General features: G+C 47.7%; 1 protein-coding gene, 1 non-coding gene and 1 pseudogene across 2 annotated transcripts; 2 read left to right on the forward strand and 1 right to left on the reverse strand.

Moving 5' to 3' along the window:
- Positions 1-6,046: 6,046 nt before the first annotated feature.
- LOC101049229 (testis development-related protein 1-like) lies at positions 6,047-7,372 on the forward strand (annotated as a pseudogene).
- LRFN2 (leucine rich repeat and fibronectin type III domain containing 2) lies at positions 6,959-215,497 on the reverse strand. Its single transcript, XM_003923252.4, has 3 exons — positions 215,414-215,497; positions 59,464-60,888; positions 6,959-20,550 (listed from the first exon to the last, which is right to left on the reverse strand). The coding sequence occupies exons 2-3, from the start codon at positions 60,861-60,863 to the stop codon at positions 19,581-19,583; spliced, it is 2,370 nt and encodes a 789-aa protein (XP_003923301.1). The 5' UTR covers positions 60,864-60,888; positions 215,414-215,497; the 3' UTR covers positions 6,959-19,580.
- Positions 35,452-35,554, forward strand: LOC120363456 (U6 spliceosomal RNA). Its single transcript, XR_005579002.1, has one exon. It is a non-coding gene; the product is annotated as a U6 spliceosomal RNA (small nuclear RNA).
- Positions 215,498-288,358: the final 72,861 nt, after the last annotated feature.

The following is a 288,358-nucleotide window of genomic DNA, read 5'->3' on the forward strand; positions in this document are numbered from 1 at the left end:
AGAGAGCTCCTTATGCTGCTGTTGGGTGAAATATTCAGTACATGTCTGTTAGCTCTATTTGGTCTATAGTTATTCAAATTCTCTGTTTCCTTACTAATCTTCTTTCTGGATGTTGTGTCCACTATTCAAAGTGGGGTATTGGAGTTTCCTACTATTATTGTATTTCTATCTATTTCTCCCTTCAATTTTGTTAATGTTTGCTTAATATATCTAGGTGTTCTAATGTTGGGTGCTCATATATTTATAATTGTTATAATCTCCCTTGTGGATTGACTCTTTTATCATTATATAATAATCCTCTTTTTCTCTTAAGAGAATGAGACTGCAAGCTAAAGGCTAGGAGAAAATATTTGCAAAATACATACCTAACAAAGGACTTGTGTCTAACACATCTATAAAAACCTTCAAAACTCAATAAGTAAAAAACAATACAAACCAATAAGAAAATAGGCTAAAGATCTGAATATATAATTCACCAGAGAAATTCTACAGGTAGCAACCAACAGATGAAAAAATACTCAACATTCAGTCATTAGAAAAATGCAAACTAAAATCACAATGAGATACTACTACACACATTTTAGAATGACTAAAATTTAAGAAACTAACTTTGTCAAATATTGGCAAGGATTTGGAGGAACTAAAAACTCTCACATATTGCTCTTGAGAATTAAAGTGTATAGTCACTTTGGACAACAGTTTGGTAATTTCTTCCCTGCCCCTGCTTTTTTTTTTTCCTTAAGAAATCGGGATCCTGCTATGTTAATCAAGCTGGCCTCAAACTCTCAGGCTCAAGGGGGATCCTCTTTAGCCCCTTGAGTAGCTGAGATTACAATAGTGCACCACTGCTCCGGCTGGTAGTTTCTAAAAAGTTTTTTTTTTTTTTTTTTTTTTTTTGAGACGAAGTTTCACTCTTGTTACCCAGGCTGGAGTGCAATGGCGTGATCTCGGCTCACCGCAACCTCCGCCTCCTGGGTTCAGGCAATTCTCCTGCCTCAGCCTCCTGAGTAGCTGGGATTACAGGCACGCGCCACCACGCCCAGCTAATTTTTCTTATTTTTAGTAGAGACGGGGTTTCACCATGCTGACCAGGATGGTCTCGATCTCTTTGACCTCGTGATCCACCCGCCTCGGCCTCCCAAAGTGCTGGGATTACAGGCTTGAGCCACCGCGCCCGGCCTCTAAAAAGTTAAACATGCACTTATCATATGTTAGAGTCACTCAACTCCTAAATGTTTATCCAAGAGAATAAAAGCATATGTTCACACAATGTCCTCCAAGGTTTTTAGCAGCTTTATTTGTATTAGCTAAAAACTGGAAACAGCACAAATGTCATCATCAGGTAACTAGATAAACAAATTATTGTACAGCCATATGATAGAATTCTATTCAAAAATAAATGGAAATTAACAGTAAAACTAATGTTTTAATCTCAAAGCAATTACGCTGAGTGAAAAAGTCATACCAAAAATAGAGAACATACTATATGGTTCCATATATATCAAATTCTATGGAGGGCAAACTAACCCATAGTGACAAAGCAGGTGAGTGGTTGCTTGTGAGGAATGAGGTTGACAGCTAGATTACAAAGAGACAAAAAGAGATTTTTTTTTGGTATGTTCATTATCTTGATTGTGATGATGATTTCATTGGTTTTTAAATAAATGTCAGAGCTCATCAAATTGTACATCTCGAATATATGAAGTTTATTATATTCCAATTATATCTCATTAAAACTGTTAAGAAAAGATTTTTACATCAAAAAATATTTTTAAAGATGCCCTTCTAATTGGAACTTTAAAATAAGATATTGTTAAACAATTGAGTGATAATTAAAATACAAACAAGAATTAAAGGATTCTGAAAAAAAGGATAATTAAACCACTATAAATATCCCATCTATAAGATATATTTAAAACAGTAATCAGAGGATAATGTATGGCTATAAACACTGTATCTCGAAACATAGAAAAATGAAACTGACTTAATTCAAAAATATATAATGTCCCCTAAAAATCACAAGAAAGAAGTATAACAACTGTACATTATATGTACCTAACAACAGAGGCCCCAAATACATGAAGTAACAACTGTTAAGTTGAAGGGAGAAATAGACAATTCAACAATAATACTTGGATATCTCAGTATATCACTTTTAATAATAGCTAGAATAACTAGAGAGGAGATGATAAAGAAAATAGAAGACTTGAGCAATACCATAAAATAACTGGATCTAATAGACATCTATAAAACACTCAATTGAACAGCATATGTTCTTCTCAAATTCACGTGGAACATTGTCCAGTATAGATCATAAGTTTGGCAACAAAAGAAGTCTTAGTAAGTATAAAAAATAAAATTATAAAAAGTATCTTCTTCAATCACAATGGAACAAAATTAGAAATCAATAGTAGGAGGAAATTTGGAAAATTCACAAATACGTAGAAATCAAATTCTTAACCAATCTAATGGCTCAAATAGTAAACCATAAGAGATACTTGAAAATTCTCTGATATAAATGAAAACAAAACCAAAGCATACCAAAATGCATGAGATACAACAAAAGCAGTATTTAGACGGAAATTTTTTCATTGCAGACATCCACATTAAAAAGAATAAATATCTCAAAGGAATAACCTAATTATATAATGAACTAGAAAAAAGAACAAGCTAAATTCAAAGCAAACATAAGAAAGGAAATAAAAGAGTACAGTGTAAATAAATGACATTGAGAAAAGAAAAACAACAGAGAAAATGAACAAGCACAAAAGTTGTTTTTTTAAAAAAATAATCAACAAAATAAATGAAATAAAAACTTCACACTTGCCAAGAGAAAAAAGAGGACTCAAATTACTAAAATCAGTAAGGAAAGAACATTACAATTGACCTTACAGAAATAAATGGGGTTATAAAGAAATAATATGAACAATTATATACCAATAACTTACATAACCTAAATGAAATAGACAAATTCCTAGGAAGACACAAACTACCGACTTGACTTATGAGTACATACAAGCATAGACACATAGCTCAATGGAATCAAATTTAGGGTCCAGAAATAAACTCATATACTTACGGTTAATTGATTTTCACCAAAGGTCTGAGACCATTCAGTAGAGAAAGAATACTATTTTCAACAAATAGTGCTGGAAGACAGCTGGATAAGCACGTGTAAAAGAACCAATTTGGATCTCTACTCACAACATGTACAAAAATTAGTTAAAAATCATAAAGATGAACTATAAGTGCTAAAACTATAACTCTTATTAAAAAAAGAAACAAATCTTCATAATCTTGGATTTGGCAATAGATCCTTAGATAGGATACCAAAAACAAGCAACAAAAGGAAAAGAAATACATTGAACTTTGTCAAAATTGAAAACTTTTGTGCATCAAACATCATCAAGAAAGTGGAAAAAACAACCAACAAACTGAGAGAAATTATTTTCTAATCATATACCCTGTGAGAAACTTCCTATGAACTAAATACTTCCCCCAAATTCACAAGGCAGAGTCCTTATGAATGGGATTAACACTCTTACAAAAGATGCCTGAGAGAACTCCCTTGCCCCTTCCACCACATAACCTAAGTATATACTTAAATAAAGTATATAGGAAACACTGCAAGATGGCCACATATGAACCAGGAAGTAGGCCTTCACTGGACACTGAATCTGCTGGCACCTTGATCTTTAACTTCCCAGTCTCCAAAACAGTGAGAAATATATTTCTGCTGTTTCTAAGCCATCCAGTCTATGGCACTTTGTTACAGCATCACAAACAGACAAAGCCAGGTCTAGGACTGTGAATATATAAAGAACTCTTGAAATTCAACAACAAAAAGATACACAAACTAAATTTTTTTAAAATTGTCAAAGGACTAGAACAGATATTTCTCTTAAAAGACATACCAAGAAGATATAATCAATAAATACATAAAAGGATATCCAAAATCTTTAGTAATTAGAGAAATGCAAATTAAAACCATAATGAGATAACACTTCACACCTACTAGGATAGCTATAATTTAACAATCACAACAAAAAGAAAACAAGTGTTGACAAGTATGTGGAGAGATCAGAACCCTTATATGTTGCTGGTAGGAACATAAAATGGTTCAGCCACTGTGGGAAGCATTTTGGCAGTTCCTCAAAAACCTAAATATAGGATTATCACATGATCTATCAATGCCACTCCTAGATACATATCCAACACAACTGGAAACATGTCCAAACAAAAACATGTGTACACAATATCCATAGCAGAATCATTCCTAACAGTCAAAAAGTAGAAACAATCCAAATGTTCATCAACTAGATACACAATATATGGTATATCCACACAATGGAATATAAGCCTTAAAAATAATGAAGTATTGACACAGGCTATGATACGCATGAACCTTGAAAACATTATGCAAAGTGAAAAAAGCTAAACACAAAAGGTTAAGTACTGTATGATTCCATTGATATGAAATGTCCAGAATAGGCAACTCCATTGAAACAGAAATCCAATTAGAGGCTGAAGGGAGGGCAGAACAAGGAGTGGCTGCTTAATGAATGTGTCTGTCTGTTCTAGCACTGCTATAAAGAAATACTTGCGACTGGGTGATTTATAAAGAGAAGTTTCTGCTGCACACCAGCCTGGGCAACAGGATGAAATGTTGACTCAAAAAAAAAAAAAAAAAAAAAAAAAAAAGGTTTAATTGGCTCACGGTTCCACAGCCTATACAGGAAGCATACATAGAAGCTTCTGCTTCTGAGATGCCTCAGGACACTTAACAGTTATGGTAGAAGGCAAAGGGGGAGAAAACACTTCACATGGCCAGAGCAGGAGGAAAGGGAGGAGGGATGTGCCACACACTTTTAAACAACCAGATCTCAGGAGAATTCATTATGGCCGTGACAGCATCAAGGAGGATGGTATTAAACCATGAGAAACCGCCCCTATGATCCAGTCACCTCCCACTAGGCCCCACTTCCAACTCTGGAGATTATTATTTGACATGAGATTTGGGCAGGGACACAGATCCAAACCATATCAATGTGTATGGAGCTTGTTTGGCAGGAGGTGACAAAAATATTCTGGAATAGGGTTAGTGATAAGGCTTGCACAATTTTATGAATGCACTGAAAGCCACTAAATTGTACACTTAATACTGTGAATTCTATGGTATATTAATGTTATATCAATTTTTAAAAAAGGGATACGGGAGGCACATTGGAACTTTTCAGGACAAGATCTTTCAAAACACTTGCCCAATAAATATGAATATATGAGCATCCCCCAAATGGCCTTTAAGACATTCTTCTCATTGGCTAAGAGCATTCTCATCTGCTCAGCAGCAGTCTCCTATTGGCTGGACCCTTGATGCTGAGGCTTGGAGGCAGAGCCTGGGTCTTCTAGGCACTGCAGGTAAGTCAGGGGAAGGAAAGCAGGGGGTTTTAGCAAACCCTCCAGTTAGGGGTCTGAGTCCCCAAGAGCTGACTGAGTCTGTTCAAGCATTTCTCTCTAGTGCCAGGCCTTTGGTTGGTGTAAAAAGGTCAGAGGTTGGCATTGGGGAGTCTTAATTTGCAGTCTTCCTCTTAACTCTCGTGAGGCCTCAAAACAAGTACCTTCTAGGTGGTGCTTTCCACTGGGGTAAAGTCAAAAGACTCCAGGATCACAGGCACCCAGGGTTCAATGGCCTGGTAGATAGAGAGCAGGAGGCAGTACCAGCACAGCTGGAACTCCTTTGGGCCTGTTCCCTCAGAAACCAGGGGATGGCTGACCTAAATTCTGGAAGGCCCCACCTCCCATAGCCCCAACAGGCAGTGCTCATGATCAGTAACTTTCCTCCAAGCCCCCCCACCCACTGTCCCTATCTGCGTGGACTCCAGGAGTCCCCTGCCCAGGAAGGCCGGTCTGGGACCAATCAGAAGCTGTAGGACTTTCTGGAAGGCCCAGGGCGCCTCCCTGAGTGTGGCAGAGCTTCTGATTGGAGGAGGCCTGCCGGGAGGGTGGGGCGATGGGCGTGGCTAACAGAATAACCGCCGGAGCCAGACCCGTTGGCCGGTTAGTTAACGACCTCCACCTGTTCCTGCAGGACGCCTCCACCCTGATGACTCCTGGACAGACTGATTTAGGGGTGCTCCCCAGGAAGGTTAGAACTGCTGAATGAATGAGGAAGAACCTCTGACGCCCAGGAGGGCACGCTTTCACTTACCTGGCAGGGTGGTTTCTGACGTTTTCCTGCGGAAGGCTGCCCAGGGCCGCTGCCGCCCATCCTCCCCTAGGTGTGGAGCTTCTGGACCGGCGGGGGCGGGACCGGCCTGCGGCAGCCGCCCGGAACCCTCGTGGGCCTCTTCCCCCGCTTGGCTGCAGCTGCAGTCTGGTACTTGTCCATTCTGCTCTTCTTCACCTCGGTATTTTCTCCCTCGTGGAAGAAGAACTCCATTCCCCCATCCATGGAGGAGTGTGTCCTGCATGCCACGAAAGAGCCCAGGACCCAAAGGACAAAGACGTGTCCGGCAGACCTGCCCTCGCCAGCGCTAACCCAGGTCTGAAATCTCCGGAGTGCGCGGCCCAGACCCGCTCCTCCCAGGCATGGCTCTGTTTCCGAGTGGGTATTTTCCACCTGGGCTCTCACCACCCGCTTGCTCCTATTTCTCCCCTCCCTCCCTATGGTGACGAGTGAAGGCTTGGGGAGGTTGGAACCCACACCGTGGATCAGAAGGGCCCCTTGTCCAGTCCCCGGTCTTCCATCTAAGCCGTGCGATCGTGGGAAGGACACCTCACCCTTGGTGGGCACGCCCACTCACCTGGAGAGAGACGCAGTGATAATGCCCTAATCCAGAATTCTTAGGAGAATGGGAGTAATTATGCAGACATCTTTTGAAAACCGATGTGCTGCCAATTACATTTTGTGATTTTAACTTTGTCTTGTTTCTGTGCTGCGTGTTGTCTTCGTATCAAGTTTCTTCTGTTTTTTTTTTTTTTTTTTTTCTTTTATAGAATGATCATTATCCATAATGAAGCTACAAGGAAGTGGAGGAAGGCAGTCTGCGTGCACCACCATTTTCTAGGAACTGGGAAGGCAGCCCTTAGAAAGATCCATCCCTGTGGAACCCTTTCCAGGCTTACCTGCCTTTGCTGAGCTGGAGCTATTTGGACTAGTATCTAACAGCAGGACTTCGACATTGGGTCTCCACACTTGCACCTTGTTCCCATCAAAATATCCAGTACTCTGCCTTCAGGGAGGAGACATAACCCTCACACAACAAGAAAAAGTCTAACCTTCCCAGGTCTACGTTCCCTGGGGGGTCAAGGTTCCTATGCGTCCTTAGTAGAGAGGACTAGCTGTGAGTTGGAATCCCACTATGAGCTTTAGAATCAGTCAAGAGGAAGTGGGCCCCTTCCCTTCATCCCTCTACTTTTCCCTTGTTGTCCCAGAGCTCAGCTCTGACTCAAAAGTTTTTCCAATTACCATCAACATAGAAACTTGGCTCCCCACACGGGTCTAATTTCCCCTATTGCACATGGCCGTGTTTATCAAAACTCCCTTTCTGTGAAACAGGCCTCTGGGGCTCAAGAAACCTGGTCAGCCAGCCAGGCTAGTCCCACATACCTCAGGATAGAGTGGACCAGTCTAATAAAGGCTCTATGCCATTCTTTTCTGCTTAAGCTGACTGGTGTGCTGATTCAGAAGACCCTGATCTTTTATTCTTTCCCCCAAACCAGTTCAATTGGTGTTTGTGCTAGAGGGAGATGAACAATGGGGAGGGCTGTTAGAAGGGATGTCCTTGGCCCTCCCACCTCCTCCTTTGAATGATACCCTCATTATCTTAGGCAGGGACCTGATACCGGTTGGTTTAGTAGATAACCTGGCAGTTTACTATGAGCATTTACCTTGTATTACGGCAAGGACTAAAGGAACAAATGTATCCACCTCAATGTCAGGTCAAATGGGAGGATGTGGATGGGAGTAAATAGTGATTAGTATTGAGGTCCTAGAATTTTATTGGTTACTATTTTTATACCTTTTATACTCTTTCAGTTCTTGAATGAAGGTAAATGGAGACTTATTAAGGAAGAAATTACTAGTGGCAGGGTGGTGGTGTCCTGGTGTCCTGCTTAGAGTGTGAAGAGGGTGTGCCCCATCACTGGCCTATGCTGTGCACCTGGGAGGTGGTAAGCAACTGTCCTGGACTGCACAACTGGGAATGAAATTCATAGCAGAATGCAACATTCATTTACTGGGGCCTCACACTTGGCCAGGGTCCCTGTGCCTTTTCCTCTTTTTCCTTCCAGTCGATGTGTCATAGAGACCAGACTTGATTTGGCAAGAGAACAATGGACATTTAAGATTTCCTAAAGATTTCTCAGCAAGGACCCTGGCTGGCTGTTTTTCTACCCTAGTGGTGATCACAGCAGATACTGGCCGTTTTCTGTTATGACTCTGGGGTCTTTTAAGGAGCAGGAATGGTGGAGTATGTGCAGACCTGGAGCCACGATCAAGTGCTACGCTCCTTGAAGCACAAGGCATGAGAATGCTTTATCATGTTTTCTCTTCCTTGGAGGATTTATGAATTAAAACTAAGGAATAATTTGTAATCAGAATAACACTACCTGACAGGGATATTGATGAGCCAAGGAGGGCTTATTTGGAGATTTCTGGTGTTTTCCAGCTCTGAGATTCCAGACCTAATATCCATGTAATGGTCATTAATATATTGTAATTTATAACAGTTTTATCAGTGATCTATTACATTAATCACCATGAGTTGGTGACTTTTCAAATCCTACAGGTTATTTAACTACATAGAGCTATTTAATTTACAAACACAGTACTCTTTGAGGTAGATACCAGAACCATTTTACACTTGAGGATATTGAAACCAGGAAGGAAAAAGACTCAACTCTTGAAGGAATGGACATGGGGTGCCCTTGCCTTCCTTGCGGGGAGAGCCACCTATTCTGTGCAGCTGGAGTTAGGGCCTGCCACCCTACTCCTCCTCTCTATCCAACCGCCACACTTTAGAAACAAAAAAGCAGCAGTGATGTGGGAATTATTTAGTGCTTAGTTTGAAAGGAAAATTTTTAAGAACCTTAAGAGCAACCTTTTATTTCTTACCATATAAGGCACTGGGACAGGCACCGAGAAGTCACTAAATATCATTTGCCCAATGCATTTTTTCATGGCTTCTACTTTTTAACGTTAGGCTCACTTTTTTAACCTCATTGCTCACATGTTATGATTCCTTCCAGAAAATTCACTGAAATTCTAATATCCCTTGGTGTTCCTTAGGCAACTTAGGAGTAACTCTAGTTATTGATTACCCAGTGCTTCCCCTAACTAGTTGTATGACTTTGAGCAGGCTGCTTAACTTCTGTGTGTCTCAGTTTTCTCAGCTGTGAAATGAATGATCCAATCCCTATGTCAGAAGGATGGGTGCGGCTCATGAGGAATCACACACATGAGAAATCTGGGATGCTTACCACAGTGTTTGGTAAATAACATGAGTTTCCTCTTCCCTGTTTGAACAGTCCTTTATATTCTGCTGAGAGCTTTCCCATTCATGCTGCATCACGACCCAAAGGGGAAAGAATCCTGAGTCCTGTGCTCATGACTTCTCTCTCCTCTAACTGGTTCAGGGTCAATCCAGATTCCATGATACTTTATGAAAGACCCACACCCTTCTGTGCAACAGCCTTCTTCCCAAGCATACTTGATATGTCTGATTAACAATCTGATTAACACTCTGGGACAGTCTGGAAGGGTTAGGTCTCATTACCCTCATCCATTCTCCACCATTTAGTCTCCAAGCCATTCCCTGGAAGAGACAAGTGGACCTTGTTCAAATGGATCCTGGAAAAGATGAACGGGGCTGTGCCCTGAGACCTCCAATATTCATGGAGAAGCAAGTCCTTTCTTCCTTCTCCAGGCCTTGAAAGGTCGAGATTTCCCAATGTGCCTCTATTCTTATGTGGGGGATGGGAGTCTTTGCCTTCATACAGGAAGTAACTGGAGACTCAAAGCAGATAGGACAAACACAAATCTTGAAAATGACCATGACTCCTAGTTGGTCCCTACTTGCCCCCTGGTTTCACTAGGTAGAGAATCACTCCAGGTAGAACACACTACTCCCACCCCAGTGGGTGGGCTGGGCCAATAGCCGGGACCTGGACAGCTGTGTCCTCTCAACCAGACTCTGCCATGCCCCGCTCTTTCCTACTTATCCTTATCTAGATCCCTCTTACTCCTCCTTTCCTGCTTAGGTTACAATGGACAATAATCTCTCACCCCTGTCCCAGCTAGATTGGCACTGGAGAGCTGAGAGAGCCTCGTGTTCATGGAGAATTCTGGAAGAGCTCCTCTTTTCAGCCCCCTCTCAACCCTCCAGGGTCCTGTGCCCTTGGCTACCTCTCCAGGCTTGACTCTCCTCCCATGTGCATGGACATTATCTTTCCGAGCTCTGGGCTGCCTTCTTAAGCTCACATTTTTCCCTCTTTGCTGCTGTGGCAGCCAGATATCACTGTAATGCCTGAGTGCGGGGGTGTGGTATGTAGGGAACTCCAGTTCTGGGGTCAGAAGATTAAAAGTTTGAGACCTACTTCTATCCCATAAGCACTATAAAAACTAAGCCAAAAAAACCAACTTTGATCCTCAGTTTGGAAACATTTGTAACATGGGAAGATCAGACTTTTGATAAAGAATACGATTATTCATGCTTAAGAAATGTTTGGAATGCTGAGATGGTATAGAATCTTTTTGACTGTGCTGCTGACATTGTATACCTCTACATATAAATGTCTCCAGTTTTGTTTCTGTTCCACCATTCTGCAGACAAAGCTCAATGCAGGCAGGGAAGGAACCCTCACTGACCACTCCTGGAATCAGGTGCTCTTGTCTGAGCCCCTTCATCTTTAGTTTAGGGTAGAAAGCACAGATAGAACCCTTCTATAGTTTTCTCATGTCTGGCACAAACCCTCATTTTCTGTAACCTCAGAAAGGAAGGAAGACCTTAAAAAGCCACAAGAAAATTCTATGCCTCTGCTTCCCTTACAAGTCAAAGCTGAGCTAGCCCAAAGCAGTTTGCATGATTTCTCAGAAAGTGGAATCTCACCAGGACTCTTAAAAGCACAAAGACCAAGGAAGAATTGGGCTTCTGCACCATATCACTGTTGAGGTCCTCCGTGCCTGCTTCCAGACCTCTGGAATGACCCACAGTCTTCTCTGTTTAAACACAGAATCCAACCTCTTCAGTCACCCCAGCCCCAATATGTCCTGGCACACTCCGGCTCTCCCCAAACAAACTGTGAAGCATTAGCCCTACCCAAGGAGGGCTAATGTCCAGCCATGCACACTTTAACAAACCCTCTCTGACCTTAGGATGAAACCATTTCTCTAATATCTTTTCTTCACCCTAATTGGGACTAGTGTGTTGATTCAGAAGATCAAATTGGGAATTAATTTCCATCTCCCTACCTAAAGCAAATGGATGGTCTTCGGGCTAGAGGGTGCCCAGGTATTAAAGGGAGGCAGGGAGGGCTGGTCAATGGGCTGCCATCCCATCACCCCTTGGGAAGAGCTTGCCTTCCATCTCAAGTGGAGAGACTCTGGCCCACTCTCAGCCTTCTCATCAGAGCCAGACTCTGATTTTCCTGGCACCTGGCAGACTTCCCATCCCAGAAGGGAAACAGTGGGAGGTGTTTAGTGGCAGCATTTGTGTCATTCCAGAGTCTTGGTGTTAGATTTTGACTGTTGGGCCAATCCTGGGAGAAAGATGAAGGGTGGACAGGATTAGGGAACCAATGAGGGGCAGGCTGGCCATCCTCAGCTCAGCAGTGAGGTCTAGAATTCTCCAGGTGCTTCCAGCTACTATTGGGACTGTCGTGTATGTCAGAACATACAGGGCATCAGGGGCTGCAGAGGTTACCATGTGCTCTCTGCCCCTTCCCTGCCTCCTTTCTTTACTGCAAATCACGGAGACAAGTGCTGATTTGGCAAAGGAATAATTAACTGCCCAAGATTTTTCCAGCTGGGTCCCAGGCTCTGTACCTAGTTTTTTAAAACACTATTTTGACTATAGCAGTCTTTGGGAGCTGCTTGATGTCTGGGCTCTGGATTTCCCACGAAGTCAAGAATGATGGATTCACAAGGGCCCACCAGGAATATGGAGCCATAAGCCTCAGGCCTTGGTCAGATTAGAGCACAGAGAGCCACTCCCTGCCTTGGGTAAAATCTGAAATTCATTATGCATAATTTTGCTTGTAATAAGATTAATAAGAGCTTGTATGGATATTGAACAGGGGATCCTAATACCCATTGAGGGAGGCTGGAGTAGACGACCTCTGATAGCTTTTGCTAGCTTTGAGAGTCTTTGAGCTTAACATATTGAATATTATCATTAATATGCTATAATTTATATTAGTTTAAGTGATGCATATCATTAATAATAATGACTGTTATTTCGCTGCCTTTTCCAATCTAGTATGTGATCTGTATAACTACCTGGCACTATACAGGCATACTTACTGAAGTAGATACTTACCATTGACATTTTCCCAATAAGGAAACTGTGGCCAAGGAACAGACTCTTAACCCAGATCTCCCAAACTAAACAGCCCCTGTCCCTCAGGAGCAACGGCACCTGCCTTGGATTAGTGAGGACCCTCTAGTTCTCTGCAACTGCTTTCCTTCCAGGCCTGCTTTGCTCCCTCCACCATACCCCCTCTCAAGCTCCTGGGACAGCTAGAGATGCCTCCTTCAACCCTTGCTTTCCCAGGCACAGGATCCCAATCCTCAATGCACCCCTGTTAGACCCAAAGCCAGTCACTTCTCCATACCAGCTCTTCATTTCCTCTTCTGTAAAGTGACTCAAGATTTTAGAACTTAAAATCTGGTGAATTCTTCCAGGCACAGGTGTCGTCTTACATTGTATGGCCTTTGGCCAATCCATGTTTTCATCTTTTCTTTGACTTGAAGTGAGTGAAAACAGACCATTCTTTGTATAATCAGAGATCTAAAACATCAGCTTATGTCGCCATCCTTCCAGGTAATGTGTAAGGCCCTCAAAGGCATGCACAATGTCTTTCACTTTGACTTTTCTCTCTCTCAGTACCACGCATAGTGCTAGGCACACAGCAGGTCAGTAAGACCATGCTGTATGAGCACAGATGGATTTCTCCACCTCTCCCCCTTTCACTGCTGGGCTCAGTCTTCTGATGGTCAAGGTCCATATGCCAGGATTCAGGCCTTTCACAGGAAACCCAGACCGCTCTGCAGGAAAATTCCGAGCAAATCCATCAGCAGAGTGTTTACCCATCTTTGCTCCTCAATAGCTGTGGTTACCTTGGACAAATTACTTAACTCTTCTCTATCTGAGATTCCCCAATGGAGATATTAATAATACTTATTCCATTGTGTTGTTTTGATGATAAATTGAGATAATCTATATATAGCTCTTAGAAATACATGGAACATAGGAAACTCTCAATAAATGTCAGCTATGATTACTAACTTAATTATGCAGTTCAATATTCACCTGAAAAATGCCAACCTAATGTTCCTCTAATGAAGGTGTAAGAAATTTCCCATAACTAGTCTGGGTAGGTAAGACAACTAGCCCATCTTTGGTGGACAGGAAGGACCATATCTTCCAAGGGAACCCCACAGGAATGGGTAGGAAGAGCAAAATAGGAAACCCAAGATGAGAGCCTTGAGGATTAATAGCTGCAACTGAGGACTTAAATCCCTTCTTCTTGGCAGTAGTACTCCTCAAACGGTGAGCAAGTTACCTGCTAGTTGCCAGGACACGCCAAGTCCATGACAGAGGGGACAAGTATAGGGCCCTGAGGTTTTACTTCATGACAAAGTGGAAATGGTGTCAGTTCAACAGAGGTCTCCATGGTTTGGAAAAGGGGATATCTTGAATGTCACCTAGGAGATTCAAGGGAAAGAAAACTCATCCTTGCAAAGTATATGAATGTTAGTGCTGCTGTGGGGTGTGCCAGGGAGCACCACTGAACACATGTTACAGAGGAGGTGCAGGAGAAGAGGGGGTGTCCTCATCACCAACTAACCAGATGGACAGCCTGGACGGATGGGCTGGGGTTGTGGGAGGCTGGACAGTGGGCTGACTGGCTGTGGACCAGATGGGTTTGGGGATCCCATGGAGATGGGTGAAATACCAGCTCCACTCTCTCATCAGTAGGGAACCAAGCGTGTGACTGTTGACGTCTTGGAAAGGACTAGATCATGAGATCCTCCTTGCTATCATCCCAGACAGACTCCAGCATGAGATGGTGGAGCAGAATTCTGGCTCCAATCACTAGGAGCACATTCAGCTGTTGGCTAAAGGGACCAGAATGTCGATTATTCCAACAATATCAGGAAAAGAACCAGGGAAGAGCCTGTAATCTGGGCCTACTTCCTCAGAATAGATGAGCAAAAGAAAGATGCCACATGTTATGAGAACATGAGGAAAGATCATTGAACCTGCCAGAAGATCCTAAGTAGCTATGATAGGGATCAGAATAGGCTTAGAGGGTAAAGGCTAGCTCATCTCTTTGATGAGGGAAGCATGGGGGAAGCATGCCAATTTCCCTCTGATAGAAGCTTCAGGGAAGGGAAACCTATGAGCCTTGTAAACACTGACTGACTGAGGTACAGAACCTTAACTAAGATGATGGAAACTACAACCTTTAGTTTAAGGACTGAAAGCACAAATAGATATTTTTAAACTGTGAAAGTGACAGTGTTCCTTTTAGATACTGGGGGAGTAACCTGGATGGGTCTGATTCTATTATGCAAAGGTAGAAACCTCAGGTATTTACCTGTGAGAAGCCTTCTTGTCACAACAAATTCTTCTTGCTGCCAACTGCGTCACATGGAAAGGCTGGCTTGAGAATCTAGGTGGGATCTTTAAAACTGTGCATCCAGGTTTTGAGTGCTGCCTGCCAATACTCTTTTCTTTTGAATAAGTATTTCTATCTTTCTGGCAGCCATTTGCAGAAATCCCAATGGTTGCAAGAACAGAGGAAGCCCCAACCCAGCTTGCTGAAGCCCTGAGACCTTCACTGCAGACACATGAAGAACAGAAGACATGGAAGTACTCAGGCTCTACTTACAAAAAATCAACACTCAGACTTTTAAATAAAAGTTACTTTGTATTTGGGAAGGGGGAAACCTGAGACAGTGACTGTCGCCTAACTTGCCTGAAAATTATATCCCTTAACAAAAAAATATTCCTAAGGTCTTTTGGAATTTCACCACTGTAATGATGAAAACATTAAAAAAAAATTCTCTTGAGGGAAACCTGAGGGATGTGTCACTCTCAAGAATGTGGGGAAAGGGGTTGAACTGTTTTTTCAGAAAGCTTAATAATCAACTAGACAAATATTGTATCAGCTATCTCACCTCTGCAAAAGATTGAAGAGCTGGAGGCTTCCCTATATCAGGGACGAGGATCTGGGTAGGTATCTTCCCTACTGGGACGGGAGTATTAGAATAGAAAGAGGCGAGAAGATGAACCCAGCTTGTCTCTGGAGCAAGCTGATGTCAGGCTTTTTATCTTAGGGGGAAGAAGTTATAGGCTTCTGGGGCAGAGGACCCCAGACAAGACTGGAGATGGCAGTTTCATTAAACAAGGTGCCTCCTAGAGTAACCGAGAGGGGAGAGGGGAGAGGGGGTGACTGCAGGGTGGGCTGGACAGTACAGTCTGAATCCTGGGGAATTTTCCCGACCAGGGGAGGGAATGTGTTTCAAGGCAAGGAGGACCTTACCTTGAAAGGGCTGGTGTATGGTCAGAAGGAACCCCTTCATCAAGGTGCTCTTGCCTGGAGTTAACACTCAGGATTCTAGCAGATCTTAGGCTAGTCAAGGGTTCCCCAATTAGGCTACAAATGTGAATCATTTAGTCTAATCATTTAGTTTAAAATACAACCTATAACATGTTGACAGGAGGAATAAAGGATAAGGGAGGCAGTGTATTGTCATCGAAAGAACTAAGGCTTTGCAGCCAGACTTCCTGTGTGACCTCGGGCCAGTTACTTAACGCCTCTGAGCTTCGGTCCCTTAATTTATAAGATGAGCATAATACTATCTACCTAAAAGGCCTTGGTGATGATTCAGTGAGAAACACATGTGAAACAACAAGCACAGTATCTGGAAGCTGTAGGTACTCAACAAGTGTCAGTTACCTTCCTCTTCCAAAAGCTGGGCTTTCAAGTCAATTGTGTGTCTGGAGTTGCACTGTCCAGTACAGTGGCCAGTACTAAACACATATGGCTCTCGGGTACTTTAAAGAGGGCTAATCTGAATTGATATGTGCCATACATGTGAAACACATACCAGATTTCTAAAACTTTGTTCCAAAAGACTATAAAATACCTTATTAATAATTTGAGCGATTACATGTTACAACAATATTTTTGATATATTGAGTTAAAAGGTAAGATTAAAATTAATTCCACTTGTTTCTTTATACTTGATTCAACATGGCTACTAGAAAATTTAAAATTACAGCGTGGCTCATATTTCATTCTATTGGACAGCACTGGTCTAGATATTAGAAAAGACAGAGTTGGGAAGCTGTGTTCCAGAAGCAGGTTTCTTTCTGTACCTTGGGCTTGGGTTTTGGCTTGTTCTCCCATAATTTCCCAGTAAAAGACCCTTTTGAAAAAAATACCATTCAGGGCTCAACCAAAATGAGTAGAAGATCCCCATGTGCCCCTATTAATCAGGCGCTGTGATGGTGACCACCGTCCAGAAACAAGTAGGTAGGGCTGATATCTCAGAGAATGGAGATGTCAGGTGGGACAGGACAGCTGTGGATGGACTGTCTTAGCCTGAAGCTTGACTTTAGATTTCTCTGCATATCTTTACTCAGGAGGATGGTCCCATTCTCTATTATTTCAGAAGATTCCCACACCTTATGGAACTCAGCAAGAAGCAGGCTCCCACCAGGCAGTAACAAACACAGGTGCAAGAGAAAATGCCACTTCACAGCCATCTTCAGAAAACCCCAGAGTTACCAGAGAAATGAACAGCAGACATTCACAGACGTAAGAATGTTTTTTTTTTTTCTCCCACCCAAGAAGTGTGGTTAGTGTTTGTTTTTGAAACTGTACATTTTACTGTACATTTTTTTTTAGCAAAGGAGAAGGTTGGCATTTATATTCTGACCACAGGGATGTTGCTTTCCAAAACTCCAAGTCAGAAACATGACAAACACAAGAGCAAGCACACATCATGTCATGACAGAGCTCGGAGTCGCTGATGAGAATAGTGAGTTGGTTCCTTCCACTGTCCACCACCTTCCCTCTGTGTGTCTGAATCCAAAGGCAAAAAAGAAAGCTGGTATTTGAGACCACTTCCACAATGGCTATAGTTTGAAAGGATAAATGAGAAAGATAAGGAGGGAGAAAAGAGAAGAGGAAAAAAACAGGAAGGGTGAAACAGATTTCAAGTTACCCAATTCTGTAGGTGCTTCTGTGACCATAGAAGGGATGTGCTCCAGGTCTGGGACTGGCCTGGAAAATTATTATAACTTGAGGTCTCAGGAGGGACTGGCCTGGTCTGTTAATGACCTTGTCAGAACCAGAAAGGGACTGGGAAAGGCAGAGAGTAACAGCAGGAAAAAAAAGAATGAAGAGAGGGGAGGGGAAGAGTGAGAAAGGAGGAAAGTCTGGGATATGGAGGCTCTGGGGTTAAAGCCAAGATAATCCTGCATAGACAGTTGCAAATCCCTCCTTGTGTGTTCCAGAGTAGGGTTGGGGGCCAGCAGCTCAGCCCCAGCTCTAAGGCCATCGGAACTTTTTGGCCCAGAATAGTCTCGCCTGTATGCTTTGTGGGCTTTGTGGTTGGCAAGCAGAAGTACAAAGAACAAGAGAGAGAAAATAGAGGTCTATGGAGGGAGTTGGAAGAGGAAAACATGAGTTGGGGAGACTGAGGGAGAGGTAGTGAGTTGCTGATGAGTAGACATGGGACAAGGATGTAGGGGAAAGTCACTCCCATCTGTCTACAGCAGGTTCTTCCTGGGCACATGTCCTCTTTCCCTTCTCTTGCCACTGTCTGGAGAGTGGGGGTTCATTCCTAGATGGAAAGGACCCTATGTACCCCTCCCATTCCACCCTGCAACTTCCAAGGATGGACCCTCCTCAGGAAACCAAGACAAGGCATTCCTCCAACCCACCTTGAGCCACTTTCTTAAGGAACAAACATGTGACATCCTTTGGACACAGAACTTCCCTAGTCAAGGTGAAGACAGGGTCATGGATCCCAAGCACCACCGCCAGGAGGCAGGTGGCCTTGGCTCCTGCCCTGACCTGGTCACAAACTCACTGTGTGACCTTGGGCAATTCCCTTATGCTTTGAGGAAGGGAGAGAGGGAGTTAAAGATGGGATGATTGCAAACACCTCTCCAAGCTTCAAAAACCTGTCATTCTAAAAAGATTCAACTTTCCCCCTCCAAGGCTTCTAGAATTCTCTCTGTCCAGTAAAAAGGATGGGGACTGCTGGAACCAGCTTGTGCTTCTGGAATCACTGAGCAAAAAAGCATAACATCTAGAGTCATGAAGAACTAATAGTTCCATTGAACTGGAAAGGGAGTACAATCCCAGTGTTTTTGCAAATTAGGAAATTAAAGTCCCAAGAGATAAAAGGTTCTTGCCCCAGTTATTCAGCTGGCTATTCATGACTATGGAGCCCAGACACAGGGCTTCAGACTCCAAGTACGCTGCTCTTCCTGCCACCCACACTGCTTTCCTTAAGAGAAGCCCTACTGTCCTACCACCTACCACATGCTCAAGGGGGACTTTCCACGCCAGCTTCCCAGAAAGAGTGGCAACAAGCCCAAAGCAATTCCAGAAGTTAAGATCCCTTATGCCCTACAGCATGAAGCTCTCCTCCCTCCCCACACGTAAGAACCCAGTAAATTACCCTTCTGGTTTAAACTTCTGTGATGGGTGTGGCATGTCATGTTGGAGAAGAAGCAAAGGAAACGAGGTCCGGGGTCAGCCACTCAACCCTTCCAGTGTTGGGTGTAGGGGTGGCTGGGAGTAATGAGAGCTTTGGGCAGGGAACTCCACAGTCTTCCCCCAAACAAGTGTGGAAACAGAATAATTCCCTCCTCTTGTCAATTGGTAACAATTACCCACTACCAGGGCTGCTGGGAACACGCATTCATATGTACGATTAACTCTCTCGATTATCCGTGTGAATGAAGAGGAGGAGTCTGGGAAATGGAAAAAAAAAATAAATTAAATAAAAATCACACTAGACCCATAAGCAATCCAAAGCCGCTTGCTTGTAGGCTACATTTGTGATTAGAAAGGCGGAGTCTCGCCTTTCCAAACACTCAGGGCTCAGTCCGGCATTTGAGCGAGTCCGCATTCCCTGAGCACACCCCGGCCGGGTGGTGGGGAGGTGATGTGGGTGTTGGGGGTAAGGGGAGGACACGAGGCCATTGACAGGGAGACAAAACTGTCCCTGGATGTAAACATCACCATGGAAACTCCACAAACACTTGCCAGTAAGATTCTTTCCCCTTCTTCTCCCACCCTGCGCACAGGAAAGGGAGCATGCCCACCCCCACCTAGACCGTGCTCTCCATCACCCACTCGGAGCTGCCAAAAGTCCCCCGGGCCCCCGCCAGGTCACTCTCCTCAAAGGGCAAGAGCATGCCATTGACAGAGAGGCTGCGCTTCGTCCAGATGTTCGAGACCCTCTGAGGGGGACTATAGCTGCCGGGCACAACCCCTCCCGCCGCAGCAGCCGCAAAGTCCCCCATGTCAAAGGAGTGGCTGCGTTTGGCCTTGCCCTCCAAGGGCAAGGGGAGCAGGCTCCTGGCCCGGGCCGCGGGGGGCCCCAGCAGTGGCTCTCGGTCCGAGTGGTGGCCCCTGGCCGACGTCCCGGCCCCTCTCCCGGCTGGAGTCCTGGAGTCCAGCAGCTCCTCCTTTCTCTGACTCTTGAGGTCCAGGGAGGCGAAGGCCCCCATCAGGCGGTCAAGGCTGGGCTTGGGGCGTGGGGCGGAGGGTGGGAGCCTCCAGGGGGCCCGTCCCAGCCCTGCAGCCTCCCCACTGCCCAGGGAGCTGGAGGAAGAGGAGTCACTGGCTCGGGCCAGGCTGGCGGTGAAGTCCAGGAGCTCGTTGCGCACCACCACCTTGGGCGGGCCCTGCAGCGGGGCCCCGGCGGGTGCGCTGCTTGGAGGCGGCGGCTGGGCGCCGTTGGTCTGAGAGTACACATTGCTCACGGCCGCGGCCATCTTGCTGGGGGCCTCGTGGTTGCAGACCTTGTAGCGCACCATGAGGATGACGATGAAGACCAGCAGCGTGGCCACGATGATGCCCCCGATGACTAGGATCATGGTGCCGCCTAGGATCTGGCTGTGCATGGACTGGCACTGCGGGTAGTCGGCCTTGGTGAAGAACTGGGCGCAGCCCACGATGTTGGTGGCCGTGAGTGTCGTGGCTGTGTCATCCCACATGGCCAGCACGCACAAGTCGTAGCCAGTCCCTGACACCAGGTTGTTGACCACGAAGGCCTTGTTGGAGGCTGGGATCATCCTGGGGAGGGGGGTGTTCACAAAGGGTGAGGGGTGGTGAGGTGGAGGGACAGGGTGATGGGGAGGGGACAGAGGCAGAAACAGAGTGATGGGGGTGGGGAGACCAAGACAGACACAGGGATACAGAGAGAATGGGGCAGAGGGAAAGAAAGGGACAGAGGGGTAAAGAAACAGGGAAGGAGAGAGATGGAGAGACAGAGGAGGGGAAGGAGGGAGGGGAAGGGGCAGGCAGGTGACAGGAATAGAGCATAGAAAATGGAGAAGATAGAGATGTGAGGAGGGAGACCCAGACAAGGGAACCGAGACAGGTTGGAGTGGAAAGGAAGGTGAGAGAGGGAGATTCAGGATGGAGTGTCAGGGAGAGGTGTAGATGGAGGATGATGTGTCAGAGACCGGGTGAGAGAAAATCCAGATATGGAAACAAAACCACAAAAAGACAATGAGTGTGAAGATGAAGGGATTGAGGAGGGTAGATGAAAGCAGAGACAAGGAGAGGCATTTAGAGGTGAAAGGAAAGAGGAGGAGGGGGAGAGACTCAAGCAGAGTTGAGAGAGAATAAACAGGGACAGGCAGAGGGAGAGACAGAGAGGCAGAGAGGTTAAAGTGTGAAGCAGCAGAAATTATACAAAGGGACACCCGCTACCCATACCCGCATACCTGCTATAGGTATTCCCTCTGTTTCTGGGAAGGGCAGAGTGAGAGTCAGGTCATGCCAGCCAACCCCAAAGCTTGCTCCAGCCCTCCTGTGACCTCTGAGACTCATGGGGATCCCCATCAACATTTTCTGAGCCTTCTTTCTGGACCAGGTGCTGTGCTGTGTCAGAGACAAGGTCCTGCCGGAGAGGCCAGCACCACCCTTGCCTCCAAAGGGGCTTTCTCATGACTTGGAAGGGAGAGCATTTGCTGCAGTGGACTGAGGGAAAGGGGTCTAAGCTGAAGAGGGTTGGAGGCAGGAAAAGGGGGCCTGCTGCTTAGGAGTGGAGAGACGGCACAGCGTTAAAGACTGGGGGGCTCTTCGGAATCCTTTGTCCTAGTTGTAGTAGGCCAGGCTCAGCCCAAGTTTCTTTAGCAGAAGACTGACTGCTCCTTCCACCTTAGGGTGGGGTCTGATGGGGAAGCACTCTCCCCACATTGCTGCTGGTCCTCTGCTGCCTGGACCTCTTGACTCTGAACACTAGGCCCTTGTGGCCTTGTTAAGCCTGAATACACACCCTGAACTCTAAGATGCTTGTTGAGGTGTCATGCCTTCTGCTGATTCCAAAGATGATGCCTGTGTCACTTCTATCAACACTCCTGTGGAAATCCCCAGGCCTGAACAGACCACTTCGGAGCTTTCTTGGTGGTTCCTCCACGCCCATTCTCCTATTTCCTACTACTTGAGAATGAGAGGGCTCTATCAGCTCCCGTCAAGCTCTCAAACCCGGAGCTGGGCAACTTAATTAAGATCTCAACTATGAAATACTGAAGCCTGGAAACTTCCACCTGGGATCCATGCACAGAGGACTGGAACTGACAAGCAGATATTGACATCTTGTCAGTGGGAACCCTGGTGGGTAGCTGCTGCCTCCCTCCTCACCTACCCACCTGCTCTTTTGCTGGGGAAGCCACACTGGAGAAAATTGAGCCCCCAGGGCCTGCCTGATATGGTTTGGCTGTGTCCCCACCCAAACCTCATCTTGAATTGTAGTGCCTACAATTCACACGTGTTGTGGGAAGGACTTGGTGGGAGGTAATTAAATCATGGCGGCGGGGCTTTCCTGTGCTAGTCTCGTGATAGTGAACAAGTCTCATGAGAACAAATGGTTTTATAAAGGGGAGTTTCCCTGCACAAGTTCTCTTCTCTTGTCTGCTGCCAGGTGAGATGCACCTTTCACCTTTTGCCATGATTGTAAGGCTCCACAGCCACGTAGAACTGTGAGTCCATTTAACCTTTTTTTTTTTTTTTTTTTGAAAATTGCACAGGCTCACATATGTCTTTATCAGCAGTGTGAAAACTAACTAATACACAGCCCCACCCTAGCACAGTGTTTGGGGCAGAAGAGGCTGGAGGGGTTGTTAGGAGGTATGGATCCTGCAAGGACTCTGCAGCCAGCCCCACAGGTCTATCTGAAGACTTTACAGCCAGTTTCACCTGGACATCATGACAGTCCTGTAAAGGCAGTGATCAGTACTCCCATTTACAGAGAAGAAATGGCTGCCACTCAGAGAGGATAAGTGATTTGCCTGAAGTCACATATGTGGGACTGCTAGTATGCAGCAGCTGGGACTCTTCACACTAGCTTCTGGATCAATGGTCTGGGCTTGTTCCTCACTGTGTGACAGATATGGGAGCATCTTTCCTCATTTCAGTGAAAAGTTCACCTTGGCCTGTGGCTGCATCAAACACCTTCACCCCTGGAGCAGCTCAGAGCCCACTGTGGCTCATGCTCCTCTGCTGTCAGGATGCTCAGCCTGCTGGGCCATCTGCTGGGCAGGGCCTAAGGAGCCCTGTGTGGCCAGTGCTGCAGGGGACAGTTGAGTCCTCCAGGGCCTCGTTCCTTTCCCCTCAGGGCTAATGATGTAAGTTGAGAAGGCAGGAGATAAGCACACTCAGAACAGTGACAGCAGCAAGAGCAAACACCAGCTGGTAACTGTGTGCCATGCTCTGTTTTAAGTGCCCTATGCCAACTCACTTAGGCCTATAGCAACTCCCTGAGACATCTGCCATCCTAATCCAGATTTTTCAGATGGGGAAACAGAGGTGTAAAGGTGTTATGCAAAGATAACATGGCAGAGCTGGGATTAAACCCCAGAGAGGCCACCTTCAGTCTGCTCTGAATAATGGTATTCTACCATTTTGCTGGGTCACAGAAATATAAGAGCATATCCACTTGAGAAGCGTATGGGCACACTTGTTTACTGAACATCTGTTGTGTAACACAGGTTCCCACATTAATTACTGTATTTAACACAACCAACCCAGGACACCAAAGATGTACCATCAGCCCAGAAATCATCTCAATATTTAGCCACCTTGTCCTGGGAAGCAGACCATGCTAGTACTATTACTACTACTTCTACTAATAGCAACAAAATAAGAACATCTAACACGAGGGCTTACTCTATGCCAGGCACTATTGTGAGACATTTAAGGAGTTTAAGACTCATTTAATACTCCCTAACACTGTTGGGAGGCAGTTATTGTTATTCTCATTTCCACTTAACAGATAAGAAACTGAGGCACAGAAGAGTTAAGCTACATGCCCAAGGATGCCCAGCTAATAAGTGGCAGAGCTGGGATTCAAATCAGGCAGTTTGGCTCCAGGGCCTCCGTGCCTGACCACTGGATCATGCTGCCTCTCAGACACTGCCCCATCTTCCTGCCCTTCCTGGGCAACTTTGTGTGGGACCCTGCCTGGCCTCTCCCAATCCCCTTTGCTTCCCAATTCAGAGAGAATCATAATGTGATGAAACCATATCATGTGATAAAGCTGCAATTGGGCTGTGCTGCTGATGGAGGTGTAATAAGGCAAAGTTCACTCCTGGTGTGGGCCACTGGCACCTGGATGAAGGGTCAGGCCTAGAACCACTTTCCACTGTAACTGGCCCATCAGAAACAAGGCCAGTAGGAAAAGCATGCATTATCCCATTTAATGTCCTAACAACCCTCTGGGAAAGTTATCCCCATTTAGAGAAGGAGGAAGGTAAACAGTTGGAACTTTCCCTTTGGGGAATGATGGAGTTAAGACCAGATCAGGTCCACTAGGACCCAGAGCCCATACTTCTTAAAAGCAAGACCACTCCTGCCTCCAGTCAGTCAACAGACAAATTGCATGAGTAAAGCCACGTGAAATGGGCACTCTAGTGAAAGATATAGAATTCATCTCTGTCCTGTGTCCCCCTGTCTACCTCTCATCCAACCCTACAAAACCATCCACTGATCCTCCAAGCTATATCTGGCGAACCGGGATTTCACCCTTCACTCTTGCTTGCAGGACATCATTCTGGCTGGTAGATTCTATCTTCCGAACACCCTCTGCCTTCCAACTCTACCTGCAGTGTTAGCGTAGGTCTCCCCACTTCTGGTCGGAATGAACGCAGCAGCCTCCAGTCAGGCTCTCTGCCTCAGACCGTGCTTCCTGAAAGTGCATTCTCAGCACCACACTATTGCGAGTGCTCCATCTCAAACACAACTCTGGCTGTGTCCCTTGCCCGCTGAGATGCTTCAAGTGCTACCATGATCTACAAGAGACAGTGCAAGCTCCTTAGCTGGGCTCCCAAACCAGGTTGCCATCATGCTGCTCTTCCCACATGGCATCTGCTGCCCACATTCTTAAAAACTTGCCCAGGTAGGAAAACACCACAGAACCAGCAGGGTCCTGCACGGGCAGACAGCACTTCCCAGGAGGATAATGAAAGACCTTATTTATAAAGGGACTAATTGTAAAGAGGCAGGAGGACATGGGGGATCACAAGGGAATGTACAAGAACCCAGAGCTAGTAGAAGCCAAGAGCCGAGCTGTTGCCTCTGCCCCGCCCCCAGGAGGGAGAAGCATGGAGGTCAGTGCTACTTGCAGTGTGGCTCAGATGGATGCCAGCCCATGGACTGTTTGTTCCTGCTCCACAATCAGACACTACGGAAGTTGAGAGTAAGCATTAAGGTTTTATGGCAATCTGGCATTGGTTGTCACATTCAAGTGTGCGATGATTTTTTCTGATAACTTACTTCTGGTCTTACAAAAGCACTGGCCTGCAACAGAGTGGGGGAAAATTGAAGCTGTTCCTTCACAATGAATAGCTTGAGGAGCTCTGGGCTAGTGCAGGCTTTCTCAGCCTCACCATTGTTGACACTTGGGCTGACTAGGTCTTGGCTCTGTAGGGCCATCCTCTGCATCCCAGGACATCCCTGGGCTCCACCCACCAGATGCCAGAACATACCCCCAGTGTGACAAGCTAAAATGTCTCCAAGCATTGCTCAATGCCCCTGGGGGTGAAGTCACCCTCCACTGAGGCACATTGTTTTAGAGAATTTGGTTGAGAAACAGAAGCTGCCAGGGACAACCTCAGAGGATAGGCACCAGGCAAAGTAGCCAGACCTCACTCTTCTCTGCTGCCAGCCTTCTGCTGCTGCTCTGCATGGTTGAACCAAACCGAAAACCAGCATACACGGGCACAAGCAGGTCGGGCTTCCAGAATGCAGAGCAAGGAGGAGAAGGGGAGAGTGGATCCCGAGGGACAATAGACAGTAAGTGGCTCAACCATGAGGTCAGTCGCAGGCCTCTTGGTGAAAAACGCATCCCTGAAATCCTGAGGGATTTCTTTCCATTGTGTGAACTAGCAACATCTCTGTTAGCAGAAAACATGAATTACTATTTTAAGTTAAGCTGCTCCAATGCGTTAAATTTAATTAAGCTCACACACTCTAAAAGACAATTTGAAACTGCAACCCCAAGCACTTACCCAGGAAATAGAAAACAACTCTAAGTGGCTGCCTCTGGATTGTTTTTCTTTCTTTTTCTGTTAATATTATTTTGTCATTGTTCATTCATCTTAGCACTAACACACAAATCTACAGCCGATACCAGAGGTCTACAAAATCACGGGAGCATTCTACTGTTGACTCTCAAAGCTGTTCTCCACCTCTCACCTGGGTGCCTCTGCCTGTGGGAAACTACATTTCCCAGGCTCCCTTGCGTGTTCCCAGGTTTCCGTGCCCTCAGGCTGCCAGGTGGAGTTGGCCAATAGAGGCACTGGAGAGAGACTGGGGGGCAGGAAGAGGGGAGAAGCCAGTGGTATCTCTTCCACTTGTTTTGTCTGAAAGTGGTTTCTCCCTGTTAGGCTGAGTCTCCTCTGTGATTCCAATCTCAGGGTTCCATCTCCTGCTAGATACATGAGGATCTCAGTCTCTGGTCATGCCATCTCCTCCTGTGTCCTTGCAGCCTTGGATGGGGATGGGTGGGTGGCAGTGGCTCTCGGCTGTTGCTAATCTCTATGGTGTCTCACTGTCTTGCCCCCCACCCACCGCTCCTGCACTCCCCCCACCCACTGTTGACCTCTGAGCACCTCTATCATCCCTAAAATCTAAAACCTGTACTGAATTTTCTTCCCAAGCTGAAGTGCAGTGGTGTGATCTCTCGGGTCACTGCAACCTCTGCCTCCAGGGCTCAAGTGATTCTTGTGCCTCAGCCTCCCAAGTAACTGGAACTACAGGCAGGCGCCACCATGCCAGGCTAATTTTTATTCTTTGAGTAGAGATGGGGTTTCACCATGTTGCCCAGGGTGGTCTTGAACTCATGAGTTCAGGTGGTCCACCTGCCTCAACCTCCCAAAGTGCTGGCATTACAGGTGTGAGCCACCGCGCCGGGCCTGAATTCCCTTGCAAAAGACCTAAAATGTTTTATTTTTTTCTGACCGAATTCTCAAAGACACAAGGAGATAAACTTTACATTGTTGAGAATATTCTGTTTATTAACTTATTTTCTTGCACTTTAGGAAAAGGTGATGATCACTTCATGTTGGCAACAGCACATCTGGGCTGTGTATCTAGCGAAACTCCAGCTTTAGGAAACAATTTACCGCCCTCTCGGAATCCCTCATCACTCCGCCAGTGAGCCAACTTGATCCCATTGCACACAGTGGTCCCTCTTCCTTAGCATCATCTCTTTCTCCAGCTGGTGGTCTCATGTTTTAAGGCCTGACTCATGAATTACCTCTGACCTCACCAGAGCTATCTCTTCTCTCCCTTCTCCCACAACCCCAGCTAGAGTCCCCTGTTAAAGCCCTTCTCAAGTGGGGGCTGTTTATGTACACCTTTCTCTTGAGGACTGGAACTGTGTCTTATGCATCCTTGTATTTCTACTGCCGATCATGACGTCTGGCCTAGAGTCAGTGCTGAGTAAGTATTTACCGTATGGTTAGGCAGTGAGTGCAAGAGTTCCATCTGCAAAATGTTAGGAACTAAACATATGTGAGGAATTCTTATCTAATATTCCAGGGCTAGCTAATGATGAACTCCCAGACACTGGATGGTTCTGAGGACATCTTTCTGGAGAGGTTATTTTTCCTTTTTTTCATGAGGGACGGAGTCTTACTCTGTCTCCCAGGCTGGAGTGCAATGGTGTGACCTTGGCTCACTGTAACTTCTGCCTCCCAGGCTCAAGCAATTGTCCTTCCTCACCCTCCTAAGTAGCTGAGATTACAGGCATGAACCACCATACCTGGCTAGGTTTTGTATTTTTGGTAGAAATGGGGTTTCACCATGTCCGCCAGCCTGGTCTCAAATTCCTGACCTCAGGTGATTCTCTCTCCTCAGCCTCCTAAAGTGCTAGAATTACAGGTGTGAGCCACCGCATCTAGCCTAGAGAGGTATTTTTCTATATCCTTGAAACTTACTGCAAGGATTCCTGAAAACCTTTTATGGATGTGCATATTCATATGTGCTTGGGGCATATGAGTGTGTGTGTATGCTTGTGTGTGAAAAGACGTGTGTCTAAGAGGTATCATTCATCAGCTGAATGTGTGGGTATTTGTGAGTGTGTGTCAGAGTGTAGGTGTTTACATGTATGTGGCAATAAGGGGTCCTGGTCCTATGCAATGTTAGTCATTATTCTGCCCCTCATTCAACCAACCTCCTAATCCCACCTTCCCTAGAGGCTCCCACATCTTCTGAAACTTCTGACGTAACTCCCTGTGTGACCCCTCCCTGCAGGCTGAGCCTCCTCTTTCCTAATGGAACAGAGTTTCCCACCCAGAAAAGGTGTTTAGGCGTCAGGAATAGGAATGGGAAAGGAATGGGAGGGATTCTAAGAGTTTCCATCAGGGCCTTGGGCCTCCAGGAAGAGCTTACGGGCTGACTACCGATCCCCACTCCCCGCTTCTTGTGGCTTCCTGTCTAGGCTACACTCTCCAGCCTCTCTTGCAGCTAAAGGGATGTGAAGGAAGTCATCTGCACCATCTCTGGGTCAGGCCTTCAGTAGGTCAGGATGCCTTCCCCACACTCCCCTTTCTGCCAGCTGGACCCTTGGGCAGGATGACAAGGCCTCGTGGAGGTACACACTGGGTGTCTGAGTCTCCCAGGAGGAAGGTCTCCTGATAACCTGGCACACTGCTCTGGACTGGTAGGATGGTGAATTTGACTCTGCTTGAGCCTTTACATTTGGGCAATTATTTGCAGCAGCAGTTGCTTTCCTGAAGTAACAGACACCTACAGGTGAAATGAGCCTGAGGAGTTTGCTATGCATAGGTATGTATGTGAGAGGATGAATGTGTGTGTGTTCATGTAAGAGGAAGACATTGGTTCTGATGTCTATACAAGAAATCCTTGCCTTCCTGGAGTTGTCAACAAATACCACCTCTTGTATCTGCATAATTCCTCCAGCCTCCCCTCTGCTCCCCCAGCACCACGCCTTTCTGGGTGCTCTGTCCTCTCCCCACTCCATCAGTGACACACCACGGCTGCCTGCTGAGCCTCAGCACTAATTTGGAAAGGCCACATCAAGCTTCCCTGACTCCAGCCCACTGGCTCTCCATTCTCATTACTGGCCCTTCACAGAACTACTGGCTTGCCACCCTCTCTAGCGAGCCTTGAGATCTCAGACTACATGACACGGCCTCATTAAACCAAGCCAAGCAGCCCTTACTCCCAGCCTCTCACTCTTCCTGCAAGCCCCAAAGGGGCCTGTTTGCTTTCATGCATGAGCTGCAAGGGAGTAGAGGAGATGAATATGGTTCCATCCTGCTTACAATTTATTGAGTACTTACTATGTGCCAGGAACTTGACAGGCAGAGTCCAATTCTGCACACTGACTCTGTGAAGTGGGAATAGTTATCCCCATGTCACAGATGAAGAAACTAAGGCTCAGGCAGATAGAACCCCTGCTCAAGTTTACACAGCTGGAACGTTGCTAAGCCAGTGTTGTAAGCCAGGTCTGCCAGGCCACAGAGCATGATCTTCCCTATGCTGTATTACACCGAATTGAACTGAGCAGAATCAGGATTTAGAAGGAGGCAAGTCTTGGAGCTGGGCCAACTGTTTGCCAGCAATTTAAAAAGAAAAAATAACATGCGTTACTTTACAATGATAGCTAACATTTATTGAGCACTTAAGCGCTTACTATATGTCCAACATTGTTCTGAGTATTTTCCATGTATTAGTTAATTTCATCTTGGTAATAATCCTATGAAGGCGGTACTAGCATTAACATCATTGTGGATGAGAAAATCGAGGCTCTGAGACATTAAGTGACTTGACTAAGGTCTCGCAGAGGAGGCTGGTGCTCAGCCAGACTGAACCCAGCACTTTCACATTTCCGCAATTCACGTTCATGACCACCTTGGGAAGCGCATCTAATAATTGTGCTGACCATTTTAGAGCCAGTGGTTGTCTGAACTGCCCTGAGCTCACATAGCTCATTAGGGCCGGAGATGGGACTCCAGTGAATGAGGAGGGCGGTCTGGCTACTTCAGGACACAGACTACCGGGAGGTCTGAGGGAAGTGAGGGAACCACGTGGATATCCATGGGCAGAGTTTCCAGGCAGGAAGGAGCAGCCAGTGCAGGGGCCTTGAGGTAGAAACAGTGAGGAGGATGGTGAGGCTGGAACAGAGACACGGAAAGGGAGAGCAGTAGGAGACGAAGTCACCAAGGTAGTAGCCAGGAGCCAGGCTCTTGCAAATACGTTCACTGTTGTGTTCCAACTCTGAGCATTGGCTACTGGATGCTCGTGTTAAGGATTCTGAGGCTGTGTTTAAACTCAGTGGGACAGAGTCCTCTGAAGCCTGTGTCTTATATTTGCCGTTTCTGGCCTAGCAATCAGAGTAGTTAGAATTACCAGAATTAACAGTACAAGTTGTAGACCCTACTGGTGACTAGTACCAAATGCTGGCCTTCCCTAAGCACCAGGCCCTGAGTGGTAATGGGGGAAGGCACATGTCTGCTCTTTAGAGTGGGACAATCACGGCGTTGGTGTGACTCATTGAGGGCTCTAAGGATCAGAAACCTCTGATCTTCCAGCTGGGGCGAGGGACCAGAGGCCTGGGGTTGAGGACCAGGCTCTGTCCCTGCTCTTCTGCCCTTGTGGCTCCTGAGAATATGGAGCTTCCACAAATGTCCCGAGGTACCCCTGCCTTACTGGCGGTTACTTTAGCCTCTCAGCAGGTGAAGAAGCCACATTCCTTTCAATATGCTTGAGGCTCTGAGGCAGAGCACCCCAACCATTGCTGCAGTCCTCAGGTGTACCCAGACATCCACTTCCACAGCCCCTGGGACAGTAGGCAGGGTTGGCGTCAGCCCCTGTTGAGTTGGCCTCTAAGTGTCCCCTGCTGCCATCCCCCAGTCTCTTCTCTGCAAGCGGTCAGCGAAGAGGGTTAAAACCCAGGTCAGATCCTGTCTTACTCTGCTTAATCCTGCTGCTGCCCCCAGTGAAGCCCACCTCATGTAGTCAAAGTCCTCATGTGGCTCACAGGCCCCATGCAATCTGCCCCTCGCCTCTTGGTTTTTCTCTCCTTCTATTCCCCACTCTTACTCTACAACCTGGGCTCCTTGCTGCCTCTCAAATCTACCAAATGGGCGCCTGCCTCAGGACTGTTGCCATGGCTGTTCGCTCTGCCTGGATGTTCTTCCTCTGGATATTTAAATGCCAGCAGCTTTGCCTCCTTCAGGTCCCTGTTCCAATATCTCATTCTCAGCAAGGCCATCCCTCATCACCCTTTTCAACACTGGCTTCCCCAAGCCTGTTACTCCACTCCAGTTTTCCCCATTGCACCTTTATTGCCCAACAGACAATATTTTGATCTATTATGATTACTGTTAATTGTCTTTCTTTCTCTCTGTCTAGTAGAACATCAGCTCCCTGAGATCAGAGTTTGTTTGTTTTTGCCTGTTTTGTTCACTAATATTTTCCCAGCACCTAGAATGATACTTGGCATAGAGTAGGCCCTTGAAAACATTGGTTGAACTTATAAATGAAATGAGTGTTCCATACTGCACTGCCCAGTATAGTAGTTGCATGTGATCATTTAAATTTAACTTCAAATTAATAATAACTGACTAGAATTAAAAATTGAGTTTCTGAGTCATACCAGCCAGATTTCAAGTGCTCAGCTACATGTGGATAGTGGCTGCTGGATTGAGCAGTGCCACTGTGCAACATTTCCATCATCACAGACAGCACTATTGGATGGTACTGTTCTTTTTTTTTTTTTTTTTTGAGACGGAGTTTCACTCGTTACCCAGGCTGGAGTGCAATGGCGCGATCTCGGCTCATCGCAACCTCCGCCTCCTTGGTTCAGGCAATTCTCCTGCCTCAGCCTCCTGAGTAGCTGGGATTACAGTCACGCACCACCATGCTCAGCGAATTTTTTGTATTTTTAGTAGAGACAGGGTTTCACCATGTTGATCAGGATGGTCTCGATCTCTTGTCCTCGTGATCCACCTGCCTCGGCCTCCCAAAGTGCTGGGATTACAGGCATGAGCCACCGCGCCCAGCCATACTGTTCTAAGAACATGCTATGGAGACTCATCCATGCACCCAGCAAGTGGTGTGAACACGATCATCTTCTATGTGAGCCCTGATGCACCCAACGGGTGGGCCAGTCCAGCGGATGCTGTCCAGCTCTGGGAAAGCTCATACTAAGCGATGAATTGGTCTTAGAGGCTTTGATCTAGATCTCTGCACAGCTCTCCACTCTCTCTGAGGCTCGGGACAGCTTCATCCCTCTTCCTTGACTCTTCCAGTTCTCCATGGTTCCTAGGATCTCTGGGTTCAGCATGCTCTCCCTGGTATTCTCTCAGGCCTGGCTCAAGCTCATCTGCCCTCTGGGGTGTTCTCTCTGCCTCCCATACTCAGCCTGTGCCCCATCCCCTTCCCAAGGCTTGGCCCCACTGGCAGAGCTGCCTCCCCTTCCCCGGAGTCCTCAAATAGAGCCAGCCTGTGTCTTTGGGCCCCCTCTGGTCCTCTGTTTCAGTATGCTGGTTCCTGCTTTTCTGCTTCCCATGTTCAAGCTACTCATTACACTTGTGATGCATTTCTATTAAGAAAAATCCCTCATAGATCCAATAACAATGATAGATGTCATCGGAATACCTACCATTTGCAAGAGATGCTGAAGAGGCAGCAGGGTACAATGGTTACGCACACATGCTCTGGAGCCAGACTGGGGGTTCCCATCCTGGTTTTGCACACACCAGCTGTAATGCCTTATCCTGGGCAAGTTTCTGAAACTCTTTGTGTTTTTTTCCTAGAAATATCCCCTTTCTGTAAAATGGGGCATTCATAATCTCTGCTTTGCAGGGTTGTTATGAAGATTCAAGGAGTCAGGATTCATAAAGTTCCTAGGTCAGTGCCTGGCAGAGTAAGCCCCACATGAGGGTCTGTTACATAAAGGAGTGGGCCATGCTTAACCCACTTAGCCCCAGGGAAATGCCTCTCTGATGGTGGAAATCCGGGCCTCAGGGATTTTTGGCTGGCAAACCTCATACAAGCTAGAAAGTGGGAGTCTCGGGCAGTGCCTGAAGCTGGTTGGGCTGGTAGGGAGGCATCTTGGCTTCAACATTTGCAGCAGGATGGGTCCCCTCCCCAGTCCCTCATAAGACTCTTGTTCAGAAGACATGTGGAAGAAGCATTAGTAAAGGCCTGGCTGAGCAATGGCAGAGAGAACAGGGAGCTGAGCCCAAGGGAGCTGAGCCCAAGGGAGCTGAGCCCCAGCAGGCTGCCTCTCTGCTCATCTCCCAGGGTTAGGCCTTAGCTGGTAAGAGGTGAAGATCACCCATTGAGAGGCCCTGTGTTTGCTCCCTGACTTGGGAGGCATGGCGGACGCAGCTGCCTGGCAAAGACATGGGAAAGTCACAGTCCAAGTGTTTGGTGGGGGCAACAGTGTCAGGTAGGGAGCGTCACCCTGCTCCATGGGGCTCCTTCAACCAGGGGATAAAGCCAGGAGGTGGAAGTCCAGGCACTGGCACCGCACCATTGGGGTTCAAGCTCCAGTGCTGTCACTGACCAGCAGCGTGACCGTGGGCAAGCTACGTAACCACCCTGTGAGAGGGGGCCGATGATAGAGCCCCTTTGCAGTGTTGCTATGAGGATTAAATGAGCCAATCCCTGTGATTTGAACAGTGCCTTGTCCCTAGTGAGTGTTTAATCTGTGCTAGTGTTTGTGACTGAGGATAGAGAAGTGAATCCAGGCCTGAGGTTGGAGATCGACTCGTGGGTCGGGTGCACAGCCAGCTCCACAGGCCAGCTGTGTGAGGTCTGGCAGTCTGTCTTGGTGCAGACGGCTGGGGCCAGCCTTCCCCCGATCCAGGCACTTAACTTGCTGACTCACCAGGCAAGGTGTCTGCAGCTTTTCCCAGTACTCCTCTGCCCTCGCCATGTACAGATCCTAGGAACTCCAGGTTGAGAAGGGTCCTGAGAGCCACCTTGCTTATCAGCACTTCCCTAACAGGCCTACCTGGCTGTCAGCGCCCTCTGCTCACACACTTCCAGGGACACGCCAGGCATTCATCCCAGCTCTGGACAACTTTGAGTGACTCACTGGGGCCATGGTCTGCCAGCCTGCGACTTCCTCCCACCAGTCCAATGCGACCCCACAGCTGCCCAGAACAAGCCTGTTTCTTTCTTTTCTACATGTTGATGCTTCCCATATTGTGAGGCCACTGTCTCATCCCACCTTGACTTTTCACTTCCCCAGAATTAACATTTCCATGGCTTCCAACCATTTCCTCATAGCACAGTTTCTGGTTTGCTTGCATGCTGGCCCGTCTGATCATATCTGATCACATGCCAGTCTGTCTTTGGTCCTTCTCTTGGGGGTTCTGAGCAGTCAGACCCTACATTGCTCCAATCAGACATCATACTTCTTGTGAACCCCATCCCCCTCCTGAAAGTACACTGGATTCTCTAGAAGCCACATCCCATTGGCGGGCACACTGAGCAGACTGTCAATGGAGAGACCCGGTGCTCTCCAAGGGCTGCTGTTCAGCCACATTGCTTAAACAATGTCCCCACCACTGCAGGCTGAACTAACCCAGGCCAGCTCTTGAGCCCATGTAGGGCCTGCCTCTCTCTTTCTCCCTCATTCTGTGTGTGTCCTCATTCAGGTCTCTATTGAGGTAGAAGTTTTCTCTGTGTTTAATTGTCCTTAGCTTCCGGCCCCCAGGGATTAGGTTGGCATAACTTAGAGCAGGCGTCCCCAAACTACGGCCCACAGGCCGCATGCGGCCCCCTGAGGCCATTTATCCGGCCCCCCGCCGCACTTCAGGAAGGGGCACCTCTTTCATTGGTGGTCAGTGAGAGGAGCACAGTATGTGGCGGCCCTCCAACGGTCTGAGGGACAGTGAACTGGCCCCCTGTGTAAAAAGTTAGGGGATGCCTGTCTTAGAGGAAAGAGTATAGGCTTTGGACTCAGACAGAAATTTCTCCTTGAAGGCTAGTTCTGCCCCCGACCAGATGTGTGACTCTAGAGCATGACTTTCCTCTCTCTGAACCTGTTTCCTCATGTGTGAAATGGGAGAGTAATACTAGCCTTCTGTGGTGAGTGTGAGAAATCACGCAAGATAGATAGGAATAAACATGTCTGCTCCTTTCCTGGGCCATTTGGTACCACAATGATGGTGACTACAATGATGCTAGTTGTCATTTATCTCCTGGAGAAGCTGAGAGGAGTCAGCCCAACAACAACTTATCACTTACAGAAAAAATGCAGAAGGTGTCAGATCAATTATACCTTGTTGTAAACATAGACGTGTGCGAAATGAAGATTCCCCGCCAGCTGTGCCCAAGACATGCTAGAACAACCAGCAGACACCAAGTAAATGCCAACTGATGATGAACCTGATCGGACCATTCGCCCCAGTTGGCAGATCCATAATTTCCTAGGGGCATCACCCAGAGCAAAGCCAGCACCAGCCTCCTTGAAAACGCTATCGCATGCTCTCTTTGGCAGCACCTCTACTAAAACTGGAACCATGCAGAGGTTAGCATGGTCCCTGCGGACGGACGATAGCACATTTGTGAAGCGTTTTATGTCTGTGTGCCATTCTGATACATGCTACAACTTGCGTGAACCTTGTGTGATTCCACTGACATAAAAAACCTAGAGTAGTCAAATTCATAGAGACAGAACATGGCAGAGTGGCTGCTGGGCACTAGTGGGAGGGAGGAATGGGGAATTCTTATTTAATGAGTCCAGAGTTTTAGTTTGGGATGATAGAAACATTCTAAGATGGATGGTGATGGTGGCTGCAAAACAGTCTGATGTATTTACTGCCAGCAAATTGTACACTTGAATGTGGTTAAAATGGTAAATGTTATGTATCTTTTACAATAAACAATGGCAATGAAACATTGCAAAGCCAATTCTACCAGGTGAGCAGGAAGAGGAGAGGTTGTTGGAAATAGCTGAGTCACTTCAGGGAGGCTGGTGAGCCTCCGAGTGGCAGTCACCATCGGCAGGGGCTGCTTGGTTCTGTTGTCAGTGGGCTTGGGTGACCCTGTCAGATCTGGGGAAGGAGACCACCTTTGGGGAGGGGTAGAAAGACCCCCCTGCCCATCTGTCTGCTATTCTACATGTGCCCCAGTGGGTGAAGAATAGGGCAACTCCAGAGCAGAAGTTGGCAGGTATCAAATGCCTGGGAAGAGGGTGCTGAAGATAGAGCATGGTGGTTGACAGCCCCTGGGCTTGGGTTCTAACCACGCTCTGGCGCTGACTAGCTGTGTGACCCTAGGCAGCTTCCATACCCTGTGCCTCAGTTCAACAGGAACACTAGTACCTACTGTGTAGGAATGCTGGCAGGACTAAACAAGGTAAAGTGTGTTAAATGCTTGGGGTGTCTGGCAATAAATGAAGGAATGGCAAACACTGGGTTTTGTTTCAGCGACAATGGTGAAGTCAACAGTAACCCTTTGTCTTGGTTTACTTGTAGTGCTTAACAGAATACTACAGACTAATGTATGTTTTTAAAAAAACAACAGAATTAATTTTCTCGCAGTTCTAGAGGCTGGAAGCCCAAGATTAAGGCGCCAGCATCTAGTCTGACGAGGGCCTTCTTTCTGTATCTTCACATGGCAGCAGGTGGGAGGGCAAGAGACAGAGAGCTCCCTCTGCAGCCACAGCCCTCATGGCTCATCACCCCTTACAGGCCCACTTCATCCTATCATTGGGGATTAGGTGCTAACCTCAGAATCTTGAAGAGGATGCAAACATTCAAACCATTGCGCCCTTAATAAAGCAAATCTGGTAAAATGAAGCACTCAGTCATTTCATGGAGGAGTATTTGCGCCCCGCCTTTTCCCTCAATTATTACCCTCTCCCTCTGTTAGGTCAGAAGCTGTATCAGAAGAAGGAACCTGTATCAACCCCCAGGGTGAATCTGTGCTCTAGTGAAGAAGGTTTACTGACTGCACCATGCTAGGTGAGTCACTTCCCATCTTTGAGCCTCACCCTCACGGTTTTCTCACCTGCAAAATGGGTTAATAACAGCAATCATATGGTGTCTTTGTGAAAATTAAGTACAATGCTATTTTTTCAGTACAGAGTATGCGGCTTAGAGAATGTTTATGCAATAGAAAGTCGCCATGATGATGTTTGCATTTGGTATTTGAAGATCATTTTGAAAAGTTGGCCCCACCATCTGCTAGCTGAGCAATCTTAAACAAGGAGATTTCACTCCCCTGAATCTCAGCCTCCTCATCTGTCAAATGAGAATGATAATGCTACCACTTCCCCCCATAGGACCGCTGGGAAAACCTGCTAAGACACGCATCTGCTTGGACGCAGATGTAAGTAGTGGAGCATTCACAAATGCGAGGTGCCCATTTTTTATAATGGGACAGCCAGCACTTTGGCATGAATGAGTGATGGAGAAACTTACCGACATTGCCTTGGGGGCTGCTCCAAGCTGCATGCCTGGAGGCAGGCCCCTCCCCCCCACCCTGGTGAGAGACTCGCTGGGCGCCCATTTGCTGAGTTGCCACATCATCCTGCCTGCCGCCTCACCCCAAGGAGAGGTGCCCTTTCCACCCAGCGGTCAGGAGGAGCCCACTCAGCACTTCTCTGGGCTGTGTTTCTGCTGATCCTCCCCAGATACCTCTGTCTCTAACAAGCAGGCTGGCCAGCAAGGAACTAATTAAGGGTGGGGAGAGTGCTGGCCTTTAGAGGGAGGTCTCAGGTGGGCAGCGGGGCAGTCACGCTGTCCAGCCAACGGGAAGGCCCTGACGCACTCCCGACCCTGGAGTCAGCAGGAGGGAGGATGGGGGAGCAGAGCCGTCCTCACCCACCAGCCATCCTCATGTCCAGGGTGGAGGACGAGGCTCTAATGCCCACTCCGTCACGACTTTGTTCAGCCTTGAGCAAGTACCTTTCCTTCTCTGTGCTTCCACGTTCACTTTTAACATTTTAGAATTTTGCAAGACCATCATTGGAAGAGGGGTGATGGGAGCAAGAGGGAGGCAGAAGGAGGGGGATGGGACACTGGGGCTGTGGGAGTAGGGGTAGCAGCATGTTCCCGACCCTGAAAGCACACAGGAGTCAGCATCAAAGTGACCTGGGCTCTGGCTCAAATCCCATCTCCACAATTTACTGACTATATCTTTACTCCATTACTTAACTTTCCATAGCTTTTGTCTTCTTTTTGGTAAAAGCAGTTTGCAAACCCAATTTGCAGAATTAAATAAAGATTAGAAGTAATGTACACCAAGCACTGACATTCAGCATATACTCAATAAATCACGTATGTATCTAGTGAATGCTGACATACTTTATTATTGTCTATCCTCTGTCTATTTATCTTTCCATCATCTCTTTTATAGGCAACACGAACACTGTCTATTTCACCCACCTCGCAGCAGGACCTCTCCTGATGGCAGATGATGAGCCATCTGAGGGCACAGGTAGTTTTAGGGGTTGGAGTCTCTGCCAGATGGGCAGAGGAGCCTTCCTACAGGACTTATTCATTAGCTGGGAGCTTGAAGGTGGAGCTGGCCTGGCTAGAGGTACACCACCCTGGTTTTGCCTGGGAATTACTAAAAGCAGCAGTGTAATTATCCTCCTTCCTCTGTCCTGCCCCAAGTCTGGGAGCAGCCAGCTCCTGTGGGGACAATGAACACAGAACAGAGCCACTAATTGCACACCAGGGTCCCTGGAGGATGGCCATATGGGCCTTCATCTTCTTAATGTGGAAGTAATCATGTAAGTAAATCACGTGTGAGTAAATCACAGACCTACTCTCATCTGTAATTTTCTGGGAGTCTCTCCAGCACTGTTTATTGGGGTGCATGGGTCTGAAGCCCCAGGAATTGGCTCTCTCTCCTCCCTCTCCAGGTCCAGCTGGCAAGAGGCCACACTGGATGGCAGTTGGAAGTGAGGCTGATGAGTCATCCCTGCTCTGCTGGGGCACATGAAGGTGTGGTGGAGGGCGAAGTCCAACCGAGCACAGCAGGAGTAGGGGGGCTGTATGAGAGGGTAGCCACTGGCCAGCGTGTGTGTGTAGATACATATGTGAGAGTGACCATGCATCTGCTGGCCAGCATGTGTGTGTAGATACATACGTGATTGTGACTGTGCATCCTCTGGCCAGCATGTGTGTAGATACATATGTGAGTATGACTTGCATCCGCTGGCCAGTGTGTGTGTGTAGATACATATGTGAGTGTGACTGCGCATCTGCTGGCCAGCGTGTGTGTATAGATACATATGTGAGTGTGACTGCGCATCCTCTGGCCAGCGTATGTGTGTAGATACATATGTGAGTATGACTTGCATCCGCTGGCCAGTGTGTTTGTATAGATACATATGTGAGTGTGATTGCGCATCCTCTGGCCAGCGTGTGTGTGTAGATACATATATGAGTGTGACTGTGCATCTGCTGGCCAGCGTGGAAGCAGCCCTGGGTTTGTGAGCGAGGAAGAGGACTGGCCTGAGGCCGTGAGTACCTGTGAACATACATGGGCGGGTGAACGTGTGAATCAGCATCCTTACAGAGGCTACATGACCCTGTGGGGTCTGGACCCACTGCCTCTCTGCTCCAGCTTGCCCGCCCTGCCCTGCACTCACTCTGCTCCTCAGAAGCACTCCAGCCGTGGAGGCTTTGCCCTGGCCCTTCCCTCTGCCTGGAAGGCCCTTTCCACAGACCTCAGTTCGTCTCCCCTTCAAGTCTGCTCCAATCCCACCTTCTCAGTGAGGCCTGCCCTGGATGCCCTAGCCGGCAGTACAACTTACACACCACCCCCAGCGCCCTGCCACATCTTGCCTGTGGTTTCTGTTGTGTGTGGCCGTCACTACCTCCCAGCACCCATACCATTTACTCATTTGCCATGCCTGTTGCCCGTTTTCCTCTCATAAGGACCAGGATGGTGGGTGTTTTGTTGATTGATGTGTCCTACACACCCGGAACGGGAGGATTTCTTTGCTGGCATAGCTGCCTCGGGCCTCGCATCTGCATGTAACATGGGGAGGAGACAGAAGCCATCCAGGTCATGGGGCTGCTGGGCAGGCTCAATGGTCAGATACCTGGAAGCGCTGACAGCAGCGCCTGGCACACTGCTCAGTAGCTGTGAGCCCTCGTTATCATGCCGCACTGCAGCCTGGAAATGAAGCCTGCATGAGTGATCCATGGAAGGCTCTGGTACAGCAGCGGACATCCCAGTGAGGGCTCCTGACAAACGCTCCCTGCCCCACTCCCACCCCATCCCTGACAAATTCGCAGGAAGAAAAATTCTCTGACCTTCCCCAGTCAAGGAACTCATATTTTGGGGATACCTTTGGGGTAGGAAATTATTTATCAGCAAATTTATATGGTTTTGTTTTTTAAATCAAGGGAAGAGGCAAGCAAGGCCCCATCCCTGCCTAGCCTGAGGCTGCACAGCGCCCGAGTCCCATAGGTAGTTAAGAGAGTGTGACTGGCAAGTACATCCTCTGAGGGGTGTGAGAGCTGCTCAGACCATGCGGGACCTGGAGCTCTGGCCTGAGTCTCCAGCCCAGAGTCTTCTCCCAGCACTGCAGACCCCAACAGGCTATGAGATGGGGGGCAAGTCCCTTCTCTAGGTCTCTGCTTTTCCCTGACACAGTGAGGCACTGGAATTAAACCATTTCTTAGGTAATTTCCACACTCATTCACTCATCCAGGAAATGTGTGTGGCGCTTATGTGACAGGCACTGCTCTAGGTACCTGTGGGGACAGCAGTGACCACCGCTGATACGACTCCCTGCCTTGTGGAGTTGACATTCTCTGTAGGGACAGAGCAAATGTAAACATAATTAGTAACTGATTTAGTATGTTAGAAAGTGAACTATGCTACGGAAAAAAGAACAAGCAGGTAAAAGAGAAAAAGAAAGAATTGAGGTGAAGGTGGAATGGCTCATCTTTAAGAGGGTGGTCAAGCATCACCTCATTGAGCAGGTGACCTTTGAGGTGAGGGACATCTTACATCCCAGGAACCTAAGAAGGGCAATGATTCCCAGAACTGCCGTATTCCAGAGAGCACCGTTTGGGTCTCTGGAACCCCATCTCTTTTTGTTCTCCGTCTCTGTGCACACCAACCCCGTGCCACCCAGTGGGTGATAGGACTGGAAGACAGATCAGCCATATTTGCAACAGTGGTGAGTGATTTACCACTGCTTTTATTCATACTCAGGTATTTCATGGCTCCTGCGGCTTTGATGGGATAAATACGACCTCTTATTCTCCACTTTGCTTAAGACGCGAGGTCAACAGCCCAGCTGTTATCTATCTGCTGTTTCCTCTGCTGTATGTCCCCAAGCCAGGGAATCCCGTGACTGTCCGAGATTCACGGCACCGTCCTCCAGCTACACACACCTGCCTGCCACTCAGCACTGGGCCTCGGTCTGGCTGGGCAAGGGAGGCGGTGGCTGCTGTAGCTCTGGGGGGACGATGGTTCATGAAGGGCAGACGCCGAGCCATAAATCTCCCTCTTCCCCAAGCCTGTGCTGTCTCTAGGGCTGGACTGCGACCCAGTTTCCTTTCAGTCTGGGAGGAGGCAGCGGTGGGAGGCAGAGCAGCCATGGTTCAAATGGCAAGTTATAAATTAGAACACTCCAGGACATGGCCATCATCTTTCCAGCATGGAGAAGGGGTAGAAGGCATACATCAGCCTGCCTGCCTCCGATGGAATCCCCCAGGCCCTTGAAGCCCCCGAGGCTCCCTTCTGCCTTCAAAGCAGCTGTGGCTTTGTCAGACATCACCAGCACTGCCGGAAGTTCTTCCACTTGTCTAGCTGAGAGCCCTCCCCTCCTGAAGCACCCGTCTGCTTCCTCTTGCTCCTCATTATGTGCAGGTGGGTGGGATGGGTGGGTCTGGGTCAGTCTCCCCCACTTCCTCATGCTAGTTCTGAGTGCCAGAGGGCTGATGGTTCTGGAGTTGTCAGTAGCTTGGGCGACCGAGGAGGGGACAGGGTTGAAGGAAATGGGCTTGCTGGCTTCTATTTTGAAGACATTACCTGTAACTTCAAGACACTCATCTCACCCCCTCAATCCTAACTCATGTCTTGGGAGGAAGAGGAACAGTCAGGAGCTCTTTGAAACAAAACAAACCTGGGTTTGAATCTGGCTCTGCCACTTCCTAGCTGGGAGGCCTCAGGCAGCTTACCTACCCTCTCTTCTCTCTGCGATTCCTAACCTGGGAAAGAATCATAACCCCTGCCTCCCGGGAAGCTGTGAAGGTGCCCAGTGCAGTGGGGTGCAGGCAGGAGCCACTCAGAAGCTAGCTGTGCACTATGGAGACCTCAAGCTCCTGCAGACCCTGCAGCCAGCCTGCCTGGCTTCAAATCACAGCTGGAACACCTCAGGCAGGCTTCTTTACCCAGGCTGGGGCTGAGTTTTCTCCTCTATAAAATCAAGATAATAACTGCACTTTTTTTTGTCAGGATGTTGAAATAATTAAATGAGCTAATAAATAGAAACCATGTAGAACAGTACCTGGCATGGAATAATTTCTCAGAAAGGTTGGCTCTTATTATCTTTATTGGAAGAGAAACCATTTGCATGTACTTAGCATTTTTGACCTAATTCTATCCATTGGTTTTGTGATTTATAACCCATTTATTTCCAATCAAAGAAATGAAATGGCTTGAAACATAAAAACATATAAAATGGGACAAGCAAAATTTGTTACTGTTTTATTGAAGATTGAAAATCAGTAACAAGACTTGAATGAGAAGCGTGGCCCCCCAGGAGGGGTCACTGTGACACCCAAAGCGTAACTTCAGTTATAAATCCCACATGACCACAAAGCTGAACACAGCCCTGGGCTATGCTCTTTTGGAAACAGCCTAGTGAGGAGGCAGCAAGATGGTTCCAGACAATATGGGGGGAGTGGCTCTGCTGGGGTACTCTGTGTGGGAGTTGGCACCATTGGAGGCTACGGAGGGCTGAGGCTGCCTTCAAATGGGGGGCACCCTCAGCTACAGAGGAGCTTCTTCTGTCCACTTTGGCCTGCGCAGGCCACATTCAGTGTACTGCCATTGCTGGACCTCACACCCACAGAAAGCCATCACAAACCCCGCACACATCTGAGGCAAGGTACCAGAGACCCACCCAAGGCAACTTCCTGCTCCAGAGACAGACAAACATGCCAGCCTTTCCCTGCAATGCCTCCTGTGCCTCTTCACTGATTAAGGGTTTTTTTTGTTTTGTTTTTTTTTTTTTTTTTTTTTTTTGGGATGGAGTCTTTCTCTGTCGCCTAGGCTGGAGTGCAATGGCATGATCTTGGCTCACTGCAACGTCCACCTCCCAGGTTCAAGTGATTATCCTGCCTCAGCTTCCTGAGTAGCTGGGATTACAAGCATGCACCATCATGTCCAGCTAATTTTTGTATTTTTAGTAGAGACGGGATGTCATCATGTTGGCCAGGCTGGTCTCAAACTCCTGACCTCAGGTAATCCACCTACCTCAGCCTCCCAAAGTGCTAGGATTACAGGTGTGAGCCACCATGCCTGGCCTGAATTTCTACTTGACCTTCTGGGTCACCTCTTCCTCGAAGCCTTCCCGGCTTCCCCAGACTCGGTCAGTTCCCCAGGACCTGCTCTAGTATATGCTTGCCCAGCATTTATCACAGCTGTAGCTATGGAATCAGTGAACAGCCCCCAGCATAGTTGTTTAGCGTTTGTCTCCCTGGGAGATGTGAGTTGCAGGAGGGCAGAAATGCCTTGTTCATAGCTGCCCTTCCCATGTGTAGCCCAGACTTGAGTCGTAAACTTAAACACCTCTTAAATGACTAAAGGTAAAGGCAAGATAGAGGAAGGCAGGGAGGGAGGATGTTGAATCTGAACAAATAGCATTGGGTGAACTATGAGAATTACGTTTAAAAAATAAAATTAGTTTCATGCCTAATAAAGATAAAGGCAGATTCTGAAGATCAGAGGTAAAGGGACATAGATTTGAGGGCCTGCAATGAGGTATAACTTTTGTTTGTTTTGAGACAGAGTCTTGCTTCTTTGCCCAGGTTGGAGTACAGTGGTGCAATATCAGCTCACTGCAACCTCCGCCTCCTGGGTTCAAGAAATTCTCCTGCCTCAGCCTCCTCAGTAGCTGGGATTACAGGTATGTGCCAGCATGCTTGGCTAATTTTTGTATTTTGAGTAGAGACAGGGTTTCACCATGTTGGCCAGGCTGGTCTTAAACTCCTGACTTCAAGTGATCCGCCTGCCTCAGCCTCCCAAAGTGCTGGTATTACAGGCATGAACCACCACACCCGGTAAACGAGGCATAACTTTTTAGCCAGTGGCACCCAACAGTGGTGGGGGCTTTCTTGTCTCTGGAAGTTATTCCTGCATGAGGAGGCCAGCCAACATCCCAAGGGGGTGGCAGCAATGAGGGGTGATGGATGAGGGGAGTGGTGGGTACCACAAAGATTCACAGAAAGGAGAGGTTTGACCTGGATGAACTTGAACTTACCTTCTCTTCCTCTGGACTTTCTTTGGTCTAAGAGTAGTAAGAACTAGGCCCATTTTAAAGACAGAAGAACCAAGTCCAAGAGAGTTGCAATAAATAAGCAGCTGGACTGGTCCTAAGGACTTTGGCTCTGCCTTTCCTCTCCCTGACTCACCCAAGTGTTTGGCAACGGGTCCACACAGAGGAACTGGGCTTTGAGGTCACCTCATGACCCTTCCTGGCCCCTTCCTCCTTCTCTTGCCAGGGTGTCCACTGTGCCCTCCTTCAGGTCAGCATCCACTGGTTGCCGGCCCCAGGAAAAAACCCACTTTGCCATCTCCCAGGTTTCTGCCCATTAAACATGCAAATAAATCCATCTTTAATGGTGGAATTCCCAGTCCTCTGAACTGTAAATGAAGCATTTTTAAACAGCATTCTGTTCTTAGGTCTATTCTAGGTAGGGTGGGGAAGAATAGGGCTTGGATCTAAACCCAGGCAGTCCTGCTCTCCCAGTGTGGGAGAAGTAGCCCCCAACCCACTCCCTTTTGCTGCAGGATAGAAGCTTCCTTCCAGCCCCCTGCCCCTGAGGGAAGAGACTGCTGAGCACCAGCCAAGCCAACCCAGGAATCTTCAAAGCCTCCCTCTTCCACTCAGACCTTTTTCCTAGCAACAATCAAAGCTTGAGGGAGGAGAGCGAAGCAGCCTTGGGAAGCAGCCCTTGGCACTGGCTCACACGCGGTGGCATTTTGACGGGTGGTAAAAATATCTTTCTGGTGTTCGGTGCCGGCTGCCGCTGCTGCCACCATCTCAGCTTCCAAGATCCTGTCTCCATGCTCAGTGCCTCAGCAGCCTCCCCACCTGTCCACGCACACCCCAGGAGTCAGAGCACAGGTCACCGAGCCCCTGACCAAGGGCCACATTCACACCCTACAACTGCCACCTTCATTGCCAGGGCCAGACACCAGCAAAAAATGCACTTCTGAGCCCCTAGAGTAGGTGATTTATTGTCAGAAATGCTGCGGCACACACCTAATGAGCTAATTAAACAAGCACATAAATAATTACTCTCTATCAGAGTACACGGCTGTGGGGTAGAGGGGTGGGGGATGCTGACAGAGGAGCTGGGTCAGTGACAAGGTAGGATGTCTGCTCTGCAGAGGGAGATCCAAAACTCCTCTCCACCCAAAAGGCTGTGAGTTGGGCCTCAGTGAGGTTCCCGGGCCAGGCAGACATAGACCCCGGGATTCTGCCAGAAAAAATTATTATAACATGCTGCTTTGTTCCTTACCTAAGTACTTCCTGCTCCGACTCACAGGCCCACACCCTAATCTCCTTCTGCCCCAAGTGGGAGAGAAAAAAGGGGTTCTTCTCCCATTTTATGGATGTGAACATTCAGATACAGCTAAAACCCTGGAGCCATCCCGTAACTGGTCTCCCTGATGGCTTCTCGGCCTACTGTGGTATATTCTCCAGGCAGCCCCAGAATATTCTGAATCACATCATGCCAGTCTCCTGCTTTCAAATCTCCCCAGTGCCAGCCCCAGTGATTTCCATCTCATTCGGGATAAAATCAAGGCCTCATGATGGCGAGCAAGGGCGTATGTAATCCAGCCCGGTCCAGCCCTCTCACACATCGGCCGCCACTCTTCCTCCAGAGGCCCTGGAGTCCTTTCCACTTCTCCAACAGGATAAATGCATCCCTACCCCAGGCCCTTTGTATGTACTGTTCCCCCTGCCTGACTCTTTCATTCCATTCAGGTCTCCACTCCAGTGGCACTCCTTACAGAGGCGATTCCTGACCACCAGTATAAAACCATAGCCCTCTGGTCTCGGTCTCCTTATACTGCTTATTTTTCTTCCTCGTGTACATATATGAATTTTTCATCTCTCCCCCGATGAGAACGTAAGCTCATTGATGTTCACGGCCACCCGTTCTCTTCCCTCTTCCAACGTCTACATTCCTATCACTTTCCTAGGCAAGAGCTGTGCCTGTCTTTTCTCAATCCTGAGCTCTTGACCAGACCATAAATATTTATTGACTGAATAAGTGAGTATCTGGTTCCAAACACAGAGTTTTCCTCACTCCAGGTCATGCCTCCCCTCGGAACTTCTCGCCAGCAGCAGGAGGAAGCCTAAGGTCAGGACGGCACGGATTCCAAGCTCAGGCTCCACCGCCTCCAGGCTGTGAGGCCTTGCGAGTCACGCCACCTCCCTATGGCTCAGAGTCCTCATCTGTCAAGCGGCAGTAATGGATCACACCTCATAGGGTTAGCGTGAGTCCAAATAAGAGAACATGCAGAATGTCTTTAGAACAGTACCTGGAGTGCAGTAAGGGCTCAGAGACATAGCTACTGTGTGTGACATTCAAGGCCATCTACACTCTGCCCTCTTCCAACCTCTGCATTCCTATCATTGTCCTAGACCGGTGATTCTCAAAGTAAGTTCCCCAGACCAGCAGCATCAGCATCTTGGAGAGACTGTATTAGAAATGCAGATTCTCAGGCTCCACTCGGTACCTACTGAATTACAAACTCATGGGGCAGGACCCTGCACTTGTGTGTTCACAAGCTCGCCAGGTGATTCTTATGCATCCTCTGGTTTGAGAACCGCTGTCTTATAGGGGGGCTTTCTGCTAGGAAAGTCAAGTGTTGCAAATAACTACTGGTCCTGTTTCTTTATTGACCTGTGATACAGCAGCACCTCCACAGCCTTTCGTGGCTTGATGCGGAGCGCAGTACATTCCCTGCCCCTGGGCTTTGGGCTTGGCCACGTAACTTGCTGTGGCCAGCGGGATTCAGCAGATGTGATACCAACAGAAGCTTCACCTTCTTTTCTGTGGCTGGGCCTGCCTTCCTGCATTTCTGCTGTCACCGTGAGAAGATCATACCTGGAAAACCACTACCACTCTCCTGGGGATCCGGAATGAGATACATAGAGAAGACTGAAATCAGAACGGGAGCCTGAAGCTGAGTGCAGTCCCACCCAGCCCAGACGTCAGACCAGTTCAACTCCAGCCAACCTGCAGAGCCACGACTAAGGAAATTCAACATTCCTGGTTGTAAGCCACCTAGAGTTTGAGGTTCTTTATTATGCAACGTGCTTGTGGTGGCAGCTGACAAACACCAGGGAGCCTCACAGGCCTTTGACGGGGCCTAGTCATTCCTGCCTCTGTCTCTCTCTTCATTGGTTTCACCTAAAACAGCTACCGCCGCTGCCCACCGCCCCCACCCCACACTGCCTCCTTCCTTCCACATCCCACCTTAACCGCAGGACACAGCTTACATTGCACTGTACCTGCTCTCATTGCCCCCCAGAATATGCTCCTCTTAAGCCAGGTAGTTGGCTCATGGAAAAGCTCACGTGGATTAACATCACCAAGCAATTCATTTATGTTTTAACCTTTTACGGGGCTAATTGCTAAACTGAGAAGCTTTTTTACTTAGCGCCATCACTGACTAATGACCTAGTGCAAAGGTCTGGCGTTTAACAGATCTCTTCCACGCTTCATTTCCTGCTGCTCACCTCCTTTACGATGCAGTCAGAGTTTGTCCACACATCTGGATCAGCACTCCCACGCACAGCATCAGCCCCACAGCCACAGAACACAGTGGAACCCACCCCTGCTGGAAACAGCTCTCCTTTGTAAAGAGTTAACAAGCTTGTTCATCCACAGTGCACGGCTGCATGGTGCCGCCTTCACCCTGGGGTGGCCCATCACATCCTGTGATATTGTGCCATTCTTCCCGCACCGCCCCAACTTCTGAGACCCTGAAGATGATGGACATTAATTTGACTTCTTGTCATGATCCCTTCTGTCATGCACAGGTGCCCACTCCCAACACACATGCTCATGCCGGACCATAGGCCTAATTGGTAAGAGGTAAGCTTTTCTCTTTGCTTTGCTCTGCTCTGTGTCTCCAGAGATGAGAAAAGAACACTCACAGAGAGGCAGGAAAGCAGCCTCATCGGCTTCCTCTCCAGGGTGGCCTCAGCCACAAACGGGCTACTGGTTGCTGGGACTGTGTGGGCAGGTGCCAAGAAATGCACACAGCAGCGATGCTCTCGCCCGTGCAGCTCTGTGGCGGTCTATGCCTCCCCAACATCCATTCCCCACTCCTAACTTCACGGTAGAACGTTGATTTTATCTACTGGGGAGCAATGTGCCCAAACAGGCAATTGCCTTCCTCAGCCTCCGACGTGCATTGGGGGAAATACAATGAGCTAGTAGCAAGTCAGTGAGTGGGATTCTTTAGAGGGGTCGGTGCCTGTCTTAGTTTGCGTTTCCCAGAAGCAGGCCCTGAGACAAGGATTTGAGCACAAGTAGTTTATTTGGGAGGTGGGCTCAGGAAGCTGTGGTAAGGAAGCGTGGAAGGAAGTCAACGTAGGGCATTTTGCTAAGCAAGTTACCACTGTGGGCAATTGGGGCTCACCCCTACTGGGAGCCAGCGTAGACCATGTCTCTGCCTTTCTCCGTGGGGGAGGAAACTGGGGTATTAATCCTCCTACTCTGTTAAAGGCTAACAGCCGAACCCAGGGTTGGCAACTCCCTTGTGGGTGGGCCACACCAGAGAAAGTCCCCATGTTGAGAATGTGAGTAAGAGAAGGAGCAGTGAGCCACACATCAAGAATAATGCAGTCGACCTGCCTCAGTCCCTGACTGTGTGGAGCTCCCACACCAGCTCTGAACTACCTCCTTTGACGGAATTGTAAACTCACAAAGTATCTGGCAGGTCTCAATCTACTTAGAAGCTTATTTTGCCAAGGTTAAGGATATGCCCATGACGCAGCCTCAGGAAGTCCTTGATGACACATGCCCGAGGTGGTCCAGGTACAGCTTGCTTTTATACATCTTAGGGAGGCATAATACATCAATCAAAACATGTAACATGTACGTTGGTTCCAACAGGAAAGACAGGAGGTGAGTTGCTTCGAGGTAATAGGTAGATTTAAAGATGTTCTGATTGGCAATTGGTTGAGTTATTATCAATAGAAAGACGTGTCTAGGTAGCAATGAGGGGTTGCTGAGACCAAGGTTTTATCATGCAGATGAAGCCTCAAGGTAGCAGGATTCAGAGAAAATAGATTGCAAATGTTTCTTATCAGACCTAAAGAGTCTGTTCTATTAGTAATTCCAAAAGGGAGGAGGGTCGAATGAGGCATATGTGGCTCCTCATTCCCATCATGGCCAAGTTTTTTCAGGCTAACTCTGCAATGCCCTTGACTGAGTGGAGGGGTTCATTCAATTGGTTGGGGGAACTTAGAATTTTATTTTTGGTTTTCAGAATGACAGAAATAACCCCCAAACTTGGAAATGTCAGATCTCTGCCTCTAGAAGCACTTAACACTTTATGAAGATGTTCTTTCAAGCTGTGTCATCTCTTTCCAATTTTATGACAACCTGGTGAGGTAGCGAGCATAGTTATCATTATCCCCATTTAGCAGGTGAGAAGCCTGAGATTCAGACAAGTGAAGAGAAGGAAGAGCACCAGAGCCCATGTCTGGAGCCCCTAATTCCATCTTTCTAATAGTAATCACTCAGACTCGGCTGAGGGGTAAAAAAATGGCTTCAGCAACTGAAATGCACATGGTGTTTTTGTTTCCAAAGTGTTTCTACATATGTTATCTCTTTGGAGATAACCCCACAGAGAAGATTTTTTATTCCAATGTTAGATGAAGCAAATCTCAAAAAGATGAGTAGTACATGGGAGAGCTGGGATTGAACCCAGGCCTTCTGGCTTCTTCCCTCACTAGCAGTTTAGAGACCAATCCCCTAGCTGTGGATTTACAGAAACTCTGTCTACCAGTGCCGTCCAAACCCCTAATTTCACTGGGCATGATGCTAAATGCATGTCAGAATCACTGGGAGAGCTTTAAAAACATAAATAACCAGGCACCAACCCAAGCTGACTCAGAATCCCTTTTTTTGGTGGGGGGATGCAACTCCTCAAGAGGTTCCAAAACACAGTCAGGGTTGGGAAACATGGGTGGCTGGAAGCCCTGGGCTCAGGGTCAGAATGCCTGAGTTCCATACCTTCCCCACCCCTGGTCTGACCTGGGCTGTTAATGAGGCTGAATGGAGCTGGGTTCTGTGAAAATGCCTGGGGAAGTTCAGCTGTGAGATAAGCGTTCAGTGTTGTTCTGATGGCCACCACCACAGCACCGTCCCCAAATCCCAGACGCTTCTCTAGGCTTAACCCCGTTCCTCTGTAAGTCTTTTTTGTTGTTTTCCTGGTATAGAATAAACAATGTCCCCACTCCCGTCTCCAAACTAACCAAATGTATGTAAAGTTAACTGGGCTGGTTCTCACTAGAGAGGGAAAAAGCCTCATTTCAGAAGAGAGGAAGACTGGATACATGCTGTCATCTCTTTATTCCTGCTAATTAATTTTTATCTTTGGAGCTCTCTCCAGCCACAGCTTTTGGAGATTGAGAAGGGAATAATGTGGAGAAATTAGTCACCTCTGAACAGATGCTCTGAAGTATTTTGAATCCCAGTGGTGTTACCTTCTTGAGGACAGTGAGAGGGGCAGGATGTGGAGATAGTAATGTGATTTGAGATGCTCTAAGAAGGTGCCCTGAAAAACATCTCCCCTGTGCACAAAGCCTGCTGTGGTTTTAAAACTCCACCATTAGAGATTCACTCCTTTGGGTCTTTCAGAGCTCCCAACTGATGTGTAAATATTTCTGAAAGGGGTTGTACCGTATACCTTGATCCCTTAAAGCTTCATCAGATCATTTTCCAAGTTTACAGCTCCGTTGATTTTGAAAAACAGAGACACAAAAGGCAAGCCGGGGAACAGGGACTAGAAGAGGGGTCCAAGAACTAAAAATGGGCAGGCTCCTTGTGATCACAAGCACTCTCATGTAACCAGTATGCCACTGTTGACTATGAAGGACACGCTTTCAAATACATGAGCTCATTCAATCCTCGCAACAACAATCCCATGAAATATGCAGAAAGGAATCTCTGTTCTCATTTTACAGATGAGAAAACAAAGATGGAGAGCAGTAAGCTGATGTTCCCATGGACCCAGGACTGGTAAGTGATGGAGTTGTGTGGATGTGCTACCTGCCTTCCTGCCTTCTCTATATTACTGACGGTGCATTGTGCCTAACGTGGAAAAGAAACACAGACAAACAAAAACAAGCCCTATATTTCCTAGCCTCCTTTGCAGAAATGTGTGCCCAAATGACATTCAAGCAGAAGTTACGGGGTGGAGATTCTGAGAAACTCCCCTTCTTGCCCTTCTTTTCATCTTTCCTATTGCATAAAAGTGAGATGAGATCACTGGCGCTCCAGCAACCATTTTGTATTATTAAGTGACCTTAAGGACAGAAACTGTGTGCTGAGCATGGCAGGACAGAAAGACAGAAGGAATTGGGCCCCTGATGACCATGCTACTCATAAAACCAGACCTAAATTCTCTTCCACTGGACTTCTTTTACGTGACAGATTATAAACCCTTACGAGTTTAAGCCATACTGATTGAGTTTTCTGTTCCTGCTAATCACCACACTTCTGACTCCAGAGTCACTTTTTTCTGTGGTGCCTCCAGCAACTTTGTCACTTCGCAGTGGCTTGCCTGGTGAGATGTAACCCAGAAATCCTCATCTTACCCACTGATCACCTGGAGGCTCCCAGGTGGTAGAGCAGAACCAAGCTTCTCACTGGCATCCCTGTCTCCCCAAAATTGCCGGAACTTAGAAGTATGAGACTGAGTCTCAGCTAAAGCTGACAGAGAAAATTCCTGTGGACTCCCAGAAGGCTACTCCATACTTCCCAGAAAGAGAAATTACAGCTGGTGTCCCCTCCCCAAGTCTCCAGCCTTAATAAAAACTCTGGGGCCTTAGCGAGAAGTGCCCCCAACAGGTACACAGCACGGTGGAAATGGCTGGATATAGAAGACTACATTTCTTAGTCTTTGCTTGAATAACTTTGTAAAATCTACTCAATCTGTTTGAGACTTGTTTTACTATCTATAAAATGGGTTTAATATTGTTGTCTTCTGCATCCCCTTTTGTAGATGTCACGTTTCAACAGCGTGGAAAAAAATTATAAAATATAAAATCCAAGGCAGGTTGATTTTGATGTGGGCTCTGACCAAGGAATTGCCTTTCCTCCCTGTCCACCCCTATTTCCTCCTCTATACTGTTCTCTTCCTCTGCCTGCGGGGACTCAACCTACCCTTCCAGGAGAATCCAGACTCTCTGGGGAAACAGCAGAGTCAAAGAATCTTCTCCCACAGGTCCTGTCCCTGGCATGCCCCCTCTCTTTAGAGAACAGCTGTTCCCACCAGTTTCTCCCCATGGCCCCAGATCCTGAGATGTTGATTTCATGAGTAAATTTTTTCCCAGCCCACAGTAGAGATGGCTGTCTTTTTATGGGGAGGAGCACAGCTACACTGAGGTGTGGAGTGTTTAAGATCCTGATGGAGTGAAACTTGCTGAATCTGCCCTCTTGTCCTTTCCCCAGATGGGAGGCGGAGCAGCAGTAAAAGATGCAGCCCCCTGCCCCAGCCCTGCAAAACTCGGTAGGATGATGTAGTCTCCCAGGACAGGGCGCGTGTCTAACAATCACGGAAGAACATGGCATGGAAAAGGGAGCCTGCAGATAGGGTGGTACAGAGGCTGGGGTGGCTGTTATCTCCCCACCTTCAGGGTCTCTCTCCTCACAGCCCCTCGCTTCTCTACACAAGGATGGGGGCCACTGCATCTCGGCTGCCTGCCTTAGGAGCACGCCTGCTGTTCCCCTGGCCCTCCTGGGGACCGTTCCAACATCATGCCTGGTGACAGATGTTCTTGACATCTCTTAGAGACAAGTGTTTGTGAATGTCACTTGGGCTGATAATGACATGCAGGGCATTTAACTTTCCATGTCACACCAGGGATGAAGCCAAGATGGGATGGGCTGATACTCCCTCCAGGGTGGCAGGGGAGGCTGCCTTTCTGATTCCCCTCTCCCAAACTTCTCCTACCCCTCATTGACTCCTCTCCCCTTTGTTACTGCCACCATTAGTGCCAGTCCCTTCCTGACAGGGCGGGTCCTGGCATTAAGAAATAGGATGGTCAGCCCTCCCCAGTTACACAGGAAACAGGTCAGGCCCTACTTGTGGACTGTCTCTCGTGTGCCACAGTGCCTGCCTCTAGGGCTCAGCCGTGTGTATTCAGGAAGGGCAAGCAGCTTGGGAGTGCAGCCGGAACCGTTAAATAACGAGGGAGCTTATTAGCTGAAAAAAGAGCAAGGCACTATTTTAGATAGCCTAATTCAAATCTGGTCTGAGTTACCCATGATTTGGGGCTATCAGTGCCTCTGCTCCTGTTCTGTGGTATGTAGACTAGTGATGTTTTTAGACACTGCTCACAGCTCTTTGAGGTTTCTATGGGACCTTGAGGTGGGCCACTGGTGACCTGTCAATGGCATATGTTCAGGTCTGGTTGAGTTCTCTGGGCCTCTGCCAAGGTTTTTGTCTCTGACCTCAGGTCCTGGAGCTCAAATGCCTGTGAGACACGGCACCCTAACCCTGGGTGGCAAGGTGACACAGTGGCCCCAACCGGTAAAAGCAGGTGAAACTAGCAATGGTGGAAGCCACAGTATCTTGATCATGGGATTATGAAAGTCTCAGGTAGATACACACACAATGAGAGCTGGAATCATTTAAGTCAAATGTTTTCACTCCTGCCTGAAAGTCAGGCTGCCTGCTTAGTATCCCTGGAATGGAGTCAGCCAGGTCCTACTGAACCCTTCCGGCACGGGCAGCTCACTACTTTGTGGCAATTTTACTTTAATCTGCTGTTGGGCAGCTTTGATCTTTATTTCAAGTCTGTCCAGTTCACCAAATATTGACTCAATAGCTATTTTGGGCTAGGACTCCCTAAAGGCTAGGGACATGGAGATGAACATGCATGAATATCACATGCTAGCGAGGAAGACAGATACAGAGCTGCTGTAAGGCTGCTGCTGTGGGAAGTTTGTTTTTGTGATGGGCCAATGCCTACTTCCGTGTGCATCTTTCCCTCTTTTTTACCCACAAATTCTTTGAGTTAGTCAAAGGAATGATGACTTCTTTTCTAAGTCCTCTCATCTCCGAGGTAAACTTCTTCCATTTCATATGTGCTTCCAGAACCTCATTTTCATCAGCCCTCTTCTGGATACACTGCAGTTTGTAAACATAACTCTGAAGACTGTGCTGTCCAGATTAAACATATGAAAGCTCTGCTCTGACAAGCTTGAATGACTCGGCATAACCATAACCTCTCATGATATGACTACTATATCCATTAGCGCAATTAAAAATTGTCAGATCAGGAGACATTTTGGTTCTGCTGAGCTCCATCACGTTGTAGCCATCACCAGCTCTTTCACATTGTGGCTATAACATCCTCAACATCAACTACAACTCTGAGCCTAGGCACACAGAATTTCTGTCCAGCTGGAATTTCCTACCTTGACCTTGTGCAAATTGCAATGATTCCTTGAACCAAAATGGAGATAGATGGTTGATTGATTGATTGATAGTTTTGTGGACATGACAACTGGTCAAGCATCTTTTCTGTGTAGTTATCAACCTCAATTAGAAAACACACTGGCAGTCCAGAAATCAGACAGATGTTGAGGCAGAAGCCAAAGGCTTCTGGCAAATTCACATCAATTTATTCATCAGTCTGGCTAGTTGACCAGTTACAAATTCACTTCATCAGTTTACAATTCTCCATTTTGTCCCCAGGACAGCATGAGAGTTCGCTAAATGTCCTGTACAATTGTGACGTGCTCTGTTTATGGTAGTGACTCACAGCCAGCAGAAACTCCTAGGACAATTTCCAAGTGTACCTGTCACTCCAGAGATTCTGGTCCAGCCAAGAATCACTATGCAAGGGGAGATGTCCCTGAGAAGATTGCCCTCATGAAGAACAAGGAGGCAGAAAAAAAGCTTGAGAACTACTGGTCCACATCACCTCCTGAAGACACGGTTCAGTGACGTGGCGGGATTTGCCCTTAGTGAACCCATGTTAGGTCAGCATTCTTTTCCACAGGCTCACAGCTGCCTATGGAGAAAGTCTTTCTAGAATTGTATAGGGACTCCATGTCCAGCCTGGCACCCTAAGGATTACAGGGTTTATTCCCTGAAAAGCAGACCATCCACCCACTCCTTTCCCATCTTAGGCATCTCTCTGTCCAGGCTATCTCAGAATCACCCCCGTGGCATTGAGAACCTCATCTACTTGTTCCTTTAGTCCTTACTCACCTACATATGACCCATCAGGGCCTGGTGACCAGAACTCAACAGGCACTGTGATGCAGACCTGCTGGGTTTGGCCATCCCTCTCCATAGTACTGGTCTTGTTAGGTTGAGGCTCTTGGCAAACATGCAGGCTGTCTGCATTCAGATTCCATCTCTGCTACTTACCCTCTGTTTAACACATTTAGCAAATTTCTTCTATGTAAAGTGAAATAATAGTTTTTAACCTCCTATGGTTTTGTGAGAACTAAATGAGTTAGTGCACTTAGAACCCTTAGAATAGTGCCCAGCACAAATAACCCATCCATGCAGGTTTGCAGTATTATTGCTGCTGTTGCCACTGCGGCTGTTCTGGCTGGGGAAGATGGAGGCAAATTGCAAGTCTTTGCTTCTTATCTATTCTCATTGTAACCTCTTTCCCAACCAGCATTTTTTCTTCTTGGACATAAACATGGGCTAAAAAGCCCTCTTTGGCTGCATCTGGCTTTCTCTGTACAGCAATGTGCTCCTCTTTAACACTCATCTTCAGATACAGACCTTTCCTCCCTTCTTTTGTATACCTTCCTGTTAAAATGAGCAGGGCAGAGAGCCCTGTGCCCGCTGGTGTCCATTCTTTCTAATGAGGACAATTCATTTTCTAAAAATCCAGATTCTTCATTAGACTCTCCTATTTCTCTCAAACCATAGTCCCTTTTAGGACAGTGAGCAGCACGACCACAGGGGTTGAGCCTGGATGCTGAAGCCAGAGGCCAGAGTTCAAATCACAGCCCTGCCTGTTTCTGCTGTGTGATCTTGGAAGAATTTTATTTTTTAATTCTCTTGGTCTTTTATGCTTCTTAATATGTCCAGAAGGATTAAATAAGATACCACCTGTAAGAGCCGAGCATCAAATGCATAGAAGGCTGGCAATAATGTTGGCCAGCGATTGCTATTACTATTATCTGGCTACAGACTCACACTTACTTTTTTCTCAAAAATTTTGGAAATTTGTCTTCTTAAAGAAAAGACCGGATTGTATATCTAGTTTTCCTCTTCTATTTTCTTCCTCAGGATGGTGGACATATTAGTCTTATTTTAATACTAATATTATTCTGTGCTGTTACTAGTACTACTGATAATAACAATCTGTATTCCTTGAGTGTCTGCTACTATGTGCCACCACAATTTGGAGAATTTCCATGCTGTATCTCCTCTTATCTGCATAACCAGCCCTGAGAAGTCACCATTGTTAGCTGCATTTTTTAAATTCCAAAGTTTCTGATGCTTTCATTTAATCTGTATATTTATAAAGTTAGGATCTCTAGGTTCTCAAACACCAAATAAAAGCAATTTGAATTCTCACCTTGAGTGATTACAGGAGCCTACCCCAAGCCCTCCCCTCCTCCTGCCAGTATCTTTGAGACCCCCAGCAAGCTGCGCCATTTTGGCAACATTAGCATGTTGCCTTCTGGAAGCCAACATCTTCTCTCCCCTCACAAACTGCATTTCCCTGTGCAAACCGCAGAGCTGATAGCATTTTGCCTCTACACTTTTTTTTTTTAATCAAAGTCATGACCATATAATAAATTCCCAAGTAAAGAAATATATTTATTTTCAAAAGGTCAACCTCACAAGTTAGCAAAGAAATGCAAATTAAAACAAGTGCCATTTTTCACCTCTAAAATTGGCAAAGATGAAAGTAATTTTATATTCAATATTGGCAAAAGTGTGATCAAAATGAGTACTTCCACTGGTGAAAGGGTAAATATTTATATGTAACGTATAAAGATTATAATTTACCTGCAAACCAGTAATTCAACTCCTAGAAAAATATGCTAAGGAAATCACAAATATATTTATGAGCAAAATATCCATCACTCTATTATTTTTAATAATGAAAAATAAGAAATGACCTGAATTTCCAATAATAGAAAATTAGTTAACTAAATTATGGTAAAGCCCAGTAAAAAATATTTTAATGCCATGGGAACTAAGCTAGCTGTAATATTGAATGGGAAGAGCTAAGATACAGAAAATACCCTAGATTGATTATAAATGACATTTGAATGAACTCAGACACCTTCCAAATTTCTCTTTTTAACTTTGGATAGTGGGATTTCAGGTAATTTTTATTTCCTTCTTCATAATTTTCCCTACTTTCCGAATTTTGAATAAAGACTATGACTTTTATAGTGAGAAAAATACATATATGCATATTTAAGTTTGACCATATGCCCCTATCCATATATTTCTATATATGTGCATATATGCATGTGGGTAAGTTCCAATACTGCTTTCTCTCCATCCTGAGACATGACACTGCTATCCAGACAAGGCCAGCAGCTGCCAGGTGAGGAGAGGACCCCAGGTCACTATGGTTTCCATGACACACCCACCCTCAGTCACATTGACTCTTCTCCCCCAGAGCTTCCCATCCAGAGACTCATCATCTCAGACAGTCAGAGCTGGAGGAGATCTTCAGGATGGATCAAGTGTTCCTGACCTCTCTTGCACCATGGGCCCTTTGGCTGGTGAAACTCATGGGGACCCTTGTCCGAACAACCATTTTACATGCATAAAATAAAACACAGAGTTTCAAAGGAGACCATGCATTCCTTGAGCGGTAAGGTTCTAGGCCATGTCCTTCATATTTCATACAAGGGAAATAATCTGTGATTCAGCATCTCAGCCCTTGGTTTTTGTAACCCCTGACATTGACCAGCAGACGGTGGAACTCTGTGACCATTTTCCCTCTGAATGACTTATGTGATTCTATCGAAGCATTCCACGTTTAACCTCCCTTTCTGTCAGACCTAGAAAATTACCGCTTGATTTTCACAGCAACTTTCCAAGGTCAATATCATTGTCTTCATGTCTAGATGAAGACAATGAGGTCCAGGGGGGTCAGCAGAGGTGAGAGGGGTGACTATACCTGTAAGACCCCAGGGGGCTCACATGATGTGGTCTGAATTAGTCAGTGCTCAATTGGGAAAGGGAAGCTCTTCTCTCTCTAGGGCTCTAAGTGGGCTGTAGGGCTGCTTAGAGGTCCCAGTAGAGGACTTCCAGAGGAAAGAGACTGCCTGTCAGTGAAGCCAACCCAGAAAAATGTAGAACCTAGACCAGGCAAGACATTGAGAATACAGGGTTTGTGGGGGACCTCTGATCCAGCTGAACCTGAAGCAGGTTCCTGACTTGTTAATGGCATAAGTCAACATACTACCCCTCCCTTTCTCTCTCTCTTTTCAAAGCCAGTTTGATTCAGTTACCGACAACTGAGTAAGTGCATTTAGCAAGTGTACAAACTAAGTCAGGTACTAATTGTCCCTATCTTACAGATCAGAAAACAGAGGCAGGCCGGGAACATGAAATGGCTAGCAAGTGGAAAAGCCATTATTTGAGTCCCACTCTTTCTGATCTCAAAGCCTTAACCATGACTGCATGAGTCCAGGTGACGGTCCAAAGCCTCCCTCTTTGGGGGAGTCAGAATCTTCAGCCAAGAGGTCTATTCAATATTCTTGCATACCCTCCATCTGGGCTCAGAGCAGAACATTCAGAAGCTCATGGCCACATGACCACTGACCACAGCCACCAAGCCAGGAGGTGTGGTCTCTCTCTACACATATTTCTCAGGCTGCCTATGTGGGTTCTTTTCTTTTTAGCCTTGTAGTTGATGTTCTTTCTATCCCCTCTTACCTGCACGAATGGCACAGTTTGCTCCAGAATCCCCACAGACACCTTGGGGGAAGAGGGGTATAGGTGGGAGCAGCCCCCAACCCTCCCCGTCCCCTTCTCCTTCCCAGCCAGACACCCTCCCTGCCTCTGCCATAGGCGCTCGCTCACCTGTAAATCAGCACCTCATCGTCAGAGCAGTTGTACTGCAGCTGGTACATCTTCACCCGGGGTGCTGATTTGCTGACAGACCACTTGACCAGGGCCGAGGTGGTGGTCACTTCAGACACAAGCACAGCCCGTTCCGGGGGGCTTTTGGGAGGCTCTCCGCCGCCACTGCCTCCACCTCCCCGGCTGGTCTTGCTGGAGCCCGTGATGTCTGAGAGGCGGGACTTGGGGGAGGCAGTGCGGCTGGTGCTGTTGCTGAGGTGTGGCAGCTGGACGATGGAGACCTCCACTGTGGCCGTGGCCTCTCCAGCGGCATTGGCAGCAATGCAGGTGAAGGCACCACTGTCCTGAGATGTGGTGATGAAGATGTCCAGGGTGCCGTTGTCATAGACGGCGGTCCTTGAGGAGTTCCCCACCAGGCGGTCATCGGGGGCTACCCAGTGGATCAGGGGGCTGGGGTCCCCGATGGCTTTGCACTTGAGTGTGGCCGCCTGGCCCTCGAGAACCAGCAGCTTGTGTGTGTGCTGGGTAATGAGAGGCGGCTCACACACGAACTCCTCCTCACGCACGTGCCAGAAGTAGCGCCCCTTGAGGCCCCCCGGGGAGCCACAGGTTTCCAGGTCATCATCCCGCTCGAGCCTCCGCAGCCAGAGAAGCTCACAATTGCAGTGAAGTGGGTTGCCCCCAAAACTAAAGGACAAGGGTGGGGCAAAGGGTGTGGCTGTCAAAGCCGAAGCCTGGGAGCGGGCAAAGATGGGGTCTGGGGGCAGCTTCTGTAGCCGGTTGGAGGTGAGGTCCAAGCGGGCCAGTTTCTGCAGGTCTGCAAAGGTGCCCTCGGCGATGTGGTCCAGCAGGTTGTGGTCCAGGCTCAGCTGGTGGAGGTTGACCATGCGCCGCACGGAGTCCCACGGCAGGCCGTGGAGGTTGTTGTAGGAGAGGTCCAGGTCCTCCAGCGTCAGCAGGAAATCCTCGAAAGCCTCGTCTGCGATGCCGCCCAGCTGGTTGTTGTTCACGATAAGGTGCTGCAGGTTGACCAGGCCCCGGAGGGTGTCCTCCCCGAGGCTCGGCAGCCGGTTGCTGTCGAGGTGCAGGGAGCGGAGGCTCTCGAGGTCCAGAAAGGAAAAGGGCTGGATGTGGCTGATGGTGTTCCTGGACAGGGTCAGGTCCACCAGCCCCGTCATGTTGGCAAAGTCCTGGCGGCTGATGTGGATGATGAAGTTGCCGCCAAGGCGCAGTTCCACCGTCCGCCGGTCAATGTCAGGGGGTACAAAGAGCAGCCCCTTGGAGGGACACAGGGTCCCCAGTGACTCAGACAGGTTCTGGCAGACACAGTACTTGGGGCAGGCGTCGACCACGGCAAACGCCATGCCAAACGCCAGCAGGCCACCAAGCAGGGTCTCCATGGTCTGGTCACTCAGGCCACGGTGCCTGGAAGGGAGGAACACAAGGTCAGGGTCAGGAGGCAAATTCCTAACGCGCTCACCCAGAGCTTCCTCCCTCACATTAACCCTGTCTGTCTTAGGGAGTGGCAGAGAATGGCATGTGCTCAGGCAAGGCCTACTCTCTTTCAGGAATCCCTCTAATTCAGTTTTACTGTTTCTCTTTTCCTTAGCTTTTATCACCTTCGAACACACTATTTAATTTACTTATTTATAATGTTTATTTATTGTTTTTTGTATCACTCCTGTATGGTCAGCTCCAATGAAGGCAGGCACTTTTGCCTGTTTTACTAACTGCTGTATCTTAAGTATCTAGCTCGGTGCCTGGAACACAGTAGCTGCTCAGTAACTATTTATTGAATGGTTGGATGAAGGAAGGAAGGAAGGAAGGAAGGAAGGAAGGAAGGAAGGAAGGGATTCCATACCACTGGCTTATCCAATAATTGAGTTTGAAAGGACGTTACGGTTATATTTTGAGATACAATTTAACCTTCTTAATTGCTTTAGGCTCACCGTGAAATGAAATTGAACCAGCATTCCTTAAGAATGAGGTTGTGGATAAGAGGAGAGTTGGTGCTGAGAGACTCCAGGGTCAGTGGGGAACTGTTTCACCAAGGAGAATCCACATAGTTCATGAGTCTTTAAGAATGTGGGAAGTGAAGAAAGAGGTGTGATGGGAGGCAGAAGTGTGAACTTCTGAATGCTTCGTAAGCAATTAGCCTCTGTCTGGACCCCCCACATACATCTCACTCTGAGATGTCTTACTCTGTCTCCCAGGCCTGGAGTGCAGTGGCACAATCTTGGCTCACTACAATCTCCACCTCCTGGGTTTGCCTGATTCTCTTGTCTCAGCCTCCCAAGTATCTGGGACTATAGGCACATGCCACCACAACCAACTAATTTTTTGTATTTTTAGTAGAGACAGGGTTTCACCATGTTGGCCAGGCTGGTCTCGAACTCATGACCTCAGGTAATCCACCCACCTCGATTTCCCAAAGTGCTGGGATTACAGGCGTGAGCCACCATGCCCGCCTCTCAAATTGCCTTCTACGCATACTAATTAGAGTTCTGCAAAAATGGCTTCTAAGACCAATAAGTTAGGGAAGCATTGCCTACTCTTGCTTTCTCTTACAATAGCCCTACATGCATGAGCAAGTTTAGAAGAACTGAGAAATTCTGCTGCAGTGAAACACTAAGTTAATGTTTAATTTTCTATTACCTGGCCGGGCGCGGTGGCTCAAGCCTATAATCCCAGCACTTTGGGAGGCCGAGGCGGGTGGATCACGAGGTCAAGAGATCGAGACCATCCTGGTCAATATGGTGAAACCCCGTCTCTACTAAAAATACAAAAAATTAGCTGGGCATGGTGGTGTGTGCCTGTAATCCCAGCTACTCAGGAGGCTGAGACAGGAGAATTGCCTGAACCCAGGAGGCGGAGGTTGCGGTGAGCCGAGATCGCGCCATTGCACTCCAGCCTGGGTAACAAGAGCGAAACTCCGTCTCAAAAAAAAAAAAAAATTTCTATTACCCCTATTTCTTTTTACTATAAAGACATCCCTTTTTTGAGCAACAGTTGTTAAAATAAACACACACACACATATACACATACATATATATATAGACACACACACACACACACACACACACACACAGAGACAAGGTCTTGCTCTGCCACCCAGCTGGAGTGCAGTGCTACAATCATCATTCATGGCAGCCTGAAACTTCTAGGCTCAAGTGATTCTCCCACCTTGGCCTCCTGAGTAACTACAGGCATGTGCCATCATGCCTGACTAATCAGTTTTATTTTTGTAGAGTCAGTCAATATTTTGCTATGTTGCCCAGGCTGGTCTCAAATGCCTGGCTTCAAGCAATCCTCCTGTTTTGGCCTCGCAAAATGTTGGATTTACAGGCATAAGCCACCTTGCTTGGCCAATATCCTGCGGAAGTAGAACTCCATAGCTCCTTGTTTGAGAAGCACAGATGCAGACAAAACTAGCTGATTAAAAAAAAAAAAAGATGCATAGTCTATTGAAAAATGTATTCCAGTTATACACTTTATTACGTGTATTTGAATTCCACTGTTGTGTCTCTTTAAGGGTATATCTCCTGCCTGAGATCCTTCAAGGGCCAGAGGCCTGCCCTATATTTTATCTGGAGAGAGCATCATTGTGAAGTAGAAATATGATGTGAGCCCAAAATGTGACTTCAAATTTTCTAGTGGCCATATTTTTTAAAAAAGTAAAAAGAAACAGGTGAAATTAATTTTGATAACAGATGTAATTATTATTATTGAGATGTCTAAGGTTTTTATTTTACAAAGTCTTCAAAGTATTAATGAGATGTCTAACTTTTTTATTTTATAAAGTCTTCAAAATCTGGTGTGCATTTTACACTCAGAACACATTTCAAATGCTCATTAGCTACATGTGGCTATTGGCTACCATACTAGATAGTGCTGTGAACTGTAGCTCACAGACCAAATATAGCCTGTCACCTGTTTTTGTAAATAAAGTTTTATTAGAACACAGCCATGCTTATTTGTTTACATATTGCCTATGGCTTCCTTTGTGCCACCGTGGCAGAGGTGAGCCATTGCTGCAGATAACATGTGGCCACCAAAGCCTAAAATATTTACTATCCTGTCCTTTACAGAAAGAGTTTTGCTGACTTCTGTTCAATAGGATATGATTTTTTTTTTTCATCTTCATCATGGCACCTTCATTTAAAAGCCTTTGCCAAACTACCCAATTCCACACAGCTCTGCCCTGGGCTCCCCAGGAGCTCCTGCCCACCCTGCCAGTCCCTGTTCTCACCAAGCTCCTACCTAAGGTAGACCAGCTTCCCCTTACCCAGGCCCCACCAGGTCACAGGTGTCAATACATGGAAGCTTTCCACCTGCTACCTTTCCAACTTGCTCTGTGTTCACATGTGTTCTGGCCTTCTAGGTCTCTATTTGCTGGGGCCTCATTGAACAAAATGAGGATCTTCTCCATCTGCATTGAGTCTTCAGTTTTCTAGCTACACCTCCCCATGACTCACTGTGGTCACAGAATGAAGAAGGCTAAAGGTTTTCTGGCCATAGTATCTGCTCAAATAGCGTTGAGTAGTATTCTCTATACCCACAGGTACACATGAACAGCCACATTCAAGGATGTCCCTTACTAATTAATCAAGAAGTGGTTGTGTGTGTGTGTGTGTGTGTGTGTGTGTGTGTGTGTATGGGCTAGTGTTCTATGGCCCCATGATAAAGGCCATCCCCCTTATGAGCTCTTATCAGTAAATTCGGCAGTATTCTAAGGCTAGATGGCACTTCCCAAGATTTTCAAGCCCTGGCACACAGGAAATGATATTTGTCAGGTGCCCTGGGCCCAAGGCCAAGGCTATTCATGGCCTGTGCTGGATATCTTCCACCCTCCCCTAGCTGGCTCTGCATTCTGGGAGGCTGACCCATACGGACCGCAACTGTGCAATATAGATGGACTGCCTACGCTGTCTTCTGTGCCTTTCCACCCTTGGTTGTGTCGCCTGCCCTCTGGTAGAGGCAGCAATGGCGACAGCAAGCAAGGAAGTCCCGGAGGCTTCCGGATGCATACCCTGGAGCTCAGAGGCACAGAGCCCATGTTTTAAATGGTGTGTCCTTATAAATTATGCTAAATAAACCACATTTTAAAAAAAAGTTTGTTGAAGATTAACAAACATCTAATGAATTCCAATCTGTGACATAATAGAGCTGGGTAAATATATTTTAAGTAATCAGCATGGAAGATTACTGACAGAGAAGTGACTATTGAATCTTAATTAAAATTGTATTCTGAGAACTGTCACTTAATATATTGTTCTAACAGCCAAACAAAAGGCAGCTTAAATCCCAAGTTGGGAGGGAGACAAGGGGACGAGATGAATATGTCTAATTACTGCATATCTAGGGGGTAAGCACTCTCTCTTTTGGGCAAGAATTTTGACAAATGCTGGAAAGAGAAATGCAAGGCCTAGTTCCTTCTAAGTATCTCTGGGTGGTGTAGGTGTGAAGGGGAACAAGGAGAGATGGTAATTAGGAAAAAGGGCTAGGAGCAGGAGCAAAGAGATAAATGAAAGTGGGCGGGAGGGACAGCGGGATTATTTGTGGGCAAAGCCAAGAGGGGTGTGTGGGGATCAGAATCGAGGCTGAAATGGATGCTGGTATCAAATGTCAGAAGCAGCCTTCATAGGAGGAATCCATCTGCAAAGGAGCGAGAGCTTACCTGCTCAGAATGTCTACGAGCCTGCGCTGGGGGGAGGCTGAGTGGCAAAGAGAGGCAGAAACAGGGGAGCAGGGAGAAGAAGAAAAACACCCCCCAAACCTAATCTACAGCACTCCAGGGAAGCAGTCCAGTCTTGGGCATTTACCCAGGATAGAAACAGTATTTCCTCCCTTCCTTCACTGGGTTTCTTCATGCAGTCTTCAAAACCCTAGAAGGTGAGTGCCACCATAACTGCATAAGGTCCCCTGTGCAGGCAGAGAAGTGTCCCTTTTGGGCACTGCTAGGGTTCTGTTATCTGAGCCACCTCCTGCAGTGAGCGCCCCACCCTATCTTGTGGCCGTGGATATTGTCATCCCCATTTTAGCTACTAGGAAGTGAGGTTCAAAGAGAGTTGAGCCTGTCTAAATTCCTCTAGCTACCCTGGAAAGAACCACAATTTAAACAGAGATCGTCTGGCTCCAGGCCATGCTCAGAGTAAAGGAGGCCCCTCTGGAGGCTTCCATGTGCCAGGCGTGCAGAGACTGGCTGTCTCTACTACAGGTTTCTTAGTAACCAGCTGTTCGACTACATGCAGGCACTGGTGTTTCCTGCTTGGGGGCGGGCCTGGAAGGAACACAGGCGTTCTTGGAAGTAGAGAGGCCTAATTGGCCCAGAAAGACCCACCTGTCAGGCCCTGGTGATGGTGAGTCTCTCATACGTACATACACGCGTTCAGAGATACATACTGGCAATAATAAACATAAAGTTGTGGAACTAGGCTGGTGGTTTATAATAAAAGCCTCCAGATATGATTTTATATTTAAAACAAAAGGGAAAAACAAAAATGAGGACAGAGAGTGGAAAAATAATAAACATGGCAGCAGAAAAGGGAAGTTTCTTTTCCTCATTTTGACCATAGGCTTTCCCTCTGGCCAGGGCCTTTCTCCCCTTTCTCCTATCCCTCTGCTCTGCCTCCCAGTTAGAATCACCTCCAGCTATTCCAGAAAGAAGAGGCAACAGTTAGCAGATGGCTGGCATGATAAATGTGATATCTCTCCACCCTGATTTCCATTTAAAAGATACCTTAGCAACCAGCCGAGGAGCCACCCGCCCCTGGATCCTGTAAATCAAGTAAGATGCCTGTTTCCGCTTCAGGTAAAAAGAAATGGCCCCTCCAGGGTGCTCCAGGCCTGGAAAGTGTGAATTAGTAAGAGCGGGAGGGGTTGGGATCTGCGAGGGAGAGGCAGCTGCCTGCACCTTCTTTCCAGACTTCCCCTCCCAGAGCCCCACTACTCCCCATAAATCATACCACTCAAGGTGAGCCCTGGAGAAACCAGCTCTGGAGAAAGGTGTGGGGAAAGGAGACTTGACTTCGGTTTGGATGGGGGGAGTACAAGCCCAGACATGGCCTGATGGGCCGCTTCTGATTTGGGACTTGCTGGGGGTGACTGCTGCCAGCACCCTGTGTCAGCTCCAGTGTAAAGCTCCTATCTCTGCCCTGCTGTCTCCAGCACATCCACCTCCCTGCAGGGCACCCACGGACTCCTAGGAAGTGGCATTCTGAGGTTTCTTCTAAGAGGTAGCATCAGTGAGTTGATTTCCAAAACCTCCTTTCCAAAGCCACCCTGTATAGAGATCCTTCTAGAATCTTGAGAAGAGGCAGCAGGAGCAGGCTCAATGAGTATGTGTTGGGTAGGAGAGGAGCTCTGCCCCAGAGAGATCCCAGTCTGACAGGGGAGGCACAGTCTTTGACTTCAGGTACCTCCTAGTTTGACTTTGGAGTCACAGCTTCTAATTTGAAGGTAGGGGGAAAAGAGAGAATCCCCAAGTGAGCCTCCTGTTCTCAGAAGATTCTAGCTTAGTGGCTGCAGAAAGACACCCACACAAGATAGGCAGGAACATTCCCTGTTCTTTCCCCAAACAAAGCCTTAGGGACAGGAGCCACACTCTGAATCTCCAGTAAGAAGAGCAGTCTTTGGTAATACAGACAACAGGAAAATTTTTAAAAAGGCAAAATAATGTCTAAAACATCAAAAGGGCAAAATGAGCCCATTAGGCTCTGTTTAAACTTCTATAGTGCAAGATAAGCAATTGTTATAAGTAAGTTATTAAGCTCAGAACCACTTCCCCTCTGTTCTCAGTGACAGCATTATGCCTCTGTCTTAGCACGTCCGTGATAGCTTTTATTGTGTTGCAACATAATTATGTGTTTGCCTGCCTTCTACCCTTGTGCACCTGGGAACTCCTTCTTGGCAGAGACTGTATATTCCTCAGCTCTGAGTCGGTGGTAGCAAACCCAGTACCTGGTACTGAGTAGGCAGCCAGGATATGTCTGAGGAGAGAATGAGTGAATAAGTGGATGGATGGATGGATGGATAGATAGATGGTTGGATGGATGGATGGATGGATGGTTGGATGGATGGATGGATGGATGGATGGATGGATAGATAGATGGTTGGATGGATGGATAGATGGTTGGTTGGATGGATGGTTGGATGGTTGGATGGTGTAGCATGAACAGACACAGTAGCCCTTGGCTCCACTGACACCCTGTACCCTCTGACTCACTGCTGAGTGTCTAAGGAACTATTGCCCCCGGAAAACAGTCCCCAACCAATGCTAGTGCGGGACATAGAGGATAAATACTTCACCTTCCTCACCTCCTGGGCGGGACAACTCCGAGGCACATTCTACACAGACTTCTAGAGGCCCCTCGAAGGGCTGAGCCTCAACTGTTCTTCCAAGTCACCTGCTCCTTAATGCACTGCATATGGGCCTCCTTCCTTTCGCCATCTCATTTCCCCACTTCTCTTCCCTCATTTCCTGCAATCATTACCCAAATAAACTACTTACACTCAAATCCTATTTCAAATCATCATTCCATTTCTCAGGAATCCAGCTCAATGCAAACTTCTTAATTATAACTGTCATTATATAAGGACCAACTAACTGAGCCTGGGCCACTGTAGGATCATGAGATGGAGGGAAATAAAAACTGACCTAAAAACCATGCACATTCTTGACAATGACTAACAAATACCAGCAGCTTTTCAGAGGAAGGAGACCTCAGTTCACACACAAATGATTGGTAGTAATAGTTTAATGGGAAACGTCTTCTAGCCAGGGCATTCACTACCTGGGCTGCATGGCACTTGCCATCTGTTGTCCTGAGGTACATGTGAGCCAACGTGTGAATGAGTGTCTGTGCATGAATGGAGGGAGGCCCATGCAAGGATGGGATGAGGGGTGTGAACGTGGAAGCTGGAATGTGAATGGAGAGGGGTGTGTGTGTGTGTGTGTGTGTGAGAGAGAGAGAGAGTAAGATCAGTGCAACAGTGGGCGTGTGTGACAGCGCTCCTGAGGGCGTGTGAGTGAGGGGGCCTCACATGAATGGAGGTGAGTGAATGGGTATGTCTCTTGATGGAGGGCTGTGTGGGTAAAGGAGGGCTGGGATTCACCAACGGGGGCCGGGATATGAGTGAGTCCGCCCGAGAAAGGGAGAGGGAGCACAGCCTGTTTGTTCAGCTTTGATGGAAAACAAATGCTATTCTCCTGCTGTGTTGTCAACTTCCAATGCATTCATCTCCATGGTTGCCTGTGACTGGTCCCTGCTTCGGGGACACAGACAGCTAGCAGCATCAGTTTAGACCTTGGGCAGCCCCTCCTCTGGCCTGCCTGTCAGCCTCCACTCCAGCCCACAAGTGTGAGGACGTGGGGGCTCTCGTGTCATACAGCGAGATTTTTGCCTGGAATCAGTCATGGCTTTCAAGATTCTTTCTCTAAACTGCCCCTGACCCCCAACACTACCCCTGTTTCAAGCATCTTTAATTCTCAAGCAAGGCTCCAACTCTAGGGACCTGGATGGACCCACTCCCTTCTCACCCAGAGAGTGAAGGTGGAGAATGACCAGGGATGCATGTCCAGTCACCAGGGCCTTGCTGCACCCTTCTCCCTCGTCCAGGGTCTTCCCCAGCAGATCCAAGGGTCAGACCCCAGGCCTTGATATCACAACCCCTTACATCCCTCCTGCTCTGAAGCACAGAGCACCCCAGTTCACTAACACACCAGCACTCCCTGCCCTCAAGGAACTTGGCCTTTACGCAGTAGCCATCCAGGGAGCAACCTCAGGGCAGGGTCCTCTCCAGGACTGGGCTAATGAAGGGGGCAGTGGGGTGAATAATTCAAAGCGGCAGATAATACGAAACTCATTTCCATTTGGCTGGGGAATGTTCACTCTATGATTTACTCTCCTCATTATGGTTGGCCCAGGTGAAAATTAAAACAGGCTTTTCTTTTTCAAGCTACACAGGATAGAGGGTAGGCAAAGACTAGGAGGCTAGGTAGCATTAAAGGTCACTGTGGCTAGACTCCATAATTATGAGCTGACATAGACTTGAAAGTTACTGCAGGCAGAGGTTGTATTTCGCTCAGACTGGGGCTCCCTGAGGACGGGGCTGCCTCTCCCCTCATACTGGGCTCCCTGAGGATGGGGCTGTGTCCCCCCTCAGACTGGGGCTCCCTGAGGATGGGGATGCATCTCCCTCAGACTGGGGCTCCCTGAATCACGGCTGTCTCATCCCTCAGACTAGGGATCCCTGAGGACAGGGCTGACTCCTCTTAGCCTGTGGCTCTCTGAGGATGGGGCTGTGTCTTCCCTCATCCTGGGGCTCTCTGAGGACAGGGCTGTGTCTCCCCTCAGCCTGTGGCTCCCTGAGGATGGGGCTGTGTCTCCCTCAGACTGGGGCTCCATCAGAGAGGGCTGTATCTTCTTTCTGTATAGCAAGAATCAGCCCAAAGTTCTGCCTCCTGGGTCTGAGGCTGACATGAACAATGTCCTCCTGTTTCCTCACAGCATGGGGCCCTGCTGAGGGCCTGGTCTTCCTGAGCACAGAGCTGGGCCTCAGCAGGGGCTGGCCAGGCTGCATCTCCGGAGCGTCATGTCCGCAGGCTGTTCTGCACAGAATCTCACTACACAGGCCTATGGGTTATCACCCCTCCCTGCTATTATGTGTGTGGTATAACACTATGCATAGCATATTTAATCTTGGGCTCCTAATAACCCCTCTTATTATTAAAACAAAAATAATTTAGAAAATCGAATTTTCCTTCCTGAAGGGCATTTGTGTTTCATTTGCCTGTTTGTGGGTGGCCAGGCAGGGCTGCTGCAGTGGAGAACGGGTTCTAGACAAAGACATCCCACGTTGTACCGGCAAGGTCTGCTCTCCCCTTGGCCTTGGGACCAAATCCTCACCTGTCGATCAACCTGGCCTTGTAGTAGGAAATCAAGATGCACAAAAACAAGAGGCCTTTTCAGCTGGGACTAGCTTTACTGTTCTTGAGCCCCCGCAAATTGTTTCAGTAGACGTAAGTCACAGAAAACTGCCACAATAGGGAAAAGGCCCATTTGGGGGATTCCCATAATAGGTTCCCTATCTCATGTGCATTAGCCAGCTCTGAGTATTTACCGAGAAGCCATGAAAGGATCAGGATGAGATATGGATCGGGACTTCCAGGGCCTCTGAGGGCAAAGAGAGGTTAGGCCAATATGCCATCTCTATCCCCATGCACATACTATAAATGCTTCCTCCAAGACCAGGTAGAACCCGGGCCCCTGATCCTTCCTCCCACTTTGCAAAAGACAAATGAAGCAGAATCCCCCTGCCCGTGGCTTTAGTGCTCTCCTGTGTCCCCACAGTTCTGGGGAGAAGGGATAGAGACACTTTATCCGTCAGGGCCTGAGAGGAAACAGACGGGAGAATCCAAGCAGTAGCTGAAGGATGGTTGATGAAGGGGCCATTTAGGGAGGTGTGGGCAGGGTGGGGGACCAAGAGGTGGCGGCGTAGCACCCAGGGGGTGGCAACAGAGGGAGCCGCTCAGCCTTCCACCTCTAGCCTAAAGGGACAGGGTAGATGGCAGTTTCTGGAAGCCAGACAGGGCACAGCCATGGGAGAAGACTTGTCCAACAGGAGGATGTGGCCCTAAGTAGACAGGTACAACCCACTGATAACCTCGAGCTGGGGGGTGGGGGGTGGGGAGCTGGCCAAAGGAGTTAGCCTGTCTCTTTCACCACCCTTTCACCGCCTGCTGATGCCCCCCAGTGGCTAAACCCGACTAGAGGCCAAGGGGTAAGGAAATTTGCATGGAGTTGCCTGTATGGCACAGAGCAGGGCAGTTAAATGTGGAGAATTTATTTGGAGGAACAAAGACATGAAAACTAGCACAGATGGGTAGTCCTCTCTTTTCAGCTTTCTCAATGAGTTACTGGATAATGAAGGCACTTGGAAGTATAGGACAATGAAGAAAGGGGAGAAGGAGAAAGAGACAGAGACCGATGAGACAGATGAATCCACTGGAAACAACAAACCCACCAACTCAAGAGCAGTAAATATGAATTCAATCTGGTTTTGCCATTTACAGAACCCAGCCTTCTAAAGCGCTGACAGGCTGATCAGATAAAAGGCGCTGTTGCCACCAGGACAGCACATTTAAATTTTTATTGCAAACACCAGGCTCCATTACCCTGGGATTTGCTCTCTGCATTCCTAATACTCTCTTTCCTGGGGTGGGAATGGGAGCATCCTGACTCTCACTAACAGCTGGATACAGCAGGAAGAGTATGCATAGGAGTTCTACAAGCTGGGTCCCTGTACTGACCCTGCTTTGGGCCTCAACAAGCCACTTCTCTTTGTACCTCAGATTCCTCATCTGGGCAATTAGGCTGATGGGAGTCATCAATTCAAGTTTATTTCCAGCCCTGCTCTGATTAAATGTGGGCAAGGAACAACGAGGACTCAGAAAACCCTAGCCGTTAGTCCACCCCGCCCAGTTTCGTCCAATGTGCAGAACGAGAGGTGGTCTCCCTTCAGCCCTCAAGTTCCAACAGGGCTTCTTTTTCACCGCTTTGCAATTTGCTGCTTCTCCATTTCCTCCTGCCTCTGTCTTCTTCATCATTTTTTTCTTATTACCTCCAGTGTCCTCACTGGAGACTTGGTTTGCTGTCAAGAGCTGAAACAATGTAGTCAAGCCCTCCCTCCTGCACTCCCTCCACCTCACCCCTGTAGACACAGGGACCTGCTTTACTCAGCAGCAATGATTCAACCACTCAGTCAGGCTTCTGTCAAGCACCAGTCCCATGTGGGCATGCAGACATAGGGGTGGTGAAAAGAGCTGGATAGGACATCTCCCCTCTTCTCAGGAGGGGCTTACAAACACATACCTGGATAAGTACAATCCAAGGGAGGAGGGAAGTTGGCATTTTACACATTTCATTTAAACCATTCAATAATGCAATACCATCTGCCCATTTTATAAGTGGAGAAATTGAAGCTTAGGAAGCTTACACACCTTGTTCAGTAACTTACGACAAAAGGCAGAGCTGGAATTGCAGTCCAGGTATGTCCTACCCCTCCCAGATGACAACATTCTCAAGGCAGAGAAAAAAGAGAGTGATAGAGTGCTATGGGAATTCTATGGAAGACTCCTCCACCAACGAGGGCAAGGGAAGGCTTCTTGGAGGAGGTGATGCTGATTGTGGCCTTGAATGACAGGTGGTAGATTTCAGCAGCTTGGGTCAGTTGTCTTAATGAGGACGTTCTAGAAGGAAGAGCAAAGATTCCAGGTGTTGTGATTGGAGAGAGGTGGATGAATGTACCAAAGGTGGACAATAATAGGGGCCTTTTAAAAGAAGCATCTTTAAGAGGTCCTGGCTTGAGAAGTGCTGGCTTAAGAAGCTTGACTTGCTGGCAAGGTGGCTAGGGGTAGGCACATGGCCTCTGGGGTCCAGCCACTTTGTAGGACTAAGGAGTCCCCTCAGCTTCAGTTCTGGCTTGCCTCTTCCTGGCCCTGTGCGGGCAAGTTGCTTGACCTCTCAATATCTCAGTTTCCTCACCTGTAAAACTGAATAATCTCATGAAGTTGTGATGATTGAGTCAATCCTGTAATACACTAAAACAGGGCTGGGCACACAGTAGAATCTCAAAACAGTGCTTCCCATCGCAGCTCTTATGACGTGCACCATCTTTAAGTTGTGACTGGCCGTTCTCAAGGAGAAGCTTTGGTAAAGAATGAATTGTAGATTGCCACCAATATAAAAAGCTGCAGTGTAAAACATATTCACAGAGCTCAGCACCTCCTGGGGGCCTCGCCACTGGTTTAGGAAATTCTGCTGTTGTGGGTTAGATGGGTAGGAACAGGGCCGTGAATAGGAAGCAATAATCAAATCTTCCTCCAGCCGGGCTGCTCCTGAATCTAAGATCAGGCTGGGGTGTAGTTTGGGTGTAGGAGGCCTCCTTGACCGGGAGAAAGGCAATCAGCAGTAGAGAGATTTTTAAATTTTTAATGAAGGAAGAAGCATTCCAAGGTAAAAGTGGCTAGGGCCCATGAAGGCCATAATGCAGCCCTGCTCAGGGACACTTTCTGGGCACCCATTATGGGGACTACAGAGAAGAGAGGCTCTCCCTCTCCCCCACTGCCCCTGCCTTCTTCCGCTTTGATCATTACAGGCTTTTTAGTAACTCCTTCCCCAGCAGCTTCCTCACTGCCAGTGGCCCTGCCGGGCACAGCTGCTGTGTGCTGTGTGCTGTGTTCATGAGGCTTCTGCCACTGGGGCTAAGTGTATTTATTGTGCTACACCATTAGCGGTGATACGTATGTATTGAACACCTGCCGTGCTGAGCTCTATACAGAGTCTGAGTAAATAGTTCCTTTCTGTCCTCTGGGAGACTGCAATCTATTAAAGGCAAGACAGAGTCTGCACAGAGGAAGATACACAATTACCTTCTTCCAGTAGGAGAGAGACATGTGCAGGTAGAGGGCAATAATGAGAGCAAAATCTGCTCTATTTCTCCTTCAAACTAGACCTCCCAGAGAAGTGGGAGCTGTATTTCCCTCACACTGGGGCTCCCTGAGGATGGGGCTGCGTCTCCCTCAGACTGGGGCTCCCTGAGGACAGGGCTGTGTCTCCCCTCAGACTGGGGCTCCCTGAAGATGGGGCTGTGTCCCCCCTCAGACTGGGGCTCCCTGAGGATGAGGCCACATCTCCCCTCAGACTGGGGCTCTCTGAGGACCAGACTGTGTCCCCCCTCAGACTGGGGCTCCCTGAGGATGCGGCTGTGTCTCCCCTCAGACTGTCCTTCAACCACGCCACAAATTTCCTCATTATCCTATTAGTTTTCCAAGAACACTGCATTTCTACTTTCTCTATTCAAGGCAAAAGACCCTACCAACCTTCTCGTTAATCTCAGGCAAAGCATGTCCCCACTATATGCTTTAGCTTTCCTGTGCAAACCAGGTCATTTCCTTTAACGTTGGGGTAATGTCATGACGTCACCTTCAGACTCAGAACTCTGCCTCACTCTCCGACTCTCTTCTTTCCCCAAATTTGGCCACCTTTAACATCACCGTGGGCAGGGTTGTCACCATCTTGTGATGTCTTCTTCCACCTGAACTAAGTGGGTACTGGAGTTTAGAATCTTTAACAAGTTTGTTCCCAAACCTTTATTTTCTGTGAACCTCTCAGAAAGTGAAAGACTTGACTTTTGCTCAAATAATTCTCACTCTTCATTACTTCAAATGTAGATGACGTCATCATCATCATCATCATCAAATGGTGAACTCTTGAGTGCTGACTCTATGCGAAGCATTTTCTGCTTTAACACATGTCATAGTCCCACCCACCCTATGAAGTAGGTGTGGGAATTATTGCTATTTTACAGATAAGGTGAGGCCCAGGGAGCTGTTTAGATGATTTACTCCAGTTGGCCTATCTAGCTGGTGGCCCCTCATCCATCTGGGCTCTCAGAGAGCCCTGTAGACATTGCCAAGGTCGAAAAGCCCTAGGACTCACATATGTTCTCCTCCGTTAAAACTAACCAACAAAGTGTACACAAGGCTCTCGCCAAACCGTAATCACTTTACCATCAAACACTGATGTTAACTGATCATTGACCAAGAAAGAATGGGGAGCATGTCTTGGGTTTCAGGGAGGGAGACCCAGCCTTGATGTGTCAAAAGTCATGAGTGCTCCTACTGTCAGGGCAATAGCCGGTGAGAGACCAGGAGTGTGGGTCCTCCTGAGCAGTGTCCTTCACATCCGTCACTTGGCCTTGGGATCTGTGGGCTTGCTGAGTTGGGGAAACAGCTCACACCTTCCTGCTATGAAGAGGAGACGTAGAGTCAAGAGCTTAGCTGAGACAGGGAGTTTTGTGCTTCTCCTGCAAGCCCCTGGGCTTAGTGCACCCAGCAAGCGGGTGCTCACCTCCAGACCCCACCTCCGGCAGCCTCAAGTAGGGTGAAAAAAATAAATATTTTGAGAATCAGGAGATCAGGATGAGCCTGAGGCCAAAAGAGACTCATCTCTGCCAAAGTAATAATGTTATCCCATAAATATACACAAATTGTAAATTTACGATAAAAGATAAAAGTTTAAAAAATGAAATCCTCGCATCCTCCTGTAGCCCTAATCTTTTAGATTCTTAGCTTGCTGCAGTACTCAAAAAGATCAAATACATAGATGGTTAAAATATTAACGGCTGATTATGTTAAATGAGAATGCTACACTCCCTTAACCAAAGGACAGAATCACTAATGAATTTTTAGGTGTTATCTCCTGACTTGTGGGGCTCGTGTCTGGAGAGACTGCAAGGCTGGGGAGAGTCTAATTGTTTCTCTTAATTTGCACCATATACATGTTTCCTGTCCTTTGACATAAGGCAGAGTCAAAGCAGCTGAATATTTCTGGCTTCAATTCCCTTGCAGAACTGGAGACTGAGTGGAGGAGGCTGGATGGAGGGTCTGCGGGCTGGAAAAGGGGTACTGGGTCTATTGTGCAAAGGAAGGAAGCAAGGGTAGTTTCCTTCTTTAGTGGGGAGGGGTAATGGGGAAGTCAGGCTGGTGGCTCAGAAGTGTAACCAAAGCAATCAGCCCTTCATGGATACACAGCACTGTGCTCTTCCTCTACGGGGTGACTATGATGGCCGCTTGGCTGTTCCCTAATATCCATTTCCCTATTCTTCCCTAGTAAGAATCCCCAGTTGCACATGGTGAATATAACTGATAATAGGGTATTGTACATTTCAAAATTGCTAAAAGAGCACACTTCAAATGTTCTCACCACAGAAGTGTTAAGTATTTGAGGTGATGGGTATGTTAACTTGACATAATTATTCCACAATGCATTTATAAATCAAAACATTCCTTTGTATCCCATAAATATATACAAATTGTAAATTGGCAACAAAAGATACGATTTTTAAAAAGAGAAAAGAAGTCCCAAGTGTTATTTGGCCAAAAGACCACCCTCAAATAAAGACTGTATTTCCCAGCCTCCCCATACTTAGGTGTGTCTGCATGACTTAGTTCCAGCCAAAGGGTTGCATGTAAGTGTGTACTATGGGATGACCCACAGTATCCTTAAAGAAAGGTCACGCCCATCTTTTCTCCTTCCTGCTTTCTACTGATTGGAATGTAGATGGGTTGGGTGGAGCTTGAGCAGCCATCTTGGACCATGAGGTAGTGGCCAGGTGTTGAGAATGCAAAACAGTAAGATGGAAGGAACCTGGGTACCTGTGATCAGGCGTCACCACATAGCCCTGGACTTCCAGCAGTTTGTTTCTTTTTTCATTACAACTTTCTATTTTTAAATAGCTTAGGACTCATAGGAAGTTGTAAAAATGGTATCAAGAGTTTCTATATACTCTTCGCCCCGTTTTCCCCATTGGTAACATATTACATGGCCACAGAGCAACTGACATTGGTACAGTGCTATTCACCCAAATAGAGACCTTATCTCTGTATTTCTGTATTTGTGACATGATAGAGAAATAACATTCTAGCTTGTTTGGGCTACTTTGCATTGTTTTGGTTTTATTTGTTATCACTCACAATGAAATCTATTTCTAACTGATATCATTTCCAAAAAATATAAGGTGGCACCCCAACCCATCCCTGAGAAAAGGATATGGTAGGCAGAAGGAGCTGATGCAGACACAGGGAACCAGAAAAACTTCAGGACAAGATAGAAAAGTCCTTTGAAAGAGAGAGAGATACAGGAGTACCAACATCTTTCCTTTCGATGGTGCTGAGAGATCTGTTCTCTCCGGCCTCCTGACCCCACCGCTGAACTTTGCTTCCTTGCCTCACCTTCTCGATCTCAGTGCTCCCCTTTCTCATGTTCGAACCACCTGTATATCCACATCTTACCTACCTAGAGCTCTGCATCTCCCTGCTAATTCTTGGAGACTTAAGATTCTCATTACTATTGCCAGCTCCTGGCCCATCAGAGTCACATGTTGGAAGAGAGGAGTGAAGGCGGGTGACATTTGTTGGTATTTTCAATTCGGGTGAAAACAAACAAATTGCACTGAAGTTAAATGTCAAAGGCCCCTGAGCATATTGCAAGGGAGAGAGGGAGGGAGGAGTGCCTCTTCACAGGGGCAGCCTTCTCCTTGTCCCTGGGTGGGTATGCATAGGGGATGCAACTGTGCTGGAAGCCTGCAAGGAGGGCCAAGAGTTCAGTGTCTGTCCAATGTCCAACTTCATCCCATTGCGGGCAGACTGGTTATACATGGGCAACACCCAAGTGAGGACATTCATTTATTCTCCATCTGTTCATTTAGAGAACATTTACTGAGAACTTACTACATACAAAAGTTGCTATAATAGGTGCTGAGGGAAGCCAACTATGAAACAAATTTTGGCTGGTGTCCACTTCTAGGGAACGGATCTCTTTTAGAGAAGACATAAGACGTGCAACTATGTAATATAAGAAGCAAATAAGCATCATCACTAGGAGTACAAAGTTCTTTGAATACTCAGAGGAGGAAGGAAGATCAGGGAAGATTTCAGAAGCTTTATCATGAGACCTGAAGAAGGGGCAACATTGAGACATGCACAGATGTGGGCTATAGTTGCCCCTCACCTGAAAGACAGCATAAATGCATTTCCATGGATATCACTATTAGCTTTGATATCATTGTTTCCTCAAACTAAGGAGAAGAGCACTAAGGGAACTGGACATACGTGACATAATCTAGCAGAGGAGGTCTTGTGTGTCTCACTCCTTAATCCCTGAGGGGAATTTCTGTGGCCAGTGAACTGATTGAAATTGTATGTCACGTTTTTCTGTGATTACGCAATTTTCTGGAAAGAGTGTCCACAACCTTCATCAGAATCTCCATGGTAGAGGTGACTTCTCCCAGAGTTCGGTTCTTATTCCATAACCTGTCAGGAAGTGGGGCCTCATGGAATCTTGGACCAATACCTGTCTGTCTGAATCTACTCCCAAAGGAGAGGTCAGAGGTTTCTAGATGTGGTTCTTCCTGCACAAGCTCTAATTCCTGAGACCTGCGTTACATGTCTCATCTGGAGCGACCATACAGCAGCTGCAGCTCAAGCGGGTGGGGCAAGAGACAGAGAAACAGGGGAAAGGACAAGGCAAGCTCTTCCCCTGGGGGAAGCAGCATCTTCTGCTTACATCTGGCCCTGTGGTGATTGAATTATCAACCCTCTGACTTAATGAGTACCTCTCTAGTCTGGCCATGCGGCCTGCATTGGGGAGAGCAGACATTTCATTACTAGAATTCAGTGGTGCCGTGAGGATCCTGGTCTCCTGACAATTATGAGGAGGAGCTGTAATGCTAGGCAGCAGCCTGTGTGAGCCTTGCCTTGTTAGAAACATGCCAACTTCTGCCACTCCCTAGTCACATGTGTAGCTCTGTGTGACCAGGGGAGGCAAGATGTCTCTTCTAGGAGACCCAAAGTACAAAACAAATGCCTTATTTGGATGTTCCCTTGGGCCTGGATCGTCTGGCTACCCAGATAGAAGACACAACATCCTTGAAGATTAGAATTTAGAGAGAACTGCACAGGTTGCTGGCGGACAGTTTCTAGGAATCATCATCACTCCTTCATCTTGTTAGCTCCACGGTCACCTCTCCCAACTAAAATGACCTTAGGGACACGTCAGGTCACAGTAGATATCACCATTATCTTTCCTTCTACACAAGGAGAAACAAAGGCACAGGGAAGAGCCCAGGGGCACTAGTAGAAGACTGGGAGAATGTCGGAACTGTCTAATCTTACCACCCAGTGAGTCTTCTAAGAGTCAAGGGAAAAGCATGGATCATAATTGCTGTGTAATGTGACAGTGCATGTCAGAGTTTCTCTTGGTTACCCTGCCTCATGTCCATGGCATCGCCTTGCCTCAAGAACAGAGACACGGTTGGTCCACACCAAAAGCCCAAGGCCAACCAGATCTTGGGTCAACCATGCCATAGGACTCCTCCTGTGACACTGCTGACATCCCAGACCAACAACAATTCAGAATTAGCCACATCCGCTGGCAAAGTCACGATAGCCAGCGGGGTATCGCCAGTCAGGGTTACAACGGCACTCTCTGCCTTGATGAGTCCTAAGCACTGCTGGATTATTATCTCAGGGCATCCTGACCTGAGGGAAAGAGAAGCACATTTCAGTCTGTGGCTGTGTGATTCTCCTTACATACTCCACCCTGGAAGCCAGAAGAACTGAGGGATTCGACACACCTGATTGTTCCACCAAGTCCAGAAAACTTTAGTGATGGGTGACAGATCTCTGAGAAGAGCCACACAGACCACGAGTAGGATAGAAATGACTAAGGACATAAGGGAGGTTCCTTTGAAGCCAACTGTATGAACATCATGGAATTGTTCTCCCCCCCCCAGTACTTCCTTAGCACACAGAGAGGAGGGCATGGACCCAGAGAAAGAAGGAAGCAGAGGCTGAGAAAGAGAGGAGGGGGAGGAGAGAAGGAAAGGAAGAATAATATACACAAGGAACTTTAGAAAGAGAAATTCCAGCATATCATATCAGTCCCTTAGGGCAAAAGATTTGGTTGTACCCTTGGGCAACTTATGTGAAACAAGAGTGACTCATTGCTAGGTGTCAGAGAAGAGGCAAACTGCATTGACAGACTAGGGATTCTTCACCAGTGGGAATGTTCTGTGGCACCCTGCTTCAGGCTAGAGATGGGTCCTGATCACTACTGCAGATAGAGACTCCAGCTCACTCCAAGAAGTAACCTAAAGTCCTTTCCTGTTATGTACCCTGCAGGTAACTCTCACCCTGGAAATGTCATTGATGATGTCAATACAGTTGGAAGGATAAAGGAAGAGGAGTGTTGGAGAGTGAAGATGTGGCAACAGGGTTGAGGGCAAAAGAGAAATGATTGGCTAGCTTTGATATTCTCATCGTGCATTGACATGGCACAATATGGGGGATCGATGGATGCTAGCTCAGCTCTCTCTAGCTTTAAGGATCCTAAGCATCCATATAACAAGCATCACCCCCAACACCCACCGCCACCACCCTTAGCAATGCCAGGCCCATCACCACCCACCACTCCTCAGTAGGGTCAAGACCATTGTTACTAACCCAACCCAGACACACACACCCGCGTGCACACACACACACACACACACTCACACACGCACCTCTATTTGAGTTGACTTTGATATTCACGTTTCTTTCCTCTGAGCTAAAAAGACACTTTTTTTTTCCCTAAAAGACATTTGCCTAGAAGGAAGCATGGTCAGGACTGGGTGATATGCAGGAGTATCTGGAGTTTTACTCGCATCAGTCACCAGGTGTTTAATTTGCTGAGAGCACGTTATGTGCCCAAGGATAAATAAGTCCCTGATTCTGACCATTCTCTACAACAAACTAATTTTAAGATTCTTTTGGATGTGCCAAAGCTCAAAGCAAAATGTTCCCATAAATATCCAGACCCTGTCCATTGTTTCATCAGATTCAAAACACCTGCCAGCCTCTCCCTGCTTCAGATGAACCCTCTAGCTCCTGTGTGGTTTCTGTGCTGGACTGTCTCTCTGCACCACCTCATCCTGCTAGGATTGACTCTGGGTTCCGTGAAGTAGGGACTCCTGTCTACCTGGGATGCTCCAGACCAAGACCACTGATGATTTAAAAACTCCTTGGATGTCTAACAGGCTCAACCTTGTTGATTTCAAGGAAATAACAAGGAAAACACTTTAATTTCATTTTTTCACAGAGTTTGGTAGAGACAAAGATGTTTGATAATAGCCAGTGCTGGTGAGGCTGTAGGCAAGCAAACACAGCCAAACACTGTTGGGGCTGTGGGGGAGGGAGGTGAAAATTAGGGCAGACTTGTTGAAAGACAATTTGGAAATATCTATAGAAATTTTAATGCTTTCTGTCATGGGTCCATCTAGCTGGGGATGGTGTCATGGGTGGCAAAATTTACCAAGACATTTCTAGGTAAAGAAAGTTGATTTATTAGAGAACATCTGAACATATGTTGAAAGGGTACAATGGGCAGCACAGCAGAGAAGGGGCTGTCTGCAAAGAGGCTGCAGGGCTGGAGGGAAGTTTTATGGGGTCAGGCTGGAGGGGGTGTGCAGAAGGAGGTCATTGTGTCCTCAAATCATTTGTGATTGGCCATCTCTCAGAACTATTGCTCATTTTTCTCCCCTACCTGGGGCTCTACCTGGGGCCCCTTCCTTGTTCTTACCTACTTATCAGGACTCTACACTATCCACTCTTTGATCCAGCAATTTCACATCTAGGAATTTATTCTGCACATATACTTGTACTTACACACACAAAAAATGTAGATATAAGGATTTTGTCACAGCATTGTTTATAAGAGCCAAAGACTATACATAACTTAAATATTTACCTACAGGATACTCATATGTGAAATGATGAGTTGCAAAACCTAATGCATAGTGAGGTCCTATTTGTGTCCCTGGAAAGGAGATACACACACACACACACACACACACACACACACACACACAAACACACATACATCTATTTATCTTCTATATGCTATCTATGTAGAAGCCAGAAATTTTCTGAAAGGTTTCGCTTAGAATTGTAACTGGAAATCTAGGACATAAAAAAATATCCTTTTTATTATACATACTTTTGCACTGTTCCCATTTTTAAAATTGAAATCCAATGCTTTTATAATAAAAAACTATTTGTAAAGTAAACAACTGAAATAAAATTCAGACCTCTGGACCCTCTCCCCTCCTCTTTATTCTCATGGTTTCTGCCTGGGAGCCACGCTTTCCTCTCACTCGGTTTATCACCGTAGCTTTCTGTCACTCCTCAGTGTGCAAAGCCTGTGCATCTCTGAGAGATTACTTTGCACCACTCTACCAAACACATCAAGATCTCATGGCCTTACCTGCCCCTCAGCCCACCAGCTGTTTGTTCCACCTCAGTTGTCACCTCAGCAAAACAATTCTATGCAGTCATGTGGATTCCATGTGGGGTCTGGCATAAGCCCCCATACCACCCTATGGCATGGGATCTGGCTTCAAGAGCCGCCCCTTAAGAGGCCAGTGACACAACCTGGAAGTGCAGGGGAGTTAACTCCGTATGGGGTGCTAGCCAATGGAAACACTGTAAAACGGAGATAAAAGTATTACATGTTCCCCCTCAGGGCTCTCAAACAAGCTAACAAATATCCCAGCTTTCCTCACTCTAAAGGGCTGTGCAAAGATGAGGAGTTACCATGCAGCAGCAGCATCACCATCATCTTTATTGTGTTATTTTGTGTCCCTGAGCATACACATAAGAGCAAAGATATCAGCAGGGGGGAAGGGGTGGGACTTGCCAATATGATGAGTGTGTTCGGGTACCATCCTGTGATTACGTTACATTGGAGGGCAGAGGAAGTTTTGCAGATGTTATTAATGAAGATCCCTCATCAACTGACTTTGAGTTAATCATAAGGAAAGTTATAAGGAAAATTTTCGATGCTGCAAAAGAAGTAGCACCCGAATATAAATTTCCTTGGGAAGGTAATTTACTTCTATAAAAGGGTGCAGCTCAGATGGAACAATGGTGAGTGCACACACCTGGAGAAGGGAGGGGAAGGTACTAATGCCTGATGGAGGTTGCCCCTACTGCTGTGTCATTCCCCTATTGGCTAGGGTTAGACAGCACAGTCTACTCTAATTCCGGTTGGCTATTTTAAAGGAAGCAGGGATAGGAGCCAGAGTGGAGGGGTGGGTAGTTTGGAGGGAAGGACGGTCATGGACAGGTCAGAGCAGGTAGCCAGGGGTCAGAGCAGGTCACCAGAGCAGGTGACCGGGGCAGGTGACCAGGGTGAGTCAGGACAGAGCAGGGGACTGGGGGAACAGATGTGAACTGCTGATTAGAACTGGTGGAAAAGGCTGTTCACTGAAACTACAAGGAAGTTAAACTTTAAAATGGAGGATTAAAGAATAGGAGAGCTGAACATGCTGACATACTTTGAAGAGACACTTGGGGTTCACTATATCTAACAAGGGAGATTGTCCTGGGTGGGCCTGATCTAATTAGGTGAGCCCACAGAAGGGACTCAGCCTTTCCTGAAGTCATGGAGATTCAAAGTGGGAGAGACGTTTCTCTTGCTGGCTTTGATGGAGCAAACTGGCGTGTTGCGGAGAGGCCTGTGAAGCAGGGAGTGGTAGGCAGCCACCAGGAAGCAGGAGAGACCCCCAGGTTGACAGCCTGCAACAGAGAAGGGGTCTCAGTTCTGCAATCTCAAGGCACTGAATTCTGCCAACAATCTCAAGGGAGCTTAGAAGTAGATACGCCCCTAGAGTCAAGCCTACAGATAAGAATTCTTTGACTTCAGCTGTGAGAGACCCTGAGCAAAGGAGCCACAGAAACGGTGAGGCAGTGAATCTGTGTTGCTTGAAGCCATTAAGTTCCTGCTAATTCATTATGCAATAACAAAAAACTAACACATATTCAGAAGTGTGAATTCATTTTAGACTAAAAGAAGGAGGCAGCTAACTGCTTAGAAAGCCAGAGGAGAAGGACAATGAACTAGAAAATGAATCTAGGAAAGAGCAACTGAGAGAAAGTAGACCCAGGTATGTCGATGAGACGTGTTTCCTAAGCCAAAAGTAGCCTACTCAGTAGCTAGCCTGAGTACTTAGGGTCGCTGATGTCTTCGAAACTTGTGCTCGCGTGTGTGGCCAAGGCCACAAAATAATGATTGTGCTGCTGCTGCATGGCAACTCCTGCTGTTTGCACAGCCCTTTAAAGTTAACAAAGCTGGCATATTTGTTGATTTGCTTGATTCTCTAAGAACCCTGAAGGGAATATTTAATACTTTTATCTCTATTTTACAAATGAAGAAAATGAAAACAGATCATGGAGGGCTTTCCATAGTTACACAGTTATCAAAGGCTGCCCAGGGCCCAGACCCAAAACTCACGACTCCCTCTCCAAGGAAGGACAGAAAAAGGAAGCGGGAAAAGCTGTAGCTGTGCTCCTTGGGTCAAGGACACAAGAACCAGACTCAGAGGCAGCCCGACTACCGCTTACTTAGAGTCATTTTGGCACCTAAGGAAAAATAGCATTCCCAGCATCCCCACACGTGCTTCTCTTTAGCCAGGAACACAGCAACGGTGCAGCTCTTCAGCTTTCAGCTCAGTGAAGGATAGAGATGGTCACCATCCAGTCCTCTCCAACCATCCCAAACCACCTCCCCTGCACCCCTCCCCACCGCCCTCTCCTGTTTTCTCCTCCTCCTCTTCCCCTATCAAAACATACCTGTTCTAATTCCTAGTCTCCGCTAAGAATATCATCACCATATGGAGGTAGTGATGGATAACAATGGTTTACATTCCTGTCTGTAAGCCAAGAGAGATGTGTATATGTTAAGAGTTTTTTCCTTAGAGCCCTAATCCAAAGGAAGGATCTTAAATATGTGGATTTAGGGCCTTGAAATATAGGTAAGGTGATTACTCTGGAAGAAAGCCTGGCATTCCACAAGGAAGTTTGGGGGAGAAAAATGGATTAGCCTTTTTCTCCCCCAAAATAGCTATCTTGTCAGTCACATGTATAAATATTTTCTGCTATCCCAAGGGAAAGGCAGGTGAAGCTTGTCTTATTGTCAGCAGAGGGTTACATCAGAAATGAGAAAACTCAGGCCAGACGCAGTGGCTCATGCCTGTAATCCCAGCACCTTGGGAGGCTGAGGCAGGAGAAATCACTTGAGCCTAGGAGGTTGAGGCTGCAGTGAGCCATGATCGTACCTCTGCACCCCAGCAACAAAGCAAGACCCTGTTTCCAAAACAAAAATAAAAAGAGAAAGAAGATGATACAATTCTTTAAAAACCTGAAGGTGCCATGATTTACCGTGGGATCTTGTGCAAACGTGTGGTAGATGTGACGAGTGGTCACCAGTAGCCAGTTCTCCTTCCCTTCTAGATAACACTTCCCAGTACTCTTGCTGGTCTAAGAGCTCCGTGACTGCATCTGACCGGTGAAATGTGAGCAGAAGCAATGTGTGTGATTGACATACCTGACTGTCCAGCCCCTCTCCTGCCCTGCCATGGGGGCCAAGGGGGCTGTGTGGTCCAGAAGTTGTAGCTACAGGAAAGTGAAGCCGTCGTTAACCTGGATCGTTGAGGACCACATATATGTGGACAGCTGCCCTTAAGAGTCATTCAGGCCCATAGTGGATTTGTGAGGGTGAGAAATGAACATTTGCTGTGTAAGATTGGAGGTTGCCGGTCACTAAAGCATATGCTTTCTTATTCTGATTAACAGATCTCTTAACTTCACTGAGCCTGTTTTCTCTAACATGTGGAGAAAACCTGCCCAGCCTTCATTGTAGGGTGACAGTGAGAAACAGATGAAACCACTGATAACTGCTCTGTAAACATGAATATATAAATTATGCCAGGTTAAATCAAGGCATGGGCAATTTGCCAGAATGGAAGTTTCACTGCCAATTGGTGCAGGCAGTGATAAGCCTCACACAGTGGGGAGAGCTAGGCACTGGACATTTTTATTTAAAAAAGGTACTATTTAGCAGCAGCAAGAAGTTCAAAGTTCTCTGAGAACAGGAACACATGTCAACACTTCCCAGTGCTCTTATGTCAGTCCAGCACTGACCACTGCAGTCTACACATTGGTTTCTATATCCTGGCTATGCTGACAGGTGATAGTCCAGAGCAACATAAAGTCTGGACTTTCTCCGTTCCCCTCAACAGTGAGACAGAGCAGAAGTACGAATCACTCTTCTCTCCATGCTAACAGACCCCATCTCTCCTTCAAGGGTGCTTGGGCAAATGATACTAGCCTCTCCTAGAATGACAGTGTGACCTTGTGTTCTCCCAAGGAATGTGCAGCAGTAATGAGGGCAACTTCTGTATCCCTTGCTTTAAAGAAAAACTCTTATGCTTGGCTTCTTTCCAATTCCCAGGAGTTGGATAGTTGCCAGCCATCCAGCCCCAACAGTGCAGATGAGCCCAACACCCAAGATGTTTGAACCACAAGATAGAAGAAACCTGGGTCTGAATGACTGTCCAGCACAGCTGACCTCACCAGATGGCACCAGCTAGACTGTTCGGTGGGAGTAAACTACACTTCCGTCTTATTTAAGCAATTCTCTTTTTGGACTCTTTGTTACAGCAACTTTGCCTTATCCTAACTGATACACTGGATTAAAAGATGCTACAACAAATGTTTTAGTTTATTTCACAAGTGTTTTCCAAGAACCCATGAGACCACCATAACAAAAAGTCTTTCTGGTTTGTAAACTTGGCTAAAGATCTCTGCCTTCCCTAAGAAGTAAAGCCAGGTCCCCAGACTACGCAGGCAGGTTGGAGGGTACCGAAGGGTGCCCTCTGGGTCCCACTATCTCACTCTCATTTCCCCCAAGAATCCAAGGAAATTGTCTCTTTACCTTGGCCACCGTATTTTCAACAAAATGAAGAAACTCTACGATGGGGCAGTCACAAGAGTAAAGTCTTAGACCAGAGGAACTTCCATTATGAGGGACAATGTGTGCCCCTAGTCTCTCCACCCACAGGGTGACTAAATAGAGTAAGAAGCTTAGAGAGGTTGTGTGTGACATATAACTCCTTAGTAAGTTGTAGCTAAATTGTAAACACTGTCCTTTAAACTACGATCTGTCAAGTACAGACACAACATGTGCATTTTGCTGTGGACTTCTCTCCATGCACACTTCACCATTTCCTCCTTCCTACTGTCCTCCCCCGTCATCTTTGCAGGGCCTAATCCCATCAGTCTTTCAGGGACCAGAACAAATGCTATCTCTTCTCCCTTGGAAAACCTGCATGTTCCCTACAACCAGGTCAGTTGTTCCCATGTCCAAATACCCAGGCACTTTCACCTGTGCTGCTTCTGGGATCCTTGGCACTGTGTGCCTCCTAGATGGGTTGGTGAAGACACACAGCAAAGGCTTGTAGTTTCAATGGAGGGAGAACCTTTTAATGAGAATATCCAGTCTTTGTCTCTGGCTAGGGGCCTTATACATTATTTCATCTAATTTTTATATCAACTCTATGAGTTGGGCACTACTACTAGCTCCGTTTTACCAAAGAGCACTGAAAGATGAAGTCACTCACTCATGGTCACCCAGCTAACAACCAGGGAGGAAGACATTCAAACCTAGGAAGCCACTATTTATAACCACTGTAAAATGCTGCCCTCATGCATGACAAGGACAATTGTCCCATGATGCTGGCACAAGGGAAATATTGATGGCAGAGAAGGTGGCTGCAACCAGGAGCAGTGGCAAGTTCAGAAGTCCTCGTGTGGACTCTTGTGGAGTCCCCTCACAGGGGCTCCTCCTGGAGGTTCCTGCTGACAGCAGACCTGAGCTTTGAGTTACTGAGCCGAGACAGTGAAACAACTATGTCAATTAAGTCAAACATCTGGTCAATGTAGTGAAAAATCAGTCACCAGGGGTCTGGCCACAGACCCAGGACTTCTTCCAGGTGGCAGAGTCTTCCCCAGGCCCCTGCACATGGAAGAGATGCTTATTTTACTCCCAGACCCTGATTTGCATGCTCCTTTCTGATTGGTTGGTGAGGCTCACATCTCATCTGGTCCTAAGGACCTACCATGAGCATAGGAGGCGCAAATTCTGTGGCCTCTGAAATGTGCATTAGAATGGAGAGCTGGATTCGGCCCAGATCCCAAAAGCACATTCCCAAGCCGGGTACTAAGTTCTGTGCTGCCTGCTGTAGAAATGCAAATTGCCATAATAAATGCCAATTATCCCAATTACCTCTAATTGTCTGGCTTGTGTAGCAACAGCATTACCATAGGAGAGGCCTACCAGGGAGAGGGTGTATTTAACAGAATACCCTATCCAGGGAGCTAGGTTACAAATGAAGTAGGTGAGCTGGCCCAGAAAGCCCCCTCCATGGCTCCTGGGATAGATCACCACAGAAAGATGAAGAGTCTTCACAGTCTCCCAGCTGCTTGGGGACAGCACTGATGCAGTGACATCTTTATGCAATGGTCATTAAATGCTATTTAAAAAATTGGCCAAGTGCTGGAGAGATAAGCACAGAGAATATATGCTTGTTCCCTACGCCTCTTCCTTCTGGCCAGCTGAGTCTATGGGACAACTAGGGGAGAGGGTAGGCTATTGAATGAAACAATGACATTATTTTCCATCATTGCAATGTAACACTTGATTCATTCATTTGTTTAATCAACCAACCAGGCAACCGGGAAGCATACACTATATACCACGCATCTGGAAACACAGCATTTTGAGCTGAAAAGTGACATTAGAAATTATACACACTGGGCTGGGCACAGTGGTTCATGCCCGTAATTCCAGCACTTTGGGAAGATGAGGTAGGAAGATGCTTCAAGACCAGCCTGGGCAACATAGCAAGATTCCATCTCCACAAAAAAATAGCGGGGCATGGTAGTCACACCTGCAGTCCCAGCTACTTTGGAGGCTGAAGTGGGAGGACTGCTTGAGCGTAGGTATTCAAGGCTGCAGTGAGCCATGATTATACCACAGGACTCCAGCCTGGGTGATAGAGTAAGACCCTGACTCTAAAAAAATAAAATTTAAATTAAAAAAAAGAAATTATATACACTGCATGTCCAACAATCATACCATGTGATTTCATTCCGTCCTATAGCAAATAATTGTTTGAGCCAGGCAGAGTTGTAGCCCCGAAAATATAGCAGTAAATAAGATAGACTAAATCCCCAGCAACCACCTCCCCCACCAAAAAAACCTCCACTTTCAACAGAACCTATATTAGAATCTGGGGAGACAATATACAAAATAAAGTAAACATAATATCAGAAGGTGGTAAGTGCTTTGAAGAAAAATAAAGTAGGGGAGGGGAACAGAGATTACCAGGTCTGACATTGAAATTTAATGTGATTTGGGTGACATGAAAGAAGATGACACAAAAACTTTAGTAGTAGCAATGAGAGACTGCACCCTCCTCCAAAAATCTCACACTCTATTAGTCACTACCTGAATAGACTAGAGAAAATTTGATACAAGACAGAAAAATGTGGTCATAGGCTATCTACCAATACATTAGCTGAGGTCCCATTTGTTGTTACGTAGGCCCATTTTTTATCAGCTTAGGCAAGATCATGAGTCTTGCTGGACCTCTTAATTCTGTTACAGTATTGATTAAGGTTGAGTAAATGCAAAACGTGCAATTTACACATACCCTTGTGAAATTAAAACCTATCCATTTACTGAGAGAGCAGTGATTACTGCAAGAACTCAGGGCAGCTCAGCTAAAACCAAGAAATGATTTCATTTGCCAATGAAGAGAAAAACAGAGACTAAATGTTAAGTCTGGGAATGGTTGCCTCCTGCTCCTGTCCTTAACCCTGCCTTGGTCCAAGGGCAGAAGCATGGGTGAGCTTAGGATGATGGAGAAAAGCCCAGAAAGAGTGGCTGGTAGGAATGTATGGCTTACAAAGGAAGCTACACAAAGTCCCTCCATACTCTCTTTCAAGATTCCAGGCATCCTCTTGGCTTTGGCTGAAGATGCCTCCTCCAGAAGCACACCGACTCCATTCCAGGAAACCCCTGCAGCTCCCCTCAGTATGTGACTCATAACCTCCCTTCCCTAAGTACTGTCCAGGAGAAGCCTGCTCCTGCCTCACTCGTTCCCTCCCCTATTACAAGAATTTTTACTGATATACAGGCATCTAGATCTGTATCTCTCATTTAGTCCTTGTGAAGCAATCCTGGCTCATCAACAGGGCCACAATGAATACAACCACAGTAATGATATCTCACAAGCGACAGCACTTTACAGTTTATAAAATACTTTTTCCCCCATATCTTTTCCTCCAAATCTCCAACAAATATGTTGGCAGAAAAAGCTGTTATATGTTATACTTTCTGGTTATGTTCCCCTTTTTATAGAGTAACCCAGAAGACCTTTGTGAATTCCCCCCCCTCATTTCCCATCTGTGTATCCACTAATATCACCACTGTAGTACATGCCACCATCATTGCTTGTCTGGAAAATTGCAACAGACCAGGAACTGCCATTGCTCTTACTATAAGCCCTTCTATCTAGCTTGTTTATCATCTTGTCAAATCTTCACAATAACTCTCCGTCTCCGTTTACTGATGAGCGCACCAAGGCTCAGAGGAGGTACCCAAGGTAACAAAGAGTGGAAGCCAGGTCAGTCTGGCCACAGTACACATGTCCACTGTTACAAGGACCAGTAGCTTCTAGTGCCCAATGTACCCTTGTGTAGTAATAGAATTGTGGCTGGGCAGATGGCTTCCAGAAAAAAAAGACCATATTTCCTAGCCTCCCTTGCAACTAGGTGTAGCCATGTGGCCAAGTTCTGGACAATGATGTGTAAGTGGTAAAGGTATGGACAACTTCCTTTTTTTTTTTTTTTTATTTGGTGGAAAGAGAGTTTCCCTCTATCACCAGGCTGGAGTGCAGTGGCACGATCCTGGCTCACTGCAACTTCCGTTTCCCGGTTTCAGGCGATTCTCCTGCCTCAGCCTCCCGAGCAGCTGGGACTACAGGCACACACCACCACACTCAGCTAATGTTTTTGTATTTTTAGTAGAGATGGGGTTTCACCATGTTGGCCAGGATGGTCTAGATCTTTCGACCTTGTGGTCCACCTGCCTCGGCCTCCCAAAGTGCTGGGATTACAGGCATGAGCCACCGCGCCTGGCCAGATACAGACAACTTCTAGTAAGCATCCTTAAAGGAAGGGTTGAGGTCTTCCCTCATCTCATTCCCACTGGCTGGAATGTGAATGTGACAGATGGAGTTGCAGCGGTCATCTTGAACCACGAGGTGGATTTGGGAGTGGAAGACATGCAAGGCAATAAGGTGCAAGGAGCTTGGACCACCCAGCTAGGGTTTTACATAAGAGGAAAATAAACTTCTATTGTCCAATTTGGATTTTCTCTCATTCAAAGTCGTATCTTGTCCTACGTTATGTAACAGTGTTTTATCTACAAACAGAGCTGCCCTTGGAATGCAGACAGATATCTCTCTACCTCTGCAACCAGAATCCTAATTTGGAGGCTCTTTATCCCTCCCCTGGACTGCTGCAATAGCTCCTGACTAATTTCCCCTGCTTCTAGTCTCAGTATTTCATTTCCATTTTCTACACTATGGACAGAGGGACCTAACAATGATACTACTCTGGCTACATTCTTTCCTGGTTCAAAACCTTCAGGGTTTCCCATTTGCTCCAAGGTGGTGTTTGAACATCTTCCAATGGGTGCTAGTGTCCCACAACTGCATTCCTGCCCAGCTCTCCAGAGAAATCTCTACCCTGGTCTGCCCAGTGATTTAAGCAGGGATGCTTACTCCACTCTATGTTCCCTGCATTTCCCTGCATGCATCATACTACTTTTCTTACTTTTCTTCTTCTTTTCTGAGGCAGGGTCTCACTCTGTTGCCCAGGTCGGAGTGCAGTGTCACAGTCACAGCTCTCTGCAGCCTCAACCTCTTGGGTTCAAGTGATCTTCCCACTTCGGCTTCACAAGTAGCTGGGACTACAGGCATGCACCACTGTGCCCAGGTAAATTTTGTATTTTTTGTATAGACAGGTTTTCATCATGTTGCCCAGGCTGGTCTTGAACTCCTGGGCTCAGGCCATCACACTGTTTCTTATCCATGTGTATTTGTTCATGCCTCCTTTCCACCTTGAACAATGGCCTGCCTTTATCTGGCCAACTCCTAATGCCCTCCAGGGTTAACTCAGACTTGACCCTTTCTGATCTGTCTCTTATCCCCATTCCAGACTGTGTCCCACCAATTCCCAGCTCAAGTCTCTGTCACTACACTTAACACACTGCATTATAATGATGTCATATGTGTTTATTCCTTCCACTAGACTGTGAAAACCCCCAAAGCAAGGACTGGTGTGTTTTTCATCATTTTCTCCCTAGGATCTGGTATAAAATCTGGCCTAACCATTCATATTTCTGATGAATCAACAGATTAATTGTAACGGTGCTATGGTTTGACTGTATGCCTCAAAGTTCATGTGTTGGAAACTTAATCTTCAGTGCAACAATGTTGAGAGTTGGGACCTTTAAGGTGATCAGATGATGATGACTGAAGGCTGTTATGGTGGGAGTAGGTTAGTTATTGTGGGAGTAGGTTCCTGATAAAATAATGATTTTGTCCACTCTCTGCCCCCCACTTCTGCCATGGGATGATGCAGCAAGAAGGCCCTTGTCAGATGCAAGCCCCTTGACCTTGGGCTTCTCAGCCTCCAGAACTGTAAGAGATAAATCTCTGTTCCTCACAATTTATCCACTCTCAGGGCCGGGTGCGGTGGCTCACGCCTATAATTCCAGCACTTTGGGAGGCCAAGGCGGGTGGATCACGAAGTCAAGAAATCGAGACCATCCTGGTCAACATGATGAAACCCCGTCTCTACTAAAAATACAAAACATTAGCTGGGCATGGTGGGGCATGCCTGTAATCCCAGCTTCTCAGGAGGCTGAGGCAGGAGAATTGCCTGAACCCAGGAGGCGGAAGTTGCGGTGAGCTGAGATCGCGCCATTGCACTCCAGCCTGGGTAACAAGAGCAGAAAAACTCCATCTCAAAAGAAAAAAAAAAGATAAAACAAATTATCCACTCTCAGGTATTCTGCGATGGCAGCACAAATGTACTAAGACAAACAGACCCTGTTGGAGTCCCACCCACACCCCTCAGTGCCCACCATTCCCATGCATTCTGAAGGCTTCCCAAGTACATGTGATTCTGCCTTCTGTGGCCACAGGAGTAAGTGGGCTATGGAAGACAGGTCAGAAATGCAGAAGGGTTATGCATCCCCTACTCCAAACCAATCTCAGAAGGGAGCTGGTGAATAAGTACCCCAGCCGTCTCACTTTTTGGGTAGGACAACCCTCAGGTGTAATCTAGGAAATTTCTTGTGGTTGGCAGAATAATGACCCTTTACAGATGTCTACATCCTCAGCCTCAGAGCCTATGAATATGTGAGCTTACATGACAATGAGGAATTAAGTTTACAGATATAATTAAACTTGCTAATCAGAAAACTGTAAAATAAATAAGCTAGATTATCCTGGGTGCATCCAATATAATCACTAATGTCCTTAAATATGGAAGAGAGAAGGAGGTGAGAAGGTCAGAGTGATGCAATGTGAGAAGAACTAAACCCAGTGTTTCTGGCTTTGAGGGATGGGGCCATAAGCTAGGGAGTGTGGACAGCCTCTACAAGCTGGAAAGGGCAAGGAAACAGATTCTGCCCTAGAACCCCCCAAAAGGAATACAGCCTTGCCAGTACCCTGATTTTAGTTTAAAGAAATCCATTCTGAATTTCTGAACTACAGAACTGTAGAATCATATATTTGTTATTTTCAGCTATTAACTTTGTGGTAACTTGCTACAGAAGCAACAGGAAACTAATGCACTCCTGGAAATCTCAGGAAACCCGAGTCCCAGGTGTTCAAATCAGTAACTTGCTCATGAGCATGCCCCATATTGGCTTCTTGCCCTTCCTGCTCTTACTTCCCTACTTCTCTATCAATGCCTCTTGAAATCACCCTGAGATAAACTACTTACTCTCAGATCCTGACCTGGTTTACTTCTAGGGAAATCCAACATCAGATATTAATTAGAGGAACCAGGGAGATATTTGACCACAAAAGAACTGGGCTCTTCTGACCTATCTAGGATCTGATACTTGACAGCTTCAGGATCCTTCCTTGGGTCTATGATCTTCCCAAGTGGATCAAATTTATGGGAATTTGGAGCCTGGAGAGGTGCCCCACAATGCCAAGGGTGAGGAGGGCAGGATGGGATGGAACTGAGGTACAGCAGCATGTGTTTACACTGTCCACCCACAAAAGAATGGCAGTGACCTCTAAACTGCTCCCCCCCCGCCCCCAGGAAGGTTCCTGCAGGAGAAGGGAGGCTCTAACCCAGAGAAGAAAAGGTTGTGGGGGTAGGGATAGTAACTAGGAGAGCAAGTCAGTAGTGGTGACAAAAGGCAATCCTCTTAAGGCCCTACAGTCTACCAGAAGCTTACTCAGAATACGGCAAGAAAGAGACAGTGGTACAGCAAGGAAAGGCAGACTTGAGGCTGTCAGCTACCAACTGTCTCTCTCATTAGCCACTGACCACATTTTTTGGGTCTGAGATCATAGGATTATTCTCTGCAAGAGAATCCAGGAGATGAAATAAATGGGATAACCTTCGCAGGTCCATTCCCATCTGACGTTTGGATATTTTATGACCTTAAGACAAGATGACTAGATTACCCCAAGGAGCAGGCAGCAAAGATAAATGGAGGGAAAAGCAGGAGAACCTATAAATGTGTTAGGCAAAGGTAACCCAGATGTTTCCAGGTCATCTTTCTGCAATTTGTCCTCTTTTAGGGGATGGCCTAGATAGAGAAATGAAGCTCCATCCCAGGGAGCTCCTCATTGGAGGGAAGAGTCTCAGTCTCATTTTTAAAGAGCCTCTGACGTTACAGGTAAAGCAAGAACATCCACCTGTCTAGTATACGCAGTCTAGTATACGCAGTCAATAATGTCTAGTATACGCAGGGGTCTCCATCATGAGGTGAGGTAGGGAGAGAGGCCCCCACTCAACAGTCTCCCAGGATTGTTCCTGCCAGAGGACAAAGTCACAGGGCCCTGGGCTGGACTTAGCATGAGATTTAGAGGTAGATGGTGCTGTAATCCACTCTGCTACTTCATCCTTATGCAAGTCACCCCAGGCAAGCCACTTCTATCTCTGCCTTAATTTTTTTTAGCTGTAAAGTGAAGACAATGTGTGCTTTACTTCTTGTTATAGGGTAAATATGGCCAAAATTCATAAGTATGTTGAAATCCTAAGCTCAAGTGCTTGAGATATATGACTGGATTTGGAGATAAGAGTCTTAAATAATTAAGGTAAAATGAAATCATAGATATGGAGGCCTAATCCAATGTGCCTGGTATTCTTACAAGACGCAAAAGTGTGGACACGGACACACACAGGAGAAAGACCATGGGAAGACGGAGGGAGAAGACGGGCACCTACAAGCCAAGAGGAGAGGCCTCAGAAGAAACCAAACCTGCTAACCCCTTGATCTGGACTCATAGCCTCTAGAATGGTGAGAAAATAAATTTCTATTGTTTAAGCCATCTGTTTCTGTTTTGGTAGTCCTAGCAAAGTCATATACTTATCTCAGTGTCTGGAAAGTTGAATGAGATGATGATGATGATGATGATGATGATGATGATGATGTGTGTGTGTGTGTGTGTTTCAAAAACAAGGCTGTTTCCCCTCCCATCAGTCCCCCTTCCTAGGTCCTTGCTATTCTTTCTTTAGATCACATGGTGAACTAAGGGTAGAGCTTTCTCCAGATCCTGTCTGGGGCAGGCCCAGCTGCCTGTGTCCTTGGAGGCTTCACTCCGCCTGCAGATACTGCAGTAGGCTCTGAGCTACAGCCAAGACCTAAATCAGAGGAGGTGACATTCCCTTCTACAGTTGCGCTCCCTCTGCAGCCCAGCCACACTCACATCTCAGCGGCACACACATGGAGACAGTGCCTGAGGGACACAGTTAGCAACTCCTGGCAAAGTCCAGAGTAGCAATACAACAGGGCTTTGCAGGTGAGCTATCCGCAAGCTGAGTGGTAAGAAGAAAAAAACAAGACAGTTCCAGAGAGGCTGGGCATTGATCAAGGACATCTCCATGGGAAGAGACAAGGGATGAGCTCTTCTCTCTTTGGCAGAAACCTAGCCTTGGCCATGAGAGGTTCTGAGTCTGGCGTCACGATTTCCCAATCTGATGGAGGAGATACAGCCTGTCTTCAGGGGACTCTTAGTCAAAGGAGAGAAACAGCCTCTAATTTCAGAAAGACCTATTAGATGAAAGAACTCTGAGCCTTAGGGTGCTCCAGTCAGACAGAGAAGACAAATCTGACTTCTTGTGTCTCCTAGTAGGATGGAAGAGACCTGGTCCTTGTCACAGGCAGTCTCCAGTCTAATGTGTGCAGACAGCCTCTGCTTCAGGCATTTCCATATCTGACAGGACACACTCAGTCCTGACCTCAGAAACATCCCCAAACCCTGGCTTCAGGGAACTCCAGCATGAGGGTGCAGAATGCACTTAAAGAGTATCTGTCACAAGCCAGAGCCCTATGTCACCATATGGCAAAGTATTTAGGGTATACTAGGTTCATTACGGAGTGCCTCTCTGGAATCAGACATGGGGTGGAGGCTGCCTTGCAAACCCTCCCACCCACCCAACCCAGTCCCTGCTCATAACCTTCCTAAGTGGTGTCACAGGCCCTATTCACCCAGGATAGGAGATTCCCAAAACTCTGTCATTAATTCCATGGTTATTGGGCATCTGCTCTGGAGTAGGCCGTGGGGACTCAGAGGTAAGCCTTTCTGAACTTGGGCTCTGCACTCCAGAAATTCCCAGGCTAGTGTCAGAAGCAATCAGTGAACAAGTCCTTGGTCCTCACTGCCTTTCTTCTCCACCCACAAGCACTGGGAGGTTCCATAATGCCCTCTCTAGATGACCCAGGCCTCACTAGCTGTCAGAACTTGCCTTGACCATCTCTGTAATTTGTGTCCAGCATGGGGCCTGGCCCCAGTAAAGACACGATGAGAAGGGGATGTATTAAAACCACACAGAAAGGAAAGCAAAGGAATCCGCCAGAGTGATCATTCCTTTAGGGAAGAAAGAGTGTTCAGATGGGTGGGACTGAGCTCAGATGTAGGTCACAGCCAAGCATTTGTTTTGGGTGATGGGATGGTATGCACTTATTTCATTGCTAAAGAAAACTAAACATCATAAAAATGGGTTATGTAAAGCCCAAAGAGTACTGAGATTAAACCAGACCTGGAGGCCTGAAGTTCAAGGAGGAAAAAGAATACCCAGTGAAAACAATATGAGTGGGGAGGTTATGGAGGTACTAAAGGAACAGAAGGCGGGGTGGGGGCTTATCTGTGAGGTGGCAGGACGTGGAGGAGAATTACAGGCAGCTGAGCTCCTGTTCCACCTCTGCCCCTTACCCCATCTCCTCATGCACGTCTCTTCTCCTTTCTGGCTTTATTTATAAAATGGGAATTATGTCAGCCCTATGTAACCTCCTGGTCAACTCTGAAGTGCAATGAGGTGGGGCATGCAGAGGACCCGAGGAGGGACAGGAGCTCATCTGAGATAACCATTGTACTGGGTTGAATGGAGACCTCGCCCAAAAGGTATGTCCATGTCCTAATCCCCGAACCTATGAATATGTCCTTATCTTAAAAAAAGGTCTTTGGTCTTTGCAGATGTAATTTAGTTATGATGATGAGATCATCCTGGATTACCCAGGTGGGCCCTAAATCCCATGACAAATGCTCTTAAAAGAGGCAGGGGGAGGGGGGAATACAGAGAGAGAGAGAGGGGAAGGCCATGTGATGGAGGCAAGGTTGGAGTGAGGCAGCCACAAGCCAAGAACACCTGGAACCATTAGAAAGTAGAAGAGGCAAAGAAGGACTCTCTCCTACAGCCTTCAGACAGAGTGTGACTCCAGCACCTTGGTTTCAGACTTTGGGCCCTCAGGACTATAAAAGGACACATTTCTGTTGCTTTAAGCCAACCAGTTTGTGGTCATTTGTTGCAGTGTCCCAGAAGCTGGTCCAACTATCATCTTTGGACAGGAAAACTCCTATCCTGGGCCAGAAGGGTCTGTTAGTCCACTGAGGAAGGCCATGAGCAGGGATTGGGATTAGATGGGTAGGAGGGTATGCGAGGCAGCCTCCACCCCATGTCTGATTCTGCAGAGTCATCTCAGAATGAGCCTAGTACATCCAACCACCCATTGCATTTCTCGGGCTCCCCTTCCTCCTGGTTCCTGGGTTTGGTCACTGGGAGGCACTCATAGGAGACTGGAGGATGGACAGAGAGCAAGGTCAGGACACGTCTGCTGCCCTCCCACAAACTCACCTGCTTCACAGAGGTCCTGGCAGGGGCCTTCTAGGATTCCAGTTCTCATTGACTGGCCTCTCATGAGACACAGCTCTCAGTGTCCCTCCTTCCCTCCCTTACCTGATAGTCTCAAAATGGTGCTGCTCCTGCCTTGTCCTGCCCAGGAGCTGCACCAGGGCATCCCTCCACCCTGCACACAGCCTGTAAACCATTGCTCCACTCATCCCGGTAGTTAATGCTAGGAGTTAGTCATCTACCCACCGCTGGGTCCTCGCCAGCCACAGTGTCCACCTAGGAGCATAGGGACAGACTTGTAACCTGGAGCCAGTCCCTTCCTTTTGAATTCCCACTGGTGGATCTGTCTTTCTAGAGCATCACATTGGGCGATCAGGGGCCACTTGGCACCTAAAGCACATGTCTGGGCCTCAGTTTTTCACCTGCCACACATCTCCCCATCCTGCCTGCAGAACCCCACCTGCCAAGCCAACATGGCTCCCCAGGCATGAGGGCCTGGAAAACGGCATTCATGGAGTGGGTGCATCTGAGAAAATACAACACCCCCTCCCTTCCACACCTCCTCAGGTAGTAAACCACAGCAAGATGGAGCCAAGTGTTTTCCATTTAATCAACAATTTAAGAGGCTGTGTTCTGCCTGCTCTCAGAGGAATTCCCCAATGGAAAGAGAGGAGCTGGAAAGGCAGAGCAGCCAATGGAGAGCCCTTCTCACCCCAGCCCCCAGGTTGAGCATACCTGGCCTCTCCTGGCCCCAGGCCCTGCATTACCTGCTGCCACCCTCACTATTCACCTCCAACACAGGCAACTGCTGGGCCTGGGCCCATGTCCAGGGGAACACCAAGGGTAGGGATGGAGCCTAAGAGACAGGGGCAGGACAGGGGTGGGTGGCTGCACTATAGATGCCTGGAATGTCAGAGTACCCAGAGTCAACACCTGCCCTCCAGAGGACTCCAAGGACCGAGAGTGGCAGGGTCACACCTGGAGTGCCCCGCCTAAGCCTGGGACAGCATGCTGAGAAGGATGTTGGTACATCAAGGTGTGTCCAGCTGGTCTGATCCTCATAGATAAGGGGTGTGGGGGACAGTGGCTGAGAAAGAGAAAGGATTGAGGGGGTCAGGGGCCCACAAGCTTGTTCAATCCAAGGCTGCAGGCAGGAGTATGGATGAGGCTGACCTGCAGATATCTGAGTATCTGGGAAAGGGGATGGGGCTCTTCTCAGTGACTCCAGAACTAAAGCTAGCGTGGAAGATACAGGAAGGCAACTTTGGGGCTCAACTTCCAAACTACTTTTCCAAAATCCAAACCATAGCAAGATGGATGGCTCTGGTCTCCTGGCAAAGTAATAAGTAGGCTGTCACTGTATGTGTTCAAATGAAGGCTAGGCTGCCACGGTTCAGGGATGCTGTCATGCTGTCATGCCATGGGAGCTCTGCAAAGTGTCACACCACCTGCTGAAATCTCTCCCCAGTACACACTGAGCTGCCCTGGGAGAGGTGGTGTGGCATGCTGTCGAGTGTTCAATCCTAGAGCCAGCTGGCCTGGGTTCAAGTCCCTGCTCTGCTACTGAGGAGCGTAGCTACCTGGGGAGGCTCACTGCAGCCACCCCCAAATCCCAAGACTCTGTAAGGAGGACAACAATAGCAGTGCTGACTGCAAAGTTTGCAGTGATGATGGAATAAGTTAATACTGCAAGTACTTGCTCATTCTGGTTGCACAACCGGAAAGGCCACTCAGACCAGTATCCATCCTCCAGCCCAGCCAGGAAGGATTTCACTCTGTAGTACACAAGTCTTCTCTGGGATGGCTTGTCACATACCACAGCCAGACATAGAGTTGCCTGAAGGAAGAGGGGAAGCAGGGGACCCCAACACTGCAAAGCAAATCCCTTGAGAGGGTGCTTGAGTGACCAGAAGCAGTGAGGGCCTATTTATTCACACTTATTTAGTGAACCTCACGCCCCAGGTATCCCAAATGCTGGAGGGCCCAGTCCCAGGGAGCCAATGACTTGCATTACCCAATAACATACAGATGCCCCAACCCCACTTGTATGGTCCTAAACATGGCCTCCTCTGGTGTGTGTGAGCATGTGCACAGAAGTAAAGACAATCAGGTTGTAGTTATAGAAAACTCGAATTCCTCCCCCTTCACCCTGCGCACTGTCCCCTCCCTCTGTCTCTGCTCCTCATCTTCCTTCCACCTTCCCCCCAGCCCTTTCAGTTTCTCTTGTTTGGCTTCCTCCCCAGAGCTGGATAGGTGTTTCCAGGTCAAGACAACTGCTGGATTCCATCAAAACCCACAGCAGGTGGGGCTTTGAAAAAACCAGGAGTCTGCAGATTTATTCTAATGATGCTTTTCACTGCCTGCCTGAACTTCTCACTTTTCTGCAGGCTGAGCAGGCATCTGAAGACCCTCTGCTGTTGGCCACTGCAGCAACTCAGGAGAAGTGGGAGGATTTAGGAGTGCAGAGAGCAGAGAAGATGCCTTGGGCATTTTCAGCCTAATAAGCTTTCCCGGGCATCCTGCCAAATGACCTTTAGGAGCAGCCTGCCGGGTACCCACTCGCTACCCGCAAGCATTCAGATTCACCCCATGAAAGCCTAGCTGCATTTGTGCACTTCCCCCTCCTGATGCTGGTGTGGCCCAAGCCACTTCGGAAGCTGCATCCTACGCTTCCAGGGAGATCCTGCGGGAGCCCTAGATGTGACCTGACTCTGAGCAGCATTTGACACATTGGTATCCTTTTTCCCCAGACCTCTCTCCTGCCTGTGCCTCCTGCTTCCCCTTTCAGGCACCTTGGCAGGCTGACAGGTCAGAACCATGTTATTCCCTAAAACGCATTTTACTGGCTCTGAACTTTCAGTGAGTGTGATTCTCCTTGGCTTGGAACCTTCTGTCTCTGTCTCTCCCACCCTGCCGTTCACACCCTTCATTCACTCTGGGCTGCATCCGTCAGGAGCTCCTGAAGCACCTGTTTCTTTGGCTGTTTTGGAAATGGGTCTCACTGGGTGAGATGCTAGAAGAGAGGACACAAAACACACACCTGCCTCATCCCTGCCCCTGGGGTCCATCTCACATCTCTTCTCCCACGACCACGCCTCCAGATCCCTCCTCTTACCTTCTTGCTCCCCAAAGACAGGTGATCTCCTGGGCCCCGGCCAAACTCCAGGCCCCCACTCTCTGCTGGGCGACAGCCAGGAGGGATGGTTATAAACTGACAAGCAGCTCCCAGCTGCCACACCTCGGCCAGACTGCCTGTGAAGCACCTCAGGTAGCATCCTGCCTCCTCCCAGCTTAAATGTCATGTCTCCAGGAAGCTCCCAAAAAGGAGACGGCGTGTGTCAGACTAGAAAGTGCCTCTGCTTCGAAATCAAGAAAACCTGGGTTTAAACTCTAGCCCAGCCATCTTCTAGCCATGTTGGGGAAGTGACATGGCACACCTGGGCCTCCGTTTCCGCCCCCAGTCGTTGGGGAAAAAGGTCATGGCCGACACTTCCAGAGTACAAGGCATGGTTCCTAGGGTGCTATATATACTAATTCATTAATCCCTCACAACAACCCAGAAGGTGGGCATTACTATTATCATCCCTATTTTTATTTTTTATTTAAGTTCTGAGATATATGTGCAGAATGTACAGGTTACATAAGCATACATGTGCCATAGTGGTTTGTTTCACCCATCAAACCATTATCTACCTTTTAAGCCCTGAATGTATTAGGTATTTGTCCTAATGCTCTCTCTCCCTTTGCCCCCTAACCCCCGAGAGGCCCTGATGTATGATGTTCCCCTCCCTGCATCCATGTGTTCTCATGGTTCAACTCCCACTTATGAGTGAGCGCATATCATCCCCATTTTACCAGTGAGGAAACCGAGGCACAGTGGTTACATCACCTGCCCAGGGATACATAACTAGAAACTGGCCACCTGGACCCATCATGCCCTCAACCGCTATTGCACACTGCCTTGCACATCTACCTTCTCACTCACCAGGACACAAACACCCAGGTGTTCCTGGCACATGGCAGGAACACAGCAATGTAAAATGGTCTTTGAGTTGTTTTTTTCAGGCAGGCCCATGGGATCTAATAGGTATAGTGGGGAAACTTGGGCACCTTCTTAGGTAAGTCGAGAACCTTGTGTATTTGCGCCACCACACCTGGTTAATTTTTTGTACTTTTAGTAGAGACAGGGATTCACCATGTTGGCCAGTCTGGTCTCAAACTCCTCACCTCAAGCAATCCTCCCGCCTTGGCCTCCCAAAGTGCTGGGATCACAGGCATGAACCATTGCACCTGGCCTATAATGATTTCATTTTGAGATCCTTATTCCAAATAAGATCATGTTCTAAGGTTCCAAGTGCAAATATCATTTGGAGGTCGCTATTCCACCACAAATACTCTTTTGGTCCCGGCTTCTGTTTCTTAAAACAACAAAATAATGCTAGAAGACCCTGTGCTCTTCTGGGTCTTCAAGGACAATGACCTCAACCAACCCAAGGCTGGTCCTGAAGAGACAGCCCCAGCCACATTCACTCTCCTGGTTGCTGGAGACTGGGGCTTCATGAGTAAACAGCCACAGGGCACCCCATATGTGTGGGAGGAGCCTCCAGGGGTCAGTATGGCCTCCAAAGTCTCTGAGATGGGACAGAGGACCCTTGCTCCATAACAAGCCAGCTGCTTGGGCACCAGCACTGAGCCTGTGTGTTTGACCAACTAAAGTGCAACCAAGTACCATCGATGTAGCCAGACCTTGAGAGCATTGCAGGGAAGAGAAACAAGGATGTGAGCCCAGCAGGAGCCCTGGAGGAAAAATTGAAAAGGAGGGACTTGAGGGATGGCCTGGGAGGGATTCCACTCTGTACTACAGACAAGCACGGTCTGTATGATACTAAGTTGTGTGTGCAGGTGAGGAAGGTGTGGGGAGGGCCAAATGAAGTCCCAGGCCTCAAGGGCTGGTGGGGTGTCATGGGATGTGTGCTCAAGGGGTACACAGACAACTTCTATAGGTTGTGCCATTAGCAGTGGAAACTGACAGATTGTTTTTGTTTCATTGGAAAGATGTGATATGAGGTACAGGGAATGGGGCCGCCGAGGCTGAGTAAGGGACCCCTGATCCCTCCCCCCAAAACTAAGATTCTCTCCTCACAGCTGCTTTTAAAGGAATTTCACATTTCTTGCCCTGTGGACTCCTCACTCTTGGCCATCCCACCTTGTTGCACAATTCCAGGGGCACCATGCTTGACGTAGTCTAAGCCGACAGTGCCCCTGGGGTGTGCTGCCTTTGGGATGGATCTACCCTTCCCAGGTTACAGAAGGGGAAACCAACCTTCAAAGAGGATGCTGAATTGCCCAAGGATGCACAGCTAATTAAAGGTAGGGCTTGAAAGAGCATCCAGGGATTTAGAATCCCACCCAAGTGTTTTGCCCTAGAGTGGTGGTGTGACTTTCCTATAGTTTCTTTCCTCCATAAAAAGATATTAAAAGGTATGTTATGATTACTTTGATGTAAGGATGAATGTAGTCCAGGCTAGATTGCGTCTGATGGACCCAGCATGACTGAGGAGGCCCCTTCCTGCTGGACCCCAGCCTGGTCTGGTGCTGCTCAGCCCATGCCACCTCCCTGTACCTCGGTCAGTCTGGGCCCTCCATGCCCCACCCACACTCAGGACCCATGCCAGAACCTGGACTGTAAAGTATGCATGCCTCTTCCTTCTCTCCACATTGACCAAAGTTCCCTGGGGTGGTGCCTGCCTCCTGCCTGCCTCTACATTTCTCCAGACATATCTCCTCCAAGAAACCTCCTTTGATAACACAGATGTATTAGGAGCTGCCACTAGAAATTCTCTTTGTATGGAACCATCTTGAATTCCCTTTGAATCTGTCTCCCGAGCTTCACTGTAAGAAAAGCAGGACCCACATTCTCCTGTGTACAAGCACCACCACCCATAACCTCCAGCTATGCCTGGTACAGAGCTGCTCATATGGGAAACCCCCTAGGTGCTGAGTTAGCAGGCGTAGCCCCTAGGCCAGAAGCACAGAAGTACTTGCTGTTTTCCATTCCCTACTTTCCACCTGGAAAACTTGTATACGTCCTTCAAAGCCTTGGCTCAACACTCCTGGTCCTAGAAGCCCTCCCTTATAACTTTCCAGACACAGTTCATCTCTCTACTTGCCCTTAATTCCCTTAATTCCCAGCACAGGCTCCACAGGAAGTGGATATGATGCATTCCTCTCTTCATCACATGACTTGCCTGTTTCCCACCGCACTGGGGCACTCCTGAGAGCAGGCCCGATCCATAGCCCAGAACAGGCCTCAGATGTTGGTGGCCCAGTGGACATCTTCTGCTCCAGCTCACGCTCACTGGCAAGCAGAATCAGGAGTGGCATCTTATTTTCAACCTGCCTGGGCTGGACCCCAAGGGATATCTCAGGCCTGCTACAAAGTAGCCTAGACATCTAGTTTCCCCAGAGTCTCTTCCCACCTTCTCCTTCAATTAAACTCACCTTTGACTCTTGATGATCAGGAAATGGATTATCTAGGTCAGCAGTCTCCAATCCCACCATATACTAGACTTACAGGGAGCGTTTACAAAATTCCAGTGCCTGGCTTCCAGCAGATCAATTACATCAGAATTTCTGGGAATGGAACCCAGAGTGAGTATTGTGGTTTTTTTTTTTTTAAAGGCTCTTCAAGTGAGCCTGATGATCAGAGGGGTGGAAGTAACTCCTGTTGGTGGTGGGTTTTCTGATTTAGAAGTGTCTGCCTTTTGTTCTTATGTCTTTGTTTTGGCTTATCTCCTGAATCAAGGACTCTCCTTGAAGGCTGGCTGGGAAGAGGTCATGGCTCCTAGAGCTGATGGGGATCTCAAGGGATGGTGGGACCTGGCTGCCTGCCTTCAACAAGGTTATCTCCGTTGTCTGTGGCCCCAAGAGGAAACCAAAACCCAGGGAGGTTAGATGTCTTTCATGAGGTCACCCAGCCAGTGGATGGCCACAGTGAGTTATAAATCAGGTTCTTTCAATAAAAATGTGGTGCTGGGCTGGGGCAGGGGTCAAATGAGGCTACAGAATGGCATTGAGTGCATGTTTTCCCAGCACGTCACTGGCCTTCCCTGCAGGTGCTGCAGAAATGGGCAAGAGTGAGCTTTATTTCCCTCAGTAACAACTCCCTGGTGACCTCAGCTAAGCAGCCAGCTTTGGGCACATCCTGTCCCTGTTGTCTCTGCCTAGGAAAGAGACCCCAGCTGGAGGCACGCTCTCCCTTCCCTGTTCCTTCCAGAGCGTTTTGCTTAAAGAGCTGCAGGCAAAGCTCTTTAGCACCATGGTGGTGAGTCACCTGTGCCCCTCTTTAGAGACCCGACGATCCTCTCCAAGCCCAGGAAGGAGAGATGTTTAATTTATCAGACAATGCCACAAGATGTTGTTTACATGCATACCGGATGTCACACAGACGCAGCAAACCGTGACTATGGTAAACCTGTTTGTGGCTTCTCCTCCATGTCATAATTAAAGAGACAGTTTGAATCACACGTTCAAAGTAGCAGCATCAGGGCGGGAAGCCACACGGATAAGCTGGCACCAGGGGATGTAATGTGCTGTCCCCTGCTGTGCCAGCGCACACCCCCACTGCCATCCTCTTCCTCTTGGACGGAGTGGCTGTGCACGCCCTGCTGCCGGAACATGCTTCCTCCTCCTGCCCCCACACCTGAGTTGGGGTCTGAGACCATACTCTGTGCTATCATCTTATTTGGTCCTCAGAATAATCCCAGGAGATCAATGCTATTATTGGCCCATTTTACAAATTACAAATAGACAAAAAGAACTAATAATATTAATTGCTGCCATTATCACCACCACCATGGTTAATATTTGTATATATTTATTCTGTGCCAAGCTCTACCTCCTTTACGCATTCATTTAATCCTTGCAACAGCCCTGTAAGTACAATTAGTATCCTTATTATACAGATGGGGGAAACTGAGGAACAGTGAGGTTAAGCAACGTGCCCACAGTCACACAGCTGGAAAGCAGCAGTGAGGAAATAATCCATTCACTGATGGAGTGAGAGCAACTGGAGATCCAAGGGTGAGTGGTGTAGACAGCCCATCCCTCACAGAGCAGGTGAGTTAACCTGCTGAGTACTCCAGAGCTGGTCAGCAGATGAGCCATGGCTTGAGCTAGGTGATCTGGTGTTCTAAATTCAGTTTCTTTCCTGTCTGACCATGCTCTCAGCCCTTTCCACTATGCACATGTGTGTATGTATGTGTATATGCGTACACACGCACATATGTGTAGTGTGTGAGACTACACATTACATTTTCTATTGATAAACAATACATTTTCTATTGATACATTTAATTTGGAACCAGCTTGTGGTTTTGGCTATCCAGCTTATCACATGGTAGATTTCAACAAATAAACTAAATAAGTTAAACTATATTGACTTTCTTCACAGAATTGGAAAAAACCACCACCTTAAATTTCATATAAAACCAAAAAAGAGCCTACATAGCTAAGACAATTCTAAGCAAAAGGAAACAAAACTGGAGGCATCACACTACCTATACTATACTACAAGGCTACAGTAAACAAAACAGCATGGTGCTGGTACCAAAACAGATATATAAACCAATGGAACAGAACAGAGGCCTCGGAAATAATGCCACACACCTTCAACCATCTGATCTTTGACAAACCTGACAAACACAAGCAATGGAGAAAGGATTCCTTATTTAATAAATGGTGTTGGGAAAACTGGCTAGCAATATACAGAAAGTTGAAACTGGACACCCCTTCCTTACACCTTATACAAAAATTAAGATGGATTAAATATTTAAATGTAAGACCTAAAACCATAAAAACCCTAGAGGAAAACCTACACAATACCATTCAGGACATAGGCATGGGCAAGGACTTCATGACTAAAATACCAAAAGCAATGGCAACAGAAGCCAAAATAGACAAATGGGATCTAATTAAACTAAAGAGCTTCTGCACAGCAAAAGAAACTATCATCAGAGTGAACAGGCAACCTAAAGAATGGGAGAAAATGTTTGCAGTCTACCCATCTGACAAAGGGCTAATATTCAGAATCTATAAAGAACTTAAATAAATTTACAGGAAAAAAACAACCCCATCAAAAAGTGGTAAAGGATATGAATAGACACTTCTCAAAAGGAGACATTTATGCATCCAACAAACATGAAAAAAAGCTCGTCATCACTGGTCATTAGAGAAATGAAAATTAAAACCACATTGAGATACTATCTCATGCCAGTTAGAATGGCGATCATTAAAAAGTCAGGAGACATCAGATGCTGGAGAAGATGTGGAGAAATAGGAATGCTTTTACACTTTTGGTGGGAGTATAAATTACTTCAACCATTGTGGAAGACAGTGTGGCAATTCCTCAAGAATCTGTAACTAGAAATAGCATTTGACCCAGCAATCCCATTCCTGGGTATATACCCAAATAATTATAAATTGTTCTATTATAAAGACACATGCACAAGTATGTTTATTGCAGCACTGTTCACAATAGCAAATACTTGGAAACAACCCAAATGCCCATCAATGATAGACTGGATAAAGAAAACATGGAATACTATGCACCCATAAAAAGGATGAGATCATGTCCTTTGCAGGGACATGGATGAAGCTGGAAACCATCATTCTCAGCAAACACAAGAACAGAAAACCAAACACCACATGTGCTCACTCGTAAGTGGGAGTTGAACAATGGGAACACAGGGACACAGGGAGGGGAACATCACATACCAGGGACTGTCAAAGGGTGGAGGGCTAGGTGAGGGATAGCATTAGGAGAAATACCTAATGTAGATAACGGGGTGATGGATGCAGCCAACTACCATGGCACGTGTATACCTATGTAACAAACCTGCATGTTCTGCACATGTGCCCCAGAACTTGAAGTCCAATAAGAATAATAATAATAAAAGAAGTTGAACTGAATTGAATCTAGCACCACTCCCTTCCCTGGGCTTCTAGGGACTGGAAATGTACAAAATTATCCTCCAAGGAGTCGGTATAGGCAAATAGTTGAGATTCAGGTTCTAAAATTTTGTTTGGCTTAAAACCAAGTTCCCACACATACCAGACAGAAAGCCTTAGGCATTTGCTTTACTTCTCTGTGCCTCAGTTTTCTCACTGCAAAGGGAGATGATAATGGTTCCTACCTCAGAAGGTTAAGTGACTATTAAGCTCTTAAAATGTTTTGTACACAGCACTCAGTAAGTTAGTCATCACCATCATCTTCATGACAATTAATAGAAACGAGATCTCTCCCAACCTCTTGCCAAAGCACACTTGGGGAGATGCCCTGTCCTCAAGCTGCATCATGGTAACCATGACTGAGAAGAGGGCTTCCCACTCTTGAGCTGACAGTGGCTTCAGTGCCATGGGCGCTGGGCCTACAAGGCATTAACGGTTTTAGTGCTAGCTCTGACACTAGACAAGTTGCTGTCTCTTACTGGGGCCTCAGTTTTCTTAGCAGTAAAACGGGGAGCCATTAAACTACTTCTGCTAAGTTACCATTACATAACTTTCTAAGATCACTTCTAGGTCTCGCTTTCTAAAATTTTTTTTTTTTCTTTGAGACTGAATCTCACTCTGTCAACAGGCTGGAGTGCAGTGGCACAATCTCAGCTCAATGCAACATCCGCCTCCCAGGTTCATGCGATTCTCCTGCCTCAGCCTCCCAAGTAGCTGAGGGAAGACTCAGCTTAGACATCTGGAGGAAAGACTTAGAAAAATCCGGGCTAAACATCCACAGAGAATCTCTCTAGAATGCTTATATATGAATTACAAGTATCATGCTAATCTGAGGGAGTCACCTATTGCTGGGACTACAGGCACTCACCATCATGCCTAATTTTTTGTATTTTTAGTAGAGATGAGATTTCGCCATGTTGGCCAGGCTGTTCTGAAACTATTGACCTCAGGTGATCCACCCGCCTCGGCTTCCCAAAGCTCCGGGATTACAGGCATGAGCCGCCATGCCCGGCCACTTCCTAAAATTTCTAGAAGCCCCCTTTCTGTCCCATTCCTGCTGTGGTTTCCTTTCCTGGAGGAAGCATAATCCCAAGTGTGTTTTGCTAAAACAACTTGAAGGAACATCCTCAACTTCTAGATAAGCAAGCTAAGACTCAGCAGGCATCCAGCCAAGTCCGTGGCAGGACTGGCCTGGGCTTGGGGCCCCCTGGCTCCCCTGTCTTCACCACAGAGCCCACCCACAAGGTATGGGCTCCATGGGAGGTTGAAGACCATGCCAAAGTGGAGCCTGGCCACATTCCTCCTCCTCTCCACCACACAAGGCCTGCCAGCCCTAAGAATCTGTGCTGCTGTGAAATAAGTTTGGAAAAATAATTTTGGCTTAAAGCCTGTTATTTTTTTCTAAGGCCTACTTCTAGGAAAATGTCAACGATTTCTGAGAATTGACGTTTGAATGCAGACATGAATCTACTTCCCCTCTCCGTGTTTTTATATGAAATCCTCATGGCCTAGCAGAAAAGATAAAAGTAAACACTGATTTAATGCTTGCTGTATACCAGGCTTTCTTTTAAGAACTTTGCATATATTAACTTATTGAGTCTTTATACAGCACCAGGTGAGTATTATGATTCCTGTTTCTGAGATGAGGAAATGGAGGCCAGATGGCTCCATTTACATGGCTAGATATTGACAAAGCTGGGATTTGGTTCCATTTGACTGGCCAGTTCAGTTAAGGCTCTTTTCTTATTTTTCGAGATGGGGTCTCACTCTGTCACCCAGACTGGAGTGCAGTGGCACAATCATGGCTCACTCCAGCCTCAACTTCCCTGGGCTCAGGTGATCCTCCCATCTCAGCCTCTGGAGCAGCTGAGACTAAAGGCATGTCCCTCAACACTGGCTATTTTTTAAAATTTTTGTAGATATGGGGGTCTCATCATGTTGCCCAGGCTGGTCACAACCTCCTGGGTTCAAGCAATTCTCCCTCTTTGGCCTCCCAAAGTGCTGGGATTACAGCGTGAACCACTGTGCCCAGCCAAGTTCAGACTCTCAAGCACCATACACATCAGGGATTGTGGCTTGGAGCTGGGCAGTCTTAGATTTGAGTCTTGACTCCCTGCCCTGCTTGCTGTGTGGCTTTAAATGAGTCTCTTATTTCTCTGGGCCCCATATTTCTCCCCTGGAAATAAGAATAAAACCCTAGCCTGCAGGGAGGGTTGTGATTAGGACTTATCAATATCACATATCGCCATGTCTCACATGGGACCAGGTGGAATACAAGCATTCGTTAAATGATAGCTATTATTCATCAGTTAAAGGAATATCAGACTGCTGATTGGGCACTTAACTGCAAAACCTAATGATTCCGAAATTCACAGTAGCAAAGATGGAGCCTAAAATAATGTCACCTTTACATCTGGAGGGAAGGCTTGGAAAAATCTGGGATAAACATCCTCAGAGAATCTCTCTAGAATGCTTATATATGAATTGCAATGCCATGCTAATTTGAGGGAGTCACCAATTGTGATGGGCCCCTGGCAAACATCTGGGTCTGTTCTGGAGAGTAGATCTTCTGAGAGCTTTAGTTTTGAAGGAAGAAAAGCATTTATTGGGCCAGATGCGGTGGCTCATGCCTATAATCCCAGCACTTTGGGAGGCTGAGGTGGGAGGATCACCTGAGGTCAGGAATTTGAGACCAACCTGGCCAACATGGTAAAACCACATCTCTACAAAAAATACAAAATTAGCTGGGCATGATGACACATGCCTGTAATCGCAGCTACTCATGAGGCTGAGGCAGGAGAATCACTTGAACCCTGGAGGCAGAGGTTTCAGTGAGCCAAAATCATGCCATTGCATTCCAGCCTGGGCAACAGAGCAAGACTCCGTCTCAAAAAAATAAAGAAGAAAGAAAACTAGTTATTGAAAAGCGGTCCCTGATTCAGACTTTCATCAATACAGACAGGCCCTCTCTTGGGTGTCAAAATCAGTTTGCTTTGAATTTGCTTATTTTTCTTTCTGGGAATGGAAAGCACCTTTGAGAAACAGAGACCCAGGGAGTCTAGTGTACATGTAAGCCCAAGGAATAGTCCACGAAGGCAGACCTAAGGATAGGGCTTGCCTCTCCCTACCTACCAGTTGCCTAATGACTGTACCGAAGGCTCCTTGGGTGAGGTTAGGGTAGCAGGAGGGCAGTGTTCAGATCTGAGAGGTTCCTGTGCCTGGGGGCAGGAGATGAAGGGTGAAGACTCAGTCTCACAACCCTGTCATCCAAAGCCTCAGTTTCATAGCCCTAGAGTTGAAGATCGCCAAAATGCTATAGCACCAGTCCAGACCAAGCAAAGATGCTGTTCTAGGTGCTTTACATATGTTCCCTCATCGAATCCTTCCAGCAACGCAGTGAGCGGGATCTAGCCATTGTCCTCATTTTAAAATGGGGCAACTGAGGCACAGAGTAGTTACCCAGCTTGCCCAAGCAGCTCAAAGGGATAATGGGTTATGCGGCCAGGCAGTGCAATGTGGGGGTGTGGGGGCTGGCGCTTTGATCCCTTTGCCCTTGGTGTGAGTGTCAGTTGCCACGTAGAGAAGGAGCTACTGTCGGGCAGGGGCGGGGAGGACGGCACGTGAGAAACCTTGGCTTCTGAAACTCACTCCTCCCAGTGGGCCCAAGTCCAAACAAGGTTTTTCTGCTGGTCGCTTGGCAGGACCTGAATAGAACCAGACCCAGATGACAAGTGCCACAGAGGTCCCAGGTTCTTAAAAGAGGTCCTGGAAGGCAGATGGATGGACCAGAGTCAGGAGAAGATGCTAAGTTCTGGAGGCCCCTGGGGACCACATGGAGGAGGCTCCACCATCCTCAGGGGTGGACCCACATCCTCCCCTTGGGGGAGTCCCTGACGCCCCCTACCTGCCTGCCCAGCCATCTCCAGCACTCCCCAAGATCTCTACTTTTCCTCCTGGCAAGGGGTACAAAGATAGCATATAAAACCACCAAACTTGTTTTTTTCTTTGATTTTTCAAAGCTGTCCCTTGTCTGTGGTTGCCATGGCAACACCTGCTAGCTTCTCTGAAGTCAGTGCTCAGCTCCCTCCAGCGGCCTCAGCAGCCTCCCCCACTGAGCCCTCCTTCTGCACACCCCGCCGCCCCCGCCCTGCCCATCTCAGCTCCACCCGGGCCCTGCCTCCCGCTCCTGGCCAGGCCAGCTCCATGCGGATGGCTCAGGCTGGGGTGGAAGAGGACTTCAGAGGAACTCAGAGTACAGGCAGATAAGTGACAGTAACGAGCTCCCGAGTGGTGCGGGCCTGCCAAGGACTCCGGGACATGACTAGGGTGCCTAAGGGGCTGTGCCCACTCCACCTCCAGCTCCTTGTCTTTGCTGCAGCCACTGTCCCCCTGGTCCCTTGGCCTCTCCTCTGTCCTGGGAGCTCTCACTTCTTCCACCAAAGCCCAGAAGGCACCAGGGTGGTTGAGAAGAAAGAACCTGTGATAATTCATCAGCCACTTACTCACTGCCTGACTCTGGCAAGTTATTTCACCTCTCAGACCTCACTTTCCTCATCCACAAAATGGGTGACTAACACCTGCTTGAAGGGTTGTTGCGGGACATAAAATAGAAGCCGTGTGTCAATACCAGCTACACTGTAGTTGTTAGAGTGACGCCATTTCCCATCTCTCTGCTTTGTGTTTCCATCCTCCCTTCTCCTACCATCTTCTCTCCCCTCGAACCTCAGTTTTTGGCCCTCCCTGTTCTATCTCCTCCCTGGACTTGGCCACTGTTACACTAATAGGGTTGATGGCACCCTAATGGCTTCCACCTTGGGGTTCACCCATGCTGCCTGGGGTCACGGAACTTCTTGGGGAAGGTGAGGGGGAGGTGCCTGATGTTCAGAAGAGACAGCCTTGACCTCGGATGGGAAGCCAATGAGGGCACAAGAACAATAATGGCAATGGACCTATTTATCGAGCACTTATTCTGTGCCAGCCTCTATTGGAGTTTTTCACAAATCAGCCCATTTAATTATAACTTCACACCTATGCAGAACTTACTCTTGTTGTACCCATTTTATCTCTAGGGAAACCAAGGCTCAGAAGTGGCAGGAAATGAGGAGCAGTGATTCCATGATGTGGGCATGAGAGGGGGAAGGAAGATTACCTGGCAGCTCCCAGACTGAGGCAGGTTTTCCCTCCCTCCTTGTACCCTCAGGTCTCAGTTAGGCTTTGAGACATGTTCTGACATTATATCCCAAATCCCCGAGGAGCATCTGAACCCCTGAAAGCATCCTTGGTTCCAAGTTCAAGGTCACGCACAGTCTCCTGCCACATGATTCTCTCTTTTGAGCCTGTCAGCCTTCCTGGCTCAGATAGAATAGCTGCCTCTGTCCCCTCTCCCTGCCAGGAGTGTGGCTGTCTTAGCATGCACAGTAGGCAGAATTTTCATCTCCTCTGGCAAAACCTTTACCAAGGGGATCTTGAGGGGCTTCCTGTGCACCTGTGCCAGCTCCAGAGGGTCGGGAGCTAGCTATGCCCCTCTTGCTGCCTCTGCTTAGCAGTGAGACAGCACCAACTGCCTCTTCATCATAAAGGAAATAACTTCATTCCAGGAGCAAGGATTTATGAGAAAGCAGACAGCAGGCCCTGACAGGGACAGAGTGTGGTGCCGATTCAGAGACAGGGTCAGACGAGCACTCTCATTTCGGAGGCCTCTGCCAAGCTGTGCAATCGGTGGCTAGTCTCTAATTTTCAGCTGTCTAGTGCAGGCCCAAACTAAGGCGCATGGGCTCCCCAACAGATCCTGCCCCCAACTGCTGAGCCCCAAAGCAGTCCCTCCTGGCAGCTTCTCCAGAGGGCTAGGCCAGTACCTCTTTCACTGCAGTGTACACACAAATCACCCAAGGCAGCCCAGAAAAGGGCAGATCCTGATTCTGGGAGTCTGATGGGCCCTAGAGGCTCTACTTCTTGCTCCCTGGACTCTGATTCCACTAAAAGCATACTTGGAGGGATGAGGGTCTTTGGCTCTCTGGAGCCACACATGCTCCTCCACTCCCACCGCTGGAGTCTATTCCTCAGGAACTAGATATCAGACTATTGCTCTCAGCTGCTGCCCACCCATCCTCCAGGCCTGTATGGGAGCACGTTCAAGCTAAGTCCATGAACTCAGAGCCACGAAATGCAATATCTGGCGCCTCCCTCAGAGGGATGCCCTCCAGCTCTCGTACGTTGAAAAGTATGTCCAGGTGAGAGTTGCCCAGGTGGGCTCTGCCATCCACGTTCTCCCCAGCCTGATCAGAGGCTGATGGAGTTCAAGAGAGGTGAAAGTTTCTAGACGATGCGACGAGAGTTCAGACATAGCCTTGACCACTGTAAGAGACCCCAGAAAACGATTTGAGGGTCAAAGTGGAACACTCACAGAATTCTGCATTCACATTAGTCATCACACTCCAACCTCATGTAGGAAAGAGATCATTAGCCTACTTCCTCTTCAGTTTACTATTTTACCTGTAAATGGGATATTTTTCAGGCAGGTCATGTCTACAAAATGTTCAATCTTCAGGCCAAGTGGGTCTGTGTGCACCCAGACATGGAAGGATGGACACGATATATCTCAAAGTAGCTCCCAAGTCAGTGCAGAAATCTATGAACTTCCTACCATCTCCTGGGCATCATGGAGAGAAAAAGCCCCTTCCCTACTGCAGTTTGTGGTTTTGACTTTGATTAAATCTCAAGATTAATTTTTCCTGGTGACAGAGTGGCCAGCCTGGAAGCCATAATCCCTTCAGTAGTTCAACATGTTTATGAGGGTGAGAAGATGCTTAATGCTGCAGTTAAAATGCTAAGCTGAGTAATCAGTTCATTAGAAATTTACTCAATATGTTTGCTGTCTACAGCTGGGCCCCACTCCCCTGGACAGAGATAAATCAGCAGACAATGCAGCTAGTGACAAGACAAACTCCTCCAACATCGATAGCCAGGCTCAGAAATGCCCTCTCACAGAGAAGAATTCTCTGGCCAAGTGCCCCAGAAGTCTTGGACAAAGCCAGGCTGCTCCCTAGAGCTGGAGATAACTCTTGAGGTTGGTACATCAAACGTCTGGACTTTAAGCCCTGGAGGAACTCAGGGCAAATCAGGAAAGTTGAAGCTCAAGGTCACTTGGTTATGGGCCAATCTTCCAAGGGTCTTGGTTTAAGTGCCCCCAGAAGGAGACCCTGAGGCAGGGATTCAATGCCACACAGTTTATTTGGGAGTTGGTCTTTAAAAACCTGGGAGGGGAGCAGGGGAAGTGAAAGGAAAAAAGAACCCAGCTAATAAGTGTGTTATCAAGCTAGTTGTAATGGAGACAGCTGGAGCTCAGCTCCACTGTGGAACTCAGAGACAACGCAGACATTCACATCAGTGCTACCCCTCCCTCCTGCGGGGTGAGGGTGCTGCAAGGTGAGTGCCCGTCAGTCATTGTTTGAAGGCTGCTCCAGGGCCATACATTTCTTGGCCCTTCTGGCTTATGGACTTGCCTGGGCAGAATGCATAAGTCTAGAATGCCCTCAAGTCAGAGATGCAGGTGTGGGCAGTGGGAGTGGGGCTGAAATTGTGAGGTCTAATGGGAGATAGTGTGCCATCCACAGAAGGTGAGCAGAATCCAGTGAAAATACAACGCCCACCCAATGAGTCATTTTAGAAGGAACTCAGGACACCTGGGCTAATGAGTTTCACTTTCTGACTGTGCAAGAAGAGCTGGATGCATCTCTAATAAAGGGTGGGACCCCTGAGCCCTGGAGCACAGAGATTCCCTGGGCAATTCAGCAGGTGGTGAGACCTTGTGGTGGATTCCTTCAGGGTTATGACGGGATGGGCTTGTGGGGATGGCGGGAGGGTGTCTCAGCAGACCTGTGCCTGGGTGAGAAATGGGTAGAGGGTTGGAGAACCTGCTGGGCACTTCTCTGGGTGGAGAAGGCACAACAGAAGTGCCCCACGGTTAGGATGAGGCCGCCTCATTTGAAATGTTAATAAATCATCTGGAAAAGGGAGTTACGCAGTGAAAGCTGGGGATGTGCAAATGGCACTAAGTTTTTTGAGGGAATGAAATGTCAAGCCAATGGGGATACGCTACAGAATCCCACAAGGGTGTGTACGAGTGGGCAGGAAAGTGACAGATGAGATTTGGTGTGGGCAAGTGTAAGATAATGTATTTAAAGACATATCTCAAGTGCTGTATGACTTCCTTCTGAGATGATGCATGCCACAGTGGTTTTATTTTAGGAAGAGTAAGGAGGGAAGGGGAACTGACATTTATGGTGTGGCTACTAGGTGTTTGCAGGTTTTATCTTCTGGATACAGAGTGAGGAAATGTGGTTCAGAGGGGCAGAGTGAATTGCCCAATGTCACATAGCTGGGAAGGGGTGGGGTTGGGATCCTAATTCAATCTGTGTTCTTTCTGGTCTATTCCCTGAGGACATGAGCCAATGTATAAAGTGGCTTGAAAACCACCAGGGGCCAGCCATGCTAGGAATTGCTTCTGGGTCCCCTTCATCTCAGGCCTGTCTGGCTCAGTCCCTTTTGCTGGTCTTTCAGCAAAAGTTGAATTGCTTCTGGCCCTTCTTGGCCTTCTCTATTCTCTTTCCCTTGGGGAGGTCATCCAGTTCCTTGGTGAGTAGACCATTTTATGCCAGTGAGCCCCAAGTCCATGCCCTTAGCCCTGGCTTCACCTGAGCTCCAGACTCACAGTTTGACTCTAACATCATCACTGGGATGCCTCATAGGTGCCCCAGAACTAAGGGCATCAATGAGTTCCTGCTTCTCCTCTTATACCTGTTCCTCCTGCAGGCTTCCTCATCTCAGTAAATGGAAACTCCTTCCATTTAGTGAGAGGAAGCCTATCGTTCCATCTCTGCAAAATGAACACATCCTGAAAAAGTCAGCAGATGGGAAAGGGAGGTAGGCAGATAGCTGTGAAAGGTACATGACCTCTGACTTTTGGAAAGATGACCAGAAGGGATGGCGGGAAGCCCAGAGAACTGTGAAATTGATGGGGAGAAGTCAATGGGTTTCATCAGCGAATCCAAGGATGGGATGACTAGGATTTCAAAGTGTAAAAAGAGACACGTCAGGAGAAAACCAAAGGAAGCCACCAGGCCCACTGTGTATTGCCACATGAGAGCCTCTGCCCACCCTCCCCAGCTGCCTGCTGGGAGGTATCCTGTGCTTCTCATCCAAACTCTACTGTTTCTCTGCCTCCCCTGAGCAGTCAGACTCACCCGACCCTCGTAACCCCCTTTCCCCAATCATCCTTGAGCCTGGTGGGGATGGAAGCCCCAGACTCCTCTGGCTGGTGGGTGGGGTAAGGGCTCAGCACAGCAAGCTCCAGGCCCCCCAGTCACAGCAGCAGCCCCCAGTTCTTCCCTAGTTACAGGTCAAAAAGGAGAGAGAATGTTTTCTCTTGTTGGGAAGATGAAAGCCAACCAAAAAAAGCTGTAAAGTCACTGGATTGGAAAATGAGAAAGTAGAATAAATAGGTTCTTGGGAGGGAAATAGGTCTTCCCCGCTCTGTGAACAGAAATAAACAAGGAGAGCACCTGTCAGGGGGAATTTACAGCAGAGCCTGCAAGGAAGGGATTCCAAGGAGCCCTGAGTCTTCCTTCCAGATCAGACCTTTCTTCTCCCACCCTGCTGGCCACCTGCCTGCCTCCCACCCCCATCCACACCCTGTCTTCCATTCTCTCTGCCTGCTCCTTCCTGACACCAGCACCCCCATGAGAAGTGGCCCTGTCCTCTGAGGAAACAACCCACCTCTCCTCTAAGCCTCCCTTTTGCAGGAATCCTTCCTGGACCTCTTGCTTTGGAGAAGCTGAGTTCCAGGTATACAACAGACCAACTTTCCACCTGTCTCCACCACATCCTATGCAGCTGCCTGCCATTCTTTCCCTCAACCAAGCCATTTATCCAGCCTTCTGTGGCCCATAGAGTGTAATTATTACCATCTTTCAAGGCTCAGCTTCAAAATCTCCTCCAGGAAGCCCTCCACGAGCCCTACAACTTTTAGGAAGACTTAAGACTTCCTCCCTATACCCAGTATGGATTAGGGGCAGTTCCAGATCACAAGTCTGATACGAAGGCTCTCTACCTCCTCTGCCTCCTTCAGGGCAGGTGTATTTCACTATCCCTCAGGGCTTCAAGGCAATAGGGTTAGAGGATGCTTAGAGAACATTCTAGGAAGTATAAAAAGTTAGGAGCAAATCAAAGGAAATGAACTAACTCAGTCAAAAAAAAAAAAAAAAGTACTTGTTGGTGGAGAGTTGAACTGATAATGTTAAATTTTGTTTTGCTTTCAAGGTGTTGGCGTGAAGATTTCACATAGCACTAAGCATATAGCCTGCTGTAAAGTCTGTTCCTTCTACAGATAGTTACCAAGCACCTCTCTCACTCCCGGCTATACCATAGGCACACACACACACTTCGCAGCACACCATGAACGGGCAGGCACTCCCCACTCTGCCTGTCTCCAACTCACTGCATTCTCTGCATCCCTGCTGTATGCTTTAGCGTATTTGAAAACCAATAAAGACCTCCCACCAGAAAACCAAAAACAAAAACGAAGGACAGAACAATAGAGCGCCCTGTTCTTCCAAAGCGCCAATTCAACAGTCACCACGCCTCAGAGCTGGAAGGGCTTGGAATAAGCTCACTGGAGCTCCTAACTGCACGGATGGTGAAACTGAGGACCTAAGTGAGGCAGTGCCCATCTGAAGTGTGCAGTCAAAACGAGGCAGAGGCAGAGACACCCTGCGGCCCCCCGACACCCGGTCACCAGGCTCTCCTCACCCCACCCAGCTTGGCCCGGTGCAGGGAGGTAGTGCCTGGAGGAGGTGGCAGCGTCTGGGACGCACAGGGGAGGAGACAGGTGAGGAGGAGGAAAGCGGAGGAGGAGGGCAGCGGCCCAGCCCAGGAAGCGGTTGGATGGATCCGGCGTATATGTACGGGTTTTAAATAGGGGTTCCTCGGAGCCTGTTAATGAGGCAAGGCTGCCTGGGTGCTGATGAGGAGGACTGGGCGGAGGGCAGGACACACTTAGAGCTCCGAGGGAACTCTCCGGTTTACCTGCTCTTCTCACCTTCCCTCAGGGTCTGTCTTCCCCCACTTACTTAGGGAAAAATAACGACAGGAAGGTGGAGAGCAGAGACCAGAGAGAGAGCTGACCCACCTGTCCTCCCTCCTATCTCTGCCCGGCTGTCTCCATGTACTGTCTCCCCGCCTGTGACTTACCCATTGCTGCACTCCGTAGGCATGCCAGGTACCCCAGCTCATCTCCCGACGTGCACCGCCTCAGCCCCAGCTGCTGCCCCGCAAGCCCACTTCTCCATGACCTCTCTGGCCTTCCTGCTCCTGCCCTCTCTGCCTGCAGCAGAGGGAGGGCCGACCGCTTGCCTGGAGCCTGGAGCCCGGAGCCCAGAGGTTAAGCAGCTCCAGGGGGAAGAAGGGCCCAGCACCTGCAGCTTTTCAGCAGGCCCGGGGAGAAGTCAGACCCGGTGGAACCACATCTCGTCAGGGCTCCGTGGAGGCCGGGGGAGGAAATGAGCCCAATTAATCCACATTTGCCTCTCCAGATTGGAGTACAAGTGGGGAGATGGAAGAATTAACCTTTTCAAAAATGTAATTTCATAAAATCATCTTGCTTGGAACAGACTCTCTGGTTATTACTATTATTTATGGCCGTGTCCATGCCTCAGGCCACCACCAATGTGGCGAGATGGAGGAGGAGCAGGAGGCCGCAGCTGCCTGATGGAGAGAAGGGCTGCCAGCCTGAAGCCCGGGCTCAGGGCTCACACAGACACCCTCAGAGCCCCGTGGGCCCCAGAGCTCACCTCTGGCTCTCCTGCAGACAGGCCCCCACAGGAATGGATTTTCAAGTCACTCTCAAGACTGAAGACTAGGGACCCTCTGGCTACTCACATGAAAATTCATTGCTCTTTGCCTCTCTTCAGCCCTGCTGACACACTCAGAGCTGCTGATTCCCTGCTCTCCCTCTAGAGCTCACCATGGCTGGCATAGGCCACAGCATATGGCCCAGTGCTAGCAGCTGCCCCTCATATCCAGGCCTAGGTTTGCTCATACCACCCACTAGCCCTGTCAGAACCAGAACATTAGAGAATCCTGCTGCCAGAGACTTGCTCCTGGGCTCAGAGAATGGGCATGAAGCTCTGTCTGCTGCTCACCTGCCCGGGGCAGGGGAGACTCCTCAACATTCTGAGCCTCTGTTCCCTCCCTGACTTCTCAGCTTCCCTGGCTGTGAGCTGGCTGCCCTCTCTTCAAGCTTTGAGTGACGCCTCACATCCTTGACTCTTCCAGACCTATGGGCCTCACCTGTAAGGGGAGGGGCATGAGCCTGGCATGCAGGAGGGACAGCCAGGAGGCCACTGCGGCTGTAGTGGGGTGGTGGGGGGGGGTGAGGCGGAAGAGGAGGACAAAGAAGATAGGGAAGCCATGGTGGTGGGGGTGGGGGTCAGGTAGGGCCTTGCAGGCCGTTGGGAGAGCTTTGCTTTTTCCTCTGAGTGAACCTGGGAGCCACTGAAGCATCTAGAGCAGAAGAGGGGTGTGACGTGCTGTCGCCACTGATAATCACCTCTTCTCTGGGGCCTGGTCTGCTCAAGTTGCTTCATTTTCCTCACCTCAATATTTCCCCTCTTTCCCTCCCTTCACTCATTTAACAATATTCTCCAGGTGCCCATCTAAGAGTGCACCCGGAGGGCAAGGAAAGAGACACGTGCGGCTCTCGCCCTTGTCAAAGTCATTGCCTTGTGAAAGACACAAGATTTCCTCCCTAGAAGGTCCAAAGAAAGTGTAGCCAGAGGGCCCCTAGTATCCTGGCCCTGGCTCCACTCTATTTTGCTGTGTGCAGATGGCCGAACCAAGGGCCCAGGTGAAGCAGTGCCCGTCTGAGGTGTGCAGTTAAGAAGAGGCAGAGACACCGTGCGGACCTCCTGATACCCGGTCTCTAGGCTCTCCTCACCCCACCTTAGCTTGGCCCAGTGCAGGGAGGTGGTGCCTGGAGAAGGTGGCAGCGTCTGGGACACACAGGGGAGGAGACGGGTGAGAAGGAAGAGTCGGGGAGGAGGGCAGTGGGCCAGCCTGGGATGGGGTTGGGGGATGAGCCAGGGCTGCCGGGGTGCTGATGAGAGGTCTGGAGGGCAGAGGACACATTTAGAGCTCGGAGCACACTCTCCTTAGCCACTCTTCTAGCCTTCCCTCAGGGTCTGTCTTTGAGTAGGCCGTTTATCCTCTCTGCCTGTGTTTCCCTCTCCGGAAAATCAAGGATAGGGACTCTGTGGTCTGGGATACCTTCCAGCCAAGACAGCAGTCCTCTGGAATTGGGAGGAAGTGGGAGGATGATTTAGGGTGATGGGACTAGTCCTGCAGGATTTCCTACAGGAGAGAGCCCTCCCGAGTCCTAAGGGGGCAGTCCCGTCCCCTCGCCTGCCCCAGGCCCCGCTCTCCTTCCTGCTGAGCTGTCCCAGCCCCACAGTTCCCCCTGCTCCCCTCTCCTGGCCCAGCTCCTCTCTCGGCCCCCTCTCTGGCACTGAGCAGAAAGCACATCCAACCTGCCAGGTTAAATCAGATCCGCATGTGCGACAATTTAACAAGAGATGGATCTGGCGAATGTGTGCAAGTTTTAAATAGAGGTTCCTTGGAGCCTGTTGTTTCACTCAGAATGAAAACAATTGATTATCTTTAGAGCCACTTACTGAGGCTTATCAGCTTTGATACAACCAGCCTGGGGTTTCCAGGACCCAGCGCTACTCACCTCCCCTCAGGCCTGCAACAGCCCTGTTCTCAGGGAGAGGTGGGCATCACAGCCTGGCAGCCAGGGGCACCTCCTCTGCTGGGGCCTAGGGCAGAGGCAACAGGACACCAAGGAGAGCAGTGAAGGCCACCTCTCTATCATAACCAGAACCAGTTCCCAAGCCCAGAAGCATTTAGCAGAGGACAGGAGGGGGTCACAGGAACACTATTCCCAACTCACTGCCCAGCAGAAGGGAAAAGAAATTCCCTACCCTGGGGGAGCTTCCATTCTAGCACTGGTGTGGTTGGTGGACGGTAACAAGAAAGCATATAGAGGATGCTGGGTAGTAGTAAGTGCTTCAGTGAAGCATCAGGCAGGTTACAAGCATGAGGGGGAATGAGGACTCAGGCGCAGGAGTTCATTTGGACAGGGTGGTTGGGGAGAGGAGAGCCTGGAGACTACCACATATGAAAGAGCCAAGCCCTGGTGACATCTTGGAAAGGACATTCGAGGCCGAGAGAAACAATCCTGGAGTCTTCCATGCACTGGGACCCAAGCCAAGGCTGGGTATCAGGGATGGGAATTATGTCCCTCTATGGATGTGTCCTGCCCCTGCCAGCCCACCTTGACCTTCTGCCTCAGTTTCCCTGCATGCCACTCTAATTTCCTGCCAGGCATTCCTCTGTACTTGGAGTCCTGACTTGAACCCTGACTCATTTGGCTGAGGAAATGACACTTGTCTAACACTTACCAGCTGCTTCCCAAGGGCAGAGACACTATTTTCTATATCCCAGGCTAGGTGGCATTATACTGTGTGTAGGCAGAAGGGTGCCCAGCTGGCTTTGAGTACTGCCCTCTGCCTTCACATCTCCCATTTCAGGACTTAACCTGCTAGACATGCTCCCCCATATAGGGACTGTCTAGTACCCACCCTACAGTGGATGAGGCCGAATGTGACCCATTTAACAGGCTCCTGAGCTCTCCAGCACCTCCAGAAGCCCCAGCTCTGTCTCCACCCTCCTCCTGCCACTCCATCTCCTAGAGTCTGGTTTCTGCCCCACTGCCTTGAAGCTGGCTTCTGCCTCTCCATTAGGCTTGCTTGGACAGTCCATTTGACTGGATGCTGGCCTCAACTCCAGACACTAACTTCCAGATTGTAGGTTAATCCTGTCTTATCCCCATTAAGCTAGACTCTAGAACCCCAATCAGGGACCAGTCTTAGGTTACAACTGATTTGTAGACCCTGATCTGGCCCCGCAAGGGCAGACACTATCACTAGGTGTGTCCATTAGCCAGGACAGTGTGCCTCTCACCAGGGCCCCACCTGCTGTTCTGACAGGACAGTGTCGTCCTGTGGTCCTGGAAAAGCCCAAAGTGAAATGGACCTCCCTAGGGACAGCCGGAGAGGAGCTTCCTGATAATTGCATGGTCAGTCCTGTGTTTACAACACTAAGTAGAGTGTTAGGAACCTTAGGGAAAAACAGCACAAGATGGGAAAGCAGGTTTGAAGCAGTTACGGATCTCAGGTCCAAGGAAAGACAAGACACCCGGTTCCATTCCCAGCTCTGTTCCTAACAGGGTCACCTTGGATAAGGAACACTCCTGCTCCCCAAATGTCAAATCAGGGGCCTTGGACCAGATCAGCACTTCTCTCTCTGTGTGCCGTGGAAAGTTTCTTGGAGTCCTCTCAAAGGCTGTTAAGGGTGGAAGTGAGAGGGAGGGGCTAAGTTCCCTTATCCCCGTTTCCAAACAGTAGGGCTGCTTTCTTCTATTTAAACTGCCTCAAAATGCTGCCACTGAATAAGAGTTGAGTCTTACAATTGCTTTAAAACCACTTCATTGGATGACTTCGAAATTCCAAGAATTAAAGATTAATCACCAGTTGATGATCTCAGTACTTGGCTCCCTGTCTCTCTCCACAAGTATCCCTGCCATCATTCCTGACAATTTCATATCCTGGCAGATTACCTGTTCAACAGCTGGGCCCCTCAGTCCATTGGCCCTCTTAGCACCAAGGACCTTGTTCTTCTCTCCAAAATCCCCTCGCATGGCCACAACATAGACTTCATCATCACCCACAACACCTCACCCATAACACCTTTGAAAGCTTGATTTCAAGCACCTCCTTGATTGCCATCTCCTATCTCACTCTCTACTCCTATGCCAAAAATTTTCCACCTGATTGAGGGCCCCAATCTATTCATCTTGTTCATTGTTGGTAAAACGGTACTCTTATTTTCTTCTATTACTCAGCCCAGATTTCATGGATCAATCCAAAAGCATCCTCTTCCGAGTAGTCTTACCCTTGGCCTCATCTCCTTCCTTCATGCTCACCTGGAAAGCCCTAACCCTAGTTAAACCCAACAGTCCACCTGCTTGGCACCTGCACCCATCAGCTAACTGGTATCTGGAACCCTCTGGGGAATAGCACACAGACAGGTAGACTGGTTCTAACACATAACTGGCAGACTTTTGAATCTTTCCAGGTAATGTTCCTATACTTTCCTAGTAAATTCACTTTTCAACATTTTCCATCTTTTCTCAAATCTTCATCATTTTCTCTGCCTTGGCCCTCCTCACTAGATAACAGTTTTGATACACACTTCACAGCGAAGTCAATGCAATCAGAGACCTGTCTCTTCTTCCATCCCTATGCTACCACCAGCTGACCTGGATTTACTCACTGTCTGGATTGTCTCACTGAAAAACATGGATCCCTATTTCACATCTTAAAAAATAAATTTCCCTTGACCCCACGTTGGCTTCCAGCCCCTCTATGACCCTGCATACCTGTTCATAGCAAATGATTCACCAGTCAGTACCGTCTCTACTGCCTCATCCCCACCACTCTTCACGTGGGGTTTTCACTCCTACTTCTCCATGAAAAAGGCATTGATCAAGATCACCCCTGAACACCCAACATCTTCTTAAAGCCAAGTTTTGGTCTTCATCTTACCCACTCTCCTCATGGCCATCCACACAGTTCCCCATCTCCTTCCCGAAGCCTGCATCATCTAGAATCCTCTAGGAAATAGCACACGGCCATGCTGACTAGCTCTAATGGATGAGCCAGTCAGCTTACCCCCAAGGACACAGGCTGCTCCTTTCCAGCCTCCTTTGCCAGCTACCAGGCCTCTCATTGTCAGATTGCCTACAGCTCCATTCTTAGCCCTTTTCTATTCTGTGTCTACACTCTACTCAGATGATCACATCTGATCATAAGACTTCCAGTACCTTCTAGTGGCTGAAGACTCTTCACATTTACCTCCAGCCCACCCTGTCCCCTGAACTCCACTGAATCTGCACATCCCTCTGCCAACCTGCCACCTCCACTTGGATGTCTATTGGGCACCTCTAACCCAAACAGAAAAATGCATTCCCTCTCCTCACTCCAAATATACCAATACATTCCCCGCTTGGAGCCTCTCCCAGTTCAGGAATGCCCCACCATCCACCCATCCAGCTGCTCAAGCCAAAAGCTTAAGAGACATTCTTGATTCCTCTCTTCCTCTCACACCAAATAGCCCATCCCTCACTAAGTCTCCTTGGCTCTACCTCCAAAATGTATCCTGAATCCAACCCCTTCTTACCACCTCCACTGCCACTGCCTGGTCCATGTGGCCACCCTCTCTCACCTGGACCACATTAGTCTCCTAATTTATCCTGTCATTCTGGCCCACCTCCAATGTGCCCTCCAGAGAACACTGAGAGACACCCACCTAAACCGGAATCAGGTCAGGTTAGCCCAATGTTTTAAACCCTTTCAGTGGTTCCCGCTACAGTGGGGGTAAAAGCCACAGCCCCCCAGTGCAGCCTGCAAGGCCCTGTGTGATTTGGCCTCTGCCTATTCATCTTCCCTTGGGCCCACCTGTGGTCAGGAAGCTCCAGACACTCTGGACTCAGCTCATACCAGATTTAAAATCTTTGTACTGATTAGTCCTCCTGCTTGGATACCTCTTTCCCTGCCCTGGTCTTCATATGCCCAGCCTTCATCATTCAGCTCTCAGGTCAGATGCAGTGTCTCCAGAGAGGCCTCTCAAAGAGCCCCTTCCCCACCCTCCATCATCCTGTTACCCACCTCTGCACTAACCTATTTTATCTTCTGTATTGGTGCCTAAAAGCATCTTCCTGATTGGTTTGCGTGTTATTCTCTGCTTCCTCCTGCTAGAATATAAGATCCTTGGGGGCAAGGAGTCCATCTGGGTGGTTCCTAATCAAGTCCCAGCACTTCCAAAGCACCTGGTACATAGTAGGTGCTTATTAAAAAGACCTAACTAATAATCTCAGACCTTCAGTTCCTTGCTGATGGGCCTTGAAAATCCAATTACTCAGTGCCTTCCCTATATATAAAACGTAAGGGTTCTCACACCCCACACACCTCCCAGGCTGGTGTCAGGTGACTGGATGTAATAGAGCTTTGCAATCTATGGGGCACCGTGCACAGGAGTCAGTCCCTCATCTGGCTGTGCCGAAATAAGCATGCAGCTGGGAGGAGAGAAGTTTATAGCATCCCAAAGTGAGGCCCTTCTGCTGCCATTTCTGCCTGCCCGTCTCACTCCTAAGTCTGGTTGCCTTCTGTTTCCACCTTTGCCTCTGGCCCTTGTCTCAGCTTCAGAGCCCCTCTACAGTTTCCCCAGATGTCCCTTACCAGCAAGCCACTCCCTAGTTTTTACCCACTGAGGACCCCAGCACCCCTCTCTTCCAGCATCTCCTCTTAGTCAACCAGGCCCAACCTGTTACCCTCATCAATTCCTGCTCATCCAGACTCCACTTCATCTTTTCTGCTCTGCCCCCCATTCTCTCTTCTGTGAGCCTCCCCTGTGTCCCCATCCCTATCCAGATGTTTGCCTCCAAACCTGTCCTGTGGCTTTGTTTTCCTGCAGGAGTCATCCAAGCATTCTGTTTTCTTTTCTCAGTCACCCATTATCATATTAGCAGCTACTAAGTCCTTTGTCCTACACAGAACACAAACTGATATCATGTCTATGGAGAACAGAAAAGAATGTACTTACAATAGGGAAGGGCTAGGAAGGGAAGAGCGGAGGGCCTGACAGTGTCTCAGTTTCCACACCTGCACCAAGTAGGCTCTGCAGCACAGGTGTCATAGATTTTCCATAACACCTCCCCGACTCCCCCACTCTCACCTTCCTGTCTTTCCCAGGATTGATGCATGGCCTTTGCAGAGAGGGCCTTGGGCTCCCCAGGAAGCAAAGATGATCACAAAAAAACAAGATCCAGGACATCCACAGCTGGCACACAGGGGATGCTTAGAAGGCTAGAAAAATGTCACTTCCCCAGTCTCGGGCCACAACAGCCATTTATCATCTTTCCTGTTGGGGAACAGTCCTGAGAGCGAGCTGACCTTGAAGAAGGAGAGAATCACTTCTGGGGTGTCTGCCTGCTGGGGTGCTGAGGGGAACAAAGGATAGGAGGACAGGGTGGAGACTGGAGGAACGGGGCAAGAAGACAAGGTTTTCCAGAGGCCACACAAATGCTACAACAGCATACCTACAGATCTGTGTCCACACAAAAGGCTCTACCACTGTCAGGGAAGCCCTGGAGACTGATGGGGGAAAATGGTATTGAAAGTGGAAGCAGGAGATGGGACACAGCTGGAAGGGTCTGTCATAGCCAGAGAGGTAAATAATGAGTCTCTCTGCCAAAAAGTCCAGTCTTCTGCCCTCAGGTCCTTCCTAATAATTGAATCTAAGCTGCATTCATGGCTGAAGGGGTCTACAATTAAGACCCAGATTCAGACATGCCAGGGCCATTGGCAGAGTGGCCAGAGCCTGCAGGAGAGGATCCTGACATATTTATAAAGATATCCCCAGACATTTATTGGATATTTCTGCTTCCAGTCACCTACCCTGTGGCTGCCTTCACATAATTTTTCCCCCCGTATCTTCACACAAAAAAAGCATGGACACTTGCTCCCAAATGCAGATATATTCACATCTGAAAGTTCAGGCAACAAGATCTCCAAGGACACTTGTTTTCACACATATGATCTCATGCACTATGCACACACTCAGCTCACACCCAGCCCGCTCTGCAACACCCACATGGACAGGCAGCTGTACACAATCGCTATTTAGGTGCTTGAGGCATGACAGTGAATGAAGCCAATCATGATCCCTGCCCTCAGCGAGCTGAGATTCTGGTGCTCCATCCACAGAGAGGCACAGACCCTTCACCTCTGACTCTTGCACACAGACCTATTCAACACATACACAGACTCTACATAAACATTTAAATAGTCCACACACATGTATTGAGCACCTGCTATGTTCCAGGAAGCAAGCTTGGGACTAGAGATATACCAGCAAGCAAGACCAGCATGCTTCCCACCCTCAGACATACCCAGAAAGGCAAACTGCCAAACACAGGCTCAACAAATTCACAAACCACTTACACACATGGTTTCAAACACAAAACTGAAGGCATTTTCATGATACCCCCAGGTAGCAACTCACTTAGAATGAGGAAGGGGGGCCTTTAAAGTTCAAAGTCAGATCTGTACTTTGTCCATTCTCCTACCAGGCTGTGTGTTCCTCCTTTATCAATATCACGTCGTCTCCATCCCTCGCCATTGGATCCATGGAGTAGTGAAAGTGAAAGGGACTGCCTGCCTCCTGAAGCCCCCATCTCCCTAGCCCTGATGATGCTGCTCAAGATATTTTCCAGATTTCCCGCTGCTAGGACAGGGCCAAGCACAGACCCAGTGGCCGGGGATTTTTTTGCTGAGACATTACATTACAACAGAGCCTGCTTCTTCCAGACATTTTTTTCCCCTTCTACTTCTGCTTTTAAAGAATCAGAAATAACTCGGCTGTAAAAAAATGTGCTTTGGGCGGAAAGCTGACTCCCAGGGTCAGAGCCCAGGAGAAGATTTCTGCAACACAGTTTCAGGGAAAATAGCAGGCACTCAGCAATTTTTATTTTCTAAAGGATGAAGAGGAAATACAATTGGAGTGGATTTAGGGCTTCGCAGGGCTCCTCTTCAGGTTGTAGTGTGTATGTGGTTTCTCTCTTTCCCCCAGCTAGAGAGAGCAGCAGCAGAGAGCATGAGCGGTTCAGAAAATGGAAGAGCTGGGTCTGCTGGCTGCCTGACACTGCATGAGATCAGTGACCCGCTCCCCCTTAGAGTGTGGCAGTTTGTGCTGCAAGGTCAGAGGCTGGTGAGCTGTGTCCAGGGTAGTAGGTCCCTGCGTTTGGAGCCACTGAACCAAGTTCAGATCCCAGCTCTGCCTTCTACTAACTGGGAGAGCAAGGTTTCTTAAAAACCTTTCTGTGCCTCAGTTTTCTCATCTGGAAAATGGGAAGAACAGCAGCACCTACCTCATAGGCCATAGTGAGTATGAAATAAATCTGCAGTTTATGTGTATTTCAGTAGAGGAGGCCCTGATAACCCTCGGAAGATGATTACTACCTGCTTCCCATCCTCTCTGTGACAGGGCTCTCCAGCTCCCTGCCTGTGGGATGGACGTCCAGCATGAAAGTCCTCTTAGAGTCCCCAACTACAGACAGCGACGCCTGGGCCCAGGGCCTTCAGGGCAACCCCATCAGCTCGGTGTTCTCACAGGTTCTCCCTGGGGGCCAACTACTCTGCTCACCACTTAGAGCCTCCCTCACCCAGCGCTGTGCCCCAGGGGAAGGCACCCTTGCCCTCTTATTTCCTGTTATTTTTGGCCAATGGGATGTACCTGGCAAAGGTCAGAGGGCAGGTGGAGGGTGAGGCTGTAACTTCTGTAGCTTTCCCTCTGGCTGCAGAGCCTCAGGTCTGCTTCCTCCCCATCACTTCAGGCCGAGGGGCAGGCAGCTAATAGCTTCCATCACTGCTAGTCTTTGAGTGCCTCTCAGTCCTCATTAATTCTGTCAGATCTGCCCACAGTGTTAAAAAAGTCCTTTCCTTAAAGATTCTGGAAAGGAGGGGAAGAAGCAGTGTACAAGGAAATAATCAGGATTCTATACAAAGGCTTTCATACAAGGACATTCATCGTAGTGTTGTTTGTAATGACAAAAGGTGGAAAGAAACTAGATGTCCAACCATCAGGCATTGGGCAAATAAACCAGAGTAACCCAAACAGTGCACTGGACTGCAACTGGAAGAAAAAGAACCCACTACAAGAATATTCACCAGTACTGGGGAAGATTCACTACACATCTCTAAGAAAAATGGTGGGCACAGAAGAGTATGGATGGACTGAGAGCACCAAAAATAACATCTACAGGTTTGGAAAGAGAATGCATAGGAAGAAAATAGACCAAAATGTCTACTGTATTATCCTTGAAGATGTGAATTATGGGTGGTATATTTTCCTTTTGTGCACTTCTGTGTTTTTTCACTTTTTTTACTTTTTTTTTGCATTGAGCATATATTACTCTATCGATTAGAAAAGAAGATATTGATAATACAGGTACAACCGTTAAAATGACAATTTAAAAGAATATTCAACGTCGTGGGTAAGTAAACACTGTAAGATGTTAAATGAAAAAGCAAAAATTGCCCTCTCTTCATATATATGTCATATGGTCATATGCCTACATATATATCTGTCTGTCTAAAATTATATATATATATATATATATATATATATATATATATATATATATGTTGTTTAGTATTCTATATAATATTTTCATTTAAAAAGACTGGAAGAAAGCACAGAATGTGAACAGAGGTTATCCAGAGGTTATCCAGGAATGATATAGTTACGGGTAATCTTTTGACCTTTGCCTGCACTTTCTAATTCCTATCATAAGCATTCATTTTATTTTATTTTTTTTAGACAAGGTCTCACTCTGTCACCTAGGCTGAATTATAGTGGCATGATCATAGCTCATTGCAGCCTTGATCTCTTGAGCTCAAGAAATCTTCCCACCTCAGCCTCTCAAGTTCCTGGGACTACAGGTGCCCATCACCATGCCTGGCTAATTTTTTTTTCTTTTTTTTTTTTTTTTTTTTTTTTTTTTAGTAGAGACAGGGTTTTATTATGTTGCCCAGGCTGGTCTTGAACTCTTGAGCTCAGGCAATCCTCCTCCCTTGCCCTCTTAAAGTGCTGACATTTACAGTCATGAGCCACCACACCCAGTCACCACTGATTTTCAAATAATCAGATTAATATTTTACTTTAGGAAAATCTAGGACACTTGAAGCCAAAATATTCCAGGGTATGGACACAGCCGTGTGTCAGTGTGCCTCTCTCTGCCTTCAATACTCTGGCTTGGGTGTCCCTGCCTATAAAATACGAGGCCAGGCACTCTTGTGACCATGGCAAAGTGGGGGGCAAAAGCCCTAATGGAATCAGAAATCTGAGCCCACAGGGAGTGGAGTCAGACAGACCGGGGCAGAGAGCCATGCACCCTGGGTAGCCTGAACATTCCACCTTGCTGATGCGCATTTTCTCACTAGTGCCTTCATGGAGCGTGTCCTGACTCTACATGCCCTGTACCAAGCCCAGTAGAGCTCTAGAGAGGTTGTCATCTGCTGGGGAGACACAGACACCTGCAAAGGAGAGCAGCACTGCAGTGTTAATACAGCAAAAATAACCACCTTCCCATTTCTGCAGGGCCCTTCCGGGTTTAGAGCACCTTGTCTTTGTTACTTCGTTGAATGCCCACAGCTGCCCTAGAGGAGGGGAGCATCATTATTCCTACTTTGCTTATGAGGAAGATGAAGCCCACAGAACTTCAATAAGTCACCCTGGACTAGCCTAGAATATGAGAGATGCCACAGAGCCTTCAGATGTGTGGGCCCAGCCAACACCCAGAGCCAGGGTGCTTTAGGTCATCTCCGAGGACTTCAGGGAGGATTGAAGCAGGGGAGGATTTCAGAGGCAGCATGGAAGTCCTTTGGGCAAAAACAGCTATCAGGACAAGCCATAAAAGACATAAAGGCTAAAGTTACCAGCCCTTGGGAAATTTCCGCCTACATCTACAGAAGGAGTGTGCCCAAGCACAGGAGTCTCGGCTCATCCCTCCCCTCCCTCCATGCTGGAGGCCTGTGGCAGGGGACCCGAGCCTGACTCCTTCCTTAGGATGGGGAATTGGAAGGCAAGTCACAAATGGGACATTCACTCAACACCTGATGAGTGCCCTTTGAATACGACTATGTATCAATTTTCTATTTACTCTCCCATCTCCCAGAGCCCAGATAGTGGCTAGAACCTAAGTCCTCAGAGAGTTTCTGCGTGTGGGTGAGTGACCACCTGCACTATGCTGTGTTCGGTACTGGGTTGCCCAGTGGGGCACAGACAGACATGGAACCTGCCCCCATACAGCTGAGAGTCCAATGTAGAGGCAGAAATGATCAGACAGCCACACTAGGGGATGAGGCTCCCAGCCCAGGAAAGGCTCTGAAGCCAGGCCAGTGATTATAGAAACACAAAGGAGAAAATCACAGCGGAGCTGCGACTGGGAGGGTCAGCATGCCCACAGCGAGAGGATAATCTGGACAGAGAGAACAGCGTGTTCCAAGACTGTATCAGGGAGGATGCACAGTGAATTCTGGGGACTGGGAGGCCATGGAACCCAGAAAGCAAGGACAGGGCAGCGGGTAGGTGATGAAGATGGAGTGGGGGTGGATCAGCCGGGCAGGGCCACGAGGCCAGGTCTCAGACATAGAGATGATCTCACAAACAACAGAACACCAACAGAGGGTTCAGTGGGATTAGGGTGGCAGTGACGGGGACGTGATTAGAGTTTTGGTGTGGAAATTGGATCAAGAAGGACAACAGTGGAGCTGCCAGAGCAGCTGGGAGGCTGTAGTGAAAAAAGAGGAGAGAGGTCAGTTCTCCCACAGCTACTCAGGAGCACTGACCAGTTGCAGTAACGGAGAGACTGTAGTGAAGGGAGCAGAGGGAAGTGCCCACAGCGACACTGCTCATTGGTGCAGCGGATGGAAGCTGGTGCTGTCTGCTGGGACAGAGAATCGTGCAAGCTGACCGCCTTTGCTGGAGAAGCCCACAGCTCTATTGTGGACAGGTAGAGTGTGGGTACTTTTAAGACATCCGAGAAGAGATCCTGAGTAGAGATGACAGTGCAGATGGGAGCTCGAGAGAAGTCTTGGTAGGAGATACACGTTTGTAGATCATCCACATATGGGTAGGGAAGGAAGGTCAAGTACAGATGAGATCGCCCAGGGAGAGAGAAGAGCACTGCGCCTTGTGGACCCCGACACCAGTATGTGTGCCAAGGTGCAGCCAAAGAGTCAGGAGGGAAACCTGGACAGGACGCGTCACTGAGGCAAGGGAAGAAGGTTGTGGTGGGCGGTGGACTCAAATGCTGCTGAGAAGTCAGATAAGAAGAGGATTTTACTATGCCCCTTGGATGTAGAGATAGAGAGGCCGCTAGTGACACTAGAAAAAGCCCCTGCGTTGGAAAGATGGGGTGAAGGCCCTTTCAGAAAGGCTGGAGGAGTTATGGAATGGAGGCAAAAAAAAAAAAAAAAAAAAAAAGCCAATTCTAAGATGTTCGTGCAGGGATGGAGAGAGATAGGAGGGTTGCCAGAGGGCATGTGGCATTAGGGAAAGCAGTTCAGCTCCCAGAATGAATGAACTCGGGGCTGGGGTAAGGGCCTCCCTCAGAAAGACCAGTGCAGACAGCAGAACAGACCTGTCCACAGAACCACTCCAATGTTGGCTGTTGCATCTTGCCCATGAGAGACGGGTACACGCTGGAATTACTCGGGGATAAAGGCTGGAATTTTCAGATTGGTCCTGGATTCAGTCATTTAGTAGCTGTGTGATCTTGGGAAAGTTACTTAACTTCTCTGGGATGAGGAACTTCCTTTCTCTGATGAGGGACTTTAGTTTCCACATCTGTAGATTGGAATAATCGCAGGGCGATTTTAAACTTGAAAGGAGACACGATACATAGCAAGCGCTTAGCACAGTGCCTGGTGCACACTATGTACCCAAAAGCACGACTCTAACCAATCCTCTGGTCACAACAAAATAACCACTGTCATACTAAAGAAGTGGGCGTGTGAGAAAATCAGGATGGTCATGACTCATTATGAGGTGGGAATAGGAATGAGGAAAGAAACACATTCCAGAGCTATGGGCAAGTGAGAGCCCCCTTCCCAAGAAATCCACTTGAGCCATGGACAGTGACGATCAGAAGGAAACAGTACAGAAATGCATATGAAAAGACACCTTACAGGGTCAAACCCAAAGCCCAGCTAGAAATCACCCACTCTCACCAAGACTAAGAAACAGGTGTGGAGTGAGCCACGGCCAGCCTCACTCTCTGGCCCTTTTCAAATTTCAAAGGTCTTTTGTATACAGAATCACCTTTGACATGATAGCAGCTTGGCTTCACATGTGTGTGTGAGTTACAATGACCAAAGGCACACGAGCCAGCTATGAGTACAAGCGCTGGGTCTGAAACCAGGGTCCCCCTACCTGAGACTAAAAGCTCCTGTCCCTAACAAACTGTCCTCCTTTGCTGGGTGGGGAAACCTCTCACTCTGTCAAAGCAGTTTCACACTGAACCATTTCTAGAGTGTGTGATGTGAAGACGGGAGAGGGTAGAGGGGCAGACAATGAGACTTGATCTTTGGAGCGGACAGTTCCAGATCACTCGGTGCCCTCAACAAAGCAGCCAGTGGGCTCTGTCTGCATTGGACCTGTGTGGCAGGTTTCTTCTGATTCAGGCGGGCATCCGTGATTGTTTATAACCTGTCAGTAGGTCTCCCGGGGTTCTGTGGGGGTGGGGGATGGGGTGCTAGTCTGATGCCTAACATGAGATCCCTAACATGAGAAAATAGCCTCATAGTGAGTCTAATTACCACTTTCCACAAGGAATTTCACCGTGCATGCTCGTTTGCTTTTTAATCATCCTCTAAATATGCATTTTCACGTTATACCCTAATGGCACCCAGAGAATCATTAGGATCTGTTGGGACCATAATCCATGGTTTCGGAAGTCTCTAAGTATGTAATTTCACTTCATGACGCAGGTTTCTAAAAGTCCACAAATAACCATTTGCATGATAAAGTCACAACTCTAAAGTCAATTACAGCTACAGCTGGAGAGAATTTATTTCCTTTTTGAAAATTAAAACATAAAATTGGGAAGTTGCCACAAAAAAGCCTTCCCTTGCCTGGGTGGAAAGAGGGAACAGAATCTGGCCCTTTCCGCTGCCCCTCCCCGTATCTTGGGGTGGAGGCCCTGATTGACAGGGAGCTGTTTCGTAATCACTGGGTAGCCTGAGCCAGGCGCCTCCAGGGTGGCATTCAGTGGAGTTGGCTGTGGGACTTTGCCTCACACAGGTCTCACCTATCTTCCCCCACCTCATGTCTTAAGATCATGGCTCCTGGTAGGGGTTGGGGGGTGATCCCAACTGTGACTCCCCAGGATGGGTCTCCTCAGCTTGGCTGGCCAGCTAGAGATCCAAGGCACAAGGAGATGGGCAGGGGTCTGGGGGCTTACATAACCTTAACATGAGGCAGTGTGGCCAAGAGTCCACCGGAATGAATGAACCCACTGCTCCCCGTCTCAGTATTCAGGATCCTGCAGGCTGAGCCTGAGCTCTGCAGGCCCTCCAGTGAAAGGCCTCAATCTTTCAAGGAGCCAGGGCATGGCTTGCAGCTGTCAGCATTTCCACAACGTCAGGATTAGACACACGTTAGAAAGCATCTTATTCCAGCATTCTCAAAGTGCAGAAGGAAGGAAAGCTTTGGAACCAAGGTCGCACCAGGAAAGGGCAGCAGCGTGGGTGTAGACATTCACTTTGCTGCCTCTGAGAATAAGCTGTGTCATGGAACCTGGCAATCCCACCACAATTTTGTCCAGACAGTCGTCAGAATAGAAACCATCCGGGTAGATGTCTGCTCTCTTTTCGTGTGGGGATTTGTGCAGGAATTTGTACTAAAAGCAGAGTTCTGACCAGAATGAATCTGCTGGCTCTTTGAAGCATGAATGGAACTATTTGAAGAAAGAAAAAAAATGTAAGGATACCCTCAGAAATCGTGCACACTGGAGCCAAATCTACATCCTATATATTCTAGAACTGTGGAGCTAGGAGTGGAGGGTTGATCTATTCTCCAGTCTCAACTGGTGCTTTATTTAGTTGGTATTTAGGATCACCAGGAAGGCACATTTCATTGATGGAAGGTGCTAGCATGCTGGCAGATTCCCCAAGCATGTTCCTATATGCCCTGCAAATCAGACTGTGTGATGGTTTGCCTCCATTGTTGAACCTCACTGTCCCAGACCCTACTGGAAGATGCCTCTTTCAAGATATCACTGTCCCCAAAGCTAGGATCAACCATGCCTCACTTTGAGAAGGAGCCCAGCATGAGGACAGCGGGAATTTCTTGACCAGGAATTTGGAGTTCTGGCCCTCACGCTGCCAGTAACTGGTCTTGCAAATTTGGGCAACTTATTCTGCTCTGAGCCTCAGATTTCTCAGGTGCCAGGATGGGACCCTAATTTACCTGGCAAGGGATGTAAAGCTGAAAAAAAGACCACAGAATTTTGAAGGTTTATGCTTATAAAGGGGGACGGTTTCAAATTATAAAGTACTAGACAGATCAAGAGCCATTATTAATTTAGAAAGCCTGGCAATGATGTCAGGTAATCGTACTTAAATCGTATTGATTGTTTCCGCTCCGTGCGTGGGATGACGTCCTCTGCCCTGGGTGTGGGTGGAGTCAGGATCCTAGAGATGGATGCCGACTCAGCTCGCCCCGGCATCTCTACTAGACCATGAGAGCCTTGACTCATCTGGCATACGGTGGGTTCTTAATAAACATCTACTGACACATCAGACCATTCTTGGAGCCAGACTAACATTGTCTTGGTTTAGTTCATGATCTAAAAAGGGATTTTTTTCCCCTGTCTTCTGTACCCTAACAAAACACAGATGGAATTTGATTACCACTGTTTATTGAGCGCTTGTTCTGTGTCAGACATGGCATTAAACCCTGAACACACAGTATCCCGTTTAATCTTCACGAGGCCTTGCTGAGACAGGGCTGAGCTTCAGAAATAGGCTCAGAGAAGTCAAGTGACAGGTCATATGAGTGGGGATTCAGGGTGGAGGGCTCTGAAGACCCTGCTCTTAACCTTAATACCAAAGGGCCTTCTCTTAGGGTTGGGCAGACCCTTGGGACCCTTGGAACCTCAGTTTTCTCATCTGAAAATTAGGAAGAATGATGCCCTCACCTGTTCTGGAGGGGAAAATGCCTAGTCCAGTATCTGGCACACTGTAAGTGGCCAGAAATGCTGGTGACAGCTTGTTTTGTTTTGATTTGCTGTTTTGATCATGCCTCTTGTAGATTCTAAATGACTTGCTCACAAAATGCTCAGGCCCTGAAACATTTCAGATTCTATCCGAATCTGATTAAACCTCAAGCCAAAACTCAGAGACAAGCACTGTGATTCTTATGCCACAATGACAGTAAGATGAATAATGGCTAACAAATGTGTGCCTTTTATGACATTATATGCATGTCACAGCTGTCCTCAAGGTGGGAGCCTCTGCCCCAGTGGAAAGGTGAGGAAACTGAGGCAAGGAGTGGGCCAGTAATCTGCAGGACAGCACAGAGTAAACAGCAAAGTCTCAGGACTCCGAGTGAGATGGTGCCCAATCACCTTGAGCTAGTCATCTCCCCTCCAAGCCCTCACCTCCACCTCGACTTGAATCTGATAATTTTTGCAAAGTGCTGGACACAGTGTTTTACTCTACAAATTTTAATAGCTCTTGGTTTTTCTACCTGGGACATGCTACAGGTGAGGGGCAAAGCAGGGCTTGGGCTTCCTGCCAGTCATCCTGCCCTGCCCACTCTGGCCCCTTTCTGCCCATCTCCCGCCCCATAACCTCCTACCATAGCTGTACCACTCTCCCTACTCTCTTTCCTTCCTCTGCTCATGAATGCAGGAGATGGGGGTTTCTGGAGGGGTCTGATCAGCAGTGGGTAGGGGGGGATCCACCCAAGAGGACGCTGGTATTTTCTCTGTGCCTGAAGAGGCTCTGTTCCCTGCACCTAGGTCTCCAGCAGTACAAACTAAGGAGCCCACTTAGATTCAAATTCTTGGTCTACTGCATACTAGCGGGTCACCTTGAGCAAGTTACTTTACTCTTCTGTGCCTCCGTTTCCTTTCTGGAAAATGCAATTGACAAGGGTACCTATTTTTAAGGGTTGGCATGGTTAGTAGAAGATTCGATACCTGTAAGACACAAAAAGATGTGCTTGGCATGACATTAGTGTCTCATAAATGCTCAAATATGCCAGTGGAACTAATAGTAATAGTAACAGCAGAAGCAGTCTTACTGAAAGCCTGGGTTCTCCCCACTCATCACACTGTTTCAGCACTGACTCCGCTAACGACCACAGCATGATCTTGGATATGCCATGGGCCCTCTCTGGACCTCATTCCCATATCCATGCAATGACTGGGTTGGGTAAGATGATCTCCAGGGCTCCTTCTATTCTAGGTCTTTGAAATCCCTCCTTACAAGGTCTATGGCAACCAGCGTGGAATATCCTCCTTCCATCTGTGAGGTCTGCACTAGAGATGTCTGGGGAGGTGGATTATCATTCATGCACAGTCTGTCAACAAATATTATGGAGTGCCTAGCACTGACAAAGCATGCTTTCTCTTCCTCAATGACCCAGCCAAAGTTGACACACCCCATGTAACTTCCTTCCCAGGTTCTGATAGAACCTCTCACTTGCTTTCTATAAATAATCTTGTTCTCTTAACACATGGAAGTTCCTGCCCATATCCCCCAAGGTGGGATCGTTCACAAGACAGAGCATGGGCTTTGTGTCCAGCAAGTCTGGTTTGACTGTCACTTTTCACACTCAGTAGTTCTGAGATGTTGGACAATATTTCCCAGAATGTGAGTCATAAGCCACTTGTGGGTCAGGAACTCAATGTAGTGGGTCACGCCCAGCATTGAAACATAAAGAGTAGAGAGAAGAATGAAATGGCACAGAAAAGTGTGCAGGTAAGGGATGGGTGCATGCATGTGGATATGCCAGGGAACACTGGGCCATGAGGGTAAGAGGTGAGTGCCTGCATGTGGGTACGTTAGGGGATGCTGGGCCATGAGGGTAAGAGGTGAGTGCCTGCATGCGGGTATGTTAGGGGACGCTGGGCTGCGCATGTAGGAGAGGTGAGTGCATGCATGCAGGTATCCCAGGCAATGTTGAGCATGAAGGTAAGGGGTGGGTGCATGCATGCAGGTATGCCAGGGGACACCAGGCTGTGTAGATGAGGGATGAGTTCATGTGGGTGCATGTGCCAGGGAACACTGGGCCGCGATGGGAATCCTGTGTGTTACTGGGGGATGTGGCCAAAAAGCTTGAAAGTCACATACCTAGAACACATAACTTGACTTCTTGGGCTCTAATGCCCTCATCCCATGGAAAATTTTGTGAGGGTAAAATGAGAATAGCGTTAAGGCTGGAGATTCCCAACCGCTGCCTCCCTGGTCCTCTGAAGCGCCTTGTCTTTTTCCTGGTTCATGGACCTCAGCCTTCAGGAATCTGAGTCATCTCCCTCACAAAACCGTTTGCTCCCTCTCTGTCAGCACACCAGCCAGTGAGTAAGAAAGTGCATATTAACCTGGAGAACATTTGTGGGGCTCCTGCATGATGCCAGACCTTGGGCTCAGTGCCGGAGCACTGTGAGGAGTGTGATGATAAGAGCTGTGCCCCAGGGAGTTTACATTCAAGCATAGAAGCCAGCGATAAGCTGACAGGTCCATGACCAGAATGCCAGGTTGGACAACATGCTGGAGGAAATGAGACCAGGGCTGAGGAGACAGGGATCTTGTTTTCCATTGGGTGGCCGCTTGGACTGCCGATTCATGCCCAGCCCTGCTGCGGGCAGAGTGCAGGAGGCAGGTGCGTGAGAATGACAGGGTTGTCAGTTTAAAGGAGCATTGGGAATACAAGACTTACACAGTGGTGATGGGGGAAATGTGCACAAATCCCTAGGCCAATGCTGGAGGGGTTGGGGGCACAAGACATCAGGAGGGGAAGCCCAAGTGTGCTCAGATATCCTGTTTCGCAAGAAGAAAGAGTAGAGCTAGGACAAATAGGAAGTGAGCTGGCATTCCAGGGCAGGGATAGACGTGAGGCCATGGGAGAGAAGGACAAAGGGAGCCTGGGGCAGAAGGGAAGGCAGAGCTGAGTTACATGCACACCAGGGGAAGCAATGAGGGGAGACCTTGAGGGGATGCGAAGGTCAGGGAGAATTTACCCTTGAGCCAATAATGATAACATGTATGGGACACCTACTGAGCACCAGGGCCTGTGCTAAAAGTTCTACATGTGTCAGCTCATCTTCATCCACACAACTCTTGATGTAGATGCTACAACATTTCATTGAATCTCAGATGCCTTTGATTAGAAGATGGATGGTAATTTTTTTGTATCCCTAAGAAAGAAATGTCACTCTTCATTAAACTTGGACAGGTCATTGATTGCAGAATGCGTTTCGATTCCAGAGATATTAAAATAAACATCTTAGAATTGACAGAATGTGGCATTGTTATCCACAGGAAGGAAGGGCAGCGGGAGGGTAAGTAACCTTCTCCAAGTCACAAATTGGTAAGCAGCAAGGAGGTCTGAGCGAGCCCAGGCTGCCCGGCTCCAGAGAGTGTGTTCTGTTCTTTCATGTGCCACCCTCTGTCTGGGAGATGTCATGGCAAGAAGGAGGTGTTGTGGGTTTCTGAAAGGAGGCATGAGGGATGTTCCAGGAAGCATACGGCCAAACTGGAGAGGGAGAAAAGACAGGACATGGCCCCCAAGAGAGTGACAGTGAGAACCAGGTGTGAGTGCCAATGGTGTGGCCAGCCCCTCACAGATGGAGAGGGGATGTGAGGGAGAAGAAGGGGTGCACAATAATTCAAGGTTCTAATATGATGATCCTGTCCAGCCAGAGGCTAGAAATGCAAGGGATGTAGGTTTCAATTAATTGTAACTCTCATCCTTGACCAAAAGATGCTCAGGTGGAAACAGAGAGAAAAGGGAGGAACTAAGGAAAAGAAGACTGAGGAAGGGGCAGGGAGGCTTTTGCAAAGATGAGCAAAGTCAGTCAGTGAATCACTGTGGGAAACAGAAGCCCTGAGGCTAAAAGCCAGACTTTTGGACACTTAAGATCCAGATCCTCTCCAACCCTGCCCAGGTTCCCAGGTTTTCTGTGCACACTGGCCATAGTCTCCAACCCCCATCGGGAGAACTGACCTGTCCCACGAATTTGACTTAAGGGAGAGTGGCCAATAGCTCATCTCGGTTGTATCCCGCAAGACCCAAGGGCTCCAGTCTCCCTTTGCCTATGCCTAGGGAGGTGCCCACCCTCCCACTGACCCTGCTTCCTGTGGATAATAATGCCACATTCTGTCAATTCTAAGATGTGTAACAACTCTGGAACTGAAGTGAGTCATATAATCAATAACATGTTGAAGTTTAATTAGCAGCAATATTTCTTTCTTAGGGACACAGAAAAGTATGGTTTATCTTCTAATCAAAGGCATCTTAGATTTGATAAAATACTGTAGTACATATCTATTTCCGTATCTCAGACACACCCTGGTTGCAGAGACTCTGTGCCCGCAGGCCAGGCCAGGCCAGTCTTGTGCAGACACCTGGCAGGAGCCACATTTTGGGCCTGGGTTAGCCTCATGGATTTCCTCCTTGCAGATGTGGACTCAGCCTCACTGAAAACAAACAGAGCAGACCGTGGATTCCTCCTGGGAGCTCACTATAGTGTGCCACAGATCCCTGGAACCATGCTGGGATAAGATATATCTACCAGCAGGGTGCCAGAGACATTATGCTGAGCCCTTGGACAGAGAAAATCACTGCCACTTTCTGAGCCGGAAGAAATCAACTAGCATCCCCAGTGGTGGGAAAACAGCCAGCCTGGGAGATGAGAATTAAATACACAGAGAACACCAGGGCTGGATGAGGTTAGGGGCCTACAAGATTCAGTCTCCTATCTTCCAGCTCAGCCAAGGTGAGCCATGGCTTTTCTGTTTATAAATGTCAAGCCTGGTGCTTGTAACAGGTATTTGTTTAGCATGTCCTTAGTGTCTGGGGCTTGTCAACTGCTGGGACCCAGAGGTGGGGCCAGAGCAAGTGCCCTGGAGAAGCCGGTGTACTGGGGAAGCAGGGTGTGGCAGCTATGATTTGTCTGCAAGCTCAAGTGTTCAATCATTATTCATTTGAAGGAATACAGCAGAAGAGCTGAAGAAACAGTTAACAATACTCTTTCATTTAACAATTTTTTTTTTTTTTTTTTTTTTTTTTTTTTTTTTTTTTTTTTTTTTTTTTTTGAGACAGGGTCTCACTCTCATCACCCAGGCTGGAGTGCAGTGGTGTAATCTTAGCTCACTGCAACTTCTGCCTCCCAGGTTCAAGCGATTCTCCTGCCTCAGCCTCCCAAGTAGCTGGGATTGCAGGTGCATGTCACCATGCTTGGCTGATTTTTGTGTTTTTAGCAGAGATGGGGTTTCTCCATGTTGGCCATGCTGGTCTTGAACTCCTGGCATCAAGTGATCCATCCACCTCAGCTTCCCAAAGTGCTGGGATTAGAGGGATGAGCCATTATGCTTGGCCTCATTTAATAGTTTTTTTTGAACACTTACTAGGTGCCAGGCACTGTGAACACAGAACAAAATGAAAAATGACCCCCACCCTCAAGGCGTGACATTCTGGAGGCAGGAGACAGACCACACTGAACAAACCAATTAAGCTAACTATATAATCTGTGCAAAGGTGGTAAGTGCCAGGGAGAAAAATAAAGCAGGAAAGGGAAATACGGAGCTCTGGGGGTAGGGGTAGAGATTTTAAGAGTAGCCAGGCCCCCTACCACAGGCCACCAAGATGAGGACAAGATCAAGAGGAACATCCCCAAAGTGATATCCAGCCTGAACCTTAAAAAGTGAGCAGGGGCCACCAAGCAAAGCAGTGTGTGCAAAGGCTCAGGGGTCTGAAGGCTCGAAGTGACCCTGGGGAGCTACCAGGAGGGGGCTTGACTAGAGAGGACATGGGAGGGGGAAGGTGTCCCTGTCAGGATGGGCCACCATGCCAGGCTAAAATATCTGAGCACCATCCAACTGGCTGGGGAGTCTTGGTGGGTTTGAAGCCAAGCTATGACATAATCCTGTTTTAATAAGATCCAACAAGAAGCAGGTATGGAAAAGCTCTGGAAAAATTCTGAGCAGTAACCCCAAGGAATGCTCCACGTGTGGGTTCTCTCAATTTCTAAGAACTCCATGTGAAAGAAAGAGTTCCGGCTGGATGCGGTGGCTCACGCCTGTAATCCCAGCACTTTAGGAGGCTGAGGCAGGTGGATCATTAGGTCAGGAGTTTGAGACCAGTCTGCCCAGCATGGTAAAACACCGTCTTTACTAAAAACACAAAAAGTAGCTGGGCATGGTGGTATGTGCCTACAATCCCAGCTACTCGGCAGGCTGAGGTAGGAGAATAGCTTCAACCCAGGAGGCGGAGGTTGCAGTGAGCTGAGATCACGCCATTGCACTCCAGCCTGGGTGACAGAATGAGACTCCATCTCAAAAAACAAACAAACAAACAAAAAAACGCTGGGCGAGGTGACTCACGTCCGTAATTTCAATAATATTTTGGGAGGCCCGAGGCAGGCAGATCACAAGGTCAAGAGATCGAGACCATCCTGGCCAACACAGTGAAACCCCATCTCTACTAAAAATACAAAAAACATTAGCTGGGTGTGGTGGTGCGTGCCTGTAGTCCCAGCTACTTGGGAGGCTGAGGCAGGAGAATTTCTTCAAACCACAAAACAGGTTTCAGTGAGTTGGAATCGCACCACTGTAATCCAGCCTGGCAATAGAGTTAGACTCCATCTCAAAAAAAAAAAAAGAAAAAAAAGAAAAAAAGAAAGAAAAGAAAAGAAAAAAAAGAAGAAAAGAAAGAAAGAGTTTATGATCCAGACAGTTTTGACCCTCCCAACACACACACACACACACACACACACACACACACACACGTATAATATACATACTTATATATGTAATATATGTGCTACATGGGTGTTTTGTTTTTTTTTTTAAGATGGAGTCTTGCTCTGCAGCCCAGGCTGGAATGCAGTGGTGCAATCTCGGCTCACTGCCACCTCTGTCTCCCAGGTTCAAGCAACTCTCCTGCCTCGCCTCTCGAGTAGCTGGGATTACATGCATACACTATCACGCCCAGCTAATTCTGGTATTTTCAGTAGAGACAGGGTTTTGCCATGTTGGCTAGACTGGTCTCAAACTCCTGACCTCAGGTGATCTGCTGCCTTGGCCTCCCAAAGTGCTGAGATTACAGGCGTGAGTAACTGCACCCAGCCATATGTTACATGTGACTAGGCAAATCAGCATTGTTATCTGCCAAAGAAATGTAAAGGATCTGAGAAGGTCTGCAGTAAAAATAAACTTTTGGCTTTTGACTTTTTCAATTTTCAAAACTTCTTGCTTGATTTTGCCAATTCCAGAGTCACTTGACCATATAACTCTTCTCATTTCTCTCTCTCACCCTCATAATACCTATTAGCTTCCTGGAGAAGCAGCAGATTGGGAGAAAGGCTGCCAAACACTTCCTGTTTCTCAAAGTGCATCTCTTTTTCCTTTTGCAGCCCCCCTCCTATGCTGCCGCTGGCTAAAGGCCCCATTTTTAGAACTTCTCAGCAGTAGCCCCCACCATGGGCCAGTCACCTGGGCAGCTCCCAGCCTGTCTGACCTACAGCAGGTGATGCCAGCAGTCCTGGTCACTCTCTAGTGGGTTACCATAATCCAGAACAGTAGATAATCCAAAAGCCATTTATTTTTGGCATGCTTTAATGAGTTTATTTTTACTGTAGCCTTACTTTCCTAATTTGGCCTCAGACACATGCTAAAATGAGTGTGCTTTTTCTGAACACACTCTGAGTAAAGAGGGGGAAGGGGATCCAGAGAGATGCTGAGGGAGGCTGGCAGGGGAATGTCATACATGCTGTGGCCAGTGTCTCCATCCTCAGCGGCATGTTGAAAAGACCTCCAGATTGGAAACTGTGTGCTGACCTGGTCCCTGAAAACAGCAGCCCCAAGGAAAAATATGAGCAGAGTACATGGTTCAGTGAGATGTGATGTAACAAGCATGGGGTTGAGGGTCACACTGATGGGGGTTTGACTCCCAGTGTTGCAGACCCCCCTGCCCTTTCCATGACAGTAACTGGCTCTCAGCTGCCAGCACCTGCATCTTCCACCTGAGAGCTTCTGTCACATCAAAGCCACTCTACCTGCCCACAGGGTGGGCCAAAGCTGCCAGGGAATTAACACTCGCCATCCTTAATGTAAGAAGTCCTCAACCATTGCCTCAGCATAGGGGTATAAATACCCCTGCTCACTCCCTCCTCAGATAGTTCCATTCTGACGCTTGAGTTCTCACTGGCTCCCATAGGGGGCCTAATTCTCCAGGGGGATTAGGCTGCAGTTGCCACCAGAGATAGGTGGCTTGAAAACCTGCCCTTTGTGGGCTCCCTTCCCGCTTGTCTCACCATCTATTTGTGTTTTCTGGGCCTGCTCCCCAACAAATTACTTAGACTCAAATCCTGGCCTCAGAGCCTACTTCTAGGGTAACCCAGACTAAGAAACCTCCGCAGTCTGGGTGACCTGGGAGCAGTGGCTTAGCACAATCTGAGCCGCCATCTTCCCAATGATTAAAGAAGGGACATGACCCCAGCTCCACTCCATTCTTCTGAGGGTTCCAGATATCCCAACAGATGCCAAATAAACACTGAAACTTTGTTATTATCTGCAACAAAATCATTTATACCAAGTCAGGCCTGGAAGGGTCACCGAGCCGACTTCACAGCAGACCATGACATCCACAAGGAAACAGGAACAAGGATGCTGGAGGAGAGAAAGGATGCAGTTTTCTGCCATCTGAAGGCAGCTGGGGAAGCTTGGCCCACACACCACTGTGAGAAGGTGAGAAAGGGTCACCTGATTTAGTTTGCAAGAATCTCTAGCTGATGCCACCTGCTTTGCTAATTAGAAAATTACCTGCCAAATGAGTTCTTCCCCTAGCAACTGCCCACCAACCTGCTGACAAAGCCCCTCCCCTCACTCCCTCCATGGCTGGCTTTCTCACACTCACCCTTTACTCTAGGCATGGACTGTTCCCACTCAAGTCTCCAGGTTCCTGGGAGATCATGGGGTGGCCAGAAACAGCCAAGGATGATTGGGGTCCCCAGTCTGAGCCTTGCTTGCTGTGTCACCTTAGGAAAACACTCCCCTCTCTGGAGCACATTCTCCTCCTCTAAGAAAGGGGCAGAAAAGGACTCCAAGGCTAGGAATGTCTCATCTTCATCTGGGCTGAGTTCTTCATTCCTGCCATAGCTATTTTTTATCGTGTGTCTGCAATGAACCAGGCCCTGTTCTAGGTGCTTGGGATATACTGCTAAATGAACCAGAAACAGACCCTGCCTGCAGAGAGCTGATTTTCCCATTCTAAAAATCAGCACTTGCTGGAAAGAACAGCCCTGCTGTGCCAGAAGGACTAGATCACCCCAGTGTTCTGATGGCCTCACTCTCCTCATCCCCAGCTGCAGTATTCTCCCCACCCCTACCCACGCCAAAGATTACCAAGCACCTGAAATCCCAACCTACATCCATTCAACTTAATTAACACATGGTCTCCAAAAGACCTCTGTACCAAGTAGAAGAAACATTACCTGGGAGTGAGAATTACATTAGTCCTACCTTACAAGTATGGGGGATGAAGGTGTGATTCCTAGGTGGAGGGCAAGGTCATGCTGCAAGACACAGAAACCACAAGATGGGGAATGCGCATCTTTCCACGGGTCCCATCTCAGACTTTTCAGACAAAAATCATGCTGCTCCATTTGAGCTCGACTCTGGGCAAGGTGTACTCTTGCTCTCTGATGTGGCCCCTGTACAGAGGCAGAGAAGTTCTTAAGCCTCCTTCAACTTGCAGAGCCAGACTTCCATGTGGATTATCCATTTCCCTGCTCATTCATCTTTGGCACCTTCATGCTAACCAGCTTTCCCCGCCCCGATGCCTCCCCGCCACCTGTGCATGTGCATTGGAGGAGGCAGGCTCATTTCAGTATCAGTCTGTGCAAACCCTAATTAGGGGCTTAATTAGCAGCCTCTTCTCTCACACCCACCCACCAGCAACACACACTCGATGGCAAAGTGTGTTATGTGGCAGAGCTGGGGAGAGGGTTTATGGGATTCACTACCCTTTGGAATTAGTTCTGCTCCATCAGTATGGACGATTTGGCAACGACAACAGACTGAATCACTCAATCAAGGTTCACAAGAGCTAAGAGGGGGATCGAGGGCAGATCAGGCCTGTCTTGCTCCTGCTCCCCACCCACTTTCTCTGACACCTTATCTCCCAGTTCACCCCTTTCTAAGTCGAAGTGGTTGGTAACATATAAAAAGCCCTGTGCACTGCTTGAACATCAGGAAACCTGGATGCTAGTCCCAGTCCTGTCCCTAATTTGCTGTGTGACCTTGGGTGAATGACTAGCTCCCTCTGGGCCTCAGTTTCTTTATCTGTCAAATAATAGGATTGAATTAGACAACAATAAGAACAATTCTGCACACTGTGTGCTATGAACTTGGCCCTGTACTAAGCATTTTTTATGTAACATCTTATTTAATCCTCTGCTAATTTTAATCTGTTCCCTGCTCTCTGCAGTTGGTGACCAATAAATATTTGTTCAATGAATTTGTCTAACACCTCTATGAAATAAATGCTACTATGATCCCACTTGCTAGAGGGGAGAACTGAGGTACAGAGGATTAAGTAAGTTGCCAAGCTCACCCAGCTTAGTGAATGACAGAGCCCAGATCGGAGTCTGGGGAGTCTGGTTCTAGATCTGCACACTCATCTCCTATGCTGCTCCCTCCCGGATAATCTACTGACCACAGATGTGAGTCACAACAGGTCTTGGTCCTGTGCACTTCAGATCATTGGCCCAGGGTGAGCACCTAGTCATGCCCCATGAAAGCCAGCTAGCATCATTTTCTAATGTCCTTACATTGATGGCCTCCACATGACTCCTCCTTGAGCCAGTACAGATCATTCAGGATACACTCAGTCAACCATGCACCATCATTCAACCAATACACATATTGAGTGCCTACTGTATTCCAAGCACTGGAGGCATGAAAACGAACAGGATGTGGCTTCTGCCCTGGAAAATTTACCACATTACAGTGAAGTGTGGCTCATGTTACCCAACAGAAGTGATGTTTGAACTGAGTCAGGGAACTGCTCAGAAGCAAGTAGGTGAAGGTGGGCAAGGGGATTCTAGGAAGAGGGAATGGAAGTGGAGAGTGTGGGGGCAGCAGAGAGCTCAGCACCTTTAGCCGGGGCTGGACTGAGCAGTGGGGAGAGGTGAAGGCAGATCTAGACCAGGGCAAACCCCAGGGGTGTTAATCATGGGAGAGCCACCTCTTCTGCAGGCGTCAGGTAAGAGTTTGGGGACTCACTAATTGGGCCAGACACTGAACTCAGCATTCTACATAGATTATCAGTTTTGTTCAGAGGTGTGTTTTCAGTACTTAGAACAGTGTCCAACACACAGCAGGTAATCAATACAATATGTGCTGAGAGAGTGAATGAATGATTCTAATTCTCATAACAACCCTTTAAAATTAAGGAAACTGAGATTCAGAGAGATGGAATGACTGGTCTATATTGATAAGCAGTGGGACCAGGACTCAAACACTGGTATGGCACCAAATCTGCCCACCCAACCCTATATTCACGTTCTTTGCTATAAGACTTGGAAGCTCCTCCCACAAAGGGCAGAGAATACCACCCCTTGACTTTGGATTTGGCCGTATGATTTGTGTTGGCCAACAGAATAGTGTGGAAATGATGTACAGTTCCAGGTTTCAGATTCAGGAGATCTCATAGGGGCCTCTTGTCTTCCTTTGCTTCTACTATGGCCATGACAAGAATATGCCTGGCCCAGCCTGCTGGTCTCAGGAGTAAGATGAGGGCCATGAGAGCAGAGCTCTGTGCACAGCCTCTGCAGTCAAACCAGGCTCAGCATCACTGCTTTCAGCCATTGAGTTTTAGTGTGGTTTGTTACTCAGCAAATGCTGATGAATACAACAGGGGTAGAAAAAGTGATGAGTCAAAGGTGTCCTGATAACACACAGGGGAAGCAGGAGAGTCTATATGGCAGGAAGGAAAGGCTTCCCAGAGGAGGGGGCATTTGAACTGGGGCTGAAATGATGAGTAAGATTCATCATTCCTTCAATAATCTTGAAGTGTGCACATGCCATGTGCCAATCACTGTCCTAGGCATTAGAATTGCTCAGAGGAGAAGGGGCAGGGCAGAGTATTCCAGGCAGAGGGAACGGCATATATAAGAGCAGAGTGGTGCTGGGACAGTATGGCGTATCTGGGTTTAAAGGGTGTGTAGGACAGAGTGGAAAATGAGGCTGCAAAGGCAGCCGGGGCCAGGTGGAGCAGTTTGGGCCTGACTCTGAGGTGACAGAGACCCCTTAAGGATCTTAAGTAATTTATTGATGAGTTTTGGTTTTAGGCAGAATCTTCCTCTGGCAGCCATGAGAACTGTGGCAGGAAACAGGAAGCCCAGCCCGAGAGGAGATGATGCTGCAGTTCTGGCGAACGGCAGTGATGAAGGGGTGGAGGAGCGCAGAGGGGCTGGGAGGGAGGACCGGCAGCTTAAGGATGTGGGCTGAAGAAGGAGGTGCAGGGAGGGGGAGCAAACAGGACACTCTGGGCTCCAGCCTGGGCAGCTGGGTGGGAGGTTGTGGAACACGGGGAGGTGGGTCAGTTCTGGGGCTGGGGCAGGGAAAGAAGAGACAACAGTAAGTTTATGCTCCTGTTGCAGGAAAAGCCCCCTCCCTGGCAGACTTGGGTCCCGCCTAACCACCCAGCCATCTGTCCAACACAGCCAGAGGCATCGTGGCCTTCCTGTCCTTTCCTACCCACTCCCATCCCCAGCAGGAAGGTCCCTCTAATGGCCACTGCTGCTCATGCAATCTGAGGAGGACGAGCAGCTGGCTGTGTGCTGACACAGTGGTGCCAGCAAGGAGAAGGGCCTCTGGAGGCTGGGGCAGGCTGCGGTAGGGGGAGGGAGGGCCAGAAAGCTGCTATATCTGAGACCTGTACCCTCTGTCCAGGCCTGGCTAACCAGCCCCTTTATGATTTCCATGGCAGATGCTTGGTCCTGAATGTAGCTGGGGAGGCTGCCAACCCTGTGTCACCACCGAGCACCCTCAGAGAGGCAGCATCCAGCAGCCAGGAACAGGGTGAAGACACTATCTCAGTTCTGTCCCAGGCAAGCTAAGAGTTAGAGGATCAGTGACATAGGCACAGGAACAAACAGGCCAGGTGGGAGAAGCCACTGAAGAGACAGTGAAGAGTGCAGGGAGGCAGACTCCGAGTGCTTCCTTCAAAGGCATGGAGCTGCGCCACTAGAGAGACACAGCTAGAGTCAGAGAAAACTGTGCAGCCGGAAGGAAAGAGGGAGAGACAGGAAAAGTATGTATGTCATCGTATGTTGAATAGAGGAGAGAAGAGAGGAGGAAGGGGAAAGGAAGGGAAGATGAGAAGGATGGGGATTCTCACGTGGAACCTGCCAGCAGCAAGACACTCTTGCTGTGCCATGAAGGAATGGGGGCTGGAGTGGGGAGAGGTTTAGAAAGGGCACTGACACTCCCTTCCCAGCCAGGATCTCAGAGCCCCAGGCACCTGTGAGCTGAGGCTGGGGACCCGAGCAGCTAGACAGAGGGGGCTTCTTCGACAATTTGAAACAAAATGGGCACAGCTTTCTAATACTAACAGCCTGTTATTAAAATCAAGTGCTATTTTGCAAAATGCATTTGCCGGAGAATCACTAATTACAGGCAAGGCACATTTCTGTGTGTTGGTGCCGATTAATCCTGAACGGTTTAAGCAGTCGAATTTTATACATATAATTATCACTCAAGATTCACTAAACAGCAACAAGATGCTGTGGGCTCTGCCCTTGAGGGACTGTGTGGCAGGCAGGGGAGGAGGCAGGGAGGTGTCCAGACAAGGAGGTTCTAGCTCAGGCTGGGCTGTACTGTATCACATGCTGGCAATGTCACCTTGACCCACCTCCTCTTATCTCTCTCCTACATCCTGGAGTCCAACAGAATAAAGATGCCGATGAAAAGGGAGGGATGGGAGAAGCTGAACACAGCCCACAGGGGAGCTGCTCATGCAGTACCCCTTCCCAAACATGGCCCCACTAGGAGACTGAACTAGCTGTGGGCTTTGAAGCAAAAGGTATATTCCATTCTTCTGTGGTCTTAGATTTTCATCTGTGAAACGGGCTGGCTGAAGAGTTTCTCAAAGATTAAGCCCATGCCTCAAAGACCAGAAGGAAGAAAGGGAGTCTTTATGGGGTTCTATGGTGCTGCTCAGCTAAAGAGGATGGGTCTTCATAGAGCCAGATGTTGTCTGTGGTGCTGCCAGCTGCAAGGCATGCTGGGAGGACCTGCTGGGAAGAGGTGGCAGGGAGCTGGGGCAAGCTCACACCAGTGCAGGGACAAACACAGAAAACCTGAATGGCAATGTGGGCCTGAGGGCCGGCCAACTGCCCATTTTGAGAGGAGGAACAAATTCAGATAAAAATCAGGTTCAGCCTAGAGGGTGCCCAGGAGGGGGTGTCATGTGGGCTTCTGAGCAACAGCAAGGGAGTTGGGGTATTCGAGTGAGACCCCGTGGAGCAAGAAGGCTGAGCATCCAGCCAATTTTGCAAGAAGAAAAGGCCCAGAGCCTCAGCCTACTACCCAAGGCACAGGCTTCCCCAGTCTCAAGGGAAGCTGGAGGGTGGTAAGAAGGTGTGAATTCCCGGGGGGGAGCAGGTAGATGAGGAGGAGAGGTTCCTGTCTGCACACAGCTCTAAGAGAACGACTGCCCTCTGCACCTCCCTCATTTCCTGCCCAGCTCTCTCAATGGTAGCTGGGATGGAACCAGCAAGCACGGGCTGGCAGGGGGACTGTGTGAAGGTTGCTATTTCCCACCTGCACCAGAATTCCAGGGCCCTGGCCTGCCCCCTACTCCAGAGCCCCTTCCTATGGAGGAATCCTGGGAGCACGACAGTGTGAAAAGTGCTGGCTTTGAAGCAGGCAGTTGCATCTATGTGGGACCCCACAGGGGTTTCAAAGAAAAAACAGGGAATCAGGGATGAGAGCTGGTCATGCCTTCCCTGAGCCCACCATGTTTGTGTCTCTGTCCTCTGGGTGATGGGCAGAAACGGGCTGAGTGGCAGATGCGGGGCCCGCAGTGGGTGTGAATGCACCTGTCTGGAAGGCGAGTGTGTGGCAAGGGGAGGACACACAGGCACTGGGCCACGTTAGCAAACCTGCCGCCAGAATGGCATTAGAGAGACTGAGTGTGCAAATGCGCACTGTGGCGCAGGGAGTCTCAGTAGGTGTGAGCTTTTCCTTTTGTTACCATGGTCCTGGTTGCTTCAGGGGCTCAAGGGGCCACTTGAAGCCCAGAGGAACAACAGACTATGTGTCACTAGGCCAAATGTGTCTGCACACAGCTTTCACAGGATGACTGCCCTCCGTGCCTCCCTTATCTCCTGCCCCTAACGACAGGTGACCAGCTTTCCCAATGGGAACTGGGATGTAACCAGCAAGCAGGGGCTGGCGAGGGTGTCGTGTGAAGGTTGCTATTTCCCACCTGCAGCAGAATTCCAGGGCCCTGGACTGCCCCCTACTCCAGAGCCCCATCCTGAAGTAGGTGCTCAATAAATGCTCAATACATGGTGAATTTGAACCCCTCCTTGTCCTCCGTCTAAATGCCCATGGAGGACTCGGGCCTCCAGTTTTACTCCTGCAGACAGCTCCCTGATGCATCACCCCCCTCACTCACCAAGACTGGGTTTCACAAGCACTCCACTCCCACCTCAGCTCCATGGCGCCAAGTGGTGAAGGATAATTTAATCATAAAGTCAACTCCTTTTTGTTTGTTTGGTTTCTAGTGCTTTAGAATCCTGAAGCATCCTTAGGTGACTTTACCAATAGCCCTATGAAGAAGGCATTAACAGGACTTTACCAGAGATGCTATGAATAATACCTTTGGTCCACTGAGCACCTACTCCGTGCCAGCCACAGGGTAGGAGTTGGCATGCAGGAGCATGTATGACTGCACCAGAAATAAGTTGTAGCATCTGCCCTGTTTACTCGTGAGCACATGAAGCTTGCTTTGAAAGGTGGAGACCCCCAAGGCCGCAAGGCACTCCCATGGCCATACTAAACCCTCCTGCAGCAGAGCAGGAGTGCCAGTGCCGAGTCTGCGCTTGAGCTCTTGCTGTCCCTGTGACAGCACGAAGAGGTGAGTGGACTGGTCCGGGGTCACAGAGATGGTCAGACACAACCTGAGGCTCAAAGCTGGGTCTTCCCACTGCCATCCAACAGCATCTGTATAGAAGGGGGCAGGGGCTGGGGAGGCCAGCCCAAGGTGCACGATACTTCCCTGCAGTTGCAGGAAACTGACACGCTGTTTTCCTCATCATCATGAACAACAGGGGTACAGGAAACCTGGGGGATAATGTCCCCATTAGCCTGTTTTCTTAGCACACAGAGGGAGAGATTTTAAAAATAAAACTACATCCAATTTTGATAACCTAACAAAAACACATGCAGATTTTTAAAATGCAAAAAATTCCCATCAGAGTTAACTCAGTATAATCCCCCTGCCTCTAACAGGTGTCCCATAGCCAGGACAGCTTAGCTGGATGCTTGCCTGCCCTGATAACTGGTCTTGTAGGTCAGCCACCTCCCCACACCCTGACTCACTGCTCACCACACCTCTAACACACACACACACACACACACACACACACACACACACACGCAGTGACACACTCACACACTCTCTCTCTCTCTCACACACACACACACGTACACTTTCTCACACGTGCACACACCCCTGCAGCCCTCGTGTCCTGTCTCTCTTCGACTGTGAAGTAGATAAAGCCCGGACTCTGATGTCCCCTTTTTGTGCCTCTTCCATCCTTCTTGGTGGCCTGGCTCATGCAGGCAGGGGGCCGAGGTGCTCCCTCTCACTCACTCTGTTGGCAACCCAACCAGCCATTAAACTGTGTCTTTTCTTATATAACAATAGACTTTTCTTTTGTCTTTAAAGCAACTTGAGGGGCCAAAGAGATGGTGGTCAATATTCCTAGGAGAGAGGGGCCCTCCAGGTGCCCTGAAATCAGGCCGTGACAGTTGCTTATGAAAAACTGGATCCTAATAGTAGCAACTCATTCTTATTCTGAACCCCCCACTCCCTGACCTCTAACCCCTGCCTCAGAAAACTGAGTCAGGGGTCAATGATTCTAGAAGCTCCAGACCCTGCTCCTTTATTTCCTATTGGAACCACAAGGCCATTGAGGCAAAGGTACTGAGCTTGGAGTAAGGAGAACTGGGTTCTAGTCTTGACACTGCACCTACATTGCTATGTGACTTTAGAAGAGTCACTTCCCCTCTCTGGACTTCAGTTCATCATCTATAAAACACAAAGTGAGTATAGATGGACTTCAAGATTCTCCAGTCCTGGCCACCTCATTTCTGATTCTGTGACAAGGCGGTGTCCCCACCTGGCCCTGGCCCCCCTGTCCTCCTCTGGGGCCATGCTGGTGATTCCAGAAGGGAAGCTGGTCATAGAAGCATTCCATAGGCCACTCCCTTGCTCACCCCTCCCTGGAGCAGTCTCAGAAATCACCCCAGAAAGCAAGGGCGACCCTGCTGCAGGCTGGCTCCACTAGGCAAATTACAGCCTCTCGAGGGTGCATATGACAAATGAGGACTAAATGGTTTGCTTTCCCTATGCAAATGAAGCCGCCAATTTACATTCATTTGCACCTGATGGGTGTCTGAAATGGATGGATTTGATTTGTGCCTGATCTGTAAGTGTCTAATTTATTAATCAATAAAACGTCATGTACAGGCTTGAGGATCCCCAGTTCTAGCCGGCCTCCCATATATATGTAAATAATGCAATCTCTCTATCTACTTGTTATGTAAATGTTAATATAAAACTGACAGAAATACGCATCTGCAGAACTTTATGAGCAAAGGGAACTGAGATTTACACATGCTCTGAGCCCATCCTTTGCCCCTCAGCTCTTGTGGTGCCTCCTTCCTCTTGCCACCCCCTCTTCTTACTTTCCCCTTAGGTCACTTGACCCTCACCTCCTCCAGGAAGCACCCCCTGCTCCATCCCTCCCACACTGCCAGGCCTCCAACCACCAACCCTGGCTTTTACATCCTGGACAATCTTCCTTTTCTCTGGCCCTGGAACTTTGCCCCCAAGACCACATAAGACACGGTCTTCCCCCAAGTTCTCCCCTTTCCATTTCTGTGCTGAAATTTACCCCTGTGCAAGAGTCAGCTACAAGTCACCATCATTAACAAATACACACTGAACAGGAAGGCGTGAGATTGGTGCTGGGAAGAGGGAGAGACAAAAGGTTCCTGTTCTTAAGATTTTCCTGGTTTAAGAGCAGTGACGTGTCCTTGGCTCTGTGCAGGGCACGGTTCTGCATACCGCTTGTGGGCTGCCTGCTTAATTTGCACAATAATCTCTGCAAGGAGAGTGTCCCTGATGTCCCCATTCCACAGAGGACCAAAACAAGGCCTTCTTTAATAAACTGGCCGAACTGGGGTTGAATCCAGCCAATGTGCTGCACAGCTAGTCACACCACCAAGTTTGGCCTTTACCCAGGAGGCAAAAAGGTCATTCCTAGCAATGGTATGTGTATGTGTCACCATTGCAAGTCCAAATTAAGTCTCTTCTATAGTTCTCTTTGAAGGGGCCACAGAACAAACCTCAGCAAAGACAGAAAATGGCAGCCTTTGCCTCCTTCCAGTTCTGATCTGCCCTGTTCTGGTTTCCCAGCCTGTGCTCCCAGGAAGGTGTGACCTTACCTGGATCTTGTGAATGAGCACCTGTCTTTAGCACATCAGCGCCCACTTGACGTTCTCTCCCCTGCCCTTGAGCTCTGGGGGGGGGGGGGGGGGTTCCGCTATGGCAGCATTCTCCATGTCTGACTTCCACTCTCTGTCCACTGTGAGGGCAAGGCCAGCTCTTCCCCAAGGCAGAGGTCTCCAGTGTACCCAGCCCTCTGCAGACCTGTGGGACCCGTGATTGGCTTCCTTTTGGATGTGGCCATCAGGTCCCTCCCCACTCAAACTCCTCCTGCCTCCCTTGTCCCTGCACACCCACCACCTCATCAACCCAAGCCTCAGGAACCACTCAGCCTGCATTTTAAGATAAAAGGGTTGAAATCTGGGAAAGTGAAGCCAAGCTCACAGCATCAGATTCCTGGGAGAGGGTACAGCCAGCTTCAAAGCTGGGTCTGCCTGGCTCCAGGGACCATTCCTTTGGGCAGGACTGGTCACTGCCTGAACTGGGTGACCTCAAAGGGACTGAGTAGCATTAAAAGGTTGCACTGAGGGCAGAAACATGGATTTGTCAGCAGAAGCTCAGTGAGACAAGGCTGTAACTCCGATTTGGCTAAGGGAAGGGCCCCTAAACATGAGACCAGTGACATCAAATTTCAGCATTTCTAGAAATTCCTTTGGAAGAGGGGCATTTCATTCACCCTCGAAAGCAAAATGGAAATTGATCTTGTTTGCACTGGAGAGCTATTTTCCAGAAGCTGCCTGAAGGAGGGCCTAGAGCTGCAGTCAGCCTGAGCCTCCTCTTCCAGGGGCTTCTGTAACAGTGCAAAACAGGACAGCCAAAGTCATGCCAGAGAAAGACAAATGAAAAGGGACAAGGGAAGGACTAATGTTCAATGATGCTTACTCTGCACCAGGGGCCTGGTAGATTTTGTTTTATTCAATTAGCCCTATGATGTGACATACACAGTGAAACAAACTCTGAGAGGCGAAGGTATTTACCTAAAGCTACACAGACAGCAAGTGGCCAGACCAGAATTGCAGTTCAGATCTTTCTGACCACAAAACCTAGACTATTTCTAGGACCTCAAAGTCTTCAGTCATGGAAGGAAAAGCCCTGGAGCCACTGTAGATAATATATCAGTCTGAAAATGAGAAGGAAGCTAGATTTTAGATCATTGAGAAAGAGAACCAATATACGCCTGGCTAAAGATAGAGCAATTATGTAAGTGATTAAGGAGAAAGGTACCATGGTGTACTTGACCAGGGTTTGAAAATCATATGACATAAATTATTTTACTCATTAATGATTGCTTAATGATGCTGTTTTAAAAATAATTAAAGCAAGAGTGCCTTAAGGCATTTGAACCCACTTGCTTAGCTCTAGACTTGGGGCCACGTTCAATTTGTAGTTTGGGTCCTATAGATGAGATAGAGGAATCTCCTGCCACCAGACATAACAATCATCGCTATAATAGCTATTATCATATGTGCTACTAGGTGAAAATGCCTTAAACACAGAAACTCATGTAATCCTACAAAGTGACTGTTATTCTTCCCATTTATAGAGGAGAAAATGGGGTCTCAGAGAGGTTAAGTAAACTGCCCAAGGTCACACCGCTGATGAGGGCCAGAGTGGGAATTCAAACCCAGGTTTCTTTGGCCAGAGGTTAAATACTTAAGCCCTACAGCATATCCTAGTTTTTACAAAAGAGGTATCGTAAAGGAAAGCTTCCATGTTCTCTGGTCAACCTTTGAACTCTAACAGGGAAAAGGTCACATGTCCTGACTCCAGCCCCTTCTGCACTGGTAGCCTGCTGAGGTGGAAGTGCACAGTTAGGGCAACCAGGCTGAACACAGGGATCCCTGAATCCTCAGACACTCCAGATGCCCATGGGAAGACGGAGCACTCAACCCAGTCACTCAACGAGAAGCAGACCTTCTCCCAGTTCTTTAACACGAGGAGGAGGCTGGACCAGCTTACCCTAAAGCCCTCTAGTGCTCAGATCCTGATGCCTCTGGCCTGCCCTACCACTTCTGTCCTTGGGGAGCTAAGCCAGGGTCTCGGCTCCCTCCATAGGCTAAGGGCTCCAGGCTCAGACTAATACAGATGCTTCTCGACTTCCGATGAGGTTACATATGTTGAATGCTTACAATACTTTCAACTTATGATGAGTTAGGTTTTCCCAGACATCACCAGATCGTAAGCCTAGGAGCGTACTGAATGCTAATTGCCGCCACATCATTGTAAAGTCAAAAATCCCAAGTTGAAACATTCTCAGTTGGGGACTGACTATATTCCTTTTTTCTCCCTTTGTAGGAGGCAGAGGATCCTCTGGGCTTTCTGATCCTCATCCCAGGTCCCCACGGATTCTCCAGGAAGCCTTCTAGATTGGTCTTTCCAACTCATCCCACTCCTAGCCCCATTCCTGCCACCCCAGGACACATTCTGGGCTCAGTTTATTTACACGTTTGGGGAAGTCATGTCCTGGGTGGCTCCTGCTTCTCTAGGAGGCAGTGTGTGTGTGTGTGTGTGTGTGTGTGTGTGTGTGTGTGTCACAGACTCCCACACACTAATTTGTGCTGATCCTCCCTATCACCCTTTTCTTTTTTCCAGGCCTCAGGGTAGAAAATGAAAGATGCTTGAGGTCACTGCCCCTCCTGTTCTGTACAGACGCCTAAGCTCAGGAGGAAATTATCTGAGGTATCTGGAAGAAGCAGGGAGAGCAGGGCACCTCTGAAATCACTGGGAGACTGAGAGGTCAGCCAGCACATCAAAGGACACTAGGACCTTTGCAAAACCCTGGACTGAATGGGAAGGGAAAGTCCCAGACATGACAGAAACTGAATTTCCCACCAACTCAGTAGGAGGTTTGGGGTTCAGGGTCAGTTTCATGACAGCACAAACAAAATAAAGAAAAAGTGATATTTATTGCTCACTTAGATGTGTGGACCGAACTGCCTACCATGCTATTCACACTGCTTCCTGCAGGCGGTCAATGTGGGCTTAGGGGAAATGTAACTCATCTTAATATTTGCTTAAATCAAATGGAATATAGAAAGTAAATAAATCTGCTGCCAAGCCATCAAGCAGGGCATTCGAAACCCAAAATAAAGAGCCTCTGGACTGTGTGGATTTAGATTATGCATAGTTTTCTGCTGCCACTCCCTGTATCCAAATCAATAATCACATTTCATGAAAGGTCGCAGACAGTTTGAGCTGTCTAGGTTCAAATCCCAGCTCTGTTGCTTATTAGCTGAGCCACCTCGGCCAAGGTACTGAAACTCTCTGTGCCTCAATTTCCCCAGCCATGAAGCGAGAGGGAGTCATAATTGCATAACACCCACAGGGTGCATGTGACAATTCAATCAGATCACAAAAGTGCACGCTCAGCCTAGTGCCTGCCACACAGTAAGGTTCAATAAACAGGAGTTATTATTATTATGCTAATTTGAAGGATTTTTGTTGTTTTTAAACGTCCTCATTTCACATTGCAGATACCCAAATAGAAGCATAGATTTTCATTTGCTTACAAAGCTTCCACTTATCTCCAGCTAGAAGTTATAGGTAGCCCCTATGGGTGAATGCATTAGGCAACACCCACACTTGAAGCATGGGGAAATGCAGACCCAGGGAGAGTCCACGTAGAAGGAATGAAGCAGAGCCGGCTGGCCCCTCTCTTTGCAATGCCCGCTGTCTGTTCCATCCACCCCCTAGATTCTGTGGCACCCAAGCATACAGGCCTGCTCAGGGAAGCCTCAGTCTTCTCTACTTTCCCCTGTGGATTAGACAGATAGAAGGTGAAGTCTAACAGGGAAGAACACTCTACATTCAGATCAGGGCAATCAATTGCATAGGCCTGGGATAGGAAAGTCCTGGTTCACAAGCAGTTCCAGAAATGAACAAGGGCCCAGGTTATGATGAGGGTGAGTGGTGAGGTTCAGGCTAGGAGAGGGTAACTGAATAGCTCATTGAGACAAAAAAGACATGGAAGAAAGCAGTAACAGCGGCAGTGGTGGAAGAAAGCAGTAACAGCGGCAGTGGTGGCGATCGTCAAAATATCAATGCTTGGTCTCTCTGCAACATAGGGCCCTATGGACCATGATCTCCATGACTCTCTCCTCTCTCTGATCACCCCTTTCCCAACTTCCTCAGAGGATTGCCCCTCTGCTTTCTCCTGGATCCTGGTTCTCCCCAGGACCCATCTCCCCCACCACCCATTGCTCTCTTCACGCTCCACACTCCGCGTGGGGGACCCGCCCCCTACTCCTCAATGGCCCACCATACTGATGGCCTTCAGGTCTATGCTTCTCCAAGGCCTGGTCCAAGCTCCTCACACATGCTCCGGAGTGGCCGGTTCACACCTGCCCCTGCCTGTCCGACAGGGACCTTAAACTCGGCCTCATCCAAAGCACGTTCTTTGCTGCCTCATATGCTGCTTCTCCCTTTGCCTCCCTGGTCTGGGTAACTAACTGTCAACACTGTTTGCCTGTCTGCACGACGCCACAATCCTTGGAGCCATTTTTGGAAGGGAGAAAGGGAACATTTAAAAAAGCATATTTGTTGAGATACCAGATGCACCCAAAAAAGTGTGCATATTATAAGCTCAATAAATTTGCACCAAATAAACAGACCATATAACCAGGACTCAGATAGAGAAACAGAACAAAACTACTCCCTCATGCTCCTTCCAGTTGCTCCCCGAACTGGGCAACTGCTTTTCTGACTTCTAATATCCCAGAGAGGCCATCTGCTTTTGTAATTTACATAAAGGGAATCCTACAATATTTACTTTTATGCCTGGCTGCTTTCATATGTTCATGATATCCGCACAGAACATGCAACATAACTTTAGGTTGCTCATGACCATTGCTGTGTAGTATTTATTGATGTGAGCATATTATGATTGATTTCTAGTCTCCACTGCTAATGAGCGTTTTCGAGTCTCCGCTTGGAGCTATTATGAATGGTGCACTCTGAACACCCACGAACACATCTTGCAGGGACACATGTACACTTCTGCAGCGTACTCACCTAGGAGGGTCACAAAATGTGCATCAAGACAGCTGTAGTCAATTCTACCCCACCATCTTCTGAGCGTCTGTCCCCGAGACCCTCCCTCCAGCAGTGCAGAAGAATTTCAGTTACCCTTGGAGCTCTCCCTCCCTCTGCGAGCAGCATTTGCGGCTGTCTTATCTGTGTGCCAGTTTTTGTTTATAAGGCCGATTTCCATGGCCTCAGGTCCTGCTGATTCTACTTATACAATAGTTATTTAATCCATGGCTTCTCCAGCCCCACTACCGCTGCCACCTCCTTATCTCCTGTGTGAGCTGTCACCTACAAACGTCCTTCCCTACAAGCCTATACTGGCCACTGTCCCCCATTTTATGCTCTGCATTCCAGCAAGATGCCCTGACACAACCCATCAGTGCCACTTTCTGCCCAAGAATCCCACTAGCCCCTGGCACCTAAAGCAGTCTCCATATTGGAATCTATGAACATCTTGCAGGCAAGGGCAATCACCTGTCTCGATGCAGGAATTCTTCAGGTACCCATGTGGTTTCTGCATATATTGAAGCCCAGTTTGCATTCTATCCCCACCTACCTTTCCAGTCTCATCCCCTGAAGTTTGACTAGTGAACCTATACCAGGGACACCAGCACAGCACACAGCCTCGGGCTTTCTCAAGCCTTACCGTGGCCCCACTATGTGTCAGGCAGTTGGTAGGTGCCTTCCCCTTTCTCCGAAAGTCTTTCTTCTATGGAGACAGTCTAGTTCTACTTGGGATCGTCATATCCTAGAGACAGCTGGAATGGACTTCCAGTTCATCCCGGCTCATATCCACACATTATAGGAATATAATGGACCCAGTGGTCACATTCACCCATATAGCAATCATGCCCCCAATGCTATTTTTTACATTTGTTCAATTTATATTTTACAAAACAATGTCATGTGCTTTATCTTTTAATACAATAGCCCTGTGAGATATGTAATGGAACACCATTATTCTCATTTCATAGATGAAGGCTCAGAGAAGTTAAGTCACCAGCCCAAAGCCACAGAGCCAGGAAGTGGCACAGTTGAGGATTAAATCCAAGTTGTCTGATGCAAAAGCCTTCCCACCTCCACTGCCTCTGCCTGCCCTGCCTACGGAAATCCTGTACCTCCTCCACGATGCCTCATCAGTTATTCCTTACAAAGCAGTTCCGGATTTCCCAGTCAGAATTAATTAATCTCTCCTCCGTGTACTTTATCTGAACTTTTATTATAGTAATTATAGCAGCCTGACTTTTATTATAATCATTATTTACATGTCTGCCTTTCCAACTGGGATGGGAGCTCATTAAGGATGGAACCCTGTCAATTCTGTACCTTGAGCCCCCAGCAGCTGGTCCTGAACACAACACAATGATAATAACAGCAAGACAATCATGAAGGCCTCTAGCTTTCAGGTTTCATCAAATCCGTAGCTTAGTTCACCTGAACTGCGGGTCAAGTACCAAGACGTGACAGGCTGCCTGTGGTTGTAAAAATGCAACGACCAACCGTTGGAAGGTCTTAAGTGGCAGAATGTTAAATTCTCACGGGAAGAGAACGTTTCCCAGGGCTTCTTGGGGTGTCTTGATGACCATTTACTTGCTTCACCCATGGAGTCTTTCTTTTATTTTGTTTTTGTCTGTCTGTCTCTATGTCTCTGCCTCTCTCTCTCTCTCTCTCTCTCTCTCTGTCTGTCTCACTCTGTGTCTGTCTCTCTTTTTCTCTCTGTCTCTTTTTCTCTATGTTTTTAGTCCTTTCTTTTTCTTTCCCTTGACTGGAAGAAATACAGAACCAAAATACATTTTCTATTACTTTATGTACCAATTGAATTTTTAAAAATCTGTTCCCTGCTCTAAAAAGTATATGAGTGGGATGTTTTCTACTTTACTCCTCTCTTGCTCAAAACACACACACACACACACACACACACACACACACACATACACAGATTGAGAGAGAGAGAGAGAGAGAGAGAGAGAGAGAGAGAGAGATCAATTTCTTTCAGGGACCCTCAAGGAATCTTTTCTGACAATTACTGGCTATTGATTAAAACAAAAATAAAAGCTCTCCTCCTACCTCTCACCCCTACCAAAGTTAGGTACAACTTCCTAGACTGTCAGGTCAGTTCACCTGTACCAAATGCCCTGGGAAGCAGAGGCCAGAGCATCCCTGCTTTGGACACAAAATAAAGATAGCAGTAGCCCTTAGATGTTCAGACCTCCTATCTGATATAAGAGACTTGGCAAACAAGTACCGCACCCACAGAAAACTCCTAAGAAGCATGCTGTGGAGGAAAGAGGGGCTTAAGAGCACAGGTGGACCTAAGCACAGTCTGGACCACAGAAGTAAAGGAAAGGCCTCGACCTGTGACCACATGGCAAGGTGGAGGCTGGAGCAGCGTCAAGGTTACCACACTGGGGTGATGAAGGGCCGAGTGTGCCCAGTTCACTGGGACTTAGAATTCCTCAGGCATTGCTCCAAGTTCTTCGCACAGTCTAGCCCATTTCATTCTCATGTCATAGGCACTGTTACAACTTCCCTTCCACTTTCCACATGAGAAAACGTAGGGACAGAGAGACTAAGTAGTTTAGCCACAGGGATGCAGCTGCTCAGTGGTGGACCAGGCAGTCTACACAGCAGAACCTGTTCTCTGAATCACTTTCCAACATTCCAGGGAGCCGGGAGCCCTGAGACCCAGTGTCAGCTCTACCACCAGCGGTGTGACCAGTCACTTCTGCTAGGTCTCCATCCTCTCACTGTGAGATGGGCTCCGTGAACTAGATGAGTTGTTCTCATGTTTGGGGGCATCACGGACTCTTGTGAGAATCTGGTGAAAACTCTCCCAAGGAAAATGTGAATCGCACCTCTTCATGGAAATGCACACGTAACACAAGGGCATAACACAAGACCGTGAGAGCCCCTCACTGCTGATCCATGGACTAGCAACTCTATGGAGAATTCAAATAGTAGCTTTAGCAGTACCTGGCTTTGTAACAGCGGGCATACAAGAACTGTGCAGGCTCTGAAGCCAACTCTATGACCCTGGACAGATATGGAACTGTCCTGCGCTTCAGTTTCCCCTCTGGAAAATGGGCCTCATCATAACAATATTTCATAAAGATTTTTTGAGAATTGGCTGAGAAAATACACACAACGAGCTCAGGATAGTGCCTGACCCATAGCATGAGCCTGACATGTATCAGGAAGTGCTGTTATTATTGGTGGTGCTCATTCCTCACCTTCCCTCCAGGGTCATCACTCTCCCCAGGTCTCTGGGCACAGGCTATGGGCAAGGTGACCCACAGCCTGTGATAAGAGAACAGGGGAGCTCTTGGATGAGACCAAGATAGATACCACTTACTGAGCACTTTGTGAGTACTAGGTGCCCTGCGCCCATCTTAGAAAACCCCTAGCCAATGAGTGCCATGATCCCATGTCACAGATGAGGTGCCAGAGGCTCAGAGAGCCCCCAGCTGGCACCACTTGCCCACAGGCCCGTGATAGAATGGCAGAGCTTGGACTTGGACCGAGGTCTTTCTGACTACAAAGCCCAGGCTTTTAATCGCCACTCTAGTTTACCTTCCTTGGGCAGCTGCAGGTCAGGCCTTGGGTCCTGGAGTCATCCCAGAAAGCAAGATGAGGCCAAGAGAAGCGGGAGGCCTCAGTGGCGGCAGCCTTGTTATGGGATCATAAACCTCTGATCCCTCTGGGTCTCAGCCGCCTTGCCTGCCTGTCAAATGAGATGATGAAGGGAATGCCCTTTGGGAGGCATTCTGAGCATTTACAGCCAGGCTTCATGATGATTACCATCATTATCATGACCATGATGATTGCTCATCCTGAGTTAGTAGGCAGGCAGCTGTGCCCTGGATGCCTGGGGAGGGCTTAGGGCAGCCTGGAACCTAGGCTGTGACCAGGACCCAGAATTTCAAAGAAAAGTGAAGAGTGGAGTCTGAACTGTCCCTGCCATTGCCTTGGTGCCCCTTGGGGGTGGTTGGAAACCCACCTGGGGTCAGGCAACATCCCCACTGCAGCCTGTCAGAAAAGGGCTTTGACATGACCCTGTTAACCACCCTTACCTCCCTTCCCCCTCCAGACACATCCTGGGCAGGGAGCAGGACTATGAGCCAGGCCCCTCCTCCTGCCCTCCCGCAGACCCAGGCTGATCTGTCTGTTGACTGTTAGCTGCACAGCCTGTGTTGGTGGGAGGTGCAGGTGGGGAGGAAGGAGAGCTGGAAGGGAGGCAGGCCCCACACTTGCTGACTATGCATCGAGACTCTTATTATGCCCTTCTCGTCACTGTTCTCAGAGTGTTTTGAGTGAGTGTAGAGAACCCAAGTCAGCCGAAGCTTCCTTTGACATGCACAATGCAGAGAAAAAATCATTTGGTTAGGGAAAGGGGACAGTAAGAAAGACAAGGGGAGGAAGGTCACCTGGTTTTGCAGCTGGCTCAGCGATGCAGAAGCAGATGGGTCTGGCCTGAGTGAAAATGTTAGAAAGACACTGTGCAGGCCCAGGGTGGAGTCACGTGGGGGGATGGAAATAAAGAAGTTTGCAGTCAATTGCCAGCTGCATGTGACCAGTCACAGGAGGTGCCGCTTCAAGCAGAGGCAGAGTAGGAGACCCAGAAAGGCTCAGAGGTGCCTGCCCAAGAGGCGAGGCCTGGGCAAACCTTGAGGGGAGAGCCAGGTGTTCCAGCAGCTCCCAGGGTGAGTGGGGGGCCAGTTCTGTCCACAGCGAACCCCAGTCTGAGGGGAGACACAGCCTTGCCTCAGGGAACCCCAGTCTGAGGGAGACACAGCCCCATCCTCAGGGAGCCCCAGTCTGAGGGAGACACAGCTCTGTCCTCAGGGAGCCCCAGTCTGAGGGGAGATGCAGCCCCGTCCTCAGGGACCCCCCATTCTGGGGGGAAATGCAGCCCCATCCTCAAGGAGCCGCAGTCTGAGGGGGGAGAAATAATCCCTAATTTCAAGGTACTTCTAGTCTGAGAGAAGAGTCAAAGTCCCTGCCTTCCTGAAACCAAACCCAGGACATGTATTACATGCATATTAACTATTCCCCGAGGTCACAGTGTGACCTATGCATTCTGGACTCATTAGAATGACAGCAAATGAGGGGACAGAATTTCCTTAACTGCCGAGAGTTAGGAAAATGAAAAGAATCAGTGAAGAGACTGAAGGGTCTGGGCCTAGAGTGGAGACAACGTGGCGACCACAGGCAAGGCGGAGCCTGTTTGGGGCCACAACCACTAGGAGGTGCAGCTGGAAGAACGCAGGCCCCGACCTGCAGGGACTCCGCGCAGGGTGCAGCTTCCACCAAGGAACCCAAAGCCCTGCCCCTCAAAGCGCAGGAGCCTGAGAAGACCGGCCAGACAGAGGGCAGCTCAGAATCGCACGTCAGAGGATGAGGAGCCTCCAAGACCTTGCGCCTCATCTGCTGCCCTCCGTGAAGGCACCTGGAGGATAATCACGGACACAGTTACCACTCTTCGTATAAAGGTGCCATTTGTCAAGTGCTTTCCATGTGCCAGCCACTCTTTTTGGGCCCCACACCTCCAAGCTTTCTGAAACCTCAAACAACACTACGAAGTAGGGTTATTATTCTTCCTATCTCCCATATAAGGAAACTGAGGCACAGAGTGTTGACGTACCCTGCTAACGGTGATGGAGCTAGTACACGGCAGAGCTGGACTTGGACCCAGGGGATCTGGTGCAGTGGCTATCCATTCTCTACTTGACTGTTTCCAGGGACTGGGAGCTCACCCCCTAAAAGGACTACTATTGCCAGAGGACCTTGTAGCATAGTCTGCAGCACCCAGCAGAGGCTCATCACCCTAGATGTATAAGGCTCAAGGGGTCAGGAACCCCAATACTGGGAATAGTGCCTGGCATATTGCAAGCCCTCAGGAATATGTGCAGAATGAATGTTCTTCCAGTAGAAACTTTTCCTACGCACATAGCCCCTCACTCCCAGGACCATAACCAGGGAAAGGCTACAAGTTCTGGGTGTGCCCCCACCAGTCACAATCAACTGTGGCCAGCCCTAGCCCCAACTCTGGAAACCCCAGGCAGGAAATTTCCAAGGAGAAGTATCCGGGGAACTGAGCGGGCTGCTGTGAGAGAGCTGAATCCAAGGCCCATGTCAACTGCCTCCTTCTACAGGAAGCTTCCCTGACCCCTCTGGCCCTTGTCTGATATGTACCAGCTTTGCCTCTCCCCTGGTCCTGAGCCAAACCTAATGAGACTGGCTCCGGACTGTGGGGGTGGCTTACCTCCCCACCAGACCACAAGCTCCCCTGTCAGGGCAGAGACCTGGCACAATGCTGCTCTCCAGTCCCCAAAGCCTCGGTGTTTAGTTAGGGACTAAGGGGCTTCCTCTCTGTTAAACTTGGTTGGACATTAGAGGGCCTGGGGTGGGGCCAGCGATATATGAGGAAAGGGCTAGGCACAGGATCCATCCCAGCTCTTTTAATGCTCCAGCTGCAATCAGGAGGCCCCAGGCACACCAGAGATTGAAGGGAGCACCTGGGCCCATGGAGTCCCTCTTCCCCCATTGCATTTCCTGTGGCTCCAGCTTCAGCTTGTTCAGGTCTGAGGATGCAGGAAGGACAATACCCCCAGGACCCTCCCACCATCACCAGGACTCTCTACTCTGCCTTGGAATGCTAAGGGGAGCTGCCTCTCCCAGGTCTTTCTTTGCTGTTCTGAGAAAGGGTAACGAGAGAATCAATTATTTGTTTCTCCTCATCAGGAGTTAAGTCCCATGAGCCCTAGGCATTCAACACTGTGGTGGGGGGCAGGAAGTGAGGGGCTACCTGGGAAGAGGGGAGGGAAGGAGAAAGGGTGGGACTTGGTGGGGTGATAGGAAGCCTCCAGAGCCAACAGGCTTCCCCTACTCTCGGCCTTCAGCTCCGCAGCAGACCCCCTTCCCATGGCCTCCTGCCACCCACTGCCTTCCTTTTGACAGCTCATTCCACAGGAGGAAACTATCCCCATCCCAGCTCAGGATTCCTGCACCCTAACATGAATTATCAAAAACACAATGGGTCCAATTACACTGAGAGAATGGCTGGCTTAAGAAGGGAATCCTCGCGTCCAAGGCCCTCTTCCTCCTTGTTCTGCAACTACAGACCAATTGGCCACTATATTGCCCTTAATGCTCAAGACTTTCATCAGAAAACCCCAACCACCACAAACCCCAGTCACTCCCGCTTCCCACATTACAGCTTTCTACTGGCACCTCCCAAGGGATGTCCCCATCCCCAGCTTCTCCTCCTGGACTCTCACACCTGTGTCTGACCCAGGGCGTCCTCTCAGCACAGCCCCTCTCCACCTGCCTCCCGGTCTCAGAGATGCTCGCTGTGTGTCAGCTCCAGGACTGGGTAGGAGAAAGGTGGGCGGTGAGTCCTGCAAGCAGTGTCGGATTCTTTTTTGGCTCATCGGAAATGTTTGCATTAATTTTTATTTTTAGAAATACTGGATTAAAAGATTATTTTTCCCATGGCTGAGTGCTGTGGTGGCCTGTTGCATGTTGTACCCCAGGTATTCACCTTGTTCTGGTCTCTTCACAACCTCGTGGGTGGAAGCCTGGACTGTGTCCAGGTTCCTCCCTCTCTGACACAAGACAGCTAACAGCCCATTCCCCACTCCATCTTCTACCCTTTCCAGCCCCAAACCTAGTCCCTTCCTTTTGAATAAGACACCCACGCCACTACCTGTCCCCACCTCTGCCGGGCCAGACCTCAGAGGGCAGAGGCTAAGGAATAGCTGTTAGCCATGGACGTCGAGAGCCTTCCTAAACAGAGCCTCAAAGTCACCTTCCCTTTTGGAGGGGGTCACTGACCCCTATCTTGTCAACACACTGCCTCAGAGGTACCATTTCCCCAGCTTTAATCACTTTGGTGTTTCTTCCCTGGCAGCCTGGCAACAGACAAGGGTCCCGTGTAAGCCAATACTGTTAGGAGAACCGAAGAACAAATGAAGACCGAGGGCTCTAAGTGATGAAAACGGGCCACTCTCACCAGACTTGGAAGCTTCCAGGATCAATTCATTCGTTTATTCAATAAATATCACTTGAGCACCCACTATGCGCCAGACACAGTTGTGGGAGCTTTGGGTACAGCAGAGAACAAAACAGAATCTCTACCCCCAGGAGCTGTCATTCAAATTTCAAGGTGGGAGGCACATCCCACGTGCACAGACCTCCAACATACTCAGGCCACACCTTATCTCGTTAGCACCGGATTTGCAGCCTACATGGCACTGGGAGCTCAAGACAACTGGTTAGTGTATATTTGTGTTTAGAGCAAATAAAAGACAATCTGAACTTCTACTTCGGGTAGAGGCGTAAGATAGGGGTGGGAGGTCACGATCTTAGTTTTGATCTTGGTCCCTGCCCTATTCACTGTGGGGCCTTGTGTAGGTCCTTGATGTCGTGATTCCTGACTCAGTTTCCCCATCTGTGACCAAGAGAGGATAATCTTCCCCTCATCCATCACCTCTCCAGGATGCTGTAAGACACCGGGAGAGAGCAGAGACAGTAAAGCCTGAGATCGGGCAAAGTCACCAGGGTGGAGAAGCAGCCCTGGGTTGGGAGTCAGCGCCACAGCCGTCACGTGGCACAGGCCATGGATGCGGTAGTTGAGAGAACGCATGTGGTGTCTGACGTGGGTGTCAATCCCAGCTCTCCCACTGACTAGCTGTGGAAACTTAGGACAGACTCTCAAATACCCTGTGCCTCAGTGTCCTAGTCAGGTGTGTGCAGGGAAATACTACTCAAAGTGTTACTGCAAATAAAACATTCCGGACAGGCCCTGGCACTGCCCAGAATCATTCTGTAAATGTTGCTGATTGTGAGTTTGCTGGGGGCCCTGGGCCAGCCCATCCCTCCTCTGGGGTTCGGGGGTGCCATCTGTAAAATGGGTATGTTGGACCTAAGCTCCTTCCAGATCCCAAGCTTTTGCAAAGCATCAGACCCTTAGGATCTGCCCACTCCCTCTCCACCACCACAGGGACCAAGGGCACTGTCTCACTCCACACGTTTCAGGAGGGGACGAGGAGGCAATCAGGGAGCTTTCAGAGGGTGCAGTTCTCTTGTGGACCGGCTGTGACTGGTAGCGTGGGGAAGGAAGATGTTACCTCGAGGGGCTGCCAGCTGCCTCTGCCGCAGTATTGTTGAGAGCAGAAAGCACAATGGGGTTTTCATGATGAAAGAGAAACACAGGGCCTTCTGCAGAGCATCGCTTCCTTTCCTTCCTCACATGGAGGGCAGCTCACCCAGCCGTGGTGGAGGGAGGCGAGTACCCTGTCCTGGGGACACACACATTATGGCCCCCAGATGCCCACAGAGCACAGCAGGGGTCTGCAGATGCCAGAGATGCAAACCTTTCCCTGATGGAAGAGGGCAGTCTGCCAAACTAAAGCCCTTTTCACTCTCAGGGCCAGAAGGGGTCTATCTGAGGCTGCAGGAGGCTGCCAGGGTCAAGAGGGGATGAGATGTGTCCCCAGCAAAGCAGGACAAGCACTTGTGAGCTATGCTGTGCTCCAGGAGCCCGCTTTCCCCCTCATTCTGCAGCAGGAGAACTGCTGTGGGCACAGAGCTAGGCACAGGTGCAGGGTGAGTACTAACTGCCGCAGCATCCCACATCACTGATACAACCATCAGATCCTGAGCCCTCCCAGCCCAGCCAGCCATTGGCAGGCCCCAGGCTCACCGCAAGTGACTGCTTCAGGATGGGATGGTTCTGCCCAGCCTGAGTTCCAAGTAATGCTGCTTCACAGACACCCCAAATATTCCCCCCACAACCTATGTGGGGTGACACTTCCCTGACATGGAGCATGGATACCTCCCATGTGGAGCACACCTGTCCATTTTCAGTCGCCCACATCCCCAAGAGGACCTTCTGCACCAGGCACGGTGCAAGGAGGAATTCACAGCTCGACCAGGCGGAATGTGTCCCCTGGGCCGCAGCTGTGAGCTCTCTGAGGGCTTTGTTCATCGTAAGTCCCAGATGTCCCGAAGAAGTAATAGGGCCCCAGTGAGTATTCACAAGATCCAGGATAGGGCTGGGGTGGAGGCAAACCACAAAGGCAGACATCAGGGTGTAGATGGCATCAGCAGAAACCCCAGGAGCCTCCTCTGCCCACCCAGAGAATGAAGATACCAGAAAGAAGACTTGGAGTGTGGAGCAGAGCCCAGGGGATACAGATCATTGGCACACTCCCAGACATGACGACCTCGGGTGCAGGTGACAGGTCGCAGCTGCTGCTAGTGTGATGTTCTCACTTGCAGAGGATGCAGGGAGGCATGGCTCTCCTGAAACATGGGCCTCTGCCAGCGCAGCCACAGTCCCCCAGTCTTCCAGCGCTCCCTCCCCATAGACACATGCCCAACAGTTGGTTTCTGGGCCACAGAGAGATTCTCATTATGTCACACAAACGCCTGCATCCATCAGACTCCACAGCGGTAGCATGCAGAGTGTTGGGCAGGCACCCAGAGGCACACGTTGCAGTGCCACATGCAGGTCCACAGCACCAGCCCAGTATGTGTCTCTGTCCTCCCAGCCACCTGTAGGGACTCTGCCACATACACGCTTGCACTCATGCGGACGGAGACCTGGTGGTTCTCAGTCACACACACACGAATACACACATACTCCATTTCCAGGTGACTGCTGCTGTGGGCTGGATGCTTGATGCAGGTGTACTGGTGTCAACTCTGCCATGAGAAGCAAGGACAGTGCTGGGGAAGCCTCACGCCCCCTGAGATGAGCTTCCTGGGACCCTGGGTGAATTGCCTTTCCACGGATGCAGGCTGGGAGTTTTCAGACTAGGAAACCTGGCCCTGAGAGGTGGCGATGACAGCAGGGGGTCATTAAGGATGCAGCCTAAGCAGTGCTGGGCAGGAGAAGGCGGGATGAGGCTGGGAGGCGGGCTGATGGGTGGGTGGGAGGTGCTGCAGTGAAACAGAAGCATGGGAGAGACTTTCAGAGTGATTTGGAAAACATCTGCAGAGCACCGAAATGCACAGACATCTCAGCTTCAGTCAGCAGCCCTGGGAAGCAATGGCTTCCTTACTGCTCTCCAGGAGAACAACCGCCACCCAGACTGCCAGGAGGGGCTCTGCACCCAGGGCCTCTGAGCTAGGTGGGTTGGAGGGAAGTAAGATACTAAAAGACCTTCTCCACACCCTCTCCTCTGTACCCAGTACTGCTCCCCAACTCTGACCGGCCCTTGCTTCTTTCACCAGGAGAATTTGGCCCTGCTACTCCTCCCTCTCTTAGCTTCAGCCAGAATGTGGGTACCTCAGGCATCTACCTTGAGCCCATCCCCAGAGGGCTGGGCCTCCCCAGCTGCTTTCTCTAAGAGAGCAGTGCCCTAGATCTCTGCAGACGCAGCAGGAGCTGTTGCTCCCCAGAGCCAAGTATCCACATTTTCCCCCAGGACATCTAATGCCAAAGCACCCTCTAGACAGAGGCCATTTGCAAAGTGGAGGAGTGCTAAGGATAAAGGTCCTAGTCCCCAGTCCCCCATCCTGTCACTTAGATGCTTCATCTGCAAAATGGGCAGCAAACCATTAAAGTGACTAGCCCTGATGCCTTTCAGAGCCCCTGCCAGCTCCAGAAGCTGTGATATTCTTTAGGAATCTTGAATGGAACCTTCAGGCATGTTCAGGCACATTGCAAAGACCACCACGTGTTCTCCCTGCAGTACATGAGTACCTTTCAACGTATTCAGTCCCTGCTTCATCAGCACAGAGTCCAGAGGGACACCTGTCTTTCTCTTCATTCTGGTTTCTCTACTTACACAAGCTACATAAATCCTTTCTGGATGGAGCCCATGACACACAGAAATTATATGTATGCACCGACATGTATATGCCTGTCACACTGCCAGCAGAGACATGAGCTATGTTGTTAGCAGCTGAGTCACATTCTTGGCTTACATTCAATTCCTGGTCCGTGTACACCCAGGTGTCCTGCACATCTGTATCCTCCCCGCTCCAACTTCTTCCTCCCACCACCCTAACTCTGCTGTCCTCGCTCCTCTCCTCCCTCCACTCACCTAGGGAAACAAGCTGTGGGAAAACAAGCCTGTGATTTTTCACCGTGTTTATAAATCTCTTAAGCTTGACATGGTGCTTTTTTTTCTGCTCGAAGCCAAGCTAGAATGTGGCTGTTTTTGCAGAGAAAATCAAAGGAAAGGGATTATAATTATGGGTCAAGTCCCGAGTGGGAAGCAGCTGCAGGCATCGGGGGCTTCCCGTGCCTGGGCATCTTTTGTATCAGAAAAAAGCCAGGCATCTGAGCAGCATGTTGAAAAGGGATTCGACCTGGGTTTTTGCCTCTTCTCACTCTCCGTTTCCTGCCCTCGTGAAATACAGTGCTCCTGTTGAGAGTGTCCTGTCCTTGACCTTGGTGTGGCAAATGCCTGCAGCCAGGTTCTAAACACTCAGCTCAGAAGCCTCAGAAGGACTTGGGCCCAGCACACCCACCCTGCCCTAGTCACATCTTGGAAGTTAGTCACCTGCTGACCTCCAGCTTCCTTCCAGGGACTGGAATGTCTCCCTTCCAACCAGCACCACCCTGAGATGCTGGGCTACCCAAGGACCTTCCCACCAGGGCGCAATTAGCTAGTCCTATCCAAGCCTGGAAGGGACTATCCATCTTCCCAGCTGAGAGAAAGATAAAGGAAAGGAGAGAGGATAGGGCGTATATGAGAGCACACCAGCCCTAGGTCTGAGCTCAAACCCTTATACCAGGAAAGCATAGCTTCCTTCCTGACCCATGAAAGTCTGCAGAGTGTCTCACCCATTCCCAGTAATGCCAGGCATGAAAGTCCCACCTGAGGCTGAGTTGCTGAGGCCATCTGTTGGTTTTTTAAAAAAACATAGTTAGCATGAATTCTCAGTGTCACTGTGAAACTGTGATATAAGCCAGCCTTTGTTCCCCAAGCCCCTCTTCGGGAGCATCTTACTGCTGAGCATTTCTCAGTGGATTTGAGTAAACAGCCATGTGTGTGCCTGTGTTCCCCTGCAGCGCCCTGGCTTGGTATTTGGGCAGACACAGACTCTTAATCCCAAAGCTCTGTGAGCCTATCCCTACCCTTCCCAAACCCTGGAGTCAGAATGTCTGATCTGGAATGGGCTATGAAGCGATTTGCTACAATGCTCTCCTGCCACAGAAGAGAAGGAAGGAAACTGGTCCAAGCTCACAGGGAGAATCAGCAGCAACCATCTACCTGCTTTAAGCCTGCTGGTGTAAAGGGATGGCCCATCTCCCCAACTCCAGCAGCGCTGAGGATGAACTGCATTTTCATGGTGCAGAAAAGGTGATACTGGCCAGAGAGAGCTAGTACTGACTCAGTGACTGGCTCCATGTGTGACCCTAAGCAAGGTTCCTTTTCTCTTTGGACCCTAAACCTGCATCTTTATAATAAGGAGGATAGAACAAATGGGCAGCTGTGGCAATTAGGATAATGGCAACCGAACAAGTGCTCCCAATGAGGGGAGTGTCGGGCAGTGGTCAGAAGCGCAGCATCCTGAATTCAAATCCTGCTCTTCCATTTACTAGTGGCTCACCCAGGGTCAGCCGCTTCTTGTCTCTTAGCCAGAGTATTGCAAATCAGGGGTAATAAGAGTACTTACCTTGTGGAATTGTTGAGAGACCAAATGAGCAAATTCATGCAAAGTGCTAAGCTTAAGTGCCTAGCACATAACAAATGCTGCATTAGTGGTATTATTTTATCCTTGTGGAAACTGACCAGGTAGCAAGGAGCCTAGTCCTCCAATGCTGGCGAACTGAGCAATGATAAACCCTTTCTCTCAGGGTGTAAGAGGCAGAGTCTCCTAGGTCCCTGGACACAGAATGAAGGTGGTGTGGTTGGTCTGGGCAGGGCAGGGCCCTGGAGTTCTAAGGCTCCCACAGGTGTCCACTCACCCACTCGTAATGCAGAGCAGGCAGCCACAGGCTCCCTCGGCTGCAGCATTAATGGGTCATTGAAAACAAACGGACTGAGTGATTTGTAGTCCCCCATCTCTCATGTGCGAGCACCGGGCCAACCCCTGGAGCATCTTAGGTGGGCTACTGCCTGCGATAGAGTGGTGGAGGGGAGAGAGAGACACACACAGCCATGGCCCAAGGTGGAGGAAGAGGGACAGGGGAGGTCTGGAAGGTAGAGGAGAAAGGAAGAGAGAGGAAAGGATAATGGAAAAGTGGAAGAGAGGAAAGTGGGACAGGGAAAGAGAGAGAGAAGTAAGGGAGCAGAGAAAGAGGAAAAGTGGGGAAAAGGGAGGATGAGGAAATGGATGAAGCAGAGGCACTTGGAGGAGGAATGAAGCCAGGGCCTGGGTCCCTTGAGATGAAAAGGTCAACCATGGCCCCTCTAAAGGGGGTTGCCAACGTCCTTTGGCCCATGAGTAGCTTAATGAGGGCAGGGGCTTTTTAAAAATGGTTTCTCTTTCTTTGGATGTTGCATCTTCAGCTCCTAGAATCATGCCTGCCCAGCAAAGCATTCAATAACTATTTGTTGAATGATAATATTTTATTGCTGGCAGTCAACTAACCACATTTTAGACAAGTGGCTTCTGTGGGTTCAACCCTGCACTTCTGACAGTGGGGACACTCCAGAGAAAGGGACCAGGCCACCTGCCTATTTTGGGGAATCGCAGGTTGGCTGGGGGAAAAGGGCTGAGAGAGGGGAGGTAAAGAGAATTTGCATGACAGCTCACAATGAGTGGATAACGGGTGGCTCAGACTGCAGGCAGCACAGGAGGGACAGCCCAGAGAGACGGGGCCTTGAATGCAGCTGAGGATACAGCTCTGATGTGCCTACTTGTTCTTAAAAGTTCTGGCATGTTCCAAAAGTTTGCGCAAAACCTTCATGTTGTAACCTAAGGGCTCATTCTTCCCTGGGAAGAAGGTACAGGATTAATCTCAATGACCTGCTGATATTGACCCCAGGTCTCCCCACAGCCTCTTAAACCACCTGACTGTTGGATTCAGGTTCATTAGGGACAAAGGTGAGTAGCTGGGTTCAAGTCCTAAACTACTTCCTGGCCAACACTGAGATGCCCAGGAACCTCTCATGACATGACCTCATTGGCTTAGCCAGTCCTCATGAATCAGACCAGATAATAAGGTGACATTCACTGACTCTGGAGTCTGGGGGGACTCATCCCAGCTCTGTAGCTTCCAAGCCTTGTGACCTTGGGACACTTTGTGAATAGCAAGAGCTGAAGTTGACCGAGTATTGACTCTGTTCCAGGAACTGTTATCAGTATTGTCTACATAGGTTCACTACCCTACATGGCAGGAACTAGATCTATCCCATTTCTCAGATGAGAAAACTGAGGCACAGAGAGGTTGATTAACAGGCCTAGAGGCAAGGAATGAGTATGTGATAGAGTCAAGATTGACCTCAAAGCCTAGTCTTAACTTCTATACTATTTTAACCTCTCTGAGCCTCAATTTCCTCATTTGTTGAATGAGAGAAAATAGGACCTTCTTCCTAGTATTAGTAAGAGAAGTTGAAATATGGTAATATACAGAGTACTTGATAAAGTGGATATTCAAGAAACAGCAACTATCATATTTTACAATGTAAGAGTATATTTCTGTGATTAAAAGAAATATGGCAATAATGCAAGCCTTTTCTTTCTTCTTTTTGAGACAGAGTTTTGCTCTTGTTGCCCAGGCTGGAGTGCAGTGGTGTGATCTCAGCTTACTGAAACCTCCACCTCCCAGGTTCAAGCAGTTCTCCTGCCTCAGCCTCCTGAGTAGCTGGGACTATAGGCACCTGCCACCACACCTGGCAAATTTTTGTATTTTTAGTAGAGACAGGGTTTCACCATGTTGGCCAAGCTGGTCTCGAACTCCTGACCTCAGGTGATCCACCCACCTAGGCTTCCCAAAGTGTTGGGATTACAGGCATGAGCCACTGCGCCTGGCCACGAATTTTAATTAATGCAAGTGGCCCCAAACCATGGTGACACTCCTGTCTCCTAATACCTGCTCTGACTATTACACCATTTAGCGTATCAGGCCTAGTTCCCCTGTGCCGGTTATCCTCCATGTGACCCTCCAGGCCCACAGTACACCCTTCTTCACGCTGGTCATTGCCCAGAAGGCTGGTCAGTTTGACCCCCATCAGTGGGCACCATGCCCTCTGCCTCCTGCATAGGCGAGGTTGACTGGGAAGATCGGCAGAAGATGGGAGGGAGAAAGGAGAGCGAGCTTGGGCTGCTTATCCTTTTACCCCCAGCTTCCGCATCATGAGTCGGCCGTGACCCACAAGCAAAGATGACATAGCTGATGGGACACCTTTTCGATATTGCTCACATACTCTCTGGGGTCCAGGAAGTACTGCCTCCCTTCTCCCCCCAGGTTTAGGAGAGGTAACAGCCCCCCAGTGTGACTAGTCCCAGCGTATCCCACTATCCCTGTGGTTTCTCTATGCCATGCCCACACTTTTGTAAATAGTTTTTTTTTTTTAAATATAACTCATTTGAACACCTCTTCTGTTTCCTGATGGAACCCTGAACAATATGCAGCTTCAACTAGATAAAGCCCCAGAAGGCATCAATCATCTTCATTAAAGCCTAGCAGACTGTGGCTCAAATCTTGTTTTAATATTTACCAGCCATGTGACTTACATAAGAACCTCAGTTTTCTCATCTATTTTTACAGGGGAGTAAAACTAGGGATAAAAACAGTACCTACCTTACAGGTTATTTTAAGGTTCCAATGCACATTGAAGGACTTAATAAATGATAGCCACCAGCAATTTAGCACTGTAGTTACGTCAGGAGTACGTACAGCTATTTTCTCAAAAGCTCTGATTTTGACTTGGGGAGCTATGTGGTCCTGGAAAGTTGAGGCTCCAACCAATGCATTTTAATTCTGGAGGCCACAGCGATTGAGAGGAATACATATCCTAAGCAGGTCCAATCAGAGTGAAACTCAGAACCCCTTCCAAGACTGTTGGGAGAATGTATTCTCTCTCCTTTTAGATGGTCTGCCCTATGGACCTGCAGCCAACATTTGCTACAGCCGCTGTAGCCATCTTGCTAGCATGAGGAGGAAGGCCAGCCTATGGACAAAGCCAGTTCACAGAGCACAGGGAAATGAAGCCAAACTCTGGTAAATCCATACTTGAGCTCCACACCACTTTGTTACACAAGCCAATACAATTCATTTTTAAAAGTCAGATCAGACTGGGTTTTTGTCTACTTGTAATCAATTTCAACCAGCGAATTGAGAATTTGGATGCTGAAATTCAGAATTGGGATGTTGAAATAATTGACCCCACAATGTCAGCAGGGTAGGTACCACCAAACCAGTGGGGTGGGACAATAAACAACAAAGAGGTTGCCATTCAGACCTCCAGGTATACTGTGCCTTGCACAGCTCGGAGCCACCAACGACATTCATAGTCATAACGGATTTGTATGCTTGCAATACAGTTTTCTAGCAAAATGACAGTAAGGTGACGAGAAAGAGAGGAGGTTTCTTCTCATTTGCACAAAGATGTCAACTGGGGTAGTAGCAAGCTGCTGTGCCCCTAATCTGGTGAACTGGCAAAACTTCTCACGCAGTAACAGGAGGGTGGTTACACTGCTGCTTTGTTTTCATTTGGTCTCAGGCCATGTACCTGATAAGGCTATGGGAAGATAAGAAATTTTAGGTTATTGGAAAAAATTGATTATTTTGTATGGCTTTCAATGAAAAGTAAGGTCGTACAATAGGAAGACAACCTTTAGTTCAGAGTGGCCCATTGAGAGCAGAGAGAGAAAACAAAACAAAACAAAACAAAACAAATCAATGGCTTTGCTAAGTGAGGTTATTGCTCTTGCCTAAAATCCAAATTTCCTGAGATTATGATAATCTGGAGTCTGGGAGGGATGGAAAAGTGATTGGAAAAGTGATGCTATTGTATGTGAGCAAAGGTACGTGGTGGGAACCACAGTAGAACATGAGATTGGGCTCACCAGGAAGTGGGAATCCTCAGACCATGCACAAACATCTGTTGAAATAAACTCTTGGCCAGGCACAGTGGCTCACGCCTGTTATCCCCCTTAACCTTGAGAGGCTGACCTGAGGTCATGAGTTCAAAACCAGCCTGACCAACATGGCAAAACCTTGTCTCTACTAAAAATACAAGAATTAGACAGGTATGGTGGTAGGCACCTGTAATCCCAGCTACTCAGGAGGCTGAGGCAGAAGAGTCACTTGAACCCGGGAGGTGGAGGTTGCAGTGAACCGAGATCGTTCCACTGCACTCCAGCCTGGGTGTCAAAGAGTGAGACTCTGTCTCAAAAATAAATAAATAAATAAATAAATAAATAAATAAACTCTTTTACTCTCTTTCTAGCAGTGAGGACAATCCCTTCTGTTGTGAGGATGCAGCTGGGGTACGGCCAGTAAGCAAAGGGCAATGATACTTCCCTATCCTAAGGCAAAGAGGACCCTAGGAGGTACAGCCCAATATGGAGGCAGAAGCTGTGAAATGAAGGGGTAGGGTAAGAGCGGAGCAAGCAGTTCTGTTGCTAGGAGACAATGCTCAGACTTAAGACTGACTCAGCAATATCTCTGGCTGCAGTTACTGGCACATGATATTGACTGGGAAGTAAACGGACTGGAAATCTAAGGTCTTTAGAGAGAGTACATTGTCAAGCTGACAATGGCCTTTGATTGCTCAAACCTTAAATGCCTCATGTTCCCAACCTCATCCAGTAGGAGGCATCCGTCAAAGTATCACAGAAGAGAGGCCTTCTCTAATATCCATCTTAGACGAGTCCAGAGAAGAAAATGGACAAGAAAGAGCCTTCCATCCCAGACTAGCTAAACAAAGCATCAACTGCCAGAAGAAGGTACCACGGACCACAGACCAGTGGCCACAATGTGACTTTCCAATTTTACCAGTTTCCAAATGGGAGAGGCAGAGTTTTGTTTGCTTTTTTGTTTTGTTTTTTGCAAATTTCATATTATTTCTCCACAGGTGTATATTAGATGTATTGAGGTATAGACAGCTTACCATTTAACAAGTCAGTGTCTAGGCCATAAAGAGTTATATCTGCAGAGAATCAAGAGGATTCACAGCACTGGGAGAACCTGGACCAGCAGCTCTCAGCAGAAACTCAGTCAAACTCCACAGCGTCTCTCTGTGGGCATGGGGTGAGTATATCATATGTGGATGAAGTATTTTTAAATGTGCATATGTACTACAAGAGTATGTGTTGGCAGCCAAAGAGGTGGACTGCAGTGGATGGGAGTGGTTGCCATCAAGAGATGCATCATGTGCTGGAGAGGATGTGGAGAAATAGGAACACTCTTACGCTGTTGGTGGGAGTGTAAATTAGTTCAGCCATTGTGGAAGACAGTGTGGCGATTTCTCAAGGATCTAGAAATAGAAATTCCATTTGACCCAGCAATTCCATTATTGGGTATATACCCAAAGAACTATAAATCATTCTACTATAAAGACACATGCACAGGAATGTTCATTGCAGCCCTGTGTACAATAGCAAAGACCTGGAACCAACCCGAATGCCTGTCAATGATAGACTGGATAAAGAAAATGTGGTACATATACAGCATGAAATACTACGCAGCCATAAAAAATGATGAGTTTGTGTCCTTTGTAGGGACTTGGATGAATCTGGAAACCATCATTCTCAGCAAACTGACACAAGAACAGAAGGCCAAACACCGTATGTTCTCACTCATAGGTGGGTCTTGAACAACGAGAACATGTGGACTCAGAAAGAGGAGCATCACACACTGGGGGCAGTTGGGGAGCATAGGGGAGAGACAGCGGGGGGTGGGAGGGATAACATGGGGAGAAATGCCAGATATAGCATGCACCTAAAGTAAAATAAATAAATTTTAAAAATAAATTTAAAAAGAGAGAGATGCACCATAAAATCTCCATATGTCCACGTAGGGCCTCCTGTGAGTCTGGGGAAACCAACACCTAGTGTCATGAATAAGGTTCATGACACTAGGCTAATCAGTGACAGTGCATGACCCTGGCCACAGAGACTAGTCCAGAGGAGCATGTGATCCAAATCAGTCCACGTGGGGTGACTCTCGGGGACAAAGCAGGGACTTAACAGAAGGACCACTGCATTCCAGGCACTATTCTGGGCAATGGCAGGTACTTCGATGAGCAACTGAGGTAGGGTCTCTGCCCTTCAGGAACTCATATTCTTCGAGAAAGCAGGGTATATAGACATGAGACCAGGAGGGATGTCAGCTTGAGGACAAAGCCAGTCCACAGAAAACAGGACACAGAGTCGATGAGAAATGGAGCCCAAGGCCTACTCAAGCTTCTCCTGAAGCCCACATCACCACTGGAGTTTTCAAATACATGAACCAAATAAACACCCTTGATCATTTTACCTAGTTTGAGTTGGTTTTTCTATTATCTGTTGCAGCATTTATCTCTTGAGTTTAATGAATTCATTTGGATTCAATCGTAACAACTAACCTGATGGCAGGAGCACAGATAGTGATTAATTAATACCTGTCAAATGAATACACAAAGGTGGAAAACCACCAAGCATCTGAGTAGAAGTGGCTGTTGAGGATTGATTCCAGGACGGAACTGCAAAGCCCATGATGCTATGATCATACACTAGCAGTAAACCTAGCAATGCAGAGTTGATTGAAGAATTCACTGCACATTCTCAATAAGAAATTTTTAGAAATACAGTTACTCTGATCTGCTCTGACATACCAATATGATAGCATCAAATGCTAAGAACGATCAGCAGTAGAAGGAAGGAAGACTCAAGTCTATCAAGTCCAATTTACCCATTTTACTGATGAGGAAACTGAAGCCCAAAGGGGGGGGGAAAAACAGACCCACCTAAGTCACACGGATGCAAAAATCCATTTATACAAGGTGAGAGGCACACTTTTCCCCATGCTGAGGGCTATGTCTTTTTGTTTCATTCTCTGACACTGTGGTTCTCAAAGTGTGGTCTTCAATGTGCAGCTCGGGATCACCTGGAAATTTGTTAGAAATGCAAATTCCCAAGTCCCATTCCAAACCGGCTGAATTGGAAACTCTGAAGTGAGCCCAGGAATCCTTGTTTCGCTAAGTCCTCTGGGCAATTCCAATGCATCCCCAAGCTTGAAAACCACTCTTTTAGGACAGTGGTTCTCAAATCTTCATGTGCATACAAATCACCCGGGATCTTGTTAAAACGCCAATTTAAATTTAGTAGGTCTAGGGTAGGGCCCCAGAATTTGCATTTCTAACTAGTTCCCAGGTGATGCCAATGCTTCTGGCCCATGAACCACACTTTGAATAGCAAAGCTCTCTATGTTAAAATACTATTTTACATCTGTTCCCTGTCACCTGTGGAAACTGGAATTTCTTACACACGTAGCTGAGCAAACACAGTCATGTGGGACCTGAAAAAGTAAAATCCCAGAGATGTACTACACCATGCAAAAGGAGACAGATGCATACCAAATCATATCTACAGCTGAAAGCATTAAATAACTCAAAGACAAAAACATCAGTCACTAAAGTCTCAAAAGCCATTTTTCTTTCCTTTCTTGCTTTAAAAATTTTATTATAAAAACAATATCATTAAAGTATTTTTAGAAAAGGAAGAAAAACAAACACTCGTACTGTAATTATCCAAGCCTAGCAACTATTTTTTATCTTTGCATATTCCTGCCGATCTTTGTCTGTAAGTATCCTTTCAAAAAAAAAAAAAAAATCAGTTCTTATCATTTACTATGGAGTTTTCTTGACCAGAATAATTCTGCATTGGAGTGTTCTTATCCTATTCTCATTTATCTTAATCAGTAGAAAATCCAATACCTAATCATTTCATTAATATACTCAGCTATTCTACAAGTGAGTAAGAGCTACACTTTCTGAAATTTGCACTAGCGGATGCTTTCCTGGTTCTCCCAGCAGGTGTATGCCCCTCAGCTCTGTCTCTTTCTCCAGCAATCATGCATCTCCCTTCTCATTCGCTCTGCTCTGCCTGCCAGGTGGAGGAGGGCATGTTGCTTTTCTCAGCCACTTCTAGTTTCTAATTAACCCACATCCCTGGGAGAAAGAAGCCTCTAGGTGGCTCAGCCGGCTTTTACCACACGACTCTTTAAGGAGGCTTGGCTATGGTAAATATCAACCAGTGCAGATTGACTTATTAAACAAAGCAATGATGAGTTTAACACAATCAATTTTTTAAATAATCAACAAAATCTACACAGCAGAGAAAAACAAACATAACTAGAGTGGAAGGGCTTAAAGCCACAATGGAAAGAAACTGAGTCACATCAAAAGAAAGCCAGATACTTTCTAAGTGAAGGAAGCATTTCACACACTGAACATCTTGGGGATCTCAGGAAACACTAAGTTCAGGTGACAAGTGAAGGATGGCACTTCAGGACACTCCATTCGTAAACAGGAGATGACTTTCCCCACTGTGTTCTGGGGTTGGGGAAGGTCTAGGAGGGCAAGACCATTCTGCATCATGTTCTGAGATCAGAGCTAGCACATAGCAAATGATCAGGGAATTGAATAAATAAGTGACGAATGAAATTGGTCAATAGGGAACTACAGTTCTTAATGAATTTGCCTCAGATTTAATTACATTATAAAGATGAAACACACTTATCCATTACTTCCATAAGTAGTCTTAGAGGTGGATAATGTAGGCTTTACTTAAACTCCATAGGTGGGAAAACTGAGGTGATGCTTTCTTACAGGAAGGTGGTGGCAGAGGCAGGCTGAGGTTCCAACCCTGTGCTTCTCACCTCTGGGGCCTTCTCTGCAGATCACACTTTGGGTCACTGATATCCTTCCAGTCCAGAATACTGTTACTCATGGAGCCAGAGAGGCTGCTTCAGGTGCCTCTCTCTCATGACACCTTCCAAGGTTTCAGAGAAGGAATCACCATCAACCCACTTCTTCCCCCACCCACCTGCCTACAACCCTCCATTGCCACCATCTGGGAACCAGGGCTTCTTTGCTGGGGACAAGATCCTGCCCTTACTTACTCCTATCCCCCAGAAGTGGGAGAGGAATGGTCCATGAGATATACTGAAGCAGAAGGGAGAGTCTGGTCAAGAACAGGCTACCTAGAAATGAGGATGGATGTTGCATGGACCCAGTGTTTGGTTTATGAGACCACCTCAGTTTTGGAGGCCTTTATATAGTTGACTAACTTCATGCCCTCCTGAGGGGCTTCTCTCCTTGGGCCTCCTAAAAGGCTGTCTCCCTTCCTTGCTTCCACTTGGGAGTAAGCTAGAATCCAAGAAGGATAGGTGGGTGAATGGGAGGCATAGGTAGATGGGCAGAGAGACAAAATGACAGAAGCCAGCTTGGACAGGCAACAGAAGAGTTTCCTGGGAAACAGAAAAGACCTGGGAAATTGACAAGAAACAGAAAAGTCCTGTTAGAGACAAAATGCTTGTTCCTAGGTGCTGCAGTGAAAAATTAGCATTCAGACAAAAAGTTTTCTCAGCAAGGCAATTTTACTTTCTGCAGAAAGGGTACTACCCATCAGCAATCCTGCCACAAGAGCAAACTGAACAAAGGAAAGGCAGGCATATTTATTCCTTACGCATTGGGTCCTTACTTGTGTCCAGTCTCATAGTCTAAGCTAAACTTGATTGGCTAACAACTTAAAACTTTCCTAAATAGGTAAAAGCAATGGAGAACAAAGGAAAAGAGGAAATTGCTTGTGAACGGACTTAGAAAAGTATTAACATTTCCAAATAAGGAAGGGGGCATGGGCTGAGAGCTGGGACGTGCCTGAACATGTCCAGGACAAATATCTTGGTTAAAGTACAAAGACATAGAATGTACTTATTCCTTTATGTCTAACAGCTACATAGGATAGGGCTTAACAAAGAATTATTAGCAAAACAAAAACAAACAAACAAACAAAAAACCAAGGTGGCTTTGAAGAAAGTCTTTAACAGAAACTATTATTTCTAACAGTTATTGTTTATTCTTTATCAAAAAGGGAAACTTTAAAGAGAAACTTTTTACTTTCCACAGGTCACAAGGGAATCAGCATTTGTAGTCGTTTGTTTGCTTCCCAAAAGCTATTGTGAATTCAAGGTAAAGTGGACCTCACAACTGCTCACCTCCCCAAGCCACCACTTCATATTCTTGTCATATAGAACCACTAGGTAGCTGAGCTAAAATGAAGTCCCTTGTACAGATGGGCAAACTGAGGCCCAAGGAGGCCAGATGATTGGCCCAACATCTCAAACCCTATTTTTAATCACCCCCTTCCTACTTGACTCCCCCTCTGAAAAATCACTCTTGTCCTGACTTTCAACTACTTTTCTTCTACCTTTTATCTCTGCACTCTGCCAGTTTCTTGGTTAAAAGTCACCCTTCCATAAATCAGCCCGCTAGCACAGTGGTTCCCACAGCAAACGCAGGAGGTAAGGGCAACATTGTGTTTCTTGAAAAGCCATTTTTAATAATATATAATTAGTTATAACTATTTAAGAAAAGGCCTTTTCCTTGCATGCTGGTGGAAAGTTCTTCCTGATCTCTAACATAACTCTGCCCTCTTTACAGTTGGTTAAATAATTTCCCCTGACTTGGACTCTCTTTCCTCTGTGTGATTTTTGCCAGCTTTAGAAAAACTAGAATTAAAAGAGCTTTTCTAGGGGCCCCTCTCCTGCCTCTGCTCAGTACCCCACCAAAGGCAAGCTGTGAGGAGAGGGGGAGGAAGCTTGGTTCCTGCCCACTGCCCCTCCGGGAAGAAGCCATGACAGTGAGGTCATCCCTGGTGAGAGGTAAAGGCTGGGCCCCAGGGGAATGGACAGCAGCTGAGGGTCACAGTGGGGAGGCCGGGCAGGAGATGAGCTCACCCGCAGTAAGGAGGTGAGGAGACCCTCCTCCTCCTCCTCTCCCCTCCACAAGTGAGGCTGCAGCAGCAGGAGGCAGGAAACCTTTCTCAGAAGTATTGATCACAGAGGAACGAGTGGCAGCTATGGATGGGCTGTCTGAGCCCCATCCGGGAGGTAAGAGCCAGAGGCAGTGTTGCCACACAGAGCTCCCTCCTCACATGCCACTGCTCCAGGGTGCAGGAGGAGTCTGTGGCTCCTGGAATTGTGAGAGAATTCTTTGATTCTCAGCCCCACATCCTTGCATCCACCAATTTTCTTTGACCTAGTGTTGCTCCCCAACCTGTTTCTCTCCTATCCTTCCAAAGTCTCCGGAAACCTGCTTCCCAGCCCTGCCCCCACCCCATGGTAGGAAGCCTTGCTGCAGTCAGTAGGTGAGATTCAGTGGGGAGTATGAGTCTAGTCCAGCCCTCTCTACCCTGCCTCACAATCCCCACCAGTGGCCACCCACCCGCCTCTCCCTGACAAGCACAATGTACATATCGTTTCTTATCTGGCAGTGGCTGCACTGTACTAAATCTTTCTTCTTTGCTGACATCTAAGTCTACCCAGAACTCCCAAAGAACAGGAGACATAATGAAGATCAGAATAACCTCAGTAATAATAAAGCTGGGAGAATGTACTCTGTTCCAGGCATACGCTGACCCTCACTGTCAGCCCACCTGCTCTCCTCAAATGCCACCCACCCCGTCCACCTGAGCCACCTAGAAGACCCCCCACCACCACCACCACCACTGCTGTAGTCTGGCAGGTATAGAATTGGCCTTATGGTTCTGAATTGGGGTCTGGGAGGGCTGGGAGGAGCCTTGGGCACCAGAGGTCTTCCCATAGCCCCTCCCACATATTGGCCCAGGCTGGGTGGCCAGCTTTCCTGTCTAGCAGCAAGGACCCAGCCCCAACTGAACACAGGGCCTTGTCTGGGGCTCTGACATCCTGGCAGGACCTTCTTGCCCTAAAGCAAGGGCCCTTCTGCTCAGAAGGAGAATGTGATGTGAGGCTGAGCTGAGGGCGTAGAGCAGTGAGGATAAGGGGCATGAAGCCCTATCTCTACTTCTGAAAGGGGAAGTGAGAGAGCCCCAGTGCAGTCGTTCTCACAGAAGGAGCCCAACTACAACCTGATTCTGCAGGAGACTTTGCCATTAGTCATTCTGGAGGAGCCACACTGCTTGTCCTCGAGATGGAAAGTTATTAGAGGGAACTGCAGGTAAATGGGCACAAGGACATACAGCTAGCCAGTGTGGGGAGGGAATTAGAACCAGGTCTCTCTCTCTCTCTCTCTTACATACATACATAGACACACACAGACACAACACACACACACACCCCTACTGATGCCCGAGGCCACCTTCTGGATAGCTGATTTCTTGAACTCCCGCTCCCCTGTCTTAGTGACCCCAAGTTGGACCCATCCTCAGAATTCCTGAGGCCGTGACCACCAATGCTTTCATCTCCCAAGACACAAATCCAGCTCAAGGCATGCTTTGATTTTGCCTAATCCACATCACCTCAGACAGTGAGCTCCTTAAGAACAAGAGACATAATAATAACCAGGATCATAATCAACACTCAAGGCCAGATGCCTCCGAGGGTCTTCCTTTCCCCAAGTCTGGGCCCCCATCCCCATCTGTGTGCCTTGCAGCCTTTCTGCCACAATGTGAAGGCTTCGTTTTGTGCAGGCCTCTAAGCCTTGGGGATGGGGTAGCTGGAAGCTCACAATAAAGACAGGGTCTCATCGTTCACTGGGGCGAGGTCTCTATGCATCCAGCACATGGCCCACCTTTTGCAGGTTCCAAAGAAGCAGAAGATACGAATAAGCCTGCCCCAATATCTCATCCGCAGAAATGATGTTGTCTCTCAGAGATAAAGCATAAAGGTCAGAAAAGCATTACTAACTAATCAAGGAAACAGAGCCACGGGGCTTCAGAGCTGGGTCCACAGTGGGTCACAGCGGCAGGGCCAAGGCTACCACTGCAGGCCTTCATCTTAGAGAGTCACAGGAAGACAAGATTCCACAGGCATGGTAGTCAGGGGTCTGAGGACCGAGTGACCCACTGGGTTTGGATCAGGGAGACTCCGTGAAGGCCCTGGGGTCAAAAACAGGCCTTGACCCTGAAGGCCCAGTCGGATACCTACAAACAAAGATGAGAGTGGGGTGTGCCCAGGAGAGAAACTAGGGCAGCAGAGATACCACAGCCAGGACCCAAACCATTGCATCCAAAGGCTCAGAGATGCTCCTACACACACGCTTAAGTGTGCAGAAGCTGGCCCTGCTATGGGACCCCAACTTCCTATGTGACTCAGCCTTTCTGTGCCTCCTCTGTGAAATGGGAATGATAACAGCACCTATGGCATAAGGTCCTTGTAAAGTTTGAGTTAATATTTACAAAGGAGATAGAACAATGCTTGGGACACAGTAAGTTCTAGAGAGGTGATGATTTCTATTGTTCATAATGATGATGTTATTTCATTGCACAGAAGCCTTTTATAACAAAATCCCCAGTGGTTTTGCTCCTACCTGGTTTCTAAGTTTTGAGCAAGGATTCAAGTGTCCACTTGCCTGAAAGAAGCAATAGATTTCAGGGCCAAGTGCAGTGGCTCACACCTGTTATCCCAGCACACCGGGAAGCCAAAGCGGGTGGATCACCTGAGGTTGGCAGTTCAAGACCAGTGTGATCAACATGAAGAAACCCCACTTCTACTTAAAATACAACATTAGCTGCATGCCTGTAATCCCAGCTACTCGGGAGGCTGAGGCAGGAGAATTGCTTGAACCCAGGAGGCTGAGGTTGTTGTGAATCAAGATTGTACCATTGCACTCCAGCCTGGGCAACAAGAGCGAAACTCTATCTCGGAAGGAAAGGAAGGAAGGGCCTCTTGACTCCACCCATGTGAAGGGGTGGAGGAGAGGAGGAGCCTTCTGGCTGATGGGTGGTGTCTGGTGCTTCTAGGAATGAGTAAGCCGAGGCCTCCAAGGAAACTGTTCTGATCCCCCGGAGAGATCCTCCAGCACAAGCCTACTTATTCAGTCGATTAGCAACTCTTCTCCCTGTGGATCCAGGCAGGGACAGCCAGCAGCCTGTGTCCCCTGGCTCCCGAGGAGACACTGCATGGACTCTCTTCCTGCCCATGGCTCTGTGGCCAGTGAAGAAACAGCCAGCACATCCTTCCTCGGACTGTGAAAGATCTCGACCGCTGCCCTCTGCTAAGAACCGGCCCCTCCACTTTGAGCCCAGCGTTGGAAAGATGGGTCTGCCTCTGGCAGAGGCCTTTGGGGCTGTGAAGAGGGTGTGGCCACCTTGCTCTGGGATTTAAACAGTCAGTGAGCTGAGGGTGAAAGATAGATGAGTTCCCAGGAAGGTAAAGAAGGGCAGAGAGAAGGCTGGGGGAGATGTCCCCAGTTAGGTGGGGAAGAGAGTTCCTGCCCCTGTAGAGTTTGGGGCCCGGTGGGGGAAGGCAAGGGCTAGATTGATGTTAGAAACATGAAATTACTGGCTTTATTATTATTGTTAGCTCCTACTCCTGATACTACTAGGCTCCTACTCTGCTCTTCCAAGCACTTTACTGACATTGCCATTTAATCCCACAGAACCTCTATGAGGTAGGTAACATTATTAATGCCTCCATTCTGCAAAGGAGTCAACTGAGGCACAAAGAAGTTATATAACCTACCCAAGATCGCACAGCAATCAGAGGCAGCTCAATCCACAGGCCGGGGTTACCCATGACACTGCAGAGAATGCCCGCTTGCCTGTAGCATGCACACTCACTGATGTGTGAGCACCTGGCTGGGAAGGCAACCCCAGGCATCGCGAAGAAGTGATTTGTGAAAACAATAAGTGAAGTGGATCAAGGTGAGGGGCCATCGGGAGGGGCATATTTCGGGGTGTCAGGGTGGTAAGAGATGAAGCCTCTGACGATACTGGGGGGAGAGTGGATGGCCACTGGGTGGGGGTGAGAGAGGCTGCTCTGTGTCAAGTGCAGAGAGGGAGCCAGTGGGCCTGGTGGGGAGGGGTCAGCCTCTAAATGCTTCTCCTGGGACGAGCCAGGCAGTGAGGCTTCCTGATGACGCTGTAAATCAGGGCCCCTAAGTAAAGCCATTACCGTACTGAGGCACTTAGTCTATTGCCGGATGCCACCGTTTGAGACGTTATTTTGAATCTGGTTTATGACTCCTGCTGCTGTAAATCCTGACTAGAGCGGATCTGGGGAGGTGGATGGGATATGCCCACACCCTGGGAATCCTCAGTCCAGCTGGGACGGTCCCAGGCCGGAGTGTGGAGAAGCTAAGCTGGCCAGGAGCCTCTGTGGGAACCTGGCCTGGGGCCCACTACGGGGTAGGGGCAGGGGAGGGAGAGAAGAAGGACGGAGGGGGCTGCCTGGCCCCTCTAGCGAATACCTTGCTAATATCAGGACTTCTGACACGGAGAAATTATCCAGCCTCTGCGAGTGGCTAGGATCAAAGTCCCTAAAGTGGCTAGGGCAGGATGTAACTCAAGCCTGCTCCTCCCCTGGGCATATCCTGCCTTAGCTGCCTACTCCACCCCTGCCCAAGTGCCTTCCCAAAACTGAACGGCATTTCATCCACCCCCTCTGACTCCCCATCCTGGACGGGCTCCCCAGTCTTATTCACAAATCTTCATTTCTCCTTCTCTGCTGTTCTTCCAGATCCCACTCGTGTGGGAGCAGCTGGTACACAGGGCTGGCCTCTCTCCCTCTTCCGTTTCCCAGGCACAGTCCTGACTTGGCCCTCCCCATGCCAAGGCAAGTTCTAACCATCTGTCCACACCTGCCTCACCCCCAGGCCTCCAGCTCCTGGAGGCTGCATCTCCCTCTCTGCATTATCTTGGTCAGCCCTGGGTGGAGCATTTACAGGAAGCTCAGTAAACATTTGTTTTGAGAATCCGTTTCTGTGGCCCTAACGTCTCACACAATGTGGGAAACACAGAAGGTGCTAAATAAGTGTTTATGAGCTGGGAATCTAGTCCAGGAGGTGCTCTGACTGAGCCCACAAGCCACCAACGCCTGCACCCATCTGGGACAGCGCTCTAGCCAGCAGCACTGGCCGTCACACCACCCACCTTTTCAGAGATCACGTATTCAAGGATTTATGGGTTCTTCCCATGACCACGCACCAGGATGGCAGGATGCCTGAGACACCATCCCTGGCTGGGGCAGTCCAGCTGAGGCCAAAGACCCAACGTATTCAGAAATGATGGACCACACCATCACCAGACAGAGGTGGCAGGATGAGGGCCTGCCTGACTCCTGCTTTCAGGAGGCCCTGCATTTGCTGGCCTGCTGCTATTTGAAATGCTGTCTGGATCACCCAGACGGAAGATGCTCTCGGAGGTAAAGCTTCTCTTACTAACTCACATCAGACCAGATCTACCAAGCACAAAGACTGGTGTTTATCAAACCGCAGTTCATGACCTATCAGTTGGTCATGGAATCAATGCAATAGTCATGACCAGCGTGCTCAGTAGAGCAGGATAGAACAGGACAGAGCAGAACAGAAGAGGTAACGGGGCATTGTGCTTGGTAAGGACATCGTGTCACAGTTTATTTGTTTCTATTAGACAAGTGTTGGGCATTTGTATGTTTAAAATGTATGTAGTAAGTTGTCATGTAAAATATATTTCTTACGGTGGGTTCTAGTCAAAAGAGTTTGAAAGCTACTAACCTATGTAGATGATAAAGGTCATCTCCAAACCTACCACACTCTAATTGCTTTGGGCCTCCGTCTTCCCTCTCTGTGATTTGATTCAGCAAATATGTGGAGGGTCCATCTGTGCTAAGAGACGTTCTGAGCAGTTTGCTGACTCAGTGCAGAGGTATCCTTAACCCAGTATTATAAGCAGAGCGTGTTCAGAAGAGAGGTACCATCAATGGGACCTCAGGACATTAGTTTCTAGGGCCCTGAGGTAGTACTAGGAACTCAGGCCCCAGGAAATGAGCAAGGGAGAGAGGAGAGCTGAGACCCTCAATGTCTGTGTCCTCCTCAGGGACTGCTCCTCTGCCTTCAGAGAAACAGAAAAAAAAAAATGGCAGGGCTGTGTGGGTTCCAAGAGAGCGGGCCCGGGCCCAGGCCCTCACATGGAAGGTCAGGGCTAAGAGAGACCCCAAGGACCCTTTGCAGTGACCCTCATTTACTAGATGGAGAAACTGAAGCCTCCACAGAGAAAGGCAATGGCTGATTGGGGACCTATCTGGGAATAGAATCCAAGTCTCCTAGAACTTCCCCATGAGCACTGTTTCTATTGCTGGGACCTGCCACAGGGACTGGCTTGCTGGGCAAGCAGGCCGCACTGACACAGTGCCCTTCCCTCTGCCAGGGCTGGCGGCTGTGGACCCCGTCAGTGCATGGGGTCCTAGGGAACAAAGAGATTCACTAGTTACTCTTCTCTTGGGCTTCCATGGAAGGTGCCTGAGCTCTAGAGTTTGATGGGAAGTTGCTCAGAATGGAAGGGCTGACATAAAAGCAAGGGAGGCATGGCCTTTCAGATACTGGATAAACAGGAGCCTAGCTTTAACCACACCTATCCTTGGTGGGAGAGTCAGGAATGGAGGGAGGATTCTTAGATGACAAGCTCCAGAGGGGCTGGAGGAGCAGGGTAGAATACAGCAGGCCTGGGAGGCCCACTCCAGGCTCAGGCTTCCTTGCGCAGGCCTCAGGGAACCCCAGACATCTCCCCCTCCACCATAATGACCAGGAGTCAAGGAGACCCTAAGCAGAAAACCATCAGTTTTGTTCAGCCCCATGGCCCCAGGGACTAGTCCAGTGTCTGGCTCATAGCAGGTATTCTAGAAGTATGTGCAGAATGAATGACTGAATGAATGGAGCTGAGATTAGAGAACACAGAATCCGTTCTCTGGAAAATGACAGTCCAGCTTGGGCATAAAGAAAGTGATAGAGAAGGATCATTTAAAAATCACCATATGATAAGAGACAGATGAGGCATACAGATCATGAATGAGATGGGAGTCGTGGGCAAGGCTGAGCTATAGCAATCCCAGAAGGCTTCCTGTGGGTGGTGGTTAGGGTATGTAGAGTTTGGGCAGACAGAAGGAGGAACCATGACTACACAATGAACTACTGGACTTGGGGAAGTAGAGGCTATCTGAGGAGCACAGAGGAGGGGCACCTGTCTAATGCTGACCTGAGGGGCCCTGGAAGGCTTCCTGGGGTTGGATGAGTAGGAACATAGAAACCGGTCAGGTGAACAAGTATGGTACAGGGGAAAACCAGAGCAGTGAAGAGCAGAGGGAGAGAGAAGTGAGAGCGAAGAGACAAGATTTCCAATTTCACATCGCCAAGAGAAAATGGGGTCCACCCAAAGAGTGGGCCATTTTGCCATGATCCTGCAGTCCCAGCCAGAAGCAAGAGCTCATGGGAGTTTCCTTCTCAAAGCTTAAAGGACCCTTAGCCACCAGAGAAGCAGCAGGGATGGGGCCTCCTGGTTCTGCCAACACATACACATAGTAATCAGCCAGAGAAAGCTCTAAAAAGAAATCTAGCCTATTTCTGTCTGTGCATGGAGCTAAAGACTTTCCTAGAAATTGACTCTTAAGCCTCCATGGTACATGCAGAGGCACATGTGAGCATGCACGTGTGCTCACATGTGCACGTGCACACACACACACACACACACACACTCCATTACCCCCAAGGGGCCAGATATGGGGCTTGCCTATGGCTGTGGCTCTCAAGAGGCTGCAGATAAATCTGAGGGAGGGGCTGGCCTTGGGGCCATGGGAGTCAGTTTGTGTGTGTCCGTGAATGGGAGTGTCATAAGGGTATCTCCTTGAGAGCTATGTTCAAGTTTTCCTTAAGTGCTTAAGACTGCCCACTAGCTGGCCTCCAGCCCTACCCATGTCTTCCTGAGAGTTGACTTGAAGCTGACCCCTCTGTGCACACACATGATACCCACAGATGACCCAGGTGTAAATGGGCTCCTCTCTGCTCTGCTCTGAAAGTGTCTGTGTCTCTGCATCTGCTCAATTGCTTCATGTCTTCGACTTATAATTCTTTCTCTCTCCTGCCCAGACTCACAAGCACAGCAGCAGGGACAGCTGACGGGCCAATGAGCTCCTTCTGCCTCTTCCTCTCGGGGGCCCTCCAGGGTTCTGAGGTTTGCTGAATCTTCACTATTTCATCAAAGGGAGGAGAGGCACAGGGAGCAGCAGCTGCCAGGGGCTCCCTATCAATCCACAGTCATTTATCACAGTGCAAAGACCATTTGGGAGCAGTTGTTTTTAGGGGGTTCCATTTGGATGAACATCACCTGTTGCTATTTTTAAAACACATTTTTAAGTGACTAAGCTGGGACTAAGCTGAGCCAAAGGTAGATACAGGAGTTAAGTCCCCAGACGTTCTGTCTTCCCCCTCAACACTGAGGGCCTGCCATGAGCCCTGGGGGCTATGTCACAAACACCCTCATTTCCTGGACTTCCAAGAATTAGAAATAGAAATCAAGGTAGAAACAATAAGACAGATGTGGAAGTAGCTTCAGCCTCCCCACAATCTCCAGCCCTGTCATCAAAGTCTCCAATAACTTTTCTGTCATTGTTAGCACTGTGATTACCATGGATATCACCCCTTCCCTCACTTGGTCACTCGATTCCTCCACAGACAGACCCTCGGTGTGCCCACAAGGTGCTGGATTCAGAATATGGATAATTCCTCTTCTTAAATGACTACCACTGCACTGACCAATCCTGGTCCAGGCACTGGGTTAAGTGCTTTCCAACATTATCTCATTTAATGATAACCCTGTAAGGTCAGCATTCTTTTTATCCCCATTTTAGAGTTGAATATGTCGAGGCTCAGGAAAGTTACCTAACTTACCCCAAGTCATACAATCAGTAAAGGAAGAACCTAGGGTTCAAACATGGGTTCCTCTGAGTCTTAGGTCTGGGCCCTGCATTAGCCATCTGTGAGCCAACTCCAGGGGTGTTTTGTGTTCAATGCTGGACAAAAATATGGGGACCACAGCTTACAATATATAGCTTTTGTCATGTTCATGACCAAGAGTTAACAGCGACAGTCACCCAGCCAACACTGATTGAGACCTAGCATGTGCTAGGTGCTGCTTTTCTGTTTGGGGACCTAGAGATACTTAGAGACGAAATTAAGTTCCTGCTCTCATAGAGTTTACAATCTAACCATCAACAGCTGCCCGAGGCAGACACCCAAAGTTCCTCTTTGATATCTCTTTCACATTCACAGCTCGCTCCGTGTGATCCAGGTGTCATCTAATCACTACCAAGTCCTATTGATTTTACCACCGAGGCAGCTCCAGCACCTGTGCACGTCTATCCATCCCCACCACCATAATCCAAGTCACCACGATCTCTCTCCTGAACTACACCACTCTCACCACCCTCCAGTCAGTCTTCCACAATGCAATTAGAGTGATTTTTTCAAAATATAAATCGGGTTCCTTTCTCTTAAATTATAATCCTTCAGTGACTTTCCATTGCTCACAGAAAAAATGCTTCTTATCAGCCCATGATGCCCCACTTACCTCCCCAGTGTTCCCCAACACCATGACCACAATAGCCATCTCTACCATCGGAGTGATCATATCCTCCAACCCCACAATCCCCCCAGCCTCCTCCACCACCATCACAGGACTCTGCATAAAGCAGCCCCTCCACTCGTGTGGCTCAAATGATGGAGTCAGATTGCCCTGTACCAAAGCTCTGACCATTTGACACACACTCAGAAACACACCATCAGGACACCTGTCCTTTCAAATAAAAGCCTCAACAAGACTGATCTGGAGTTTCTAGACTTTCCCCAACTCTGAGAAACATGGGAGGGCTTTTCCTGCCCTAAAGGTAGAATGTGTAAGAGCCAAGACCAACTAACAGAGGACCTAGATCCCAAATCATTATAGAAACCCCTAACATTTATATTTAAGCCAAAACTTGGTATGATGACCTTCAAGAGCAACCTTAAAGAAAACCATGTAAAGTATGCTGACAGTAGAAAGGGGCAGGCCCATTTCCTTAGGGTCCTTACAATATTATGTCTGTAGCCCCTACAGCCCCCAGTTTTAAAGATGAGGAAACAGTTTTAAAGAGAGGAGAAGACACTTGATCAAAGTCATACTGCAAGTCCCTGGGATTTCCAGGATCCAAGCTCAGCCTGAGACTCCCTCCCTTACTTAGCCCACCTAGCTTCCTGGAGAAAAGAGGTGGAGCCACTCAGAAAAAGGAACAGCCTATTGCTACCAGGGTCCTCTTCCCTGGGTTCCAATGAGGAAAGAAAAAGACACACTTTCTTTGGACTTCTAGATTTCCTCCAAAGCTGGGAGAAAAATCAAGATGGCGGACACCACCTGCTTCCAGCCAATAGGACAAAATTATGAAGTGGGAGGCCCTTCCGACTGGTGCTACCTTGGCTAAAAGAAAGAGCAAAAATAAATCTCCCTCAACCCCAGTCCCTAAAGAGCACAAGGGAAGCAACCAGGCCACTTCATTGCTTAAAGCGCATGATTACAAAGCTGTCTTGATCCTCAACTTCCTCTCTGTGTTCCCATCTTCCTCATCTCCGCTTCTGAATCTCAGCTCCAGAAAAGATATGAGACACCAGGCAATGGAGCCAGAGAAGCCAACAGAGGTGGAATGCATGAGAGGGAAAGAATAGCAGTTAGAACTTACATTGAGCATTGACCATGGACATGTTTGTACACAAGCACTTTGCTGTTGGTCTTCACAGTTTTGAGGACTAGGCACACTACTACCCATTGAATCCCACAGCAGCCCACCTTGAGGAGTTCTGATGGAGTCAAGGGGCAGACCTGGCCTGGCTAAGGTGGAGGTGCTGCTGAGGTGGCACCAGCAGGCATCTTACAGAGACTGCACCCCACAGATGAACTCCTGAGGCTCTTCTGGAAAATCTACAACAACTGCCATCACATTCTTCAATGCCCCCTAGACAGCCTGCTCAAGAGCTGGAATGTCCAAACTAATAGCTCTATCAGCTGCCAGATGATCAGTTTATCCCCACAACGTACAAACAGAATTCACTCTTCCCAGATGGTCTGCAGTTTTCCCCTCTCTTCTCTCTCTCTCTCTCTCTCTCTCTCTCTCTCTCTCTCTCTCTCTCATAAATTGGGTTTTGCCTGTGTGAATTGACAGTAATCTACTGACTGTCTTCCTCCTAAGAGAAATATGTAAAGATAACGAAGTCTCAGCCAAGGTTTGACAGCAGCCTTGGCTGGCCTAGGCCTCTCTGGGAAAATAACCCCAGGTCTGCCCTCCCACAATGCAGTTAAAATACGTGTGGACGGTGATGTCTGCCCTGTGTCCTGGAAACCCCTGATCTGTGGGCCTGGGGAACTGTGAGTTGGCATGCAGGCCTTGGATCTACATGTCTCAGATGGCATATGGGAAATTGAGACAGCAGCTTCTCTGTACCAAGGAGACTTACATGCCTCTCAGGTTTTATTAACAGCAGCTGACATGGCCCACATGGGTGAGGGTCAAAAAAAAAAATTCATTTATGTGGGTAGCTTCCAGGCCTCCCCACAAGACAAAGATAAAGATACTATGTGTGCTCTATTTCCTGTTGTGTTCCAAATCCCTCGCTAATGCTAAGAAACACAGTGCTAAATTAAAGCCTACTGTATCCTCTGAGTCAGATGGCCAATTTAAAGTGATTATTCCCAGTGTCACGGGGTTACTAAACATCTCCCCAATTTTCTTTCCTTCCTTCCTTCCTTCCTTCCTTTTCTTCTTTTCTTAATTTTCCCTTCCTCCCCTTTCCTTCCTTCCTTCCTTCCTTCCCTCCCTCCCTCCTTTCTCTCTCTTTCTTTCTATTTCTTTCTTTCTTTCCTTCTTACCTCCCCTCCCCTCCCCTTCCCTTCCCTTCTCACTTTTCTTTCTTTTTTTCTTTTAGGGAGTTTTGCTCTTGTTGCCCGGGCTGGAGTGCAATGGTGCTATCTCAGCTCAATGCAACCTCTGCCTCCCAGGTTCAAGTGATTCTCCTGCCTCAGTCTCTTGAGTAGCTGGGATTACTATTACTGGCATGCACCACCATGCCCAGCTAATTTTGTATCTCCCCCATTTTCATGTCCATTCTAACAGATAAAGACACTAAGGCACACAGCAATCAGATAACTTGCTCAAGACCACACAGAGCCAGACAGGAGCACCCACTTACACTGCCTCCAAGCAGGGATAAATGGTGTGGTACAATGGGAAAGATACAGGTCACTTTGTCAAGAGCCCTGCCTTCCAAGGCCGGCTCTGGGACCCACAGCCTCATGTGGGAAGACAGTTGAACACTTAAGGGGAGATAGGTTGGTAGCCAGGGAGCTGGGAGGCAGGAAGCATGAGTCCACCACCTATAATCCAGGTGATAGCAGATCGAGACAATATTTAAGCCTATATTGGGGAGAAGCCCTGGAGAATGGGAGCCTCTTTCTTCAAGGGAGGACTGGCCTGGAACCAGGGAAGAGTCGGTACATTGGAGGCATTTAGACCTCAGGATTTTGAGGGGGTAGGGCGGGGATCATAAATGAGGAAGTGGGCCTGGGAGGGACTTCCGGGTTAAAACAAGAAGCCCAGAGGCCAATGGGGTGTGGACTAGAGAACCTTGACGGAGAAGTCCGGCTTAGAAACCAGACGGAAAACCCCTTCCATGGTAAGGACCAGATGGGGTTTATATCAGCCCAGAGTGAAGCCCTTTTGGCACTGTGGCTGGGGGCAGGAGCAGGCAGGTGGAATGCTGCACTGCCCGGATTTCACTGTTCAGACATGCCAAGAAGGATTAAGTAATTAAACTGGGGAGCAGCAAGTCATCTGCCCGGTACGAGCCTGGCTCCGCACCGCTCTCACTGCGGCAGAAGGGCTTCTGCACTCTGATCTCCGTGCCTTCAATTTCATTCGCAGTAATCCATCCTCCACACATCCACCCAGGCCAAGTCCCCTAAAGGCAAATCGGACCGTGTCATTCCCTGCTTAAAAGCTTTCCAGGGCCTCCACGGACTTCCCCACTAAGCCGAGGCTCCTTTGTGTGGCATGCAGGCCCCTCTCAGGTCCGGCCCTGACTTACCATGCTGCCACTCAACTCTCTTGCCCCTGCCTTACCCTCTGCGTTCCCTCCAGCATGGCACTGCCAGCTGCACGATGTTCTTGGGCTGTGAATGTTTTCCTTCCCCATCTCTGTGGCTCTCAAGCCCGGAATCAGAACCCTAGGGAAGCTTTTAAACTTCAATGGCCTGGCAACTCTCTTGAGAGTAGGGCAGGCATCAGTGTTTGTTAAAGCCCCCCAGGTGATTCCAATGTGCAGCCAGGGCTGAGAGTCACTTTCGCTCTCAAACCAACCCTCAACTACTTCCTTGAAGATTCAGGCCAGGTATCTCAGCCAATCATCAAATATTTATTGAGCTGGGCACTATTCTAAGCACTGGATATAAAAATAATAATGATAGCTAATATTTATTGAGGACTTGCCATGTGCCAGAAACTGTTGTAAGTGCTTTACATATATTAACTCATTTAGCCCAAACCATACCTCTGTGGGGGCACATACTATTATTTTTCCCATTTTACACATGAAGAAACTGGGACACAGAAAGATAAAGCAACTTCCCCAGAGTCGCACAGTGGTGAGTTGTGCAGCCAGATTTCTGCACCATCAGTCTAAGCACCAGCCTGCGCTTTTAACCCCTGGGCCACCTGTCCCTTCCCCATTCCTGTCCCACATTGTTCACAGGCTGCAAGAGAGAAGCAATACACCAACAAGCAGATACAGAGTGTGGAAAGGAACACGGGGTGGGGGGGAAGCTGCCCTTAGTGAGAGCAGCAAGGGGCCGAACTTTAGGCTGAGTGTGGTCAGGCCATCCCCAAAAGCAGTATTTAAGCTGACATCTGAAGGACAAGTAGGGTCCAGCCATGCAGAGGTAGAGAAATGGTGTTCCAGCCAGAATGCAAAGGCCCAGAGGTGGAAAAGAACATGATCTCTTCTAGTAAAGGTTCATGGTTCCCTCAGGGTGCAGGACATGGGGAGAAGGCACAAAGGAGCCAAAGAAATGGCCAGTGCGTGGCAGGCTACCTAAAGAGTTAGGATTTTATTCTGAATGCACTGAAACATCTTCAGCAAGGTGTGTGCAATGTCTACGGGACGGTGGCTTAGAGGAACTTAATGGGGCCATTCAAGAGGGTGCTGCAGCCATTTAGCAAGAGGTCCCCGAAGCAAGCTGGAGAGGAGCCACCTCCTGCTGGAAGCACTGTGTGCTCCTGCCTCCAGTCACAGGACCATCGAGGTGCATTATCATTGTCTGTTTACCTCTCTGCCTCCTCACCAGACTGGGAACACTCAGAGGGCAGGACTAAGTCTAATTAGCCTCTGTCACCCAGCAGCTGACCAATACTAGGTGTTCAGTAAACACCCATTAACTGCAAGTGAGTGGAATGGAATCATGCAAGGCTGATTAGGTTGGCAACATGTTGAAGAATCTCTTTTTTCTCCTCCGTTAATCTGGGACTTCACAGACCTTGGCCACAATAGGAGGATGCTGCACTCCTCCAACCCTCCGTAGAGCCCCTCCTTTAAGCACCACCCTCCCCCCATGGGAAAGCAGTGTTGGGCTGTAGATAACTTGTAGCAGCCAAGCTCCATCATTTCTCTAACCCCCAGCAAACCCCGTGAGGCAGGGCAATGGGGAGAGAGGGAGCTGAAGCCCAGAGACGTCCTGAAATAGTGGAACATTGAGACTCCAGGTGGTGCTGGATATTTTAAATAGCCCAGGTTGTAGCAGGCAATTTGGGCATCCATTGTGAGTCTGCACTTCGGACAGTGAGGACAGGGCCAGGTCCAATGTTGGAGCCTCTGTGGCCCTCCTTTCTGCTGCTGTCACCACCCTCAGGTGGATCCCCAAATCATGTGATGCCCACCTCCATCCAAATCAGAGAAATGCAGAGAAAAAGGGGAGGAGCCTCTGAGGACACCACGCCCCACGACCAGTTGGTGGCAGAGCTGCGGTAGCCGTGGAAGCTTCCAGACTCCCAGCCTGGTGCTTTCTCCATGGCACTTCTCAATTGATCTGCACAGCCCCTAGTCTGCCCTCACTGCTTCTTGAGGAACATCTCTCTGGAGGTGCTGAAGCTGCCCAGAGCACAGAGTTCCCGGAACAGGGGAGCCCACGGTTTCCTGGGAGGAAGCAAAGACCAGGCCCTCCAGGACAGCAGCTACCCCTCCTCCTGTTCTGCTCCCATCCTTTGCTAACAGCATGATGGTTGAGGGTGTGGGGCCAAATTCTTGCACGCCACTTATCACATGCGTGGTCTTGAGCAAGTTACTTAAACCCTCTATAACACAGTTTCCTCACTAGGAAGTAGAGATGATAGTTATAATAACAATACCTATGTCCTAAGGTTGTCATGGGCAATAAATTAAGTCATAAGTGTGAAGTGCTTACAACAGTGCCCGGCATGTAGTAAGTGCTTACTTAGTATGAACATCAGAGAGAGAACTTTCTAGCTCCGCATCAAGGGACCTGGGTCATTATCCAGTTCACAAACCCCCTGTTTGCCTCAGTTTTCCTGTCTGTTAAATGGGGGAGTGATGCATCCACGTGAGTGGCTTAAAGACAACCATGAAATGCTAATTACTATGGGAAGTGTTGGGAAGTTAAAAAGAAAAAGTATCTTACAAATGGGAGCCGTGATGGGCAGATGACCCCGCAGCAAAGGAAGGGGCCCATAAATCACCATCAACCCAGCAGGCTGCCTGGGGTTTTATGGGGCCTGGGGCCCAGGCCACTTTCCAGAACAACATTTAGAATTTATAGACTCTTGTCATTGTCCTTCCTGTTTATTTAGTTGCCTTAGAAGCCATCGTGGCATTAATAGCATCTTTGCTGCCCAACCAGGAGAATGCAGCCTTTTCTGCGTTGACTCCCCAGCTAGTGTAAGGAGTGAGGGCTGCAAATCCAGAGAACCCTTGGGCTGCTGCTGGGCTCCTGGAGTCAGCAGAGGTGCTCCTAGTAGGCGGGCATGTTCATTCTGCAACAAGGTGCCTCCTCTACCTGGCGGGGAAGGATCGGATAATGACAACTGCATCAAATGAAGTACTGGAGCCAAAGTGCAGCAAGACCCCAGGTCTCTCCAGACCTTCTGTCTGCATAGCTGCCCCCGTGATGATGGAGACCTTATACCTTCATATGAATTTGAACAGAACTGAAAGGGACAGAAGGCATCCTGCCCAGTTATCAAACATGAAAACGAGAGTGAGAAGCATCAGCTGAGAATTCCTGATGAAATCTAATCCTGCTCTCATCACTGACAAGCTGTGTGACCTTAGCTGGGGAACTTGGCCTCTCTAAGCCTCAGTTTTCTGTCCTTTAGAATAGGTTTAAAAGTGCCTGCCTTGACTATTCCAGAGGCCACTGGGATGAACAAATGAGACCAGGTACAGTTGGAGGGAATTTGGAAAGGAGGCGAGCTGCAGCAGAGTGGTCAGGAGTGTGGAGCACTGGGGCCAGATGGCCTGGGCACCATCCGAACCTGGGCCACTTCCTAGCCGGGTGACCCTGGGTGCATTACTTGACCTCTGTGTTTCAGTTCCCTCTTTGCTTTAATTTGGATAAGAATGCCTACGTGACAAGAGTTTTGTGAGAATGAAGTGGAACAGCATCTCTAAGCCTGCCAGAGCTCCATAAATGTGGGCAGCTAAGAGAGCCTTCATCCCTGAGAGTGTCCAGAGTGGCTTAGGGCGTGGCAGTGGATGTCAGAAACTGGATTCAAATCCTGCTTCAGCCATGCATTTGCTGTATGACCTGGGTAGGGCACCCAACTCACCCTAGTTGGCCTGGGACTTTCCTAACTTCAAAACTGAAAGTCCTGGCTGGGCACAATGTAATACCTGTAATCCCAGCACTTTGGGAGGCTGGGACAGGTGGATCACCCGAGGTTGGGAGTTTGAGAACAGCCTGGCCAATGTGGTGAAACCCCATCTCTACTAAAATCATACAAAAAATAGCCAGGCATGGTGGTGCTACTTGGGGGGCTGAGGCGGGAGAATCCCTTGAACCCAGGAGGTGGAGATGGTGAGCTGAGATCACGCCGTTGCACTTCAGCCTGGGCAACAAGAGTGGAAGTCCATGTCAAACAAACAAACAAACAAACAAACAAACACACAAACACACACACTACTGAAAGTACTGCATCCCAGGAATCCCCTTAGTCCCAGGCCAATTGGGACAGTTGGTCACCCCAGACCTGGAGCAAATCTCACTGATATTTTGAGCTTCAGTTTTCACACGTGCAGAAAGGTAATACTTAATTTGCAAAAGTAGTTGGGAGACAATATGAGAGAGTGCATGCAAATTGTTGTATAGGCAAACACTTTAATAATACATGCCGTGTGCCAGGTGCTGTAGCATTCTGTAGCTATTTGTCATTTTATACTCATGACGACCTTGGGGATTAGGTACCACTGTTAGCTCCATTTTACAGAAGGGGAAAGTGAAGCTTGAAGAGCTAAGTGACTTGCCCAAGGGCACATGGTTCCTAAGTGGAATGGCTGAGATTTGAACCCAGCTGTCTGACTCCTGGGCCTGATTCATTATGCTAGAATTCCTCTCACATGTCAAGCGTTCATCCAATAGTAGTTACTAATAAGAAAAGCAACAGAAATGTCACTCTCAGAGTTACGATCCCAGTTTATGTCCCTCACGAAGCAAGGGGGGTGGACAGGGGGGAGTGTTGGTGATTCTGAGCCCACAGGAAAATGTGTAAGCTTCACTTTACCTTTATACTTCACACTTGACATAAATGCGTGGCCTGTTCCATAAATCTGGGGCCATGTAAATTTGGTGTATAACTGGGAGGCATTGCAGGTACCTGCGGCTCCAGGATAAAATCCAGGCAGCTCTGTAGAGACAGCAGGGCCCCATTAGCAAGAACAAAGTGAGAAGTCGGCAGGGAGCAAGCCTCCCTTCGCAGCAGGGCCACGGAAGTGCAGATGTGCGGGGCTGCCCTCTGCCAAGGATGGGTTCTTGGAGTCATGGGACACACAACATCCTCAGGCTCAGGACCCTCTTCCCCCACCCACCCCCAATAAGGGACATGCAGACAGCACAGGGGATCCATGCTTCTCCCTAAACATCTGCCTCCCTTCCCCATGCCTGTGACCTGGAAGACAGGGAGGTGAGTGTCTGGGCCATGGCTCAGGGCATATTGTGGCCTGATGCCAGCCATGGCAATAGGTCCTTAGGATGATGGAGGAAGAGGGGACGTGAGGATCTGGAGAGGAAGGACTCCTCAGGTTGATCCATGCTGGACCCAGTCACCCCTCCCAACTTCTGCTCAAGCAGCAGGCATCTCAGGCCACTGCGGGCAGCACTCAGCAGGGGCTCCTCACTGCTGTGCACTAGTGAGGGTGGGGCTGAACCTGGCAGAGTGTGCAGAGCCCCCAACTCTTCCCCTGCTGCCTACTGGCTCACTGTGCCCCTGGGAGCTAGGCCCAGCTCAGAGGTGCTCCTAGGCCACAAGCAGCTTTGCCTTTGAAACAAAGGGCAAGGGAACACACAAAGGCAGTCCTGAGAGAGACCCCCCTGGAGGTCAGGATGTCACCCTCCCTCCATGGACACATGAAAGAAGGAAGGTGGACAACGGCCACACCACCCAGCCAGGGCTCCCGCCACCCTTACTCTGCATCTGCCCTTCTGCCCTTGCCTGGGGGCCAAAACAGTGGATATTGGGGCCCTGGACATCTGTGGATATTGGGGTCAGAGGAACTTGGCCTCTTGCTCTGGGGACATTTTCTGCTGTTGCAAGGACCCCAGGCCTTTCCTCTGGGTGCAGTGAAAATATAAAAAAAAAACGGAAGCTGTGTGAGGACAAGAATGCCTCTTGTAGTATCACGAAGCCATCCCACCCCATCCCCACTCTCCCACCCCCCAATCCAGTTCAGGGATCACAGCACGTGACAGCATGCATCATGATTAAGAAAGCGGGCTCAGGAGCTGGCTGCTGTGGTTTAAATCCAGGTAATTTAAAGTTGAGTTTTACTGTAATAGCTGTGCAATCTTGGGCAAGCTACTTAACCACTCTGAGTCTTCATTCCTTTAACTGTAAAATGAAGTAATAACAATATTCACGGCACAGAATGAATGTGGGCATAAAATAAGTACATAAAGCTTATTTAAGAATAGCATGGGGCTCACAGCAAGCATTCAATACCCAGTAGCCATTATTATTATGGTATAATATAATGCAAGCATGACCTGGTCATTCCATTAGCCTTCCTGAGCTAGTTTCCTCACATTTAAATAGAGACAAGTCTGCTTGCCCTACTTCCTCACTGTCATGAGGTCCAAAGAAGACAGGCATGGCTGCAAGTAGAGCTTTAAAATGTATAAAGTGCTGTATGCATGGAAGGTTTGAATGTAACACATACTCCAATAAATACAATGCAGTGTAAGCCTAATTCCATAGGGTAACATGATACAATGTAAGATAATACTCTGCATTAGAAACTGAATTGGAGAGAGACAAGACAGATGGAGAGAGAGACGGAGAGGCAGAGAAAGGCCGAGCAGAACAGGGACAGAGAGTGAGGGCTGAACTGGAAAAGCAGGGAATCAATGTTGTACTGTAATTTAAAAACCAATATACAGTAAATATCAGCCCGGTGTTGCAGCGCAGCAGCACGGCAGGGCAGCCCAGCCTGAGATAACTCACGCCTCACGCTGGGCCAGCCACCACCGTGCCCCATCGGCCTTCCCTGTAACTCATGATCCATTGCTCTCTCCCCGGAGCTGCTTGGATTTCATCCTGGAGCCGCAGGCACCTGCAGTGCCTCCCAATTATGCACCAAATTTACATGGCCTGAGATTTATGGAACAGACTGATCACAGAGCCCTAGAAGGAGCTCAGGGCCTTGATTTCTCTCCACCCCAAGACAGAGACACTGGGCTGGAGCTTTGGGTCCTGGCCAGCCTGGCTCTGAGCGGAGAGTGGCTGGGAAGCCTGGGCTCCAGTCGGGTCCCACCCCGAGCTCTCCTCCTGTAGTTCTTGCTGCTGCCTGATATTCTGGCCTTCACCTTCCTAAGTCCTCTTCCTATGGTCCTACACCTATGTTCCATCATCACCTCATGTCCCTCCCTAGATATGGACCCATGATCTGTTTCCGCATCCTGACGGCCCTGAGTTCCTAAAACCCCACCCCCACAAGCATTCCCTCCTCCAGTCCAGTTCTCCCTGCTGGAGGTTTTCATCCTCTCTTCTGGGTCCTGGCCCAAGGCCCATTTTCTTGCCCCAGATGCTTTCCAAGTCCTTTCAAACCAAAAGATCCAGGAGGGTCCCCTTCCTACCACTAGGAGCAGCCCTGGGACAAGGGTGTTGGTGTGAGTAGGAATATGGCCCAGGAGGATGTCTCTGCCTTTCTCCCCACATAACAGGCCAGGCTGAATCAGAGGGTTCCCAATCCAGGTCCCCCATCCCTTCTGTCCCCACTGAGTGCTCCCAGCTCAGCAGCGCCCTCACAGTGCACATGCAACAACCCTATCAAGTATACGCTACTCTTAACCCCACCCCCATCTCAAGGCCCCATCATGACTGCTTCAAAAGGCTTCAACACCCATGTCCCGCGGCCTAACTCCCATCCTCTGGGGTGCTGTGTAGAGGGTAGCCTGCTTTTCCCCATGCCATTTCATGCAGATCCTGCCTAGTTATGCAAGCCTGGAATGAGATCTTCCTTCCCCAGCATGGTTTATTTTCCCAGCAATCTGATCCCAACATACATAAGGTTCAGTCCTGAACCTATCAGCTATCATCATCCAAAACCAGCTGCTCCAAAATTCTGGCAATACCTCACCTGAATGCAATGTGGTTGCGAGGTACAATGAAAACCCCATCGGACCAGAAACCACTTTATAACATCTGTGCCTCAGTTTCTCCTTATGCAAAGTGGCTATAATCATAAGGTCTATCCTGCCTGCTTGGTAGGATTGTTGGAAGGGACAAATGAGATCATGTGAAGATTCCCCAGACTGCTGTCTAACTTAAGAGGTGGTCGTTAGAAAGGAGTATCCGTTAAGAGGCTCCTCAGTGGTATTTTCCTAAGTATGGTCCTCTCCATACTTAGAAAAATACCACTATTTCTACCACTACTACTACTACTAATAGCTCACACTTATGTAGTGTTCAATATGTGCCAGGCACTGCTCCAAGTATTTTAGGTATAGCAATTCATTTAATTTCCTTAACAACCCTGTGAGGTAGGTACTATTATTACCCCCATTTTGCAGATGAGGAAACTGAGGCACAGAAAGAGTAACCTGCTTAAGTTCACACAACCAGGAAAACAGAACACAGTGCAAGTCCTACGAACGGGAGCACATTTCTCCCTATGGGAAAGATGCTCCATTCATGAATTTTGGTGCCTGAATGCTCCCTAGTAATGAGTCTGTGTATCTGCTTTGTCCTCCTCCTTAGACATAAACTTCCCAAGGACAAAGATTGGTCTTCACTCATCAGAGGAAGAGTTGCTAAGCATCAGGGACCTGCTTTGCCCATTTGCAGCCACTCTGTGATCACAAGCACAATCCCTGCCAGCAGCCTCATTCCCAGATTCTTGCCCCTCATTAGCCTGGGGAACCACTCTCTCCTCCAGGGCAATAGCCCTTACTTATTGTTATGTGCTTAGGAAGTGTGACTCTGGACAGAGGGTCCAGGATTTAAAGTCTATTCCAGGGTCTCTACCCTCAGCTCCCCTTCTTCCCAGCTTAGCCCCTGTGACATAAGTCCTCAGGCAAGGAGGAGGATTAATGGTTCCTTTCAGGCCAGCTGTCCCTAAATTGGGACAATGACCCCAAATCTCTTCATCCTATCAGTTTCTATTTGGGTGAGATGGTAAGACATCAGCTTAGTGGTAGAGCAGGAGAGGGAGCTGGGAAAGCAGCTGGAGAGTCTGTTTCTTAAGTGGACTTCATTACCATCACCGTATCATCACCATCACCATCATCATCATCACCACCACCACTGTCAGCTTTACATCAAGCAGTTAATTGTGTGTGACCTTGGCTGACTCCTAAGCAACACACATGAACACACACACACACACACACATACACACACACACACAGAGAATGCAGGTGAGGGACTGCACTAGAAATCAGCCAGAACTTGGAACCTCCACCCCCAACATCATCAGGTCCTGGAGTCCACAGACAGGGCGGGGAAAAAGTGCAGGAGAAGAAGTCAAATGATCGACAAGGCTGAGGGCTGCATGCACACTCAGACTCGAGAGGTAATTCACTTTTGCAGTGTCAGGGCCCCTGGGTGGCATATAGTAGGCATTCAATTAATACTTGCTGAATTAAACTAAACAGGGGAAGACTGCTAGCCATCGCATCATGAAAGGGTTGGATGAAGGAGGATGGGATTGATCACCATATCCTAAAGGAACAGGCTCTCTGGGCCTTAAAGTTTGAAGAGAGTGAAGGAGGCACTTTAGAGCGAGCTAAAGGAAACTTCACTGTCACGGCAGGCAGAAAAGCACAGAAGCTATAGCCTCAAGAGGTGAGGTGGGCTGAGACTACAAAAAAAAGACACATTGATGATGAGCGCAGCTTGATCCCCTCATGAGAAACGGCAGTGAGAGGACTTGTTTACTTCCACCCTGAGGACAGAGGCAGTCTGCTCTTCTCCCACACCCTACTTGGGTGAAAACAAGTCAGAATTGAAACTGGAATGCCTGTGGGGCTGCCCTAGGGTGGCATTTCTCACTTGCTGGAGTTTAGTGTGAATAAAAGCTTCTAGCAGACTGACAGCCAGGAAGGAAGAAGCCTCAGGACTTTGCACATGTCCTAGCTGAGAAGGATAGATGGTCCAGTCATCCTTTGTGTGGGACTCTCCCTGGTCCTTAGTTCCCATTCTTAACACAGGGGCAAAATATACCCTTTCTGCCTTCCAGGATTGTTCTACAGAGCAGAAAGTGCTACAGCAGCACTTTCAAGGGGTAGGTGAATGTCTGGACTGCAGCCAGAAGTCTTGGTTCTCATTCTGATCCTGCTACCTGCAACTCCAAGCCAGTTTCCTCATCCACATACAGAAGAGAACATGGTTTTATCCTCCTGAATGAGGTCAGAGAGCTATAGGAATGACAGGAGGCCATGTACGGAAATGCTCTCTAAAATAGACAGTGAGCTGGAAGGGTTGAATGGCACTCACCCATGTCTTTGAGGGAGAAGTCCGTGCAGTGGATAAAAGGAGTGTGTGCCTATGCGTGTGAATATGTGGGAGTGTCGCATTTGTAAGGGTAGGTATATGAACTCGTGAAATGTGTGTACATGAGTCCCTGTATGTGTACGTGTGTACATATGAATGTGTAAGTGTATGTGGGAGAGGGTATACGTATGTGAATGTATGTGTGAGTGTAAGCATGAATGTGGGTATGTATAGGTATATGTGTGGGTATGCATGTGTGGATGTGTGTGAGGTGTGTGGACCTGTGTACACTGGTGGGTGGGTGTGTGTATGAATGTGGGTATGTGCACATGTATGTGGCGGAGTGCAGAGGAATGAGACACCCTCAATCAGACAGCAGCCCTGGGATCCTGGTCATTCCAAGCAAAACCCAGTTACGGTGTTTGGTCATAGAGCAGTCAGTAGCATGAAGCAAAGAAAAGCGTCAGGTCAGTGCTGTCTGGCAGAAGAGGATGGGAAAGATGATGGAGGACCTCAGACAGGTAACTTCCAGGGCCTTGATGGCTCTGCAGAGATGTCTTTGCTCCGAGGCTGGATCATGGACTCATAAATCGAAGGATCAATGGCCTGAACTGAAAAGGCCTTGGGAGAGCACACAGGCTCTGATCTACAGGTGAGGACAGGAAGAGAGGGGATGGCCAAAGTCACGCAGCAAGTTCCGGGCAGAACTAAAACGAGAGCTCATTCCAGGTTCCCCTGGACCGCAGCAAGCATTCTCCAACCAGCCTTGTGCTACAGGAGGACCTCTAACTTCTGACACGTGTGACCCCAGGTCCCTACCCATCCTTCCTCCTTTCTGCCCCAGGAGGACATTTCTAGGTTTTATAGTGGCTTCGCTGCAGGAAAGGTTGAGTCAAGGAATCCATTGTACCTTCCCAGGAATCTTCAATGTCTTTTCAGAATGACAAGCCCTCATCGTACAGCCATTGTTAGGCATGTTTAGGAGTTTCCAGGAGCTCAGAAAGTGATAAACGCCTTTTCTCTCACTGCCATCATCCATCGCTCTCTCACCAAGTACTGAGACCCTCACATGGCTCATTCCCCAAGCTTCTCCAAGTTCTGTAGGCTGGTGGCCACATTTAACATGATTTGGGGACCAGAGAGAGTCATGTAACATCAAGGCCTACTTGATGATTATTCTGAAGTAGGAGCCTCCACAGACCTCAGCACTAGCTGGGGACTCCCTGGTTTCTTTGGCTAATGCTGCCTTAACAGGAGAATGAAAAATGATGGGGTAGCTGGGAACAGTGTGCTACTTTTGGAGAAAAGGAATAGGAAGTGAGTCCCTGGGAAGAAGAGATGGAAGGGCCAAATAGACTTTGCATCCCCAGAAAGTGTATTAGAGATCTGAGTTAAGGCAAGAGGGAACCTGCTCCTCTGTGTTGTCCTACACCAAAATAGGGTAGAGAGGGGAGAGGGCCCAGGCAGGAGACACAGAGGGAAGAGGGGTTCAGAGATGCTCAGCTTTCTGTTTCTTTCTGTTTCTTCATGTCGTTTCTGAGCACATGGACGATAGTTTAGCTCCTGCTGGTGGGGGAATTAATATAGGACATGCCAATGACAAATGCAGTGAACTGTAAAGAGCCCAACTTATTTTGCTATCTTTCATGTTTGTGGGGCTGCCCTGTTAATACAGGATGGCTGCCAGGGAGGCCCAGGCTCTCCTGCAGACAATCCCAAGCAGGTTGATAAATTATGAGAACACAGTTTTGTTCCTTAATCCAGCTTGACACAGTTTAACACCTATATCTTGTTTATATAGTTCCAGTCTGTTGGTCTGGTCTCCATTTGCCTCGGCCCTTGGAGACATGAAAAAAAAGCAGGCCCAGATCTGTCCACATCAAAGATGCCCTGGTTTTCTGCTGCATGCATGGAAGCCCTGGGTCTCCTCTGCAGGGCTCCCGCACCTTCTATATGACTCTCAGTTACGACGCAAGGAAATCACTCAGAAAAAAAACAACACAAAACAAAACCAAAAACATAGGCTGATAAATCATGACATGTGTAGACTGTGTCATTACTAAAACTTGCTTGGTGCATTTGGACTCAATAGTTGAACAAGCTGAGTGGTCCAGAACATAGCTATTTTTGATCCTCTGTTCAAAGACTAGCCTTGTGTTCTTGGGCAGTCAATCCAACACTGTCCCAGCCTCTCATTTTGATAACATGGAGATTCCCACTCAGGAGGTCTGCAGCATAGGGTTTTTCATGGCTTCCCGCTACCAGATGATGCTGATGCTGGTCCACAGAACACACTTGGGGTAGCAAGTTGCATATGTCTTCCTCACTGTCTTCTGGATTCCCCTGCCTCATTATTCCACCTCTTCTAACTAACACTAACTTCTGTTAATTTTAGGACAATGCATCCTCAATGGGAACAATGTCGCCCCCAAGGGGCAAAAATGTGTTCTTGATGGGGAGGCCAAAAAAGAGAACTTAATCCTTTGATATGCATGTAAATATACACATAGTATATCTGCGGTAGTAAAATTTAATGGAAGGGTGTGATTAGAAAAAACCCTCCAAAAAATGCTTCTTCCAAAAATGCTGCCCATGTGCCCCTTCCTAGCTTCCTATTACCAGTCCCACCCAATTATCTAGACCCAAACTGCCCTGTTTCCGCAGGTTCTTACCACCCCTTTTCTCAGAAGGCACAGTGTCCACTGGTTTGGCTGTAATCACCAGTTAACTGCAGTCCCACATGAAACTGACCTGTGAAAGCCCGTCTTTAGTGCCCTGATACCTGAGCATAATTATATTTGACATTTTAGTGACAGTCTTAATGAGGAAGGGTCACAAATATAGCTCTGAGTGCTAAAGGGCTTGTCCAGTTTACAAAATGCAATCACACATGCTACTCTGCCCTTCCAACAACCCTGGAGTGGGGGAGCACCAGCATCCTGTTTCATCAGTAAGAAAACCAGGCCCTGCTCTCAAATTGGATGTATCCCTCCCCCAACTCCACAGACAAAACGCAGTTCCATCACAAGCCCCGCCCAGGCCCCACGAGGAGCTGTATCCATTCCCTTTACCTGGGCCTGACAGCATTCCTGTGAGGCCATCCTTGGGGGAGTGGGCAGCAGAATAAAAAAAGAGAAGACTGGGTGCTGGAGGGTGTTTTACATTCAAACCTCAGACAGGAAAGGCTGGCAGATGAAACTTGTAAAATGCAGAACCCCACTTCCTGAGGAAATGTGCATGGACATAAAAATCCAGAACAAGCAAGAGAAAGGGAGGGAAGCAGGTGCCGGAGCCTAGAGGTGAAATTTGCTCCTCAACCAATCAATTCTCAAAGTTTTCTGGAGGGCTTCCTGGAGTCTTTTAACAATCAGCTTATATCTGATGGCATCAAACCCTCCTGGCAGCTCCATCTTCCACGTCTCTGAAGACCTTTCCCTCCCTTCCAACCCTCCCTGCTTCAACCGAAGACTCCCTCGGATTCAAAAAGAGGTTTGGGGACCACCAGGAAAACATCAGGTCATAATCCAACTTTTGGGCACATGCTATTATTTTCTTTTACCAGGTCAAAACACAAAGGCTCACATGGTTAACCAAGATGTGGCAGAGCCAGAATTTGAACCCAGGCCCCCCAAGTTGAGGTTTCATTCCATTATTTCACAACTCTATTCCTTCAATAAGTTGGACCCTAAAACTCTACCACTACCCCCCCCCCCCACCAAATCACAAAATGCTCAAATTGTTGGTGTTCTTGTTGAGGGTCCAATTCCACTTGGCCATCCCAGGTTGTTTATTGTTCTGTGTCTCTGCTTCCAGTCTAGCAGCCTCCCCCATCAGACTGTGAACTCCCTAGAGTCTCATATCCACCTTAGGAAAGGGAATTTTCTGAAAACAATTCCAACTTCACTTCTCCACTGTCCCTGGGTAGACAGACCCCAGGCCAGGAGTTTATATGCCTCTATAAACCCATCCCTCAAAAAAGGAGAGCAGAAACTACTCAACCCCACAGGCTGAAGAGGCTTGGCAAACTGGCACTTGGAGGCCAGAATCACTGGGTTTTTTTTATTTTCCTTTGGAGCTGAAGCAAAGATAAGAAGAGCAATTCCTTCTGCAATCAAACCAGGACTCCAGTGGCCAGAAGGCTGCCTGGTTTCCTCAGTGGCCCCACCCACTCTGACTGCATTTTCTTCCCATCTATCTTCCTTCTCTTCCTCACCCTCACCTCCTAGAAGCTCCCAGCTTACCCTCTCTCAGGCCAGACTCCCCAGCTTCTCATGTTTCTGGGCCTGAGCAAAGCACTGGCACTTCACAGAAGAAGGAACCCCAAGCCCCAGGTCTCCAGCCCATGGCAGGCACCCAGTCCTTTCAAGACAAGAGATAGAGCTGAGAGCCAGCCTCCCGGAGGCTGAAACACAAATGCCAAGTTTGCTGTTTGCATCCCCTGGATGAGGGCAGGAAGATAAATAATTACATTTCTGGGGAGAAATTAGACCAGAAATTCTAAATTGAGGGCTGGGCAGGGGGCCTAAGCAGAAGCATGTGAGGAGGCCAGAAAGAGAGATACAACTCTGCACTCCCAGCCAGAGTCAGAAGGGAAGGATGACATTCCAGCATCAACAGAAGGGCCCGGGTAGCTGACATGGTCTACCGAGGTTGATGGCTCCAAGCGCAGGCCTTTTGAAGCTTTTGAATCCTCCCTACAGGCCCTGACCCCCTTCAGCCTCCAATGTACCCCACAAGGAAATGCGACTGTCTTGGGGGCTCTGCTGTGTGTGGCTACATAAAGCTCCTGCCAGAGGGCAGCGACCAGACCAGGGCACAACCCCAAGACCCAGTTCCCTTGCTCCCCACCTTGAGTCCCAAATCAGCCCCCACACAAGAAAAACAGCCCACGTGGAACCTCTAGCCCTGGTACCTGGGAACTTCATAGCCCAGGGAATGGCAGTTTCCTCCCTAGCTCTGCTCCTCCCTAGCTGCAGGGGGTCAAATTCCTGAAGCTGCCCCCTCCCCCAGCACTAGAAGGCTAGGTGGCCAATCAGGCCATGGAGGCCACAGCTGCCACCTCCCTGAAACATACACATGTGTACACACACACACACGCATATATATATATATATATATATATATATATACACACACACACACATATATATACAGTTGTGCCCAGGGCAGGGGGTCAGCACCTTTAACCATCCCTGTAACTCCAACTCAAGAGTGCAGGCTCTGGCATGTTCCCTGTCTCTGCAGGTGTCTGTCTGTCTGTCTGCAGCTGTTTGCTGTCTCCCGATGCACTTGGCAACAGTCTGGCTCAGTCCCTCTGCGGTCTCAGCTCAGGCTCCCTTCTCCCTCCAGCGCTGGCTTTCAGAGGCTCTATCTCCCTGGAACTCTCTGCCTCTGTCCTTTGTACTGGGCTGATGGGAAGATGAGCAGGACACCTCCCTCAGAAGGTCTGTGCAAAGCAAGGCACTGTCCACCTCGGAATGGTCCACTGCTCTCCCTCCTTCCTGCCCAAGCCAACCTTAGAACCAGGGCATGGCTGGGTGGGAGACAGAGCCCTATGAACCTAGGCATGGCTAATGCCATTTTCCATATTGCTTCATCATGCCATTCTCATGCCCAGGCTGCACACACACACAATCCCCCTAATCTCGCTTTTTCTGCCTGAGGCCGGAATAGGGTCCCTGAACCTGCCCTACTTGCCTCCCCAAACTGCAGCCATGCCTTCCTTCCTCCCCTCCGCTCTGCATCAACCCCTCTGCACTTGGCTTTACCCCACCCCACCCAGCCCACAGAGCTCAGGGAGTCCCCAGCGCCCCCACCCAGCCCCCAGCAATGGCTCTAGCCAGGCCTCGCATGTGCGGAGATGCAACAGAGTGGTCTGGCGGCAAAGTTCTCTTGCTGCTTTCAACCGTTCCGTCCACCCGCGGCTCCGTCACTCGATCCTGCTCTCCATCCTGCTCTCCAGCCTCCTGCGGACCCCGCTCTCCCCGCTCTCCCCGCTCCCCGCCAGAGTTGCACCCCCACTACCCAGAAAAAAAAAAAGAACGAAAGAAAGGAAAAGAAATCTCTCGCGATAAGGATGGGCGAAAAGAGAACGGGGTGTCCGCTGAAGCCCCTAGGATGAGGGGAGTCTTCAAGTGAAAAAAGAAAGGGATGCAAAGTTCCCGGTTCCCTTGGGTGTGTTTTCAGCCCCGCGCCGAGCTCCCGAGGACACCCGGGATCGCGAAGACGCAGTAGCGGCGACCACTCACCTGGGCGAGGCAGCATCTACCCCCGGCTGGGAGGCACCGAGGCCGGCTCCGCAGGGCGCCCGGGCTCCCCCGCTCGGCCACGCATCCTTCTCCGCCCGAGACAGGCTCGAGCTAAACCCTCCGGCGGCTCCGGCGAACGCAGGCAGATGGTGGCCTCGGACGTCCACGCGGGGAGAACCCTGAGCCGCTTATTCAGTTATATCCATGGCATTTAGCAAGAAGAAGGGGGGAAAAGCACAACTTGTTCTCTTCTCTTCCAGATTAAAGAAGAAGAAGGAAAAAAAAGATAATCCCTGTCTAGGAGGATGCCGGTAGGATTTTCCGGATCGAAGAACCCCGGGCATTCCCAGGAACCTCGGGCATCTTGGAATGTGGGGTGTCTTCAAGTTCAGACGAGCCTGCCGCGTTGTGTGTGTGTGCGTGTATGTGTGTCTCAGCCAGAGGGAGCCAGGCACTCACACCCACACGCACACACACAAACACACTCCCCCGTACTCCCCGCATGCACACTGCCCCCCACACGCGCGCGCATAAGCGCGTACCCGGTTTCTCCCGGGTTGTCTCTCCCTTACACACACACGCACACACACACACGCACCCAATCACACACTCCGATCTGGGAGGGAGCCGGGCGGGCTGCGGAGACAGCGCAGGGCCAGCGGTGGAGAAAGCCCAGCGGCCAGAGGCGCCCAGGAAGCCGGCGGCCGTGCGCACCGTCCCCGCCGAGCTCTCCGGCGTGGCAGCCCCCAGTGGCGACCGGCGGAGCTGCAGGAGCCGAAGGCAGCCTCTGCCCGCCGCCGAGCGCACACGCTTCCGAGACGACCAGCACAGCCGCCGAAACCGGAGGGATTCGCGGTCCTGGCAAGGGTGGCTCGGGGACGCACGGAGGGGCCGGAGTGGGCTGGGGTCGCGGTCGCGGAGGGCGGTGGGCAGGCCGCGAGCCCCGGAACCGGGAGGGAGGGCAGCCCCTGCGGAAGGCGAGCCGGGCGGCCAGGGCTGCACCTCTGCAGCTGGCGCCCGCGCCGGCGCTGCCGCCTCACGTGCCTAGCGCGCCCTGCAGCCGTCAGCCCGCCGCCTGCCGGAGGAAAACCCGACCGCGCCGGCCCTAGGCTGGGAGTGGGGGCTGGGACGATCGCGCCCACCCAGCCCTGGAGCCCAGTTCAGATTCTCGCCTCCTGGAAAGGGACCTATGAAAAACGAGCTCCCAGCGCACGCACACACACGCACTTTGACTTTTTATGATTATTACAAGAATCCGTGCAGTGGCGGCAAGTGTTGGCACAGCATCTTTACAACTCTTCACTTGTTTGATCTTCCCAGCAACCCTCATTTGATGTACAAGGAAACTGAGGCCTAGAAGACTAAAATGATTTGTCCAAGGCATGTGGAAGGTAGCCAGGTCCCTACTCAAAGCAGACTGTGAGCTTAGAGTCAGAACACCCAGGTCTGGCCAGGGTCTCATCTTTGGTTATCCTCTCTGCCCTGTATAAAAACTAGTTACCGGAAATGTAGGACTGACTCCTCAAGAGGCACTTCCTTCCTTCTGAAGGAAATGAAAATTTGAGATTCCTGTTAGTACTCCAGCTGATAAAACCAGGGGCAGGAAGAATGTCAGTGTCGCAATCCATCTCTTCTCTCCTGGTGACTAACACAGCCCATGCACCTGTCCCACTTACCCACAGGGAGGCACATATGGCATGTGGTTGTGTCTCTACAGCCCAGGACTGGCTCAGCTGGATATATCTGTAACATATGACCGACCTTGTCTCCTTTCTACACACATGGGTGAGTGCATAACTGCAGAAGCCTAGGCAGCTGGTCCTCATGTGTGCACCCTCCCCATGTGCAGCCCAGGAAACTGCCAGATTGGCCTGCTGCAGATCTTTGAAGACAGGCCCCTCCCTGCAGAGATTCTGGAAAGCCTGGTGGGGGAGGGGCGTGTCCAAGATGAAGCTCAAGGTGTACCAGGTGGGCCCTGGAGAGAAGGGATCTAACTCAGGAGCTGGAGTGAGGGACAGAGGAAGAGAAAATCAATGGGAAGGAGAGTGAGGAAGGAAGAGGTGAGTTACAAGGAGGTGTAGAGTAGAAACTGGGGAGGGCATGTAGGGAAGAGGAAGGGGAAGGGAAGAAGGAGGTGAGAACAGCAGGGAGACTGCCTTCCTTTTTGCTAACCTGAAAGCTTACCTACTATGGGCACTGGGGGCGTGGGGAGGCAGTGGTGCTCTCAGGAAGAAAGGCTTAGGAAGAACCACAGCCCAGGCTCAAGTCTCTAACTTCTTCCAAGGGGCGGGGGCAGTAGGCTAGGTTATCTCCCCTAAGCCTCAGTTACCCATGAGGTAACCAGAACCGTGTGGCAGGGATAGGACCAAGCTGGCACCAGAGTAGAAATGGAGCTGCTTTTAGAAACTAATAAAACATTAGCATGATTTGAATGAAGGATGTGGGAAGGAGGGACCAATCTCTGCTCCAGAGTGTATCCAATACTCCATCAAGAAGTTTTCTCAGATCAGAAACATGTATAGTCCATGAAGAGCCAAGACCTGGATCATCAGTAATTCCGAGAATTACTGGTATATTTTTCTAATTATATTTGCTCCAACATAACCAGAGTACTGGCCTGGGGGACAGGTGGCCTGGATGCTCACCATGGCTTTGTACTAACCAGCAATGTGACAAGTTCCTTTCCTTCAAAGGGATTGGACTATGAACTTTCTAGAAGCCTTTCCAGTTCTAGGAACCCCCAACCAACTTTGGCAGATGGAGCAGGGTGGGGACCACATATATTTTGGGGGGTCAAGAGAAAACCAGTCTGTGGTCACCATTTGCCATGAAAATCACCACTTGGAAGATAATCCACACTTGGGTCATGAAAAGGTGGAAGATGGTGGATTTCTTGGCTCTTTGAACAAGCCCAGCAGGACTGAGTTAGTGTTGCTAATGTGGTACATGGCTTCCTGTACTGGTTACTTACCTCAGAGTTTGGCCAGGGCTTCCCAAAGAGGTGATCCCATCATTTTGGAAGGGGTTGGGGAGCGAAAACCATTCTAATAATGGGCATTTTGATTCTTCTACATGTTCATTCTTCTAAACAACCCTGTGGTGAACATCTTTGTACCTAAGTCTTTGCCCACATTCTTGTTTGTGTTTAAGTTAGATTCCCTGAAGTCGAATCACTGGGCTGAAGGGTATGAACAGTTTTAAGGCTCTTTGTACGTACTTTTTTTGTTTCAGTTTTACAGCCAAGGCACTGAAGTGCAGGGCAGATAAATGATTTCCCAGAGAGCTCCCAGCAGGTGCTTAAGGATATTTTCACACACCCTTTCATGTCTCGATGTGGTAGAGAATGACTGTGCCTTGCGCTTTAGGCTGCACATCAAGGCAGCACTCCATCCTTGAAGATAACTTCAATACCCCCAGTAAGAAGAAAGTTTGGGCTCCCTGCCACCCCACAATTAAGACTCACCTTCCCCTCCAGGCCATGCCTGCTCTCCTTAACACACCTGACCAGCCTTACAACTTACCAGTTGTCTGTATCCCTTGGGTTTTTCACTGGACTATAAACCCGAGACCCCTGGCACACTTCTGGGCGCATGGCTGACTTCCAACCCTCATTTCCTAAATGGAACCACAGTGTCTGATCAGAAGCGTTCTTAGGAGGGTTTAGGGTAGAGAGGCACTCAGCCTGAAGAGAAGGCTTATTTGGCCTAGGCCTTTATAACCAATGCAAAGACCCCTTTGCAATGGATGGTGGTGAGTCTCTCTTCTCTGTATTCGCTGAGTGTGAAAAGGAGAGGAGATTCGCTTTTTGTAGTGAAGCATTCTGGTCTGACGACAGGTCAGAGCCAGGTGAAGCTGTGGACTCTCAGGTGAGGACCATTGAATCTGCTTCATAAAAGAAGGGATGCACTCTGTAATCCCAGGGTGTGCTAGATACACTTCTTAGAGTTTCCCTTGGCTCACTGTGGCCTGAAGAGTGGCTTTGTGGACTGGGGGAATAAGAAAGATCCTGGGACACAGTTTCATAAGGTATTGGATCTCCCTCCACTAAGTCTATTCCATGGACTGAATGCTGGGAGCCACTCCTGAATTAGTGCCTCATTCACTGAGCTTCCCTCAAGACCAACAGCCAGCACAACCCCAGTTATCCACAGGCCTTGGCCTTGGTCTCATGGAACTTGGACAAATGCATCCTCAGGAGCTGAGGCCCAGCAACGGGGTGCCCTTTCTGGAGATGGAGGGTGAGGTCTTTTAATTCTGTAGCATCCTCTACTCCTCCTCTCTTCCCAAATGCTAGAGTAAGAAGAAGCCAAAATAAATTCTTATTAGTATGCATATGCATTCCCAAATTCCTTAACAGAATGACTAACACCACCTACAGCTATTAGCTCTGGTTTGTTTTCTAAATCCAGTTTACTTTTCATCATTCAGCCCTCTGTTTACCTCTTCCCCTCCCCTAGGCCCAGTGGACTCCCTTCACAGATTCACCCTCTTGCCCAAATACCAGGTCTGGGAGTGGGTTCCTGATGCATCAAAGGATCAGACAATCCTGGGACATCATAATCAATCAACAGGAAGGTCTTTACTGAGTATTTTTTGTTTGTTTTTTTGAGATGGAGTCTTTCTCTGTTGCCCAGGCTGGAGTACAGTGGCATGGTCTTGGCTCATTGCAGCCTCTGCCACCCAGGTTCAAGCAGTTCTCCTGCCTCAGCCTCCAAAGTAGCTGGGATTACAGGTGCCTGCCACCAAGCCTGGCTAATTTTTGTATTTTTAGTAGAGATAGGGTTTTTCCATGTTGGCCAGGCTGGGTCTTGAACTCCTAACCTCAAATGATCACTCACTTCAGCCTCCCAAAGTGCTGGGATTAAGGCATGAGCCACTGTGCCCAGGCTTTACTGAATATCTTTTATTTACCTTCTAGCATTTTGCTAAATACTGCAGAGAAGGGAAAGAAGGAGGAGGCAGAATTTCTCCCTGAAGAGGAAGACATTCTACTCAGTATCTTTTAGGTACCTCCTAGCATTTTGCTAAATACTGTAGAGGAGAACAGAAAGAAGGAGAAGGCAGAGTTTCTTCCTGGAGAGAAAAGACTCACCAATGCTGGCACTGTGCCTTGCAGTCTATAAAGAGCATTCCCAAATGTTACCTCACTTGTTCATCACAACAATCTCATGAAACAGAGCATTATCCCCATTTTACAAACCAAGACACTGAGTCCTAGATAGATTAACCTGATGGCTCCAAGTGTTTAGAGCTATTGACTGATGGCACTGTATTTCAAACCAAGTCTTCTGACTCCACATCTCAGGCTCCTTCCTGTGAACAAGACAGCCTCTCTAACGCTAGCCTTGATGCCACTAAGTGGTGAATTACCTGGTGCAGCCTGAAGTTCAGTAGAAGTGTGACAAAGAGGACAAAATGTCCAGGGCTGCACTGACAGATACACAGAGCTAGGAGATTCTAGAACTGGGGGCAGTGAGGTAGAAAGAGCACCAGAAGGGAAGAGAAAGGAGCAGATTCTGGTTCTTTGGTGTGGCCTGGGGCAACTTTCTCCATATGTAAAATGAATCCGGGATACATGGTCTCTGGGATTTAATGAAAAGCAATAAGGAAAGTCACTCTATGAAGCACTGAAGACAGCAGATGCCACTGGCTTCCCTGGCTTTCTGCCTCCCATCAGGGAATTCCTAAACCTTAAGGGTGGAACTGAAGCAGAGAACACCATGGGCTGTGACAAGTGCCCAGGCACATCTAGGAAGCATCACAACTCTTAGACCCCCAGGGCTTCACTGGACCACCCTGTCCCCTAGCTCAATTTCCTCTCTTGTCATTAGGCATAAAACAGAAGAGTGCCAAGACTGTAGGCCAGCCACTCCCCTCTGTCCTGGGTGAGGATTATTGTATTTAATTCTCAGAAAAGATCTAGCAGGTAGAGTTATTATTCCCATTTTATAGATCTGGAAACGAAGATGTAGAGAGGCTCAGTAACTTGTGAGGCCAGAAAGCTGGCAGGTGGCAGGGCCGTGATTCTAATCTTGACACTCTAGCTTTAGAGCCTGTTACAGAACTGCCTGGTTGAGAAGTAAACTTGTTAGAGGAGAAAGAATAAAAGGAAAACCACTATCTCAGTCTCCAAACTAGACAGGGCAAATCTCCCTCCTTTTGTACTGGCTCTTACTCCCTTCCTTCACCTCTCCCTGCCTCCTTTTATGTATTATTGAAACATATAGTCATAGTGTGTGGTTTGTTTTATAATACAGTCAACTGTGGAAGCACAGCTATCGTCATTTATGTCCCTGCCTTAGCATCCTTCACCCAAGAGATTTATCACAGCAGGAATTGACTGACTACAGGATTCTTTCCATTCCTTAATCAAGTCCTTGGCTTTCCTTTCAAAGGGACGTGGAGAATGGAGCAGAAACCAACTCACGTCTGCAAAGCAGTAATTCCATTTAATCTAATAAAACTGCCTTTATGGGTTCCATGTGAAAAAGAAAGGGCAGGATTAAGGGAAAAATCAGCTGTGGCCCCATCCTCCACTCTAGAAGAGCTGATCAGCTATGTATTCAAAAGGCTGCCATGTAAGAGAATAAGGTAAAAACAGAAACTTTGGGGAAATTCTGTATTTCAAAAAGAGGAAGATCACTGCAGAGCAGAGAAGACAAGACTTCAAGGAGCCTTGAAGGTGGTAATACTTGAAGGATGGTTAGCATTTTAGTAGGTAAAGAGATGAGAAAAACCGATAGTCCAGGTGGGGGCAATAGTCCAGGCAAAGGCAAGGAGGCAGGACAGTAAAGCAACTTTGCGGGTGTGAGGAGTTTTCCAGCATGACCAAGTCTCAGGGCAGAAGAAGGCTAGAGGAATGTGGGCTCTGATACAGTCTCTGCGTTTAAATTCAAGTCCCCCACCCTCTAAGGGAAGTTGCTTGAGGCCAATTACAAAATCTCTCTTTGCCTCTGTTACTTCCTCAGTGAAGGAGAAATATAGTGACTATGTCACAGGGTGGATGAGAGGATTAAATGGCATGAATGGCTTTAGAATACTGAGTGGTACACAGTAAATTTTCAAGAAGTGTTAGTTGTTGATTTACCATGATTCTTACTGAGAATATTGTGGGAAGTAAGAGTGCGGAGTTGGTTGACACTACCTTGAAGACAAAGGCAATGTGTCTGGATTCCTTTCTGCAGGTAAATGGGCAATGCTGCAGGGTTTTGAACAGATCTATGCAGGCTTTGGTGGTTGAACTGCTGGGAGAAGAGACTGAAGACAAGGAAAACAATTATAAAATTAATTGGAAGAGCCCAGGTAAGGGGGAAAAATGGGGTCATCTCAAAGGCTATTGTGCGAACATAGAAAGAGGAGAGTGTGAGAAATAGAATGGACTAGACCCTAGAGATGATCATGTCTAGGAAAGAGGAGAGTGTGGTTAAAGCCCACTTAATAAAATAAAGCCCACTGGACTGGATGAATGGTTGATATCCTTTGGAAAGACTGTGAAGATGAGATCAACTGGGGAAGAGGTAGAAAATAATGAGTTCCACATCAGATGTGTGGAGCTAGAGAGCTCAGAGAAACCCAGATCCATTTGTCCTGAACATAATTCAACAAATGGGTCTGTAACAAATGGTCAGGGGTAGAATGGAGGTTAAGGTCACAGAAATGGAGAAAATCCGCAGGGAGAAACTGTAGGGTGAGAAGGAGGCAGGGATTAGGAACCTAACCTTATTCAGCTTACCTCCACGCATGGTCCTGTGCTAGCCCTTTTACTCATACGATCTGTGATACTTCCTGCAAGCAGAAATTGGTTAGCCCATTTTGTGGACAAGGAGACTGTGGCTCAACGAAGTTACAGTCAGTCTGTCATAGAAGCCAGGAAAGGAGACAGAGAAGCTCACAGAGGAATCAAGGAAGAAAAGGGCCTCAGAGCTTTTTTGCTTCACAAATATTCCATGCCAAGGCTCACACAGAAAATGGTATTTATATGGCATATGGAGGATAAATAGGGAGGATGCTTTTCACCAAAGGTGCTGCCCTCCAAACTCCCCTGACTCCATGTGGCTGGTCCTAGTACTAAAGGAATGATCTACACACAGCAATACACAGTGGTGATATGGACAATATCTAACAACTAGTACAATCCAGGTACCAACCAGCAAGAGCAGAAGCCCTGTGCCACACCAAACATCATTCTTTCTCTGCTACATAATGAGGAGGTCCATTTGGAGATCCTGGAACAGGGGCTTGGGTAGCCAGGTGGGGGAAAGGGACACGTAGGGTGCTCGGGCAGTGAGACAGAAGTATTTCTGTATTTTAATCACCCATATGTCTGAATGGCTCATCGCAGCCCAGCCTGGGACCAATCTGCAGCACACTCATGAGCCATACACACCAGCTGGACCCCTGGCTCTGAATCTGGTTAAATAGTGTATGTGACCTGGCAGAGGAGTAGGTCTAGGAGGATGGGGACTGGTGAAGCAGAGCTGCTAGGTTTGGCAATTTGAAGGTCATTGGTGGCCTTTAAGAGAGCAATTTTTGCAGTGTTATGGGTATGGAAACCAGATTGCTAGTGGTTGGGACTGAGTGGGAGGTGAGGAAGTAGAGGCGGTGAGCGTATAATACTTTTTTGAGAAGTTTAGCTGTGAAAGGAGGGTGGAAGGTGGGATGGGAGCTCAGGAGAAATCAGAGTAAAGGAAAGACTTTCTTGGGGGTGGGAGATATTTGGGTGTAAGCCAGGTTGAAGCAGCCAGTGAGAGAGGGAATAAGAGAAAGATGCTCTGGGAGAGGGGAAGGGAGGGTCCAGACATGAACCCTAGCAGGAAGAAATGGTCCTTCTTTCTCAGAGACCAGAGAAAATAAACAAAGCATCAGGAGATGACAGAGACATTTTGAGGTGAAGAGAAGTAAAATATGGTCTGGATCTTGCAAGTCGAGAAATGCAGATTGAGGAACTGGGATTTGAGGGAAAAAGAAGGTTGGAGCAGCCCCTTGGGGATGAGATTGGCAGTCGGCCAGAGGATGAACATAGATATTTCAGGCAGAAGGGAGGCCTGTGGTTTTCATTATGTTGTGGTGGAAACTCAGCAAGGTTGTGGGACTTTGTCTTGCAATTTGCCAACCTGGGAACAACAGAAGGAACCAACATGTATGGGCTCTAGGATTTGGGGTTAGTCAAGAGGTGTGGGGATATATCAAATGTGCAGTGAACTGAGGGTCTTATAAAAGATGGGTTGTAGGGTTCTGGGTCAGTAGGTGACTAAGGATAGTCAGGGAATATTGGACAGGGAGTCAGGGGTCTTGCTCTGAAAAATAACTGGGGTTTCAGTAGTGTGAGATATGGAACAATAAGAATTTGTGGCAAAGGTGAAAGCGGAGCTCCAGGTTTTGTGTTGAATGCTGCCTATTGGCAAGAGACCCATACTTGCTTTTTCCTACTCTCCACTGTGCCACACTAGCTTGGATATCTGAAAACTTTTTTCCAAGGCTCTCTTGCCTGCTGGATTCTTCATGGGGTCTACAGAAGGGAAGCACTCACATGAGATGAGAAGGCATGAAAAAGGTGGCAGCTATTCTGTGCTTCTGGTAGCAGCATCGGTGAAGGTATGGGGTCCTGAGTTTCTGCCCAGTATTAGCAGCTGCTCCAGCCCTGTCCAAGAGCACAGAATCCTGTGGTCTGGATTATGAGACTTTTGCTTTTCGCTCCTTCAGCTCTATGGTCTGTAGTGGTTTCCTAAAGTTACTAATCTTTGTGTAATAGTGCCTTCTTGCTTTTGCTTTTTAAAACTCGACCAACAACTTGATACGAATTCTCAGTGTTAAATGTCCCTCTGTTTGAAACACCAAGAGTGATTTCTATTTTCCAGATAAGACAGTGTTACCTGATGACAAGGTATGACTGGGCACGTGGATGGCTAAAGTGTGGTAAAGATGAAGGCCTGGGGGTCGGCAAGCACTGAGGTCAAATAATTGACACATCAGGAGGTGAAAAGTTCAGAGTCAGAATCTATGATCCTGGCTATAGAGGAACTCTCACACCTTCATCCAGGGTCTGAACTCTCCTGGGGTATTGGGCTATTTCCCCAAGCATTCCTTCCTGACTTTCACTCAACCACAGCCTTCTGCTTATCCCTCATCTCCACAAGATAACATTCTCCTCTATGCCCACTCTGATCCCGCTGCCTATGATCAAACTGTGGTATGTTTGTCACCCACTGCCCCTGTTATTCGTTCTTTAACTACATCCCTTTCATGGTTTTTCTAACTTCCCCAAATCCTCAGAAACATATACTGTCCTCTGGTACAGAAAGTTTTATTCTTTCTTAAAAGAGCTTCTTATTCTGGACCTACAGGTGATTCTAAGAGGAGCTATGATCCATCCCAAAGTATATAGCCAGTCTTACAAGTATGTACATATATGCATTTTTTAAAAGACAGAGCCTATCATATTTATCACCCTTTCAAAGGGATCCTTGTTCCTTTCACCTTGAGAATGGTTCAAGAGAGAAAAGAGTAATCACTGATAGAGTCGCAGGAACTTTATTTGCTCAAGGTCTCTTTCTGTGACCTCAGATAAGTCACTTCCACTCTGTAGACCTCAAGTTTCCTCATCTGTAAAATGGAAACATTGATTCTTATCTTTTGAGATGGTTGTAAGGATTAGAAATAGCATTAAAAAACTAGCACAGTGCATGGCATGGTTGACTTTCAACAAACAGTTGCTATTGGTATTGAGCTAGTTTGGATTCCTCCAGGCACAGAAGTTTATACAGGGTTTGAGTAAGTTTATTTGAGAGGGGATGTAGAACATGTCAGTAGGAAAAAAAAAGTAGGGAAATGATCCAATAAAGGTTGCATCATCAAAAATGTACTTTCAGGTGAAACTCATAACCAACTGGGGGTCCCTGAGATACACTGTGAGGCACACCTTGAGTTGTCCATCAAGGGGTGAGGAAGTGGAGTATCTATCTGCCTACTTGTCATCTATCATTGGCTAGGAGCTTCAAGGGACATGAACTCTCCAGCACGACTGGCTCTCTTGGTCAAAATAATAATAATAATAATAATAATAATAATAATAAACCCCTGTGGTGTAAAGTCTCAGGTGTTCACAGTAGCAACCTAGTTGTACAAAGGTAAATGCTCAAGAGCTAACTTCCTATTACTCACTATGACAGCAACTTCCATAGTGAGTAATAGGAAGCCTTCCTTATCTCCACAACTGGCATTACTAGGTTCCCCACTCTGTGCCCCATTAGGCCTTAGCTTGTCCTCTTGTCTTTGCTTTATGCTAAACTAGCAGTACTGTATTATATCATATGCACATATATCTGTCTCTCCAGGAAGACTGGAAGCTTTTTGAAGGCAGAGATTTAATCTAACCAAGTTCTCTGATGGCAAGAACTGATGTAACAGCTGATACAAAATGAAAATACCTCATACATGTTTATAATTAACTCCCCTCAGAGTGGCAGTTGGGGAGGTTTCTGACGACCCACTCCGCCTGAGGGGTGGCATCATTAGGCATTCTGTACACACGATGGGAGATTTATGTCCCCTCCTGTTTCTGTGGCAGGTGCCTTTATCACTCAGCATGCATGGTTCCTGAATCACTTGCCAGGGGATTCCTGTCACAATATTATAATCTCCAAAGCAATGGTATTAGAAATTCAATTTTAAAAAGAAACTGTTTAGGGTGTCAGCATGTTATGATAATTATCTGGGAGGATTTTTCCCCATTTCTTCTTGAACTGCACTGGTAAGCTCTTTTCCACCTCAATACAAAGAATGGGAAGAACATGGACTATTTATGTATGTGTCCCCCACCCCCATCCACATCCTCCAGCTCTTATCCCCATATTGCCAACACATGGGAAGCATACTCTGCTTCCCAGAGCACGTGCCTGAATAAGCCTGATTGCTTTCCTGTATTTCTTTATAAAACTTTAAATATTCATCGCACCATCAAATTAAATGGGATTCTTTGACTGTCATTCTTTTCAACACACTGAGTTCTTTCTCTGGTACCTGTCCTACCAGCATTTGAAGCCTCTGGAGACTTCTCATTTATCTAACATTACCCCATAGGAGCTCAACCTGCAATCAAGGGAGAGGGATTCTAATGAAAACAGAGGAGTCGGAGGGCCTTGTGGAGGCCAGAAAATCAGCTAGGGCAAGGGGTCGGGAAAGTTGGAGGCAGCAGAGAAAGACCAGCTGCTTCTCCTTGCTCAAGGAAGGAGGTGTGAGCATGAAAGGCCTGATGGGAAGATGGGAAGAAGACGTGACAGAGTAGGCCAAAGATGAAACAGAAATCACTCAACGGGCCTGTTGGCCTTCCTTCTTCCCTTTTGATCAAGTTTAAGGGCAGAGTAAATAGCCCTTCAGGATTTCAGTATTCCTAGGCCAGAAACAGACAGCTGGATTAGATGAGCTGTTGAAAGGCTCTCCTAGCCTTTCGAGTCATTAAATGTCTTTGTCTGGCAGTGATAGAAACTTAACCAGAAATGCTCGATGGGAACCTCTAGGAGAAACTGGGGTGGGGTAAATATTTCAGATCCAGCTAAATATTATGCGTTGCATTGTGTTAAATTTCAATGCAATACGTTACATTTTAATCTATTTCCTCTGCCTGCGCGGTCCCTTAACAAGGGAATCGATCAGCGAGCAGCCGACTAACTCGCTGGGGACCAGGTCACCATCTCGGCACTGTAGTCATTTATAACCACGCCGAAGTTGGATAATGCGCAGCGGAAGACAGTCCTGCGCGGCTGAGGCTGCAGGATCAGCGAGCTGCCGGGCGCAGGGGGAGGGGCGGGGGGCACTGTAGGCGGGCACTGCAGCAGTTCCCACGGCGGGGCCGACCACCTTCGCTTAATTATCCCTCGTGCTGGACGTCGGAGTTCGCCCAGCTAAAGGCCAGCGCGCTTCAGGAACACGCAGTGCTGGACAGCGCACCGCACGCTTCCGGAAGCGTTGAACCGTCTCAGGAAATAATTTTACCTGAACCACCAAGGTTTTGAGGGGAATGGGGAACACCTGGATGACATACCCCCCCCTCCCCAATAGGAGTATTAGCTTGCAGTGTGGACTTGGGCAAGGCCCATCTCCCCTGGGCCTCAGCTTTTCTCATTTGCAAAATGAGGATTTGTTCCAGGGGCTCTCAAAGGACCCTCAGAGACCTGGTCTCCTATAAATCAGTTGCTTGTAAACGCAATAGTGGCCTGTAGAACAATGGTTCTCAGACCAGCATGGCCATCAGAACCACCTGTGGAGGGAGGTAAACTGTACATTCCCAGGTCTAACTGTGGAGTTCTGATTCGGTAGGCCTGGGATAGACTAGGGGGATGTTTATTTTTAACAGGCATCCTTGTAGGCGCTTCTGCACTAGACAGACGATTTGAGAAATATTGCATTTAGAACACTATCCTGATTTTCTTACCTCTTCACTATAACGTCTCTGCCCTCACAAGCCCATCTTCACATCTGTGCAACACACACTCGCATCCCTGTGTACGAATGGCACTTATTCTCAAAACTTTTAAAGCACTCATTGTATTCCTTAGTTTTCTCCAAGATAAACAACATCTAAAACAAGGCAGCTGCTCTCAAAGAGGTCTTAGGCTCACAGGAACACAGGCAGATGGCCAACTGTAATGCAGAGTGATAACTGCCCCCACTAAGGGTGCCTAGCTGAGTGTAACGGAAGCACAGATAAGGGGGCTCATGCTATGTGCTCACAAAATGGGGCAGATGGCTGTCACTCTTGGGTAAGGGTGTCACTCTTCTGGGCCTGCTGCACAGGGTTTTGTTTTGTTTTGTTTTTGTTTTTGTTTTTGTTTTTTTGCACTGTTTCCTTAGCGTCATGCACAGGTCTCAATCTGTGTGGTAGTCAGCACAACACCAAGTAGACAATAATCACTCTGTGCATCATACCTTCCTTTTTGTCCCCTTCTCCTCCCTGCCTTCCTGTTTTTCCCAAGATTTTTCCTAGCTCCTTACTTGTCCACATCACTCCCTATGGTGGCCTTTCCGTCAACAAAAAAAATGCCTCTTTTCTATAACTCCATTCCTTGTCCCCAGCCACCAGATGCCATCTGTGATGAGGGTGGTTTGCAGTGGCTGCTAGTGAGAGAGGTCCTTGAAGAGACTGAATTGAATTGTTTGTCACAACACATTATGGTGAGGGTTGGTATGAAATTTGGCTCTAGCACAGTGACACTTGCGTTAGCTGAGGGCTGAGGTGGTAGGATCAGCAAGGCAGGCACTAGTAATCATTGAAGCCCCTTCCATAGCTGTACCCAAACCGGCTCAGCATTGGTCATAGCTCCTTTTACCCAAAGATCTACATACCAAATTTTATTTCTTGGCAAATACTGAGTCTTCCCATCCTCTACCCCTATTGCTTTGTCTTGCTCCCTCTCCTTTGCCAGCCCACCATTTGGAACCCTATTACTGCTCTTCTCTGTTTTCATGGACCTGATACTGTAGATACCCATTTTCAATATCGTTCATCCTACAAACATCTATTTCAGAATTCTCAAACCCTTCTCTTTCATTCAAGAGGTCACCCTAATGGAGAACTTCTTCTAGATCTTTCTGTGAAAGCCTGTAACTTCCCAGAATCCATACAAGTCCATGCATGTGATTGGAAGTCAAAGAAATCTCTTCCACCTATTCTGAACTTTTTTCTATCAAACAAAGTGATTTTGTTACTCCCCTGCATGAACCTGGTTCTAAAGGTATACTAGTTTTCATTAAGGATAGCCATATTTTATGCCACATTCCCATGCCCATCAAGTGATATTTGGAATGAATATTTTTGCAGCTGCAAAGTAAAGTTTCTAATGTGAGTCCTACACGTATATTGATATGGTTTGGCTGTATCCCCACCGAAAATCTCATCTTGAATTTTAATCCCCATAATCTCCATGTGTCAAGGGAGAGACCAGGTGGAGGTAATCGAATCATGGGGAGGTTCCCTCATTCTATTCTCATGATAATAAGTGTGTTCTCACAAGATCTGATGGTTTTACAAGTGTTTAGTAGTTCTTTCTGTGTTCATTCTCCCTCCTACTACCTTGTAAAGAAGGTGCCTTGCTTCCCCCTCACCCTCTACCATGATTGTAAGTTTTCTGAGGCTTCCCCAGCTATGTGAAACTGTGAGTCAATTAAACTTCTTCTCTTTACAAATTACCCCGTATTGGGAAGCTCTTTATAGCAGTGTGAGAATGGACTAATATATATACCATCGTGGTTCCCACAGTTTTTTTGTCCTGGATCATGACTCACTTTTGGCTTTCCTAATAGGACTATCATAGAACATGTTTTCCAACTTTGGTGATTCCTTTTCCTTGGGTCTGAGCCCTATTCCCCTATCAGCGTATCTGGTTTGATGTCTGATGCTCCAAACCAGAGGTCTTGCCTAGAGCTGAGAGTATGCCCTTCACAGAACCTAGTATACACTCACTACCACAAACTCCCACATTTGTGTTCCACCATCACATTTAGTGGCTTCCTTGGACATAAAAGCTAATTCGGATCCAGCTCCAGTTCTCTATTTGCCTTGAAATATGGACTGTTAAACAATCTACTGGAAGAAATAGACATGTTCCCATAGCTTCCCAAGTCCCAGCTAAACCAGCCCCTGCCTTCTTTTTCCCACTTGCCTACTCCATTTAATTATCATGACAACTCTTCAAGGTAACTACTAGTATTTCCTCTTTGCAGGTGTGAAAGTTGAAGCTCACAGGTTGAATAATTTGCCATAGTAACTAGTGGTCCTGAGACTACAATACAGATTTTCTTCCTTCTTTATTCAGGAAAGATTTTCAGAACGTTTGGGTTTTCAGGTTTAGATGAAGGGAGGATTTAGATAGTCAAAGTAAGAAAGAAAAACTCTTTATCTACTAGTTCTTTCCAGGTGGATGGTCCTTTCCTTCCTTCAACTGGCCAGAGGAAGTCATAGAATTTTAAGGACGTTAAATATGGATAGCAGATGCTGTCACTGCCCTGCCCATATTCCCTCAGCATTCACTGGTTCTTTGCCTGCTGAGAGTCTCTTACTGTGAGCACCTGGATCTCCATGCCTGAAGGCTTTCTCTGGCAGTAGGAGCATGCTTGGTTCCCATCCAGAAAAGGCTGTAAGTGCTAGAGAGTTAACAACCAAACAGAAGTTCCCAATCAGTGATGAATAGGAGCTTGGTGATTAATGACCTCATCATTCCTCAGGTGAGATCAGTCTGGAACACGTGTCCCAGAAGTTCCCAGTGGGATTGAACACCAGTTGTTCACAGTGGTGAACTGGTCATCTACAAACCTGTATTGGTGTCTGTCTTATATTGCTTACGACAGAATACCTACATCTGAGTAATTTTTTTAAAAAAGGAATTTATTTATTGTCATTGTGGAGGCTGAGAAGTCCAAGATGAAGGAGCCAGATCTGGTGAGGGCCTTCTTGGTGGCAGGGGTTTTCTGCAGAGTCTCAAGTCACCACAGGATGAGGGGGCTGAGCATTCCTGCTCAGGTTTCTCTTCATCTTCTTATAAAATCATCAGTTCTACTCCCAGAGTAATTCATCAGTTCATTAACCCATTAATTCATCAATCCATAAATGAATTCATCCATCATGAGAGCAGAATCCTCATGACACAATAACCTCTTAAAGGCCCCACCTCTCAACACTTCCACATTAGGGATTACATTTCAGTTTTGGAGGAGACAAAAATTCAAACCATAGCAGCTTATTTGTCTATCTCACTTCCCCAGTACCCTATTTGTGCTTCCCGGGCTCACCTCTGAAATGAACTACTTGGACTTGAATCCTAGTACTAGGGTCTGCTTTTGGGGGAAGCCTAAAACAACGTGCTTGGAACCTTAGAGGTTTTCTGGCTCAACAATCTCATGAATAAATTAAGTTCCAGGGAGAAGGGTGACCTGCACAGGGTCACAACCTGGCAGAGCTGGACTGGAGCCACACATTTGTCCACTCTTAATTCATTTCTCATTCCTTCCTGGGAGCCCCTCATGGAACCCCATGAAGCCACATATCACTGGGAGCGCAGTACCAGGAATTGGTGGAGCTGGATGGGGAGTGGAGTAAGATAGAAAAAGAGTGAGTGAGTGCAGAAAAGCCCACAGTCCAGAAATCTCCTTATGATTTTCCCCTATACTTTGGCTGTCAATGATTTCACACCACTCTGCATACCTGGCCAGCTATGGGCAGCCCTGACCCAGGTTAATTACACAGTTCTCCTGAGACTTCGAGACCAGAGAGGTTAAAACACGTTCTGCAGCCATGTCGTGGAAGGCTGCTCTGTGCCCTTTTCAAGCAGCTATTGGTGGTGTTGAGTACTGTCCTTGGTGCTGGAATCTGAGTTGGCTATCAGGCAGGCTGGACTAGGCTGAGCTAAATCAGGCTGCTGGTTAGAGGCTTAGAACATCATCACAGAGCAGGGCAGCAGCTTTGGAGTTACTTATTTCACCCCACTTATGGTAAAGGTGGAGAATGTGAGACCCAGAGGGTAAATGGGATTGCTCAGTTGATGTGATTATACTTGCTATTTAAGATCAAATATAACTTGGCTTTGATTACTTGTGTCAATGGAAATAAAGAGGAAGCTCATAGAATTCCAAATACCATGTAATACAAAATAATTTCTATATTAAGTGTAAATTGAATTTGAAGCCATATTTGGGAGAAGGTTACAAGTGTACCTTTGTAATCATGCTGAGCCCTGCAAAATGAGGCAAGAGAGAAGAAGTTGAAGTAGGGAGGAAAGCCAGGAAGTGGAAGTAGCCAGCCTAGGATTAAGGATGTCCTGTGGACAAACTTCATGGGCTAAACAAAAAAACACTCTAGTAATATAGACATATTTACTTCACCTGGTCTTTATATTGCTGCCTTTTTCTCCCTCTCCCTCCCTGGTTTTCAGTTTTAGCTTCCAGGGAATCATATCCATCACTTCCTTATATCACCTCCAGCATTTTTACCTTCTTCTCAATGTGCCACATGTATCCTGAAAGCCACCATTTTAGTCCATTCAATTATCTTCCCTGTACATCTGTTCTGACATCTGGAGAGAAAAATCACATATTGAACTGGAAGCAGAGTTGGAGGCTCACACCTCATCTGGCTCCTTCTCCCCTATTGGGGCTTGGACCTGGGTCATCTCCTTTTCTAACTCTCAATGGTGACTGTGTTAGTTAACCTTCCTCAACTTGTCTGAAAATCATTACATATTCCCAGTTTCCTCTCATTAGATGATAGAACTTCCCTGTTCATCAGAAGACTCAGGCTACTAGGCACGAATTTCCTCAACCCCATTAAAAATTGGTCTGCTCTCAGTTATCCATACCTTCTTTCCTGATAAAGCCCTTCTTCTGCCCAAGCATAACTCTTTCTCTCTATAATGTAGAGCTTTTCTGTTCTAGCTTTGTGAGGAATTTGTTCCATCAGTAACTGCACTCTCCCTCATCAGCCTCTTTCTCCACTAAACTCTTACCCCTGAGCACAGAAGCAAGTTCAAGTCTCTGCCACCTTATGAAGGGCTTCTCCTAGCTAATCATCTCCCTTACCTTCCTTTAAAAGCCATAGTTTCTGAAAGAGCAGCCTGCAGTCGCTATCCTCACATCCTCTCACACATTCACCTCTCAACTCAGAGGGTCAGAGGGTGTGATTCAAGAGGTAGGAGAAAAAAACAGTTCTGTCACAAACATCAGGGAAGAAGAGTCATTTTTAAGGTACTCATTGCACTGTGGGCTCTACTCTGGCCCCATCTGCCGAGGGCAGGGCATCAATGACTTCATCATTGTCACATCCCTCCCCACTTCTGATCTGATCCTTTTCTTACTTAATGTCCCCTCTCTGGTTTACATTTTTTGAATACCTTATAAATGATTCTCCTTCCATGATATTTGTGACAGCACTGTTTTTTTCTCCAGTCTCTTGGAACACACCCTCTGAGCCTCTTGGGTTGTCCCTAAAATGTGGGTGCTCCCCAGTATCCTGCCCTTAATTCTCTTCTCTTCTCACTTGATGCAGCCTACCTAAGTAAACCTACCCATGTCTCAGGTTTCATTCTTGAGTTAATTGCTCCCAAATGCATGTCCCGGCTCAGCCCTATCCTCCGAGCCAGGCAAGAACATGTAAAAGCCTTTTGAACATCCTCAATGGATGTCCACAAGCACCTCAAACTCATGCCATACTTTACAGAAATCATCACCCTTTTGCCAAAGCTGGCTTTCTTCCCCTATTTTTTACAGCTACAAACTTTGGTAGCCCTAGATTCTGCTCTCCACCTCCCCACCCATTTTCCTCAGGCCTTCCTAAACCAGCATTCCATAGTATAGAAATCCATATTTCATGGTATAGATCTATATGCATCTGCAGTTACCTAAATGCCCAATCTCCTGGCCATCCAACACACCCTCATTTAATTACTGGTTATGTTTTTCATTTGATTTTTAGGTGCTGGGATGTGTACACACATGTGCATGTGTGTTTGTCTGTCTTCGGTCTATTCTTAGGTAAAATTCAATTCTAGGCCAGGAGAAGGCAAGTTATCATCAGTCATTTACACTTTAGTATGAAGCAAGAGAAAAAAAATGTTACAAATTACAATTTGTTAACATTTGCTTAATGTTTCTGATAGAAGAATATGGTAGGGGGTGCAGGGGAAAAGCCTGAATGCCCTAAATTGTAGCTAAATGGAGAACAAAGAGGCACTCCTAGGCATAGAACCAGGCAGCTGGAGGACTTGAGTCAAACTCTGCCAGCTTCCCAATTTTTGCCCAGCCTTGGCATGCAGTATTCACTAGCCTTAAATTACAAGATGCTTGTTAGTACTTCACATCTATCTCAGAGCTGACCCATCTGTGTCTGGCTCACATTGACTGTTGCTCTTGGGGAGATTTGAAGATTTAAGATAGAGTTGTCTCATCTATAAATATAAGCTATATTTTTATTCTCCCTCCCTCTCTCTCTCTCTCTGTTTCTTTCCTTTGCTTTCTTTCTTGCTTTCACTTAGCTAGAATGTAATTAAATTTGAATTGCGGCCAGAACCGATTTGTGAGACAAGCATTTGGATAGTGATATTGAGCCAACCAGGTGAAAAAAACCTCAGCAAAACTTCAAAAAGGCCGATAATCACAATGTGATTGAAATTCAGCCCCTGTCTTCTCATCCCCTCTCCTATTAACTTGGACAAGAGCTGGAATCCCTCTTGGGACCCTGGGCTCATCGTGTTTCACAGATGGGTCTGGATGTATATGTGCACATAGCAGAGAGGAGGGCCAAGGCATCCCCCAGCCATAGTTGAGGAGTCCTAGTTTGACTAACAGATTCTAAGAAATTTTCTAGAAAGGGACTAGAGTTAGTAGAAGGGAGTTAGATAGAGACAATGACTGGAGGGAGAAGATGAAGGAGCAGCAATAAAGGAGTTGGATAGTTGGGACATCAAATCCTGGAATTTGAGGCTAGAACATAAGATGAAAAATCAGAGTAAAAGTCAGACAGAAAGTCTTTGGGATCACTCATTTATGAAACAAGAGATTCTTAGGTTTGAAAAAGTAACCTCAGATGGTGCCTATTCTAACACCCCTTCTCCATTTTAGTGATGGGGAAACTGATGCTCAAGAAGGGAATTGATTTACCCAAGGTCACCTTTTAATATTAAATCAATCATCAGCAAATAGTGATGTGCCTTATTCTGTCCCTGATTCTCTGGGGGCTTCCAAGGAGTGTTGAGGTACATTTCCTACCCTCCAGTGAAATGGCACCTGGGTGACAATGAACACACCCTTCCCAGCAGCCTTTACCCCTGGCTTCTGTGATCTGCAGCATACTTGTGCTAGGTTAGCTATGACCCTGGCCCTTCCTTTCCCTGCTCTCCCCATTTTTGGGGAGTCCAATGAGTGGGCTAGAGACAGCCAAGAGTGTACAGCATGTATGTATGCATGTGCATGTGTGTGTGTGTGTGTGTGTGTGTGTGTGTGAATGCCTGTGCATGAAAGATGGGCCAGGCAGAGCCCACTGCCATGTCTCATTACATTTCAACACAATCGAGAAAGGATCTGTAGGGTGTTTATTATTTTGGGTTCTCCATGCCTCTACTTCCCTTTCTTGTTGTGGCATAAAATTGGGAATCCAAACATCTGGGCTCTAGTTTTGGCTCTGATGTTGGATGTACTAGTCATGTCTCCTCTTGGAGGCTCACTTCCTTTATTTGTAGAACAGGTCATATTTCACTGTATGGCATGCAAGGACTGTTAAGCCCTGATATTTTAAGATGCCATAATTTTAGATGCCAATGGATACCCAAGTCCCATTAATTCGTCTAGTCAATAAATAATAATGTCAATAATAAAAAATAATAATTATGATTGTGATATTTTCCAGCTGGATGAGGGATGTCTGGCTGGTAGACTTTTCCTTCCTGTTGCTATTTGGGGGATTCAGAGCTAAATATAGCCAGTGACAGGCATTCCAAACACATCATCTCAAATTAGGAAACACGTTTGCACCTCCTATCAACAGTCCTGTGGCAGACACTCTGACGATGCTGACAAAGACACAGGAAGACTGTTTCCTCCCATGAAAAAAAAAAAAAAAACCATGTCTGCCTCCTGGAAAAGTCAGACCAGAGATTTCATGGAAGTAGCTGATAGTAGAGTATGGATAGCATAGGAATGTATGTAGGAATCGACCTTGGCAGTGAGGAGGTCTGGCATATAGAATCCCTACTATTTATTGGGCACCTGCCATGTCCCAGCCCGTGTGCTAAGTAATATGTTATCTTTTCTTTTTGAGGCAGGGTCTCACTTTGTCACCCAGGCTGGAGTGCAGCGGCTGGATCTCAGCTTGCTGCAGCCTTGACCCCCTGGGTTCAAGAGATCCTCCTTCCTCAACCCCAAAAGTAGCTAGCACTGCAAGGTGTGTACCACCATGCCCAGCTAATTTTTGTATTTTTAAAAATAGAGTAGGAGTTTCACCATGTTGCACAGGCTAGTCTCAAACTTCTGAGTTTAAGTGATCCTCCCGCTTCAGCCTCCCAACGTGCTGCAATTACAGGTGTGAGGCACTGTGCCTGGCCAGTAATTTGCTACTTCTAGTCTTCATGGCAACTTTGAAACATAATCCCTGAAGTTTTAAGTAACAGAGGAGAGAGATACATCAATGGCTGTGTCAACCCAAGGTTCAAGTATCATACACTACACAGTACTGCCCCTCTGCAATTTCTTTCTTTCCTCCTTCCTTGAAGAGTAGTGGCTGCTTACCATGTTTCCGATACTGTGCTAAGCATACAAAGTTACCTAAGACACAGTTCTTGACCTCAAAGACCTCACAGTCAATGTTTAACCAATAAAATCAACTATAATCAAAATACAGCACACCACAATGATTAAAAAAATAAAATGCAGGATGATGTGAAAACTAGATTGGGGATGGCATGAGAATCTTCAGAAGAGAAACCAGATTTGAGTCAAAACGTAGAGTGACAAGCATTTGGCAGGCCATCGAGGCATGAGACGGCAATCCAGCAAGAGGATCAGCGTGGGCAAAGACATGGAGCGTGGAGAGAGTGCCTGGGACCTGAAGAGCAACCATGGCTGCAGAATGGATTCTTGCTCATCACCATCACTCCATCTCCATCCCCAACATTAAGCAGCACTATTAGTGAACCAAGGGAGAAGAATTATTTAAGGGGCTGAAAATGAAGAACTTCTCTCCCACCTGTGTCACAAAATGAGAGAAGCCTTGAGCCCTGTTTCTGGGTGCCCTCAATTCCTACATGCAGAAAGTTGTGTGTGCTGACCTGGGGCTGGAGTAAACTGAGAAAACCCTGCCTCCTTTCCTTGGCCTCCAAGCCACTTTCTGTAACGCTGGCATCCGAACTGGTCAGTGTCTCCAGGGAGCCGAAGTATTTGCAATGAAACTGACTGCTGCCTTTGGCTCTTGGTGCCTTCCCACTGGGAGGGGGCACGAAAGAGGTAGATGCCAATATCTCACTCTGCAGCAACAACTCCTCCTCCCTTCACCTCCCCTTCCTTGGTCCCCATCTTCCTCTGCCCTTCTCCACAGCCTTTCTTTGTGCCTCCTCTGTTCTCCTCCCCTCTGGGTCTCATCATTTCTTCCTTCTTTTGCCTGGCCCCTCCCAGCCTTCCCTCCCACTTCTGTCTCCAGGCCTCCTCAGCATTTCTCCCTCTAGCCTTAGCTTCATGTCAGAAAATAAAAACAAGCCACTTTTTATGCTTTCTTTCTAAACCCAAGCCAATAAAATACTTCTTCCCTTTAAGAAGAAAGGAAAGTAATAACTCAGGCATTAGTGGGGAATACAACACACTTATCTGTAGTCTCGGGGAGCGCTGCAAGGGCAAGCTCTTCCTGTGTGATGAGTCCTGCTTCCAGAGCAGCAGCATAGTGTGTAGGACTCAGGAAACAGCCCAAGGGGAGCAGAAGCAGCAGGTCCTCCTAATATAACAGGATGTGACACCATGCTCCCTGCCTCCCACAGCGGTCCCCTCCCTATGGGGTGTGTTTGAGTCTCAGCCTTTGGCCAGGACCCAAGGAGAGTCTCCATGATCCCTGCACAAGAGTCTTCAAAAAACCTGTGCCCAGCTCAGGGCAGCTTTCACAACACAGCCAAACTAGTCATGCCTCTCCCCCATCCAGTAGTAAATGGCCATGAGCAGAGACTTCCCAGTCACAGGTACACACAGTTCCTGGCCTCAAGGATTCTCCCTTCTGATGGAGCAGACAGTCTATATCCTCAAAGAGCTTCTTGTTTCATGGAGTAACACAACCCCTACCTTCAAGAAGTTCCCAAGTTAACAGCTGGCACGAACTTATCCTAATACTTGCAACATACCGAAGTGTGATGCAAAAGCAAGCAAGCAAGCACATGGTCTTTGGAGCTAGGGGTCCTGCTCATTATAAATAAATTCCAGCCCAACCCCAATGACATCCTCATCCATAAACTGGAGCTTCTTTTCCTAGCTGCCTGTATCCCAGATAAAGACCATGGAAAGCTTTATTAACTGTCATTCCCTCTAACATGCAGGTTGGCAGATCCATAGAATTGTTGCCAGTGGCTCCTCTCAGTCTCTGCCTCTGTGGCCATCTGGGCTAGCTGCTCCCGTGACCCTGGCCCCATCCTAATTACTCTCATGCCGATTTCTTCCTCTCAGACTTTCTCTAGGATAACAATAAGGATTCTCTTTTTGAGACAAAGTCACTCTGTTGCCCAGGCTGGAGTGCAGTGGTACAATCTCAGCTCACTGCAAACTCTGCCTCCCAGGTTCAAGCAATTCTCTGCCTCAGCCTCTCAAGTAGCTGGGATGACAGGCACTTGCCACCATGCCCAGCTGATTTTTATGTTTTTAGTATGGGGTTTCACCATGTTGGCCAGGCTGATCTCGAACTCCTGACCTCAGGTGATCTGCCCACCTCAGCCTCCCAAAGTGCTGGAATTACAGGCATGAGCCACCATACCCAGCCAATGATACTCTTTTATAAAGGCCAGCTTTGTGCCAGGCATCATACTAGGTGCTTAACAAAATCTCAATCTTCATCTCTTGGTTTTAAATTCATTCTCTTTTCTGAGAGTTTCCTATGTCAATTGCCAAAGAAAAGCTCCACTTCCCTACTGCTCCGATGCTCAGCTCAGAGCGGCTGTGTGCTCTGGGTGCCTTATTCCTGGTATGTCAGCTGTAAACCAGCCCAGAGCAATCAACCAACACATTCGCTCTGGACCTCTCATACAGCTTAATATCCCAAAGTTCCCTTCAATGAGTTCATTTCTTGAGCCTTCTATTATTAGGCTACAAATCCATTTTCCAGATGGTGTTGCTGACACAGGAAAAGTCTGGGACCCTGGCTCAAGGTCACCACTATCCTGCACCATGAAAGACCGTGAGTAGCTGGAGGTGGGTGGAAGAAGTGATAGTGGTGACATAAAAGAGTTGGGGGCTCCCATTCGGCTAGTTAGCAAAGTGGATTGGCACCTGTAAGCCATGCATTTCAGGAAGCATACTCGCCCCTCTCTGGCACTCCAGCTATGAGGCCTGAGGCCGGGCCTTGCAGCCATGATCCAGGCTACTGCAGTGGTCAGAGCAGAAGCCAGAGAGACAGGCCTGATGCAGAGCTGACATGACTGTTGCACTTCTGCCAGGGCCCCTAAGGAGCCATGAGGCTGGCTGCCAAGTAGTTAGGGCCCAATCTTTGAGGATGGCCAGAATGGATGCCTCCCTCCCCTGCATGGCTGCCCAGAATGCAGAGTGACCCAGGCTTGGAAGGCACTATTTCTTCTCAGATTCTCTGCAGCAGTGAAAGCAGAGAGGGGACAGTAGCAAGATGTGCCCACCACCATCCCTTCCTCAGTAACTGGGACAGTCTAGGGGGAAGGGAGGGAGGGGAGTAGCTCTCAGCTAGAGACTTCTGCTCTTTAGGACAGGCTTCCGGCCCCACTGGGTAAGAGAACTTCAGCTCTACCAGTCCTGCTTCCTCTGGGATCTTCCAGGCTGGGGCTGTCTGCCTCGACCCAGGGGTAGGGGATCAGAAATGACCTAGCCCCCTGGAGGACCCAGGAGGGGTATCGGGTGACCTGCTGTCCCAGTTTGCCTGGTACTGAGGTTGGGGATTCATGTTTCCAGGTGGGACTTTCAGTGCTAAAACTGGTAAAGTTCTGAACAAACCAGGACAAGTTGGCTGCTCTAGAGGACTGCCTTGCCCCATCCATCAGGGGCTACGAACTCCACCTGATTGTATAACCCAAACTGCTGCTGATTCCTATCTCCCTTCCTACTCTTTAAAATAATCCCTCTAGATCAAAGGTTTCCTGTTTAGCACTCAACCCAGCGTAAAGGGCAGAAGGAACATGGAGGACTAGGTGAATAGATAACATCTCCGTGGCCACAGGCTGCAAATGCTAAAACCAAGAAATGCTGGGTTGCAAAGCACCTATGAGAGAATCTTGTTTGGAAGGTGAAGGAGTTGGCCATCTTCTAAGGGAGATCCCAAGGGAGGCAGGTGCTCTGACCAAGAGGCTGGGACCTGTAGCTTTGACCTTACAGCTTTATCAAGGTTGCCCACTGCTTATCTCAGAGGATCTCAAATTGAGGACCTGACTGATGTCATGGGATTGGGAGCCTCCAATGAGGTGGTGTGCCAGAAGGTGAGCATCTCATCCCTGTCGTGGTAGTCAGTATATGTGCATCCTTTCCTCCACTCTTTCACCCACAGCCTTCTGGAACAATCTCTTCCTCTCTCTGTCGGTTCTCAGGTTTTCTTGTCATTCTCAGCTAATGTCGAAGCTCCTCTCTTTCAGGAAGCCTACGCAGAGGAGGGGTGTCAATGCATTTCTGTTACTCTTTATTCCACGTTCAGGTGATATACATAGATGTCTTTGATTAGGGAATCTCATTCTAGCTAAGGAAGTGACAGATGTGTGTCTTTGCACTTTGCAATTTAATTTAAACTATAATATTTGCACCAAAATAAAATGCTTCTCTTCTTTCCATTATCAGGTATGTGTACGTGTGTGTGTAAAATACCTACTTCATATTTTTTAAATTCAGCATTTACAAAACAGGTGGAGAGTAGAAGGAAGTTCCTGTATCAATCTTCCAGGAGAGAAAAAAAGTAGCTCAGTAGTTCTATATATTTGGGGAGAAAAAGAGAATAATTGGCTACTGTTTATAAGAACTAATAATTAAGAAATTAAGACTCAAGGTATTTCTTCTCCAAAGTAAGTATTTGTTTGTTTTAAATGAACAAATGGGTTGATTACAATTATTAACACGTGAAAGTGTTGACTGAGCCCAACTAGCAGCTGTGAAATGCAAACAGACGTGTAGAGACATAATCACATTCTCATTCCCACTAATGGCTGTGATGAAGCTAGATCATCATTCTACAAACTGAAAAGATTAGCCTTGAGGTTATAAGTTGATGCAGAAGTTCTTTAATTAATGCATGTCATTTCTGTTCTCTGGGGCAGCCTTTTGCAGCAAATCTGTTGCTGAAAAGCTAAGCATGCTGGTATACGACATAAGGCAAAATTTTATTTCCCACAAGTTGTATTGTGTATACAAGTACTTTTCAACAATATTTCACTTATATTTTCCCTACATTTTATGAAAAATTGCAAGCATGTTGAAGAGACAAAAGAATTTTTCAATGACACCCATAAACATATCACCTATATTCTACAATCAACATTTTAGAATGTTTGCTTTATCATACATCTATTACGTGTCCTACCTATCCATCTACTAATCTCATTTTTATGCATTTTTAATCATATGACAGGTATTAGTGCAATTCACTTTTAAATACTTCAGTATACATATCATTAATTAGGGTTAAATATTTGCTTATGGTTCTTTTTTAGGTCATATTTACATACACAATACACATGGAGAATACACCAATCCTAAATTTCTAATTTACCATTGGTGCATTCTGTATAGCCCAAACTCCTAGAACATAACCATAACTTAAGAAAATTTCCTCACATGTCTTTCAGTCCATCCCTTCACCGCTACCCCCAAGGTAATCACTGTTCTGATTCTTTGTGCTGTATAATAGTTAACCAGTTCTAGAATATTATATTAACAGAAACATCTAACACACACTCTTTTGCATAAGGCTTCCTTCATTGAGCACCATGTTTCTGAGTTTCATTCATGTTGTATGAAATCAGTGATTTGTTCCTTTTGATGTCTGGATAGTGTGGTTCCTTGGGTGAATGTATCACAGCTTGATTGCTCATTCTCCTTCTCATGGACACCTAGGTTGTCAGTTTTTGGCAATTATAAATAAAGCTGACATGAACTTTCTGTGCAACATTTCTTGTGGACATATGTTTTCATTCCATTTGGGTAAAATCCAGGAATAAAATCACTGGGTCATAGGTTAGATATATGTTTAGTTTTGAAACTAACAGAAACTTCCAAAGCACTGGTGACATTTTACACTCTCATCAGCAATATATGAGAGTTCCAGTTCAAGTTCTACATTCTCATCAGCAATATATGAGAGTTCCAGTTCAAGTTCTACATTCTCGCCAGCACTGGTGCTGTCGGGCTGTTTAATTTTAGTCCTCTGAATGGGTGTGTAGAAGTCATTGTAGTTTTAATTTACATTTTCCTGACGGCTAGTGATGTTGAGCCTTTTTCTTCATGTGATTATTGGCTATTCATTTTCCCTTCTTTGTGCAGTGTTTCCTCAAATCTTTTGTCTATTTTTATTGGATTGTCTTTTTATTATTGAGTTACAGAAGTGATGCATGTATTCTGGATTCTCGTCCTTTTCAGATATGTTTTGCAAATATCTCGCCCAGTCTCTGGCTCACCTATTCATTTTCTCAATAATGCCATTTGATGAGTAGAATTTTTAAAAATTTTATGAAGTATGATATAATCATGGTTTCTTTTATGGTTATTGTCTTCCTTAATCTTGTCTAATAAACTCCTTCTTACTTCCAAGTCCCATGGATATTCTTCTATACTATATTCTTGAGGCCTTATAGTTTATGATCCACATTGAATTAATTTTCATATATGAGAAAGGCAAGACCAAAATTCACTTTTCCATGTTAATAGTCAGTTCTTTCAGCACCATTTGCTGACTTTTCCTTCTTCCATTACATTGATTTGGTTTCTTTGGTGATAATCAAATGCTTATGTGTCTATTTCTGGACCCTCAATTCTGTTCCACTGATTTATTGATTCATACTATTTGGATTAATGTAAATTTCATAATATGTCTTGGAGACAAGTAGCATAAGCCCTCTCTGTTCTTTTTTAGAGGATTGCTTTGGATATTTTAAATCCTTGGCATGTCTATATAAAATTTAAACTTAACAGGTCAATTTATTTAAAAATAGCTATTGGAATTATCAGTGGGGTTGTAATCCATCTATGGGGACAGGCTAATTTGGGGAGATTTGGCATCACAATGATTTTGAGTCTTCCAATTAATGAACATGAACTATCTCTCCAGTTATTTATTTTCTCTCAACACATTTTATACTTCTTAGTCTTGCATTTATATTCTTAAATCTATTCCTATTTTATGATTTGTTGTTTTTGTAAGTGGAATTTTACAAATTGTTACTGGTATATAGAAACCCAATTGATTTTAGTATTTGACCTTACACACTGACGTCTTTCTAAGTTCACTTATTAGTTCTATTAGTTGTTTTATAGTACAACTTCTAATTCCTTGGCTTTGTATATGTAAACAACCATGGTTATCTATAATACAGTTTTATTTCTTCCTTTCCCATCTCTATGCCCTTCTTGTGTTACTGTACTAGCCATCAGGTCCAATATATTATTGAATTATAGTAGTGAGAGTGGACATCCTTGCCTTATTCTCCATCTTAGGAGTACGAGAACATAATTCTCCATGAATCTCTCATAAGAAATTTCCCTTCTGTAAGAGAGATGCTAACAGGAAGAAGCAACACCCCCTTTTCTTCTGGATTATCTTTTCAAGAGTGTTTGTACAATAAACAGCCTAGGAAGACAGATTATATCTGCAAATACTTCTGAGTAAGAAGGCAGATTTGCTATACAGGATAGGACCTCCAGTGTAAAAGGTTGGACAAGTTTGTTTAAGGCTCTTAGAAAAAACTGGGATTCTGGTGAGGGTGCAATGACTGGATTGCTGATGACCACCTTCCCCCCTGTGTCCTCACATGGAAGAAAAGGAGAGCAAGCTCTCTGATGTCCCCTCCTATAAGAGCACAAATCCCATCATAAGAAACCCACCCTTATAACCTCATCTAAACCTAATTGCCTTCTAAAGGCTCCATCTCCAAAAACCACCACATTATAAGTGTATTAGTCCCTCTACACTGCTGATAAAGAGATACCCGAGATTGGGTAATTCATAAAGAAAAAAGTTTAATGAACTCACAGTTCCACATGGCTGGGGAGGACTCCCAATCATGGCAGAAGGTGAAAGGCATGTCTTACATGGTGGCAGGCGAGAGACAATGAGAGCCAGGCAAAAAGGGAGACCCCTTATAAAACCATCAGATCTCATAAGACTTATTGACTACCACAAGAACAGTATGGTGGAACCTCCCCCATGATACAATTATCTCCCACCGGGTTCCTCCCCAATGTGGAAATTATGGGAGTTGCAATTCAGGATGAAATTTGGATGGGGATGCAGTCAAACCATATTAGGGGATTAGGGCTTTAATATGTAGGATTTTCAGGGAGCACAATTCAGTCCATAGCAGAGTTTTAGTAGAGCTGGTGTTATTTCATCCTTAAATGTTTGATATAATTAACCAGTGAAACCATCTGGGCCTAGGGTTTTCTTTGCAGAAAGATTTTAATTATGAATTCAATGTTCTTAATCAATATGGAACTATTAATATTTTTCTACTTCTTATTGAAACCATTTTGATAATTTGATTGTTTCAATTAATTTTTCATTTACCCTAAGTTGGCAAGTTTATTGAAATAAATGGTCTTATTAACTTTTTAATGTCTTTAAGATCTGTAGTGATGGTAATTTGTGTCTTTTTTATTCTTGATGAGTCTAGCCTCAGGTGTATTTGATAACTAATATTCTCTGTTTGTCTTTTTTCAACCTTACTGATTCCTCTGCTTACCTTTATTCTTTCCTTCTACCTACTTTCTTCGAGTTTGCTTTGCTCTTTGTTTCCCAGCTTTATAAGGTGGAACCTTAAATAATTAATTTTAAATATTTACTATTTTCTAATATAAATATTTAAAGCTATAAATTTCCCTCTAAGCACTGTTTTAGCTGTCTCCCACAGATTTTGATATAGTGTATGTTTTGCCATATAGAAGTAATAATCATGAAAATGAGAACTGAATTTATCCTTGATTTGGACATATTTTTACATTTCTATGGTGAGTTCTTTATGGTTCTTTAGAAAAACATTTAATTTCCAAATATTTATGGTTTTGTGTATATTTTGTTGATTTCTCATTTGATTTCATAGCGGTCAAAGAGCATACTCTACATAATGCTCATCCTTTTAAATTTATTGAGCCTTGTTTTACAACTCAGAATATGGCTGATCTTGAGGAACATACCAGTTCATTTGAAAAGACTGTGTATCCTACAGTTGTTGAATATCCTATTCCATAAACATCAATTAGGTCAAGGTGGCTCGCATTATTCAGATCTTGAGTCAGATTTTTACTTCTGCTTTCCTTATCTAAACTAGGTAATAAAATAAGAGTTTCTGTGCACATTAAATAAGAATGTAAATGTATATAAAGCATCTGGGAGATGCAATTCTTAAAAATCACAGTTGTCTTTCTCTTGTGTGCCCTCATCCCCACTCCAGCCCCTCTCTGAGGTCTGATGTCAGCCAGAGGAGCTGAATGAATGAACAGACAGACCCAAGAGAGGAGGGTGTGTCTGCTCTGATACACTCTCTTCCTGGTCTCTTCTCCCTTACTCCGGTTGGCTGGTCCTGTTTTTTTCACTTATCAGAATTTGACCTTGTGAGGTTTTGATAAGTGGTCCTACCTTATCTTTTGTATGTCTTGGGAAATACTTCAGTAAAGTACCAGAGGTGTCATTAGAAGCCTGGGGTCAGACAGCCTCAGCACCATGGGCTACATGGTAGAGGGTGAAAACAGAGGGCATGAGTGCCTTTTGTTCCAGACCTTGTTTTTATGACAGGCTTCATAATGTCTCACAGCACTTCATTCCTCTCAGAATCTGTGGGTGAGACTGCTGTGGTCCTTTAATAACTGTTTTCTTCCCCTTCCTTTAATAAAGGACCCCCCACATTTCAGCTGGATACATGGCGAACCCAGGCAGTGACTACCCTTTCCAACCTCTTTTACAAGAATATGTGACCATGGTACTGAGGTCTTCCCAAAGGATGTGAAGAGAAAAGACATCTACAGCTTTCTTGCTATGCTCTTGAAACAAATGGGCCACGTTTATCCCTTCCCCTTTCCACTGGCTTGAGGACACATAGGGTAATAGTGTGTCATTTTCTTGGAGCATCAAGATAGAAGTTTGAATCCTCTGAAACCTCCAGGGGTAATGGACACAATTGCAGTCCTAGCTGCCCTGGTGATCTACTTCAAGATTTTAAAGTGGCAATAAAATAAATTTCAGTCTCATTTAAAACACTCTATTTTGGGGTCTCTTTGTTACCACAGTCTAACCTGAACTCTGACTGATACTAAATCCTTCCCACCACAGAGGTCCAGACATCCTCTGCTGATGGACTGATATTTGAGTTGAAAACCTATTTGCCATCCTGACTCAGGTGTCCAGTTCTAGGTGGGGAGACTGTCATCTCTGTGAGTCCAGGATCTGTATCTGCTTCTTCACCTCCAAATGTCCAGCATCTATCTCAGAGCTTGGCTCTCAGGAGCTGCTTAATAATATGTGCTGAGCAAATGCATGAATGAATAAACTTGGCTCATAGTTTATTCACATAGTAGGTTCTTAATAAATACAATGATGATGATGAAGACATAAAATTAGAGTGAAGGACTAAATGATTCTTAAACATTTCCAACTAGAAAAATATATAACTGTGTTTAAAATGGTCAAATAAAGAAATCCTCTGATTTTTCCACAGGTTTGATATAGAGTGCAATGAACAGGGACATGCAGATGGCTCAGGAAGTCCAAGGCAGAGCAGTCTGTATCTGGAGAGCATGCCAGACCCTGGGGTCCTCCTTAAATTGCAGCCATACTCCCTTTGTATTAAGAATAACTGTCTACTACCTCATTACCTTATGTCCACTATGAGAAAGCACAAGGAGAAATTTCATGACAAAATGACCTGCATTTCTCCTAAGCAAAATTGCCTGATAATTTGTAAATCTTAGGCTATTGTTAAGGTTTAAACACTATCACTCTTTGACTGTCAAGAAACTGAGAATTGACCTTGTACCCTATGACTGCAAATGCAAAGCATGTATGGTAGGTCCCTACTATGCTAAGCAGAACCCTCCTTCAGGACTCAGGTGCCCATTCCTCCAGCTGCATGCAGGGTTACCTGCTGGCACCTCACAAATCAGTTCTCTCCTGGACTTGCTCTGGGCTAGGGTTGCCAGATGAAACACAGGACACCAGATTAAATTTAAATATCAGTTAAATGACAAATACTTTTTTTAGTCTAAGTATGTCCCAATGTTCCAAACAATATTTGGGGCACACTTACACCAAATATACTAAAAATATTTATTGTGAATTAATTTGAAATTGGAACTTAATCGGGTATCTTGTATATTTATTTGCTTTCCCCAGCAACCCTATCCATGGCTAAAGAAATGCTCTGGCCCAAGGTCACATGCCTTTCCCCAACAATACTCAAAGACAGATCCATGCAGCAGTGGAATGGTCTGAGCTGTTCACTCCAAATCCACTTCCAGAGCTTGTTATAACAAGTGAATCATGGCCAGCCTCTCCTCTGCCCAGTCCTGAAGATAGGTACTCCTTCACTTTCACAGATAGATCCCAAGAACATCTCCTAATAAGCTTCTTTATGCTGATGTCCTTCTCCGACTCTGCTTCCTGGGGAGCCAGGCCTGAGAAAGCACCTTTCAGCCACACCCTTCCCATCTGTCTTTTGCCCTCTTAACCATTTCTCCATTGTCTGTGCTTCCTAATCTGTTTATCCTCTTGTACTATATGTATTTTTGTGAGGCTCCCCAGATTCTCTTATGGAAAAAAGTGGTGTGTGTTTTTGTGTATACACAAATTTTTGTTTTTTAAAAAAATGTCTTGAGTGAAAGGTGACTAGAAGCAACACTGGAGAAGGAATCCCAAGTCTTCTCCCAGCTCTGCAAGTACAACATGTGACCAGACTAAGGCACATGACATTTCTAAGGTGCAGTGTTTAGAGTGAGGATGATACAATTTACCCTTACAGGTATCCCACACAAGGGGTGGATGTTAGAGGGCTCTGCAAAGGCAAATCTTCACATCTAAGTTGTGCTGTGGTGTGAGCTGGGCCTGAACGACAAACTACCTAATTCTTTCCTGCAGGTCCTTAGGAGTGGAAACAAGCCTCTGCCTTCCTGTGTGACGGAGGTCTCCCCTCTGCCCATCGACGGGCATTTGCTGCACGGTGTGACGCTGCTGTCTGCCCCTCTTTGCTAAAAGACAGTCTTTCCACCCTGTCCACTGCGTTTCCATGCTGCCATTGGATAACCCCTAGGGGTAAGGCGGGAGTTGGGAAGTAATGTCTCAGCACCCCCAGTGGAGCATAAAAGGTACTGTTTCTGCTTAAACCACAGAGCCAAGCATCCACCTGGGAAGCAGTGGGGCTTAAAGGTGGCAGGAGTGAGCTAGAGCTGTCCCAAAGTAGCTGGCTCATGGCAGAATTGTGTAGATTGGAGGATCTGGGAGAGGACTTCGGGGTGGCAGAGCCAGCAGGCTGTGGTCAGCCCTGGCACTCTCTAATACAAAACACAAGCAAGACTGGTGTGGTGGAACTGCTCAGGCTCTGACTCTGAGGTCTTCAACCTTGGCCACAGGTAGAATCACCTGGAGAGCAATGATATCTCTTCTGGTGAATTCAGGCAGCAGCCGGGTGCAAACTCCTCAGGTGATTCCAGTGTGCACCCTTGGGTGTGAGTCCACACACCTCCACCACTAACACTACTGCCTGGACCGGGCTGCTCAACTTCTCTGAGTCATTTTTTCTTCACTGCTTAAAAAAAAAGGATGATCCCTATTTGCTGTGGGTTGAATTGAGTGCCCCCAAAAGATGTTTGAAGTTCTAACCCCAGTAACTGTGAATGTGACCTAATTTACAAATAGGGTCTTTCCAGATGTAATCAAGTTAAGCTGAGGTTATTAGGGTGTGCCCTAATCCTATATGACTCTGGTGTCCTTCTAAAAAGGGGACATTCAAACGCAGAGAGGCATACAGAGAGAGAACACCATGTGAAGATTGAAGCTGTTCAAGGGAAGGAACTACCCAAAACTAGGAGAGAGGCCTGGAACGATCCTTCCCTGCCAATACCTTGATTTTGGACTTATGACCTCCAGAGCTGTGAGGTAATAAATTTCTGTGGTTCAAGCTGCCCAGTCTGTGGTATCTTGTTATGACTCCTCAAGCAAATGAAACATCATCCTAAAGAGATTTTATAAAACTTAGGAAATAAAATACGTAAAGCCTCTGACACATCTACACTCAATAAATCATGATGATAATATAATTTTACCTTTTGGAATCCTTATTTCTTTATAGAAGGTTGCTGTGTGACTGTGGACAAATACTTAGTCTATGTATGCCTCATTTTTCTTATCTATAAACGGGTAGTAAAATATATATATAAAAGACATACCTACATCATAGGAATGTTGCAAGGAGAACAGAAGAGCAAACTCAGAGCAGAATTAGAACAGTGCCTGGCACATGGTAAGTTCTCAATAAATACAATGATGATGATGGTGATGATGACATCCTATGAGAGTGAAGAACTAAATGAGTTTTAAACATTTCCAACTAGAAAAACCTATAACTGCTTTTAAAATGGTCAAATAAAGAAATCCTGATTTTTCCACAGGTTTGATATGGAGTGCAATGAGTGGGGACATGCAGATGGCTCAGGAAGTCCAAGGCAGAGCAGTCTGTCTGGAGAGCATGCCGGACCCTGGGATCCTCCTTAAATTACAGCTAGCCCAGGTGCAGTGAGGTAGCCCCCAGGGGTCTTCGGTGTCAGATGTCATAATTCATCTCTGAACCTGCAACTGTTGCCTGGCCTGGATTTTGTCCTCTGATCAGTCCTCACTCTGTGTGGAGCGTGGTTGTTATAGAACACAGGATAAATATCCATAAGTGACTCTTAGCATAAGAGGACCGCAGGATGCCCAGATTGCCTTGAGAGGCTGTTGCCTCAGGTGGGACCTTTGATCTCCCCAGTAAGCCAAGGAGGGCAGGGATCTGGTGAGGCACCACCCCTACCCACTATGCTTCACAGCCCAAGGGATGCAGGTGACAGAGCTGGTGAAGGTGACCATGTCTGGTCCCTGCTGTGGTTTGAGGATGCATGCTAAGCTCAGGGTGCTGGGAGAATAAATCTGCCCTTTTTATTGATGCCTCTGCCTCATCCTCCCTGAGAAATCTGATTATCTGGGCGATGCCGGCAGATGTCAACATGAAATGTTTGCTTCCAGGTCCCTACTTAGGGGAGTGGATGGGGCTGACTCCTGCCTTCCTGTCAACAAACCATCATTAATCCCCCTCTCTTACAGTCCATCCCTGATGCCACTTTTCCTGGTTTATGTGGCTCAATGACCTTTCTTTGTTTTGTTCCCAATAAAGATAGCCCCAGTGGGGCCGGAGGAGAGCTCTTTAATTCAGGGAGTGCTAAATCAGAGAGAGCTTTCCGAGGTGGCAGGCAGCTCCTGCAGCCAACTCTTTGGGGTTCTGTTCACTGGTTGCTCTGGTCACTGTGGCAGTGCCTTTCTGTAACAACCCCTACAGAATCCACTATTCCAGAGCTTTCTATTTCTCTTCCTTCCTGCTCCAGACCATTGATCTGGAAGGTACACTGTAATGAGTAATTCTCCCAGTCCCTGTGTGTTTTGGTATAAACCTGTTTGGCTGAGATGGAGGATTCTTGCTATAAGAGCTGAGGTGTATGGCTAGGCCCGCCTGTGAAAGCGGATCGGACCAGCAGGGCCAGCTAGTTGGCTGGCTCCCTGAGGGCTAAAGGGCAGAAGCACGATCCTCTCTCAATCAGACAATCCTACTGGACTGGGGAGTGGGGACAGGAACTACTAAGGGTAGAGATGGACAGTGGCACTTCCTTTTCTGTTGGGCAGGAGTTTCTTACCTTCTCTTGGCAAGTGTGCCCACTAGAAGATTCCAGCTCAGCTGCTCCCAAGAGGTGACCTGGACTCCAGGGTTATGGCCCCTGTAGGTACCATACTATACACACACACACACACCACACTACACACATACATACACACTACACACACACCACACTACACACATACACACACACTACACACACACACACACACACACACACACACACACACACACAGAGTCCACCCTGGCTTCACCCAACTCTGTCTCTCTAAGCCAAAAGCTTTCTACCATAATAGTTAAGCTACTAAAGTTCTCAATGCTGGTTATATATTAGAATCACCTGGGAAGCTTTAAAAAAATACAGATGCCTGAGAAAAAAGTAGCAAGCACTTTACAAAAGAGGCTACCTAAGTGACCAATGAACACATGTAGGTGCTCAGGTTCACTGGTCATTGGGGAAACAGAATAAACCACAGTGTGATCCCACTACACACTCCACAGGCTGGTGAAAATGATAAGTACAGAAATACCAAATTCTGGCTGGCACATGGCATAACCAGAACTTCTTATTCACTGCTGGTGATAGTGTAAATTGAACAATCACATCATGAAGTCACTTGGTGGGACCTAAACTGAACATACACATATGCCCTGACCTAGCACTTTCATCAGAGTGTACCCACAGAAATGCATTATATATCCACCAAAGACACATACAGGAACTTTTGTAGCAGAACTCTTCATAGGAACCCAAACCAGAAATGATCCATATGCTCATCAATCAAAGAACTGATCCATAAAGAATGGCATATTCATACAGTGAGATTCTAGAGAGCAGTGAGAATGAGTAAACATTGCTGCAAGCAACAACAGGGATGCTTCTCATGTAATGTTACGTAAATGAAGCCATGCACACAAGAAAGGACTTGCTTTTTTAATCCTTTTGTTAAGAAGCTCAGAAACAGGCAAAACTAATCTAAGATGTCAGAAAGAATATTGGTGAACTTCAGGGGGTGACTGGGAGGAAGCCTGGGGGATTCTGGGTGGCTGGCAACACAATGCTCTCTCTTGATGTGGGTGATAGTTACATAGGTGTGCTCAGTTTGTGAATATTCATCAACTGGTGCACACTTAGGAATTGTACACTTTTCTAAAGAATGTTATGTTTCAATATTTTAAAATATATATTAATACCTAGACTCTACCTTCAGAGAGTCTGATTCTGTTAGTCTGGGCTTCAGGCCTGGCATGAGTATGTCAGATCTTCCCAGGAGGTTCTAATGGGCAGGCAGGACTGAGAATCCTGGGCTTAGGGAATGGGGGGGGTTGGAGTCAGATGCAGCAAGCTTAGAAGACGGATCCTCCCACAGATTTGCTGGCATAAGCTACTGAGTCTCTCTCTGGATCTGTTTTCCCCCCAGCCAGGAAAAGGGGGGAGTACAATAATTCTGTACCCACTGCACAGAGTTGTTGCAAGGAACAACTGGGATTGCATGTGTACAGTACTCTCCACTGTGCCTGCCTGTAGAGTGAGTGCTCCATGATGACAGCAAACCACAGTGAGTGCTCCACGATGGTAGCAAACCACAGTGAATGCTCCACGATGGCAGCAAACTACAGTGAGTGCTCCATGTTAACAAACCAGAGTGAGTGCTCCATGATAACAACAAACCAGAGTGAGTGCTCCACGATGGCAGCAAAGCATAGCGAGTGCTCCACGGTGGCAGCAAACCACAGCGAGTGCTCCACAGTGGCAGCAAAACACAGTGAGTGCTCTATGGTGGCAGTAAAGCACAGTGAGTGCTCCACAGTTACAGCAAAGCATAGTGAATGCTCCACAGTGGCAGCAAAGCACAGTGTGTGCCCACAGTGGTGGCAAACCACAGCGAGTGCTCCACGGTAACAGCAAACTACAGTGAGTGCTCCACAGTGACAGCAAAGCACAGTGAGTGCTCCATGGTGACAGTAAACTACAGTGAGTGCTCCACAGTGACAGCAAACTACAGTGAGTGCTCCACAGCAGCAGGAAAGCACAGTGAGTACTTCATGATGACAACAAACCACCATAAGTGCTCCATGATGGACAACAAAACACTGTTAGTGCTCCATGATGACAGCAAACTACAGTGAGTGCTCCACAATTAATGCTCCACAATGACAACCAACCACAATGAGTGCTCCACGGTGACATCCGACCACAGTGAGTGCTCCACGATGACAACAAACCACAGTAAGTGCTCCACGATGACAACCAACTGCAGTGAGTGCTCCATGATGACAACCAACCACAGCGAGTGCTCCACGGTGACAATCGACCAGTGAGTGCTCCATGATGACAGCCGACCACAGTGAGTGCTCCACAATAACAAACCACAGTGAGTGCTCCACAATGACACCAAACCACAATAAGTGCTCCATGATGACAACCAACCACAGTGAGTGCTCCACAGTGACAACCAACCACAGTGAGTGCTCCACGGTGACAACCGACCACAGTGAGTGCTCCATGACAGCCGACCACAGTGAGTGCTCCACAATAACAAACCACAGTGAGTGCTCCACAATGACAACAAACCACAATAAGTGCTCCATGATGACAACCGACCACAGTGAGTGCTCCACAGTGACAACCAACCACAGTGAGTGCTCCATGGTGACATCTGACCACAGTGAGTGCTCCATGATGGTAACAGAACACAGTGAGTGTTCCACGGTGACTACAGACCACAGTGAGTGCTCCACAGTGACAACCAACCACAGTGAGTGCTCCACGGTGACATCCGACCACAGTGAGTGCTCCACAGTGACAACCAACCACAGTGAGTGCTCCACGGTGACGACAGACCACAGTGAGTGCTCCACAGTGACAACCAACCACAGTGAGTGCTCCACAGTGACATCTGACCACAGTGAGTGATCCATGATGGCAACAGACCACAGTGAGTGCTCCACAGTGACAACCAACCACAGTGAATGCTCCACAATGACAGCTGACCACAGTGACTGCTCCACAATGACAACCAACCAGTGAGTGCTCCACAGTGACATCCGACCACAGTGAGTGCTCCACGATGACAACCAACCACAGTGAGTGCTCTACAATGACAGCTGACCACAGTGAGTGCTCCACGATGACAACCAACCAGTGAGTGCTCCATGACAACTGACCACAGTGAGTGCTCCACAGTGGCAACCAACCACAGTGAGTGCTCCATGATGACAACCAACCACAGTGAGTGCTCCACAGTGACAACCAACCACAGTGAGTGCTCCACAATGATAACAAACCACGGTAAGTGCTCCAGGATGATAGCAAACCAAACCACAGAAATTGCTGATCCAAGGTTGCTTCCCCTCCAATCCTGCCTCAGGACATCTTGGCCCACCAGAAGTCAGGATCCCAGGGCTGGGAGGCAGAAAGCCTGGACTCTACAGCAGGACACTGAGAAAGGAGGCTGGGCAAGTCACATCCCCTTTTCCGGCCTTAGTTTCCCCAGGGTAATACCCAAGGGTTCCACAAAAGAGCGAATTCAGGAAATGCCATTATCCATCTCTGAGCAGCTGTTACAGCTGTGGAGATCACCTCCTTTGGCTGCATCCCCCTTCCACACCCCTCCCCAGGATTAGCATATGTCAAGACATAACTAATGTGGCCAAAGAATCAGAGTAGATCCCTGACTCCCAGAGGACACCACACTACGTGGAGGTCAAACAGTGCCTCTGCTTAAGCTCAGCTAAGAGAAGAGCATTTCCATCGATTTTATAGGCCTAACTTCCTCCATCTGTTCTTTCCCCACCTGCCCACGTGAGAAAAAAGGTAAGGAGAAGGAAAGCAAGAGAGTTGCCAGCTTTCCCCTTTGTCCAAGGGTCTTTGTCAGCCTTTGCTGTTTCTAACTCCCTAATGCCCCATGTGAATCCTGAAGACCTTCAATTCTAGATCTGCCCTGCCAGACAGGTGAAGCAGGCATTCTTTACCTCTTCTCCCTCCATCCGAGTGTCAGGGACTGCATCTAGGAAGAAAGCCTGGAGCCACACATGTTTAACTGAAATAGTCTAGCTCAATTAAGCAAGCAGGAATGGCAGTGAGGAAAGCCAGCATGCAGATGTTGCACAGCTACTCTGCCTTCAGAAGGTGTCATCCCCCTAGCAGGGAATGGGGAAGGGGGCCAAGCTGGAAAGTTTGCTGCCCCGCTGAGTTCACTGAAAAGTCTGTTCTAATATCAGTCATCTAAATGTTTAAGAATACCACAGCTCAGCTCCCAGATGGGGAAGTAGGGGCAAATGGATGTGGGGATGACTGCCAATTAGACAATGGAGCAGATGTCTGAGGAAGTCAGCCCTTTATATATCTTCTCCCAGGAAGCCAGAAAGCCACCTCTGCAAGGTGGCCAGAGACCTCAGCACTCTGGTCCAGGCCTGGTCCCCAGGGCTGGGGTTGGGCCACAGGAGGGGAGGTGAGCCATTCCTTTTAGCGACCGCGAATGCATAACTTTGCTAAAGTCCTCATATAGCCCACAAGCCAATGTATTCAGTTAGTTGAAGTTAAGGAAAATAACAATTTTATCTCCTGCAACAAATGAAAAAGCATTACTCCGAAAGAGAAGAGAATCCGTTTTGCTATGGCCAGCGGATCGAAAGTCCTTATCAGCTGTGACAAGAAAATTTCATCTGCCTTTAAATACCTTTTGAGGTTGTTTATCACGCCCAGACCTAAAATGCTTAAGTTTAGAAGTTCAAACGCTAAAGGAGGACTTTATAAAGCCTGGCAGAGATACATATGTACTCCCAGAAAGTCAGCAAATACTTAGTTCGCATTTGCTGAGCACTCCACGTGCATGAGCAAAAAGGAGACAAAGATGAGGTCCAAAGAGGGCAACAGGCAGCGTGACAAATACTGAGAGAAAGCTGGAAAGACAGACAGATACATATGTACCGAGCTAAGAGGTGAAGACAGAGGATGAGAGGCCTCTAGAATCAGAGAGTAAAAATGTTTCATGACTGCAGACCAAGGTATAAATACATCAAGGAGGACAAAAGATTCATTAAAACCACAGAGCAGCAAATAGCATTTGTTTTAGTCATCTCTTCCCCTCCAGCACTAAGAATCCGTGGCTACACCCCTTACATAGTCCACTATTCCAGAGCTTTCTATTTCTCTTCCTTCTGGCTTCAGATCTTTTGACCCAGAAGGTACACTGTGATGAGTAATTCTCCAAATCCCTGAGGGTTATGCTATAAACTTGTCTGGCTAACATGGAGGTTTCTTGCTGTAAGTACTGGGACTTACGGCTCCAAGCCCACCTGTGGATGGGAATCAGACCAGAAGGGACAATCAGTTGGTTGGTTCTATGAGGGCTAAAGAGCAGAAGTTCGATCCTCTCTCAGACAATCCTGCTGGATTTTGGAGAGGGGACAGAAACTACTAAGGGTGGAGATGAACAGGTACGCCAAGGTGAGAGAGGATATGAGAGTCCTCTGGTTGGTCAGGGATGGGTGTGGGGTGAGAGGAGGTCCACCGAAGAATGTTCAGTAACAGAGAAGAACTATTTCTACTGGATCCACAGGCATGCTACTGAGGCCCCATGCGAGGGACCCCTGGCTAAAATATCTCTCTCTGATTTTTAATGTGACTTAAAATACCTTTGCATCCATTGGGGTGCTTTCAGCTGTACATAACAGAATATCCAACTAAAACAATATTCGTTTTTTGCATTACAAAAATTTAGAGGTAGACCATTTTAGAGTTGGTTACCAGCCAGTCACTAAGTTCAGCTCAGATTCAAGGGGAGAGGACATAGGCCCTACATCTTGACCAGAGCAGTGTGAAAGAATCTGAGAAACAAAAAAGTCTAAAAATAAATGAACATTGTTTTAGACAACTGAATTTTGAGTTGGTTTGTTACAAAGAATTATGGCGGCAATGGCTGACTGATACACCTTTAAAATTACCTCTTGCTGTCAGTTGATTACTATTGTAAAGTTCACACTGTCCAGAGGAAATGGAGCTCAAGAAGGAACATCTAAGGTGGTCTCCCTAGTGCTTACAAGTCTCTCCTGCTCTCATCTCCTTCCCTCCTCAATCACCCTCTAGATTGATGGAGGCTGCAGAAGCCCCCCTGCCCTCAGCTCCCATTCTTCTTCATGCTGTGGCCGTTTCTCTGCTGTATCCACCGTTCTTGGATTCCTCATTACTGCCATGGCTGTACAATACCTGCAGGGGCCTCCAATTTTGTTGCTCTCAAAGCTTCCCCTGCAGGCCTTCCTCCCTTCAAAATTCCCGTTTATCCTTTGTAAAGCTTTCTCAAGCCAAGGGCCAGTTCCTTTGGAAATCTCACAGGCCCACCAATGTGGTGACGCAATGAGACAGTTTCTCTTGCCTTTTCTCCAGGTGGCTTTGACACTTTGAATCTTTATCCATCAGTCTTTGCCAGATGGCTTCCCACAGCTCTCCTGCCCCCAGCTCCTGTCTCTGTGCTCACTGAGGAACCAGCTTCTGGGTTCCATTCCTCACCCAAAATAGAGCTGTCTTCTTTCCTGGACTCCAGGAATCCTGAGCATCCAATTGACATGTGAGTCATTGGCACTCACCACGTGCCAGTCACCGTGCTAAGTACGCAGGCTGCACAAGGTACAGGCCTGCGCTGGCGGGCTGAGTATGTGTATTGAGAGGCACAGATAAGACAGTAAAGTGGAACCCTAAATATTATCAAGTCATCAAGAAATATTTGTTGAGCACCTACTATGTGCAGAGCAATGTGTTTGAAGATATAGCAGCAGCCCAAACAAATGAAGTCCCTGCCTCTGAAAGCTTCAGCCAGGAGTTGCCAGACTCTTACAGAATTTTATCTCAAGTCCAGTGAGACCCAATAAGGAGAATCACATTTCTCAAGGGACCAGGGTTGTAGGTAGCAGATAAACCCAGCGTTCTCTCCACTCACTGTCCCAGTTCATGCCCTGGGGCGCTGCAATAAGCACTATCACTGGGCTCAGGCTTTCTCCAGACCCAGGCACAGAACAGGCCCCAGCTGTCAGGAGTTGACAGTCCCGGAGCAGTCAATGAAGCCTGGGTGGTGGAGGGTAAACATCCGGGATTCCTTGCCCCCAGAGCGGACAACGCTGGGGTGTGTTCTACACAAGGACCAAGAAGTCCCCGGCTGGATGGAGACCCCCTTCTCCACAGTGGTGGCTGCTCATTAACATACCCTCCAGGGGCTTCCTTCCCCTCCTTCCCCACGGCCCCATCCCCTGCTACACCTCCAAAATAAATCACTTGCATCAAAATCCATGCTTCGAGGGAATCCAGAATAAACAATAACAGGTAGGAGGAGGAATAGCAGTAGTTGCCACTGGGAGCTTACAGTGTGCCAGCTATCTTTTGAATGGCTCAATTTTCATTACGCACTTAATTTCTACAGTGCTATGAGGCAGGCATTGCAATTGATCTCCACTTCAAAAGGAGAAGCAGAGTCACAAGAGGGAAACCGGCATTACATTAGGAAACACCACTGGCCAAAATTCAAGAACCCACACCGGCTCTGGGCCAACCAGCTGAGGATATTTTGAGGAATCTGCTTCAAGTCTAGGGCCTCAGTTTCCCCTCATTTACAATAAGTGCGACGCTCCTTGTCTACCACATCTCAGAGGCCCTCTGAAGCTTCTAGGAAGGGAAAGGTGATAAAGCTCCAGTAACATACTGAGCATATAAGATCTTTGGAGAGGATGAAGCTCAGCGTTCACACTGGATGAAGAAGGGAAGGGTGAAGAACACTGTGTTCTCCCGTGCAGCACTCCTAGCCCTGATGATCTGGGTTCCAGGAGGGGTAAGGCCTCTGTTCCTGTCACTCCCCATCCTCAAAGGATCAATAGTGCAATTAAAAGCTGTGAAAAGTTCTTCCTAGCCATGAAAAGTTCTTCCTATCTAGTATTTCCTATTCTCACGGTCTTAAAACAATATTCTAGTCTTATGTATTCGTTGTTATTGTTTGCTGGATTTTATTGGTTTAATCTCCCCTCAGACTGGGGCTCCTTGAGGGTGGGGCTGTGTCTCCCTCAGACTGAGGCTCCCTGAGAATGGGGCTGTGTCTCCCTCAGATTGGGGCTCCCTGCAAACGGGGCTGTGCCTCCCTCACACTGGGGCTCCCTGCAAATGCGGCTGTGTCTCCCTCAGACCAGGCTTCATTAAGTAAATTAGGCTTGTCCTCCTTTCCCGTCATTACCAATTGTGGTCCTGAGCGTGGGCACCTGTGGTAGAAATCCTGAGGCTGGGGGCTCCCACAGCAGATTCAGGACTCTTTCAGCAGATCTGGGAAGTTGGGAGGTAAGGAGGCTGGGATCCTGGTCTGAACTGCCATGGAGCACAGCCCTGTGCTGTGAGGATGTCCTCATTCTGTTTGTGTAACTTTCCACTTGACTTATTTATAGGTGCCCACACTGAGTGAGTTTACTGGCTGTGGCGTCTGCCACATTTCAGGATCTTTGTGCCGGAGGGGTTAGGCGGGGAAGCAGAGGAGTAGAGGGTGTGGGGAGGAGGAGAGGGAAGAGCTTCGGGACAGAGGCTCGGTGAAATATGCCCAGATCCCCAGAGTCCTTAGACTCCCACATATTGTGTGAGTGTCAATCTGTGCCATTTCACATAACATTTTTATAAAGAAAGTTTAGAATGCCTACCTGGAGGATGAAATTCAATGCTGCCTGGATGCCTGGCCTGACCCAAATCAGAAGTGGGAGGATCCGTTCTTGGCTCTAATCCTTACCTCTCTAGGCCCTCCGTCTCGTAGGCTCCAGCCAGCCTGACCTCCACGCCCCACCTCCACATTTACCTGCCTATGCCTGTCATCTGCAGGGCTCTGTTCTGGGAGAGGCACCTTCTGTCCATCGTGCCACCTTATTGAGCAGTCCGCATGCATTTAACTCATTCCTCCTCACAACAATCTTATGAACAGTGACTGGTGTTATCATTCCCATTTTACAGATGAGGAAACTGAGGAACAGGGAAATTAAGTGGCTTCCTCAGGGTCACACAGCTAGTTAGTGGCAGAAGTGGCTTGAACCCATGTCATCTGCTGGCAACAGTGAGCAGTTCCCAGAACAAGGGGATTTAGAGCCTCCACCTGCAACCTGCCCAGGCCCCATCAGCACCCCAGTCCCTTGCCGTGCTCTCCTCTTCCCTTCCTTTCCATGCAGTCAGCATCTTTGCTCATGCTGAAAGCTTGTTTACAAGCTGAGCAGTGGTTGTGTGTTCACTGTGAGCCTGTAGGCTCCCTGAGGGCAGCCTTGTCAGCCAGCTTTGTTCCCCCTGCTTTGCAGCTCTGGACCAGGACCTGTCACAGAGAGGCCACTCTGTACATGCTTGCGGAATCAAGAAAGGACTGATTTAGAAAGTGGTCACCCAAATGGTGGTCTTCTCTGTTTAAACAGTTTTTCCCAGTCACAGCAGTGAGGCCCCAGACGCAGTCTGGGAAGACTGTGTGTGTGCCTGTGCCTCTGTGTGTGTGTGTGTGTGTGTGTGTGTGTGTGTGTGTGTGTATCCCAGCAATGTCCTGGCTGGAAGCTGTCAGCCCATTGGGCTGACTGGGCTGTGAGTTGTCTGTGTCTCGTGGCAGCCTAATCATGTCTGACAGATTGATTAGAGGAGAAAGTTGCTGTGTCTCTATCGCAACAGACAGGGTGAGCGTGTCTCCACTTAACCTTTCTCATCGCACAGGAAAGCAGGGGGTGCAGGCTGGGGCGGAGAGGAGGGGTCAGGCATGGAGGGTGAGCAGGACATCTGCAGAGAGACAGAGGGAACAGGGGTGGGCAGAGTGAGTGAGCATGGATGAGCCAGAGGAGCTGCAGGAAGAGGCTGGAAGACAAGGAAGGCAGATATGGAGCTGGTGGGGCTCATCCCCATGGTGTGTGCAGGGAGCCCCAGCTCTACAAACATCCTCATTGAAGAAGTACTGCCCTTTCCCTTGGATCAACGGGGTGGTTTGTTAGACAACCTGCAGGCCCACAGCCCTTGGGTGTCCCTGAAGCCTGGCTCTGAGCTGCACTCAGGAAGGGAGTGAAGCAGAGTGAAAGTGTTCAGGAACCTTCAAAGATGAGCCGTCTGCTGGCCTGGCATGGTGGTTCATGCCTATAATCCCAGCACTTTCAGAAGCCGAGATGGGCGAATCACCTCAAATCAGGAGCTCGACACCAGCCTGGCCAACATGGCAAAACCTAGCCTCTACTAAAAATACAAAACTTAGGCAGGTGTGGTGGTGGGCACCTATAATCCCAGCTACTCTGGAGGCTGAGACAAGGAGAATCGCTTGAACCCGAGAGGCAGAGGTTGCAGTGAGCCAAGATCACGCCACTGCACTCCAGCCTGGGCAACAAAGAGCGAAACTCTGCCTCAAAAAAAAAAAAAAAAAAAAAAAGCCATCTGTCATGGGCTCCCCTCCCCTCCTATGGCTGAATGATTGATGACCACTTAGCCTTCAGCTGGGAGGAGAGGACGCGCACTGGCTGGATTGAGAAAGCTGCAGAGGCCTTTGGAAAGCATCGGTTTACCCCTCCCGGTTTCCTTCAGGAGGCAATGGGTCTAGAGAAGGGAAGGAACTCTCCCGGGCCGTTTATTCACCCACCATCAGTGGCTTCTCTTAGAGAAGCTGAGCCTGGTGGGTGCCGGGGGTGACCCTGGTTCTCCTGGATCTGTCCCCTCTGTCCTAGAGGCTTCACAGTGGGGGACTTATAACAACTGTCACAGTAGACCCTAGAGAGAAAGTCGCTGCCTCCAGCTTGGCACAGGGTCTTGTCTACAATTCCACAGGGGTCACAGGATACAATGAAACCCCCGTGTTTTCACCCAGACCACTCCACTCTGAATGAAGAGGCCCATTGCTTCTAGAAACCTGGCCACACAATGTTCTGAATCATTATACTTTTTTAATTGGGAAAGTCTTAGTGGCAGATGCTATATGCCACCAAGCCGCCCCTTATATTGTGTTTTTTGGTCAAACTTGTCATTGTTACTGGTTAACTGGGGTTGAAAAAACCATATATATCTTCAAAATTTTATTTTAGAATGCTTAGCAGGAGAAACAAACTAGACAGAGCCAACAGTAACAGTCATTGTTATTGGGGAATGAGATCTGGGAATGAGAATTATATTTGTTTGCATCCCCTCTGTTTTATAATTAGAACAATTGGCATTACTCTCCTAAAAGTAGTATGCCTGGTTTTGAATACACAAAGGATCTCAGTTTCATACCTAAAACACACATAGCAAAATGTCTGAAAAATAAAAGTTTTAAAAGTCATAGTGGCTGTGTTGTGAAGCTGTGAACCTTTTTTTCTTTCTTCTACTTCCTCTCCTCCTCTCAAAATCAGCTGTTACTAACGTCGGGGCTACAGGGTGGGTGCAGGTGGGGAGGGGAGGACAATGTCTTTAACAAACAAAACATTCATTTGCACTGTTCTTCCTCACCCTCACCAGGAGAGGCCCAGCAGACAGGAAGATAATTGTAGCTTTACTCAGAGCTCTGGGCTGGAGGCCCTTAGAAAGACACACACAATGAAATCAGCTCAACAATCAGCAGACATTGTTAATGGCCTTCCTGAATCTGCCCCCTTCCTTTGTGTCTCTGGCTGTATTCCAATGTTGAGCCTCTTCCCAGAGGCCAGGTGTGCTGCAAGTATCCCTTGCCCTGACCGGACCCGGTGCTTTTCCATGGCACACTATTGGCGTTTATGTTACAGACGTGGAACATCTCTGCCCCACTGGGACTGTATGCTCAGAGAGGCCCCAGATGTTCCATCTTACAAAAACTCCTCATGTCCACAGGTTCCCCAGTGCGGCTGCTACACCCCGGGTGAGACCCCCTGGAAGCCAATTACCATGCCTTTATTTCCTTTGCTACCAATTTAAAAAAGGTCAGGAGTTAGGGGTTGAATTGTGTCCCTCCAGAAAAGATACATTGAAGTCCTACCCACCTGTACCTGTGAATTTGACCTTACTTGGAATTAGGGTCTTTACAGATGTAGTCAAGTTAAGATAAGGTCATTAAGGAGGGCCTTAGTGCAATGCGACTGGTATTGAGGAAGGAGACCCTTAATCACCCTTAAGCATCTAAGACCACCTCCCCCCTGACGTCCACATTGCATTTCAGTAGGAGAAGTAAGGGCTGGCAGGCTGGGCGCCACCTTTAATTGCGCTCCTGTAGATCGCAGGCATGGCATGGAGGAATCTTTCTGGAAAGCATTGTCTTTACTTAAACACGGTCAAACCCCCACCTAAGTCACATACCCCATGCCTACTCCATGGATCAAGACCCTTTCACATGTAAATTCTAGAGTTGTAAGCCTTGATAAGAGCAACGATTTTTCTCTGTTGGGGGCTTAGCTACTTGGAGCATTCGGACCTGCTACAGCTCCCAGCCGAATAAAATGTCACCACTTCTTCCCAGTTCAGTGTTCGAGAGGTTTGTTTCATGGCGTTTCATGCTTCAGTGTCATTATAAAAAGAGGGAAACGTGGACACAGACACGTGCAGAGGGAGGACTGTGTGAAGAGACATGAAAGATGAGTTATGCTGCCACGAGCCAAAACGTGCCAGAGCTGCAAAGACGGAAGAGACAAGAAAAGACCCTTCTACTGCATGTTCAGAAAGAGCATGGTCCTGTTGAAGCCTTGCTTTAGACTTCAGGCCTCCAGAACTGTGAGAAAATACGTTTCCGTTGTTCTAAGCCATTCAGTTTGCGGTGCTTTGGTATAGCAGCCCAGGAAACGAATGCAGCAGGAAACTCTGTTCTAGCCAATAGCATCTGAGGGAAAGCCAATGGGGAAAATGTTTCCCATTACTACAAAGAAACCCGAAAGAAACAGTGGTTTACCTGACGATGGTGGTGTCGTGTCTGTATGTGGTGGTGGGAACTGCCGAAGCCATCTGGAGCATGTGGGAGACAAAGCTGATCTAATAAGCCTGTAGAGAATAAAGAAGAACCTGGGTCATTGATGATGATTGTTAAGGCTTTAAAGCAACCAGCCCTGCAATCACTCAATCTTGTTATGTCAGATAATAAATCCAAATGTGTCTTCAGTGACACACCTATGATATAAATCAATCAATCAATCAACAGCCTAGGGCCATTGGTGAACCCAAGTGAAGAAGTTGGTAAAAAGTAGCCAAACTTAGTTTGTCAATATCGGGTTTCTGAGTCACTGCCCTAGGACAGAGAAACCTAACATGGATATTACTTGCTTTTGCTTTAGTCAGTCTTAATTTTTCCAGATACAGTGACAGAAATGTATACAAGCGTAGCCTGCCCGGACAGGAAGAGAGTTTAGTATTCATCTCATGCCGTGGTTCTCAAAGCGTGGTCCAGGGACCTCTGGGGGCCAGTGAAGTCAAAATTATTTTTATAATAATACCAAGGTGTCATTTGCCTTTTTCGCTCTGATTCTTTCACAAGCATTCAGTAGCATATTCCAGAGGCTGCATGACATGTGATATCATAACAGATTGAATGCAAAAACAGACATGAAAATCCAGCTGTCTTCTGATAAACCAGACATTCGAAGAGAGTTCCAAAAATGGAAAATAAGACCACTGTTTTTACAAACTTTTTTTGTAAAATAGTTATTTTTCATAAAAATATCATTGTATTCATATGCAATGGGTTTGTTATAATTTAAAAATAAATATTTTATGTAAATGTTAAAAAATTTCTCTAAAGTTAAAAGTATGTGTAACTCATAAAAATGAAAGCTCTTTCGAGTCCTTGATAATATCTAACAATGTAAAGGGGTGCTGAGTCAAAATGCTTTCAAACCACTGATCTAGTGAAACAGTGGTTGACCTAGGGCAAGGAGAGAGGTGCTCATATAGCTGGGACCAGAGACAGGGGCACAGAACTGTATCAGCTGATCATAGTAACAGCAAATACATACAGATGCCTGGAACAGGCTAGATATTATGCAGAACATTTACACGTGTTATCTTGCCTCATTCTCATATCAACCATATATCTTATAACCTTCCTATGAGATAAGCAGGTAGACACTGCAATACCCACTTTGAAAATAGCGAGGTTTGCACACAGAGGTATATGTTGGAGGGAAAGCCTATCTGTCTTCCATGGGGCCCTTTACTTTTACACACATGCCACATGCACACACACACACACACACACACACTCACACACACACAGAGTTGAGGCTCCATAAATAGACTTAAGAGAAGGCAGGTGAGGGGGAAAGGGTGGTGCACTCTATAGGGAGGGAGGAAGAACAGGAAGAAAAAGAAAGCACTTCCCTTGCCCCCGGGTTTTCTCACCTGAGTGTCCACAAGTGGGTTGACAGATACTCATTATTGGCTGAATTATATGAAAAGACTCCCAAGAAATGTACCCTCCCACCTTGCCTCCTCTCAGTACCTCCTTAGTCATATTATCTGAATATGGACATTCTGCCTTATAGAACTGGAGAGGCAGACAGCAGGTGTTCTCCAGGTTGGGAGTAGCAAGAGCTTGGATGTGAGACCCGCTGCGGCCTCATCAGGAACTTTGTGGAAGCCAGCGCAGGCTAACCAATACAGTTTGGATGTTTTCCCGCTTCACATCGCATGCTGAAATGTAGTCTCCAGTGTTGGAATCCCTAATTATTCCTCTCAATATTGGAGGTGGGGCCTGGTGGGAGGTGGCTGGATCACGGGGGCAGATCTCTCATAAATGTTTTAGTGCCGTCCCCTTGGTGATAAGTGAGCTCTTGCTCAGTCAGTTCACATGAGGTCTGGTTGTTTAAAAGGGTCTGGACCACTCCCTCCTCTTCTTTGCCATGTGATGTACTGGCTCCGGCTTTGCCTTCTGCCATGAGTGGGAGCTTCCTGAGGTCCTCACCAGAAGCAGGTGCCAGTACCATGCTACTCATATAGCCTGCAGAACCGTGAGCAAAAATAAACCTTTTCTAAAATATAAATTACCCAGTCTCAAGTATTTCTTTACAGTGATGCAAGAATAGCCCAGTACATTGAGCTTGGGCCAGGAAACCCCCAGCTTCCATGGCTGGCCCTGAGGCAATGGTTCCTGGGGGGCCTTTAGCTGGGCACCCGCCATGTGCCACTCTAACCCAGAGCTCAAAGAGCACAGAGAGGATGGGTGTGGTTCTGGTCTGGCTCAGTGGGTGGCACAACCCAGCAGTGGATCAAGTTTCACCAACAGGATCCTCCAAGTCATATGGCATCTGGGTTATATGACCAATGCCAGCAGAATCCTGATCCCAGCAGAATTCTGTACTCTTCTAATGCCAGGTATTCATGGATACCTGGAGGGCTGGGATCTCTATAATCCATGCCCCTCTGTGGTCCTAACTCCTTCTGCACCCACATCCATTTACCCCACTCTGGCACAACACAGGGCAGGACCTTTAGCAGAACCTGGAGGGCTAGCTATGCAGACCTGAATTATCAACCACAAGGTGTCTGGGCATGGGAAACTGGCAAAGAGTGCTGGGAGAGGGCAGGGGCAGCGATGATGAGTCATGTTGGCCAGTTTTCATTCTGTGAACACTTTTTGGAGAGACGGACAGGGGTCTGGAGGAGGGAGTGACTCATTCTTCCTCAAAGGACACATCAAGAACTCAGTATGTGTATATATTAGGGGTGAAGATGTGCAAACTTTCCCATAGTTGGGAAGGCACATTTGCCACCAAAATGGTGGCTTCATTCTCCTGGCAAAGGGAAAGGACTAACATTTATGAAGCACCTACTGTGTGTTCCAAGGTTGTGTGGTTGCTAGGCTGCCTGAGGACAGAGGAAAAGACGACTCTGTAAGATTATTATTACCATACTCTGCAGATGGAAGACACTGTAAGCTGCCCACAGTCACAAAATGAGTCATTGGCCAAGCCGGAATTGGAACCCAGGCCCTTGATGTCAAAGCGGATGCTCTTTTTACACCTGCATGATACTTCTCTGAAATCATATAACCCTGACCAGAATAAAAGTGAGCTAGAATGAGTGCCTGGGTCTACAACTGTGGGAGCCTCAACTCTTCCACGGTCACCAAAGTCAGGGGACTTCTTAATGCACAAAGATGGAAGAAAAACTGCTCCCCTCCAACCAGCCTCTGGTACTCCATGTGACAAATGTTCACATTCTTACTGCCTGAGTCACACATGCCAGTAAGTAGTACCAACATTGATCCACATATTTCATGTTTATAGTATCTGTTCTACAGAGTCCTGAAGCAGCTCCTATACATCAATTTATTTGTCAACAGGTGTGGCAGTCAAGGGGAAAGGTCAGTAGCATGAATAAGGCCACCCTGGGGGATCCTCTGGGGACCCTGGGTCATTCTGGGGTGGCATTGACACAAAGACACCAAAGTACAGGGAGTGAGGCTGGTGGTAATCATCTTTGGGTAGGGTGGGTCTGGGTTCCAGGGGAAAAGGTCAAAACTTGTGCTCTGTTCTGTATAATATTTAGCTTCGAACAGAAGAGAGACATGAAGAAAGTGAAAGAGCACTTGGCAAGGTCCTAGACAAGATGGGGTTGGAACAGAACGTGGATAAGGCGAAGGAAGCAGGCAGAGACTGCACAAGGTAAGAATGAAGAAGAAAGAAGGAAAGAGGCCGGCAAGTTGAGGTTGTCTTCGCTTTCTCCTTCTTAAACTGAAGTAAAAAGGGAAAGTCTCTTGAGACTCACTCACGTTATTAAACATGTCTCCAGGTCATCCTGGTCTCCCCACCCCACTCACCAGTGCATCTACCTGCTCTGAGCCATTGGGGACAAGGCCCATGTCTACACAGGCAAAACAACGAGCATGTCCACACTTGAATGTAAAACATACGGATGGAAAACGAACAAGATGGCTTGCTTCCTCTAGGAGAGAGTTTATCAACCTTGGCACTGTTCATATTTTGGGCCAGACCATGTTTGGTTGTCAGGGAGACTTCCTGTGCTTTATAGGATGTTTAGCAGTGCCCTAGGCCTCTACCCACTAGATGCCAGTAGAACCCCCAGTGTGACAACCAAAAATGTCTCTAGACATTGCCAGAATTGCCCCTGGTTGAAAACTGCCGCTCCAGCAAGCCACGGGCTCCCTGCTTCCTCGAATGAGTTTTTAGAAATAGTTACTCTACATTCCTACATCTTGAAGGACCTGCCTCACGACTGGCCTCAATGTGTATCCTGCTCACTGTCCCCATGTCTGATGATGCACTTCTAGATGTACCCAAAGAGAGAGTTTGTACAAACATCAAGGGCGGATGCTTTTCTTCTGCCTCTGAGGTCCACTCCCCAAACACCCCTGCAAAACTGGTATAGACTAGGAATAAAAAGCTCTAGTACTGACCAGCAAGAGGCAGAATCATCAAGGAGGATTCTGAGTCAGCAGAGCCTGGCTATGAGCTCCTCTGCCCAGGGGACAAGGATCCCTCCATCTTTTCTTGTGCAAGTAGAAGCAGAAGACAGGTGGCAGACTGCAACTTCATGTGTGCCCGTCCTTTATCAGGACCCCACGGCCCTTGTTCCTGCATTTTTTCATCTGCAATGAAAAAGACTGGACTGGAAAACCTACAAGGTTTCCACTGAACTCTGATGAACCACGTTCTGAAAGTTTATGACTCCAAGGTTATAATTAGAAAAAGCCTGATCTTGCGGTGCATTAAGGATATGCAGAGCATGCTATGAATTCCCTCACGGTTACCTTTTAATTACCTGAATGGATATAGCAAAGCATTGCTAATTTGAAAGGAAGAGATAAATCCAAATCTAATCTGGCTGGACATCAAATGCAACACGAGTCTTTCTCTCTCTCTCTCTCTGTCAACACACACACACACACACACACACACACACACACACACACAGGCACACACACATCTGTAATAGAAAGGAGATCCCCAGGAGCTCAAGGAGAAGCCACACACGGGAACAGTTCATTGATAACTGAGAGTTAGCCAAAACATTTGGCTATTTTTAAATTTTTAATTTAACAGATAACATTGATATATATGAATTGTGTGCAACATGATGTTTTGAAGTATATATATCCAAATATGTATTTTGATTCATTTTTAGCAATAAGCCAAAGCCTAACTTGACCTGAATGCTTGGTTAATGTTTAATGTCCAGCAAAATGCCAGAGTGTCCCTGCGTTTAACTCTCCCTGGCCTAACAAGATCAAAGGAAGAAAACATCTCTGCCCTCTCATCCTGAACTTCCCCAGGGCTGCTCCATTTTCTCTCTGTCTCAGTGTCTCTCCATTTGCATACATCTCTGAGTCTCTGCTTCTCAGTCTTTAGTCTCTGTCCCCGTCCACCTCTGTATGCACCTCTGTGTGTCTCCATCATCTTTCTGTGTGACACTCCTTACCCCCACCCCCACCTCCACCTCCCTCCCTCCCTCTCTCCCTTCCTCCTTCTTGCTCTTTCTCCCACCAATCACAACAAATTGACATGGAGCGGAGGCCCTGTCAGGAACATTATCTGCCTGTTCAGACCAAAGGGGTTTTCTTTGTGCATCTTGCCGTGATTCATCTCCAGAGGGATCGATTCCTAGGCATCCATCTCTGTGTCTGCAGAAAAACTCTCTAAAGCTGCTGCTTCCCCACTTGGCCTGGACCTCTTGCTCTCTTGCAGCAACAGCTCTGTGGTTTGCTGGCTTCCGCCCCTCGAGGAAAAAAAAAATCACTCAGGGGTGGGAGGAGATGCTGACACCACCAAGGCCGAGCTAAAAGCAGCTCCTTGGAGGGAATAGAGCCAGGACAATGGGCCCTGGGATAAGAACTCCAGCCAGCTCCCAGCCCCCTCCGCCCACCTCGGAGGGCGTGCCTCTCATCTTGTGTGCTCAACATCGTGATTATTTATGGAGTTGTAAAGTGTCCTTCAAGCAGCTCATTCCTCTCAACAAGCTGTAAGGCAAGCGAGAGAAGGCTCCGGCCAAAACCGGGCTGCTTGGGGAGGAGGTGGCAGGGCTGGGAGTGAGGGAGAGACCCCTTCATCCTCCCCCGCTCCACTCGCCTTTCAGGCTGACCTTGGAGAGCTCAGACTGGCTCAGATTTCCTCTGCTGTGGATGTCTTCCCCAGAGAGCTGTGTGCTAGCTGTGTGCTCCAACAACAAGGGAAGCACGCAGGGCCTGCCGGAGGGGTGACAGTGAGCACGTCCAGGGTCTGAGCAAAGACAAGAGTGAGGTGTGAGCTGGCCTCGACTCTACTGCCTTTCCCCAGAGGTGAGTGTCTACCTGCTCTGTCAGGCAGACTGGGCACAGCCTCCACAAGCCCATTCCCAGGTCTAGGTAAGCAGAGATCACTGCTGATCACTTAGGACAAGGCTGAAACTCTCTGGAGGCCCTTCTGACCGAGGGTGTGCCCCTGGCCCAAGCTGACGGTGGTGGGGAGCATCCTGAGTGTTTCTGGAAATGATGGTGGACAAGGATTACCTAGGAGTGGCCCCATTGGACCTCACAATTTGAGATACAGGGAAGAGGGGGTTTTAGGAATGAGGGTTCTCAGTATCATGCCATACTGACATTTGGATCAGATTGATGGTAATCCTGGCCATACTTTTTTGTAGGAGAATAATCACTGAGTACATCAAGGATCAGAATGGGAGCGGACTAGGCGTCAAGAGCTAAGTCCTGAGAGGTTGGGAATGTGAGTAACTAACACTATCAGCAGCTGAGGGCAAGCGGGCATTTGCTCCCGGAGTCAGAGATGAAGTGACTGATAATAGAGAAGCAGGGCTCCTCTACAACTTGGAATGGTGGCCCAGTGGACTTGGCATGTAGCATCATGCTCAAGCATATGCTCTCAGGCACCAAACGCCCTGGGTTTGAATCCTGGCTTTAGAGTCAACAAGCTGTAAGACTCCAGGCAGCTCCCTTATCTTCTGTGTGCCTCAGTTTTCCCAACTGTACAATGGGGCTAATATAATAGTGATATGCCCCTAGGTATGTTGCAAGAGTTAATAAGATAATAGACCAGTGCCTAGCTTATTGCAAACAGCTGTTATTATTTTCATAGCTATTACTGAACTCGGAGAATTGAATTTGATTTTCACCTAATTCCAAGTCCAGACCTTAAACCAGATACTTCATTTCTTCAGACTGTGGTTTCTTGTATAAATCTGTTTCTATCTCACAAGGTTGTTGTGAGGATTAAATGTGAATGTATGTGGACACATTTACTAAAACTGCAAGTGATTATCCAAATGTGAGCTGTTCCCAGGTACCACTGGGGGAGGGGACAGCATCTAAGAGATGAGGAAGAAAGGAAATAAAGACCCACATCCGGATTGGGTCTTGGGAGGTATTAAGGGCACCTTCATGAGGCAATCCAGGAAGGCTTCCTGCAAGAAGAGGGTTGTGCAAGCTTGTCTCTCAGCAGCTGAAGAAAAGGTGACTCTCTGTGGGAAAATTATTTGACAAGATGCTCTGTGAGCAGTGACACCTACTGCCATGGGTTCTGTCATAAGAAGCAATAACTCCAAATCAGGTTGTTGCCCTCTTGGGTCTGCAGAGGAGGAGAGCTACAGACCTCACGAAGAGTGTGTCTGGGACAGCATCATCTCTAGGAGGACATACATACTCTAATCCTGTCAAATGTTTGTTTCCCCCGAAGCCTCAAAGGCCCTGCCATTAGTGGTATTCACAAATATTTTGGTTCTTCCTCTTCCCCGGCACATGGTAGAATGCATGTCTGTGTGCCTTAAAGTCAGGCATGGCATATGATTTGTCTGCAGCTTGTATGTGATGTGCAATGAAATGTAGACATGCTTAATTGCCAGCACTACTTGACTTCAATTTTCCCTTTTTTTTTTTTTTTCCATTAGAAGCTTATGTCCAGGTGATGCCTTGTTCAGCCTGGTCTCTGAGTGACTCGGCAAGCAGATCTTACTTCCAACTTGTGTTGAACATGTAACATGAGCAAGGAATAAAAACCCTCTTTGCATGAAACTGCTGAGATATTGGGGTCAATTGTTTCTGCAGCACAGTCTAGCTCATCCTGACTAATGCAGCCCTAAAACATACAGTCTCAGCACCGGCTTGGTATTGCTATGTCTAGTCTTCAAGTGGAAACTGGACCTACTTGCCCATGATCCCCAGTGCAGCTACAGTGACATTCGAAGAGGAATAGAGGGGAGGACTAGAACCCAGGTAAACAGGGAGTAAAAACAGGAGGTGCTGAGCCTGGGGTGCCCCACCTTATGAGAATAAGTATTGCTGGGCTTACAGAAATGCTGCGCTGATCTTGTTCACCTCCATGACATTTTGTTCTATGTTCCTGTCATGGAATGCCTCTTGAACCAGACTGTTCAGATCTTTCCTCACTGATGCACATGCTTCCCTGGAATGGAGAACTTTAAAAGAAAAGGAGTGGCCTAGGAAATGGCACCTACAATGATCTGATCTTATTCCCCGATTCTTCCCCCAGTCTCAAAACAGAATCCTCTCAGTGCCCAGGCTTTTATCTCATTGATCTGGATGTGATTTACAGCGGAGAATAATAAATAATCATTATAATAATACTAGCTTTTTGTATAACACTTACTATGTGCCAGATGGTGCTTTAACCATGCTACGTGCTTAAAATCTTCACCAAAACCTCATGAGGAAGTACCATTGTTCCCATTTTTCAGACAAGGCAACTGAGGCACAGAACAACTAAGTAACCTTCACAGGATCACACAGCCCGTTTAAACCCAGTCCGTATGGCTCCATAGCCCCTGCTCTTAATCACCACACCATACTACAATCATAACATTTAGCTCCCAGGAATCTGGCTTCTTGGCAAGGATTCTCATCTGTTCTATCTTGGGGGGACTCTGGAGTAGGGTTGGATTTCAGAGTATCGTCTGAACAGAGTGGCGATAACATGTCACAGACATCAGACCCTGCCATGACAGAACATCTTTGGCATCTCTGCCAGCTCCCTGTTCCCCCAGGCCTACTATAGCCCCCACCAATCATTTCAAGAGCAGCTCTTTTACTGGCTACATCAGAAGTAGATGTTGACTTCTTGAGGCACACCCTGCTGCTGCTGTCTACCCAACAGCTACTGCTGTCTCCTTTCTACGAGAACACTTGTCTGGGGTAGGTGGGACTGAACCAAGCTCATTGCCACACTTCTTCAGCTGTGAAGTGAGTTCCTTGGTCATAAGCAATGCTGTGTGGAATATCATGTTGGTAGATAAGGCATGATGAGGATAAAATCTGCTTGTTCTAACTTGGTTGTGATAACTCCATTCTCTGTTGCCAGTTACTATTCTAGGACTGGGTGTCTAACTCTGTTCCAGCCAATGAGATGACAAGAAAGCCTACAAGGTGTTGGGGGGTTGCTGAGAAACCTTTTCCTCCTGAGGAGGAATGCCCCTCCCACCTTGTCGTTGGGGAGGTGAGCAGCCATATAGCAACTTGAGGGATGATGACCTGTTGGCCTGGCACAGCGGCCAGGCAGGAAAATCTTGGGGCTTGAATGACCTCACTGAGCTGACTCAAGCCTGGAATTACCTCTTTTACACCCCAAATTCCCCTACTACTGAAGCCACTTTGGTTCAGATCAGGCATCCCCAAACTTTTTACACAGGGGGCCAGTTCACTGTCCCTCAGACCGTTGGAGGGCCGCCACATACTGTGCTCCTCTCACCGACCACCAGTGAAAGAGGTGCCCCTTCCTGAAGTGTGGCAGGGGGCCGGATAAATGGCCTCAGGGGGCTGCATGCGGCCCGCGGGCCATAGTTTGGGGAAGCCTGGTTCAGATACACGGCTGCTTGCTGCCTAACAGATCTTACCAAGAACAACTCTCACTGGTTTATTTTCTCCGAGGATATCTCCGATGAGGTATAAAGCAAGGGGACCCAATTAGTATGGAAGCAGCCACATTCCCACGCTTAGAAAGACCGCCGTGCTAATATCTGAGAAATGCAAGCATTCTTCAGGTCAGGTCTCAGTGACCAAAACACAATTAACTCTGACCCATTGCACATTTTAAATCAACGTATATTCACTATCTAATCTTAAATATAATCATACGACTTATTTTTTTTTTGCCAGGGAGACAAAATTCCACTAATGTCTTACAGAGACCTCTCCCATACACAGGTTGACGCTTGCTTGCTTTCCTTTAGTTCCAAGTGGAGATAATGACAGGTGGAACTTTAAGAAGCTTCCTCCACAGGGCCCTGTGAGGTGCTGGGTGTGTAGAAAGGATGGGAGAACGGTACCTTGCAAAGGATAAGAGAAGCTGCACAGAGTATGAGCCAACTCCCTGGTCGGGGAGCAGTCCCCAAAAACCTGACTGTGGGAACAAGAAGCAGTTGCTGTTCAGGGACTCCAAGACTGAAAAACATGGGCTTTAAATTGCCGATCCACATTTGCTGTGTGACCCTGGGCACTTCTTCCCTTCTCTGAGCCTCCATGTACTCAAGAGTAAAAACAGGGCAGTAACATCTAGCCTGGTGAGAATGAAGGGAGGTTGGAGTAGGGGTTAGAGAAAAGGACAGCCATTACTAGTACTCTGGCTCTGTCCTGGCCGGGGATAAGCAAAGTGATTTCTAACAGAACTCTTTACATTCCTCAGTGGGGAGGCAGCGCCACAAGCGGGTGGCTATGCCCATTGAGACATCCAGGCTGAGCAGTAGTGGCTCTGGAGGGCATCCACCACAGAAGAAAACATGTCATGTCTTTCGGAGGCAGATTCTGTGGTGGGGCTGAGTCTGGGGCTGCCTTGCTCTGATTGGCAAGAGGAAGCTTACCTTGAATGAGATTCTAGAGGATCTGGGTAGGAATTCATCAGGCCAGCATAGAGTAGTAAAACAGCCCATGTTTGGGAGCCAGACTACTGGGATTTTTAATTTAGCCCTGCCACTGACCAGCTTTAGGGTCTTGGGAAATATATTTAAGGGGTATATGCCTCAGTTTCCCCATTGGAAGGTGGGACTCATAACCCTCTGTCACAGGAACGTGTGAGATTTGGTGACGATGCAAGCATTGAATGGCTGGTGGCCAGTGCTTCTCCTGTGACCCATCACCAGCTATTCTGTGAAAGCACCCAGCACATGGGAAGGGGTGTTCTGAGTAGAAGAGTGAGTACAGTGGCTTGCTTTCAAGTCCAATTCCTCACTTTAATTGAGTTTTGCTGAAAAGCCCCATGCAAGCACTTTTCCTGCCATTTTGCCAGATTTGATTCTCACTGATAACACAAATGCAAGCGGCTGCTGAAGATAGACGACGGCTGTTGGCAGTGGGACGGGATGCTATGGATGAGCAAGTGGGCCTGGGAAGAGCAGAACTTGCTCTGCTCCGATCAGGGCCCCTATTGATGTGCCTCTCCCCACAACCCCCTGCTCATGCCCATCCTGCCTGGGCATTCCCAGCTGACATTTCTAGTCCTCACCTTCACCAAACACCCTGCAGGACAAGAGGCACTCATAGTGTCTAGGTACTACTTTCTTTAAGGCTGCCTAAGCGATCAAAGTGTGTCTTTTGAAAGATGTTATCATAAGACTCCTGAATTAGGATCCGTGAACCAGGTTACCTGGTAGAGAGCAGGACATAGATGGAATGGATGTGGGAAAGGGTAGCTTTGGATAGTGGTGGTAAGTGGGAGACGAGCCAAGTTGCAGGCTTTAGTACCTATGTGATAGAGCAAGCCTCTCCGAGATGGAAAAGCCTTTGTAGGTTCAGTTTCAAAGAGGGCCGGCCCATTTCCTTCACCAGCAGACCAGCTACAGAGAAAGTTACCCATGACTCATCCTCATACACGTCACATTCCGCACACTGCAACAGGGTAGGAAGACAGAAGCTGTTACAGCCCGCAGTGCAGGATCAGCAACAGAAAGTAAACAGAAAACCAAATGGGAGTAAACAGATCCAGCCACCTCGCAGTTATTGCCATCTTTCAAAAGAAACTCCAGTCATTTTCTCTAAATGGAGCATTCTTACATGAAAAAAAAAAAAAACAAAAAACAAAAAAACCCTGCAACTTGAAAACAAATCAAATGAAGAAATAAAGGCTCCATTGTGATTCTAACTCTTACCCCAGAGGAATTCTGGCTCATCACACTTCTTAGTTTCTCTTTTGATGCTATGTCTTTTAAAATAAAATGTTTTAGCCATAAAAAAAGGATAGCTAATAATATGGTAAACATTATGGACCCACTGACCATTTTACAAAATTAAACATTATAGTTTGAATTGAAAGCCCTTATAAAGCCTCTTCCCAGGCTCCTCACACTCCCAAGTCTAGTGTTTGTCATGGCCATTTCTATACAGGTTTTCATGCTTACGTATCCATAAATAATATAAAGCATTGGTTTATATTTTTTAAAGCTTTATACAAATGGCGTATTCACTGCCTCTCCTGAAACTTGTTTCTTCTTTATTCAATGTTACGCGTTTGAGATGTATTCACGACGATCCATACCGCTATGACGGAATCATTTTCTCTGCTGTATAGATGGACATTTTGGTTTTCTCCAGTTGTTGCTATTGCAAACAAAACCACAGTTAACATTCGCACTCACCTCTCCTTGTGCACACGTGGGAGAGATCCTAGGTACATACCCGGGAGGAGAATGCCTGCGTAGACAATGTACCCTATCACTTTCACAATGGGGGAAAAGGTGAATGAAGCAAGCGTACTGCAAGGACCCCTGACTGAGAACCTCCCACATCCACATGGCAGGGAACATTTTGCCCAAAGGCAGCGGCATCTACCCTAGTGAGCAAAATCAGACTGTGGTCAAGGTAGCCAGAAGTTTTGACAATTGCAGTCCTTTTCTCCTAAGGAAGGTGTGGACAGAGAGAATGGTGTGTGAGGGGAGGTGTGTAAGAGAGAGAGAGAGTGTGTTTGTGTGTGTGTGTGTGTGTTTGTGTTTAAGATCCACAGAAGCTGTGTCCTTTGTCTTTGGGCCAATGCATCCCAGCACCTAGAACACTGTCTTGCCTGCATGTGCATGCAATAAATACTCCTTACTTGAATAGATACCATGTATGGATGTGCACATGTGCACCCATGTACATGTTCCACGCTGAGGGGTGCTCCCCATTCAGGGAGGGCACAAGAGCTGAGATGTTGGGAGGTGAGACGACCTGCAGTCCCAGCCCCTTAGTGCAAACGTAATGACAGACTACCAAGTCATGAAGAAAGGCAAGTGGAACCTCCGCCTGCATTTCTGGGAAAGGATCGAAGAAGATCCTTGGTATTTAGACAATAGGACAAAGCCAGAGGAAAACTCAAAGGAAGGTTTATGGTCATCTTCCTCACAATAGCAAATACCTTCCTTAGCAAGTTTGAAGAGCCAGCAAGTGGAAGCCAAAGTAACAGATGAAAGCAAAAAGGAATTTAAAAACTAAACAGACAAGATAGAGAAAACCCAACATGGACGAATGATACGAAGCACTTTAACTTTGAGTAACCACCACCTAACTGGAGAGACTCTCAGGGACCTGGAATTTTGTTGCCCTGGACCTCAGGTTGTGACCCCTGCCTTCCCAGACCATGGAAGCTTTGGGGGCAACTTAAGTAGAAGTAATCATTTCAGCTGTTTCTAATTTTTTCTCCATGATAGAAATATGGTAGGCAGAGAGCAGGCCAGGATTCTGTGCTGAAGGAATGACAAAACTGACAGGCAGGAAGAGAGTGGCAGTGGAAGACCAGGGTACGTAATGACTCTTGGGAATCCAGGGGAATGGGCCGGCAGACGGTCAGTACCAGCAGGCTGCCTGCCAGCACCTCGGGGATAGTGAAGGAGGAGGGTTCTGGTCTCTGGACCAGGTTCTGAAGAAAGCAGGACAAACTCTAGTCCTACTGGAGGAAGGACCCAGTGTCTGGAGCCAGAGGTCCAGGTCCGAGTCCTACTTGTGTGCCCTTGGGCAAGCTGTTTGCTCTCTCTAGGCCTCGACTTCATCGTCTGAAAAATGGGAATGATAATAAGTAACACTGACTCAGTGCCCACCATGTGCCAGGCATCGCCCTAAGAGTTTTTGGCATATCATGTTAGCAGGTTTGGGAGCTCTTCCTGTTTTGCAGATAAAGGAAGCAAGCCTCAGGGAGATGCCTCCAAGAACTGTTGTGAGGACCTCGTACGTGTGATGTGTGCAAAGCATGTCATGTAGCAGGGGCTTGCCACAAGCTGTGTTTTGCTTGTGGCTACTGTGGTGGGGGCTGGTGTCCCAAGCATATTGCCCACCCACAGCCTCTGGCAAAGGAATGGGTCAAGGAATCTGTCATCTCTGGGATTCAAAAAGGGCGAGTGCCTTCAAGAACAGTAGAGCCTGCTTCTGAGCCTGCTTCTTCATTCTGTGATTCCCAGAACAAAGCCTGCAGACATTCATAGGATTTAGGAGCCTCTGACCTGGAGCTCAGCCTTTACTTTGTCAGCATGCCCTCCCCGAAGGACCTCTGTGGGCCAGCTACTGTACTGAGCACTTGACACATGCTTTCTCCTGTGTCCTTCCAGGTAGCCTAATGCTGAGACGTGATTCATCCATTCTAGAGGGAAGATGTGAGGGCTCAGAGCAGGGATGAGACCTGCCCTGATGCAGCGACAGAGCTGGGATTCCAACACCATCCAGGCCTCCTGTCACCTTCTGTCTCCCTCACTGGCCATGAGTCCCCCTTCCATCATCTCTGCCCAGGTCTGTTAATATCTCAACCTTGAGCCCTACTTTCCTCTAACTCCACAGCCCCACTCTCACACTGGGAGACAAGCCCCGGGACCCCACAAGCAGCCGTCTTACAGCACCCACTGCCCCAAATGTTTAGAGAAACTAAAAGAGTAGAGGTATTTTCCACATGTTCTCACTCATAAATGGGTGTTGAACAATGAGAACACATGGACACAGGGAGGGGAACATCATATACTGGGGCCCGTTGTGGGGTGGGAGAGCTAGGGGAGGGATAGCAGGGGGTGGGGAGATTGGGGAGGGATAACATTAGGAGAAATATCTAATGTAGATGACGGGGTCAGGGGATGGATGCAGCAAACCACCATGGCATGTGTATACCTGTGTAACAACCCTGCCCGATCTGCACATGGACCCCAGAACTTAAATTATAATTTTAAAAAAAGGAGTAGAGGTATTTTAAACTCCTTTAAAAATGAGTTAATTTGTTCCCATAAAAACCAACCCTCTCTCCCAAGGCAATGAGAGCAGACTGCACCTCGCGTGCAAATTTGTTATTTGACACAGGATCCTGTGCACACATGCACCCTTGGACACAGTCTGACTAGCATAACAGCCCAGAGAAGGAGCTCATGCAGATAGACACAGGCAGCCACAGACACATGAGAAAACACAGAGAGACGGCTGTGAGCAGCCAGACATAAGACACAACATGTATACTGACCCACAGACATAATCCCCAGCTCAGGGAAGGCTGGCTCACAGCACACACTCAACCCCTACACAGAGACACAGAAGACCCTCCCCTCATGATTCCCAGAACAAAGCCTTCAGATACTCATGGGATTTAGGAACCTCTGACATTCATGACCCTGGTGTCTTTTTCTTCCCCCTTGGGGCACTGACTCCATATGCAGAAGCTGGAAGAGGCTCCCTGTGGTCTTCTCTTCCAGTTGGACTGAAGGTCATGGTCTGGGGTTTGGTGGTGGCTGCCTTTCCGGTGTGAGGAGAACCTTCACCCTGTCCAGTGCTGGCCATGGTGCTGGACGTGAAGTAGCGGTATGAGGAAGGAGGGCTGAAAATGCAGATGTCTAAACTCCCAGCTGCAGCACAGAGTTTGTTAGTCTGACCCAGGCGACCAGATCTATTTATTTCCAGCAGAATAAATAATCGATCAGAGCTGATTTTCTAAAGAAAACCCTCCCTTGTGTACTCTAGCATAAGAAACAAGTGATGGGGGGTGGATTCCTAGAAAAGGAAATCATTTGAGTCCCGGCATCTGAGCTGGCACCTGTGTGGTCACCCTGTCCCTCCCACAGACCATTGCAGGACCAGGGAATCGGAGCCAACAGGCACTTCACCCATAACTCAAGGAGAGCCCCTGCCACCCTTCATCCTTACCTAAAGGAAGAGCCACAGGCCTGCAGATCTGGGTGGGGTAAGAGCTATAGAGCAGGGTTTACAATCTTTCTTCTTCATCGTTGCCCCCAATAAGCATTTTAAGATACTTTTTTCCTAATAGTAATTTTAATACTACAGATGCACTATATCCCTGTGGAAGTCCATACATTATCATAATAGATCATTCCTCCTCCTCCTCCTGCAAAAAATTTTCCCCCAAGTAGGGCAATATTATTACCCTTGTTGAGGTATCCTGCTCTGGGTCAATGGGTTCTGGAAGAGAAAGCCCTGAACCCATCCCAGGAGCGGCAGAGGAAGGCTGCTGTTCCATCAGCGGATTGGAGCGTGGGGAATGGATGGCAAATGGGGAGCAACATGGAGCGCAGCAAGAATTATTGGTCTCTGGAGATTTATTAAAGAAAAATGAGCCAATTTTCTTGGTCTTCAACAAACTAAGGAAATTTCAGCAGTGGAGGTGGATGCAGGCATCAGGAAGAGCTTCCTGGCACCACAGTGCTGATAAGACTCTTGCTAATTACTTGTTTATTGACTGGCCAGAACAAGAGGCAGGCATTGTGGGGGTGGATGAAAAGTGAGGTGTGGTGGGGAAGGGCACAGCAGAGTGGACACTGCCTGGCTTGTATGGTGGCCCAAGAGCTTGGAGGAGGCACCAAATCACATCTCACATCTTCAAGCCTCAGCGTTCTCGTCTGAAAAATGAGATGAAACCTGTCTTGGAGTGCGGCTGTCGTATTAAAATATGTGATGTTGTAGAATGCCCAGCACAATGCCAGCACAATGTCAGGCAAGGTGAGCTCCTGTGTGGCCTCTGATTCCCTTCCCAGGTCCTTCCTCCAGCCTTCTCTACCCAGGCCCATCTCCTCCTGCTGCATCTTCACATTCCAGGTATGAGTCAGGCATCCCTGAGAGTGTGTGCACACCCACCCCACTGTGCATAACCCTGAACTCAGGCACAGCAGAATAGCTATGTGTTAGCACGCTGACAATGTGCCAGACGTGGTGCTAGGCATTTGGTATAAAATGACTGGCTTCATTTAATACTGTTCCAATTGCCTTCTGCTGTCTAACAAACCACCTCCAAGCACTGACTCAAACAATCACAGTTATTTATTTTTCACGAGTCTGAGAACTGACCAGGCTCAGCTGGGCAGTTCTTGCTCAGGGCGTCTCACTGGTGACAGTCAAATGGGATCATCGCAGAAGCATCTCAGTCACAGGCCTGGCAGTCGATGCCAGCTGCCATTTGGCCTCTGTTGGGGCCAGCAGTAGGAACATTTATGTGGAGCCTTTTCACACTCCTTGGCTTCCTCACAGCATAGCATCCGGGTTCCAAGAGCAAGTGACCAAAAGAGACAGAGACAGAGAGAAAGGGACAGAGGCAGGCAGAGACAGGGGTCACGTGGAAGTTCTGCCATGTCTCCTTTTATTGCTCAGCCTTGGAACTCAGGTAGCATCACCCTGCCACATTCGTTTGATCAGACGCAAGGCACACAGGTCAATGCACAGTCAAAGGGAATGAGACGCTACCTCGTGAAGGGATGAGTGTCAAAGAGTGCATCCGCATGCTTTAAAGTCACAGCCACTCAGAATCATACTACTAGTTAAACATCATTATGCACTATAGACAAATGAGGAGACTGAGGTTTAGCACAATTGTGTGGCTCATCCAAGAAAGTCTCAGATTTCCTTTGAAGTTTTTAATTAAAAGTAGAGGAGTGGTCTCATTCTTAGAAAATTCTTCAGTCTGGTTAGGAAAAACAACCCTGCCTTCAGAAATCTCCCACATACTAGAGAACACAGCTGTACCCAAGAGGGTCTCCAAGTCTTAATGGCGACACAGACTTGTCCTCAAGGAACCCCAGTCTGAGGGGTGATACAGCCCGTGTCTGAAGACACAGCCCTGACTCAGGGAACCCCAGTCTGATGGAGGACTCTGAGTCATTTGTCTTCAGGGATTCTTTGGTCCTATCAGAATGCATTGACTCTTCATCATGAACTACCTGGAGAGAACGCATTCAACTTGGTTTTTGTACCTAGTGTTGGACTATAGAGATTGTGTCTACCAATTCTTTTTGTTGAAAAGTTTTAAATAATTGAATGAAGAAAAACTTTCATGCATCTACTCCTCTAAAACTTTCCTACCAAGATTTTAGCTCTAATGCACTGGAAAGAGACTTGGATCGGGAGTCAGGTAATGGAGTTTTACTCTTGGCCCCGCCAGAACTAAGCAGAACATTTTCTCTCTCCAGACCTCATCTTCTCTATCATACCATGGACATGGTAATCCTGGCGTGGTCACCAGTGACATATTGGAGATATTCCCTGCATGGAATGTAGAGCTAACAGGATTCGAACCCAGGCCCACAGCCCACGGATGTTGAGGAATGGCTCTTCAGGAGGGTCAGTTCAAATAGGTAGAAGACGCACTGGGTTTCTGAGGGATGGGTGAGTCAGGGTGAGAGCTTGCTAAGAAACAGCAAATTGACACTTATCCCTCAGGCAGATGCCAGAGCCCCGTGGTTTCCTCCATTTCCTCCTACTCCTACTTGGACCCCAGGAGCTTCTGCATATCTGTGGCAGGTAGGCAGGAGGGTCAAATGGACCTTCAGACAGGTCTCTGAAGCTAGGAGCCATAAGGAGCTAGAAAGGGACCAGAGTTCCTTATAAGGCACTTAGTTCAGTATCTCTACTCTCTCACTCTAAGCTGTAGACAAGTCTGCATTCCACAGAAGTCTCAAAGAGCTGCTACAAGAATAAAATAACTTGCGTAGCTATATACTCACCTGGTAGAAAGAAATTTTTGCTTTTTTTAATCTTCATAGTAAAATTTGGAGTATTATTTCCATTTTTCAGAGGAATGTTGGGAGTCTGGAAGATGCTGAGACCTGTAGTAGTAGTCGTCAGAGAGCAATCCAGATTTTCATTGTTCATTCATTTGGCAGCTACATGTTGCAGGCATGATATGGGACAATGGCATCAATCAGAGGCCTAGTTCTTTCTCTCCTGGGGTGACAGTCTGAAGTGAAAAGACACATTTTAAACAAGTGATCACAAGTGCACTATGTGTTTTACACAAGAACAGTAAAAAGGAGCTGCAGAAGGGCATAAGAAGGGAGCCCACCTTGTCTGGATGGTGAGGGAAGCGGCCTAGAAGAGTTGGTGTGCATATTTGTATTTCCAGGAAGAACTAGAACAAGCCAACTCACTGACTTAGGAAAATATCAGTTGTTTACTTGTGTACTCTAGGCCTGGGGCCAGGGGCCAGCTTCTCCCTTTGGGAACAGAGACATGTTAGGGTGGGTGAGCCTGCAAAGCTGAACTCATCAAAGGAAAGAGGCTGCTCTTAGGAACTTGTGCAGAGTCTGGGCCCTGAGAGTGAGTCAGCACAGCAAAGCTTTCCAAATCATTGTGGATCAGTTAATGGAGATATTAACCATCACCTCCCCTTAGCCCTGTTCTGGATGGAAGGGAGCTCCCTCACCTTCCAGACTAGAACACTCACCAGCAGCTCAGACATGGTTTGTGTTTTCCCCTGTGATCATTCATTCATTCCATGCTGTTCTCTCAGGGTCTTTCTATCAGTGCCTTAGTTTCTTTATCTGTAAAATTAAAATAATGACAGTCCTTACATAATGGCTTGCTCAAGGATTAAAAGAGTTAACATAGGTAAAGTGGTAATAACAGTTCCTGGCATGTGGTATATGCTCAGCAAAGATTTTATGTTATAATCATCAATGACAAGTTGTCCCATAGACAGGGGCAGGGTAACTCTCTCTGTTGAGCCTTTTGCAAAAGTATATATGTAGTTTTTGGTAATAGTGAAGACAGTGGTGATGTTGTAAAAAGTAGTTGCAGTGGTGATAATGGTCAGTCTCCACAGTGACAATGATGATGGTAATAGTGATGGTGACTGCGAAGATGACAATGATGGTTATGGTGATGGTGAAGATGATGATGGTAATGATGGTGATGGTGAAGATGACAATGATGATGGTTATGGTGATGGTGAATATGATGATGATGGTAATAGTGATGGTGATGGTGAAGGTGACAACGATGGTTATGGTGATGGTGAAGATGATGATGGTAATAATGATGGTGATGGTGAAGATGACAATGATGATAGTTATGCTGATGGTGAAGATGATGATGCTGATGGTGAAGGTGATGATGGTGAAGATGACAATGGTAATGATGGCGATTGTGATGGTAAAGATGATAATGATGACACTGGTAATAATGATAGTGATAGTGATGGTGAAGATTGTGATAGTAATAGTGATGGTGATGGGGAAGATTACAATGATGATGGTGATGGTGAAGATGATGTTGATGGTAATTATAATGGTGACAATGATGGTGAAGATGGCAATGATAATTATGATAATAGTGATGGTAAAGATGATAATGATGGTGGTAGATAGTGATGACAGTGGTGAAGATAATGATGATGGTAATAGGGATGGAGGTAGTGAAGATGACAATGGTGATGGCTGTAGTGATGATGAAGATGGTGATGATGGTGATGGTGAAGATGATGGTAATAATTATAGAGAGGGTGATGGTCAAGATGATGATGATAGTAATAATGATGGTTATAGTGACGGTGAAGATGACAATAATGATAATGTTGATGGTGATGGCGAAGATGAATGATGATGGTTATAGTGGTGATGGTGATGGTGAAGATGATGATGGCAATAATATGGAGATGATGATGGTAAAGATGATGATAGTAATAATGATGGTTACTGTGATGGTGAAGATGATGATGATGGTAATGTTGATGGTGACGTTGAAGATGAGAATGATGATGATTACAGTGATAATGGTGATGGTCAAGATGATGATGATGACATAAGCAATGATGAAGATTCTCTGTGGTGATGATTGATACACAGCAAGGAGCAGGTTGTGGACACGTAGTTTTCATCAGTGTCTTTTTATGACAGCTATGGGGAAGGCAAAAGTATCTACCACTCATTTCCAGAGAAGGATCACATTTTAGGTATTTCCTCTTTCTTTTTCTGCCTTTCTTTGCTTCAAATGAAGAGACATTAATGAAAAAATTTACAGGTGGATGAGCAGAATTAAGAGAATCAGTAAAGAGGAGTGAAGTAAGTACCCAGGTACTGGCAACAGCAGGAAGCTGTGACTACGCCTGTGCCCTGAGGGAAAAGGGAAGAGGGAAATAGCATTGCTGGTGGCATTGGGATCTAGAGCAAGGAAAAAGAGCCTAGGGATGGCCACTGCTAGGGATGCTCAACTGAAGCAAGGAGGGGGCCAGGAAGCAATACCATCACCTCTCTCTCCTCTGCCCTTTGATTTCCTGCCACGCTTTCCAATTGGACGCCAAGGACAAGGAGGCCTTAATGGTACGCTTTGTACCAGGCTCAGAAAGTAAAGGGATTCCTGGTGTAGCTTGGAGGGGCATGTGTTTCCCTCCCGGGTTCCAGTTGTCTTGGTGAGTCCCCCAAGAACATGACCCATGTCTCATTCCTCTTGGTGCCCCCTGCCCCATCCCAGGCTGAATCTGGAAACTAGCATGTTTTCTGGATACATACAGGACCTTGTTCCAGACAGGTAGCTCTCAGAGCTTCATCTTCACAAGAAAAAGAAATGTCACCCTCTCTTCTAGTGGCTGGTTCTATTTCTTTTATGACTCAGTTTAAACATCTTGATATTTTACCTGAATCATTCTAACTGAAATTGGAATTTCTCTACCCTTCCATTCTGCGGTGGAGGTGAAGCAGTAGCACTCACCTTTCTCTGGAGCCCCAGTGCTGATGCATGGGCTGGACTGAGGCACCACCCTTGCTCTGCCAATGTGTGACTGAGGATGCTTATGGTACTGTCTGAATCTGAACTGTCAGTGACTGGGAGATACTTGTTGGAAAAAAACCCCAAAACTCCTCTTCCTGTAAAACACTGAAGAATAAATAACTCCAGAGGGTCTCCTTAAGCCATGCTTGCAGGGATATTAAATTATTTCAGCAGATTCATCCTACCTGAGACCACTACAGGAGAGAAAATCTTTCTCCAAAGCAGCCCTGCCCCTTTCACTAGGCAGTCTCCATGCACCCAGATCCCACAGCCCCTTTCCTGCCCACCACCATAAGGAGCAGACTGGGTCAGCGAGGTCTCAAACTGAAGGCAACCTAGGGCCAAAACCATTAGTGTCACTTAAAATTCAAGCACCCCCTTTCCCATTATTCTAATACTTTTGCTCCTTAATTGGGTACATGATCATCCTAAGTTCAGAAAAAAAGGCCATCTTTCTGGGCCAGGAGTAGTGGATCACACCTGTAGTCCCAGTACTTTGGGAGGCCAAGGTGGGCAGATCACCTGAGGTCAGGAGTTCAAGACCAGACTGGCCAACATAGTGAAACCTCATCTCTACTAAAAACACATGAAAAAATTAGCTGGATGTGGTTGCAAGTGCCTATAATCCTAGCCACTTAGGAGGCTGAGGCAGAGGAATTGCTTGAACCCGGGAGGTGGAGGTTACAGTGAGCTGAGATAGCACCACTGCACTCCAGCCTGGGCAACAGAGTGAGAATCCATCTCAAAAAAAAAAAAAAAAAAAAAAAAAAAGCATCTTTCTTGGCCTTCATTGCAACTAGGTATGAACTTTTGGTCAATGGGATGTGAGTAGAAATAAAGTGTGCAACTTTTGGAAAATGTCAAAGAGAGCATGCTCTTCTTCTTCTTCCCTTCCCTTGACTTGCTGGATAGGAAGTAGACACAATGGATGGGGCTTCAACTACCATCCTGGATGAAGAGGTAGTGCTGGAGATAAAGACCATAATGGTGGAGGAACAAGAAAGATGGAGCTTGAATACCACTGCAACACGTCAGCAGTCTCAAATTCACTACTGCTGGACTTCTTAGAAGTGAGAGAGAAATAAACTTGTATCTTATTTAAGCCACAGCTATTTTGCTCATTTGTTTGTTTGCTGTTACTACAGGCTAAACCTAATTCTAGCTGACATATTCATGGACTACATCTAGTCCCCAGGTATATTTTGTTTGCCTACACAGTAACATTTAAATATTTTAAATTCAAGTTCAGCATTTTAAAACCAATAGGTTTTTTCTTTCTTTTTTCTTTTCTTTTTTTTTTTTTTTTGAGACAGAGTCTCTCTCTCTCT

The sequence above is a fragment of the Saimiri boliviensis genome, chromosome 4 (assembly GCF_048565385.1).
Source record: "Saimiri boliviensis isolate mSaiBol1 chromosome 4, mSaiBol1.pri, whole genome shotgun sequence".
Classification (NCBI taxonomy): Eukaryota; Metazoa; Chordata; class Mammalia; order Primates; family Cebidae; genus Saimiri; species Saimiri boliviensis.

Bases quoted from the DNA above. Each gene is read 5' to 3' on its own strand.
- LRFN2 (XM_003923252.4), bottom strand. From the start codon at position 60,863: ATGGAGACCCTGCTTGGTGGCCTGCTGGCGTTTGGCATGGCGTTTGCC. The intron at 20,551-59,463 runs GTGAGCGAGCGC...CCCCCTCCCCAG, and splicing joins GATGAGGTGCTGATTTACAG to GATGATCCCAGCCTCCAACA.